The sequence below is a fragment of the Tiliqua scincoides genome, chromosome 2 (assembly GCF_035046505.1).
Source record: "Tiliqua scincoides isolate rTilSci1 chromosome 2, rTilSci1.hap2, whole genome shotgun sequence".
NCBI lineage: Eukaryota > Metazoa > Chordata > Lepidosauria > Squamata > Scincidae > Tiliqua > Tiliqua scincoides.
Window position 1 is genome coordinate 226,476,178 of NC_089822.1, and position 224,597 is coordinate 226,700,774.

General features: G+C 43.8%; 1 protein-coding gene across 2 annotated transcripts; it reads left to right on the top strand.

Moving 5' to 3' along the window:
* The first annotated feature begins 67,412 nt into the window (after window positions 1-67,412).
* FGD5 (FYVE, RhoGEF and PH domain containing 5) lies at window positions 67,413-219,857 on the top strand. 2 transcript variants are annotated; one of them, XM_066616284.1, is made up of 21 exons: window positions 67,413-67,435; window positions 82,728-85,788; window positions 126,776-126,905; window positions 146,021-146,079; window positions 146,205-146,235; window positions 166,632-166,777; window positions 167,808-167,964; window positions 176,584-176,671; window positions 181,905-181,955; window positions 182,437-182,495; window positions 190,716-190,787; window positions 191,565-191,633; window positions 201,357-201,440; window positions 203,239-203,318; window positions 207,732-207,831; window positions 209,086-209,223; window positions 210,000-210,102; window positions 211,719-211,849; window positions 218,019-218,147; window positions 218,512-218,660; window positions 219,588-219,857. In XM_066616284.1, the coding sequence occupies exons 2-21, from the start codon at window positions 82,847-82,849 to the stop codon at window positions 219,622-219,624; spliced, it is 4,755 nt and encodes a 1,584-aa protein (XP_066472381.1). In that variant the 5' UTR covers window positions 67,413-67,435; window positions 82,728-82,846; the 3' UTR covers window positions 219,625-219,857. The 2 variants fall into 2 exon arrangements, with proteins under 2 accessions (XP_066472381.1, XP_066472380.1); XM_066616283.1 differs by lacking the exon at window positions 67,413-67,435 and adding an exon at window positions 68,787-69,128.
* Window positions 219,858-224,597: the final 4,740 nt, after the last annotated feature.

The following is a 224,597-nucleotide window of genomic DNA, read 5'->3' on the forward strand; positions in this document are numbered from 1 at the left end:
TCCCCCATGACTCAACTCAAAAACGAGTCATAACACGGGCACATTCCGAGTCACTTGGAGCATTTTCACTACTTGAAAACTCTTTTTGATGCACATGTCAGGCATGGAAAAAAGGGGGGCTGCTGTCAGGGCATGTGTGTGTGTTTCAGAGTTCTCTTTAAACTCTCCCCTGCAGTCCCCTGCACAAGTGGCAGCAGTGAGGAGGGTCATGTGCTGCAGCTGTGAGGCTTTCCAGAGTGACCCAATCCTTTGCAGCTGTACTCAGAAGTAGTTCCACTGCAGCTGGACATTCAGTGGGGCTTCTTCCCCACAAGTAACAACAGAGCTCACAGCAACCATGTTTTTGGAAAGGGAGTGATCGCTATGAACCTCCCTGCCAGTTCCCCGCTTCCTTTTTCCCTGGGCTTCTTCAGCCAATCCCAAAGCACGAACCCCCTTGGGCTCCACCTCCTACTGTCCTCACCCAAAGAAAAAAATCAGACTGCCCATCCTTCATTCTATGATCATTGGTTCCTTTTCTTTCCTATCAGAGAAAGGAAAGAAGGTATCCTTTTCTTTCCTATCCTTTTCTTTCCTATCCTGCCGCTCCCCCTCCTGCTCAGATGCAAAAGCAAACCTTAACCCTTCCCTGCCTTCTGGCTGGAACCTCCCTGCTGCTCATCCAGTCTGAATGATGGCCCCACGAGGTCTTTTACACCATGAAAAAAGTAAGCAAGCACACCCAGACACAGACTCGAGTCTGCATCCATGAGGACCGAACCAGTGGCCTTAGACTTGAGTCAATTCCCGAGTCATCAATGCAGCTGACTCAAGTGTACTCAAGTGTCAGCAAAAAATGCTGATGTTTTGCTACTCAGATTCAAGTCACCTGCCTCAAGTTCCCATCCCTGGTAAATATTATACATGGTTATGTGTGTGAATACAAAAGGAATGACGTGCATGCAGTCTGAAAATGAACAGACTAAATAAATTATTTTTGGTCCTTTAACTTTGCTATAAAAGGTCTGCTTTTGAGGTTGGAAGAGAGGGGCCTCTTTATCACATATCTCTGCACCCCAGCTGTAAAGAAGCTTGAAGCTGTTGTGGACAGCTTTCTGTTTTTTCTTCAATCTTTGGGTAGCAGTAGAGATCAGAGATCAGATTGGTCAGGCAGACTTAAGATGATTGACCAGGCCCTGGTGGCTACAGAGTTTGTTGTAGGGAGAGGAGGAACAGGGAAGGCTTCAGACCATCTGAGCACTGATGAAATTAATGCACATCATCACACTATTGTTAAATTTTCTGTTTTCGATAGAAGTGCCTCCAGAATGCAACACAAATGCCTACATTGATCACAAGACAAGAAAATTGCATCTAAATTCAAATTTCCAAAATTAAGATTGCTCAAAGTAAAAATAAATAAATAAAAATTTCTCTCTAAACTTGTTTTAGCTCTACTTTTTGTCTGGAACTTCCAGAACGCTTGTCTCTGGAATCTAGATAAAAGATGAAGAAGAAGCAGTACCCAAACAAAAGCTGTTAATGGATCTAAGACCACACACTGAGTATTTAGTCACAAGTTCTTGATTAAGAGATAATACTTAAGAAAATTAAAATATTTGATCTAGGTTGTGATAATGTTGCTTGACAAGACAGGATATGGGGAAGATTTACTTCTTGGGAATCCTTCTGAGAGTCTTGACAAAGAAGCAATTAAATAAAATTCTTGCCACACCCCTTCAGGGCTAAGTTAGTGCATTTATATTGTTTATGTTATATGACAGTGATAAAAGGGGTGCCGTGTAAACGTCCCACACATTTCACAGCCATCTATTTCTTCAGCTCCAGGAATTATTATTCTGCTTATGGATATAAGGAAAGCAGAAATGAAAGAAAGCTGTTTGTATTTCAACCCTCCCTCTTTTCCCAGGAGATTCCAAGGCTCAGTAGCTCCCGAAGTAGCTACTGAGGAAGCTACTAGTAGGTCTTCCTACCTAAACATAATAATCAAACTCATACCATTGGTTAGAACTTCCCAAACTGTGCATGAACACTCAATTGTGGTCATGTCATGTAAAGTATTCTGAAACAATGATAATAATGTAGACCCGAAATCACTGATTAACTCTGTGAATTCATTTGCTTGCTAATCACAGATCTAAAATGTGGGTTTAGTTAGTTTTTAAATTGGTACTCCTCCCTGGTATGGTTGCCAGTTTATCGTCTAGTCTTTTTCTTCTCCAATGGTGGCAAAGATGGCAAAGGAAAGATCAGAGACAAAGGTTAATCTGAGGCCATTTTGCCACTTTACCAGCGGGCTCCACACCAGTACCAATCCCCCCTCCCCCATTATTTTAAGGGTTGGCAAGATCCACACTGAACTGCTGCTGTGTGAAGGTTAGTGACATGCCCAGTAGATGATTCTAATTTTTCCACCAATAATAAACCTCATTAGTTAACTCATAAATGCATGACTTATGCCTTAATATCTTTAGGACAGCACACTTGTCCTCATAGGTGTCTCTTTGAGCCCTCCTATTTGTACCAGCATCACTAAATAAAGCAATGAGCATGGTGATACTATAATAATGCTGGCAGCGCATTGGCCAATTCCTACCACTCTGCACTGACCTGAGGTATATGTTTATGTTCCTTTATTAGGCCTCCAGGGACCACAGTGGGGTTTCGAGGCATTGTTAATATTCATCTGCCTTTGATATGATTTGCTTTTGGAGGCTCCATGGGAGCCAGGGAAATTAGAATAATAAAATAATAGTAAATCGCCTTAGGCAGAATGTGTATATAAAGTCTTTCTAATACATCCAGTCATTGGACAGCAACGTGATGATGATAACTGAATTATACTTTTAACAAGATTTTGACGATTGATGAAACAACTATGGCCCTTAAAATAAAATCTCCCCCCTCCCACCCTGTAGCAATGCCCAAAGAGAGAGATTTAGTCCATCCCCTCCATGAATTAGTCACTGTATTTATGCATTGCTTCTCGCACATTCCCCATGTGCTATGAGAGAACCCAACCCAGCTTATTTTGTCTCGGCATTATTAAAATCACTATTACCATTGCAAATGCTTCCAGGGGAGATAGTATTAATAACAGTCTGCTCCATCAGATCCTGTCAGTTCCCAAGGTGATTAATATTCCTGTCGGCAAGAAGCATTATATCGTTTAGAGAGAGCATATTGCTTGGCTGGTAGGCCATTCGTCATCGGCTGTGATAAGTGCATTGTGATCTGCCATTATTGCATTACTGTTTACACAGCTTGAGATGCTTCATAAAGCCGTTAGGAAGGCCACCAAATGCAGACAGATTCAGATCTTGGAACTGAGAAAAGTCATCACAGTTCTTGTTGCTTGAGTGCTTCATTGGCTTTACTTCTTTGCACCGCTGTATTTTCATGTGGGATACAATGAGTGGCTTACTGTACTTTAAAAGAGGGACCAGTGAAGGAATGCATGGCTTGTAGCTGGCCTTTAGCCCAGAATGTTTCACAGTGTGGCCTGCAGGAGCATCTCTGATCACTCTTATTAACCTGGAGGTCTGTGACAGTGATTCTGTAAGTTCAAATTGATCCAGATCACAGTCATTCACTCCATTCATTCAGTGAATGTTGTAAGGTTGAAGGCAGGTCAGTTCAGTAGTCCACCTAACCAGCCTTTGTAGAGTACTGATTAAGTACATGATTCTATGCCATTTGTTCAAGCCATGAGCCGTTTAAATGTTTTGGATCATAATCCAGATTGCAACTTTGGGTTCACGAAAGGATTTAGTGCAATCCTAAAGACATTATAAGGAATTAAGGGCACAATCCTATGTATGTCTACGCAGAAGTAAGTCCCATTCAGTGGCATAGCTAATGATCGTGCAGCCCAGTGCAAAGCTCAAAATTTTGCCCCAGAAGTGATGTCACAACCAGAAGTGACATCGCACCCAAGCTTTTTAAAAAGTGAAAATTGGGAGGAACACACTTCCTCCCCACAGCAGCTCACCACCCACTTGCTCTGCTGCCTCCCCCCAGTCAGTGGCATAGCTAAGGCATCTATCTGCTACCCTGGGGTCAAAGAAGATTTTGTAGCCCCCCCCCCCCGCATGATAAAATCAAATTTAATTAAGAAAATAAATAAAAAGTTATTGGTTCCATGCCGTATCATAACAACATCTCATTGGCACTCAGAACAGTCTCATAGGTCAGTTTGGAGTTAAGCAAATCCTCTTTTTGTTCCACAAGACAGGGGTTTTCATTTTCTGGTTAATTGGCCATAACTTTTGATAGAATACGGATATTCCAGTGCAGTTTATTTCATTGCACTCTGCATTAAATTACCTTTCCAATGATATATAACATGATGGTATTATTCATACATACCAAGATTTTCATAATTTTGGTCACTAGTGTCAAGCTCAGCTTGTTGACCCTCTAAAGCTTGATGCCCAGTGCAGCTGCTACCCCCTGAACCCCCTTAGCTATGCCACTGGTCCCATTGTGTTCTATGGTACTTATTGCCAGGAAAGTGTGTATAGGACTGCAACCTATGTTCCACTGAACTCAGTAGAACTTACTTCTGAGTAAAGGTACCTATAATAATGCTGCATGAGTTATGGTCTATAGAAAGTACAAGGCTGAGCCATAAAATACAGTGTTTCATTGTAACGTTCCTGGCATAAGTTATGTTCATATTTGCAGTTGTCGTAGTCAAATTCCACAGCACATTTGGTCTTCCAGTTGGATGAAACCTGAAGATGCCTGCCCTAAACACAGTACAGTATTTGTTGAATGTGTTAGGCCTCTGATTTCCTAGTATGCTCCCAAGAATATCCATAGCAACATTAATCTTCAAAATATTACAGATATCTGACAACTTGTAGGCACTTAACGCTTAAATTGTAGATCATGTAGATGGCCTCCCCCAGGGAAGGGTTGGTTCCTGAGATCTTTATGGAGGAAATCAAAGCCAGTTAACATCACAAGGTCAGAGCCAGACAAGTCAGATTATATGGCACCTAAAAAGCTGGCTAGACTGCTTTGGTACCCAAGACAGAGTGAGAAAGTGGGAATGGATACAAAAGTATTATTTCAGTAACTTGAGGGCATTTCCAGTACAGAATGATCTGTGGTGCTTTATTTCTTAAAGGAAAAAGTGATAGTTTCAGCAAGCCACGCAGCATATACGTAACAGGATCTAGTGATTTTATTTAATTCTGAGCCCTAATTTGACAAAAGGACTAGAAAGAAAGACCCCCTCCCTGCAAAATGGCTACCAGAAGGTATGAGAGATCTTCTCTTATATTTAACATGGAGAGAGCAACCCTCCATTTTCAGCCCAGCATGGCGTCTTTTTCAGTGGCTGTTGCTGGTGTCTTTTTTATACTTTTTTAGAGTTTAAGTCAGAGGTTCTCAAACTCTGACTCTGGGGTTTCACAACACCCCAGCCAGCCTGTGCCCATTTAAGATTTCACAATCGAAAAGTGGAAGTGGGTTGTGATCTTTATTTTTGGATTTCACAAGGCTTGGAGAGCCCTGCAGGGGCATCCACAGAGTTCCCTGCACCTCCAGAGTTTGGTGCGAGCTCAGGTAAGTGTAAAAATGCTCCTGAAAGCCCTGGCTGTGGCACAATCATCCTGATCAAGTCACTGCATTCCCCCCTCCCCCACAAAGACTTTGGGGACTGCTGGATTAAGTCCTTTGGGGCCAGGGAACCATTTATTGATTTATTTCTATGTGAACCACTTTGTGAACTACTCTGTTGAAAAGCAGTATATAAGTATGCTTAAAATTATTTTTTAAAATTATAAAATTCAATATGGTACTTTTATTTTAATTAATATACTAAACTATTTTAACTCACACTTTCCATTCAAACAACATCCAAAAGTATGAGATGGATAGTGTGGGGTTTAATTGTTTCTCAGTTGAATATCAATAAGACAGCCTAAAATTTTTTTAAAAAATACTTGAATAGAGCAGCAAAACATAATTTTATAACAGGGTGCAATCTTCAGTTATCCAAGTCACATGACATGAAATAGAAATCTTTTTCTGAACCAGTGAAATGCCAGCAAAACAATAGCCATCCAGACTCTCAAGACAAGGAGTTCCAAAGTTTGGATGCCACCACTAAGAGAACTTCTTTCATAACCGGCTGTTGCCAATGATATGCAAAAGCAGTGACCTTTGCTCTCGTGTGGCCACCATACTGTTTGGGCTGAATCCTGAGTCAGATTGACCTAAACTGTTTGGTTGTATGCATGGGTTCTTTGTTGTTGTTTTTTAACCTATATCAATAAGCAGGCAATACATTTACAAACAGCCCAATCCTCTACCCTGCCACTATCACCAATATAGCCGGGCCAAAATAGGCCTACTGGTGATCAGAAAGCCTGAAGGAGGTAAATGAAAAAATTGTGTACTTACATCCTGGTGGGTTGCATGATCACCAATGGTCTCCTCGGACATATGCCACCTATTTTGGTGGTGTAGGTCCAAGGAGAGAAAGGGGGCTGTTCAGTCCACCATTTAAAATGGGGTTGACATCCCTGGTCTATGTATTCATTGTACTGTCATCAGTGATTGGAAGTCCAGTCTTATCCAGGATTGAGCTTTTTAACAGTGGATGAGTCTTCCTGATTGATTAAGAGTCTTCTCCTATCATAAAATGGCTGCTGATGGAGTGTACAGCACTCCATCCATTTTGTGAGCATTGATGCAACAGGTACTCCAACTCAGCCACTAGATCCTGCCACAGCACGTAAGATAGCGGAGGGGGTGGGGGTGGGCAGGGGGTGGGGGTGGGCAGGGAGGGTGCAGGGAGGAAGGGAGGAACAGGGGCAGGGGGCAGTGGGTGCCTGATCCCATACTTTTTTTCCAAGTTTCCCCACTGCTTTCATCTTCTTGGGGTTACACCAACTACAGAACTGGTGTAGGTTCAAGGAAACCCATTGCTAAGTGGGAGACTTACGGAGGAGTAATGGGACATAATTCCCTTTGCTGTCCAAAGCCTCCTCCCTCCCCTCCCCACTGGATACAGTGTGTGCCTTTTGGGGGCAACTGTATTTGCCGAGGGGGAGGGGCACAATAGTATTGGGTTCTAAATATATCAGGGTATTTCTTCCCAAAACATGCAGATTTTGAAGAATGGCTGACTCTTCCTGTTGTAGCCATTGCCTACCTTCTGTCCCTGTCTCATACATGAATGTTGACAGGTTGGTTGTCTAACCCAGCCCTGAGGAATGGAATGGTAACAGAGAGAGAGCAGGGTACCTGATTTCTCTGGCGGACGCAACAATACTTCTGAAGTCTTATAGAAAATAGATTTTAACTGGCTAGGTATAATCTTTCAGACTTTTCAGAAATACGAGAAAATCTCTGATTAGTTGAGAAGGCAACACATTGCAATTAGAAATAGAAAAATTAGACTATTGTTGGGGAGAATACAAAGAGATCAAACTGTGTGATTTTAGATGTGTGATCAAACTCATTTTGCTATTTAATGAGTGCACTCAATCAAGACAATGAAATGTTGGAGCAACAACATGAATCGCTAGGAAAACTGGGTAAAAACAGAGCCACTATCATTAAATGGATGCCTACTCCTTCTACCTTTCAAGGACATCCAAGGTGACTTTCCAAAACACATCTATGATTCTTCCTCTGTGCTATGACTACACGTTCCAAGTCTCTGAATCACATTTTTAAAACTAAATCCTAAACACTCAGAAACAATGTTTATAATGGAATCATTGAGTGACCCATAAGCCTAAGGAAATGTTGCTAGAACATTTTATAAAGGTTAGAAAATATATCGCTAGCTCAGGCTCAGTAGATCCTGGTTTGGGACACTCACCAATTGGCATTATGATCTAGGTGTGTCCCAAGTCACTTTCCAGTTCACCAGGATGCTGTGTTTAAGGCACATTACTTTGCGTACCTTATGATACATTGTGTGCAATGGGGGTTATTCCTTGGAAAGTGTGTCTAGGATTGTAGTGTTAGCAAACAAAATTCCAATTTATAAGCTACCTAGATCCATTATTAACCCCAAATCTTGAACAATGGACCTAAAACAACATAGTGTCTTGTGGTGCCTGAAAGACTAACAGGTTAGTTGTGGTATTTCACAAACTAGAGCCTGCTTCATCAGATGCATGGAGTTTTATCTTTAGTTGGTATATATGAGAACATGTTACAAGAGAAATTTTGTTTGTCAACAATGGAGCCAGAGGGCCATGAAATGTAGGGGGTCTAGCTCAGTGGGAAAGCATGCTTTGCTCTGCATTCAGTCCCTGACACCTCCAGCTAAGGCTGGGAAAGATCCTGTCTCAAACACTGGAGAGCCTCTGCTAATCAGTATATAGATAATATTGAGCTAGATTGACAAATGATCTGACTAAGTAGACGATCACTTCCAACATAAATGGTAGCAGTAGGACTGTGACTACCATTTTGGAAATGTATCCTGGGATCAATTCATATGGTAATGTAAAGAAAATACAGAATTTTCATAAGGTGGCTAGTTTTGTAAATATTGTGGTTTGTACCTAGTTCAAAGCCAATGGAATGGTTCACAGCAAACGGTATTCCTTTGTTTTCAAATGGTCAACATTTGAAATATGGGTTGAGGCAAAGAGTGGAAACTCTATACTTCTTAGAAGGTCTCACAAAATGGGACAAATCTCCTGAAATAGGAAACATGAAGCAATTTCACCACATATTCTTAACACAAAATGGTTATGCGAGTACAAGAAGTTACCTGGTGTTCTTTTCATCAAGCTCAGGGAAGGTTGGCTGACCAGTGGGCACACACTCCAAGCCATTCAAGGATTTAATTTGGCTGAAGCAGGACTCTACAACATTATTTGTATAATGGCTACTTTTGTGTGGTAGTTACTGTCTTCTTCTTGATGGAGCCTCACTCACACACAACTGAACCCATGATATAATCCTTATCTTTTGTAAGGTACATTGCCTGAGGAGAAACAAAACAATTTTAAAACTGTCAGGGGCTTCTATTTTATCTGATAAGAAGTTCACACACATCTTTCTGTGTTGCTGCAATCAAGTCATGGCCTGAACATCTCATTCATTGTGGTATCCATGCCAAGATGATGAAAGCTCACTTCCAAATTCATTACTTCAATACGTATACCTAAAATCCCCCAAAGCACTGAATCCCTTTAATAAAATTATTCATGCACATGCAGAGGATAATCATGCAAACATTTGTGATTCCAAGTCAATGGGCAACATAGAAAAATTTCTTTGGATGCAGAAGATCTCTCTAGTACCACCACAGAGTGGGATCTCTCTAGTACAACCGCAGAGTGGGAACTAGTTTTCTGATGACTAGTTAAAGAACAAGGAAGGGAGATCTGGCCAACTCACATGGGAAGCCAAATTTATTCATTTCTTGCAGCTTCCTGAACAGTGCCCCAACTACGTGGACACAATTTTCAAAGATTATAGTTAAAGCCCCTTGTAGGACATCTACTTTTGGTCAATTTAAAATACTAGGGGTATTCCTGTTCACCACTGCTCTCTATTGTTATTTATGTTTGATATAGTACCATTAATGTGCATGCTGTTTTACAATGGCAGAGAAGACAAGTCCCTGCCCTGAGGGGTGAGACACAACCCAGACACAAGTGAATGACAGAGGAAGGGGAGGAGTGTGGAACATGAAGAAAATATGCAATGATTACAGGTAATATACATTTTGTGGGAAGTTGATGTCAACTTCACCTGCTCTACAGCAACAACTTCATATCTGCCACCAAGTCAACACCTAACAGATCCACAGCCAGCCTGGTTCCCTGGTAAGAATATTGCAGACGCTCCCTACTGACACACATGGATTTGACATGTTTACATTTTTGCATGAAAATGTATGATACCTTATGTGTACAACCACCGCAACAAAATGGCAATGTGTAAAGTGATCCTCCGTGACACATTACACAGCTACAATATCTTCACATCACAAATCTGTAGTTGAATCATTAACATGCTCCTGTGTCCGACATAGACTTTTTGCATGCTTAAAGCTTTCATAGGGGTCCATTCACACTTGTTTTTCTTTTAATTGTTCTTGCCATATGTTGTGGAATATGTGTCAATATGTTGTGGAAACAGCGGATACAGGGAAACTACACACTAGCAGGTCCTTCTGGGATAACTTTGTTTCTGTTTGGAATGCAGGGAATGCACACAAGAGCCAAGCAAATCCACAAGTATAAATAAGTCCCCCCCCCCCCCCCAAAAAAAAAAAATACAACCAGGTTGAGTTAGGACTGGATATGGCATGCTTCTTCAGACTGAACTCATTGTTCTTTCTTATGTTTCAGGCTTTGGCAAATTTTGAGAAAGGAAGGGTCAAAGTAAGAGCTGAGATGCAGCACCAGGCTTCAGTAACCCTCAATTAGTTCTATTTCTGGGCTGAGTGTGGATTTCTTGTGTGTCATCTTGGTGAAGCCTTACTAATCATAAGCCTATCTGTGTGGAAATCCACTTATGGGCCAATCCTATCCCAGCCTTGTGCTTGGCGAATGCGTGTTCGCACAAAGCCCTGCAGCATTGCTGTAGCAACACTGCGCAGAACAGGGCCCCCAGTGGCCGGCACTCAGACATGTGTCTATGGAGCACCCATCTCCTGCCAGAGCAGGTAATTCAGCAAGTGGGCATTCTGGGTGAGGTAGAGGGTGGGGATTGGGGCTGGCCAGAGGCATAAAAACATAAGAACATAAGAACAGCCCCGCTGGATCAGGCCATAGGCCCATCTAGTCCAGCTTCCTGTATCTCACAGCGGCCCACCAAATGCCCCAGGGAGCACACCAGATAACAAGAGACCTCATCCTGGTGCTCTCCCCTACATCTGGCATTCTGACTTAACCCATTCCTAAAATCAGGAGGTTGCGCATACACATCATGGCTTGTACCCCATAATGGATTTTTCCTCCAGAAACTTGTCCAATCCCCTTTTAAAGGCGTCTAGGCTAGATGCCAGCACCATATCCTGCGGCAAGGAGTTCCACAGACCGACCACACACTGAGTAAAGAAATATTTTCTTTTGTCTGTCCTAACCCGCCCAACACTCAATTTTAGTGGATGTCCCCTGGTTCTGGTATTATGTGAGAGTGTAAAGAGCATCTCCCTATCCACTCTGTCCATCCCCTGCATAATTTTGTATGTCTCAATCATGTCCCCCCTCAGGCATCTCTTTTCTAGGCTGAAGAGGCCCAAACGCCATAGCCTTTCCTCATAAGGAAGGTGCCCCAGCCCCGTAATCATCTTAGTCGCTCTCTTTTGCACCTTTTCCATTTCCACTATGTCTTTTTTGAGCTGCGGCGACCGGAACTGGACACAATACTCCAGGTGTGGCCTTACCATAGATTTGTACAACGGCATTATAATACTAGCCATTTTGTTCTCAATACCCTGCCTAATGATCCCAAGCATAGAATTGGCCTTCGTCACTGCTGCCGCACATTGGGTCGACACTTTCATCGACCTGTCCACCACCACCCCAAGATCTCTCTCCTGATCTGCCACAGACAGCTCAGAACCCATCAGCCTATATGTGAAGTTTTGATTTTTTTGCCCCAATGTGCATGATCTTACACTTACTTACATTGAAACACATCTGCCATTTTGCTGCCCATTCTGCCAGTCTGGAGAGATCCTTCTGGAGCTCCTCATAATCACTTCTGGTCTTCACCACTCGGAAAAGTTTGGTGTCGTCTGCAAACTTAGCCACTTCACTGCTCAACCCTGTCTCCAGGTCATTTATGAAGAGGTTGAAAAGCACCGGTATATCAAGTGTGGGTTGGGGGTGGATATCAGTGGCAGTAGCTTCACTGATAATATCCTGTGCCACCCCAACCCAGCCTTGACACACCAAACAGCTGGTGCAGATCCAAGTAGGTCCACTGGGCCAAGGAGGCCACTGCATACTATGGGACAGTCCAGGATAGGAATGGGAACTGTTAATGCAGCATGGAAAGAAAATGATGCAACCAACCCTATCTATGTAAGTTAAAAAAAAATCAGGGTGTAATTATTGTGATGTTCATTGTCCTGAAAAAGAGAGAGAGAGAGAGAGAGAGAGAGAGAGACTCAAAAATTATTCTTTGTATGGAATCCTTGAGCTAATACTGTAAATCAGTGTTTCTTAAACTGTGGGTCGGGACCCACTAGGTGGGTTGTAAGCCAATTTCAGGTGGGTCCCCACTCATTTCAAATTTTATTGCTAATATATTAGACATGATGCTACCATGGGATGTGACTGCATTTGGGGAAATGTTACAGACCTGTACTTTTAACAAAGCTACTATGTATAATCTTTTAACAATGATAGTCAATGGGACTTATTCCTGGGTGAATGTGGATAGGATTGCAGCCTAGGATTGTTAAAAATTTCCTTCATTGATGATGTCACTTCTGGTCAACACATTATTTTCATTAGGTCCTGATAGATTCTCATTCTAAAAAGTGGATCCTGGTGCTAAATGTGTGAGAACCACTGCTGTAAATGGATGGAAATAGTTTATATAGCTTCCACTACTGTAGATATCATATGAAGCTGTCTGTCCACTGCTTCCAATACTATCTGTCCATTTAACTCAGTGCTGACTGACTTTCCGTAGTTGTGGGAGGCGGGGAGGTTTCCAGATGCTCCAGACTGGGACTGGCAGCACACAAAGCAGGTACTCTGCTTTTTCAACCCCTGCTAATTGGGTAAGAGGCACTTTTTCAAGTGGGTGCTCCTCTTTTTAGCAGGGGGAGAGTAACTGGCCCACCTCACCCCAGCACTGTCTGTTCTAGTGGCTGTCTGCTGGTACTCCTTGGCATCTTTTTAGATTGTGAGCCCTTTTGGGACAGGGAGCCATTTAGTGATTTGATTTTTCTCTGTAAACCGCTTTGTGAACTTTTAGTCGAAAAGCGGTATATAAATACTGTTAATAATACTCTACCACTGAGGCACTGCCCCCTCCCTAATAAACATGTTCTTTCTTGCTACGTTTTGGCTGCAAGGAAAAGAAACAAGACAAAAATGGGAAGAAACCATGAAAAACAACCACCACATTGTGCATATTATCTTTTATAGGACACTAGTTCTAGGTCAGCCTGACCTCACTTGTTCTGAATTTCTCCACGTTTTATAAAAGTCCATCTCTAGCTCCTGTTTACTAGTTATTTTTATTTACAAGACCAATTTCGCTTGCTCCCATTGCCTTACTCACTTTTAATGAGGACAGCTGCTGCTTTTCCAATTCCTCAATAGAGTAACTCATTACTTTTACTGTCAACGCTAGAGACAGGAGACCTCTTTAAATACATTCAGAATCAGCTAGTCTGGAAGGAGCCTGAATGGAAATTTGCCTCAGCAACAGAGCTCCTAAACAACTAAATAATAAACATGGTAAGAAAAGAGACGGAAATTGTTAAATGAACAGAAGGACTGTACCAAATCCAGTGCTGGCATAACAGTACACTGCTCTCCACTTAAGTCAGGGGAAATCTGTGATCATATACATTAAGTAGGAATTTGATTGACTGAATATTGGAGACATCCAGCCAATATCAAACATTTCTAAATTCCATTGACTATTCCTGAGTGCTGAAATTATCCCCACTGAAGTCCTTTCTCACAATTAAAACCACTTACTGAGCTCATGGTGAAGGAGTGTGCTGGCCATCCCTGCTCTGCTAAGCATTCATTGATTATTTATGCACATAAGAAGGCATGGACCATGGGAGAGTGGACAGCAGGTGCAATGAGTTCCTTTCCATGTGTTTAGGATTCTTTTGCCAGGAAGGAGATGAGCGGTGGTATCCTGGCTGGGCTTGTTTCAAGCTCTGGCACACCTCTCAGGGGCCTAGGAGCTAAAAGAGAGTCTGCCTCTTTAAAAGGGGGGAAAAAATGAAGGGGAGAAAAAGAGTGGGAGGTTGACCCCCCACACACACATGATCTGTACCTCAGAAGCACTGAGAGAGGGAAATGTGTTAAGGTCTCACCAGTTTCCTTGAGCTGTCAGCAACCTCCCTCTCTCCTGAGAAAGAGAGCTTGCCACAGTTTCAAGCCTATCTGGTTCATCATTGGCCTTAGATCAGCAGTTCCCAAAAAGTGGGTCTGGGACCCACAATTGGGTCATGACCCAGTTTTTGGTGGTTTACAAAACTGATAGGGCAGATTAGGCTATGTGTATCAAGGGTTAAACAAGCTGCTATGGTGGGAGCACTGCTGCCCAATCACCATTATAGCCATACCCCTTGGCATTTACAAATCAGGCAGTGGCCTCTAGACCCTCTTAAAGGTTTGGGAACCACTGCCTTTGATCTTAAAACCCTTGCACCAGTCCCTGCAATGTTTGGCTCCCCTCACCCCCATCTAAATCCCCTATCCAGGGTTCCGCTTCCCAGTTGCTAGGAAAGCAGAAACAACCTCACTGGAACACCTGCATGTTGGGTTCCCATTACGATTTCCAGTGGGAAAGGCTTCTGACACTATGCCTCATCCTGAACAGAGAGATTCAAGTAAGATAACCTTAGTGCTCCAGGCAAGCCCAGACACAATACAATCAGCCTATTTGGTTTTTGACCAAGAGTTATTGACACTGCAAAATATTTTTCAGGTCAGTGATAAAAATTCATAGGTTCTAAATGCAATGAAAGATAACTAATCCAAAGATGTCAAATCTAGATATAGTACAAATATTGCAAGAAGATGGATCGCTACCAAGAACCTACTCACATGATCGCTCATATCTGGGTGCTATGTTTTTTTCCTGCCCAGATGGCAAAGTAAAGCGACTGGGAAGAAGTTGAAATGGTTAATGGTTTTGTACTGCTTGGCTCTAGGTTAGCTTACGTGTCAAGGTGGGTTCTGGTTGCTGCTACAATTAAATGCATGAATACTATCAATGCTTCGAAATGTGGAGACTTTTGCAAGAGAATCCTGGAATACAGTGAAATGTCTGATTCTATCTTTTTAGGGAACGTTGAAAATAAGAATGACGTGGTTGACCACATCCACTGGTCTGCACCTGAATATTCACCAGATGCAGAAGACAGTGCCAGTGTTTGCTAGTGATTGCCTTCATATTTGGGGCATTTAATGTCATTTTTTGAAAATATATACTGGGATGTAGTATCACAGAACAAAGCAAACCTGTAAAGCAGTGGTATTCAGACTGGGGCGTCGCAACACTCCAGCCCGAGGGCCCTGGCCTCTGCCCCCTTAAGGGGCGGGGGCAGGGGAGAAGGCAACCCCATCGCTAACGGGGCTGCTGGGACTGGGATGTACTCACCAGTAGCCTTCCCGGGCAAGCACCTGCAGGGCTCCCCAGTTGCTCTGAAGTGAAAGTGGAGCAATCGCGATCCACTTCCGCAAAACGGGAAGTGGAGCGCAATTGTTCTACTTTCACTTCAAAGCGGCTGGGGAGCCCTGCAGGTGCTTGCCCGGGAAGGCTACTGGTGAGTACATCCCAGTCCCTGCAGCCCCCCTGAGCGGCGCAATTCTGGGGATCACGTCGCTGCCTTCCCCCCACCCCCGCTTCCTCCCTCCCTCCCCTGCAAAGACTTAGTGGCTCTCAAACCACTTTGAGGACCACTGCAGTAAAGCAATATTTTATTTTCAGATTACTAGTATGGTATCCCAAACCTATGTATGTGTACTCAGAAGTAACTCCCACCAAGTTCAATGGAAGCTACTCCCAGGTAAGCATGCATATGATTGCCATCTACATCCAGTGGTGATTAGTCCATCCAGTTTGGTGTTGTCTGTTCTCACTGGCAGTAGCTTTCTATGGGCCCAGTCCTATCTAACTTTCTAGCACTGGTGCAGCTGCAATGCATCCTTGAGGTAAGGGAACAAATGTTTCCATACCTTGAGAAGGGCTCTGTGTCTGCCCCACCACCACAGGATGCAGCTCATGCCCCATTGGCTCATGCAGCTCATGCCCCATTTGTGCTGGAAAATTGAATAGATTGGGCCCTATGGTTCCAGAGTAGTATTTCCCAGGTCTACCAGGAAACACCAGGGACTGAAGCAGGGACATGCAGCATATAAGATATGCCCTACCTATGAGCTAATATCCTTCCATCATGGCACTTTTATAATGGAAGACTAGTAGTGTCTATTCCGTGTTAATTTCCAACCACCAACCCCAGTTCATCAAATTCCAGCACTGTATTAGCTATATTATATATCTGTAAAGAAGATAGCCCAGAGGGTGCTATATTGGAAAGAAATCAATTGGAGATCTATGGAATTATAGATGACCTCTCATATAGCTGGTGAAAAATCAAAACTGGCAGTGATGGGTGGTGCATTTTGAACCTGGATAAGTGGAAATATTCTTGGAAACAGAGGGTGTATCTGTTAGAAAAGAGGTTGGGATTCTAGCAAGCAGAGCATTTTGCCGAAGACCCTTTTTCTATGGTAAATTTTACCACTCAGCCAGTTCGCTGCTATCAGTGAACGTACAGGAGTATAAGCAGTTAAAGAATCAGAAAGAAATATTTTACTTACAGTTTCTCAAACATACACATCTTCTGAAGTATCAGCAGCTTCTATAATTTTAGGAACCCTACAGCTGTTCTCTTTGGGGACGGAAAAGATGAGACTGGGTTTTTATTGATGGCGTAGTAGAGGGATATGGTTTGTAGTTTTTAAGATGATGAGGTAGGCAAGGTCCATGAATGCATATTAGTTTATGGATACTTAAATATCATTAACAGTAATATGGGGGGAGTCAAAGAATTTGCTTACTGTTGGAGTCTGAAACGTTTTTTCTTTTGTGCTTCACCATAGTTCTGACTATGATGGCAATCGATGTAGCAGGAAAGGGAGAAGGACCCAGCCTCTTCCAAGATGATTGTGTTTAAACACATCTACTCAGCTGTCCTAGGACTTTGTCTGTGTAGGAGGGAATCTGGCTGAAGGAACAGACACTTCCAGGATGTCTCACCCTCCCCAATAAGGCTTTTTGTGATTATGCAACTGGACCTTGGTATCAATAAAAGTTCATCTGCTTACTAAAACTTGGATCCAGTGTCTTGTTAGAATATGACAGGAAGGATATGAAAAGATGATTAGTCCATTGTAGGATTTGCAACATCCTCTTCCATCATTGGAAGGGATTTTGAGGCAAACGTGAAGACAGAAGGCAGGAAATTGCAAGCCTTGCAAGGTGCACACGCTGAATACACAGATTTAACTGTCCACACACAGAACAGATTTAACTGTTCTGATTCACACAGTTAAAACACTGAATTAATGAACCCGCAGTACTACAATGGATGTTTTCTCCAGCTATCAGAAAACATGCTTCTTTGTTGTCAACTCTTAGAGCAGAAGTTTTAAACATTTTTCTGCAAAATGTCTCCCTTCTCTCTCCCCCAGGTGAAGGAGGCAATAAAGATAAAGGAAACAGGCCTTTTTATCCACAGATTTGGGACCTCTGATTTTACTTCACCCTGGATTGATATTCTAGAGAATCTGGTGCATGGTTTGATATGAATGAGAGACTGTGGAAGGCAAGAACAGTGGCGTAGCTGGAGGGGGGCTGAGCAGCCAGTCTGGCGGGGAGGCTCAGCGAGGCTCATGTCTAATGGCTCAGCGAGGCTCAGTATGGCTCCGTTTTGCTCCCCCCCCACCGGGAATGGCTCCGAAGGGAGGGGCCGCTTGCCCACCTTGCTGAGCCTCCCCACCAGGCTGGCTACTTCACCCCCCTCCAGCTATGCCACCGGCTAAGTATATTTTATCATAAATCCAGTTATTATGATAAAATCATATCATATTAGCATACCTTGCAGTCTCTCATTCATACCAAACCATGCACCAGATTCTCCAGAATATCAACATGTGTACCAAAGTATCTTTACTTCCTTCTTCTCTTGTTATTGCCACTCCTGAAGGATAAGCAGGCTGCAAGATCTAGGTGATGCTGCAAGATCTAGGCTTTGATCCCTTCAGAGCATCATCACAGAGGACACCACCCATCTCCAGCTTGGGTTATCAGGTTTTAAACTACAGATTTTATGTTTTTAGATCAAGGGCCAAATCCTATCCAACTTTTCAGCGCTGATGCAGCTGCAGTGTATCCCTCAAGGGAAGGGAAGAAATAATCCCTTACTTTAAGGATGCCTCTATGACTGCCCGCCACCACCACAGGATGCAGTACATACCCCATTGGCACAGCTGCCAAAAAAGGCAAATGGATGAAACATGGCATGGCCCCTGAGAAGTACAACACTGGTCAAGCTTTGCAATGGCCTCTTTTAGCTTTACTGTTGCTTCAGGGATGGCCCATGCCTTCCCACCACTTGATTCCCCCACCCAGTTTAGCTGCCCCAAGTGCATTCACCCCTACATTAGAAGAGGGGAGGGAAGTGTGCATATGAGAAGGAGCAGAGCCTCACATGCCTCTGACTGAGCATGCTCCACTCCTGTTCTTTTGAAACAAAAGGAGCATGACAGAGATGGCATTCTGAAAACAGCTCAAGTTAAGGGAAGAGGAAGGAGGGGAGACAGAGGTGTGGACAGGCTCCAGATTGCCACTCCCTGCCCACTTAGTGCTTTTGTAAACAGCCAGGTGGGTATGGAAGGGTACCCTGGAACTGCAGTAGCTTTTTCTTTCTGCCACCCTATTCTTCCTCAAGCGGCACTGGAGGCAGAAGGGAGCTGCCACTACTGTGATCTTCTCCCAGCTCACTCTCAGCACACCAGAGGAGAATTGGAGCATTGGCTGGAGCAGGCTGGAAAGGGCAGAAGATAGACCAAGGAGGGGCTCATCAGTTTGCCATCCCTCCAGCTTTGCTGCAGGATGTTACACTTTCAGGTTGCTTCATGTAAAGGCTGAGTCTGCTTTGCCTTGTTGGGGCTGCCATGCTTATGCAAAATGCAGTACTTTGCATTTCTGAAGGTATTTGTATAGTGCAGCCCATGCAAGTCAGCATGAACAAATAAGTGAGAAAATGGGGATTTTGCTGATGAGTGTTTTTGCTCGTTTTTCACTGCATTTGTTCACTGTTGCATTTGCTCTGTGCAATTTATGGCAGGCTCCACTCATCAGGAGGATGCTGCAAAAGGCGACAGTAATAATGAAGAGCCAATAAGGGACAGTGGATAAATGCAGAAGGATGACTCCAAATTCATCAGAGTTTACTATTTATATGTAATCAGGTCTCTTAGTAAGTTAATTGCACTGGCTAATGCTTTTAGTTGAAGAGAAATGTAGCTACTTAGATCATATCACAGGCAGTGGAACCCCTGGTTTAGGAGTTGCAGCTAAGCCTGCCCCTAGATAATGGTAACGGGAATCACAGTCACATCAATGGTGTTACATAATTTTACCCAGGATGATCTTGATTTCATGGTATGTGACTTAATTATTTTAAAAGTCAATTCATTTACCTAATTGGATTGAGCCCCTTACATCCTTTGGAAATGAACAAAACCGATCTAGCACACAAGCAGATAATTTTACTACTTAGGTACATTCTAGGAGTATTACAGCCCAATCTTGTATTCACGGGCTGCTGGTGGCACACCTGTTGGTGTTGACTGCCATAAAGCATAAAGTAGAACATAAAGCCATCAGAATGGCCCTGATCTAATGAATGCAACAAGAACAAGCTGGAATCCTTAGCATGTATGCACTGCTGAAGCAGAGACACCTGCGTTGGCTCAGTCGTGTCATGAGAATGGATGATGGCCGGATCCCAAAGGATCTTCTCTATGGAGAACTCGTGCAAGGAAAGCGCCCTACAGGTAGACCACAGCTGCGATACAAGGACATCTGCAAGAGAGATCTGAAGGCCTTAGGAGTGGACCTCAACAGGTGGGAAACCCTGACCTCTGAGCGGCCCGCTTGGAGGCAGGCTGTGCAGCATGGCCTTTCCAGTTTGAAGAGACACTTGGTCAACAGTCTGAGGCTAAGAGGCAAAGAAGGAAGGCCCATAGCCAGGGAGACAGACCAGGGACAGACTGCACTTGCTCCCGGTGTGGAAGGGATTGTCACTCCGGAATCGGCCTTTTCAGCCACACTAGACGCTGTTCCAGAACCACCATTCAGAGCGCAATACCATAGTCTTTTGAGACTGAAGGTTGCCAACACACAATGAATGCAAACCCCAACAAACTCTTAAAGGAAATCCTCCCCCTCCAAGTTCATAAGGAAAACATATTCAGCCCTATGGAAAGTGAAAGTGAGCCAGACGTGCATTTACTCATGGGTAGGCACGTGTGCCTTGGCCCACTGCGGAGGGGAATACAAAGCCACCAGAATGGTCCCAGTCCAATGAACGTGGAGCTAACAAATGCTCCAAAAGGTAGTCTCTTCCCCCACCCAATAGTAAAACGGATAAAAACAGTTGCTTGAGTGGCTGGTAAAGTAAAACTTTTGGGGGTGATGTTCTCATAAAGCTAGTTTAAAGCTAGAGTCCCAAAAGAATGTTATTTTAAAAAGTGGGTCCCAGAGCTAAAAAAATTTGAAACCACTGTTCTAACTCAACAAAGATGCATTTAACACCTCACCTTGTTGGTTCTTATGCAAGGGGAAAAGATGAGGAAAAGCAAAATGTTGCAACCATCTCCCAAGTCTCTGGTCATAGGAAGCTGGTTTACATGAACATTAAGAGAGAAAACAGAAAAACTGGAACAGTAATCCGAAGCCCTACGGATTTTTCATAGAGTTCCTGCAGTATTTTCCCTACTCAAATATCCATGGAATGATTTCCTTTATTTTACAAGCACATTTCTCTAGCAGAGAACTGCTAAAAGCATATGCAATGTGTCTACCAAATGGGATGCCGGAATAAAATCCCCCAAACCATTCTTAGTGCTGCGTTATAGTTTATACATGCTGGTTGCCTAATGGCTTCTTGAAGAATAATTATAAATGCAGGCTTTGCAAACTCAGATTGGCACCTGCTGAAACAGGAACTAGTCTAATATATAATCCTCAAAGTGCATCTTAGTGACAGTAGTATTACTATATTACTGTTGCAGCAACATCTGTGCAGTGCTCTTCAAGCATGAACAGTTCCCTAAACAAAAGTATGTTTACAAACAGAGAAATGCACCTTCCTGTCAGGGCCTAGGAGAGGGGGGTAAAGGGGGTAATTTGTACACGGGCCCAGGGTCAAAAGGGGGGCCCAGGAGCCAAAGGAAGGGGCCCAGAAATTTCCTGCAGTCTTACAATTTCCTGTCTACTCCGACTTGTTGCCTGCATGGGATGCTGGCAACACTACCACAACTAGGGACACTATTGATGCCACATGGTTTGGTAGCCCTGGGCTACAAAGACTTTTCCAGCTGTATCTACCCTCCTCCCACCCTGTTTTGCCCCTCCCTGCCCCTATTCTGCTTGCCCATCACCACCCTCCCCCGCTCTGCTTCACTCTTCCCCCTTTGCAAAAGGGCCCAAAAGAAACTTTGTACCCCCTGATAAAATTCCTCTCAGAGGCCCTGCTTCCCGTAATGTGGGATGACTGGGGAGGCTTCTGTTGTTCTCACTCCTACAAGTGTGTGTTTGGTTCCCTACACTGGACTGAGCATTATATTAATTGAAGAGGAACATTTGGGGTTTCCAACTTTCTTTCTGACAGAGGTCCACTGTCTGTTAACAGCTGCATGGCATGCATAAATCAAATGGGTGCCACTATCCCAAGAAAGAAACATGGGCAATGCAGTGTTGATTGGGTTTTTAAAGATGCACTTGTTGACTTTCTGCATGTCTCACCACTACAAAAAGCTCTACCAGGTACATGCTGCAACAAGCCATGATATGCTAAATTCTTATTAGGGGTTGTTTGTTGTATTACTTATACACCACAATAAGTGTGCATGGTGTCCTACAGAGTAACATAAGCAAAAGACAGGCTCCTACCTTGCAGCACTTGCAGCTGAAACCACAGTAGTCCCTCTCGGACCTAAAGCTGTGTGCATATCTTCATGTAAGATTCAGATCAACCCCAATGAGGTAGATGGAGACATTTCTAATGCATCCCCAACTTGCACAAAAATTCAGTTTGGTGAACTGAAACCTGCTCCAGCAGTTTCTCCAACTGCTGTCACTTGCACTCCATCCACTATATGGATACATGATGCTCACAACGGACAGCTAAACTGGCTTGGTACCTGTTCATCTTTGTACTTTTTAAGAGTAGAAGAAGTTAACTCTGGAAATGCAACATGATCAAACAAATAGTTGTAAATAGTTGGGCAGGAGGTCTGGCTCAGTTGCTAGAGCTGCCGCCTTGTATGCCTGAAGATCAGAGGCTGCCAGTTCGAAACAACCGGAAGTACCCAAGAACTGAGGACACACTGATATACTGATGAGCTGACCCTAGATGGTAGAGAGGAGTTGCTGTCAAATGGAGCGTGGGAGGTGAAGGGCCAGAGAGAGGCCAGACAGGGAAGGAATCCAGCTGGAAGGAGGAGTTCTATGAAAGACTAGTAGACCTATTCAATTGTAAGGTTTAGAACAGCCTGCCTATGAAAACCGCCTTGGATTAAAGTCTGAGGAGAAATCTGATGACCAAAGAAAGGCGGTATATAAATACCTGTATAATTAAATAAATAAATAAATAAACTAGAGGAGGAATGAAGATGGAGGTATGGTAAAATTCTGATTGGCAGTACATTTTTAGGCATCTGGGCCTCCAGGTATGCAGAATGTCTCCAAGAATTAGTCAGTAATACTGACTGGATGATGTATGTAACAAAATGGATGTGAACCCTCATATTCTCACTGCATCTTTTACCTCTAAAGGTTTGTGAGAACTGATAAAACAAATGCTTGACAACATAATGCTGCAGAATAAGAAGAAACTCAAGGAACAGAAATATCAGAAAGATAATCTCTTTTACTTTTATACAATACACCATGTAATTCACATTGGCTTTTAAAGAAGCAATTAGGTGTCAAATATAAGGCCTGAAGGCCAGATGTAGCCCATGGAAGCTCTTTATCTGGCCAACATGATAGTTGGGCTCTCCCATATCTTGAAAATATGATCAAGATTTGCCTATTTTCTCTGCTTTCTCTGCTTTCTCTGCTTTCAAAGAATGAGTTCCTAAATGAGAAAAAAGCACTTTTTAGTGGTCATCACCTGCTTAACGACATCACTTCCAACCATGGTCTCTGAGAGGAATTTTATCAAGGGGTACAAAGTTTCTTTTGGGCCCGTTTGCAGCGGGGAAAGGTGAAACAGAGCGGGAGAGTGTTGTGACAGGTGAGCAGAATAGGGGCAGGGAGGGGCAAAACAGGGTGGGGGGAGGGTAGAGACAGCTGGAAAAGTCTTTGGAGCCCAAGCCTACCAAACCATGTGGCATCAGTAGTCTCCCCAGTATCCCCAGTTGTGGTAGTGTCCCCAGCATCCTGGGTGGGCAACAAGTCTGAGTAGACAGGAAAATGTAAGATCTCAGGAAATTTCTGGGGCCCCTCCTTTGGCTCCTGGGCCCCTTTTGATCTTGGGCCCGTGTACAAATTACCCCCTTTACCCTCCTCTCCTAGGCCCTGCTTCCAACCTTCATCATCAGGCACATGAATGCTATTTAGCCCTCTGCATGAAATGGATTTGACACCCCTGGATTAGATCATCCTTTTCAAGCTTCCTCTTTTGCAATGATCAAGCTTGTCTTTGGCCTGTAGAAGCCAATAAACACAATCAATGCAACTGCTATACTGTCCAGGCAATGTCTCGACTGTATCCATGGAGTCCGTCTGTGAGACTGAAATTAGCAATATTCTAGTAAGGTGCTGGATAAACAGGCTCCAGTCACACAATGCTGATGAATCCCCAGTTATACAATGTAGTATACACTTTATTCTGGCTCCTGAAAATAAATTTTGGCTGCTGATGGTGGGCTGGCATAGTTACAGCATGGTTTACAGCATTCATTCATCCAAGTTTTATACGACACTAGTGATTACAAACACAGATTTTTCTCTTTCCAGGCAGTCACTGGCTATTTTTAGTGTCTCTGCAATTGAGGCTGTGACAAAAGTGTCTTTGTTACAACCCTACAAACATTTATTCTGTGTCTCTTGTAACGGGAATCTCTTACATTGTTCCATAGTTCATACTCATTGATTCTAGTTGAAGATATTAGATCTTTGCTAGATTCCAGTTTGAAGGTATTAGATCCTTTCAAGATCTTCTGATAAATTTGAAGAGGCAACACAGGTTCAGAAAAGCAGGAAGCCCAAGGTACAAATTGCAGGTTTGAAACAGAACATAGAAGGAAATATTCTTATTGTTTATGTGGCAGAGCTTTGTGAGATCTGATTACAATGAATCCATCCATAAAATATTAAGTCAAAAGTAGCCATAAGAAAGAGCGATATCATTGTCAGTTTCGACATTATCTGATACAAAGACCATACAAAGCATGCAGCTTGGGACAAAGATAGCTAAAGGATTGCCTTTTTCCATACAAACATACCTGTCTACTATCAGAAGTAGACTTGTTGGGAATGTCCAGAGCTGAACTCACCACCATTGGGGTGCCATGGCAGATGGGCAGACAGCCTAGAGCAGCCTTGCCCAGGCAGGAAGGAAACAACAAGTTGGCAATGGACCAGCAGTGGGCAGCCCTGGAATGAGCTGCAAGGAAAAATGGACATGGCTGCAGCCATGGATCGGACCCTGTTGACCTTCTGAGCAGTAGGTGCTGATAGCGCCTCCACAAGTATGGGGCTCAGCAGCAGATGCATGGACCTTGGTGCAGCTGTGCCAGTAAGCCAGGACCAACAAGTGAAGAGGCAGGTTGGACAATTCACCTGCTGTATGGGCTTGTTAAACCTTAGCAGTAGCAACCTTCCAGACAAGAGGGAATTAACTGGGGACAGAAGGAGGGAAGAAGGAAACAAAGCAACAAAGCAGTGGGGCCTGGGAAGGGGAAGGAACAGGAAGCAGTGGACAAATTATTTAAGGATAGAATAGGCCAGGAATGAAGCAATGGAGGCAGGAGAAAAGGGCTGGTTGTGACTGGGCCCAAGAAGGCAGGTCATTCTAGCACAAGGAGGCAGTCTCAGCCCCACAGCAGAGGATGGTGTGTGCACCATAAACACCCTCCCTGCCAGAACTTTGAGGCATCATGAGAGGGGTGGTCAGTCCCTCTCCCATTTTGCTGGCAGAGCCCAGAGGGAGGAGCTGATAAGAACCAGAGAATGATATTTTTCACTTGCAGTGCCCAGGATGTGGTTCCTTGTCCCAGGGACATCTGATTTGCCTGTTTTCCAATATCTCTAGAAGACTTTTTGTTTGTTTCCTCTTTCCCCCGTTTTTAATCTTCCTCTAATTATTTGTTTTGGTGTGCCATCTCTGCTATTTGTATATTTCATTTTGACAAAATGAAATGAAACAGAAAAAGGATTAGCAGATTTCACTGACTGCTCAGCTACAGGTTTCATATGACGAATGGCACCAGCGCCATAAGGAAAACAATCTCAATTTAATGTGAACGAATTATATTGGAGAAGAATCCATTCCGTGTGCTCCCCTTTGGATGGAAATGTCACCGATTTTTCACCAACGTTTCACAGTGAGAAACTTCTCTTTTTACAGAGGATATTGTGACAACCTTCAGGGTACGTAATAACAGGTGGCAACAACAAGGCTAATCCATGGAGAAGTTGTTAGAGACAGGAATCATTGGACTATAGTAGGGGTCTCTAAACCTTTAGGCCAGGGGGCCACATCAAGTATCTGGCATGGTACCCAGGGCCCGAAAAAGAAATAAATTTTAAATAAAAAATTTAATAAATACATTAGAAAGTCTCAGAAAGCCTAAGTCCTTCAGATGGCCCAAAAACGTTACTTCTGGTTTTTCAGGAAAACCAGGAAGTTATGTTTTTAGACCTTTAGAAGGCATTCTAGAAGGCATGGCCACCCTGGCCCTCAGAACACCCTCCAGATGTGATTAGAGCACAGCTCTGGTCACGTTTGGTTGAGTGGACCAGAGACTTGCAAGGGTCCAGAGGCTTGTCACATGCCAGATAGAGGCTTGTTGTGGGCCGCATCTGACCCCTGGACCACAGTTTGGAGACCTCTGGACTAGAGGAAACTGAAGCAAAAAATTTAAAAATTAAAAAGACCCTAAGGAATATTTAAGGGGAAACAGAAAAAAACCAGATGCCAGTTCAACAGCCAGAAAGCCATGTACCCCACTGGCAATGGGGCACAGACTGGCTATTGGCACAAACCTGCCAGTAAGCGGAGAGGTGTAAAAATGGCAAAGAGCAGGGCAGGAGGTCTGGAATGAGATAGAGTTGGCTGCCACCTGATCCAAACCCCCTTCCGGAATCACATATGGCCCCAGTAGCTCCACAGTGCTACATCAGCACCATTTACCAGATCAGCAGTAAAAACCAGGTCCAGCATATGTCCAACCCCATGTGTTGGGGCACAATGAGCTGAGACAGACCCATGGTTGTCATGATGGCCATGAAATCTTGGAGGGGGGCCTTCTTCTGAACATTAAAGTCCCCCAGGATCAATATCAGTGGGTGCACTACTAGGCCATGAAACCACCCCAGCTAACTCAAGCAAGGAGATTGTTGAGCCTCAAGGTGGGCAGCAATACACCAACTTAATTCCAATTCTGTTTCACCCTTTCAGCCTCACATGGAGACACTTGAACCCAGGAAACTACTGGGCAGGAGATCCAGTAAAGGGGACTAGTACTACAACAAACTATCACAGCTCCATGTCCTCATCTCTGAAACAGTGGTTGCTGCAGCACCCACAAGCCTAGTGGACAAAAATGGAAGAAACTAAACCTCACCTCATCCAACCAGATTGCCATAATGCAAGCCATATCATCGCCTTCACACAGGACAAAGTCTTGGCTGGTTTTATTCTTTGATGACCTGGCATTCAAGTGTTACGCATATTATTCAACAGACTGAACATTTTATTTGAGTTCTAAAAGTGATCCATTTTTAGGCAACTGAAATAGCTAAACTCCATGCCATTCAGCAGATGGTCCATACCCTCCAACATTTTGCAAATGAAAACGGGAATATTTCCATGAGTGAGTGGGACTAGGGGCAGGGTTTATACAAACCTAATATAACTGCAACTCTGTCCACATTTAATTGGGAGTAAGTCCCATTGAAGGCTATAGGACCTACTTTTGTGTAGACATACATAGACTAGTGGTGTAAAATGATTACCAAAAGGTAACTAAAGCTAAAAGCATGAAGTGATGACTTACAGCCCAATCCCAAGAAGAGCTGCCGCTGCATCCTGCACCTCCTGGGCTACCGCGGGAGGCGCCTTGGGAGAAGGGGACTTTCGCCCCCTTCCCCCGAGTAAGGTAAGCAGCCCCGCAATGGGGCTACTCACTTTACCGCCAACCAAAAGGTCGGCGGTGAGGTAAAGGCACTCGTGTAGGGCGCGCAGCCCTACACAAGCGCCTTGGGTCCTGCGGAGCAGAGCTCCAAGGATCCGCCTCCCATCCCTCCCCCAGGCACGCCTCCAGCCCATCCCCCTCCCCACGTCATGGCTCCCCGTCATGCCTCCCCCCTCCCTAGAATGCCTCCTCCCCGCCCCTGTCCCCGCCCTGCTAGCTGTGCCACTACTCGGCGGTCCACATGGGTTGGCCCAGCACTGGGAGCCCGGCGGTGAGGCTGGCAAATGTGCCTTTCAGCATGTTTGCGACAGTGCTTGGCGGCACGGAGCCGTAATCATAATTTGTTGTCTCTTTTGGAAAGGTGCCAAGGGCTGACAGCACTTTTGCAAGCCATCCAAATACATTTCATGACACGAGCAATACAGCAAAGTGATTTTCCAAACAATAAATTGAAGGAAATTGCTATTCAGTATTCTCCCATAATCACAAATTTGGTGTTACTGAACTTTTTAAAGATCAGATTAAAGCAACTCAGTTGTGTCAAATGTTTCAAAGTTATTGTGACCAAAGTTTACTGGGAAGTCAAATGCAGTTTCTGCTGGCATTTCACCTGAATGAAAAGCATTTATGTTCAGAAGGTCACAAGGTTGCAAAAGGTTCATCCCAAGAACTATCTGCTCCTGTCTCATTTGAAAAAATGCCATAAATCCCATAATAGAGAAGTCCAGAGTCATCCTTGGAAGGGAAAAGCCAACAGGAAACTAGTGAAAGATGCAAACACTGCAGCCTAACAACAACAAAAAAACCTCAACAACCATGTTAGACCTTCACATCTGGATCTCACAACTGACAAGGTCACCTTCATACACAGCCAGAGATGCTGCCAAGATATTTAGGAAGTGCACTGCTATCTTTAACAAGTCAAGCACTGTTCAGAATAGTTCTGTCTCCAATCAAAACAGAAAATGCAAATAAGTAGGAGAAGTCTAGCAAATGGAAAAAACAATTATTTCTGCTTTGTGATTCAACAAGTGTACTTCAGAATATTATTCCCATGGTGTTGAGTTGGAATAAAATTCTGGAGTTTTGTGTGAGTGTATTTGTGTGCACTGCATTTATGAAGCTTTGTAAAGAGTTTCAAATATTTTGATTGATATGGAAGATCTAGTGGATGTTGTTCTAATGTCCAGTATTGCTTAAGTGGAAGAATAACCATTGCCTTTAATGCAATAATCAATCAAATGGGCAATCAACTGACCCATTCACTTTAATTCAATGAACTGAGGGCAACTGTGTGGCACTCAAAATTATTCAGCTACAGGGGCACTGAACTGGAAGGTGATAATACAATAACACAGAGTAGGATCAGTTCACACCTGGTGTAATTATGCTAGCAGGAGAGGAGTTACACCAAGGAGGAGAATGGTTCATAAAATCAGCAGGATCACAAATTTCTTTGTGTAAGGGTCACCGGTGGAGTCAATTGCACCCTCTGGCTTCTGGAATGAATTTATATTCTCATTCTTTCTCATGTGTCTCAATAATGGGATGGGAGGTTTATGGGAGATGTCTGCAAACAGCAGCATTGATATTATTAGCCCGCATTGCTATGTCAATTATTCTTGAATCCTGAGACCTCAGGGAAAGTATCATGACCCAGTAGTTTTTTTTAATGCTGGGCACACCAGCAACATGACACAGAAGTTTGCCTACCAGTTCCTGTCTTTATACTTCGCTAGCATACAGAAGAAAACACAGTCCGTACCATTCGTCCCAATGCCAATTTCTTATTTCCATACTTTCCTTTTTATGAATCCTGAGACATGTGTGGAAGGAGCACCTGCAGCAAACCCCCTCTGTTATAAGGGTAGGAGCCTTGTGTAACCCCTTGCCCTGCAAACTGAGAAATAGAGATCACCAGAACCTTGTACAGATGTCCTGTAGAGTGGGTGCCCTAAATTCTGGTGCCAAGTCTACTGCTTAAACAAAACAGGTCTTGGCTGAATTTGCTGGATCTCTCTCCCCAGAACTGTATTTATTTACACATTTAATTTCAATTTTGCCCACTCCTGGCAACAGCCTGTTTCGCTCACAGGGCACTTTAAATTTAGTCTCAGGAAAAAGAAATGTGTTGAGTTACAGAATCCACCCCTGCTGCTCCAAAACAATCAGAAACAGGAAAAGGTAATCAAAAGGGAGTTTTAATGAGTTATAGTGCTATTGTTTATGGGAGTGGAGTGAGGATACTCCAAGCCCAAGTCTTCAGGACCTCCATGACCCAGCACTGCCTCTTTGTGGCAAAATATTTGCTTGAAATTGCGTCAAAACAACACAATGTGAGTTTCTGGAGGCCAACACAAGGGGAGGGGAAATGGAGCATAATAATGGAAACTCCCTGAGTCTCCCAGCCCAGTGCTTCAGGCGCATTTCTTGAGAAACAAGAACACAAAAGCAAACAGCAGCTGTATTTACATGTTAAGCTTAAAGCAGACAACAGAAATGTTAATTTGGCACCAGTCTAAAATTACTTGAAACCTTTGTTCCACTCTCCTACTGACACAAATTGTAAACAAGTCCAACTAAGTCAAGTGTTCATCCAGAAAGTCAATCCAGTCCAGGAGGTGAGCAAAATTGGATCTAGCACAGGAAGTGAGCAACAGTGGATCCAGCACAGGAAGTGAGCAAAAAGAAGCATCAGCCAAATTCCAGCACACTTACACTGTACATTCTCTGTGAGAATATGGACATAGCATTTGTTGGTACATATAGAAAGTCATGACCTCTCAATCACATCAAACTTCTGTTGGTCCTATTCAGTTTTGCTGAATGTTTAGGAAGCTCATACAGAGGGATGCTGAGAACATAGACATTGATGTGACTATATTAACAAATTATTAACTAATCACAAGATCAATAATTACTAATATTTTTATGCTCTTGGGAAATGCTCATATTCCTGCTTTAATTGATTAGTTATTTACTGCATTTACAGAATACCTTCCTGTCTGAAGCGTTCAGAGTGATTTACATTTTATAATACTGGCTTGCAGTTTAGGAGACATGATACAAAACGAGAAAGGAATTGAGAGGGGAGAAGAAAATAAGCAGAGCCCTAAAGCATTTCTTTCGTGGTGTTACATAATAATGTTGAGAAGTCACTGCATTCGATCATTCTTGAAGGGAGGAACCAAACAGCAATTAGTGCCACCCAAGCTGAGGGAAGAGACCTCACTATCTAAACCCTTCTGCTATTGAAGCCAGGTGAGAGATGCTGCTGATAGAATGAGGTTCCATTACCACATTCTCATGTTGCCTGTCCAGAGCTCAGAGTCTGCCAATTGCACAATGTAAGCCACGAGATCAGGGTTTGTTTGGCCGAGCCTGGAATACGAGAGTCTCCTCTAGTGGGAGATTGGAGGAGGGCTGGAAGCTGAGTGGTCTCAGAGAGCTCTTAGAGCACCTCTTCCTCCTTAGAGCACTTAGAGCACCTCTTCCTCCTTTGCACGTGGGCACAATACGGACACCCACCCGCCCATCCCTAGAGCAGTCTGAGTTCTACTGGGTCGCCATTCAGGACCGGGTAGGAATTTTTTGCTGCCTGCCAGGATTGGCTGGTGGTGGGCAGCTTTTTCGCCTACCCCAGACTGCCGGGGTTGGGGGTGTTTTTCCTCTGCTGACTAACATCGGTCACTTTATGGCAGGTTGTGTGGGTTAGATGGCGTGAGCTGGACTTTGGTGTGCACCTTTGGGCAGCATAGGCAGGGCAGAACCCACTTTCAGTCCTCGGGCCCAGCGGCATGAAGGCATGGACAGCGCCCTGGCTGGGACTGCGGGGCCGCCTCAGAGGCTTTGTAGCTCAAGATGGCATTGCCTGTGGTTCAACAGCCTCACCATTTCACAGGGTAGACCTGGATAAGCTGCGCCGCCTGAGAAAGGGGCCAGGCTTGGAGTTGGATGCACGCCCAGCCTGGGGGGCCTATGTGATTCTGGTGCCTTCTGATGGTCCAGCCTCCGCACCACAGGTGCTTCACTGCCACAGTAACTGCAGGTCTCAGTCTCTCCTTCTGTACTATCTTTAACTATTAATAAAGTGGCCCTTTCTCCCAGCTCCCTTGTCTCAAGTGTTCATTGGGGGGGGGGGAGTGCACAAACAAAGTTCCAGGCCTAAACCCCAGCATGGAGCCTGGGCCAGAGACCACCAGCCGAGAGACCATCAAGCCAGAGACACTGGAATCAGAATGGGAAGCCCCAGAGTCCTCACACCCTGAGTCAGATTCAGAACACCTCAAATAACCAGCCTTGCCAATGTCTATGACTTTGCACTGAAGCTGCCCCACAGCACTGGCAATAGTCCAAGAGGAATGCAATGGAGTGAAGGATGAATACAAGATCCCCATCAGAGCATTACTGCTTTAAAATCTCTCGGCTCTCCAGGCAGGAGGTGGAGCCTGAAAGAGATGGTTTGGGTCTGGAGGTGGGTGTCTCTTCTGGCCCTTGTTGGAACACACTGTGCAGTTGGAACTCTTCATGCTCCTGCAACCCCACCCACCCTTATTGGAAAAGGGGATCTTGGGGTTTTAGCAAGCACAGCAATCAGCGGCAATACCCCAGTCCCATGGTAAATTCCACCACTCCGTTTTCCGCTATCAATAAACACATGCAGAAGCAGTTAAGGTTTCAAAAAGACTACTTTCTCAAATGTACACGCATCTTTTGAAGGCTCCCACTACTTGGGGAACTGAGGGCCAAATCCTATCCAATTTTCCAGTGCTGGTGCAGCTGTGCCAGTGGGGTGTGTACTGCATCCTGTGGTGGAGAGGTAGTCACAGAGGCCTCCTCAAGGTATGGGAACATTTGTTCCTTTACCTCAGGGCTGCATTGCAGCTGCACCCCTGCTGGAAAGTTGAATAGGATTGGGCCCTGAGAACCCTACAGCTGTTCTCTTTCTGTAGGTGCATGGGGGGGGGGTGCTCTTCAGCAATTGGAGACTGAGCACAGCAACCTTACATACTTCTCCTTCATGGTCAGGGTGAGAGAGACCATGTGGGAGAAAGGAAATTACACAACAGACACTCCTCTGACAGGTTCCATAAAGAACAGGTCTCAGGCAACTGAACAATACACTGCCACCTAGAGTCCTTTAGCCAGCATTGCACCCATATTCCTTGTGCAGTGGTTCCCAAACTTTTTCAACAGGAGCCTCCCTTGACCCACTGGGCCATTGGCCGCGGCTCCCCATTAGGGCTACAATCCTTTACATTGTATAAGGTGGCAGGTGTTTTTGTGGGGATTCCGCTTCTCCCCTGGCTGGTTTTCACAGCTCCCCGGGGAGCCAAGGCCCACTGGCCTCGTGGATATCTTATAGGGGACTGATCAGAGAACCAACTTGCAAATTAGTAGCTTTATATCTATTATAGTTCAGGAAAATACAGGTGCACAGAAAACCTTCCATGAGACACTGGCTATTCTAAGCATGTTCCGAAGTTGGTACAAACGAGTTTGGAAATGGAAACAGACAAAAGAAAATATTTCTTTACTCAGCGTATGGTTGGTCTATGGAACTCCTTGCCACGGGATGTGTTGATGGCATAGGGCCTAGATGCCTTTAAAAGGGGATTGGCAGAAAAATCCATCATGGGTTACAAGCCATGATGTGTATGTGCAACCTCCTGATTTTAGAAATGGGCTATGTCAGAATGGCAGATGCAAGGGAGGGCAACAGGATGCAGGTCTCTTGTTGTCTTGTGTACTCCCTGGAGCATTCAGTGGGCCACTGTGAGATACAGGAAGCTGGACTAGATGGGCCTATGGCCTTATTTATTTATTTATTTATTTATTTATTTATTTATACAAGTATTTATATACTGCCTTTCTTTGGTCTACAGATTTCTCCTCAGACTTTAATCCAAGGCGGTTTACATAGGCAGGCTGTTCTAAACCCCCGTAGGGATTTTTACAATTGAATAGTTCTAGTCTTTCATATAACTCCTTGTTCCAGCTGGATTCCTTCCCGGTCTGGTCTCTCTCTGGCCCTTCGCCTCCCATGCTCCACTTGAGGGCAACTCCTCTCTGCCACAGAGGGTCAGCTCATCAGTATATCAGCGTGTCGTCAGTTCTTGGGTACTTCCGGTTGTTTCAAACTGGCAGCCTCAGATCTTCAGGCATACAAGGCGGCAGCTCTAGCAACTGAGCCAGACCTCCTGATCCAGCAGGGTTGTTCTTATGGAATCCCAGGCCTGGAACTTCAGCTTCACATAGAGCCACAGGATCATTATGGGTCAGTCAGAATCTCTGAGTCCCTACTTCCTTTCTGTAACATGAAAAATGTTGGTGGGGGGGGGGAACCTGTATTGGGTTGTCCTGAAGATTGATGAGATAAGGATTATAAAGCACTTTCAGCAGTGGAAAAGTTATTTACGTTATACGGAATCTTCACATATGTTGCCTCTGTGGAATATGTCTATATTTTTGTGCTCAGTGATGCACAATATGTTGTAAAAACTGTGTCTAGAAAAACAAAGACAGATTTATCAGTCTGAGTAGCTCTGCAGGTGTTACAGCTAGTTGCTGGATATTACCAAAAAGGCACATTTCAATTACTGCCATCTTTTCTTTAAAAAAAAAAAAAAATCTGCACATGGTGGCAGGGGCCATAGGGTGGGGAAGTTGCAATAAGCCTCCAGGGATCTCCATCTAGGAAAGAGGTGCCTTACCTCCATCCATAGGTGCCTTACTTTGTGAACCACTGTGGTAGCTTGCCAGAGGAAGGACCTATTTTCTGTGCATTCCATTGCCACAGTTGCATCTGGCCAGAGGGTGGAATTGCAGTTCCCACTTAGCAGGGGTCAGGTGATACACAGGAGGACCAATGGGATTGCTCCAGATGTATAGAGCTGCAGGCTTTTCAGTGTGAGCAACTGGTTGCTCCAGTGGAGACTGAGCTCTTAGACTCTCTGTCCCTGCATCCTTCCTTGACTGTCTCCCTGTTTCCTGACTGCTTCCAGACTGCCGGCTTAGACTCTCAGCCTGAAGTCCTGTTGAACACAACACACTGTACATGGGCTTTCATTTATCATTGTTTCCAAACTGTATTTTTCTCTGTTTAGCCAACGATTAATTACTCACCAATCAGGAGCATACTATGCTACTGTGGAGCATTTGAACCATCATTATGGTCTAATTGTGTGACAGCATGGAGAAGCAGCTGCTGTGGATAGTTCGTTATTTAAAAGAAAGCTCTGTTAATTCATCATCCATTTGAGGGAAATCTGGTTAGTCGTATTATATTGTTACAGCTGGATGACCATTCCTTGGTTGGAGAGATTGCTTCTCAGTAGCCCAGAATGAGAGGTAGTTGAAGCTTGGAATTAACTGGGGAGTGCAGCACGTCTGTCTCTCAAGAGCTGATGTGGTGTCAGGAGCTGCAGGACCCAATGCAAAACATTTTTGTGGGGGCCCCAAACTCACCAGGATGAGCAGCAGTGGCAAGGCACCCAACAGAGGCTTCACTGCCAACTGCTTCAGGGTGTCGATTTCAAGCCAGCTAGATTCAGGAGTGAACGGGTAGGCAGTCCAGAGGCAATGCTCCACTTGCCACACTCTCCTCACAATGCCTCGGTATGGAAGGTTCCATGCCAGAACGTCATATACAGAATGAGGTGCCAGCTGTGGCTGCGGGCACTCTGCTCACCATCCCAGTGTGGGGCTCCTTCAGGTGCAGGGCCCAATTTGGCAAAATTGGTCAAATTGCCCTAAGGCCGGGCCTGTGTGTTGTGGATCTGCTGACATCCTCACTCCTAACAGGCAGCAGATCTGCTCCGCGTGCTCTACAAAAGCAACAGAGCTGCTCAACTTGCACTTGGCTCCTGAGACAGTTTACCAAATGCTGTCTCTTCCTTAATGTGGCAATCTACTTGCCTCTGCTCTTCCCATTCTCTGGATTGGAACAGAAAGAAGGGAACAAAGTGGAATGTGGAGAAGAGAATGGTGGACTGGAAGTGATGCTCTAACCACTACTCTCTTCCTTATTTCCTCTTTTGCTCTCACCCTCTTTTTTCCAATCCAGGGAGTAGGAGGAAAAGTGGCAGCTAGTGGGCAGACAGAGGTGGGCAAGCCCCACTGAATGGCCATGTCAGTAAGCCTCATGAATGAACTGTCTACTTGCAGATGTGCAAATATAGCCAATAATACAAACATGCCATAAATCTTCAGGGCTGCCTCACCCAAAGCAAACCACACACAAACTTGTATAGTGCAGACTCTGGAACTTCTCACCCCTCAGGGAAGTGAGGAATGTGAAACAAACCTTAGGAAAGAGAAGCCTAGTTATTTATGTCACTGAAAACATGCAAATAAAGTATGAAAAATTCTCAGGGTGTGGTGACCTTGGTGACTTTTTTTTTAACCAGGCAGTAATACAGGACTTCCTAATCAAATAAGTGAGTGACACTCAAGTCCCATGAGGCTTACTGCATCAAAAGTTGCCATGAGAAGGAGTCCCTAAAGGGATTTCCAGGCTTAACTAGTACTGGATTTGTGTACCTGCTTGGACTCTCAAGGCATGGCTGAGCAGTTTTGAGTAGCAGAGGTAGTGTGCCTATGCTACAAAAAGCTTTATCTCTGGCTTATCCTGCCTGTACCTTCAAGTACTGTACTTTGGCTGTTTCCCATACTGGTGTACCTGGGGAGGGACTGGGGAGGCAAATGTTTTGGGGCGACATCAGATAGGGGGCGCCGCTGCAACCCTTCCTCCACCATGTTAAAAAAAATAAAAAAACTTAAGGCCCCTTTAAAGGGCTTTCGAGGGCCTTCGGAGTGCTGTGAAGGCTGTGCGTGACCTTTCCAGACTTCAGAAGGATGAAAAGCATCACTTCCAGTTTTTGGAGAAAACCGGAATTGACATTTTTCAGCCTGGGGAGTGGCATTTTGCAGTCTTGGTCCCAGGCAGCAAAGGGACCAGGATTGCAATTGCATTCAGCCAAAGACAACTGTGGAAGAATCCTTACTATACCCAAACACTGCTGCAATACAGTAAAGCAGGGGTCTCCAAATTTTTCAGTATGAGGGCCACATTGTCTATTTAACTCATTTTCATGGGCCAAAAAAAAAAAAAAAAAAGAACCCTAAAAACAGTTTTACAAATGAATGAAATTTAAATGAATGAATAAGTTTTACTTGGATCTTTTTTGTAATCAGCATGATATGATTTAAAACAAAAGAGAAATGTGACAATTACAAAAAAAAATATACTGTGCTTAAACTGAAAAATGATATAAAAAGTCAAACATTAGCAAATGCTCTGACAAAAAAAACCAAGTAGGTGTGGCTTGTGGTGGGCCAAATGTGGCCCCTGGGCCGTAATTTGGAGACCCTTGCGCTAAAAGTATGATGTAAGGGTGCGTCTACATTCACTTTTTCCTTTGGGAATGATGCAAGGAGTAGTAGGCACAGTCTTCTTTGGTTTGTTGAATATATGAAGATAAGCTCCTCATTCTGCCTGGGCTTCTCTTTCACATACACTGAGGCAGATACCTGGTTGTTTTCAGCATCTCTATTGCAACACTTGATCATTTTAATCAAGAGTTAAGTGTTCCAAGGAACCATTCATACAGCACTTCAGAGCCTCTGTTAAGCTGTTAGTATTTTTTTAATAATGTACATTCTCATGAATTCAGGCTCATGTACATGCTGTGATTTCTCTGAATTATATTTTCTTAGGGATAAATCTTTGGTTCCATAATTCCCTTTCCATGGGCAGATCAGAGAAACAGAAAGAACACTCTCCTTGCAATATCAGCTCAGATAATGTTCTCCACGCACAGGAAGTTTTAAGGGCTCATTATATTCATTCAGACAAACAAGAAAATCAATAAGCAAGTTTATGAGAGGAGTAGGTTCTCTGTAGACGAAATCCACTTGCTGTTTAGCTAGTGCAATAATCAAGAAGTTAGTCCAATTAACTTGGGATCATGAGCTGGCACTCATGCAAATAATGGAAGCAAAAAATAAAATGCTAGAGTGGGAGAAAAGGCAGGGGCATTTATATTCATAGAAGGAATACTATTTAAGGAAATGGAGGCTGGCAGTTCACACAAACCTGGAGAAGTCCTGAAAACACAGGTGGGTTGTAGCTACGTGAGGAGGAGAGTTTGAGTACAATCCAACTTGACACATGTTTATTGGCTCTGCCTTGCTTCACAGAGGGGTAGTTTTTGACCAAAAACCAAAAACATGGGTGATATTTATTTATATTTTGCTCATTCAGTCATATATACTTTATTTCAGTGGTTCTCAAAGTCCTGCTCAGACTTTGAGAACCAGGTAAGTCTCTGAGGGGGCAGCGGCATGCAGCAATCACAGTGTTGCTGTGAAGAAGGGACTTTCAAACATACCCAGGGGGTCACAAACATACCGGGGGGGGTCACAATGGCCATCTTCTGCTTCTCCTGGTGGGTTGCAACCCACGAACGTGAGAACTACTGATATCTATCTATCTATCTATCTATCTATCTATCTATCTATCTATCTATCTATCTATCTATCTATCTATCTATCTATCTTCACCCAGTAAGCAAGTGAGCAATTCACAAAATACTTTGTGAACTTGGAGGCATCACCAGCAGAGGGGAGTACAATTAATGCCACCTTCATTTTAGGCTTTGTGCTCAAACACTCACACCAATCCCAGCGTTATTGCTAGTGGTTGGGGCGGGGGGGGGGGAGATGGAATGTGATGAATGCAATGTATTCCCCTGGTCAAGCTTACTGAAATGTGCCTGCTGCTTCTGAATGCAGGGCCATCGCAGTGCAAACAGTTAACTCCAAGTGATATGATTAAACAGTTTACAATGTTAAAATCGTTACAGTCTAACCCTAACATAAACCCTATTCCACCTACTGTCCACCTACTTTTGGATCACCCTGTATATTTACTCACTTACCAACAGACATTAAAAGTGTATGTGAAATGCATGTATAGATAGAAAGATACAGATATTGATATATCTATATAAATATGTTTGCTTATCTGCTTATATGTAAATTTTTGCTACTCTGGTGCATTTAGAGTCCAATCTTATCCTTCCCTCCTTTATTAGTAGGGCCAATGGGGGATGTTAGCCCCCCCCCCCCCCCGGCAGCATGGTGTGTCTTGTCAATTGTCACCTGATGATGTGTCTTCACAATTTCACTGGCTTGTCAGTGTACCATGAGCTGAAAAAGGTTGAAAATTGCTGCTCTATGCAGTAGTGAGTGTATAAGTGCTTCTTTCTATATGCTGGATCTGCTGGATCATTATGTACAATACAAGTGATGGGTCACTCAAACTGTAGCTACGACGTGTGTCTGCAATTTTAAAAGCTTTTGGATATTCATCATTTAACGTTAGGTCAATTGGGAGTGAATTCAGCATAAAACTGGATTTTTCTGAAAGCCCATGGGTTTTACAAAGGCATAAGAGAAAGCAGAATCTGAACTTCTCTATATGAACTTATGATCATAGTTCAGTGTTGCCTTTACAATATAAACCCCATAAATAATATTTACAAATGAGAGGGAGGTCATCAAAGTAATTTCCAGGGCAGGAGAGTATTTTTGTTTTTAAGAAGTCAGAAAACAACTGCTCTAGTTTCCTTCCATGGTGTAGGAAAACATGTTTTGCCTAGTCTTAGAATCAGTAAGCAAATTGGAGTTGGGGAAAAATATCATTAAGGGACAAGGCACCATACCCCTACGCTTTCCTATGTCCTATGTAAAATCAAATAAAATAAGGAAGTGAGAGGCTAGTGTGGGCTGCAAAACATGTTTTGCTTTGAAAAGCGAGCTCTAGGAATATTTAGAAGTTGTTACAAAAACACACAAAAAAGAAAGGGAAAACAAGTGTACTCATTTCTCCAAAAAACCGGATATTTGCCCGTGAAAACATGTTTTCAATTTTCTACTTTTTCCTCTATTTTCCCCTTGTTAAAGGTTATGGAAGCTTATTTTTCTGCTTCCCAATTCTGTTATCAGGTAACTGAGACATTATTAATTCCACAATACATCATTTCTTTCTGGTTAGATAAAATCTTCACACTCAATACAGCTGCTATCCAGAGAGGAAACCTCTATTGCACTATTGATATCCATTGGTGGTAGCTAAACATGTCCTTATTTGGGGCAGATCTAATCCAGCAGTTTGTAGATTAGTGGACATGAAGCAGATAATGCAAGGAGGCTGCTTCACATTAGATGATGGGCCGTGTGCAAAAGAACCTGCTAGTCAACCTGTTGGCTGAAATACTGATGAGAGCTTCCTGCAGTCCATGTTTGTCTGCACAAGTTGTTGCACAAATTTGATGAGCTGATCTACTATTGTGCTCAATCCTAAATAATCTATGAGGAACACTTCCACAGCTTCTTCTTCAAATATGATGGCATTGTCAGCCCTGGCAGGAGCTGTCAGAGGAACCACACGGCTCATGTGCGCTTATTACAGCTGGGTGGGTGGGCCCAAAGCAGCACCCAGGGATGACATGATTCCTGAGTGTCTTAGAGCCAGTAGCAGGAGGAAGTGGCTGGAGGGGGAAGTTGCTTGGGAGGGGGCGGAGCCAAGAGGTGATGAGAGCTTCAAATGAGGCAGGAAGGCAGACAGAAGTGGGAAGGACAGAGGTGAGACAGGAAGACTGGAGCAGAGAAGGGGGGAACAGGAGACCCAAAGTGACAAGGGAAGCATTGATCAGTGCATCCAGTCCTATCCAACTTCCCAGCACTGATGCAGCTGTGCCAATGGGGTATGTGCTGCATCTTGTGGTAGAAGGAAAGTCATGGAGGCCTCCTCAAGATGTTTGTTCCCTTACCAAGGGGCTGCATTGCAGCTGCACTGGCACTGCAAAGTTGGTTAGGACTGATCACTAATACAAGCAAATGGATGATTAAGCACAATGAAACTGACATTTCCAGTTTTTAAGAAAGAGTTTTCCACTTCATTTCACATCCATCTCCATAGGTCACTGTGAGCTGCTGCTATGTCTTCTTTCATTTTCTACTACCTCACACTCAAGTGGCTTGATCGAGAAAAGGGTGAGGCAATGACCAATTGCTAGACACCTCTAGTACATGTACACTCTCAACTTCCTCGTTAGCTTGTATTTTCCCTTCATGAATGAATTTGTTAAGCAATGGAACTGATTCCTCTTGTGACATGTCAGAATAGTGGGTATGCATGATGCTCCCAGACATTTAAGACCAGGGAGTTTAAAACATTAGGACTGCAATCTTGCGCACATTTACCTGGAAGCAAGCCCCACTGAATATTGTAGAACCCATTTTTAAATAAACATACGTAGGATTGCAGGGTAGGTTATTCATATAACCATTCACGTTGTTGCTTGAGAAACTTAACATCTGAAATAGTTCTCATTTATGGTGTGATGTGTCATCGGGATCATTGCCTCTCATCACTTCAAGCAATTGCTAAACAATATTAGTCAAGATGGGAAGTATCCGATGAGATCTTGGGTACACAAGGGGAAAACCAGAAGTAACAGGGGCTGCCACAACTGTGTAAAATTTAGAAAATTCAACTGGTTCAAAACAGGGCAGCTAGGCTCTTGCCTGAACCCCATAGAAGTGACCATAAGTTGCTTGTGCTTCAAGGGCTGTCAGTTTAAGAGGTCAATTCAAATTAAAGATTTTGACCTTTGAAACCCTAAATGGGTTGGGTGTTTTAATGGCTACTTGCTCAGGCATTAAGGTCACATGTGCAGTCCTTGCCCTTCATACCCCCGCCCTCAGAAATGCAGTGGACGGCCTCTGGAGGTAGGACAGTGGTACCCAGATGGCATCAGGCATCTTCATTATTGGCTTCTGAGAATCTACGTAGTCAAAACTTCCTTATTTTCCCAGGCTTTGGGTGGCGTCGGTTTATTTGCTGTAAGAAGTATTAATACATTTTATCGTTCATCACTGCTTTTCCTTATATATTTTATTGATTGCTATTTTTCAGTTTTTGTATTATAATCGATTATGTTTTAAACCAGATTGGAAGCTACATCAGGTGTGTAAAAGCCACTTTGGTAATGATTAAATGAGAGGATAAGAGAGGGGGCGTAGTTTTAATGAGGAATTGCACTGACCCTCCCCACTCCATCTCATCTTCCTGAAGTCCATCACCTAGGCCCTTTATCCCAGCTGGCTCATTTCTGCCATCAGGGTGAGCTATGAAGAAAAGGAATTCAGTTGACAAATTGATTGCAGGGAGGTAAGGTGGGCAAAAGGCAGACCAAGTCCTCCTTCCCATGTTCCCCTTTAGATATTAAAATTAGGCTCCCCCCTTCTTTTTAATGTGAACAGGGCAGGCATGAGATTTACAGCCCAATCCTATGGGCTGCTGCACTGGCATAGTGCCAGGTACACCAGTGCAACAAGGGCCCCACCAGTGCAGTAGCCTCTCTACTTGTGTGCGTAGCACTGCTGCTGCTGCAGCAGCCAGAAAGTCGTGTGCCCTGCTGGTGGAAGGGCAGGGATCAAGGGACATTGGGGCAGGATGGGGTGGATTGCAGCAGCAGTGGCATCCTTTACATCCTGAACCTCTATTATGGCCCAAACATGCTCCCAGAAGGCTCCTCAGAGGTATGCCAGCAAAAGAGCTGGTGTAAATACCCATTGGGAACTATGTGGAGACTAACATAACCCCCTTCTTACTTTTCCTAATCAGCCTCATCCCTGAACAGCATATTGGAGGCATTGGCCAGCACACAGGCAGCCCTGCTTCCCTCACTCCATTGCCCAATAGGATTGGGCCATAAACAAATGTGCCTGCAATTGTGATGTCTTATTTGCTCCTAAACAACAGAGCTGTGAGCCCTGGAATCCTGGGTCCAATATTTTGCCCCTGCCAGGAACTCACTTGGTGATCATAAATCAATGGCCCTCAACCTCAGCTCTCCCCCAGACAAAATATGGAAATAATAATTCTGACCCACCCGACAAGATTATTGTCAGGGTTAAATAATACCCATTTATTTGACTTTTGTGGATTACTGTACTGGGACAAAGTATGCAGAGAATTTGTCTTCTCATTTTAGGTCCCTGAAAATATTGTATCTTAATGGGGTTCAGGTAGAGTTGAGGCAGGAACCTATTTCGGGGACATCAAATTTTTTCCTTTGAAATAGCAAAGGTTGTTGGTTGTTGTTGGTTTTTGCTTTTTTTAAACTCAGCCAAAATGTGAGATCTCAGAAAGGGAAACTAGAATGAAATGAGTGTCTCTTTTTGATCATTTGCAAAAATTAAGCTGTCAGGGTTTAGAATTGAAGTCTGGTTGCAACAACAACAACAGAGTGAAAGCTTCGAGCTTCTGGTATAATTGTGTATTCCAAACTAACAACTAACAGATGTTTCAAGTTTGCTGTTTTTGAATAAAATTAAATGGCTTGTATTTAAATATTCTATTGGAGCATGAAGTAAGCTTTTTAATCACACAGGTGATTCAGAAAGAGAGAAACCGGCTAGGCGCTAATTACACTGCAGCAAGAAGTACTCCAGTGTTATCCTCAAAGCTAAGATAAAGACATCTGCCATGATGATGATAATGATGATGATGATGATGATGGAAAGCACATTGTCATGAAACATCCCTTCAGGTAGAATGTACTCTAGGGCTATAGAACTGTAGGCACAAACTGGTATTCAGACACAGACAGTTTCATTTTAATTCTTAATATGCTTCTAAGGGCAGGATCTGGACAATGTCTCTCTACTGAAGTATTGTCTTCGTCTTGTAATCAGACATAAAAATACAGTACTTTTAGAAGAATATTAACAATCAGGATGCAATAACTCATAAGAGACAGCAGCCTGAATAATACTATGATAATCACAAATCTAACTTTCTATAGCAATGTGCTTAATATTGCCGGCATTTTAGAGGAAGCTGAATCTGTATTATTGCAGCAAACCCACATCTCCTTAGGATTTCATGTCAGTCATTAGTTCATTCCTCATTTTACGGTTGCCAACCAAACAGAGGCCGTCATTGCTGCTATGCATGGAAAGTCTCCTTCAGTCAATGGCAGATGAACAATCGTGACAGGGTGCATCTGTTCCAAATACTGTCCAGTAGATGGCAACGATGTTCATTCACGATAATCAAATAATTACTTAATCTGAGATCTGTGTAATCTGAAATGAAAAACAAAGGAAGATTTTGAGAGGCACTGTAATAAACTGACCTAGATTCTTGAAGAACTAAAACTAACTGGCTTTGAACAAAATGAAAATCAGAAGATTGGTTTTCTACTCGGGTCATTGTGTGCATCAAAGCTTGCTTTTATAAGCACAGTCTCAGCATGCACAGACAACCAAAACAACTTGGTGGATCAGGCCCGGAAGAAGGGTGGGATCAGTGGTGCTGGCACTACCAATATCTTATACCCATTCCTGGACCTGATCCTGCAGCACAGGTCTACACAGACTTGCAACAGCTGTTTAGCCAGCCGTTGCAAATCCAAGTCGACCCCTCTGTGCCACAGAGGCTTTCCTCTGGGTAAAGAAATGATTGTTCTATCACCTAGAGGAGTCCTTTTCAATTACCCCCAACATAGGATATAGTGGGTGCTATTTTGGCATGATCGATGGGGATAGGATTGGGATGAAAATTACATTTTATGGAGGCAAATGTACTATAACCAACAACAATGCACTAATTGCTTAAGCATTTAAGCATGGAGGTGTTTATTAATTAGATTTAGCATATGAACAAGCAAAGTCTGTGAGCCGCTGCAGCTGCAAATAATACCTGGACCTGTGGCACAGAAGATTTGGCCACAGAGACACCAGAGTGATCCTGGATCTACAGAGAAGGAATCCTGTAAGAGATCTGAAGGTAAAGCCTGTAACAATCACACAGGCAGGTGCATAAGTTGCATCAAAGCAAAAGCAGACCCTGTTTGTGGCAGCTGTCAGCAACAAGTTTGGAAGAAAGCCTGAAGTGCTTCAAACTGATAACAGTGGTATGTCGCACCACCCACAAACAATCTTAGAGGAGCAGGGCATCACACACAGGTGCACTGTTCCATACATGCTAGAGCAAAGGTTCATAGCAGACTGAATAACAAATCTGTCCTAGAAATGATTAGATGCATGCTCACGGATGCAAAGTTGCCCAACCAATTTTGGGATGACACAGCAGTGACAAGAAACTATTTGCAGAACAGATAGTCAACTGAAGGTGCAATCAAGACTCCCTTTCCTCCCTTCTAACAAGACTATTACTGCATTGCATATACATCACTGCATACCAGTGGCGTAGCGAAAGGGGGTGCAAAGCACTAAGTTTTGCAGGGAGATTCACCAAGGTGTGCAAGCAGCCCCTCCCCTTCAGAACCATTCTAGTCTGCAGGAGCAAAACAGAGGTGTATGCCTTTGATTTGCTCTGGCAGCCCAGAATGGCTCCGAAGGGGAGGGACAGGGACTATTTGCATGCTTTGGTGAGGCTCCATGCAAAACTTAGTGCTTTGCACGCACACACCCCCACTGCTGCATACCAAACACTGCATAGATTTGTTTCTTTATTTATAAAATCTTATATGCACATCTTCCACACATAGGGTGGAAGAGCAGTTCACCCATAGAGCAGTTTACAACAAATATAATAAAAACAATAAAACAATATAAAAGCAAAAAATGAATCCACAAACTGGTAGTCTCAGAGGATAAACCAAAAACAGCAGCAGTGCTATTTAGCTATGCTTCAACCTATTGATTGCTATGATACATATCTTCCTTTCATTTGAGGAAATTGTTTAAATATATTGAAGTCATTCTGTTCATCGAACTCTTCCTGTTTCCGCTTTCCTTCCGCTTTCCTTGAACTTGTGCCATCTCCAGAGGTGGTGCAAGTTCAAGAAGACCATAGGGGCCAGCGGCCCTTACCCAAGGGTAAGAGGAAAAGTTTCCCCTTGCCTCTGGCTAAGCCACTTCTGGCCCCTATCCCATGCTGGATACAGTGCAAGTCTCTTGGCTTGCCTGTTCCAGTGCAGGATACGATTGTGCCCTAAGTTCTTATCAGTTTCTGGGTCCAGTTCAAGGTGCTGGTTGTTGCCATTAAGGCTTCTTTACAGTTGAAGCTCTTAATACCTTAAGGACAGCCTTCTGCCATCTTAATCTGCCCGCCTACTGAAATATTGTGGGAAGCTCTGCTCTGTGTGTTATAATTGTGCCAGGCTGTCTGACATGCTTGTGGTTATTGTTTGCCTTTGTTAATTAATGTTTGCATTGGAAATTGTTATTAATTGTCACTAATGTTATTAATTGTTAATTAATTGTTATTAATTTTTTAAAAAATCTTAGCCCCTTTGGGTGAAAAGTGAACTCAAAAACGAATGAATGAATGCTGGATCCAAATGCTGAGGGCCAAAATATGATGGGCATTTGAATCCATCCATTGGTGTTTCAATGCCATGTCTCTGCTGTTCATTCTGAAGGCACACTTTTTAAAAGTGTGCCTTAAGTTGGATTAGAATGAAAGAATCCAAATGCATGGTTAGCAGCACTTGTAAAAACAGACACAGATTCTTCTTCCCTGCTGCCCCTTGGGATTGTTTGAGGAGCATATAGCACTAAGCTCTGTGCTTCCTTTCTCACTTCCTAAGTGCCCATTATGCTGAAATTACAGTTGTCCTCAAGACTTTGCAGAGTGCTTCTTTATGGAGCAGAGAAGAAACTCTTTGAAAACATGAAGAGCCAGGATAGGAAGGCTTAAATCTTCCAGTCTGGGCTGCCATGCTTAGCATCTTAATGGATTTAGCAAAAAGAGATGGGCTAAGTGGTAAAACAGATAAAAGGAAATCACTGTACTGACTGGCTAGCACTGTTCAGAGAGGTGGCACAAGAGCCTTCTCTTCCTATATTGGTTTGTGCCCAATCCTGAAGTCCTTCTCTGCTAGGATTGAGAGCTGTAATGCTTATAATAATACTCAGCATTTGTACTTTAGTGTCTTGGGTGTGCAGAGCACTTTGCATCCATTATCTTAATGTGAACCTTTACAACAAGCTGTAAAATAAGCAAGTATTATCCCTATCCTGCAGTTGGGGAGCTGACTTTCGAAGGTCACCTGCTGAGTTCATGGCAGGGATGAAATACAGGCTGAGAAAGTCCTGATTTGCAGCCACTCTTAGACAGAGGTGTAGCAAGCGGGGAGGGAGCTAGCCCTGGGTGCCAGGCTGGAAGGGGGTGCCACAAAGTGTGAGTTTGCTGTTAATAATAATAATAATAATAATAATAATAATAATAATAATAATAATAATAATAATAATAATAATAATAATAACTGCAGCATATCCACACTCACAGTGGTTGCTGTGGTGGTTTTCATCAGGTTTCTTCTGTTCATGTTCAGCAAACCTGAAGAGGAGGAGGCCATCTCTGGGAGAACCCAGAAGTGACATCAAGATATTGCCATCTTGGGTGCCATAGCCCCTGGCAACACTTCTGCTTTTAGCCACTCTGCTACACTAGCGATGAATAATAACATTTCCATCAGTTTGTACCTATTTCAAAAATGATAGACCAGCCATCTTTCCTGGAATCTCCCTGCATTAGTGGCATGTCTAGAATTTTGAAAATGTGTCACTCTTTAAGGTATTCTGGCACATGGTGAAAAATAAACAGAAGTTTTGTGTTTCCTCAAATGTATGTATGTATGTATGTATGTGTGTGTGTATATATATATATAAAGATTTTCTCAGTTGAAATAAACATTTAAAACAAACATACAGCTTGACAATAGGCCAATGTTCACAATGCATTTTGATTTGATATTTGTTCATCTTCAGTCCACTGGAATCTCATGGATTGCCAGATCTGTCTCGATCCCTGTACCTGTCATAAGGAGAGTCCAGTCACTAGTTGTCCCCCTCCCCCAATAAACTGATAAGGGCAGAAAGGAGGGGTTAATGCTGCATCATACAGTCTCAGAAGACTATGGTATCGCACTCTGAATGGTGGTTCTGGAACAGAGTGTCCTCTCCAGCGCGCGAAGCCTGGGTAAGGTAGGTATGGAGGATAGACTGTTTCCCATGCAGCAAATCCCCCCTCTCCACGTCCCTGAAAAGGTCCAATTGAAAAGCAGAAGCCAATACAGTTGGTTCCAGTGGTGTCGCAGGAGTTGCCAGAACGTGACTGTGTTCAGCCATGAACTGCCTCAGGGACTCCGGCTCCGGATTTTGCCTCGAGGTTGACTCCTAAAGCCTTTTCCATAACTGGATATAGCCACAAGGCAATGGAGGTTTGGGATCAGAGTTTTCCTTCTCTCAGATGAGCTGCCTTCCCAGGCTGACGAGTCCCATCTACCCAGTGGCTGTTTAGTCGCCTCTTACGACAAGTACAGCCAAACTGAGGGCCTATTCTTATCCCCCAGCCCCCAGAGGTTATGCTGCAGTGTACTGTGATATGTATGTTGCCCTCACCAAGTCTTAGGTCCTCCATTTATTAGACTCAATTCATTATATTAATGGGCATATGAAAGAAAGTCTTCAACCACATGAGGCCATTAATAATCAGAGGTTAAGTTTGTCATCTGCTGGTAAATCATGTGAACACTCAGAAGAATTAAAAGGCCTTTAACAATATTGCTTGATTAGATTGCCTCTTTCTCTTATAGCTGATGTCCAAAGTACTTCTGGCTTTTGTCAAGAACAGATTCAGAGCAATGCAACAGAGAGAAGGTCGTATAAACCTGCATGCACTTAAATACAGTTAGTCCTTGGTCTCCATGGGGCATCCATTCCTGGAGTCCCCATGGATACCAAATCCAGTATCCATGGGATATTGAGATCCATGGGGGGGATCCTCAGAGGACTTCCAGACGTGACCAGAAGTGCCTTTTGGTCATGTCCAGAGGTGTTGTGTGGCACATAGAAGTTGCATGTGGCCTCCCCACACCTCAGAATGCCTCCCAGAGGATTCTGGGAGGCACTTCCAGTTTGACAAAAAACCAGAAGTGCCTCTCAGAAGGCACTCTGGGAGGCCTTCTGAAGTGCGTGGAGGTTGTGGGCATATCAGAAGGTCTCCCTGAAGCTTCTCATAGGCATGTTTTTTTCAAACCAGAAGTGCCTCTCAGAAGCTTCTGGAAGGTTTTCTGAGGCACAACTGGAAGTCACTTCTGGGAGGTTTTGTGAGACCCTCCAAAACATAGATCGGAACCCATGTTAAATCAAATCCGTGGGTCCCAAACCCGCAGATAAGGAGGGCCAACCGTATGGTACATTGAATGCTAGGATGGCAGACTGTATGGCTATAAAAGCAAAAGCCCTTCTAAATCAGACTCCTTCTAGTCCAACGTTCTGTTTCCAAAAGTGACCTGTAGATGATTCCATGACACAGAGACTGAAAGGTATAAGAATTGCTTCCCACCAACTAGCATTCAGAGACCTACTGCATACTGCCTCTGAATATTTAGCCAATTAGGCTAATGAAAATTGTGAACTTTCATTATGAATGTAACCATCATGCCTATTGACATTAGCAGCCCAAGCCTAACCAACTTGCCAGTGCCAACGGTGTCGCAATGCAATGAGGAGGCCTCTGTGACTGACACAGAATGCAGTGCATGTTCCATTGGCACAGCTACATCTACGCAGGAAAGTTATAACTGGGCTGTAATAGACCTCCATTAAAACTCTCAAGCTGTCTTATCTCATCAAATATGCAGCATTAGTAGTGCTGAGGTGTTGCACTTTTAGGACATTGTCACCAACCTCATAACTTTACCAGATTCTAACCTGATACCAGATACCATAGATTTCCTGTGAATAAAAATATATCCAAGGTCAAATTTTCACCCCAGTGTGAATGTTAATTTTCCATGGCGTGAAAAAACCAACTATTTTTTTTTTCCTTTCTCTGCACTTTTTCCAACTGTACAATGAGATGACTATACAATGTTTTGAGATGGGGCAATTGGAAAGGTACTCTGTATTCCAAATGCTACTTATTTATATAAAAATGTACTACGTATAAAGGCATTAGGATAATGGTAATTTAACTTTCTGTCCTATTTATCTAACCACCTTGATTACCTTTACTGGGAGAAAGGTGGGGTAGAAATTCTTCAAATAAATGTTTCACACATCTAGCTAAAGATTAGAAAATCAGAACCTACAAATGTCCGGCACATTCATATGGAGGTGCTTCATGTGATGAGGAGTCAAAGCAAAGCAGGATTCCCATAAGCATGGAGAACCTACTCACATATAGCTGAATGAACCTTAGCAACCCTTTTCAGACCTTCCACTCAACACCTGCTGGGGCAGGGTTAGCATCTGCTAGGTGCAGGGCCAGCCGCATGATCCCACTTCCCTGCCACATGCAAAGGGAAGGCATGGAGGGATTTTATGAATAGGTCTCTATAAGCCAGGCTAAATGACAGCCCAGCCATGGACTGGCTTCTGGTTTGGATCAGTTGGATCCTATAAGAAGTTTGTTTAATAATCAAGCAAGAGGCTGGAGTCGGGGAAATCAGTTCTGCAGCAAGGTCAACGTGTGGGACAGGAACAATGGATGGGAAAAGTTCAGGTCAAGCTAGCTGTCCTGACCTGGAAATGTTGCTTCCAACCAATCAGCGTGCCCCTGCATACCAGTTTAGAGACTGAAAATGATCTGAACTTGAGAGAGGGCTCTTTCTAGACAAAGAGCAATCTGTTGATTACCTGAAGGAAGAGATTATCGGACAGGCCTGGCATTGCTCCCATACAGTCATTTTTATCTGTTTGCCCTGCAATTCCTGATCAATATCTGCATGATTTAATTAACAGTGCCCTAGAGCAGGGGTGCCCAAACCCCGGCCCTGGGGCCACTTGCGGCCCTTGAAGACTCCCAATGTGGCCCTCTGAGAGCCCCCAGTCTCCAATGAGCCTCTAGCCCCCCGGAGATTTGTTGGAGCCTGCTCTGGCCCCACACAACTGATCTCAGCGTGAAGGTGACTGACCTCTCCTGTGAGCTGTGGGATGAGGGCTACCTCCACTGCTAGCTGTTTCATGTCTGTGATGCAGCAGTGGCAGCAAAGGAAAGGCCAGCCTTGCTTTATGCAAGGCCTTTTATAGCCCTTGAGCTATCGCAAGACCTTCATTCATTCATATAAGTTCATCTTTAATATATTCATTTATGTAAATTTATGTAAATTTATTCAAATTTTAAATGTAAATTAATTTTTTCCCACAGCCCCCGACACAGTGTCAGAGAGCTGATATGGCCCTCCTGCCAAAAACTTTGGACACCCCTGCCCTAGAGCATTCTAGAAGGAAAAAGAAACAGTCATCAAGTGCAATGCGAAATGAGTCGACATTCTTGAAGTGCCTCACACCCTTCCTCCGTAGCTCCCCCATTTAATAAGTCTTGGGCTGTGGTGTGACTCAAACCATTATCATTAACCCAATGGAAGTAAATGATGTTCAAGCCCCAGCTGACAGCTAAGGAATGCTATGGAGCTGTTGATAAGGTAGGAAATTCACTCTTGTTCAGAGATGCAAACTGAAACTCTATTTAAACTTTGAGTTTTAAAAAAATTCTATTTTGAGGGGAACTCTTATGAACAACTGGTTTCAATTCTTTGTTTTTCATGTCATGATCAAGGAGGCACAGAGAGCAATAGAAAAAAGAAGCACAGCAAAACCATAGCTATTTTTGTTTAACAAGGTTTCCTTTTTGTATCTACTTGTGATGTGCTATGGCCAACATTATTATGATACCAATGGACAGTAGTAGCCCATTGGACACTGTATTTAAAGTAAGTAACCAATGGGAAGAAAGCATGATGCACCTGCTTCAGGAATGGGGAGGTGAGAGAATGTGAGAATCTGACATACTGTACTACATTACTGATGCACAAGAACCACATGAAAAACTCCACTGGCAATGGGGGGGGGGCAAGAAGGCCCAGGGGGAACTGAGTAATGGGTGAAGAGCATATTGTCATGAGTGAGCATCTGACTCACTAACAGATGCAGCAGAGAAGAGGGAACTCAGATAGCAACCAGCAGAAGAAAAGCAGTTTGAACATTTCATTCACTGGATTTTGACATTAACAAATTCCACAAAAAGTCTTATCACTACAGATAGAATGCTGGCATCAGAATCTGCTTCATATGTGCTTCACCCATGGCAGCTGTGTGAGAGGAGCGTTATATGGTAAGCCAGTTGCATGAACAGTGACCCACCTGGTAGAGTTTAGCCATGATTGTGCAACTTATTTCTGGAGATGCATAGATGACTACACAAAAGCAAGCCTTACAGCCCAGTCCTAAGCATGTTTGTTCAGAAGCAAGTCCCTCTGAGTTCATGAAGGTTGCTTCTGAAGCAAGCATGCATTGGATTTCAGCCTTTGAAATTGTCCTGGAGTTGAGTGGAAGTGGATGGACAGGGCAGAACAGGAAACAAGGATGTAATGATATAGTGATAGTAATGACACAATCAGTGCCAGTGGAATATCCATTGTTTGAAACAAGTGTGTTGAGGAGACTAGTGGCTAAGCAGAACACAGAGACGGAAGAGGGTATCTGCTGGAACAAATGACATCATCAGTACCAGTTGGGAAGTAGTGTGAGTTGCTTGACAAGCCATTGGCTGGTCAGAAGAACACAGGAAGGAAAGGGATGGGTGCTGGTACCAATGACATCATCAGTATGTACAGAATGATCATTGTTGGGAAGCAATGTGAGGTGTCAGACAGGTCATTGGAAGGACAAGGAACAAATTTTGTTTTCTTTCTGAGAATATTCACCCTTTATTATATTCTCAGAAAGAAACAAAATGTAAATATTCTGGAAAGAAAACAGGCAAGTCAAGTTGCCATTGTAGTGTATTTTATGTATTGTATTAACTTGAATTTCATTTGAGTTTTTTGCTGTTTCATTGCAATTTAATATAATTTGTGAATCAGCAGAGGTTTTCTTTGAGTGAATTACACTACAGTAGATATGTTATGTTTCTCTTTCTCATGTACACATGATCTGGATCTATATCTACCTATGAACAAAGCTGGGAAGGTCCAAATTCCTGCAGATCTTATAGAGGAGTTCTGTTTCTATCTGTTCCCCATTCCCATCCAGTGTGGCTGCAGATGCAGGTTTCACGCACAGGGCACTACTTGGATCTGATTTGTGCATGCCATGAGGTATGAGAGGAAGGACTCACATCAACCCCTCAATGTTCATGCACGTTTATTCTGCAGCAGAGATTCATATTTAAGACATTCATAATTTTCAGCACCGTTAGTTCTGAGCATATGTTAAATGGAAGGAAAGGGACTCAAGCTGCCCCTTCTTACTTCTTAACTGTATGTGATCAGTAATGACAGCTGCTGTTGCATAAGGTACTTTGGATCTAAGTAATTTTATACTGATATTTCATGCAACACTCATGTAATATAACTAAGGTAAAAGTACCAAGTTTTGGAATGTTCTTGGCTGTCTCCAACCTCTTTTGACAAGTTTTTTGAAATGCATGAAAAAGTTGTTGGTGGCGGACCTCCCATTCATTTGATGGGGCAAATGTCCCAGGTGTGCACCTTTAGGACCCTGTGGTAGCCTCTCTGAGGCTCTGGACCGGGGGGGGGGGTGGAAACTGTGCTTCTGGTTTTCTGGAAGCACAGTTTAAAGTGTCGGGGAAGCCTCAGGAGTTTCCCCAAAACAGTCTGGGGTCGCGTGAGGCTATGTAAGCTTCAGGTAAGTGGGGGGGGGGTGGATTTGCATGTGGGGGGCGGCAACATTCCATGGGGATGCACCATCGCAGACCTTTGCCGCATAGTGCGAGGTCCACCACTGAAAATTGTCTGTTCATTTACATTGCTCTCTCTCTCTCTCTCTCTCTCTCTCTCCCCTCTGTTTTTTTGTGCCCTCAGTCACTTCACAGGTTCACAGCTGATTGGCAGTGAGGCCACTTTGTTTGCGCCTGCAATTGTTTGCTGCAATTTCCTCCATTCTCAATTTACTTTGTCATCCATTGCATCATCATGTGGCCAAACTGGGAGGAACTGGCCCAGGAAGGAGGGTGGGATTGGCGGAGGTTTCCTCCGCTGGATTCTATCCTCTGTGTCAGGCTAAAAAGCCAGGAGGCTTGTGCTGTATCCAGCATGTGATAGGGCACTAAAGTGGCTCAGCCAGAGGTAAGGGGAAACTCTTCACCTTACCCCTGAGTAAGTCACTGCAGCTCCTATGGGTCTCCTTGGACTTGCGCCACCTCAGGAAGTGGCGTAAGTCCAAGGAGAGTGGAGTGGCTTGAAGTCACTCCATGCTGCTCAGAGAATGGGGTTGAGATCTGGCATAACTGCCAGGCTCCAGCCCCGCCTCCCACTACCCATCCGCCCGCCCCAAAACCACCCTCCCCCCACCCTGGTACGCCTCCCTTCTGCCTCCTCCCCACCCATCCCAGAGCCTTGCATCAGCCAAGCTCAGCCAACGCAAGGCTTCCTTCTCAGGTCGGCGCAGAGGCTGGATGCAGCCTCCGCAGCCTGGCGTATCTCTGCACACTGGCCCAGCCAACTCTCAAGGAGGCACAAATGTGCCTTATGACATGTTTGCGACCCTCCTGGGCTGGCGCAAGGACTTGCGCCGGCCCAGGGCACTGTTAAGATTGCACCCATAGTGGAACACTTACATTGTGCCACTGTAATCCCAGCCAAATCCAAGCCTGCCTACCATGTAACTGCCTTTTATTACTTTGCTACTCTTGCCTTTCCCTGCAGAGTGCCAAAATGCAGATTGCAAGCTCTTTGGGGCAAAGATCTGATTATAAAGCACGCAGTCAAATAAGCTTTATTTCTACAGATTATTAAAACCTAGAAGTTTTGTTGTAGTTGTTAAACTATAATAAAAGCACCTTTCAGCACCTCATCTTTGCCAGCTAGGAAATGCCAGCTAGGAATATTAACAGCTAGGAAAATGAATGTGAACTTTGAACGCTGGAACACATGGAGAGTGTATGGACAGAGTCATTCAGTCCTTCAGGGCAGGAATGCAGTGTGATTTACTGCCTCCCGTTGTATCTGTTATGGCACCCCAGTGGTTAACAGGCGCACTCTTTGTCCAATGGTTGCCAAGGAAACTGTTCCTGTATTTCAGGAAGCAGGGAGAGCAGTTTCCTGTTTTCAAGAAGGCTTCAGGACTGTTTTGGTCCAATCAAAAAGCAGATACATGACCGGAAATGGAGAACACAGCTGCCAAGGGCATATTAAGTGTGTTGTGCTATTTTTTTTTTTTAAAGAACTGTTGTAATTAATAAAAGCAGATTTTACCATCCCTAAATTGGGAGCCACATGACAAGAGAGTTACAGGCAAGAGGGAAGGATGTTTTGGGGGAGAAGGTGTCTACAGAAAGAACACTGGCCAGGCACAGACCAAAACACCACTGAATGCATTGAGGAAGTGGGTGTTTTGCAGCTTCCATAGATGTAACTTACACACAGTGCAACACACCCAGTGTACGGCCAGTGTAAAAGTGCCATGCCAATTCTAGAAGCTTCAGTTTACGGCTCACAATAACACTGTACTTTCTTTTCTACTCTTTTCTCTTCCTTTCTCTATTGTGCTTTCTTCTCATTATTGCTTCCTAATCTTCATCCTACCTCTGTCTCGTATTCCACTGCTTTAAACAATATTTTCCATCACCTCTTTTCCCTTGGTTTTAAAATTAACTCGTGACCTAAGACATCCCTGTGAGCAGGTATCCTTTAGATTTTCTTAGAAATAAAAACAATATGATTAATCTTCTGATAAGGGGGGGAAGGACTTATATGCACGTATTCAACTGGAGCCTTTGTTACTATACTGATGCCTACGTATATTTTTAGGCAGCTGGAGTAGCTCGAAGTAGCAATAAGTGTTACGTACATACCATGGTGTTACATATAGACAGGCCTCTGTAAATGTTGTACAGAATCCTAAGGGAATGCAGAAAACTATGGAATGTGGTATGGATTGTAGAATTCCTGCAAATCTTAGCTTTCAACTGATTAAAAAGATAAACATGTTTCTAGTTTTTCTGGGTGCAAAAGAGTATTGGAAAATGTATGGATAATAGTTAAGAAACCTCTGAAGACAGTTTGACCTCTGAGTCTTCCAGTGATTGAGGCTTGAGGCTCTCATGCTCCATGCAGATTCTTGTCCCTCCCCATGACCAATGCCAGTTATTTTGCACCCTAGGCAAGGCTAACAAGTTACTTACACCCCAAAAAAGTTTTCACAAGACTTTATATTCCATAGCACTACTGTGGTATTTATCTTAAAATTAAAAAGAATGTAATTGCCACTCAGGACACATCATTCACCGGACAGATGACCAATGGAGCAACAGAATCATGCACTGGATCCCGTACCACATCAAAAGAACCCGCAGTTGACCAGCTACTTGCTGGTCAGATACCTTTTCCAGGTCATTTAAACAACAGGGACTGCCGCACTGGACAACAGTCACACTAGACTAAAAAACATGGAGCAAGTGTGGGCCACATTGGGAAGGTCACCAATGAAGACGAACCATCAAAATCAATATACCCGTAATTGTCAGTTGCATTTTTTACATGGGTTAAAAAAACTAATCTTTATAAATCTGTGCCCATCAAAGATCAGTGCTGTGCCCCTCTGAGAACTGTGCCCTAGACAGCTCCCTAGTTGGCCTAATGATAGCACCGGCCCTGCCTCTCTTCATGATTAGCCAAGCGTAGATACATTATGCAAATTGTAAATATTGCACAATAAATTATGCAAAATAGGAAATATGCACATTTTAGTAATTTGTGTTATGTTACAGACTGCAGAAGTCAACATTTTTGGCATAGAATTTAGATGGCCTAGGAGAAGAATTTTAAGAGTGCTTTGTTCTGTTTTAACAAAGAGTACACAGCCTGGGATGCAGCCTGCCTCTGAAGTAGCATAAGGCAATTGCCACCCATCAATCTATGTCTTAGAATGATCTGATCCACACTAGGTAGGTAGGTAGTGGATCAGTAGGTATAACCCAAAAGAAGTACTGAATGTGCACCATCTTTGAGCCTATGAGCAAGCATGCTCCTGTCTCAAACCTTGTGCTTTATACATAGGAACTTTCAGAGTTTTTTCAAGCTGCCAAAACCTATCTTGATAACGCAGTAACAAGCATGAAATAGAGAATCATTAAGTGCAGCAATTTTAGAATAAACCAATGTGTTTAGTCTTGGTGCCAGACAGTTTTTGTTTGTACTTCTCTGATGTTGTTGATGTTGTTTATGCCTTAATGGCAGACTTCCAGAAAGGAAGCGGGGGGGGGGGGGAGAGAGAGAGAGAGAGAGAGAGCAAGACTGAGGAGTATTTAAAAATGCATTAAATTGCAGAAAATATAATTCTATTGGTAATGGAGCAGACATCATCCTAAATTATACCTGTCTGTAAGAGGATGAGAGACCTTCAAAGAGAAAAGCTAGTAAGATGAATAAGGTATGCACGTCTTTAATTTGAGAGAAGTCCAATATAAGCTGTTATATAGGTCATATCTCATTCCACATAATGTTAGTGGAATTTATTATTTATTTTTTTATTATTTAAAAGATTTATACCCTGCCTTTCCTCTGCCAGAGCAGATGCCCAATACAGCTTACACATTCAGACTTTAAACAAAAACAAATAACACAATATATACGACAATAAGACAATAAATAAAAGTAAAATAAGGGCATACAGAGACACAGGAGGCAACAGACAACACATCACACACATGTAAGACTAAACATAAATGTTCTGAGTCCTTGCTGAAAAGCCATGAGTGGGTAGTTCTTAGTTCCCCCTGTAGGGAGTTCCATAGTTGTGGTGGTGTTACTGGGATGGCTCACCCCCATGCCACCATCCCTCTAAATTGGAGCAAAGGCAGCACTTGAAGGAGAGCCCCCTCAGATGACCCCTTAGGATTGGGCCAGAATGTATGGGAGAAGGCAGTCCATCAGATAACCTGGACCCCAACTGTGAAGGGCCTTAAAGGTCAATACCAGTGCCTTGAATTGGGCCCGGAAACGAATGGGCAACCAAGTGCAGTCACTAAAGCAGCAGTCCAACCTCCTCACTCCAGTAGTCACCGGACCACCATGGCTTCCAGCCATGACATCACTTCCAGCTTAATGACATCACTTCCTGTGAGCCCCGACAGATTGTCATTCTAAAAAGTGGGTTCCAGTGCTAAAAAGTTTGAGAACCACTGGTTTCTAGGATCGCAGCTTTACTCATGAATTGGACCCACAGTATTTTCATTCAAAATGGCTTACAGCACAATCCTGTACATGTATACGCAGAAGTAAGTTCCTCTATGATCACTAGGGCTTACTCTCAGGAAAGTGTGGCTAGGCCTAAGGCTGCAATCCTAAATCACACTTTCCTGAGAGTAAGCCCCATTGAACAAAATAGGACTTACTTCTGAGTAGACTTGGTTAGGATTGTGCCCTAAATCATACAGTTTAAAATCCATACAGAAGGAAAAGCCACCTGTATTTGAATTTTTCATCAGATCTGACACAGGAAGAAAGGAACTCGCCTTCCTTCAGTTTCAGCCTCGTTGATTTATTGAGGGATTGAGGGAGAACATTTTAATCTCTAACTAAATCTTTTTGTTGATTAATCTACTGATTAAATTGATTAAAGCTTACAGCTCTAGAGTCAGACTTGTACTTCATAATCTATGTCATTAATAAAATTTGATTTTTAAAGTGAGAAAGAAATGCACCCATTTAATTCAAGACCAATCTAGAGAAAGTTAAGTATGCTGAGAGAACCATTGGGATCAATAAGACTGAAGATGTATCTATATGCTCTTAAGAGTTTTAGCGGAAGGTGGGAGGGAATGGGGGAGGGTGGAACAGGGGGAGGGGGCCAAAATGTGCAGGAGGGAGTGTAATGGGGCATGGAGGCTGTGGGAGAGAATGGTTCTGGTGGCAATGGTGTGCGCCAGATCCTGTCCCCTTTTTCTTCAGCTTCCTGCCTCCCCCCCCCCCCACTTGCACTAGCAGAATAGCTAGTACAAGTCTGAGGAAACCCATTGTGGAGCGAGGTCCCAATCCTTTCCAGTACTGGTGCAGCCATGGGGGGGAGGGGGGCATGTGTGTGCTGCATCCTGCAATGGGAGGGCAGTCATGGAGGCCTCCTCAAGGTAAGGCAACAAAAGTTCCCTTAACTCAGGGCTGCATTGCAGCTGCATAGGTGTTGGAAAGTTGAATACGATTATGCCTGAGAGGTTGATGCAGGGGTAAAGGGATTTATCTCCTTCCCCTGCTGAAGTTTCCCAATCCACCCCCCCCCCCAAGACAGTTTTTGGTGCAGCTGCACCAGTTGGGGGTGGGGAATTATGACAACACTGGAAAGATTAGTAAAATTAATTCATGACACTGTTAATTAATGACAACGCTAGAAAGATTAGTATAATAAAAAAAATTTCATGAATATTTAAAATGGAGAGAAAGCACTTATGAACTGCTGAGACAGTGGTCTGTAAGTTTCCATGTAGGCACCCAATGCAACAGGTATAAAGGAGCTCTTCTGTGCTTGGATATTTGGGGACAAAGTAATTCAGATAATAGATTTACTACTGGTGGAAGCAGACAGACAATTTAACTATTTCCTCTTGGGTCAATTCCATCATGAAAATAGGCAGTACAAGTGTGGCCCACTAGACATGTGATGTGAAGCTGCAAACTCCAAGTTCATGTATTAGAACTTGTGTGGCCCCGGGCAAGTTGTGAACTGAGAGTAACCACCATTTCCCAAACAGAATTGTTGAGAGGATCAGTACAATGATGTCTATATGAAGTTCTGCATAATGATAAAAAAGGAGCAAATAAAGCAAATAAATAAACAAAGGCATCCATTTCACATGTTCAGAAGACATTAAACTCCACTTGGAAAAGATCCATAAACTGCCACCACTTTTGCATACACCATGAAAGTGTCCATTAATGTGGACAAAGATAATAAAATTATACCAGTAGTGCATTTTATGCAGTATTTTTGAAATAAAACCCACTACGATATTTTTGCAGCCTCTAGCTCTGGTTATGATAATCTTTGCTGTGTGGGATTACGTATTCCCACTCAGTTGAGTTTCCTTTATTGGACGCTGGCTATAAAAGCAGGCCTGGGGATATGAAGAGCTACATTAGTATGTATATGTGTATGTAACAGTTCATAAAATGCCTTGTGCTCAGAGTATAAAGAAATTCTCTTTCCATGAATACATGTGGGGTGGGGGGGGGGACAATAAAAGAGTATATGACTCCTAAATTAATTAAAAACCATGAACAAATGAAATCTTATAACCAGGCTAATGAAGTGCTTGAACATCAGCAAACTGCCACCATTTGATTGTGTTACTCAGGATTAAGAAAGGTAAGAACAGGCAGCCATAAATACAGTTTGATGACTGGCTCAGGTTTGCTCGCTCTTTGCCATGTCATCGTGTTAGTCACAGAAATCTGTCAACTGCGATTGTTTGCAAAATTCTGCTCTAGAAACCTTGCAAGTGCTACTGTTTTCTTCCACAAAGTAAGCAGCAGCTTTCACAGCACAAGCCTATGCAAGTCTACTCAGAAGTAAGCCCCAGTTTGTTAAATTGGGCTTACTCCCAGGAGAGTGTGCATAGGACTACAGCATCAATTTAGAGCAGGAAAATTGTGTGCAGGCAGTCCTTGATTTACAGGGGCCCAGAGGGAGCCCCCCATTCTGAGTTTTTGTGATCATCCTCTTAGTTACAGTATTTAGAGGGCCTGATGGGGCCTGATTTGACTACCCAAATTATATATTTCATTAAACACATGGCTGTCCCATCCATGAGGGCAACTGAAGCAGTTACCACAGTCAGCAGAATGGTGGAGCTGGAGGTTACCCATCTCTATCCACCTACTTACTCTTTTGGTGCTCTTCCTCCTTCCACACCCAATTTCTATTGGAAAAGGAATGGGACAGAGAGGAAGAGGAAATATGAAGGGAGAGGAGTGCTGAGATATAAACATAGATAATGGGAGGTGCAGAGGCTGACACGTCATTGGGTAAGGGGGCAGTGTTTGGCATGCTGCTTCAGGTGTCCGGAGGTCTTGTGCCAGCCCTGACTAAATGCAAAATGTGGCCTAGAGTGTGTTTATAAAGATAGTAGCTTGGGAGAACTCAAAATGGAATAGAACCATAGTGGTGATGTTGTTGGCCTTTTTCCCCACCACAGTTTTACTCTCAGTTGCATTCCCCATTGGCTATTTTGATAGAAAACACAATTCCATTGGCTTCCAACTGAAAGTTTGTTTCCTGTTTAAAATAGCACACAAGAGGAACAAGTGGGAACAAAATCACAAGGGCAAAGTTCTAACCCCCACCCAATGGTTCTGCTCTGTTTTGTGCCCCCCTCCTGGGCTGCTATTTGAAACCAAAACAAGCCATGCTGTGTGTTTGTAGGCATTTCTAAGGTGGCCCTAAAACTAAAGGGAATCTGGTTGACACTTGTGGATTTTCCTTCCATAATTTGAGCATTACATGAGGAAAAATCTTAATTCCACTGTCACAGCTCCATAAAATCACTTTTGTATGTTGAATGTCTCAGAAGGCCTGTAACTTAAACAGCTTCCTTCCCCTCTCTTCCACCCCAATGCCACATGCTTTTGAACCAGGCTTTCATAAGCAGATTGTGATATGACATTAAGATTTGCTGTTCAAAGGGAAAAAGAAGTGTCAAAAAAAAAATCCCATTGGGCATGTCAAAGCCTTTGAGCACATCTAAAGTAGCTCTCTGGATCCCAGCCAACATATTCCTATTCACTTAGTACATGCTTCAACCACATGAATGCCAACTGTATCTTTTCTCCAGTGAATGGCAGACTGGGTACATTTGCACAATATTCTGGAAACACTTAAGAACTGTGTAAAAACGTCAGATGATCTGAGAGGGATATTCACATAATTGCAAGTTTCCTGGGATTCAGTTCCACACCTAGTAGAAGGTAGTTGCTTCCTGTTTAATATAAGGTAGTCATCATGCAAGCTTCAGACAGCTGTGAAACGGGGCAGAGCAGCTCCCTAGAAGGGAAAAGGAGCAATTAAGAAGTCCAAACATACTGTGTTTTCAGGGAATCCTCCACTGGTTGGATAAAACAGATGTAGGGGAAGAACTATTAAAAATGAAGAATGGGCACAGTGATGTCTTTTATTGAACCTACATCTGTGCATATAAAAATAGGAGTATACAAAATATTAAGTCGCACAATTCTTAATTGAAAAAGTGGGAAAGAAAATCACTGTATCACCACAAATGATTCATCTGCACAAGGACTGTTTACCACTCCCCACGCAGTGTCTTCTTGGGACCTACTACATTTCCTTTTGACTTGTTCGTTCCCCTTGCACTTATTTAATTTTCAGCCCTATCCTAAGGGGCCTTTGCATTGCTGGAATAGGTGTTCCAGCAGCATAAACCCCCTTACATCTGTCACAAAAGTGTAAGTGCAGAAGGACATTGCTTGGCTCAGGGGTGTCAAACTAATTTCATACAGAGAGCCAAAGTTAGCATTCATGCTACCTGCTGAGGGCTGGAAGGAAGCAGGAAGTGACATCATTAAGCAGATGATGACCAGAAATAAGAACTTTGTTCTCACTAAGAAACTCATTAACTGCAAATGACAGAAAAGAAAATGTGCAAATCTTGTTCATATTTTCAAGTTATGAAAGAGCCCAATTACAATGGGGACTGGATATATTGCCTCCAGAGGTTGCATTTGGCCTGCGGGCCTTATGTTGGACACCCCTAGACTAGCTACTGCCATAAGTGGCAAGTGGCCAGGTCCATGCAACAATGGATGCTCACCACCGCAAGTCATGCCATACAGCGTAGGGTGTTAAATAGTGGGTCCATGTGAATAAAGGAAGGCACTGAGGTCAGGGCAATACAGCTCCAAGGTAACGGGGGAAAAAACATTCCTTTACCTTGAGGAGACCTCTGTGACTGCCATCCAATTGCAGGATGCAGCACATGCTCCATTGGCACAGCCATGCCATTGCTGGAAATTTGGTTAGGATTTGGGCCTCATTTGGAGAACATGATTGAATATCTTTATGCAAACTTATTTGTTTATCTCTGGATCAACAGGGGGTGCCCAGGTTATGGAAGATCTGCTGAAGTCAGTGGTGGACCTCCCCAGCTTTGTGCCCCAGGGCAAAGGTTCGAGATGGTGTCCCTCCATGTGAAAATTCTCCCCACTCACCTGAGGCTCACAGAGCCTTGCGTGACCGCAGGCTGCATCAGGGAAGCTTCCTGAGGCTTTCCTGAGGCTGTAAACTGTGCTTTCATTTTTCCAGAAGCACAGTTTCCAACTCCGTCGGGAGCCTCAGACAGGCTTCCATGGGGTCCTAAAGGCTTGTGCCTGGGGCATTTACCCCATCGTCCCTAACGGGAGGTCTGCCACAGGCTGGAGTCCAAGAAAAGCAGAGTTAGAAGAGAACAAGCCACATTCTGAATATAGACATTGGACCACAAAAGAACAGAATCAAAACCGTAATTCTGAAATGAAATGGATGTCCATATCCAGCCTAGTTACTTCAGTTATCTTTGCCCCAGTTAAATGTGTTTATCTTCATTTGTTTGCTTCACTATTTCTTGTACTCTGTTCTGTTTTCCATTAAAAAAATCTGCACATCAGGGTTATAATGAAGCTAGAGTCATGAACAGTTTTACAGGGCCTTGCTTTTTGGCTCTGTGTTGTAAATGCGATGCTGTGTTGCGTACAACAAATGCTGCATTGTAAATGTGTTTGGCTCTGTGTTGTAGCGATGATACTTGTTGTTAGATACTTTATAATGAAATAAATGTGAAATGTGACTGCAAGAAGGCTGCTTCTGCATTTTGCACCTTGCTGAAGAAATCCTTCTTATTAGTGATTCTTATCACCTCCTAGCACATAATCTCCCAAACACAAATAATCTTCAGGCACATAAAATATTTACAGGACTTTCTTGGAAGCCCTATCAGTTCTGCGTTGTTAATATATTGTTTTATATTATTATAATATAATAATAATATTATATTATTATTATAATATTATATAATATAATATTATATAATATAATAATTATTATATTGTTGTTGTTATCAACAACAATTGTTGTTATCGGATATTGCAGTCAAGGAATGTTTAGCTTCTCACTCCCAAATACTGTTCAGTGGTTGTAATAAAACAAGTTAAGACCTAACTATCTTCTGTACAAACACCCTGCCATGCTGTTCATAAGCACAGTGGACTTTTAGAAATGTATTCAGCTGTCTGTTAAGTGCAGGCTCATATGAGGCAACATGAGATCCTGAACTGGACCCTTGGTGGATTGTGCCCTCATTAAAGAGCTCAGTTATCTCCACCTCTCACAGAGGTTTAACTAGGTTAGAGCATGAGGGGTGGCCGCCTCAGATACTATGCCAAAGGGGGCACATGACTGCCCCTTAGGCGCCACCGTAGTTATAGAGAAGGCACTGGCGGCTTTGTGCCCCATGTTCCTTCTCCTTCAAGGGGAGCCTCCACAGGAGAAGGAATGGGGGGGGGGTGCAAAGCCACTGCAACAAGTGCTCCCTCCTCTGAGAGAACTTGGAAGTGACATCATGTGACATCATGATGTCACTGCTCCAGGCACTGGGGCAGTGCGTTTTGCCTCTGATTCCTCTCATACTATCTGAAACCAAAATTCTACAGACAGTTCTGTAGCATAGCATGTTTTTTTTTTTTAAAGTGGCTCCATTCCTGGGAAATGACAGGATTGTGTGGAAAAGAACAATGCTAGTGGCCAAAGGAAGAGTGGTGTCAATATAGTGCTTCGTACATGATCCCACCCTTCCCAGGTAATTTGAGCACTTGTACATTACCTCAGTGTTGGGGGATGAAACCACAGGAAAACTCAACCATGCGACTCCCATAACATAAGAGTCCAAATTAAGTAAAGTTAGAATTTTAAAAATATATTAAAATTTTATTTTAATATTATTTTATGGGTACGTATTTCAACCTTACAGTGGTTTCATTGAACTTTTGTACAAGGTCTGGAAAGATTCACAGCCCAAGCCTATATATGTCTACCCAAGCAGTAGAGTACAAAGAGGTTTACTGCTAAATGTGTATATAAGATTGCAGGCTCACCACTTCAGCAAAGGTCCAGCATCAGATGCTCCCAGACCATGATGGGACCCTATAGTAATATTCTTTCTGGTATCACAGTCTTTTTTAAAGACTATTCTTTTGCTGCTGTACTATTCAAGAGTAGTTTTATTGCCCCTCTTTTAAGGACTATTAGCCAATTAACAACATCTTAGCTGGTTAATCATACTCATTTTAGTTGCATAATCAATAAAATAATCAATTAAATTTGCATATGGGTAAAAATTATAGTTCTGCGGCAAGAAGCATGCTCTCTTTGGTTTAGCATGATGCATGCGTTTGTCACAGGAGGCATCATCTTAAAAGGTATTCTGTGTGAGATAGAAGAGGGGGGATACCTCTTTAAGATGGTGCTTGCCATTTGAATGTTTATAAGTGTCTGTATTACAATAATTTTTTAAATCTCATTTATTTTAGAATACCCTTTAGTTGATTACACATTTTACAACCATTAATATAACCAAGTAATCCATAAAGAATTGCAGCCCTGTGTTCTTAAAAATGTTGTTATCAGCAAAAGTGTCCCCTTCCCATCTGTAGACACCCTACAATTTTGTGGATTGTTCATTTATTTATGAGTCAATCACTGATCAAAGCTGCTGAGTTGATGCACAAACTTTAAACTGCAAATGCAGTTTTTTTAAAAAAAAAAAAAAACAACCACACATGGGATTCAGGTCTGATATGATGGTTAATGAGTGTTGGATGATCCATACATTCTGACAGCCATTCTAAAATCAGCCATTGTTAATGAGTTTGCTTAAATGAATGGCCATTATGTATTCTTGCTATATCAGCATTTTCACAGTATTTTTTTTGTACAGTATTAAATTTGCCTTAATTTTCACAAATAAATAATGCATGTGCAACAACTAGCTGTTTATGCAGCCTTCAGACTACAGAATCCATGATGCAGTGCCACTTCGAGCTCAATGCAAATCCATGAAAACAAAACCAGAGAGAGAGAGAATCCAACTGATGGACTCTGTTGGAGAATGACAGTGCCAATGGAACGATTGTAATTTGAACAGGCAGGCAGGAAATCTGTCACTTGGGGATAGGGCAGTGGTTCCCAAACTTTTTAGCACCAGGACCCACTTTTTAAAATGACACTCTATCAGGACCCACCTAGGTTTACCAGTCTTTTAAAAAAGGAGATCTAAAGAAATAATATTTTCTTTCTTTCTTAGTGATAACTAGAAAAAGACCCTCAGTTTTTATTTCCCTATATTTAAACATGCTTGTGAACTGCAGGAGTTGAGCTCTTTGCAGGATAATTAGCAGCTACAGTATTTGATTTTGAATATACTCAGGGCTTGTGGCAATTAGTTATCTGATCTTTCCATCATCCTTTGGTGACCCACCAAAAATCAGATCCTGACCCACAGTTTGGGAACCACTGGGCAAGGTAATGGAAAACAGCCCCCAAAGAACCTACAGAGCGAGTGTCCCCACTCCCCCATCCCAATAATGGGCAGAGAGGGAGAGTTGCCTAGTTTGCACAGAAAAGTGTAATCAGTCGATTTTTGTTCAAGTCCCAGAACTGCATTCTATCCAATGAGCAAAAAGAACAATGAACGTGCTAACAGAAGCACATCCTTTATGAAAGCTGCTGGACTTTGCTCAAACAAGAAAGACGTGCATTTATTGGGCAATAAAGTGTTTGTGTGTAAAAGCATTCACGGGCACAATCCTCAGATGCTTTTGGGAGTTTTTGCTACAAACTGCAGGGCCTGCCATGCCAACATGTTTGAGTGGAAGAACAGAGGGGAATGAATGGGGAATTAATATAATTAGAGCTAGAAAATGCACAAAGAGACTTCTATACCTCAGAGATGGTGCCAAGTGGCACTTGCGGGGAGCAAGTGCACCTCCTCAGACATGCTTCCTGCCATCCTTTCTGTTCCCAAATCCATTCACAGCCACACACAGGCACTGCAGTGTGAGAAAGTGAACTATTTGGGCTATTGGTGTCTCCAGCTCCTGTTCCAAGTGCTTTCTCCTCCAATAGCAGTCATTCCCTTGACATGTTTCTGCCATTCATGCTACAGCCCTTCAAGATCTCTCCCTTTTATTCCTGTTTTAGAGAAGCAGAAATGACACTGAAAGGTGGTGACATGAGTCAATGGCTGGCCAAGAACTGACATTCGTCCAGGTCTTCTTCACATCCCATCAATGACAACCAGGCATTGCTAGGCCACCCTCTGATTACTCTAGTATTGCCTCTGCACACTTAGGCTACAATCCTATCCACACTTTCCTGAGAGTAAGCCCCATTAACTATAATGGGACTTACTTCTGAGTGGATATGCATAGGATTGGGCAGTCAGGCTATATCTATGTATAAAAATCAAATAACTAAATGGCTCCCTGGCCCAAAAGGGCTCACAATCTAAAAATGAGACTTACTTCTGAGTAGACACAAGCTCATAGCTACATTTCCCCTTTAGTTGAAGTGGAAGATCAGGGGGCAGCACTCAGATTATTGGGGGGGGGGGAGGAACCCTTTATGAAATTCCCTCCCCAGGTGTTTCCCTCCCCAAGTGTTTGCAGAAACACTTCATGGAGAAACCCCGGCAATTCACACATGCGGTCGCGTGATCACGTGACGCGCTCCACAATGCACGTCTGAATGCCTCCTTAGGGTCACGACTTGCCACCCTCAGCCAACGGTTCTGCAAAGCGGTGCTAGGGATGGAGCCGGGTCTGCATCCATGAGGCTGGATGAGAGGGGGCAGGAAATTATGTCATCTTCCTGAGCTCGGAGAGAGCAGGATTGCCCGAAAGGGAGGGAGGGAGATGGATCGTGAGCCCAAACCTGGGCTTTAAAACGCTTCTCGCAGGCTTGATCGGGCGGAAGGAAGAGCTGCTCTCTCTGCCCTCGGACCTGTCCTGGGGATCATCTTGCAGGTAATTCCTCCGGGCTGGGGGCTCGTAGGCATCTGCTCCACAGCTGCCTGGACAGGGCGAAGGGGATCGCAGGCTCCCCTGCCGCTCCCTGAAGCCAGCAGACAAGCATCCCCGGCTCACGTCCCGAGAAAGCCCAGCTCAGTCCTTCACACCATCGCGGGGGGTGCGCGCGCGCGCGCATACACGCGAGCCAGAGGGAGACTCTCCTGCTTTTTCTTCGGCACGTGGGAATGCAATCATACACGCGTGTCAGGGAAAAAAAGTGCACTGAAGACAGTCTGAGTCACTGGGCATAGGATCGGACGCAGGTTATCTTGTTCACGGGGCGGGGGGTGTTCAGAACTGTGTCCGATTGAGTCTGATGGGGCGGCCAGGAGAATGCTCCCCAGCTCCCTTGGGGATCGCAGTTGAGGAGTCCACGGGCAGTGGAGACGAGTGGGACTCCTCTAGAGTAAGACGAGGTTCGCTAGTTCTCTAGACCGCAGAGGCCATGGCCAACAACCCACACTTTTGTCGACTGTGGGCATCCGCTTCCCGGGAATGGATTTGCAGGAGCGACGCCTGATTGCGAATTCTGCTCAATGGAACCCGCGGATTGAATGGTGCTCCCCCACCGAGCTGGCACAAACCCTGCCCTCTGCGTGGTGTGTGTGCATGTGTATGTGTGTGTGCGGGGGGGGGGGGAATTGAGCCGCCACTGATCCCTGTTACAAGACACGGAAAGGGGAGTGGGAGAACGTGAGAATGTATATTCAACACGAGAAACAGCAGAAGGGTGCTGCTGGGCCAGGTCAATGGTGAGCACCGGCCACCCTGAGTTCACAGGAACAGCAAGAGGAATTGTCAGGCAAGCAGATAAAAATCAGGTAGACCCGGGTGTACCGTCTCGTCTGAACAGGGGAATTTTACCCTTCGGGCTGCCCATGACTTACAGTCATATCTAGATTCTCCTTTAGAGCCTTTCCTCCAACGAGTTCTTTAACTTTCTTGCAAAGTCATATAATATATGCTATTAGTAGCAATGCTGTGGCAGTGAGTTCCGCGGGATGGTGTGAGAAGGCACTTTAAACCTGCTGTCAGTTTCCGCGCGGGACTCCCCTTCCCCCAGTTTTTTCCTCGTGCTGGGAGGGCATTTCCTTCTATTATTTCTCTCCCCCCCCCCCCCCGGTGCTTTTTGAAGCCCCGAAGCAGTGGCTGCCGCGGTCTCTTTAAATCCCGGCTTGTTTTGGCACCCGGGCTCTTCCCTCCCCCCCCCCCCCGGTTGCTTCTTTGCTATTCCTGCGTGAGCAAAAGGGCTTCCTCTGCAAGGAAGGAAGGGAAATGCCTCTCGGCCAGAGGAGGAGGAGGAGGAGAGCAGCGGTGGCGGCAGCAGCAGCCCTGGACAGCGCCCGGCGAGCAGCGAGCAGGGAGCTTCCAGTCGCCACCAGCTGATGGCAGCGATGGGGCAAGGCGAGGGGGGCTCTCCGCGGCAGTGAGCGGCCCCAGGGGCTTTCCGAGGAGCTGCCGCCGCCTCGCCTCGCCTCTCTCCGGCTGCAGGTCTCCTCCCGGGCCGTCCATGCCCCGACCCGAACTTGAGCAGCCTGGGGGGCTCCGGCGCAGGGAGGGCTGAAGGAGCCGCCCGGGCGCCGGCCAGGACCATGATCTGAACCGCGGAGGGGAGACGGGCAGGCGCTCCGGAAGATGAGCCACGCAGGTAAGGGCCACTCCGGGCGCCGCAGGAGCATCTCGCCCCTTCCGACCTCTTCTTGGGGGCGGGCTGCGCCCCGAGGACCACGCAGACCCTTCCAGGCACCGGGGCAAACTTCGCATCTCGTCCTTGCAAGCGACGTGCCTGGCGATTCGAGGGGTTCGGGTCCAGCCCTTGCTCGTCCTTCCCCCTTTCTTTGAGGGGGCTATTTTGACTTAGATTTAGCCCCTCCATATCTTTTTTTTTGCGGGGGGGGGAGAGAGGTGCAAGAAAACAGAGACTACACGGAATCTCTGTGATGCACGTCGGAATGAGCGCCCCCCCTCGCACACCCCGTCTAGGAAAGCCCCCCCCCCCGTGAAACTAATCTTAACGACTGGCTAATTTTATGGAGTCAGACTTGGCCCTGGGGGTGGGGTTCCGCTCCCATCACGTCTCCCCTCGGCAGACGGCAGGTGGATTGAGGCTGCAATCCTACCCATATTTACCTGGGAGTAAGCCCCGTTGACTATAATGGAACTTCTGAATAGACACTTTAGGATTGGGCTCAGAGGCTGCAACCCTATATACACTTACTTGGGATTAAGCCCTATTGACTATAATGAGACTAACTTCTGAGTAGGCATGCCTAGGATTGGGCTCCAAGGCTGCAATCCTATCCACACGGACCTAGAAGGAACCCCGATTGGGGCTTACTTCTAAGTAGACATGCATAGGATTGGGTTCTGAATCCGGACGCGGGGGTGCGAGTGCCAGTGGCGTAGCTAGAGGGGGGCAAAACCCTCAGTTTTGCAGGGAGACTCACCACAGAGTGCAGGGGGTCCCTCCCTTCGCTTCGGAACCATTCCGGGCGGGGGGAGCAAAACGGAGGCATACTGGCTCCGAAGGGGAGGGGAGAGGGCCCCTTGCACTCTGTGCTGTGTCTCCCTGCAAAACTTAGTGCTTTGCTCTCCTCCAGCTACGTCACTGGCGGGTGCCCATTCTCCAAAGTTGGCATGAGCTCCAAAGGGGCGCGATCGGACAGCCTGGCACGCCGGAGGAGCTGCCCAACTTCTCCCGCTCCCCCCCCTCCACACCCCCGCCGCAGCTTCCCGTTCGAAGGGTGTCTCCCGGTTGGCTCTGCCCGCCGGGAGCGGAGCCAGCCCTTGCGGATCCCGAACACGGCGCTGGCTGCTTGCTATGCAGAGTCTGTCTCGCTGCTGCTGCTTTTGCGGTTCGTGTCCGTGTAACGGCTCCTTGAAGGGGATCAAGCAACTTTGGCTGCCCCCAGCAGGAGGCCAACACACCTGGGGTCTCTGCCGCCCACTTCCATGCCTGAAAGATGCCCCTCCCCCATTATTTATCTGTTTCTGGTGGCTTCTTCCACCCATCCTGTCTTGTCACTGGAATCCCCAAAGCCCTACAAAGGACCCTTTCCAGCAAAGTGGGGGGGGGGGGGGACGGGACAATATTATGGGTCAGCACACTTTTTGGTGTGGCATCTGGAGGAGCAGGTAGATAAGATGTGGCTGCCAGCTCCCAGAACTGAGGGGATGTCCCACAGGGCAGGTGGGGTGTGGGACTCTGCTTCCGCCATCCGGTTCATGTGGCATGGCACATAACCAGTTGTGAAGTCATGGTAGTGGCCTCCATCAGCCCAATAAAAGCAGGACAATAGATAGCTCTGGGATTCTGAGTCAAGAATAAACTTTTGCACAAGCAGCATCCTCCAGAACCTGGTCACCCCTGCCAAAGTGTGAGAGAGTGGGCCCCTGCACATGGGAAAGGGTGGCATGAAATTTACTGCAGCAGGCAGGCAGAAAGAAAGGAAGAAGAAACCGAAATGTGATGATCAGAATCTGGGTTTTGTCAGCTGACGGTGTAGCGGCAGACAGAGCTAACTAAGATCCAGACTTCCCCATGTGGAATCTCTGCAAGGAACTGGCTGGGTAGCCTTCAGTAAGCCACACCCTCTCAGCCTCAGTTCCCCAACTGCAATATGGGGGTTGTGGTGGTTAGAAGGCAGCAATAAATATGTCTGTGTTATCATGACACACTTAGTAGCAAACCTGAATGTTGTCTATAGAATGACTTTTCTGGCTCATCTCAGGCTGTGCCTGCATTGTATTTTCTGAGGGATGTGGTCTGCTCAGCGAGTGCATCTAGTCCCCACATTCCAACCTCTCTCAGTCCTTGTGCTGCTCTGCGCAATTCAAGATACAAGGTCATTGTGCCTTCATTGGGGGGAGGCATACACCCAGACAGGGATGGGACCATAGCTCAGTGGCAGAGCTCTTGCTTTTCTTGAGAAGGTTCCATGTTCAATCCCTCGTATTTCTGGTTAGGGGTGGGAACAATCCCTGGTGGGTTACAACCTGATTTTTGGTGGGTCTCCAAAGGGTGATGGAAAGATCAGATAATTAATTGCCTCAAGTCCTGAGGCTATTCAAAAATCAGATACTGCTAATTATCCTGCGAAGAGCTTAGCTCCTGCAGTTTGCAAGCATGTGTAAATGTCTGAGGGTCTTTTTTCTGGTTATTATTATATAATTACTGATTCTAAATAAGTAATAAATACTTATTATTATTAACTTTATTTTTACCCCACCTTTCTCCCCAGAGGGACTCAAGGTGGCTTATAAATAAAATATTGTTTCTTTCTAGATTTTTTTTTTCAAAAGTCTGGTAAACTTAGGTGGCACTCTATAGTGTGTCATTTAAAAAAGTGGGTCCCAGTGCTAAAAAGTTTGGGAACTACTGCTATAGACAATATGGAGCTAAATGGACCAAAGCTCTGACTCAATAGGAATCCACTTCCTAAACTCTGTCACAGATGTGTTATCTCCTATTGACATTATGTCATGTGCTCTGAAGCATCCACTTTGAATTTACTACCTCCCCCCACTTCTCCCAGTGTCTTAACCACTTGGGTTAGTAGTGTACTGTTTTTCTTGCCAATTTAACTAGTCTTCACATAGTCAGCAGTCTGTTTTGTACTGTCCTAAATTCAGTTGGTTCAGATGGTTCAAAATGTGGTGTACCTCTTGACAACACTTTGTGTAGCCACCTAGGGGACAAATGGGACAAGGACAAAGGTTAGGAGGGAAGATAAGTTTTGGATTTGTCTAAGATGGGGCCCAATCCTATCTAACTTTCCAGCACTGATGCAGTCATGCCAATGGGGTGTGCGCTGCATCCTGTGGTGGGAGGGCAGTCCTCAAGGTAAGGGAAATTTGTTCCCTGACTAAAGGGCTGCATTGCAGTACTTGAAAGTTGATTTGGATTTGTCCCTTGATTATTCTCAGAATAGACTTTTCTATCAGGTCATCTCTGCTTATATTTTCAATATCTGCAATCAGTCTAGTAATGTCATCCACTATCTAGTGTAGTGTCAATTCAGAATGCCAGAGACTGAGGCTAAATCACTTGGGAAGATGAATTTATTAGGCAAGCCAACATCAATTAATACACTCTCTAGTTGATGTATCCCAGCAATAAATTGCACAATATAGCACAGAGCTTCTAAATGCATATATTGTTTACATGATTATCTGGCCATGGGATGGGACGGGCCACCTATGTATGGTCACCTGTGCATGGCTTATCAGGAGTTTGAAATCACCTGAGTATGGTGGTGTCAAACTCCTGATAAGCCAGTCATGTGCAATCATGCACATGAATTTGGCTTTAAGCACCTGTTGGAAATGCTGCCTGGTGCTTCCCAGTTGATCTGCAGGGGAAGGTAAGGCCAAATTCAACTCAAAAGCAAGCCCTTCTGAGTCCAGTTGGACTTACTCCCATGTAAGTGTGCAAAAGGATTTTGGCTCTCTAATTCTAAGAGGTGTGCCCTAATAGGAAACAGAGCAGAGTGATGGAGCTGCTGGCATCCTGTCATGGAGTACTGTGGTCTCAGCAATGTGGCTGGCAAATAATAGACACTGAAGTATGTATCTGGACAAATCTGGAGCACAATCTATCCCCAATTTAGCACTTAGTTCCAAGGACAATATTAGCGCACATTAGCTCTCCATTCACTGAAATGAATGCAATTTAAAAGGCTTTAATTTTGTCTTGAGAGTGGCCATCATTGACCATGCTATTGGCCCTGTTTCAACTGCATTCACCCCAAGTTCCTGTCAGATACTTATCAATAGTGCCAGTTGCCTGTTTACTGGAGAGGCGGACAGTGGCAATGACTCAAGCCAGCGCCCGACTCCCCTTCCTGAACAGCTGCAGTGTTCTAGCTAAGCATCTCTCTGGGGCTACATGCAAGAAGTACCATTAGAGGATCAAGCTGGAAAATTGCGTGTGCAGAGCACATTGCGAATGTGAGTCCTCATCCAACTAGGGATTTATGAGTGGAAACTTGATTCTAGCTGGATGCCCCTAGCTAGATCAGAGTTCCTGAACTCATCTTCTAGAGAGGGATGGGTTAACTGTTATAGCTTCCTACTTATGCAGGCTAAATTTTATTCGATTCTGCTAATGCCAAATGTTCAACTTTATGGGTGATAAAAAAGAATTATATCATGTTCTGGTCTGTTGATTGGGTGTCCCCAAAGCAATTTGTTTCATTTTAGGAAAAAAAAATAGATTTAAATAACTATCTTATAGCACATTTTATCCCTCCAAAGTAAATTTCTGCTCTGACATTCCTGCCTAAGTTTCCAGTAAAAGCATTTGTGTTTTACAATTACATGCAATCCTGAAAAAAAACAAAAAACAAACAAACTCAGGCAAGTCTATTCAAGGAGCACTAGGACAAAGCAGGAGATTAAATACATTCGAAATTGACCCAGAGAGTCTTTGATGTTAACAGGAAAAAGAAGAGGCCCTAGAACCATAGGCTCAATTGTGTGAGAAAGGAAAAATAAAATGTTTTTATTTTTCCCATCATTTTCATTGTTGCTTTTCAGCATTCCTCATGTAATTCGGATTTTAAAAAATTCTAGGTCTGCAACACAATCCAATGCATGTTTATGCAAAAGTAAATTCTAATCTAATCCATTAAATGGATCTTTCTTACTAGTACGTGTGTTTAGGATTGTAGCCTAAAACCATGGAATGAAACCACAACCATAAAATGAATGTGACAGTACAGTGCTAATTAAAAACACCCAGCAGCCTTTTGAAAGCCCAGTCCAAAGTAACACTGGCCAAAAGTATCTTAGGAGGAAAGGATTTCTGCAATTGTATCACTGTGTTTTATCTGGAAGTTTTTTGTGAGCCATCTTGAGTGTACAGAAAGGCAAACTATAAACTGCTGAAATGAATAAATAAAAGAATAACTGTAGCTCTACCAGAAAGATGCCCCCCTGGTTACTGACTTATGGGTGGAGATGGCAGCACTGAGCAGGGCCTCCATAGAGTATCTATCTAAGGCTGTGATTTTCAACCTTTTTCATCTCATGACACACTGACAAGACACTAAAATGGTCAAGGCACACCACCAGGTTTTTGACAATTGACAAGGCACATGATACTGCCAATGGGGGCTCACATCTCCCATTGGCCCTATTAATAAATGACCTCCCCCCAAATTCCTGTGGCACACCTCTTGACCACTCGTGGCAGACCAGTGTGCCATGGCACAGTGGTTGAAAATGGCTGTTCTAAGGGGACGATCTATTTGTATTCTGATCACTTATAAGTTACAACATGCTCTTCCCTGATGAACTTTAGGGCAGCTAACTCAGAAGATCTCCGGTCCAGCCAACAGTTCTACTGAGTTTTACCAGTAGAAATGCATCATATGCCTTCAAACCATTCTCTGGTACCCAGAGAACATATAAGCATGTGTGTCTGTCACATCCACACCCAGAATATGTGGCTCCCCCACCTCTTGAAACATTTCATTAGTGTTCCTGAAAACAATTTTGGTTTCCTCGATCCCCCTCAAGAGACATATCTGAGGGAATCTCACAGTTTGCTTCAAAATCTGCTATATTTGTTGATTTCACTGAATAGATTTATTTGTTGATTTCACTGAATAGATTTATATCCTGCCTTAGTCTCACAAGGTGGTTTAAGTATGAAAAATAATACACAATGTATTATAACAGTACTAAAGTGACTGTAAGTGTGGAAGAACTCCTGTGACACCCACACAGGCTGGTTGATGTTGGATAGCCTTGTGGGGTACATTTTTGTGAGGGGAATAGTCCAGCTGACACCGGACTAGGCATGGAGTCAATGTCTTCACTTGCCTCCTTCCCTTTCTTTTTTCTCCTTAATAGAACAGTTGGTCTGAGGTGGCTCTTTGAGAGAGAGGACAGTTCAGCTGAATATAAAGCAGAAGCCTGGTGCCTTCACCTGTTTTCCCTCCTCTCCTGCTGCTCTCTCATAGGGCAGCTTGTCTTAGACACAATCTCAATGATACACTCACCTCATGGTGAGTTGAACATTCCTGGGAGAATTTTTATCATTCCGCTGTAATGAAACGTGTTCCACCTCAGGAGAACGGTGATTGTTTTGAGGTTTTATTTTTATTTATTTAATTTATGACATTTGTTACAATTCAACAGGAGAATGGACAGCTTAAGAAGAATACGTCTCTGTTACCTTCATCTGCCTCTCCTCCTTTTCTGCTATTCTTTCACAGGCAATAGTTAGCTCTGGGAGAGGAGTGGGCTCTGAGGCAGTGTCTTCATCTTCCTCCCTCTCCTACTTCTTCCTCACAGTGCAGTTAATAATTAATCCATGATTTTCAGTGTCCGTGGGGAGTCCAGGAATTTGTCCCCTGCAGATACAGAAGCACCACCTGTGTCTCCATATTGCAGCTAAGCCTGAGAGGGAATGGCCTGCCTTGAGGCCTGCTAGGGAGTTTGTGACGAAGGTGAGATTTGAATCAGTAAAGATCTGATTCTTGGGTTCTTCTCTTATAGCCCAATCTTAACTAAATCCCTGTGCAGCAAATGCAGTGGCACTGTTGCTGCTTCTGTTGTAACCTGTAGAGGATTTTTGGTTGCTGAACCTTATCCTCAGGATAAGGGGACATTCGTCCCCTTGCCCTGAGTAAGACCCAGCAGCTGCAATTGTGCTAATTACTGCCACAAGTCTGAATATCAGTGAAGGCAGATCAGACTTGGGACAGGAGTCAGGCTTTGGCATGTGCTGCTGCCAATCCTGCCTCTCCTGGGCATGACCTACCCTGTTCCACCCTCTGCATGGCCTTGCCTGCTCCGGCAGGTCTTCAGCTGTGTGCTGGCATGTGAGAGGCAGCAGAAGCAGTTTATGAAGTGAAGCCGTGGTGGAGAAACTTTGACGTCAAGGACATCCCATCACATGGGACATAATGTTACATGCGAGTTCCTAGGAAGCTTTACTTAACAACAAAATATCCAGTTTGGCCAACACAGCCCACAAGAAGGGCTGGCACATGAGGAATGCGAAATCAGTGACATCTTTAAGTTATTTACTGTTTCATCCTGGGATACCATTGATGACAGCTCAGATGGTTTATAACATCAGCTGAGCTCCCCTTGCTGGAATTATTTCCTTGTAAATCACTCCAGCCCCATCAATTTAACAATCGCAGTAACAGATGGGAATTGGGTCACAAAGCATATGCTTCAGATTTATCTAAATTCAGAAAAATGTTAATATGGCTGATCTGCATAGCCCTATTAAACAGTGGTTTATTGGCTGGTTAAGATGGCCCGAGGAGGAGAAATTAGCATTTGTAGACTTCGTCTTGGTGCAGCACTTCTGAAATGAGTTATCATAAATGAGGATAAAAATTCTTTTCATTTATGAGAGTCAGTTAATACTGGATCCCTAAGTCTTTGGTCTCAGCTTTACAGAGGCTGTAGGAACTTCAATGATACAGAACAGTCCTCCTTGTATAAATCCATGGGAAATGTACAGTTAAACACTGAAGTCTCGTAGATTTTAATAGAAATTAGGCACATCTAAATTTATCTGGATTATGTCCATTGATCCTGATTCAAGATTCTTTGGAACACATGGAGCTTTGATAGACATATGGAGCAGCCAAAAGCAGCAAAGGCCCTTCCATCAACCTAAATGTCAAGGGGAGTGCCATGTGCACATTCCCTGATATTGAAGTGAGTAGGTAAGCCCATTAGGAATGGACCTTTGGGTTAGGATCATAAGGAGTTAATCTACACTGTAAAGTTTGCACAATAATGCACCGCACTGTGACCATAATCATTAGGATGTACTTAAGGCTGTGTGATATAAGAGGATGTTCTTATTGTAGAGAAGTGGTTTTCAAATTGTGCTCTATGATTATCTGAAAAACAACTCCCCTACCAGAACCAGATCTTGATGGATTTGTATAGTTGAGCTACTACTATATGAGAAGACAGGAGGAATTGTACATTCCTCCATAAGACTAAAACTTTTTAAAGCAGCATTCCTCAAGTTCTTGAAAGTGGCTTTTCAGAGATTTCAAGGGTCTACAGTTGAAAGAAGGAACCAACACATGAAGTTGTAGTATGTCAGGCTATTGATCCATCTATCCCAGTACTGTGTCCTCCAATGGGTAGCAGTTCTCTAATGGTTGAATGGCACCTGGAACACCAGTATACTGCCAGGTACACCAATGCCACAAGGGCCAACCCAATGCAGCAGTCCCTCTACCAGCGACTGCTGCTTAGCTGCCAGTGCAGCAGCTGGAAAGCCAAGCACTGCCAGCAGCAGCCAAATCCCAAACAGCCATCTGAGGTTGAACGTACCCCCAGCAGGCTCCTCTGTTACACTAGTACATATAAGAACATAAGAACAGGCCCACTGGATCAGGCCATAGGCCCATCTAGTCCAGCTTCCTGTATCTCACAGCGGCCCACCAAATGCCCCAGGGAGCACACCAGATAACAAGAGACCTCATCCTGGTGCCCTCCCTTGCATCTGGCATTAGTAACTAGTAACAGAGCCAGTGTAACTTTGAGGAATCCCATAGGCGACACTTTAGCAGCCAACACACCAGTAAGTTGCTGGCAATTCTGGCCCCCATGCTGCCCCATGACTGCAGAATGCTATCCCCCCCCCCAAACCCCGGGCCTTCTGAGGCCTCCAGAAGTCACTGAGCACTGGTGATTCTGGAGAGGGAGGCAAAACACTAAGGAAAAGCTTTTGCAGTCATGACTGGCTCTGGAGAGGAAGAGGATGGGTGACTTTACAACAGTGGCCAGTGACTGAAGAAACTTAGCGTGCCCCCCCCCCCACTCCAGGAAGACCAGTGTGATAGAGGCATTGCCCCCCCTCCTCCATGTGTATGCTCTTTCTGCTATAGTTTCTATTCATAGGACTTGCAGGTGTTTGCTATGTTTTTAAAAAACCCTGCAAAATCTGTTTTAGAATGGGAGTAGAAGAAATAAAACTAGCTTGAAACCTCCTTTGGAAATGAGCACCTACCATGCATAAGACCATAAGAAAAGGCCTGGTGGATCAGGCCGAGGGCCCAACTAGTCCAGCTTCCTGTATCTCACAATGGCCCACCAATTGCCTCTGGGACCACTCCAGACCACAAAATACCTGTATCCTGTTGCCACTCCCTTGCATCATCTGGCGTTTAATAATAATATAATAATATACAGTATTTATATACCGCCTTTCTTGGTCTTTATTCAAGACTTTATTCAAGGCGGTTTACACAGGCAGGCTTATTAAATCCACGCAGGGATTTTTACAAATTGAAAGAAGGTTCTCTCTTTCAAGAACCACCACATTCAAGCTGTTACACTCCGATCTGGTTTAACATTCTGGCCTCCATCCTCCCACGCTCCGAGCAGATGGAACAGCTCAGCTGCAGCTTGCCAGCTGCTTCAAGGTCGCACGGTGCCGGTGGCCTCGAACTGGCGACCTTGTGGATGTTAATCTTCAGGCAAATGGAGGCTCTACCCTCTAGACCAGACCTCCTGCCTATCTCCTGCGTTCAGAGATAGGCTACCCACCAGAGGTTGCATGCCATCATCATTACTTGATGGGGGTTACTTAATGGGGTGATGGACGTTTCCTCCATAAATCTGTCCAGTCTCCTTTTAAAGGCATCTAGGCAGGTATCGTCACTGCATCCTATGGCAAGGAGTTCCACAGATTATGTGCTGGCCGGGTAAAGAAAAATTTCCTTGTTCTAACTCTCCTGCCTGTCAATTTTAGCTGATATTCCCTGATTCAGATATTGTGTGACAGGAAAAGGAACTTCCCTCTATCCACTCTTTCCATCCCATGCAAACTTTTATGTCTCAAACATGTTTCCCCTCAGGTGCCCTCTTTTGAGACTAGATAGCCCCAAATATTTGCCTTTGCTTGTAAGAGAGGTGCCCCAGCCCAGTAATCATTTTGGTTGCTCTCTTCTGCACATTTCTGGTTCCACTATATCCTTTTTGAGATGTGGTGACCAGAACTCCACAATACTCCAGATGTAGTCTTCCCAACGATTTGTACAATGGCATACTAATAATGGCTGTCTTATTCCATGGGAGTTCTTTAACTCTTTGAAATGGAAACTGAATAAGTTTTATGAAAAGAGATGTAGCCCTGCTGGAACTGATTCTCGCCCAGAGGAATGTGGACAAGCAGAGGAAGAAGCAGAGGCTGACAAGGAAACCTCAAACAATAAAGGGAGGAGAAATGTAAGAAACTGTCTGATGCCCAAACAGTTTTCCTACAGTACACAGTGTCTTTCTCTCTTCTCACCCCCCTCCCCCCCAGTTTAGTGACACAGGTCTAGAAACAAACAGCCATGTTTACAGCTTCAGAAACTTGCATGCTTCTCATGGTGTGATTCGGCTTTTGTCCTTCACAAATTCACAGTGGAAAACCTCTCCGCTGGCCAACTGCAGCGGAAGCAGAAAATGTACTGAGAGTGGCATTGCCCTGATCAAAGTGTCATTGAGAGTCTTTATTCTTTGGGGAGATTTAATTTTTTTTAATGTTATTTTGATTTCTTAAAAACACCCAAACATTTGTACTGAGAACAAAGGAGGAAGTGGTGAAAAGCAGCTCAGTCCACAGCAAGGCACAGGATTAAAACTTCTTATAACAAAGTGAGAATTGTAGGTTTAGAAATGTTCGACCACAGAATACCAGATAATATCAGCAAGAAACTGTGAACCTGACTATGTATAGCTGCCCAAAGACTTCCCTGTTTCATACCATCTGCCTCAGACCATTGATAAAGTATATCCCATCATTAACAGAGAAGTCACAAGCCTTAATTTGGGTTTGCAGATTAAAATAAGAAGCCACTTATTAATGGCTTAATGGCCTTTTGCCCTAGTCTACAAAAACCTGATTTTATACCAGTAAACTCAAGGGGGTGGGGGGAAGGACAATAACACACAAATATGTTGCATTCCAATTTGCAGATAGTTAGGGAAGAACTTGAATAACGCTTCCTTTCTCTTGTAAGCATCTATAATGTTCTTAAAAAGATTATTGGAGTGATAATACAGTATATTTGTATTTTCCACCCATATTCAAGTATATGCACTTCCCCCCACCCCACCCCACCCACCCCTCCCACACAAGAACAGAGAAAAAACAACAGTTTAAATCCACCTGATATTCCCTTACTCTGCTTATGCCCTGGAGGGAGCCTGAAATTTAAGACTGAAGCTGCTGATCCTTCAGTACAGCATGTCTTTTGTACTGTGCTTTCAGTTTTTAAAGAGACTATATGCATTTGTTGGCTTTAAAGAAGCTTTTACTATATAGGCGATTTTGGCTTTATGCACTGACCTCTGAATGTATCCCTCGCATAAGATGTGGGCTGACTATACTGGAGAACTATTAGCCTTGGAATGGAAGCATAGTATGTTGGGCAGCATGGGGTGAGTTAGTTTAGGGTCCAGTCCTATCCAACATGCCAATGCTGATGTAACCATACCAATATGGTGCTGCATCTTGCGGTGGGGATGCAGTCAAGGCAGCCTCCTTAAGGCAGGGGACGGTTTGTTCCCTTTTCTTGGGGCTGCATTGTGGCTACATTGGGGCTGGAAAATGGGATAGGATTGGGCCCTTAGAGCACTTAATCATGACTAAGCACCACTGAAAATAACAAGTGAGCTCTGACTAACAGAAGTTCCATTCATTTGAATGGGGTTTAGAGTCATGGCTAACTCTCCTTCTTTGGATGCAACCTATATTTAACCCCCTTGTTCAGTATTTTTCAGGTTTGAAGAACTAATAGGTGGCTATTCTGAGTGTAGTTGCATTTGTAGGAGTGCCTGGAATGACTGGAGTTAATGACACACTATCAAAGAGATAAGCTGGACCGTTGCTTATGTGGTATTATATTGATGCAATATACACCACATTGAAATTTGGCATAAACAAAGTTTCGATAGTGGAAATTCTCTAGTACTAGTATGTCTGGTACTATCTGAAACCAAACAAAGACTACAATCTGAAACATGTCTACTAAAGAGTAAGTCCCACTGAACTCAGGACTTACGTCTGAGTAAACATGTTTAGGGTTGTGCAGTAAGTTTTCTTGTGATATCCTGATCTAGGGTGTGGTGGAGAAAGCTCCTATTCTCTCTTCTTCTGCAACTAAAACAGAGCCAGTAGCTGCCAAGGCCATCAATCATAAAGCTTTTCTGAGCACTAACACTGACTTTGAAACAAAAGAAAGCAGCTTGCCAAGGAGACTTGCCCTTTATAATGTCGCTCTTTAGAACAAACAAAACAACCAAAGAAATTATTTGGGAAAAGTGAACTTGACTTGACACCTCCTACAGCCCCATGTCTTGACTACAAGCATGCAAGATCATAACCACTGTAAAGAGCTTGCAAAAGCCAAAGTGCAGCTCTTCTGAGTCCCATTGATTTCAGTAGGAGAGCACATGATTAACTCTCCCCCTGGAAAGAAATGAAGCTTGACACAGGACTGGATCATGCCTATATTTTATTGACAGTTTGTGTTTTGAAAGGCCATTAGAATCATTGGATTTGTTAATCAAGTTGAACTGAAGAGTTTTGCGTGTGCGTTACCACCGAGGGCTAATATAGTATTTGTGATTCAAGACTGTAAAAAAATTTTAAAATACAGTTAACAGAGCTAATGTCAATATTTTATTTCACATAGCACTCTGTGGGCAATTCCTCTCTTAGAGGTGTCATATGCTATAAAGTAAGGGCTTAAAAACCCCTTTGCAAGTAAAATTTTTGGAGACAATTACAGTTTAATGCCATGCCATGCACACTAGGAATTCACGTGTAGTCTCACGTGTAGTTCACGTGTAGTTTCTCTCTTTCTCTATGGGTGTGTATGTGTATGAAGCCTTTATAGTCCTGGGAGTTTGCTGCTCAAGTAAAATTTTGTGATACATCTTTCCCAGTTTGTGACTCACCATACTCAACATTGTCTTCTTTGGCAGTTCATTAGGACCTTGATAAACCTCTTGCTTCCTAATCCTGCAAAAATGGGAGGGGGAAAGTCTGTCAAATACCTAACAGATTGTAACATGTGACTTGGGGATGCATTTGGATTTGTAGGCCGTGGGTTATGCAAGACCTGTCCTACATCAATCTTAGGGTTTATTTAAAGATATAACTTGTTCTATTTTTTATTTCCATATTTTAATCAGTATTAATGACTAGTATTTCTTGATGTTGTATAGAAGCTTGCTAACATAGCCTTTTCTTTCTTCCTTCTAGACCTTACAAAACCACCATTAGCACCCAAACCAAAGATCCTCAGTCATCTGGCTTCCATAGCTGCTTCCAAATTTCCTCCATCACTGTCAAGATCTGGCTCAATTCATAACTCAAACTCTATGTCTAGGGGTCCAAAACCACCCATTGCTCCTAAGCCAAAAATCTCTGCGGACAGTGATGCAGTGATTCTACAGAGAGCCAGTGTTTATGCCAACAATACCTTCAACAAATGTACCAATGGAAAACCAATATGTACTGAAGGAGAGTTTTATGAAGGAAATCGGTGCCACATTGAGTGTCCAGAATCACAAGTTGATGATGAATATATTGTAATTCCTGAAGCTGAATTGATTGACAAAGATTGTAATGACTTTGAACATGAGCAGGAATTAGGGAATGAGACATTACACACCTCAGAAGACGAGGAAGGTGAGGAAGAGGATAACTGCATTGCCAACAATGAGACCCTTGATCTTGAAATAAATGTTTCAGAAAATAATGATGCTGAACTAGTGGAAGAGGACTCAATTGAATCAACTAAAATCAGAGCCACTGGCAACCCTGAAGCATCAGGAAGGGAAAAAGAGGATGCTTCCAAGGATGAATATGAAAAAGTGGACTGTGAAACTGATCCCACTGAAACCAAAATGAACTGTGCAGATGAGGTTGGTGAAACACTTGGAGAACTGGATATGGTAAAAGAAAATAATGAGTATAATATGGACAATAAGATTTTGAATGGAGATGAGGTTTTGAAGGACACTCTATATGAAGATATTATTCTAAGTCTAAATGACTTAGACCAACACCAACACCAAGTTCAGAAGCCAACACCAAGTTCAGAGCCAACACCAAGTTCAGAAGATCTGCGACAAATTTGTGTGGATCCAGGAAAGGAAGATTCCCCTCAAGCTTTAGAAGAGGAGGAAACCAATGCTGGCACAGAAATGGGTACAACACATAATGATGAGGATGAATATTCCTTGAATATAGAGGCAGAATTGGTGGAGGATGTCTGTGCAAGCCCTGATATTCTTGCTGATGAATCTGAAGCCGCAGACATTGCGTTAGAACTATGTGGATCTGAGCCTGACACAGAAGGCACTTTGAAAGGGACCATTAATGAAGTTGATTCAGAAAAAGAGGAGGAAATGCGTCCAGATGCTGAATATGAAACAAGTATAGTACAGGAGGAAATTATAGATGGTGACTATCAAACTACTGAGATAAAGAGTGAGGAGGAAATACAAGAGACAGTATGTGATTCAAGGGAAAACTCTGAAGAACAAAATGGTGAAGTGGTAGAGTCGGAGGCCATCGATGATAGCTGTCAGATCATTCCCTTTGAAAGGGAGTGCAGTGAAGATGCCCCTGACTCACCAGAAAAAGACTTAGGAGAAAATTTGCCATCTCCAGGGACTGAAATGTCTGATGATAACCAGCCATTTGCTCTTCCAGAAGTTAATGTTTTGGAATCTGAGTCAGAGCTGGAAGAAGACTCTAAAGCAGATATTTTATCTGGAAATTGCACGGACAGTGAACATGCTTTGGAAGACTCACAGTCAGATAACCCAATTCTTGTGGTGGATCACAGCAATAGTGAAGAAAAGGCCCCAAATATACCCAGTGAAACAACAGTTGAAGATGGGTGCTGTTCTATAGGAGAATTGGAGAAATGCTACCATAAAACTGAAACGAACCCGGACAGTGAATATATGATGGATGAAATGTCTGTAGTCCCTGTTATGGTTGTTCTTCCTGATAAAGATGATTGCAAATTAGCCAGTGACTCCCTAGATGATCCATATGTTTTGGGAGACAGCTTGCCTATAGCAAATGAAACCCTTTGTGTTGGACATGAAGCTGAGGCAACTGATGGCCATGATAGTTCAAGTGATTTCAGAGAGGGAGTTGGTACAGACACTGAGAACCATTTACTCTCCGTTGATCGGAAAAGCATTGTTACTAGAACAAGGTCCCTCTCTGGGAAAGTACCTGGCTATGTGCCAGAAACAGTTCCAGAAGAAACAGGCCCAGACATTGAATTGCAGCCCTCAAGCACAACCTCCACTGTGCCTGATGATGTAAGCCTTAGCTTCTCTCGGTTGGAAGGAAAGCCCATGGAACAGAATAGGGCATTACCTGCAAAGCCAAGACGCTTTGTTTCATATCCGCGATCTTATTCAGTAGAAGGCAGAGATATTGCGGTCTCTGTTTATAGAGAAATGGATGCCTCTATATTGGAATACAATAGAATAAACAGGACAGAAGACCTTGCTTTGCCTTGTGTAATTAGTTCCTCAGGTAGCTTTTCCCAGAGAAATCACCTTCCATCCAGTGGGGTCTCCACCCCATCCTCAGTTGTTGACATTCCACCTCCTTTTGACCTAGCCTGTATCACCAAAAAGCCCATCACAAAAAGTTCCCCTTCACTTTTAATAGAGAGTGAATCTCCTGACAAGTACTGTAAGAAGAAGAAATCCTCATTTAAAAAGTTCCTCACCTTAAAGTTCAAGAAGAAGACTGAAAATAAAGTTCATGTGGACGTCCATGTTTCTTCTTCAAGGTCCTCCTCTGAGTCTAGTTATCATGGACCTTCCAGAGTGTTGGAACTCGATAGAAGGAGTTTGAGTAGTTCGCCTCAGCTAATATCACGAACTGGTAAGCTGAGGGCTTCTGAGTCTCCGACTGTTCTTTTCTACAAGGATGGCAAGAGAAGAGGGACAGCCAAAACCTTCAGCAGGAGTGTGTCAAGGGTGGAGTCTTTTGAGGATCGTTCAAGGCCTCCTTTCATGCCCCTTCCTTTAACTAAGCCTAGATCTATTTCATTTCCTAACGCTGATACTTCTGACTATGAGAATATACCAGCAATGAGCTCTGATTATGAAAATATACAAATTCCTCCTCGAAGGCCCACCAGGGCAGGAACCTTTACTGAATTTTTTGAAGATCCTAGCAGGGCGTTATCGGCTGCTAATGAGAATGACGGCTATGTTGATATGAGCAGTTTTACAGCCTTTGAGAACAACAAACAGCAGCCTACCAACCAGGAAACAGAAAGGTATTGTAACATATATTTATGTAAGGCCTGTTAGCCTTGACCGGAGAAGCTAGACTTCCTGTATATTGGGAGTTGTGGGCATATTCTCAACTTGGCTCAGCGTATCTTCCCTTTTCAGGAAATGCTTTCTATAAAGAGTTTGGAAGAATGCAATATTTTTAAAAGGTTTAATTAAAAAAAGAAAAAGAAAACACACTAGTGGTTTCCAAAGAGCCCGATTTAAGTCCTTATCAATAAAACACTGGAATTAGATTTTCATGTCTGAGAAGCTTTAGCGTATCAGAGATAATTTTAAGAGACAGCTTGGCTTCTGCAGAGATCAGACTGAACCTTGCTTGCTTATTTTTATTCAGAGCAATGCTAGTGTACTCTTCAGTGGTTAGAAGCCATCATTTCTGCAGGACCTTAGAATGTTTTTGTGCATGCTCCATTGCAATGAATTGAGGCTTTAGGACAGTGCCTGCCTCTGTGCTGCCACAGTGCATTCTCCACTTTCTGCTTTCATGTAGTTGTGCTTGTCTGCTTCTCTAGGTTTGATTGTCAGTATTTGTTTCAGAAAGTAAAAGGATCATCTAAGCAGAAATCAACTTACTTCAAAGTCTTTCTGAAAGGAAAGGAGCAGGGCTTTTTCAATAGTGTTGTCCGTCTGCTCTAATATCCTTCTCAGAGAAGTTCATCAGTCCCCTGTACTGTAATAATTCAGGTGCTAGACCAGTGTTTCTCAAACTGTGGGTCAGGACCCACTAGGTGGATCGCAAGCCAATTTCATGTGGGTCCCCATTTATTTCAGTATTTTATTTTTAATATATTAACACTTGATGCTACCAAGGTGTGTGACTGGATTTGGGGAAGTGTTACAGACCTGTACTTTTAACAAGCTACTATGTACAGGTGGAGCCTATTTATCTGCATTGGTTCCGTTTCGTGACACGGCACGATTAACAAAAAAAAGCGTTGTGCTAAATTCCATAGAGTTACACAAATACACTGCAGCCTGAAACTTCCGGATGGAAGGAAACTAAGGCACCTGTTATCAATCCCCTCCTCTCTGCTCCATACTCAGCCTTCCCCGTTGCCAGCTGCCTGGCTTCTTTCACATGGGATGCTGATCTTTTAAGAGTCCAGCCCTATGCGTTTCTGCTCAGAAGGATGCCCCATTCCAGTCAATGGGGCTTACTCCCAGGAAAGTGTGGAGAGGATTGTAGGCTATATCTCATGCTTTGCTTGGTGGGAAGGCTTGCTTGTGTCGGTGATTGCCTGCAACATGGGGGGGTTTGCTTGTGTCAGTGATTGCCTACACCATCTCAGTGGGGGGGGGGAATTTGGCAAACACTCCCTGGGTTTTTTAAAGCAATCCCCTCTGTTGCTACCACACCTGCCCCTGTGTGTGAGAGAGAGAGAGAGAGAGAGAGAGAGAGAGAGCAAGAGCGAGCTCCACCTTGCTGCATGTGTTCTGGCTACAGAGATTTTTGGCGCCCTCTTCCCCTCTTCAGCCTCTTTGCTGGCTCAGGGGCTCCAGGAGTGTTACTGTTCCTTTGCAAGGGGAACCTCTTCCAGGGCTATTTCCCTGCCTGGGTGAGGCAGAGCTTTTTTGCAGTGTTTTGGGCTGAGTGGAAATGGAGCGAGATGCCAGCGCAGGGCAAAGGAGGCAAAGATGTGTGTGACTTTCCCCCACCCCATTTGCATTGAGACGAATCCGCAGATAAAAAATCTGGATAAATAGGCTGCACCTGTATATTCTTTTAACAATGATAGTAAATGGGACCTACTTCTGGGTAAGTGTGGGTAGGATTGCAGCCTAGGACTGTTCAAAATTTTCCTGCTTGATGATGTCACTTCTGGTCATGACATCACTTTCGGTGGGTGCTGACAGATTCTCATTCTAAAAAGTGGGTCCCAGTACTAAATGTGTGAGAACCACTGTGCTAGACTATTGGTAATGTGTAAATTTAGGAGCTATGTTTTTCTTTTTTAAGACTCTGGGAGGTCTGGGGGAGGGCTGAAAATTCATTTGAGCCCATTCTTCTCAACTGGACTGTGCTGCTGGAAGTGCTGGGAATTGAACCTAGAACCTTCTGCATGGATGTGCTCTTTCACTGAGCTATGGCCCCCTCTCCCCTGAAATCAAACCTGTAGCCAACCTTCATTGCTAATTGGGGAATTCACATTTGTAGGTGGAGTTTCAAAAATGGGAGTGAAGAAAGGGAAGGAGAAACAGCAGTGGCTGTGGTTGATATACAGCCAGTTTGGGCAAGATAAGGGAGGGAGGTTGCCAGATAGTCCCTGTCTATATCATTCCATTGTTTGCTACCAGTCCAGTTTCATTTCACCAGATCTTTTAAGCGGACTGGCTCTGGTGCACCATCTACAGTTCTTGTTATTAAAGGAAGCTCTCATGCTTTCAATGGTGGCTATCATCACCCAAATTAAAAAGCCAGTGTTTCTGTACAATCTTTGGTAGGGTGACACAGTGCTGTAGGTGTGGAAGTGCACCCAGTGGCCTCACCCTGCCTGAAGTTCCTACAGTAATTGGATTTATACAGAGAAAATTTATGTTTCCTGTTTTAACATTTTTGTTAAGTGAAATATGACTTCAGTTTGCAGTGCTCCTTATGGATAAAAGTTAAAAATATAGAACTACACAAATTGCTGTGACTTGGAGCCTAATCCTATACCTGTCTGCTTAGTAGTAAATTCCATTATTGTCAATGGGGCTTACTCTCCAGAAAGTGTGGGTAGGATTGTAGTCTTAGACAGATTTATGAACCTCCCATGAAAGCATAGTGCTGCTAGGGAAAAGCCAATCCAGACTGGTTCAGGAGGTTTCAGCAAGCTATTCAAGTTTGTTGCTTTATAAAGTAGGATCTCGGTATCTATGGAAAATGAAATTGGCAGTCAGACCTCTGGATGCGATCCGAGGTGCCTTTAGCCTTCTCACCTCAGAAGGCCTCCCAGATGCTACTTCAGTCTTCTGAGGGGGGCGTTGCGATCTGTGTTGAGTCAAATCTGCAGATCACAAACCTGAGGATGACGAGGACCCACCTGTATGTCAGTATCGGTGCTAGAAGAACAACTAAAAACAGCCCAGTATAATAATAATAATAATAATAATAATAATAATAATAATAATAATAATAATAATTTCACCCTTGGGATAAAAATAGTCTTGACAGAGGAAAGTACCAACTTTGTCATAACAAGAAAAAACTTCATGTACGCCAGACGTGGTGCTGGCGTCTAGCCTAGACGCCTTTAAAAGGGAATTGGACGAGTTTCTGGAGGAAAAATCCATTATGGGGTACAAGCCATGATGTGTATGCGCAACCTCCTGATTTTAGGAATGGGTTAAGTCAGAATGCCAGATGTAGGGGAGAGCACCAGGATGAGGTCTCTTGTTATCTGGTGTGCTCCCTGGGGCATTTGGTGGGCCGCTGTGAGATACAGGAAGCTGGACTAGATGGGCCTATGGCCTGATCCAGTGGGGCTGTTCTTATGTTCTTATGTAACTTCCAAATAAATGTATTTGGGGATTAGCAGCCCAATCCTGAGTTGCCTGGTGCGCAGGGCTGCAGCGGTGCCAAAAATGGCTGCTGCTGCATCTAGCATGCCCCAGGCGGCGGCTGCTGCTGCTGCTGCCTCCTTGGGAGAAGGGGACTTTCATCCCCTTCCTCAGGGTAAAGCGAGTAGCCCCACAATGGAGCTATTTGATTCTTCAATGACCCAAGGGTCATAGGATGAAGTGCCTCCGTGTTGGGCAGGCAGCCTGACACAGAGGCTCAGGATCTGGTGAAGTGAAGCTCCACTGTTACTGTCTCCATCCTGCCCCACTCCCTCCCTTAGGCACCTCCCTCGCCTTTGGAGCCATTCCCAGCAGGGAGAGCAAAGCAGAGGGGATGCCTCCACTTCGGTCTTGCCACCAGGAATGGCTCTGATGGCAAGGGGGAGGGGCAACTTGCAGGGCTTGTTGATGCACCCTGCAAAACTTTGTGCTGTGAGCCCCCTGTAGCTACACTACTGCTTCTCATTACATTCCAGCGTTAAGTATTATTTCTCTCCCTGCCCTCCCTCTGCCCCCCCGCCCCAGAATGCCTCCCCAGCCTCCCCCCATGCCCGCAACTACCTCTCTGCTGTCCGGTGGTCCGTGCAACCGATGAGCAGCAGAGCTCCAGGGATCCACTGGCACTAAGGCCCGAAAACGTGACTTATGGCACATTTGTGACAGTGTGCACCAGCAGTAAGCCGGTGCACACTCTTTAGGATTGGGCCCTTAGGTATTAGTTGCAAAATCAACATAGGCATTTAATGTTTAAACCAGTGCTTTAATTATGGGGAAAGGGAAAAAGCTTTAATGAAATCCATAAACCTCAGTCCCAAGTCCTTCCAATTTTCAACCAATCATGCCCCCAACTGGTAGCCTCTTAAAAACTGTGGCTAAGGGGATCATCACAAAAGCTAAAGGAGGGGGCTGGGCCATTTTGTTTCCCTGGTAATTTTAGCACTGGTTGAAACAAAAATGGGGTTTATTTGATGTATTGAGTACAATAGCTACTTTTGTCTTTTCTAGCTATTGTACTAAATAGTACAAAAATAGCTACTTTTGTCTTTGTTCAGTGTCTTTTCTGAAGCAGACACATTTTTCTAGCCTGCAAAAGATTCTGGAGAATCACACTCTTTTGTCATATTAGGCTTTATGAAACTATCCAGACATTAGGATTTGGGATACAAACAATATATTGCAGGCATATTGTTTATTTCATACAGAAGTCCTCATTATGATGGTTTCTCTGTATTAAGTTACAATGAACAGAATGTGAAAAAGTGCTGTCAAATTATAATACCATTTAGAATGCTCTGAAGTCCTGGAGATCTGTCTGTACAGGGGCTCATTATAACTGGCCAGAGAAAAGATTCACTTTTTAATTTTCTCGCTTTGGAAAACAAAAGGCTATATGTGTATGTGGTATACCTTGGCCAATAATTTTTAATTAGATTTAATCAAATTTATAGAGAAAGAACCCAATAATAAAACCACGCTGGATATAATCTTTTCTTACAATTACTGTTGCGGGGGTTGGCAGCCAGAATGCTATTGTCCCCTGAAGGGTAGTTACAACTGTTGCCCAAAATTTAACCAAGTAATATTAATAATTGAAAAATAATTTGGGAATGCAATGTTAGAAACGCCATTAGCACAGTTCACTCTGTGAAAGTCGTCATGTCATGTGGAGAAGGCCTCTGAGTCCCACAAAACCTGTAAACAATGAGTTCACTGTGGCATATAATGGCCCAGGAGCAACAGGAAGAGACTTGACTCTTACTTTTTGTTCTTTCGTCACATTTTTGTCATAGGAAAATGCCCAACATTAAGAGAAATTTTGTCTCTTTGTCTCTCTGTTTGTGTGTCTCCTTCCTTGAGATCAGGGGTGGCTCAAGCGGGGGCCATGTCAGGCACTGGTTGAGAGTTCATGCCTATCTGACGGACCACCAAGCCAGACCAACCCTTGAACCATCAGTTCCACTGGCTAGGGCCGGCCCGTTTGTGAAGCCAACTGAAACTGTTGCCTCAGGGAGCAGAGTGGTGTGGGGGAGTGCCCATCTCTGTCTGTCTACTTGCTTCCAGTGTTTCTCCTTCTCCTTTCACACCCTGGATTTTAAAAGGAGGAGGGGAACAGAGGAAGAGGAATATATGGAAGGGGAGTAGAGTGCTGAGCAAGGATATTGAACACTGGAGAGTGGGATGAGCAAAGGCTGGCATATTCACAATTCGTAGTCTCATTCATGAATTACTCATTCATCATCTCTTGGCTCTGAAATCCCAAAATCTAATGAGGGACTACCAATGCCACATTTGATTTGTATTGTGAGGATTGCCTTGATAGTCACCTGTATACTTTTTAAACTGATACTCCCAGGATATTAAAAAAAATATGTCCATACTCTGATATCTAGAAATCGACAGCCAGTGATTACTGTCTGTACAGTGAATCAAGCATTTTAAAAGCTCTAATATCAATTAACTCCAGATTTGCAATAGTTTGGAGCATGGAGTGGGTTGTTTTCTCCATGTATAAATATACTTTGGTATTCTACTAGAATGGGATACTGGGGCAGTTACTACTGTCAAGGGCAGAAGAAAACACTGAGTAGTTTTAACAAGATGAAAACTGCACAGCTTAGAAAACTGCTCAGCTCAAATAGCCAATAGTATTTATGGGTCCTATTGCATAGTTGTCAGCACAATTGGAGATTAAAGTGAGCTGTCAACAGAAGCTAATTGGTCCCTGAGAAAAACAAGTGACAAAGAAGGCCTAGACTTCAAATTCTGTGTTAGAGTATTTCACAAAGGGCAATGTTCACAGGAAGACAGGACAATGGCAATTGTTGCACTCAACATTAACCAAAGTGACCGTGTTGAAAAGGTAGATAAGCGGCACTGATTGCAGAATCCTCTAGTGCTTCATTATGAAATGCTTGGGAATTCACATAATGTGTAAAAAACGTATGAAATTCGTTAAGACAAACTTCCAGCATCCCACATGTGCTCTTTTTGTCTTTGCCAGAAAGTATTTATTTTACTATCAGGCTCATTAAAAGAGGTGAAAACCACATAATTTGTTCAGTGGATTGCAGAATCACGTAGCAACACACTTTATTACCTTTTTGTAATGGCACAAGAGTGTCTGGGCCAAGCACAGGTTGCCAATGTGCTTTCCAAGTTTTCCATGAATGTGTAATGGGATGCTTCTCATGCTTACCTTTCTATATCCCTTCTTATCAATAGCATAGCTACGGGGGGTCACAGAACAAAGTTTTGCAGGGTGCCGCAACATGCCATGTAAGGTGCCCCCTTCCTCGCTGTTGGAGCCATTCCCAGCGGGGAGAGCAAAGCAGAGGGGATTCCTCCACTTCGGTCTCCCCACCAGGAATGACTCTGATGGCAAGGGGGAGGGGCAACTTGCAGGGCTTGTTGATGCACCCTGCAAAACTTTGTGCTGTGAGCCCCCTGTAGCTACACTACTGCTTCTCATTACATTCCAACGTTCAGTATTATTTCATTTGCTCTGCAATTCTGTCTTGGCAACACTTTTCCAAAGGGAAAAAGACTACGTATTCTCTTCATCCCTGCATCCACATAACCACAACCACGGGAGGAGCAATTTAGAAATGCAGGTACTGAGTAATCTACCCACTTTGATCAGGGCTGCACTCCCCTGCAAGAACAGGTGCACAGCTTGGCAGTTCTCCTGGACTCTCAGCGCTCTCTGGTGAACCAGGTGGCAGCAGTGGCTAGAAGTGCATTCACCTAGCTTCAGCTGGTGCCCCAACCAAGACTATACTTGAGCCAATTGGACCTGGCCACCGTGAGCCATGCTTTAGTGTCTTCAGGACTGGACTACTGTAATGCACTGTACATGGGTTTACCATCTAAGATGGTTTGGAAGCTGCAATTGGTGCAGAACACCATACCCAGGTGGTTATGGGGGCTAGACGATATGACTCTGCTGGACCATTGCTTCAACAGCCACACTGGCGGCCCATTCACTTCTGGTCTCAATTCAAGGTGCTGGTATGAACCTTTAAGGCCCTTCATGCTCTAGGTCTAGTCTATTTGTGAGACTTCCTTCTTCCATACATTCCAGCCTGCCCTCTTAGGTCATCTGAGGGGGCTCGTCTAAAGTGCTGCCTCTGTCCCAAGTGAGGTGGTGGTGGCTTGGGGGTAAGCCATCTCTGTAGTGGAGCCACAACTATGGAATTCCCTTCCAGGGAACTGCTCTCTCCTTCATGGCTTTTTGGTGATGGCTCAAAACATATCTGTTTCAGCTGGCATTTGGTTTGATGGGTGGATAGTTGTCCTCTGTACCTCTTCTATACTGCTGTGGCTTGACTGCTTCCCTGGACTAATTTGTTTGGCCCAAGGGCTCTATGATATGTGTTGAGCTTTGCTTTGTTTTGATTTGTTTTTATGTTTTAGCATTTAATGTTAGAAGTAAGGTTTTAATGCTGTGTTTGCCATTTTTCTTTTTACTTGTTATGACACATTGTACATTTCTTATGGGGCTATGTAAGCTGCCTTGGGCATTTGCTTCAGCATGGGAAAGACGGGATATAAATTTTACAAACAAAGTAAAAAAATACATAAAATTGATTAGTTCAATGGTTCTCAAATGTTGAGCATCAGGACCCACTTTTTAAAATGAGAATCTGTCGGGACGCACTGGAAGTGATGTCATGACCAGAAGTGACATCATCACACAGGAAAATTTTTAACAATCCTAGGCTGCAATCCTGCCCATAATTACTCAGGAGTAAGTCCCATTGACTATCATTGTTAAAAGCACATAAAGAGTAGCCTGCTAAAAGCACAGATCTGTAACATGTGCCTAAATGCAGTCACATCTAATATATTAAAAATAAAATATTGAAATTAATGGGGACCCACCTGAAATTGGCTCGCGACCCACCTAGTGGGTCCCAACCTACAGTTTGAGAAACACTGGACTAGACCAGTGGTTTTCAAACTGGGGCATCATGATACCCCACCCTTAAAGCCCTAGCCTCTTCCCCTTTAAGGGGCAAGGGCAGGGAGGAGGCAGGGAGGAGGCAGCGACGCGATCCCCAGGATCATATCGCTAATGGGGCTGCAGGGACTGTGATACACTCACCAGTCCCTACAGCAGCGTCCTGGGGGTGTGCTGAGCCCTGCGGGGGCGTCTACAGGGCTCCCCAGCCTGCAGAAAGTAAAAGTGGAGCGATTGCATTCTGCCTCTGCAAAATTGGACAGTATTTGTAAGGACAATATTTCTCACCCAGTCATCATAAGAAATATTGTGAGGGACATTTTAATAAAATACTCAGATCATAGCAGAGTCATAGGAGCATAGAATGTTAGATTTGAAAAGGACTTCAAAGATCATTTAGTCCAATCCCCTGCTCAGTGCAGGCAACTATTATAACAGCCCTGGTAGGTGGCCATCCAACCTCTACTTGAAAAACTTCAAATGAAGGAGAGTCTACTACGACCTGAGGAAGGTCTAGCCTAAATCTGCTTCTCTTATTATTTACAGGTGTGTACAGTTCTGTTTTCCTAGGAAGTTCCCCAAATATGTAAAAAATGGTGACCTTATTTTTGGGTAGTACCATTTTATTTCCAGATTGAGATACACTTGACAACCTGAATATGCTATTAGAAGGAATGCTGTGATGTTTCCTTACCAGCAGTGCAGTGTGAACACTGTTGATCTTCAAAATACTCTTCCATGCACAAAAGTAATTGTAATTTCAGGAGCGTTTGATTGTATGTGCACTTCTGATGGTATTGACAGCATGTTACAACTCTCATCAACTAAGGGCCCAACTTTCCAGAGCCAATGCAGCCCCAGTGCAGCCCAGAGGTAAGAGAACAAATGTTCACTTACATTGAGGAGGCCTCTGTGACTGACCCCCCCACTGCAGGATACAAAACTCATCCAGTTCTCATGGCTGCATTGGAAAAGGAAAGTTGGATAGGATTGGGCAAAACACTGTCAAAACACTGTCACATATGAGAGACAGAAGAAGAAGGAGTTCATCAGCCTACACAACTAGTCTTATTTTGCCCATAATGAGAAGAAGAAAAGGAAGATGGCCGATTTAAGTTTACATTCCGCCAAGTCCCATTCTACCCCACAGGAATGCATTCTTTTCTATAAATGTTGTTGCTGGCTCTTACTGCAAAGATTTATTGGACAAGGCACAGTGTATTACCACTCTAAGACAGCCTGTGAATCTTCTTTTCTTTGCTACTTAATGATACACAGTGTCTATATCCCATCGCATTAAAAATGCAATTGTTTTTGGTTGTTGCAGTTGCAGTTCTTACAAATCTAATTCAATAGTTTATGGCCTGTTGTTCAGTCCAACACGGTTATTTATAGCATACAGTACACTTTTAATTATCCTGCTAGAACTGTGCTTTCATGGGGCCCAGGGGGGTTTAATGTAAAGCCCCTTAATATTGGCTTTTCACTGGCACGCAACAATTAATTTTATCTTAATAGACCAATTAGAGTTAATGGATGGGGGAATGTATTTAAGAGGCATGGTATGTTTTGCCAGGACCCCTCTTAAAGAGCTAATAAAAGTAACCCTTTCACTTGTGTAATTGGTTGGATTAATTAGATAGTATCTTTTCAAAGGCCTAAAGTAAGCACAATTAGACCTATCGCCACCAAACACCTTTCAGTGATGTACTAGCCACGCACTAAACTTCTGTCAGCTGTGATTGGGGCGGCCACTGGCGGTGTCTTCTGTTCTTCAGCACCAATGAAGCATAACAGCATGCTGTGGAAATGTGCACTTCTTACATCCTTCTTTTGTGCCCCTCCAGTGAAGATTGTCTGTTAATGCAGAAAGTGTTACATTCCCATGGCTAGACTTTGAAAACTTTCTCAAGCCACCAGTTCGGTTTCCACCACCCTTTGCCTCAACTTTTCTTTCAGTGGCTGTTGTCTTTCCAAGTCTGGTGTAAGCCACACTTTCCAGATTCTTTATCAAACATATTCAGGCATTGCTATGGTGTGAAATGGAGTAATGGGAGCATGGAATCTGTAAGAGTGGTATTTCCAGGAGAAGTCTGAGTCTATTTTGTGTTGAAGGATGGTGGCTCAAGCTTGATCTGTTTTGTAGGTGTTGATGGAAATGTACCATCCCTTTAATTTTCTTTTGTTTCCAAATTTAAAACAGTAGATTTTGTGAAGGATTTTCCAATTCTGAGCATTCAAAGCTGCTTTGTACTCAACCATTTGTTCATCTAGCCCAGAATTGCCTACTCTGCATGGCAGTGGTTCTTCAAGGCCTCAGGTGGAAACCTGGAATCTAGGGACCTTTTAACTGGCAATATAAAATATTGAACATTTCAGATTAGGATATCTGAAGAACTACCTTCTCCCACACTCCTTCCTGTCCCTTAAATTATCAGATAGGGCCCTGCTTTGGAATACCACTGCTGTCTGAGGCTAAGGCAGCACTTTGCAAACTTACCCAGCTGGTGATGCTCTCATAGGGCTCTGGACCTGGAAGTATCAATGACACACTGACATGATTACATCAATGCCATTTACTTGTGGGTCACGCAGGAGAAAAGTCCTAAAAAAATAGCATAAAATGGTCCAGGGAGGGCAGGTGTGCCCTTCTGCAGCTCCACAGAGAGCCAGCCGACTGCTCCAGGCCTCCATGTGGAGATCTATCATGTCACACCCCACTTGCGCAGCTAAACAGCTCAGCCAGCATGTGTCCCGCAATGCCCCCAGAGAAGCATAGGTGTCATGATGCCCAGTTTAGGAAACCCTCTGGGCTAAGTGGATGACAACAAGGTGCAGGGCCTTCTCTGTTGTGGCATCACATCTATGGAATGAGCTACCACAAGATCTCAGGACAGCCCCCTCTTTACATAGTTTCTGGTGGAATTTAAAAACACATCCATTTCACTTAGCCTTTGAGGAGGGAGGATCCCCCCTCCGATGCTCCTTTTCAGGCTATGATTTTTTGTTTTAATGCCGCTTTTATTGTTTTTATTCTGTTATTATTATTCACTCATATGATATTGTTAATTGGTTTTAAAGTGCCTGTTATTGTTATTGAGATTTATATAGTTTTAGTTATTTTAAATAATGTTTTTATTATGCGGCTAGCCACTTTGGGCTACGGAAAAGTGGCATAAAAATCTTTTAAACAGATAAATTAAAACAACCTGGGATCATCTAAGGCAAGGAAAGCACACACGCTGCCACTCCCTGAGAAAGCACAAGCAAGGCCATTGTTCTTTTGTGCAGTTCAGTAGGATAGTGTGGAACTGATTTCTTGAACTTGCTGGGAGGGCTTTCCATGGAAATACGGACTAAGAAACTGGCAGCAAATTCAAAATAAACTGTAAATACTTGATTCAATGTTCACAACGGGATCATGCTGCCAAATATAAAGGAAGACTAATCATTTGGCTTTAAAATGAAAGAAAGGAGAAGAATAAACAAGATCATATATGCAGTCCCAGGTTCACCATATGTATAGTGTGTATAGTGTTATCAGTTCATATGCTAGGTGTTTTGCCTCCATCATTTGATTCCAGAGTAATGAGATTAAGGAAAAACCAACCCTCTGTGTGGAGATACAAAAGTTAATGCCAAAATAATCTACATTAAGGACTATATTCAAGCTTTGAGGGTGGAAATCAATATCTCTCAGGGCCCAATCCTGTGTGCTGATAGGCCATTCCAGTGCCAATGCAGCCATGCGCTTCATCCTGCAGTAAAGGGGTAGTCATGGAGGCCTCCTCAAGATAAGGGGATACTTTTTCCCTTCCCTTGGGGCTGCATTGGTGCTAGAAAGTTGGATAGGATTCTATTTCTAGTAGCCTCATTTGTGGTCCAGTCCTTTGGGGGCCTTACAGTGGTAGATCTCATGATCCACCATCATAAAGCTTGCGATGCTGGCATGAAAGCCATGCCACCATCATGTGCTTCTGGACCACAAGCACAAACAACTGGAGCTCCTGCATGCACAACAGTGGCTCCCAGACAGTCCACTGGAGCAAGTAGGTGAGTGGTGGGAGCAGTTCAGGGCCAGGAGGGATGGGAAGCAGGCTATGGAGGGGCAGGGTCTCAGTAGCAGCAGCAGCATACACTGAGATCCTATCCACTTTCCTTGCCCCCAAATGCCCCCAGAATCTCCTTGGACTTACGCCAGCAAAATAGCAGGCATAGTGTCAAGAAGACCCACTGAAGGTCAGGTGGCCTATGCAGAGGTAAGAAAAAGTTTTACTTACTTCTCCACGGTCGCCTGGTTCCCCCCACCCACCCACGCAACATGCAATATACGCTCTGGAAGCAGTGCTCCATGCTATGGGCTGGTGGGATAGGGTTAGGCCACAAGTGTTGCTTTGTGGTATAATATAGAATTTCACTATTAGGTAGCTGTTTTTAAAGATTAAAAGATTTGTCATTAAGTTGAAACATTTTACATCTTCACACATGATTTTCTGCAAAGAGGCAGCAAATACATTGAGTTCAATAAGGCACAATGAGGAAGGGTTCATATGTCATGTCACAGCAGTGTAATCCTACTGGCCTCAGTGGGATTTTGCCTTTATAAAGGATTTGTGAATTGCCCCCTTTCATCTGTTTTTTTTTCCTGTTATGAACAACAGTGAATCGCAACAGTGATTGTTGTGTTGCCCCATAACAGCCTGGAAAATCTGGAAATAATATCGCCTAAACAATTGTCCTTTTTTAACTCCTCATCCAGTTTGACTGTGAATTTATATCAACAAATTGTTCACCCCCTGCCAGGGAAAATTCCATGTTTTGTTCCACCCACTATCTGAATAGTATTCTTCTGTGTGCGGAACCCCCTATGATGAAGCCCTTCAGAGTCTCTGAATGACTGCAAACTACACAATGAGCACAAACCAGTGATCAGAGAAGGGAAAGTATGAGTACAGTGGAAAACCTAAAATAACCCTCTTCCGAAGCCTGTACAAAAAACAAGCAACACTGTCAGAGATCATCCTGGGAAAAGTGAAGTAATAATATAGATGCAAGTAATTTTTGTGGCTTATAGAGAGCTCCACTCCTAGGAGGACTACCGCAGCTTCCCCCCCGCAGTGCACTGAGAATTAATGGGTTGATGATAATGAAGAATATTTATGATGAAGAATCTTTATATACTGCTTTTTCAGCAAAAAAAAAAAAGTTTGCAAACCGGTTTGCATAGCAAAAGTTATGCCTTCCATGCTACATGGCATAAACTGCACGAAGGCTTAAGCTGCAGTCCTTTCTATCCTAGTAGCTAACTGCTGGTTAGAGGGTTCCACCTTTAAAAACAGTTTAGGGCCTAAATGGTTATGGATCAGGATAGCTAGTGGACCACCTTCACCCATTGGTCTGCTTATTAAGGTCAGGGAGAGGCTCTTGAGCAGCTCCCTCCATAACTTTTCTGAGACTAGGTTGGTGGTGACACATGAGAAGTTGTGGTGTCCCCTGAGATGTGGAACTCTGCCCCAGAAGATGCATTTTGTGTACAAGCTTCTTACTTTTTGACATTTATTATCTGCCTTTTAAAAGTAAGCCTTAATGTTTGGAGTTTTTATTTGCTGGCTCTTTCATTTGGGATTGGGTCTTCTCTGCTATATTGATTCTTTTTTTTGTTATTTCACTTACTTGTTTTACGTTTTTTTGTAAGCCACTTCCAGCTTTCATATTCTAAGAAAAGTGAGTGTGGCTGTACCAGGCCATAGCAGGTGGTGGGGTGGCTGCTCTAGAACCACTGCAGATGCTGCCAGTCAGCTAGGCCCTTGGGCTGTGGCCGCCCAAGCCCTTCAAAGAGTTTGCTGTGGCTTGGGGCAGGCTTGGAAGCAGTGGCAGTGGCCCGGAAAAGGCAGGGCTGGGTGCCACAGCCACCAGCTTCAAACAGAGCTGGTAATGGGCTAGAAGGGGTTGGATGAGGCATGCAGCTGCCTCAAGAACAAAGAAGCTGCTCCTCGTCCCTGGACTTGCTGGCAACTGACAGCATCAAAGGCCAGTGCACCAAGGAGAGAGGGGGAGACCCAAACCCCACCTGAGCAAGGAGGTTAATCCCCACCAAGCCCCAGCCTGGGACAAAGAGGGGCACAGACGTGACAGTGGGATACGTGTCTAAAATAAAGTGTCTAAAATAAATAAATAAATATTTATATTTTTAAATATATATTTAAAATATATTTAAATAAATATTTAAATATATATAAATATTAAATATATTTATATATTTATATAAATATATAAATATATATTTATATAAATATATAAATATATATTTATATAAATATATAAATATTTAAATACATTTAAATATTTAATATATTTAAATATATATTTAAATATTTTATAAATAAAATAAAATAAAAAGTAGTGTCTAAAATAAATAAAAGACTTGCAATCTAGTTGCACATACTTGGGAGTAAGCAGCATTGGATTCATGGGGATTTGCTTCTGAGTGAACCAGTATAGGTGTCAACTGTAAGTATAACATGCACTTGAGCTCTAAATTCTCTGGCTTGCTTTTGTCATGTCATTGTGCGATGAATCACAAAAAGAAAAAGATGAATCACAAAGAAATTTGTCCTATCCCCTTTTAAAAGCATCTAGGCCAGGTGCCATCATCACATCCTGTGGCAACCAGTTCCAAAGACTAATTACACACTGGGTAAAGAAATATTTTCTTTTGTATCTCCTAATTCTCCCAACACTCAACTTTAGTGGATGTCGCCTGGTTCTGGTGTTGTGTGAGAGGGAAAAGAGCATCTCTTTATCCACTCTATCCATCCCCTGCATAATTTTATATGTCCATCACACATGGAAGAACAGTATATTGCCTGCTTGCTCCATACTTGATGACTGGCAGTTGAGTGTGTGAATGTTTTCATTACAAATGATTCTATCTGGTGACCAAGGAAGATGCTGTGGTGTTTGATATGTAATGGTTCCAGGTCTGGGCTGAGACTCAGATGACTTGGACTTGAGTTGCAAAAAAACACATTTTTCACAACTTGTACTGTTTCGAGTCATCCATGTCAAGAATTTGGGCACTGACTCAGGACACCGGGATTGTACCCTTAAAATGAAAAGACTCAAATAGTCTCTAGTCAATACTAGCTTTTGTGTGTGCTTGTGGTTCTGTTTTGTGTTTGTGCTTGCTTGCTTTTTTTCTGCCCCTTCTGAGCCTTGACTCACTTTTCACAAAGACCTGAACTCAAGTCAAAATGACTTGAAAAATGGCTTTGGATGAGTTGCAATGCCTGCCATTATGACTCGTGGACAACTCAAGTCAAGGGGGGCAGAGACTTGGGACTCGACTTGAGTTTTGGTTCTGTAGCTCTGGCACATCCCTGAATGGTTCATTCACACTTGCCAGTCATTACTTGATGTATAGTCATCAAGGGATCACGCTTGTGTGAACAAGCTCTTTCTCTTAGGCCATTTCTCTTTCTTCCATTTGAAACAAAACAAAAAGAATGGTATGTTCCATAGGGATATTAAGTGACTGAATCAAAGAAACATTGTACAGTGTTCTGCATACTAACAAGTGCTGTAAAAGTAATCACCATAGGCTTTGAGCATTGTTACCGCTTATCATCATCTCCACTACTGAACTGCAAAGGAAGGATTTCTTGTTTTCTTTAGCCATTCTTCACACACAGTTTCAGATTCTATTCCTGCCTGCGTATCTTCTGCATGTTATCTGTTTCTGTTATCTTTTTTACATAGCTGAAAAGAAAATGAAATCAATAGTTCTGCAAAAATGCGTAGTGCTTGATTTGAATCATTTGATTATGATTCACTGTTACACGTGTGATTTGCAATTTGATTTTTACCACCTTAATTCTGGATTATTTGCTGTTTTAGAAGACACTATGCAAGACATTAATAGCAGATATACACCATGCAGACATGTTGTGGGAAGCCATGATTTGCTTTGGCACTCTGGTGGCAAATAAATAGTATATAGCTATCCCACATGTTACAGGGCACTGTACATAAAAACACTTGACCAGTCTGCGTATGTCAAGTTCACCAAATGTGCACAGGACAGGCATCCCTGACTGACTGACAGCAGGTTCCCATGGTGTGCTCACATGCAGTGAAAGAGGTACATATGTGCTCATCACATGACTGCATATTATTTTATTTCCTCCCAGATTTATACCCTGCTTTTCAAAAGAAGGTTCCAAATCTATTTACCAAAATTAAAAACAACAAATCAATCAGTATATATGACTGATTATCTTATCTGCAGGAGTTCAGTTCCAGAAACCCCCGCAGACAGCTGAAACCACGGATACAGGCAAACGCCCATCCCCACAGTTCTGGGCCCTGCTCGTCTCCAAAGGGGCTTCTGAGCTCTGCAGAGGTGAGGATGTCTGTCCTTGGTCTCTGCTGGGCTCAGACTGAGCTTTAGAGCTCAAAATATGCAGACATGCAATAAGTTATCAAAATCTTGAAAACAGCTGAACTGCTGAAATTCATCAGTGGCTATAGTATCATAAAGGTGTTTGGATCATTGCTCTGGGAGCCCTTTGCTGGCATTTTTCCCAGTAGTTGTAGAAAATCAAAAACCCATCTCTCACCATAAAATTGTCTTTCCATCTTCAGCCAACTAAGTCACTGCCCAAAGCCTTTGGGATTAGTTGGCAGGATTGCATAAGAAGGTCATTGAAAACTGCATTCAAAGTGTTGTCTGAAACTTGTGTGAACTGGTTAGATTCCAAGCGGGCAATATCCTTTATCTCATTTTCTCATAAGAGTTTTGGAGTACTTTGTTGACTTCAGATATTGGAGCATAATGTGTGATTCTTGGCCTGTTCTCCTATTTAATAATCTGGTCCACTTTATACTGTATTGCCCTTTTGCTCTCTGAAATGCCTGAGACCCTATTCCCATATCACATGCTCTGGTTATTTATAGACTACTACAATAATGCATCGTCTGTTCAGAGACTTCAATTGGCCTAAAATGGTTTAGCTGTTGTCTGGGGTCAAGTGCAGGTGCATAACTACTGTCTGAGAACTTCACTGGGTTCCGGTTACCTTCTACGACAAATCTGAAGTGTTGGTTTTTACATTTAAAGTCCTAAATGGCATGGATCTCAAAGGAGGGGGTCAAAGTAGAAGACAAAGTGTGGAGGTGTGGAGAGTGGTGGGCTGTCTCTTCACCTGCTTATACAGGGCTCATATAAAAGGTGGTGTCTGCATCTCTGTCTCCAGGACCTGACTCTGCCTGCATGTGGCCTCCCCAACCCTTCAGAAGTCGGGGTGGGGGGAGGCTTTAAACCCCACTTCTGGTTTTTGGGCAAAAACCAGAAGAGGGGTTTTAGGCCCTCTGGAGGCCTCAGAAGGCCTTCATAGGGCCCTGTGGGGGGGGGGGCGGCATTCTGCAGTCCTGGCCACAGGCAGCACAGAGGCCAGGAGCACCTGAGGTGGTGGGCTTAAGTGATGGGAGTTGCAGCATTAATAACCAATGCACTGCCTGGTAAGGGGGGTAGTATTTGGCGGTATTAGGCTGCGCTGTCTTTAACCAATTTATCCCTAATCTGAAAACTAAGAATTTTTAGCACAAGTTCAATGCTTTTTGCAGCATCTACTCATGTTTACATCAGTAATTTAAAGCCACCTTTGGGCCAAATTATGCAAAATTAAAAGTTATAGAACAAAACTCTTAAACAGCCTTGGTGCAAAAACTGATTTTAGGGCTCTGTACTTTTAAACATGTTCTCCCCCCCCCCCCCCCCAAAGAAAACCTGTAGCAAAAGTTGCAGATTTTTTTTCATTTCGGTTCCCCCCCCCCCCCCGCCCCGCTCTGTAGTGCTATTGATGACATAAACCCACTGAGTTCCCTGGTGGAACGAAAATAACTTTCTGAACTCATTTTTCCAGTTCACCCAATGGCCTGGAGTGAGGAGGGAATTATACCAGATGTTCTTATCTGCTCTGAGCCCTAGGGGAAGACTGTGGTAGCATCACAATGGATGAATGGTAGAATCAATGAATGATGCAGCTAATAAATTAATGGCAACATTATGCAGATCTGTTCTCTTCTGCATAATAATTTTAATCAGAATAACATTGGCTGCTTTCAAGCCGCAGTTTTCTGCTTGACACACTGGAGTTTTGTTTTTTTTCCCAGAGAATTTAGAATTCTTATTTAGAGTTCAGAATTCACTGCAAAATTCCTTTTTGTAAATATATGTGTGCACATCCTCTTAAAAAGTGACATTCTGTGCATGTAAATAGCTTGTAAATTTATTGTAGAATGTCAGTAGTATATTGCGTCAAGCTCCACAACGGAGCTCTCTTTCTAAGTCATGTGTCATAAAAATGAATGCCAGTACATGCCATTAATACAGCTACAGCCTGTCTAGCTTCATGGCCTTGTGACACTTTCTCAAGATTATATGCCTTTCTAGTATTTACTGAGACAGCTCTCCACAGTTGTCTTTTCTTTTCGTGTTTTCTTCTAAGCTACAATTCTGTGGGAAATGGAACTAGATAAATCTTTCAAAGTTGTTGCCTTTGTCTAGGGTGTATATTTATTCAAAAAGCATCCTGCCAGTTGGCTGTTTGGAAGGAGTCTTGAATGAAGTTAAAAGGGGGAAAAGACCCAGGTTGGTTAACAGATTTTGCTGAAATACTTTCAAACATTTTTTTGCATCCCTGACAATCTGGTGAGGAAAACGTTTCCTCCACTATTTTCCATGAGCAATGGCTTAGGGCCCAATCCTATCCAATTTTCCAGTGCTGGTGGAGCTGTGCCAATGGGGGCGTGCACTGCATCCTGTGTTGGGGAGGCAGTCACAGAGGCCACCTCAAGGTATGGGAGTATTTGTTCCCTTACCTCAGTGCTGTATTGTGGCTGCACTGGTGCTGGAAAGTTGGATAGGATTGGGCCTTTAGTCTGCTATGTGCTCAGCTGAAGCTGTATGACATATTCTGTGAAGCAGGTTGTCCACAGTGATGAAAGTGGATGCCCCATTTTTCTAGAACTTCAATATAGTTTTGTAAAAATACTTACAAATTTATTGAGGAATGTGAGTGAAAAGTTTTGCTAGTAGTCTCACAGCCCAATCCACTGTATGTCCCTGTGCAATGATGCCGCAGTGCCTATGTGGGGCCCATTGCATCCCTCCAGGGAGTGTCAGCCTGTTAGGTCTACTCTGACCTGTGCCGGCAATATAATGCTGTAAGTCTGCATGGACCTGGGAAGCTGGATTGAGGCTGGGAAGGGGTTAAGTTTTGGCATGCCCTACTGCCGACAAAACCGCCTCCTTTCCAGTCCTAATTCGTCCTCCTCCCTGCCCCCCATTCCGCCACCCCATTCCGCCCAGTCCCTGCCATCTCCCACTTCCTGTGCATACTCATTGAGGCTGAGAAGGATGTCCCTCCCTGACGACTGAGCTCTGTGGAAAGCGAAACTAAGCCACACTGTCACATTTACTTGCGAGTAAGCAAATGTGCCTTGGCTCGAGGTCAGACAAAGAGGAATGCAAGGCCACCAGAATGGTCCCAATCTGATGAAAGTGGAGCTCAACAAATACTCCAGAAGGCAGCCCCCCCCCCCAAGAATAAAGCAGAGGCTTGAGCTGTTAAGGTGGTGTCTTGTTTTTTCCTTTTTTAGACTTGTAAAGCTGGGTGGGTCCTAACAGTGCTCTGGTTTAGGTAAAGAACTTAACTTGAACTGGGCAATGGGTAGGGCTGATTTGTGGAGGGTATTGCAGGCATGCTACAGTGAAAATTCATTTGGTGGAACAGGGCTGGCTTCCCCTTATTTATTTGTTTTTCTTTAATTTATAATTATTTATTTTAATTTGCTTGATGATGTCACTTCTGGCCATGACATCACTTCCGGTGGGTCCTGGACAGATTGTCATTCTAAGTGAGTCCCGGTGATAAAAGTTTGAGAACTGCTGCAATAAGGTATTTGTAAAGTGACACCCTGGGGTGGGGGTGACACCACTAGTAACCAAAATCATTAAAATCACTGTTTGTAGGAATAATACCATCATGTTATATATCAATCGATGTGTGATTTCATGCAGAATGCAATGAAACAAACTGTGTTGAAATATCTGTGTTCTATCAAAAGGTACAGTCAAAAACCAGTGGAGGTGGGGCGATGGTACATCACCACACCCACCACCCAGGGTGTTGTCCTGCCCATTGCATGGGAGGAGGTCCATCATGGGGTGACGTGCTGACCTCCTGCACCGGGTGACATGAACCCTAGTGATATCACTGGGTGTTGTTTGCCAAAGGGCATGATTCTTGCTTGGGTTGGGAAAAGGTCTGACTTCATAGATCTACAAGACATTTGCTCATTTCCAGAAAGTACTGGATCTCCCTTTCTTAATCTACTACACAGATGATTGGACTTGATGCCTCCACAGATACACTTGGGCTTGGTACATGACATGTCAGCTGGAGTCCAGAGGAATAAATTACTAAATGCCGTGGGAATAGCATACTATATTCCCAGTGTTGTCTAAACCTGATTATAGAGTTTTTGGTCTAAAGCCTTTGTTTTTGCTGCAAGGTCATTCATAAATTTGAGGAAAATCAGAGTCCCAAGAGGTCAACAGCAGTGAATGAGAGTTTGATGAAATTGTTGTAGAAATCAAATACAAAGGAGTCTATTCTCTTTGGAAGGGAAAGGCTTCGGCTTGACCACAGAGCCTGCTGGGGATTCTTGACAATGTCAATAAATCCTCAGAATATTTCTTAACAAAAGATGAGAATGCATTGGCCAGACTGGTGCCTTTTCTATTTTGTGGAGAGGGGATATTTGCAGCCCAATCCTACCAAAGTCTACTGCTGGCAGGACATGCATTATGTTGGTATAGGCTGCTACAAAGCAGCTGTAAAGTGCTTTGCAGTAGTGCCAGCCACCATTGTGCTGATGGGAAGGCCAGACTCATTCCTTGCATACCAGAAGACATTGGGAGGCCCAGTGAAGCAGATGAACCCAGCACAGGGGATCAAATGGGTAAGGGGAGGGCAGGGAGAGGTGAAATGGGGTGCGGAGTTGGAAGAACAGTGAGGGGATGGGTGAGGGTGGACACATCAGGCCCAGGAGGAGGGAAGGTTTGGCAGCAGCACCTGCCAAACCCACTTCCAGGCCTGATTCGCCTGCATGGCCAATGTGGACTTGCATCAGCAATATCACTGACTCAGGTTGACCCATAGCAGCTGCTAGGGCTTATCTCAGGCAAGAGGATAAATGTCCCCTTACCTCTAGGAGACCTCCAGTAGAATTCTGTTAGAAGTCCCTAGCCTTGTCTCGCAAGACTACAATTCTCAGGGTCCCCCAGGAAGATGAAATGCCTTTTGCACCACGAGCAGTGTGAACATGCTCCTAGATGCATATGCCTACATGAACTAGCTTTGAGTTAGATTTTTTGAGCACAGTAATATGTGACCCCTAAACGCTTGACTGTGATCTTTAACACAGTTCAATTTAATGCATGCTTCTGTGTTCAACTTTCTTGCACACCACCCATTCCCAAGACAACCCTTGGGAAGAGCTGCTGCCTGCCATAGTAAACTCTGCAGAGGGCAGCTCCATGTAGTCACTTGCTCTGTCCTGAGCAACTGCACTTCAGCCGTGGCTCCTCTGGAGAACAGCAGTTGTGCAGCCAGTGAAGAAAAAGATCATGATAATTCCAGAGTCAGAGCTCCCCAGTTTTCCCTCATTTCATCAGCCTTCAGAAGCTCAAGACATGAGGCCAGAGTCTTCCCCAGCTGTTGAGCATCATGGACATGCTGGAAGAAGTTCCTGCCTGCCAGATCATGCTCCAGGAAGCTACAATTCAGTTGACAGAGAATGATGGACCCTTCCCCCCATTTATTATCAGACTACTACTGTTATTAAATCTATTAACCTTTGAACATACCAGTTCAGTCCTTACTCCAGGCTTGGGCAATTCATTCCCATTACAGTGCCATTACTTTTTGCCTGTTTATCCACACATGATGAAAATGAGCTGCAGGCATCTTCAGTTGGGCTGCTGTCACTTCCAGCCACCATTTGTTATAGCTGGTGTTTGCAAGAACAGCCACACAGTGCTGGCATTTGCAGGTACATTGATTTTGTGCTGAACAACCTCTAAATAGCTGACATTTAGATAACGGAGCTAATGGGTCTTTTCTGTCTGGAAGTTACCTGCCATATAGTTTCCCAAGAACTGTTTTTGATGGGGAGGCTATATGGGGAAGATGCAACATAAAACATAACATAGGTCACAAGAGGGTATATTAATGGAAGGTCCTTATCGGGAGAATCATAAAACCAAGAGTGTTTGCAGCCACAGCCACAAAGCAGAAAACAAACAAGATGAACATCCTTTGCTAGTTGAAGAGATGTGTCATAACTATCAAGGCGAAAGAAACTGGCCGGGATTTTGCCTTCCAGTATTTCATTTTTCTTAAAGCTTTCATTTGGCAATCTGTTTAGGCTTTTGGAATTGCATCCTAAGAGTTAACTGAACAAGTGCATGCTTAGCATTGAACACCTCACAGAGTTGTTCTAAGGATTTCTGTAACAATTCTTCCTTTTACTGTAGGAAGGCCAACACACATTTTGATGTCTTAAAAATTAGATCTATTCCTGGGTACATTTAGGGTGCTGATTCCAAAAATGGCATCAGTTTTGTCCTGTTTTGGAGATATGGCATAGTGGATGGTTCAAGCAGCTTCCTCTATGCCACAGTGAAGCTGCCTGAACCATTTGCTAATGAGGCTATGCCATATCGCTGAAACTAGACATAATAGGGCAAAACCGATGCCATTTTTGGAATCAGCACCCGAAATTCATATAAAACTACCATAAATTATGAAAAATAAAGTTTTTCTTATCCTTGATTTCGTAGGCCTGTGTAATTAATGAGCATTCTAAATCATGTATTCATTTATTAAGCTATTGATGCAGTGGAGTTTTGCCAGTAATTTATCTGCAGCATTTAGCACACAATCAAATTATTTAACCATTCAGTGTAAAAAGTCTACTAATAGGTCACATAATTAGATTGTAAATAGACAATTCATGAATTATACTAACGAACCAGTTATTTATTTTAAAAATTTATATCCTACCTTTTCAGATTTTTTTACAACTGCACAAGATGGGTAGCAAGATGGGGATGGGGTTTGGGATCCAGCATAACTGCCAGATCCCAGCCCCACCTCCCACTCCCCACCCGCTCATGGGGCGCCCCCTGCCCACCCTCTCCCCGCCCAGGAACGCTTCCCTCCTGCCTCCCTCCTGTCCACCCCAGAGCCTTGTGTTGGTCCAGATGGGCCGACGCAAGCCAAGCAGAAGAAGCCGGTGCAGAGGCTTGTGTCAGCCTCCACAGGCTGGTGCACCTCTGAGCGCTGGCCTGGCTTTCTCTCAACTGGTTCCCAAACAGTGGTTCCCAAACTTTTTAGCACCAGGACCCACTTTTTAAAATGGCACTTAATTGGGACCCACCTAGTTTTAGGAGACTTAAGGCACAATCCTATGCTTGTCTACTCAGAAGTAAGTCGTATTGTGTTCAATGGGGCTTACTCTCAGGAAAGTGTGGATAGGATGGCAGCCTTAAAAATAGACCTAGAAAGAAATATTTATTAACAAATTATGTATTTTGAATAGCCTCAGGACGTGATCTTGCCATCTCTGTGTTTACACTGGAGGCTCTGCTCAGTGTTTCAGGACCCATCAAAAATCTAGTTGCTGACCCACAGTTTGGGAACTGCTGCTTTAGAATATAAAGGTAGACAGACCAATAGCAGCAATAAAATATCAGCAAAACAAAGCAAGTAAAACAGTAAACAGAGGCAAAAGCTGCAAACATCATAAAAATCCTACCTTCTTACCCAGCCTCAAAAGCCATCTGAAACAGAAAAGTCTTCAGACCTCCCCAGACATTTTCCAGTGAAGGGTCCCTTGCGCTAGCCCAGGAGGGTCACAAACATGCTGTAACTAAACTAAAGCATGCGCTGGCTCAAGTCAAGTGCTGGATTACGCCCTTGGCCTGTTTGTGAGAAGATTGCTCTCTCCTTGAAAACTCTGTTTCACAGTTTTGTAGGGCTTCTTAATCCAGCTTTGATCCTGAATTTCTGGGTAGCAGCTGATACAGCCAGGTGTGTCTTTGCCTAGTTTCGATTTCTGGTAATTGTCATACATGCTTTAGTTAAATCAGGACTGGATTACTTTACAAGTGGGGCTTTGGTATTCAAGGGGATCTGTTCTTGGATCTTCCGCAGATACTAAAAACTGTGGATAATGAAATCCATGATTTTGGCCCCACTCCAGTCACCTCCGGAGGGCTGTGAACATCTGCCTGCAGCCTCTATGAACTTCAGAATGGCCATTTTTTTTTGGGGGGGGGAGCAACTTCTGGTTTCCAGAAGGAAACTGGAAGTAATGTTTTTTGCCCTTACAAGGCATTCTGAGGGCTTCCCCAGGCCTCAGAATGCCTTATAAGGCATAAAGATGTCATTTCCTGTTCCCTTGGGACCCACATTTCCGGGGGACCCACATTGAGCCAGATTCACAAGATACAGAATTCTTGGATACAGAGGACCCACCTCTATAGTTGGCCTGCATCATTGGTGCACTTGTAAATTCAACTACAGGTGCTTATGTTGGAAATTCCTGGATGTCCTGATCAAATATAATCTGGATTGCTATCAGTAGTCATCGGGAGATTGATACTGATTCCTGGAGACTCAGGGCCAGTCTGGAGCGTTGACAGCTGCACTGGTGGGACCCTCGTGTGACTCACTACTACCTTGAATTATGGTAGAATGTGAGAAGGGTCTTCTCTGTTGTGGTGCCACTGCGTGGAACTGTTCTAGAAGTTACATCTGGCCTGTTTTATTGATTTTCCATCACTGGCCAAAGACCTTTTTATTTCAGCCTTTTGCCTGCTTATTGTATGAAGTTTGCTCCATCCTGATTGTACTGGGCTGTATTTTCTCTGTTATACTGCTGCCATGTCTTATGACTATATTTTGTGAATTGTTTTTAATAATACAGATGCTAGATATCTTGCAAGCTTTTGTATTAGGTGGAGAGGGGGATAGAAATTCAGTAATAAATTTTTAAAAAAATCCTCTCCCAACAGGATTTTCTACTAACCTAGAAAATGTTGGCTGATTCAGACATAACCATGGTTTAGACATTGGGTAACAAGCCATAACTTCACATGCTCCTCCCTTCTCTGCTTCCTTTGCCTGATCTGATTCCAAATCGATGCATACATCTGCAGTTGGTCGACCCATAGTTTTAGAATTACATGTGAACAACCCTAACGTTTCTGGACAGGTAAACTGTGGTGCACACATGTCAAAGTTTTTCTTATCCTGCATTACCAAACAGCTAATTATAGTAGAAACACAGGGATAATGATTTTTGTTGCAATGCCTCCTCTTGTACTGATTCAGTCAATTTAAGGTTAGCTTGTCCCAGAAGGCCCATTGCTTCTTCTAGTGTACTGGCTAACTCTTGGAATGATTGCTAGGAGTCATTGGAAGACCAGAAAATAATCTGCCTGCAATCTGCTCTCATTCAGCCATATCATTGCTACAAGCTAGCAAATTAGTGGAGGATTAGAAGAGAGTCTATTGAGATGTTGTCAGCTGTGTGTCTCTCTCTTTGCAACCTCCCCAGCCTCCCAAAGACTTTCACCAGCACACTCCTCTTCCTTTTGCTGCTGCATTAAAGTTTATTGCTTGCAGTAAGTTTTACTTAGCAGTGATTTTAACGATCTACGGAAGAATATCATTTAGCTGAATTAAGAAACACAACTCCCCGTTTGGCGTAGGCTTCTAACATTTTATGAGCCTATAATGGTTAATTTAATAGAAAATCTTAGCCTTGTTGCTGTGGTAGTTTAAGATAATGACTTTGAAGTGGCCACATTTTATATGCACTTAAAGAATATGCTGCATAAGTTGCTGGAAGGGCTGGGAAACCGGAGTGCCCATACAGCACATTGTACGTGCATGACTGGGAGCCCTGTTTATTTAATGGCATTCACTTGAACTCTGCAGAGACTTTTAATGTATTTTGCCTATGTCATGTTCCCCAAAATATCTTTCTCCTGATGTGTAATGGGAAACACTTCATTTTTATGGTATCTGTAATCGCTTTTGTGGTCAGACTAGAGTGGAACTGTTTTATTTTCCTGGACAGTAGAATGATTGCATGCAGCAAAACATCAGAAGAGAGTGAAGAATTCCTGGAGCGCTTTTCACATTTTCTAACAAATCCACATAAGTCAGGGGAGGAGCCTGTTGCCAGGAAGCCACTCCCCCTCCCAATTATTGATAGCAGCTCAGAATGTCTGCTAACAGTTTCTGTACTCTAGCTGCATAGGTGGCATGCCATGGTGGGACAGGTGCATTGCAGTGTTAAAAAAATTCAGCTTAGGGGGATAGTGTGCTGTCAGGAGGTCAGTGCAGGGCTCCCCCCCCCCATAACTTGGTGAAACCCCAATCCTGTGTTCTTTGTAGAGACTGGATGCCTGGTAGGCACACAGGTAGGCACAAGAAGTTGTTTAACCTGAAAACATGGCAGGTTTTTAGACCTGACACTATTGTATACATCAGGGATTCTCAGTTTATACATTCTGTCCCTGCTCCAATCACCTTATGGATTTTGTTTTTTAAATATGGCTGTGAACATCCAAAATATAGAAATGACAGGATGAAACAGTTTAAGCAGACAGCGTGACAATGCAGAAATTTAGCTGGTGAGCCCTATCCTAGCATAGATAGGGGCTAGGTAATGAGCAAAGCCCGAAGAGGAAGATAAAGTGCAGCGAAATGCTGGCACCCGAAGTGACCCAAGATAGCGAAGCGATGGAATGAAAACACGAGCCAGGCAGATGTCCACCACCAAGCTGTATTTACAAATATACAAGTAGCAGCCGGTCTCACAGCAGCGAAACAGCAATCACAGATCTTTGGCAATTCCAACACAGGTTCACACTCTTCCAAAATTCCTCACAACCACCCACAAGGTAGGCTCTAGCAGCCTCCCCTTTTATACTTCCTCTGACCAATCAGGTAAGGGATGACCTCATCCCCATTACCTCATCCTCCCAGGATGCCCCAGCCCCTTTCCCATTGACTTGCATTGGGGCTGCAAAGTCACTGTGACTCAGCACATTTACCCAGTCACTATTGGTCAGTCCAGGATCACATGGCACACTTTCCTTCTGCCTTACTTTGGCCTTGGGCTGACATCTAGATACGTGCCCCAGGCTTTCAGGCCTTGCCATGCTCAGGCAGCAAATTTCCTCAGGCTGTGCCTCAATACCCTGACAGATAATGTGCTGGGGGAAGCGTCACCTGTGTGATTTCTGCATGCCAGCCTGCTGTTGAAAGCATAGGAAGCAGTGCAAGTAAAAAACATTGGCCACCGTAAAACAATGAAATTTTTTCTGTCATCTTGGGATAAGGTTAATTCCCCAGCGTATTTTAATTAATTCTCTGCTGTTTTTGTTTATCAATTATGGTAAACATTTCTTTGCATTTCAGAAATATAAGGATAGCTCCACAGTGTGATTGCTGTGGAAGTACCGGTGCTTCCCTCAGCAGACGTATAACATACTGTCACACAGCAGAATGATGCTGCATCATGACATAGTGCCTTCTGAGGAAACTTGTGAGAAAAATGGAGGCATAGAAGCTGCCGTTCCCCTCCCCCCCCAAGTCCCCCTTGGAACAACACTTCAACGTGAGATAGAATAATTCAGGGCTTCTGGGGAAAAGAGGTGTCTGCTGCTGCTACCACTGCAAAACAAACAGTGGTAAAGAAGGTGAAAGAAAGAAAGGTAGAAAGAAAGAATGATAGAAAGAAAGATGTGTAGTGCAACATAAGAGGGATGCTAGGCTCACTACATGGGAGCAGAATATGTGCCAATTCTTGCTTTTGGATATGTCCATACACATCCATAGTAGAGCAGCTGGTATGCTTCTCTGCAGATGGAACAAAAAAGAAACTGGTGGTGTCAGCTTTCAGTCATTGGTCCCTGGTGGTAAAGATAAGCCCAGAATAGAAGAATAGAGAATGCTGGAGAAGATATGTTGAAATTGTTATTGTGGCCAACATTATTTCAGTGAGTTTCTGCAATCAAATCACAAAGGCACTGAAGTGGAATGAAGAGCGTGCTTTATCGTGTTGCCTTTGCATGGATGTTCCTATAAGGCTATCTGCCTTTTTAGAGCTTTTCAGCAAGACCTTGCCTTGATAAAACATGAAATGGGTTCCCTAGGTAAACTGGTGAGAGAGCAGAAATTCGCATTGATGGGTCTATAACCTGGGCTGAGAATTTGAAAGAAGTTTCCCAGGATACTGCAATCATTTCAAAACAGCTTTCCTTTTGAAATTCCAAGAGCTCCTTTGACAACATTGTTGCAAAAATCGCTTGCAAAGGCCAAGCTTTCCCAGGCCTGTGTGAAATGTTGCTGGAATGAAACTCCTAAGGGTGACCTGTCTTTGCAGCACAGACACTGACCTTTGAAAAAGAGTTTTGCTTAGGAAGATATTATACCATAAGGGGAGCAGATTTCTCCCCCCCCCCTTTTCTTTCTTTCTTACCATATGTCAACTAAGTTGATATATATCTCTATCTTTAAATTAGTTTCTTGTCATAGTCTGGAAATAGCAGGGCACTGTCCCATACTGTCTCAGTAGAAAAAATATGGTTAGAAGATGTGTTCACGCATCTTTCAGAGACATGCATAGGAGGAGCTATAACTCAGCGATACAGTATATGTGTACAAGCAGGCCTCTGTATCTGCAGATCCAGTATTCACTGTTTCAATTATCCGCGGATGGGGGGCTGTGCCCCCCCACACCCATTAATGTTCTTTAAAGGCTTATAGTGCTTCTTGCTTTAAACAGGGTGCTATAAATATTCTAGTTTATAGCACAGACTTACGGTTGGGGCAGCAGTTGATATGGACACTTACAAAGCTCCGAGGATCTGAATTTTATTTTTTATTTCTTTTCTGCCCAAACAAGAACTGAAGAGGGGGATTTTTTTCAGCTGCTAAGTGCTGTCTTTTAAGAATTGAACGGAGAAATAGAAGACTGGAATTGCCTTGATACAGTTTATAGCGCAAAGAGAGAATGCTGCCGGCAGCCTGAACCTGATGAAACTGGACCTAATGCTAATCAGGAAGCAGTTAACCACTTAGTATTAGCATTAGGTCTAGTTTCCTCAGGCTTTACAGGTGTCCCCTATATCCGCAATTTCTGGATCGTGGGGGGTCTGTGGACCTGATCACTTGTGGATACGGGGGCATGCCTGTATATGCAGAAGATCCCAACTTGGTCCATGGCATCTCTAGTTTAAAAATGTATCTTAGGTAACAGCACTTAGAAAGATCCCTGCCCAAGAATTAGAGAATTGCAACCAGTCGGTGTAGTAGGCAATACTGGGTTCTAAATGTTTACACTGTGATTTGGGCTCAAAGAACACCAGCCAAATTGGCCATAAAATTGATGGAGTAAACTCATTTAAAACTTTAAAAAAGAGATAATAATGTTACATGGACATAGGAAGGAAACCAAGATTTTTAATAACTAGAATCTTGCATAACTGATGTTTGGTTAATTCTTCCTATATTGGTCACGTGGGAAGTGAACAAAACAAAAGCTTCCAAATCTCTTAAGAAGCTTTTCATAAGTCCACAGTCAACCTAACTGAAGGAAATCAAAGGCCCATAGCAGCTTTTGTGATGTGGAAAAAGCTATTCAGAGAATGAAATTGTGATCTGCTGAGTTTTTATCAGGAACTCTAATAATTCCTAATTCGAATGTCATCAACATTTGTAAGAGGGACCATCTGAACATAACCCCTACCTAAGAGCCAGTGTAGTGTAGTGGTTAGTGCAGTGGCACATCTAGTGGGAACATCTGCCTGGGTGCCATTTGAAGTGAAGTACCGGATGTGGACTTACCCATATTCTCTCTCTGGAGAGCCCATAAACAGAACTACTGAGTTTCTTCAGAAAACCAGAAGTACTGTTAACAGCACTCCAAGAAGCCTTAGAAGGCTTTTGGAGCACTCAGGAACATTAAATGAGGCTTTGTATGGAGCTGGGTACGTATCTCCAGTGGCTGGGATGGGGTGGGGTGGGGTGGTGCGGCATGCTGCGGACCAGTATCCCGGGATGGCAGAGGGGCCAAGTCTGTAACTGTTTGGCATGAAAAAGTGCCAACTTTTGAATTCCATCAAAAGTTGATGAGAGGGTTTTCCCCACCTTCAGTGAGCTGTGGCCCTACAAGACAGATTCTGTTATAAATTCTCCAACTAAAACAGTAGTACTAATGTGGGCACTCATCAAAAATGGAAGGTTCATACGGAATCCTGTGGAACATTCAGTTATGTGACCCCCCCTTTCTGTCTGTAGTGGTGCAATCCAGATACAAAATTACTATCTCATCTCTTGTTTCTGAGAACTAGCCTTCAGTATCTAGCAGTGCTGATACTGGTCCAGCAAAAAACTTTACCCGGCAAAGGAAGGTGTTTGTTTTCTAACTGAACTCTTTGTTAGAAATGCCATTGACAGGGTTGTCAGAACAATTGATTTTGAGCCAAAAAAGGGATGCATAAACCAAAGAAGGCAGTACAATGTCACCATCTTCCTTAAAAAGTGTTGTAAATAGAGATACATCACCACACTTGATCTCCAACTTATGACGCAATCCTACCCTGTGCTGGAATAGGCAAGCTAAGAGACTTGGCTGCAGTGCAGGATAGGAGCCCAGCCAGGCTGACACAAGGCTCACAGAGTAAGCCACCACAGAGGCTGGATTCAACTTCCATGTGCTGGTGCGCCTCCATGCACTGATGTGGCTTACTCCTGAGGAGATGCAAAGTGCTTTACGGCACCTTTGCAACCCTCCTGGGCCAGCGCAAGGGACTTGCACCAGTCCAAGGGCACCTCAACATTGCACCCTTAGTCTATTGGAAGACAAAAGTTACTTGAATGGTTTTTAAGAAAGGGGTTGAGGTGGACTGGAAGACCAAGTTATCCTTCAGGGCAAACTGTTGACTCTTTAAAGACTGTCTGTGGTTCCCCATAAATGAAATCCTGTGCCAAGGACCAACCCATCCATGAGGCCAACCAAAGGAGTCATCTTGGGCAGCAGATTGGTGGGGGGGGGTCGTGCATCTTGGTCCACCTACTTTCCTCCACTGTTCCTCCTTCTCCTTCCTTTCCCTGAATTGGAAGGGAAGAGGGGGCAGAGAGGAAGAAGAAATGTGGAGGGGAGGAAAGTCCTAAGCTAGAGCATTGGCTGAGGTTGGCATATTATTGGGTAAGGTGGGGCAGCATTTGGCATTCCATTTCAGGCATCAAGATATCTTGGGCTGGCCCTGCCCATGCCACAGAAAGGCAATTCTGCCAGGTTTGCTACTCTACTTGTCATTAATAGCACCATTCCTAGCAATTAGTGTTATAATATAATATCCCAAGGCATCCTTCCCAGATTACAATGTGCTTCTGCAGAAGTGTAATAGCATTTATCTTTGAGGGAGAGAGCAAAATCTCATTCTGCATCTGAGGACAAATCAGGACAAACTGCAGAAAGGCAGTTTCCTAGAGAGCCTGGCAGAGCTGTTGCGAAGGCTCTCAATCTGTTCAGAGATCGGTTTTGCTGCTGCTGCTGGTTTCACTTGTGCTGAGCCAGCGGCCAAGCCATGCCACTTTGCAGCCTCTGGGGCGTTTTCTTAACACATCTCCTTTTGATTAGCTCCTAATGGGAAAAGAGAACAGAGCAACACGAACATTGTTTTATTATCATTAGTCATCATTATTACACATAAAACAGGAATGTTATCAGCCGGGCAGGTTTTTCTTCGATTCAGCGGGAAATATGCTATGAAAATTGGTTGCATGTGTAATATATGGGATTCTGTATTCCAGGTGAAATGGAAAGGGAGAAAGATGAGAAACGAACACATCCTTTTTTGCCTGTTTATACTGCCCTTCATCCAAGGAGCTCAGCGTGGTGTACATAATTTTTCTCCTCCTTTTGTCATCACAGCAACCCCATGAGGTGGGGCCGAGAGATAGTTGCCTGAGTGGTCACCCAGGAAGTCTCATGGCTGAGCAGGGATTTGAACTTGGAACTTCCTGGTCTGACTCCTGAACCACTATACCAGAGGTTCCCAAAGTTTGCATAGTGGCGCCCTGGGGTACTGCAGTGCACTCACAGGGGTGCCCCTGGTAGCTCCTGCTATTGGCTATCCTATGTGCTGCTATCTTGGATCACACAAGATCTCATGAGATTTGTGTGCAAGATTTGGATCAAGCTCTCAGCTTTAAGGGTTCTCTTCCTTTAGCTGCTCAGGAGGATGCCATTGTTACTTTGGCTATCTAGAAGCCAACTGTAACACAAAGCATCTTTTAGCACCTTTAGTTGGTATGCGAGCTGCAGCCTTTCCCAGACAGAAATGTCCTGTTGTCCATGCCATCCAGATTCGGCTACAGTAATGCATTTTACATGGGATTGCCTTTGAAGTCGAACTAGTCTTTCATTGGTGGAAAACACTGCAACCAATTTGTGGCTGGTACTTGCTGCAGGGAACATTTCTTTGTTGAAACAGCTCCAGTGGCATCTTGTTGATTTCTGGGCACAGTTCAGAGTGTCACTTTTAACCTTCAAAACATCCTTAGTTTGGGGTCTGGATGTCTGAAGGACTGCCATATGAACCTGCCCACACATTAAGATCTTCATCAGAGGCGCTTTAAACAGATCTTTAAAGAATGCAGGTCTGTGTTCATTTTTCTACAACTGAGGAAGGGGACACTGGGCTGAAAGAAAATACTACAGATGGGGAGGAGAGTGTTGTCATTTTTGTTGCCCTGAAAAGCATTTATCTCTGCCTGTCCTCAGATCCCTTGAAATTGCTCTGCTTTCCCAGTAGCTATTCTCTGTTCTCCTCCATTGAATTCTGCTGACTTCTGCTGGTTTGTACCAACTTTTCCTCTGGGTCTCATTCTCCTTATGCTGCAATATTGATTTGATATGCTTGGCCTAGCATATATGCAGGTGTAAAGTGGCAGGGAGACAGGGAGGTAAAAGTGAACAAAGGGAACAAGTAACAAAGGGTCCCGTAACAGTAAGGGAAACAGACCCAAGTACACACCACTGTTCACATCCCAGAAAGCAGTAATTGTGGAGTTATTCTCTGGTTAAAGTACTGTGACCATTGGAGTACTAGAGCAAATTTGAAATGGTCATATTCTTTTCTCCCTTAGCATAAGAAAGTTTACAGGCTTACTCCATGAAAACATCCCCTCTGTAGATGCTTCCAGATTGATTTCTTTTTGCATTTCAGTACAGTTCAGTTTTAACCTTCATTGTCTTGGTACTAATTTTCACTTGTTTCCTGTACATATAGGACAGTGTTATTCAAACTGTGCGGCACGGCTCTTTAGGGAGGCGCCAGGAACCCAAAGGGAAGGCACGGGATGTCCTCTCGCAGCGATACAGTTACACCCCTGGGCAGAATACGAGCCCGTCTTCTGCCCGTTGTCTGCGCTTTTTTTTAAAGCAGAAGAAATGGGAGTTGCTCAGCTGTGAGAGTGGCTGCTGCCGCCCCGCCCCCTTCTCCCTCCACTCCAAGGCTGCCGCCTGGCAAATATAAACAAACACATAACAAACACAAACTCAACACACACACACACACACACACACACACACACACACACACACCCCGTTGGAGGGTGCAGGCAATCATGTATCAATATATCTAATCAATCAATACATATCTTCTAATCTTGTTCTTCTTCTAGCTTAGCCTCTCAATTGATTGACTCCCTGATTAAGCTTTTGCCAGAGGGAAGAAGAAGGAGGGGCAGGATTTCCCCCTCTGGGAAGAGGAAGCGGGGGGGAGGCTTTCTCCGCTCATTTGTTTGCTTGTTTGAGAAGAAGCTTTGGAGGAGACCTGCCAAGCTTGTAATGGAAATATGAGAGCATAACTCTAACTTTACAAATCTAAAACTCGTTGGATTACAAATTAATCGTTTTGGAATATAAACTTTGCTTTGAAACGTTCAGTTTTCTTTTCCTGTGGAGATCTTGGAGTGCCTGTGGAGAGGACTGGAGATCTGCATTTCTTTGTTTTGCAAAAGCAGTTTCATTGCTTTGAATTCAGATTTGGAACAGAATGTGGTTGATATAGCAACAAATGTAAGCAATAGAACCAAGAAAACAGAATAAGAAGAATAGAACATGGGGACATCTAATGGATTTAAAAAGACATTGCAAGGATAAGAACAGGACTTCACAAGTGAAGGAGGATGATACCCTGAGGACATCTAGTGGCGTTAAAAAAAACTTTGCAAGGCAAAGGTTTATTTGATTAAAAATTTCCCTGTGTTGGTTTTTATGGGTGAACAGTTGAATTTTATTTTGATGATGTGATGTGATGTATGGGTAACTGATAGTGATATATGTGATAACAGATATTTGAGTTTTACAGGAAAGAAGATATAAGAAGGAAGAAAAAGGACGACAGGAAAAGGAGCAAAAGTTAAGGAGTCTCCAACCCTGGAGTCAAGCTTGGGAAAACTAACACAAGAGGAACAGAAAGGGAAAGAGTGGAAGCAGATATTACAAGACAATATAGAAAAATTAGTGATGATGGGACAGCAGCACACAAATCAATTTTTGCAGGTTCAAGCTAGACTGGATGTTTTAACTACACAACTAAATGATCTTAGTGTGCAACTGAAAGCCGTTAAAGATCAAGCAGATGAGAATACACAAAAGATTAGAAAATTAGAAAAAAAGACAACAAAAGATCAATTTAGAATACTGGAGATAGAACAAAACCAATATGATGGAGAGGCAACTTTAATGGAATTTCAGATGGAGAGTACAGCTTGAGTGGTGAGAATACAAAATGTACCAGAACAGAAAGAGGAAGATACATGACGTCTGATTGGTGATTTAATATCAGAGTGGATCAACACGCCAACAGAGGAGATACTCATGGATCTGGATTCAGCAAGAAGAGTGAGCACTTTCTATCTAAGAAAACATGAACTACCAAGACAAATCCATTTGAAACTTTTTACAGAGATAAAATATTGAAGATCTCACAAGAAAAGGAATGGATGGTGGGGGGTAGCAAAGTGAAAATTCTGAAACATGTCCCTTGGAGAGTGAGAAAGAAGAGAAAAGAATATGAAGAGCTAGTAAAAATTTTAAGAGGAAAGCAAATACCATATAGCTGGCTTCTCCCAGAAGGTATGTTTTTCAATTCCAGTCATGGAGATATAATATAAATTCAACAATGAAAGCAGAAAATTTTTTGAGAACAGTGATGAAAGGTGAGACGAGAAATGAAGAAAATGAGGAAGAGGAATTGAGAAGAAAAGAACTAGAAAGTGCAGAAATGGAGCGGGAAGAAAAGAAATCAGATGATTCAGAGACAATTGAGGAATCAGAGAAGGAAGAAACTAGAGGGACAAGGAGGCACTCACTGATAGTAACAAGAAGAAGACAAAATGAGAAGGTGAATAGTAAAAAGAAACATGATGGTTAAGGCAGGATGGAGTATTTACTCTGTCAACATTCATCTCAAAAATGAAAGAAAGTCTTGCTTCAGTTGCAAAAGTTATTTGCTTAGTAGAAATATTATATAATAAAGATATTATAGATAAAGAAAATGATGTGTATTTAGTTATTATGATATTAACTGCCATAAGGATTTTATATGCTAGATACTGGAAAGTTATTAAAATTCCAACGAAAGATGAATTAATAGAGAAAATAATGAATGTGGCGGAAATGAATGGGCTTACAGAGACTTTGGATCAACAGCGTAAACCAACACAGATAGAGCAATGGAGATCATTTTATGCTTGGTTGAAAATGATGTTGTAGATGTATAAGATGGGGCATTTAGATGAATATATTGTATACATGATATATTATACAGGATATGATATGATAGATATGATATTAAGAGGCTAAGCTAGAAGAGGAACAAGATTAGAAGATATGTATTGATTGATTAGATATATTGATATATGATTGCCTGCACCCTCCAACAGGTGTGTGTGTGTGTGTGTGTGTGTGTGTGTGTGTGTGTGTGTGATGTGTTTGTTTATATTTGTTGTTTGTTTTATTATTTTGGAAAATAATAAAAAATAAATTTTAAAAAAATTAGCAAAGGGCGCAATCCTATCCTGCGCTGGAACAGGCAAGCCAAGAGGCTTGCACTGTATCCAGCACAGGATAGGGGCCATAAGCGGCTCAGTCAGAGGCAAGGGGAAATTTCACATGCTCAGGGGGAAGGGAGGGGTCGCTTGGAGAGAGATGGATTGTCAGCCAGCTGCCCTCTGTCTCTCTCTCATTAAGGAGTCTATTGTTAAAGGACTGCTCAGTTTTTTACACTGATTTTAAAGGGGTGCATTTTCCCCTTCTCCAGGGATCAGCACATTCCTTCTCATTTGCAGGGGCCATTCCTGTTGAATCATATAAAAAATCTGTGTATAAATAGGCTGGACCTGTACTCTGAAAAAAGGGGGGAATTCCAAAATAGTTCAGTCAAGGGCCAAAAAAGTTCAGTCAAGGGCAGGAGAATATGGGAGAGGACATAGCCCAGTAGTGCAGCACATACTACTAGTGCAGAATGTCCCAAGTTTATTCTCTGGCAACTCCAGGCGGGCAGAATTCTAATTTGGAGCAATACTGCCAGTCAGTGTCAACAATACTGTGCTAGATGAAACAAGAGTCTGACTTGGCATGAGGCAGCTTCCTATGTTCCTTGTCATGGGCACCATCCAATAACCACACCAGAACATACCCACATCAATTGCAGCAGTATTGACCACCTTCCAGGAGCTGGTTTTAACTTTCCAAGGTACAGCTTGAAATACAACAAAAACATGTAGTATATTTTGAGCTGATGTTACACCTCCTGCCCATCCCAATCCACTCAGGAACATCCCCTCCGCCATTGTTCTTACCTTGGTGGGCTCCGGGCAATCCATAAGTGAATGCCAACAGCAACTAACGGCTTCTTTTGCTGGTTTCTGGACTCCACTCACCGGTGTGTCTTGCTGTGTCACACTGCAGTGACAACTGCAGAAGGGAACTTCCTGTGCCCTAACAGACCCATGGGATTGGGCTGTAAATCAGTGTTCTCTGTCATTATCAAGATCCTTGGAAACCACATGTGGAAAGGAGCTATAATTGAGCCTTATCATGGGGGCACAAGGAGATGGAGTTGTGTCTGTAATAAAAACCAACAGGCATTACATTGTGAAATCAGGGGACATTTTTCTTGCCACAGACTCAGGATCAAGCTACATGGAATGTTAAAACATGGCATAGTCTTTCTGTCTTTTTTAACTGCAACCATGAGGGGCACTGATATGGATCCCTTTCCCTCATACCATAGTCCTGAAACAAATTGTCCCACACAAAGCTGAGGCAAATATCAGCTTGGGAGTATTGAATTCCAAGCATGTGGGAAACTGCAGCATGTGGGGCAGGGGTTAACTCCCCTATACCTGCACCATGATTCTGATTGAGATTGGAGGCCCCTTTGGCTATATTTTGAAAAGATGGAAGAATAACAACATGTGTAGCAACACATCTAGTTTCTCCCCTAAATTGATTTAATAGTCACTTCTTTTCTCTAGAAAATTTTGTGGGAAGAGGCAAGGAATCTTTAACAGAGAGTTCTCAGCACATTTCCCAATCTATTGATTGGGATCTAGGAAACATCTGGAGGATACAAAGATTATTAAATAGGTACATATAAGATTATAGTACTGTATTGACAAGGTCAAAAAGAGGGAATTGGATTATATTACTGCACCTGATCTAGCTAATCCTTTGAAAAATCAACAGAGAGAGGCAGATGAAGCTCAGGTAACATATGAATTAGTTACGTTTATGCCTTTTCTACCATTCTCAGACCTGAAAATATGTTTCTAATGCCAGCATTCTTGCACTCTTAGCTTTATGAGTTTGTTCCTGCAGTCTCAGTAATGAAATACAGCTCTTGAAATATGCAGCATGCTTTCTGTGTTTCTAACAGACATAACTTCAGAGCATAAAATTACTGATAAAATGAATATGGAACTCCAAAATGAACCCACACTGGTAGTACTTGGGGAGACCTATTATGTGACTGAAATATAATTCATCATCATTAAATCTAAATGAGGGAACAGCTAGTTTTTGTCCCACAAGAGCTCATTAAGTTAGCAGTAGGGATTGTCAGACACTAACAACAACAGAGTGTACTTTTGAATTCCTTTATGAACAATACAAGATACTTTTGTCTTTTGTTATGAACACTACTGCAATGTATCATGAGCAGATACTTTGACAGTTGTGTTGTTTTTACGAGGAACACTAAGCAATCATCAGACTCCGCTAAGTGGGCAGACACTTTTCAATGAGGGGAATTCTGTCTTTAGATGGAGATAGAAAACGCATTCAGCAAAATTGTGAGATAGAGCTGTTCTGGGACTGTAATAGCCTGCTTGCAGGGAAACACATTTTTAATACTAACAACAGCAGCCAACATCCTACATGCAGTTCTCTTAGGGCCCAATCCTATGCCTTCCCATCGCTAGCGCTGAGCTCCATTCTCAGTTTCTACATAAGGACGGTAGGAGACAGACCTTGCACTTGCCATGTCATACCACCAGCTCAATTTGGGAGAAGGGAAGGACTAACAGGGAAGGTAAGTAGGGCTCGTGGCAGCAGTGACAAGGCAAGCCCAAGCCTGAATTTGGAATGACCTGGACCCATGTCACATTGAAGTGAGCTATTCTGAACTAGGGGAATCAATATTCTGAGCAGCATGTGCATGGCCCGGTGTTGTTTAGGAGTGAACTAAAAGAAGTAGGTTGCAATCCTATCTACACTTACTGGGAGTAAGCCCCATTGACTTACTTCTGATAGACATACATAGGATTGGGCTCATAGTCAGCCCTTGAAATTTGTGTGTTCTACTCTTTTTCAGAGTATTTCAATTAATAATGAGTAATATTAATGATATTATTTTTAAAAAATCACAATGCACTTACATAGCAAGTGTTCCCCACCTCAGAGGGGCTCGCAGTCTGGAAAAAAACAGAGACTGGCAAACCACACCTTGGAAAACATGCTATGCTCGGATCAACAGGGACAATTGTCTCTCCTTGCTAAATATAAGAAAACCACCACTTTGGAAAGGAATCTCTTTGCTCAGTTAGCATGATAATAGTCGGATTGATCCTAACTTGGACTAAGTTATGCAAATTTAGCTTAGGACAAAATTAATAGAAACTACATAATTGCTGCTTCCCAGTTCAGGCACATCAGTGCCCAATGGACTGAAAGAAAATTTGGCTGTGCTTCATCTTGGAGCTGTTTGTGAAATTAAAGGCTGGAGTTATCTAATGGCAGGAAAAAAGAAACATAAAGGTGATGAGTTGCCTATAGCAATGCTTAGGGGACTCATAATGACTTGCATTTACATAGTGCCTTTCATGTTTCCAGGTTTCTTCCCTCAGCAGTTGAGGTTCATTTTAAAGCCATTATGGTCTCATCATGTGCACCAGACATTATTAACAATTGTTATGAGCTATTAACTGAGGTACAAGATGATTAGTCTAGGACCTGTTTGAATGACATTAAAAATTGAGTTGTAGGAAACCTCCTTGTACTGAGACCATTGGTCTATTTAGTTTGTATCGTGGACATTGGGCGCAAACCAACCCTTGACTTGGACCGGCACAAGTCCCTTGTGCCAACCCAGGAGGGTCACTTTGTGCCTGCTCAGGTCACTTGTGCCTCCTCAGGAGGAAGCCGGGCTGGCACTCAGAAAAGTGCTGGCCTGGGGGGCTGATGCAAGCCTCCGCGCCAGCTTCTTCCACGCAGGGTGTGTTGGCCCACCTGGGCCAACGCAAAGAGCAAAGGTAGGCAAGGGGAGGTGGGGAGGAGGCGGAAGGAAGGCGTTCCTGGGTGGGGGGAGGGCAGGTGGTGGGCCCCTACAGCGTTTTGCCCCAGTAGACAATTTGCCCCAGCATCCCAAAACTGCCTGGCACACTAATTATGATCGTAATTCAGATTATTCATACTATCAAAGACCATATTTCATATTCACTATTGGCCAAACTAGATGTCCCTTTAATCACATTGTTTAACCCTACTGGGTTTAAAAAATATATATATTATATTGGTAAGTAGCAGCTGTGGGGAGTCGTAATCCAGATCTGGACTGCAGCATGAGGGAAGTGTATATAACTCTTTTGTTCCCATCATTATCCTGGTCTGAATTGGGTGGTAGTTCTACAGTTGCTATTTCCCTGGGAGAAAAGCTGCCAGTGAAACAAGTCCACTGCTACAGCCGCTCTTGATGATAATGCCCAGTGAGAGTGCCATAACCTTATTTCCTATGTTTCCAGTGCCTACACAGAACCTTACAAGGTGTGCCCTATCTCTGTGATTCCTGCGGAAGATGTCACATCCGATGAGGAACAGAAAAGTTCTGGAGATGGAGACAGCAACCAGGGGGATTCCAACGTCATCCACAAGGTAAAAGGCTAACATTTTTGTTTTGAAAGAAGTCTTGCAATAAATCAAATTCCTCTTGGGCCTAATGACCCTAGGTCATTCCTACAATAGAGTTGTGAGCCCATATATTGTTAACAGGATCTGCACAGTACCATGCACTTATGCCACACTTGTCTGAACTGCGGTCAGGATCAGGTGCAGTGTCTGTACTGTAGTGTCAGATCAGGGGCAGTTCAAAACTGGGTCAGCCTGGGCTTGTTCCTGTTAACACTGCACGTTGTTGGGTTCTCCATTCAGCCAGAAAAGAAATGCTTCCACTGCTGACAGAAAGCTGGCCAGTGGTGGACCTCCCCAGCCCTGCACCCCGGGACAAAGGTCCACAATGGTGTCCACCCCGTGGGCTAGAACCAACCCCCCCCATGCAAATCTCCCCCACCTGAGGCTCATGGAGCCTCACGCAACCGAAGGCTACCTCGGGGAAGGTTCCTGAAGCTTCCCCTAGGCTTTAAACTGTGCTTCTGCTTTTCTGGAAGCACAGTTTCCAACCCCATCGGGAGCCTCAGAGAGGCTTTCACAGAGTCCTAAAGGCTCACGCCTGGGGCATTGTTTCATCAAATATAATGGGAGGTCCACCACTGAAGCTGGCACTTCCTGGAGCACAGCTTGGCTCCTGGGGGTTGCTACCTGACCCCACAACACCACATGAGCACTACCAACCCAAGATCCCCTTCTTCCACTTCTCAGAAAAAGAAACGGATGTCTTGGATAGTGGAAATGGGAGGCAGTGGAACAGAGACAGGTGCATATATGAATAAGAAAAGAAGGGTAGCAAGATAAGGATGGAGCACCTGTGTTTGGCCCCCCCTTCCTTTCTTCTTTTTCACTTCCTTTTATATCTTTCTTCTCTGTTTCGCTATGGCTAAAATGCTTGTTTCTTGTAAATGGAGATGATGGCAGAACTGTAAACAAGAGTCCCTTGCTTCAGCCATTGTCTCATATTTACATCAAGATATTATTAAGCAGCTTCAACTGGAGTTGATGTCAACCCTTAATGTCGTTTCAGTCAGGGAGCGAAAAGAAAGGTATTCAGTAGGTATCTATGATAATTTGCTCACCTCTTGTTCTGCTCAGTCCAGTTAAAGAACTATGTGTAAGCAAAACATTGCTAAAGCATATGATGCTGAATGAAATTGAACTGCAGATGGAGTTTTATACCTGAGCCAAGCATCCAACTGTTGTGTTTTAGAAAAAGACAGAGGTTCAGTGTGACTCAAAAAAACAATATTCCACAGTGAAAAAGTGTGGAACAATATTCCACAGTGTTTTCCAGAGCAACCAGGAAAACAAACATTAGTTCATTCCAATGCAGAGATTTCAGCTTCCTTAAGTTCTGTGAAGGAGACACTAGAAAAGAGAGGAGTGCCCTCTTCCCCCCCCCCCACTTAATAACTGGACCCGTTCCCTTCGTTTTGGCTCCTACACTCTCTATCAGATTATCAGCATTGTGGTAGAACCTTATGCTTCCAATGGACTCTGAAGACTCTCACAGAGCCAGCCATTGGTTAAGGAGGGAGAATGCCAGTGTACTGTGGCCTAGAAACGATGGCTTTGCATGCTGGGCTACAAACACTAAAATTCAGGATAAATAATGGACATTGATGGGAAAATGTTGGAGAAGCAAAGAACAAACAAAGGACAAAGGGTGTGTGTGTTTGTACGTGTGTGTGTGGTTTGGCAGTCCACTTTGTAGTTCAAGCAAGCAACTCAGGGAATTTTATGTATTGTGGACTTGGGCCATAATAAGACAAGGAGTGAGAATTAAGAAGCAGCAAGAGAGATTACATTTTGGTGCCAAGCATCAGTTGTGAATGTTTTTTTTCTTAGGCAGGGAAGCACAGTAACTGGCCTCATACTTCTATACCTTTAAAGGCCAAGCTATACATTATGTGGAAGACATATGATTGGATCTTCCAACATTTTCATTTTTATTTTATTGAATCCATGGGAAAAAGCTCTGAATTTTGTTGGAGTAGTGATGTAAGTGTAGTAATTGTTTAGCCCTTTCTCCAGTGCCCTTTGTAAAAAACCTAAATTGGCTGCTGTAAGTCCTGTGGAGTATTCATTTTTCCCCCCCATGCTGTTAACAGTAGCTTGGGGCTGGGGGATTTCGATTGGGAAAAATGGCACAAGGAAAGTGTTCCCTTCCCCAATGCCATTGTTGTAATCAAATGTGGAGCTCCCTGCAGCAACATTAAAATTAAAACAAAACAAAAACGTCAAGAAATCCATGCAGTTCTTCCAAGACTAAGGGTGCAATCCTAGCCCCCAGGTTAGGCCAGCACAGGTCACTTGTGCCAACCTGAGGATGTTGCAAACATGCCGTAAGGATTCGCACTGGATTCAGGCCTGGCAGGCTAAGTTTGTTTCAGCTGAGCTTGGCGAACTCAGGGGTCTGGTGGGGGGACATGGGGAGGGTGGGGAGGAGGCATGTTGGGGCAGGGGGTGGGTGGGTGGGGAGCAGGAGGTGAGGCCAGGATCCAACGGTTATGCCAGATCCTGACCCTGTTCCCATGCTGCTTGGATCTGCACCACGTCATCACAGATCCAAGTACACCCATTGGAACCACTGCAGTGCAACATGGAGCGAGGCGAAAGTTTTCCCCTTGCTGCTTTTGGCCCCAAACCTGCGCTGGATGCAGTGCAGGCCTACTGGCCTGCCTGCTCCACTGCAAGTTAGGATTGGGCAGCCCGAGAAACAGATCAGATAGTCAAGTCCCAGCAGCTGCTATGAGTCTACTTGGATCTGTGCCAGCTCAATCACTGGTGCAGAACCAAGAAGACCTGGGTAGGACCCCAAGGTGCAGGAGGGGGGATAGGATCCAGTGGTAGTCCCTGCCATCATCCCATCCCCCCTTCTGGGCCTCAACTGCTCCCCTTGTGCCACCCTCCCCCTGCTCAGTTACACCTTCTCCCTGCCCCCATTCTGTCCTCCCTCCTTCTCCCTGCTGCTGGGCACCGCACTTACCCCGCCCAGCACCTGCCTGCACCATCCTCAGTGCCAGCAGCAACTACCGCTGGGCTGTTGTAAAGTGCTTTATTGCACTTTTGCAGCAGCTTGCACCGGCCATCACCAGGCAGTAGGTGCAGGAGCAGTGCTGCGGCAAGGTAGGATTGGGCCCTAAAACAACCAGTAACCTTCCATTCATGCATTCCAATCATGAGAGTCATCCCACCAGGTTTCAGTTATTCCTATCAAGTCAGACTTACCTTTACTTGCTAGAAGGTCAGACTCATCCAGTTTATTTCCCATACTCCGTGCAGTCGTATATGTGCAATATAAACTCTGAAGATTCAGTGTCCCTCCCCCTTCTTTAGTTAGTCTGGGCATCTTCCTAGTTATGCTTCCTAGTTATAGCAGTGTTCGAGGGTTCCCGTTTGGAGCATTTACTTGTGTTTTAGGCTTTAGGCTTATGTCTCCAACCCCTCAGCCTTCAATTTAAAGCCCTGCTGATCAGGTTTGCCATGCTTCTGTCAAAAACATTTCCCCCCGACCTTGTGAGGTACGGCCCAACATGCCAGTAGCCCTTAGGAAGCTCAGTCTGTAGTCCCAGAAGTCAAATCTCTCCCGAGGATACTATTGACATAGTCATTCATCCGAAGCATTCTTCTCTCCCTCTCAAGAACTCTGCCTGTTGCCACAGGAACATATGAGAATACCCCTGGCCCCCTGGTCTTTCACCCTCCTACCCAGAGTCTTAAAGTCTGAAACGACCTGCTCATAGCTGTGCCCAGCACTCCTATGTGAATGAGCAGGAAGGAATAGCAATTCATGGGTTTAACCAACTCTGACAGTCTCACCCTAATGATGGAAATTAGGGTGAAATTTGGTCATTTATCAAAGGAATAACCTTGAAACTCTCTGGACAACATGGAGCTTTTTTCCCCTTTCCTACTGACCATTTAACTCTGAAGAATTAGTGGTGAAAGCTAACATTCTTTGAGTTTCTGACTTTTACTGTATCACTGATGAGGCTGAAGAAGACTGGTGACATATCACTAGTAGTATCATAGTTATTATTATTATTATTATTATTATTAGTAGTAGTAGTAGTAGTAGTAGTAGCAGCAGCAGCAGCAGCAGCAGCAGCAGCAGCAGTAGTAGTAGTATTTATATACCACTTTTCAACTAAAAGTTCACAAAGTGGTTTACAGAGAAAAATCAAATAACTAAATGGCTCCCTGTCCCAAAAGGGTTCACAATCTAAAAAGATGCAAATGAATACCAGCAGACAGCCACTAGAACAGACACTGCTGGGTTGAGGTGGGCCAGTTACTCCCCCCCCTGCTGAAAAAAGAGGAGCACCCACTTGAAAAAGTGCCTCTTACCCAATTAGCAGGGGTTAAAGTTGTCAGAGTTGGTCTTGTCTGTAGCAACTCTTTCTGATGCTTGCCCACACAAAACCCCTTTGTGTTATGAGTGGTCTGTCCTAAGGCAACAGTTGAATGATGAAGTGCAAGCAAATTGTCAAAGTACCCAGTAAAGTATTGTATCCCTTTTGTAGGGAAATCCTCAGTACAAGATGAAGTTGTAAAACATGAACGAATTTCAATGCACTGTCACTTAAGAAGAATTGGCAGGCGTAGGTAGGTTTAGATGCCAAAAATAGTACCAGAGATTTGGAAATGAGCTAATCTTGTGAAAACAGTATTTGGGCTGGTCTAGTAGCCAAAGTTGCTGGCTTTTGATTTTCTTTTTTCAATGTTTTGCTGGTTGGTCTATAGTTTCCATCTCCCAGGGGAAAATCTGTCTGAATAAAGGCATGAGATCACCTAGCTGATAAGATCTGTGGTTTTATCCTGAAAGTGCGTTTTTATTACTTCAACTGGGAGGAGGGGGAGTGCAGGAAAGATCTGCTATGCGAGGGCTTCAGTTTTGTTGCATTTTAAATTCTCTGACTCTGTCTCTCTCACTGTGTGTGTGTGTGTGTGTGTGTGTGTGTTTTACATAGTCTTGAATGATGCCCATTCTTAAAAAAAAAAGAGTAATTTTACTGGACTGGATCACAACAAGGGCAAAGGCATGATCCAGTCAAACAGAGCTCAGTCATACACAGGTTTACTTGGAAATAAGTCCCATTATATTCAGTGGGTTTACTTCCAAGCAAATGGACATAGGATTGCAGCACTGAACAATTTTACGTGTTCAGCTCTCCCACTGAAGTCAATGATATTTGCAAGACCTTAATTTTGACTGGATTGTACCCCATATGTTTGTACTGTTCTGTCAAAGCATGACTTTCTGGTCACACCACCCCAGGCATGACTTCTCTGCAAAAAGCAGGGATGTCCATTAGTTCTTGCTAAACACTATCTCAAACCTTTTAAGCAAATCAGAATTCATACAGTATTGGAATAATTTTTAAGTTTCTATTCTGGGAGAATCCCTCTGAGAATACGCCTGACAGATGCCTGATCTCCTCTGATCTCGGAAGCTAAGCAGGGTCAGGCCTGGTTAGTACTTGGATGGGAGACCGCCGGGGAATACCAGGTGCTGTAGGCTTCTTCTGAAATGGAGCCATGCAACACAGTACCATGAAGCAGAGTTCTTACTGTACCATGTCTTATTTTATCTGTAAGACTTCAGGGAATATATCAGTATCTGAGTTGTTTTTTCTCTTCCCAGTAGGGCAAAGAGCAGCTAACTACCTCTTTCTCCAGCTGCTGCTGAAATCAAACCACACACTCACACATAGTTTGGCCTTCAAGATTATTTTGGTTTTGATATTTTTTGGTTTAAAGAGCTTGAGAGTCTGCTAATTTAAGTTAACTGTATCTGAATCCATTTTTAAAAATAAAATCTGGCAGGTGTTGTCAGACTAGAGAACTCCCAACTGAGAACACTGTCATTTCTTTAACCTCTGTGTTGCTTCTCAAAGGAAGGGGTGCCCTTCATATAAACTCATGTAGCTGGAATTGTCTTTCTCTTTCATCTATGCTGAAACCACCTCAGAGGATCATCCTTCAAGGTGAACCTCTTGTATGTATTTGTTTGGTTGCATAGTAGAAAAGTGACCTTGACATTTTTCTGTCCTACTCAACAAATTGCTTACTGAAAGAAAACATCAGACCAGACAACAAAAACACTTTTGTGTCATTTCTGTTTTGCTTTTCATGAAATGTACATTGAACAGCCATTGCAGCCTAGGATCAGGAAGAGGCTTTTAGAGGAGTTCTCCTTCAACATTTTTATTCCAGAAATTTCAAAAAATGCACATGTGGATGTAGTACCAGGGACTGGTTTTCTCCTCTGTGCATGTCATCAATGGCACAATGCACCCCCCACAAGCTCGCAGCAAATGTCCCTGCTTAATTTGGCAGAAGCGCTATCATGTTCTTGTCTTCTTTCTCATGAGTCTTTTTGTGCTGCAGTATGTGAGGCCTCTGTTATTCTCCATAATGGCCTGTCTGTGATGCTTTCTCTTCGTCCACACTATAATGTTTGGATTCAAATAGAGTGTTGATTGGGATCATTGCATTGCTAGTGGTGGTAGGATTCACAACACCAGGGCTTTCAGCCATGTGTGTTGACCATTTCCAAATATTACTGCAATGACAGAGACTAATCCCTTTGAAGATTTTGGCAGCATGCCCATGGCAAAAAGGGTTCCATGTATATAACCTGGCCCTACATTTGACTCTCATTGCTGCTGCTGCTATTGTTGTTATATAGTTAGTCACACCTCACCTGATAGTGGCTGGTGTTTTCTAAATAACAAGTCCTTTCCAAGTACCTTGGATATTTAGAGGTATTTGCATAAAATATGTGCAGTTCCAAGTAGAGCTGCTTTTTGTAACTCATATGTCATAGTTTCATTTACATCTGTGCAGGTGTTTTTCCAAGTTTTTGATACAGCACCTAAAGCACCCACTACTGTTGGTTCAATCTTCACCTTTCTTTGCCAGCATTGCTCCACCAGAATCAGAAGATCTTTGTACCTGGTTACTTTTTCATGCTCTTTATCTTCAATTTGTACATCTCTGGGTGATGTTATTATTGGCATTAGTGTTGTTATACAATGGAGCCTCACTTTACAATGGAGCCTCTCTTTACAATCAAATCACTTTACAATGTGATTTGTAGTAAAACAAAGTTCACTATTACCCTGATGGGCAGGATACAAATGTTAACATATATTGTTCTTCCCCCTCTCCCTGTTATCCTAGCAACAACCCTGTGAGATAGGTTAGATTGAAAGATTGTGTTGAATCGCCCAATAATGTTCATGACTGAGTTGGATCTGAACCCCAGTTTTTCTGGTCTAAGTTCAGCACTGCCCTTTACTACGTATATTGCCCCTCAGCAGCGTTGCCAGCCTGCAGACAAGAGAGTATCTTTTAATTTGTGACTGAACTAAGAGCTGAGACAGCCTTGGCTTCTATTTCCCCTCTCCCTGAGTCTTAACATGTAGTAAGCAGGATTCTAGGTGTATGGCACAGGAGGTGAAGAATGAAACAGGCAAAAGAACCAGGAGAGAAGTATTCAGGAAAAGTCACAGCTGCTCCATCTGCCTATTCAGTATCAGATATAAAGGTGAAAAGGGAATCACCAGGTTGCAGCCTAGTAACCTTAGCTCTCACAGATGTAGTATTTGAGGAACAGATGCCTCTCACAGAGTGGTACAAAAGGACTGACTGGCATGTGGTGCTGGAGAAGACAACCCCCCCTCCACCCCGCAATGTCAGATAGTGTCTGTGTGACAAAAATAATTGTGTCTGAGGTCCCCAGCCTGTAGGCAATTCCTACTAGGTGAGTGATCAAAATGAAGTTTCAGATCTCTGCTAACATGATCTATTTGCTGCCAAAAGAGAAAAGAGGCCTTGCTGCGTGGGAGGTGAGACCAGCTTCTGTTTGTCTGTTTGTTCATTCATTTATAAAGATTTATATCCCACCTTTCCCATACTGAAGCAAATGCCCAAGGTTTTGCAGACCATAAGGGACAGTCTAGATGTGATGCCCATGGGCCCGCCATGTTTGTTCTTCATAAGTCTGTCCTGGGTGGAGTGGAGAGGTCTAATTTTTACAATAAAGGGCACATATAGATATGAGGAACTAAACACCTCCACACCTATCACTTCAGCCATTCTTCCCTACCTGGCACTGGAGGTATGACTTACTTTATTCACCAGGACCACTGATTGCAAAAATTAGAGCCCTTCACTCACCCCTCCCCTTTATATTTAAATAGGACAAATCATATGAATATACAGGTCAGACCCCAGTATTTGATGCATCCTGATGCATTCTAGGGCAAGGCTGGGAGGAGCAAGGAAGCTCTGTGCAACCCAGAAGTGGGTCTTTCAGCCCTAAAAATAGCAACTTGGGCTTGAAAATGGTGTAGTTTTGGCATGAAATAGTAGGAGCCCTGATTTTCACTCCTTTTTTTTTTAAAGGCATTTAAATTTGGACCCCAGTATCTGCTGGCATCCGCAGTAAGTCAAATTTATGGATGCCCAATCTGCAGATAGTGGGGTCTGACTGTATTAACATGGGTTTGCCCTCCGCATCACATTGGCTTCTTGGTTCTGTAGAAGAAAACAGAGAAGTTCATATAGACAGCTGAACATCATAGATGGAATCTGTGTGATGGAGTCTGTATCATAGATGGAGGGGGAAGCTGTAATACAGTCGGACCCCAGTATCCATGGAAGTAGAAAGATTTCACCATAAAGATTAAACAGGACTAATGTGATATTGGCAATAATGCATATGTTTATCAAGGAAAAACTCGGGATACAGATGTTTAAAGGTCATAATAGAAGCCATTAAGCCTGGCTTTGAATGTATAGAAAGCGGCTTGCAGCTGTGGCACAGGCCTGTCTGCCATTTACTCGAGATGCAGAAGAAATGAAGAAAGTAGCATTCATTAGACTTAACTGCCACCCAGGGTTTCAGCAGAAAAGTTAATGTGACGTGTGGAACTCGGAACTGCACACGTTCTCCCTCATATGTCTACTCAGCTTGATTCTTTTCCAAGGGGAAGCCCCATTTATGTTCAGAATAAAACAAGCAGGGAAGTCAGACCGTTGCCTGTGAATCATTTCATGCCTGTATGGAGCATACACTGCAGACACAAAGAGGTTCAGGGGAAAGACTGCCAACTGCAGGGAAGCAATTTCTTCTCACACTGAGGGACTCTATGAAAGCGGTTTATGCACTGGAGACCTGCATCTAATTTGCAGATTTCATCTGCACATTGCTAACATAATTTACAAACCCTGCAAGTACTGTATACTGGTAATTGGAAAACAGCGAGCTTGGTTAATTCAAGGTCTTCAAGCAAATGCTGCACTGTTTGAAGAAAAGGCAATGTAAATTCCAAGGCCAGGCTCTCAGAACCTGTACCTTTAAGGCTTCAATTTTATACACCTGGGAGCAAGTCTCATGGAACTCAGTGGGACTTACTTCTGAGTAGACAGGTTTAGGATTGAGCAGTAAGTCTGTCAATTAATCAATCTTGTGGAACAAAACAGTTTTGGGGTATACAGTTGGAATGTAATTATATATTTGGGAAAGGGTAGAGGGGATCCTATTTTTTAATCTTACAACATCCATTGGTTACCACTGACAATCTATGCAGTTGGCTGTCATTTGGCAAGCACCATACAAGGCTAGCCCATCCATGAGGCCAACTGAAGCAGTTGCCTCACAGCCCAATCCTGAGCTGCCCAGCGCATGGGGCTGCAGCAGTGTGAAAATGGCTGCCACCGTATCCAGCGCATTCCAGGCAGCCGCTGCCTCCTCTGAGGGAAAAGGAGACATTTGTCCCCTTCCCCCAGTTAAAGTGAGTTGTCCCTCAATGGGGCTACTTGAGTCTACATCAACTCAATGATCAGCATAGAATGAAAAGTCTCCGTGTTGGCTGGTCAGCCCAACAAAGAGGCTCTGGATCCCACCTCCCTCCTGCCCTGCTCCCTCCCCTGAAACGCCTCCTCCCAGCCCTCTCTCCACCTTCCCTCCACCTCCCCCCGCCCCAGAACACCTCCTCCCCACCTCCATCCACACCCCCACCTACCTCTTCACTGCTTGGCAGTCCACACAACCACCAAGCAGCAAAGCTCCAGTGCTCCACCAGCACTAGCCCTTTGGCAGCCAGCGTTGGGTTGGCACTGATGGAGCACTGGTGCTAGGACCTACAAACATGCCTTGTGATGAGCACGCAAAGCTTAGGAATGGGCCCTCAGGCAGCAGTTTGGTGATGGACATCTACCCATATACTCCCCTGCATGCTTCTCCTCTCCTACTCCCTGGAATGGAAAAGGAAGAGGGTGACAGTGAAAGGTGGACAAGAGAATAGTGGCAGGCTAGAGCACGACAAACTAGCCCAACACTTGTTTCCTGCTCCTTCCCCCTCTTTCTTTTCCAATTCGAGGAGCAAAGAATGGCACGTCACCAGGTAAGGTGTGCTCCCTGGGGCATTTGGTGGGCCGCTGTGAGATACAGGAAGCTGGACTAGATGGGCCTATGGCCTGATTCAGTGGGGCTGTTCTTATGTTCTTAAGGACGAAGCATTTAGCACACTGCTTCAAGTGCCAGGAGGTTTTCGGCTGAACCTGGCACTATATATTTCTCCTTCCCCTCAAATAGACTAATTATTACTCAGCAACTTTTGCTCTGGATTTGCTTAGCAATGGTTCTGTCAGTGCCCCCAGAATAAAGTTCTGTTATCACCATGCAGTGTTTGCTACTCCTGTACATAGTAATCCATATGCTGCCCATATGTGCCTCAGAACATAAACTGTTTCTACCTCTCTGAGTTGGGGAAGAACAGCTGTTGGTCATTAGCATCTCATTTACCTACACTCATTAATTTTAATACATGATGATTTTTAATTGCCCACCTCCTGGCATTGAGGCCAAAATGTTTAATGAGCTTAGAAGTAAAATACATACATACATACATACATACAAACATACATACATACATACATAAGAGCGCAATCCTAACCAACTTTCCAGCACTGACATAGCTGTGTGAGTAGGGCATGTACTGCATCCTGCAATTGGGGGGCAGGCACGGAGGCCTCCTCAAGTTAAGGGAATGTTTGTTCCTTTACCTTGGAGCTGCACTGCCTTTACCTCAGTGCTGGAAAGTTGGTTAGGATTGCGCCCTAAATGTAACAACCCCAGTGGGGCTAATTTTAAACATGCCAAATGGCTTTTCGTATTACACCATTCTCGGCCCTTCACACCCCAGATGCTAGTGTAGAACATCATAATATGATCAGCACCAAAGGCTGGAATGGTTCACCTCTCAGAACTGTACTTCCTGTCTCTGTGCAGCAGTCACCTTCTCTGCAAGCTTGGCTTCAAATCTGGAAAAGCTTTTACAATGCCGCATTCTGGGACAAAATATTTTTTAAATGAAAACCTAGGATGGGCTAATATTTCCAAAGACATGCTTGTCTTCCCTGCTGGTAGGTGATTTCTTTTTAGGAAGAAATCTCCCTGTGTCTCAGAAAACCAGAATACCCAAATGTAATTAGGATTGAACAAGGGCATGTAGTTTACTTGATTTTAAGGCATTGTAGGGAATGAGACACCCTCACCCGGCAAAGTTCCAGAAATGTATGGCAACAACAGAGCAGGGGACAGAGTGGCAAGCAATGGCAGCATGCAGGGCAGACCTGTCTGCAAATAAAGGAAATAGCAGGCTAGGTTACAAAGATTTTGCAAAGAGCCAAGCAGCAACAGCCTCACTGTCGCAGCATGTCAAATTGTCTTTGCTATTCCTTATCTTTCTACTGGGTGGGATTGGTTTCCAGGCTCCATTAATCATTTTGTTATGCAAACCTTTAACCTTCGTATAATGAAGCATGCACACGCACTTAAAAAAAAAATCTTTTAACATAAGCTATGATTTGGGGAGGGACCGTTTGGTGTCCCTTAAGGAAGTGATAACTTTAGACAGTTTTTTTCAATAGGATGTGTATAACTAAACTGATTCCCCAAGACATGGTGTGATGTACCCCTTCAAGAAAGGGAACAGGAGACAGATATTTTTATCGCTTTAAGGTAGATTGCACATTGGGGCACTACTGTCTCTTTTCTGACTCATCATTGTCTCTCTGCTATTAGTTACTATTAAATACATATGCAGCAATTTTTGTCTGTTGAGCACTGGCTAAAGACTGAAACCACTCAGCTGATACACACCAACAAAGTGCCATTCATTTTGTCCAAAGCAACTACCAGAGATAAAGGGGTTTAATTTACAAAAAATTGCTCTGGAGCCTTGGAATTTAAATTCTAATTACCACCAGGCAAATTGCCTGGTTCTGCACCACCTAGCCCCTCTGTGATGTCAGTGGCATACTTTCCTGCATAGCCTGGCTGTGGTATCTTGAGAGGCAGGGCAGGCTACTCAAGTCATGTCAACTCAAGTGCCCATCCCTGATTTGTGTACATAGTAGTGATTGATTCAGTAGTGTTACATACTTTCTTTCAGTTGCATTGTGTTCCCCCCACTCACAGACTTTCAAGAGACATCCTTGTAGTACTTTGTCCTCATTCCCGATCTCATGCAATGTTTACTACTAGCAAATCTTGGATAGATGGAGTAGGATAACCATTTTTGGCAGTGGTCCAATGGACAGACTGCTAATCACTATTTGTCCAGCAGCATCCAGAACACAATGCTCTGCACTGTGTGGATGGCAGAATAGGTTTTATGGGTAACAGTTATGGCACTTATCATACTTCACTTGAGTTTTGTTTTACTCAGATTCCAGGCTTAATATCTAAGTGCCCCCATCATCTGGCTTGAATTCTGAAGCAAGAAAGGCAAAAAGTAAAAAAATTATTTGCCTGTTCTCTCCGTTAAATCCTCCGGTAATGGAGATTTCATGGTCAGTGAAACTCACCCACTGCCTTTGTAACCTTACATCTGGACATAAGAGGCCAAAAGAAAGGCCTTATTTCTAATTATGGTGGTGGACACATGACTTCTCCACTCTCAGGAATCACTTGTTAGATTCTAAAGACGTCTGTTCATATAAACCTTATATACCCCCTTATGTAGTGACCAGGACTATCAAACCAAAAAGGGAACTGCAACTCTGGTATAAAGTGTTAAGCTTTTTCAACACTACAAGAGACCAAACTAGCATGTCTACTGTGTCAGCAAGCAGCTTAAAAAAGAAAAATTACAGTACTCAGACAATGCTACCTGGAAATAGGAAAACAGGAAGCTCAGTCATTCATGAGCTAGCAGCCCAGTCCTGAGCTGCCTGGTGCCCAGGGCTGCAACGATGCTGAAATGGCTGCCACTGAATCCTATAGGTGCCGAGCAGCCGCTAGCAGCCCCTGACATTTCCTTGGGGGAAGAGGACATTACCCCTGGATAAGGTAAGAAGCCCCACAATGGGGCCACTCATCTCTGCGCTGGTTATTTTGCTGGTATAGAATAAAGTAGCTCCGTGTTGCGCCAGGAGGCCCGACATGGGGCTTTGTATCTGGCGGAGCTGAGCTCTGCCAGTCCCACACCTCGCACCCCACCTTTCCCTCGCCCTCTTCCCACCCCAAAACACCTCTCTCCCCACCCTGACTTACCGTTTCACTGCCCGCTGCTCACATGGAGTGCCGGCCAGTATCCAGTCAGCCTCCAACCAGCACTGGCCCAGTGCGGGCTTGCACTGGGCCAGCTCCACTGCTGGGAAGCTGCTAACTGTCGCAGACATGCCTTATGGTATGTTTGTAACAGGGTGCACCAGTGGTGGGCCGGCACGAACCTATCAGGATCAAGACCTAAATCTCCTCCTGCATAGGAATGACAGGATGAAGTGCCCAATAAATGGCATGTACCTAGTCCATAAACTCATTAACCTCTCACGAAGGATGAGTTCCTTGCAAAGAGACATTTGGGATTGCAAATGCTGGACATCAGACACCAATCTGCATGTCCTCATTTTTCATCTTGTGACTCTGGCAGGCAGTGGGTCAATATAAATAAGATACGTACATTTCACATATTATGGCAAATTGCTGTTTTAGCTGTGCCGTCTGTACCTTTTCCTGTCTTATCTGTTTGGTACCACCTGAGCATACAAAGATGTAGACAAAGGAAGGAAAAAAGCAACCAAGAGAAGAATATCATGGGGACATGGTAGGTTTTCTCTATGTTATCTGTTACTGCCATGTAATTTCTACCACTTTAATATTTTAAAAAAACCACCTGACATACTAAGCATTAGCACAGGCTAGTTGTTTTTCTCATGTGGCCTTCACTTGTCTTAAAAGAATTGGGCATAATTGAAGGTGTACTGAGAAGTAACTATAGGACTTGCTCCTAACAAAAGATGCACAGGACTGGAGTTTTGTTATTTTCTATTTTAATGCTTCGGATTCTAATTGGACTTTAAGAAGTGCCATCAGAGTAGATTTGTTCACAGTGAAATGGTACTATAGAATTATTCACCCTGAGGAATGAAGTGAATGAATGTATGAAAGAAAGAATGGAACGGAGAGTGTTTTTAACTCTGTAATTTTGCAATATTGTCCACAAGCTTACAGGAATTCCATGTTAGAAGACCTTGCCACAAAATCTCTCCATGTGGGTTTTGGCTAAACAATTAAGACCACTGCTGGTGCTAGGTTGCTGTGGGCCCTGGGATAAGACCCTGTACTGTGACCCCATGGCACCTTTCTGCCCAACCCTTGATGTATGTTGGGCACTGCCATTGGTACCAGAACTAAAATTCAGGGTTTGGCCTGGCCAGATGGACTCTCTGATTGGTGTGGACCCTTGGCCAGAGCAAGACCCATTTTCTGTGAGGCTTTTCCCCTCATTTTCTGAGATAAGGACTATTAACTGATGGTTGAAGATATGTACACTATGGAATTTGTTGCCATAGGTTGTGGTGATGGCACCTGACCTAGATGCCTTTAAAAGGTCCTATTTGTGGAAGAAAAGTCCATAATAGGTTACAAGCCATAATAACTATGAGTGAGTAATGTGATTTAGAGGTAGCCTATCTCCAAATGCTAGATGCAAGGGAATGGCACTAGTATGCAGGTGTCTGACAGGTGCCAGATGCATCTGATGGACCTGTGAGATATAGGAAGTTAGACTAGATAGGCCCTTGGCCAGATCCAGCAAGGTTTTTCTCATGTTCTTACATTCTACCAATGAGTTTCCACAGACAAGAGGGCAAGGCTTAGCAGTTATTTTGTTGGCTCCTTTCAGCATAGCTCCTTCCAATGGAGCTACTACCTTCCTTTCCATTATGTAAGAATGGGGTATGATGTTAATGGTGCTGGACAGGGCTAATGTAGGAGCAGACCTAATGATATATACATAAAATCTGGAAGGTCTTTAGATTCTGAGGAAGATAAACCTATTAAAAGCAATGGAGCTTGACTAGGCATAGAGCCAGAATGTTCTGTCAGATGCATGGCTTCCCTCACCCATAACAGCTGGGACTGGAGCCTACTGCAGCTACCGGGAAACAACCGCCTGGGAAGGAAGCATAAAAAGCACGCACAACTAAGCAAAAGAGCAACTATCAAACATCACTAACATGGAGTTGCGGAACTTCCTATTTTAACCACCACTTTCTTTGGTGTTAGAAAACCGATAGTCAAAGGGTCTACACTCCCTGCATCTCCCTGTTCCCAGAAGTCTGTCTCTGGACACTGTCGTCAATCTCAGAGTTCATTTCCTGGTTAAACAAACAGTAATTAAACAACACAAGACTGGGCAACGCCTAGAGACAGTGTCTCGGAACTTGCCCTAGACAGGCCATGTGACACTGGGGGTCCCAGTGTTTTGACTTTTGGCTCAAGACAAATTAATCACTAATAGAATTACTGATTGTGACAAGCTGTATACAAGAAGTGAGAGTGGGCCTTGGCTGGTGGTGAAATATGCTCCCCTTCTTGGCAGCTCTAAGCCAGGCCCATCATTAGTGGACGTGCCGAATGGCCAGTGTTGTCTTTGCGCACCGCTGTTTATGAACTTTTCTCTGCACGTGTGTGTGTGTGTGTGTGTGTGTGTGTGTGTGTGTGAGAGAGAGAGAGAGAGAGAGAGAGAGAGAGAGAGAGAGAGAGAAATCCTTCATATATTTTTGAAATTGACTCCTGCTCACAAAAGCTTATGTGACAGTAAAATTGTTGGCTTTTAAGGTTTCATAAAGTTCTTTATGGCCTTCCCCAATTAAGGTGTGATTCTTTGACGTTTAGATGATTTTGATGGCATTTTACTTTGTAGGTTCATTTTATTTCTCAGAATAAGAAATGCAATAGCTTCTGCTTTGGGGCTAAACTGACCTGCTGCAACCTTCAGCTAATATATATGTTATGGTAAATGTCAAAAACTCAATGAATGTGGACATAGCATAGGAATGCTGCCCACTGCCACTCATTTGGATGTGGGTGTGAGCCAAGGATAGACTAACACTGGAGGGTGCTTTAGAAGGGCATCATTTCTTGTGTTTCCATGCACTCCCTTCTCCCCTCAGTGCGGCTCAAGTGTGCTTCAAGTCTTTTTGCCCCCCATCCACCCTTCTTCAGTGTGAGACTAGCTTTTGGAACTGGGTAGGATGGCAATGGTTATTGTTGTTTTGGCCTACTCCAGCCTGTTTTCTTGAGTTCTTTCCTTAGCCCAAGTTTGGCAGCTGGCAGGGAAACAAAGCCGGGATTTTGGTGAGCATGCTGAAATAAGGGCAGTCAGAGAGAGGGGACCATGGCAAAGACAACCTCAAATGCTTTCCAGCTTGGGGGAGGCAGTGCAGTTCAGCTTCCTCAGCCCTCCGGGATGATTATAAACTCAGGCTGTCAATTGATGGTCTTGGCTTGGAGTCAGGGTGGGAATACCTGTAAGGGGGAGACATATTGTTAGCTGTCTCCTCTGTGGCTGCAGTCCTGTGCACTCTTTCCTGTGAGTGAGACCTATTGAACACATTGGAACTTACTTCTGAGTAAACATGCATAGGATTATGCCCCAAGTTAGTCGCCCCCACTGAAGATGAGTGGAGTTGGGAGACAGGACCTGCTGGAGTTATTTACAGACTTAGGAATGGCTTTATTTAATAAATGTGTTTTGATTCATATTCCAAACAACTTGTCTTATAAGGGCGATGTTTAGGGTTTTAAGACCAACAGGAACATAAACTGCAAGTGTCCAATTAACTAAACTATGGTCAGTTCCTGTTTTCTGGTACCTTTCTCTGGTAAATCGTTGTTCCTCTTTTCACCTCTTTTTCTTAAGGTGCTGTTAGAGTTGACATTTTTCAGGCTTCAGCAAATCCCTCCCCCCAGCTCTGTAGATACTAAACATCTGAATGGGAAATGGATTCACCGTGTGTTTAGTGCCCGTCCATGGAAATGTGTGCGTATGAACACTAAGGAACCATGCAGTGCACACGGCCTGTCAATACACTCACTGTAGCTGCTGAGGTATATTTTGAGCTGCTGATAAGATTCTGTGTAGCACAATTATGCTTTACAATGATATCTTCATCCAAAACAACAAACACCCTTCTGATTTTTACATTGGCAGAAGGCAGGCAATAGGGGGTAAATGAATACAGTAAGTGGCAAAGTGGAGTATTCAGCAATGTGGAATGGGGGATGGAGCTGCGGCAGTGATCCCGGGCATGAGCATTGGGGTGTTAAATGCATTTCTCTCTTTTCATTTCTGAAATGTTGGAAGATCTTCATTTATTTACCCGTTCATTCAATTTGTACCTGGTTTGTCTCCCGAATGGGCACCCAGAACAGCTAATATGAATAATATAATATTTGAGAAAATGCTGACATTTTCTGAAAGCCATAAATCTGAAAGCCAACCAAATGTCTAAGAAATGAACACAGTAAGGCTGCAATCCTGTACACACTTTCCTGAAACTAGCAACCCAATCCTATCCTTCGCTGGTGTAGCTGCACCGAAAGGGTATGTGTTCAGTGGAGGGGGGGGGGGGAACGAACAGGAAACTTCATAAGCCTCCTGCCTCACAAAGGGTCTCCTCTGACCAGTGCCAGCAATTTCATAACCAGATTTCGCAATCAGCAATCAGATATGCACCCGATCCAGACTGGTTTGCTCCGGCATGCAGTGTTACAAACATGCCATAAGGCACGCCTGTGAAACTTACCGCTGGACCAGCACAGGCGCTGACTCAGCACGAGCCCATGCTGAGTCAGCGCTAGGTGGAGGACGGGCAACCAACATCTGGAGCTTCAGGTGATTGGTGGGCAGTAGATAGGTAGGTGGGGTGTGGGGGGAGGCATTCCAGGGCATAGGGAAGATGGGGCAGAGGGAGGGAGCAGACTGGGAGGGGGTGGGACTGGCAGAGTTTTAGACAGTTGGATCCATATCCCCATGTCTGCGCCAGTTAAATAACCATTACAGAGTCAAGTAGCCCCATTGTGGGGTGTCTTACCTTACCCAGGGGAAGGGGATAAATGTCCCCTTCCCCTGAGGAGCTGCCAGCAACTGCCCAGTGCACTCAGGATTTCATGGCAGTCATTTTGATGTTGCTGTAGCCCTGAGCGCTGGGCAGCTCAGGATTGAGCTGCTGGACACATCAGGAAGTGACTTCAAGTCTTTTTGAAATTTATCAGTTTTCTGTCCCCATTCTCTGTCTTTTCCATAATTACTCATCAGTTAACCATTCTGTTTTAGCAGGTTATTTCTGAGATCTTCAATAATTTCTTAATAAAGTCCTTGCTCTTTAAAAATTATTTCCTTGGCATTCTTTGACTAAATCAAATGCTGAAAAGTAATAGATACACAGTCGTCAACTTATGGGTAGTCATCCTTCCATTTCTCCTTGGGCACTTTTGCCACACATGGGAAAGAGATGACCACCTACCAACTCAGGTGAAAGTTTCTGTAGATTCTTCCAAATGCCAGATACTAGGATGCAGTATATCTTTTGTGATGGTACAGCACCATGATGACATTGTGTTGGTTTCCCAGGGAATGCATCAAATGGTTAAGGTTAGCCTCTAAAATACCTTGTCATCCCTAGACCACCAAATCCAAAGAGGGTACTAACTGAGAGCAATCTCTGCTACATTACTTTTCCTGTCCTGGTACTGGAACATTTCTGATCCTGTTGTGTTTTGTTTTTCACAGAAGGAAGGACAATCCAGAGCCCATCTCATTGCCCAGGAGCTTGTGTCTTCAGAGAAAGTGTGAGTGTCTACCAGCTAAAACGTGATTTGCTGTCATCCTGTAACACTGGGTTGTACATTCTGCATTGTGATTCATTTAGTTCTAGCCAGTTGGCAATTAATAAAATGGTGTCTGTTTTCCACAGATACGTGGAGATGCTCCGGCTGTTGCATATGGTAAGTAAATCATTTTCATTGTCGAAACCTAATTGCTGTCTTACTTAGTGATAATTTAAGAGACAGAAACAGCACTAAGGAGGCAAAGGTGAACTCTGTCAGGGGTGGCTTCTCGTGCAGGAATGCTCACTGAGGCATTCCAAAGAAATCTGTCTTGCGATTTAAAAACACACCCACACACACAAAAACTTTCCTCCTCTGTCTGTGCCAAAAGTCTGACGCTCTTCATCAGTAAGAATGAATTGTTGGTCATACAACTTGCCAGGAGGATTGCCTAAGGAGAATCATTTTCAGGACAATCATTTCATAACTAGTGGAGGAAGACATTCAGAGAAAATGATAACTGATTTGAAGAGATAAGATTGGCGAGAGTAGCGTAATTGAACACTGTATAAAACTTTGACGTGGATTAACTTTTGGTTAGGAAGATTAAGAGGAACAGTTCTTTAGAGCTGCTTTTTAAAGACAGGGTGTCTGCATATCATTCCTATGCCTCAATACAAATGAAATATCTTGCACAATGGGCAGCCCAATCCTGAGCTGCTAGGCACACGGGACTGCAGTGGTGCCGAATATGGCTACCCCTGCCTCCAGAGCAACCTGGCAGCTGCCGCCACCTCCTCAGGAGAAGGGGACTTTCGTCCCTGGGTAAAGCAAGTAGCCATGCAATGGAGCTACTCAATTCTATGACGACCCTAAGGTCAGCATAGAAGAGCCTCTTTGTTGGGCGGGTGACCCAACACAGAGGCTCAGGATTTGGGGTTCTGAGCTGTCTGTGACAGATCAGGAGAGAGATCTTGAGGTGGTGGTGGACAGGTAGATGAAAGTGTCGACCCAGTGTGCGGTGGCAGTGAAGAAGGCCAATTCTATGCTTGGGATCATTAGGAAGGGTATTGAGAATAAAACAGCTAATATTATAATGCCGTTGTACAAATCTATGGTAAGGCCACACCTGGAGTATTGTGTCCAGTTCTGGTCGCCACATCTCAAAAAAGACATAGTGGAAATGGAAAAGGTGCAAAAGAGAATGACTAAGATGATTACTGGGCTGGGGCACCTTCCTTATGAGGAAAGGCTACGGCGTTTTGGCCTCTTCAGCCTAGAAAAGAGACGCCTGAGGGGGGACATGATTGAGACATACAAAATTATGCAGGGGATGGACAGAGTGGATAGGGAGATGCTCTTTACACTCTCACATAACACCAGAACTAGGGGACATCCACTAAAATTGAGTGTTGGGAGATTTAGAACAGACAAGAGAAAATGTTTCTTTACACAGTGTCTGGTTGGTCTGTGGAACTCCTTGCCACAGGATGTGGTGATGGCGTCTAGCCTAGACGCCTTTAAAAGGGGATTGGACAAGTTTCTGGAGGAAAAATCCATTACGGGGTACAAGCCATGATGTGTATGCGCAACCTCCTGATTTTAGAAATGGGTTATGTCAGAATGCCAGATGCAAGGGAGGGCACCAGGATGAAGTCTCTTGTTATCTGGTGTGCTCCCTGGGACATTTGGTGGGCCGCTGTGAGATACAGGAAGCTGGACTAGATGGGCCTATGGCCTGATCCAGTGGGGCTGTTCTTATGTTCTCCCTCCTCCCACTTCCCTCCCTCCAGCATGCCTCCTCCCTGCCCTTTCTCCCTCTGCCTCCCCCCACCCTGAAACACCTCCTCCCTGCCTCCCCCACACCCCCACCTAACTCTCTGTTACCCAGCGGTCCGTGCAACTGCTGAGCAGCAGAGCTCCAGTGCTCCACTGGCACTAGCTAGCGCTAGCGCACACAGACATGCCTTACAGCACGTTTGCGACAGTGCACACTGGCGGTAAACCAGTGTGCACTCTTTAGGATTGGGCCTTAAGTCAGGGCCAGCTTAGGAGCTGCAGGACCCAGTTAGAAACATTTTTGTGGACCCTCAAGTTTACAGTCGAGGTCTTTAAAATCTTTGCAATATAAATAAAATTTATTATAGACTTTATATCTCTATGGTAGAATGGAATGCTCATGTGAATTAATGGACCAAATAGATCTGAGCACATTTTAATATAAAATTGTAGACATATAAGCCTACAAGAAAACAAACAAAATGTGTAGATTACCTTTGAAAAGTAAATAGTTACAAAACCACTTGTTTTAGGGCCTGTAAAGTGACTTAGTAAAATAGTGATTTTATTTTTTGTTTAGAAAAAAATATTCAAAAAGTAGATTACCCTAGCATGGGGGCCACTTAGGCACAGGGCCCAATTGGGAACAATTGGTCCAGTTGTCTTAAAGCCAGCCCTGGATTGAGTAATACACTCAGCTGTCTTCCGACACATTGTAAACTCCCTCTTGTGTCCTGGGCCTTGCAGTTTACAATAAGTTTGCTGTGGAGCCAAAGGCACGTGCTATTCCTCATGTAAGATATTTCCACATGTTTTCAGAGCTGGGAATAACTTGTGGGATTCTTCTTACACACAAAAAAACAAAACAAATTACAGTAGTCTAATTGTTGCCTCGTGGTCAACTGATGAATCAGTTAATTAACTAATTAAGTAAAAAGCAGGGTTCTCACCGGAGATGATATGCTGAGGATAGTTAATGAAGATTGGTGCAGATAACAAGTATTCTTGGTTTAATTACATTTGAGTGACATTAACTGTTAGGGAAATAATGTAGACCACATTGCTTGAAGCGATCAGATGGGGTTGGAACAGTGCTGTGTTGGTGGTAAAGGGAGTGCCTCTGTGTGACTGACCAAGGAGATCACTCTGAACTTAAGTGCCAGTATCTGGAACAAGGACCTCGTAGCTAATGTGGGTGGGCTGGTTAGGACTTACTGGTTCCCTGGAGTCCCTCACCTCATTATCTTATCAACCATTCTGTACAACCTGTTAAGGTATGAGTACTTCTGGTGGAAAGTTTGAGTCTGGGCAGACTTTGTTCATTGGGAATTCCTGCTCACTTCCTTTGCTGCTTTCTTGTTAATTCACGACGTTTCCAAGAACCTATGTATGATATAGGGCTGACCAGATGTCACATAGCTCAAAACAAATGAGATAACGGTGGATGGACTGGAGATTAGAACAAGTTACTCCTTGCCAGCTGTAAGAAAGCTGATACTTGTCATTTGTCTCATTTTTCATATTGTGACACTCATATACCTTTTGCAAACCCCTCTAAATGTGCACTACAGTATTGGTGATATGTTTCATGCCCTTTTGGCAGGCTCACAAAACTCATAGGTTCTTCCATTGCATGGCAGACATTATTGTCAATACAAGGTGAGAGTAACTTTCAGACAATGAAACAATGGCATTAGATATCAACAGATCTCAGACCTCAAGGCAATTATTATACTGTGTCCCTTATTTTTAAATTTTGTACCCTGATTTTCTTTTAAAATTCAAGGCAGCTTACAATGATAAAAGTATATTAGAACAATACAAATCAAATACATTGATTTGCCATGTACAGGTGACAATATTAAGGCAGGGACAAATCAACACACTAAGGGCACAATCCTACCCTGCGCCGGAACAGGCAAACCAAGAGGCTTGTGCTGTATCCAGTGCAGGATAGGAGCCCAAGGCTTCTTACTCCGGGTAAGGCGCCCTTGCCTCAGTGGGTCTCCTCAGACTTGCACCACCTCCTGAGGTGGTACAAGTCCGAGGAGAGTGGAGAGACTTCAAGCCTCTCTGATCTCCCCAGGAGTGGGGTTGGGATCCAGCATAACTGCTGGATCCCAGTTCCACCTCCTGCTCCCCACTCGCCCGCCCCTGGGGCCACTCACTGCCTGCCCTCCCCCCGCCTTCCCCCACCCAGAAACGCCTCCCTCCAGCCTCCTCTGGAGGAAGCCAGTGCGGAGGCTTGTGTCAGCCTCTGCAGGCCAGTGACCCTAAGCACTGGCCCGGTTTCCTCCTGAGGAGGGACACCAGCCCATGAGTGCCTCTGGATTGCTCCCTAAATGAGATAGGTACCCTCCACAGTATCCTGACAAGGCACTAAAAATTAGACTCAGACCCATCATAAGTTTAACAGCATCTTTATATGAATATTAACCCTGGAGATTTGGATGGTGAAAAGGGACAGTTGTACTATTCTCATTCCATAGTCCTGTGAAAACCATCAGATGTGGACAGAAAATTACATTTCGTCTTTGCCCTTAACTGCCATCAAGCCGACAGCTTTATCCAGCACTCCTGTTTTATGCCTGCTTAGAAAATGTATTTGCAAAGGTTTAGAGATTTTCCTGTGTGGACTTCTTTCCAGCTGGACAAAAACATAAACCACAAGTAAATCTGCAATAGAAAGACTTACACCTTCCTATAGAAAATTGCAGCTCACTGGCTAGTTGTGGGCAAACTCAGCCTGCATACTACCTGCTATGGTGCGATGGTGTTGTCCAAAAAATGCAAGTGGATGGAAATGAAGCATGTGCTTCTTTGTCTAATCTCCAAAATGCTAATCTCTCTGTGCTATCCCACAGGCAAGAAAGTCATATAGCTAATGCATACTGCAGAAGGTCAATAGCATTTGCTTGCTTTTTTAATTTGCCCATTCCCATCTTTTTATAAGAAAACAAAAGGGAAATGAATAGCCCAGTCCTAACTAACCTTCCAGCACCAATGTTTCTAGTGCCAACAGGGTGAGTGCTATATCCTGTGGTGATGTACAGTCAAAGAGGCCTCCTCAAGGTAAGGAAACTAATGTTCCCTAACCTCAGGGCTGCATTGCATTGCATTGATGCTGGAAAGATTAGTTAGGATTGGGCTGTTAAGTTATCTTAATGGTTATTTAAACATATAAACCAATCAGTTGTGGCCTAGTCCTGTGGTTTTCAAACTTTCCGGGAGTTTGAAACCCGCAGTAAGTCTTTGCGGGGGCAGGGGGAATGCAGCGACATGATCCCCAGGATTGCGTCGCTCAAAGGGCTGCAGGGACTGGGATGCACTCACCAGTCCCTGCAGCAGCTGTCCCTGTGTGCGGGGAGCCCTGCTCAAGCGCCTGCAGGGCGCCCCAGGTTAAGAAAAGGGAGAGTGGAGCGATCTGCTCTGCCTCTCACAAAAGCTCTGCTCTCTCCTTTCCCTGACCTGGGGAGTCCTGCAGGCGCTCGCGCAGAGCTCCCCACACACAGGGATGGCTACTACAGGGACTGGAGGGTGCACCCCAGTCCCTACAGCCCCATCAGAAAGGAAAGCGGAGCGATCGTGCTCCGCTTCCAGTTTTGTGGAGTGGGGCGCGATCACTCCGCTTTCACTTTTCCTGACCTGGGGAGCCCCTGCAAACCCAAACCCCTGCAGCCCCCCTGAGCGGTGCGATCCTGCAGATCCTGCGGATTGTGCCGCTGCTTTCCCCCTGTCTCCTGGCTGCCCCCACCCCTTAAGGGGACAAAGGCCAGGACCCACAGGCTGGGGCTTCACGATGCCCCAGTTTGAATACCACTGGCCTAGTCCTACAAGGGCATTTAAAGCGGCGGATCTTATGATATGCACCATAAAACCTGGGATGCTGACACAAAAGCTGTGCTTTGGGGGTGCTGGCACAAATAGCCAGTGGCCCAGTGCACATGAAACAGCTCCCATATACTCCACTACAGCAGGTGGGTCAGCAGTGGGAGTGGTTTTGGTTGAGGAGCAGGCTAGACATGGAGTGGCTTGGGGATAGGGGGAAGTTCTTGGTGACAGTAGCACATGCTGAGATTCTATTTCCCTTTCCCCACCTCAGACCAACCCCCTCAAGTCTCCTTGGAATTATCCCAGCAAAATAACTGGGGAGGAGACCCAGTGGAGGCCGGATGATCCACTGGGAGGTAAGGAGAAATTATTTAGGGCGCAATCCCAACCCAGGCTTTTGGCCCCGATCCTGCACTGGATACAGCGCAAGCCTCTTGTCTTGCCTGTTCCAGCGCAGGATAGGATTGCACCTTTTGGCATATGTCTGAGTGATGCTGGGAAGGAGGATATTGCCGCTGATAATGCCCCTTCCCAGCTTGACATCTCCTGCTCCCCACCCTGGTCTACTTCCTGTTGCACCCACCCCTACCCCTCATGATGACTCACTGGCACTGTGATATCTTTGGAGGCTACTGGCATGCAAAATGGCATTCCACTTCTTGTGATTACCATAATGCATGCTGAGCCACCAGAACACAAGTTCTGGCAGTACAACAAGCTCATACAATTGGGTCCTAAGATATTTACCTCTCTGGGACCATCTAGTCACCCCACCCCCCCATAAATGCATTGGTATTGCTGCATGCTATGATCTGGCAGGGGTTAGGATCAGGCTGTTACTACCATGGCAATATGGAAGGAGTATCATTGATTGCCGGACAGAACTGTTGAATGGCATGCTGGCATAGGTCCAAGGAGACCCATTGGAGACCAAATAACCTATGGGGAGATAAGTAAAAAAAGATTTTACTTATCTCTGTAAGAATCAGCTGGTCACATCCCCCTCCCCCCATAGCCTGTGGTGTGTGCTCTGTCAGTGGCGTTGCTGGTCTGGGCTGGTGGTGGATAGGATTGGACTGTTAGTTTCTTCCCATAGGTCCTCCATCAGTAAGGTGTATAGTAATACTTGGAACCTTTCTTTTCCTGGTGGAAGAAATAAGACAGGTCTTCTGATGAGACTCACTTCTGATGAGTGATTGTTGGGGTTTCTGTGCATTGGTTTGGATAAAGGAATGTTCATCATCCACAGACTGCTGCTCTTAACAGGGCCTCTTTTGGCACATCTGCACATTAAAGTTTCCGAAAGGGGTGGCATTGTTGATGTCTCCCATAGTGCACCATTTTCCCATGTGGAATTTTCCCATGTGGAATTTAACTTATATCCTCAAGGCCTTCATGGTAACCCCTTTCAAGCTTTGCCAAAACGTTCTTTTAAGTTGCTCACCCTGAAGGTGGTGTTCTTAGTTTCTGTCACTTTAATCAGAAGAGTTTTGAAGGCTCTTTCTTCCAACCTTCAGTTGTGCATATTCCACAAGGATAAGGTTGAGCTCAGTCCAGATTAAACCTTTATTCAGGAGCTGAACTCACTGCTCCATAGATATGTTTTCCCCCCTTTTTTTTGGCCCTAATCTGGCCCATCCCCAAGAACGCTGGTGTCATATTTTGGACATCCACAGAGTACGCCAATTCTGCTTCAGTAGAGTGATAGTATGAACAAAATATGGCGCCTGTATGCAGAGGAGTCACCAGAGGCAGTGTCACCCAAGGCAGAAATGTCGTAACGTCACATGACATTGTCATATCACATGATATTGTGATGTCACTTCTGGGTTCTCCTGGAGGAGGAGGTGGTGTTGTCAGCGGCTACATGATGTGGCTGCCGCCCTAATTCTCCTTCACAATAAGCTCTCATTGTGCCTCCAAAGGAGGCGGAAGGGGTAGCAGCCACATAGCAAAGCCGCAGAAACATGAAGTAGCAGCAGTTTCTACATACTTGCTGAAAATAGAGCCACTTGCCTCATGAGCTGTACACCAGTCTGCCTCCCTTGACTCACGGTTCCCTCGATTTACAGCAAATTACTTCCATCTTTTGCCAAGCCACTACAGAACTTGGAATGGAGTGAAGAAGTGATTCAGAGGAGCTCCGCTCCAACAAGCTACTTCTTCAATGGGCACTGAGTTCTACGATACCAGCTGCCGTACTTATAGCAGCCAAAGGATGCTTCTTATATGCTTCTCTCAACCCTGCCATCTCCCAGACGGCATCCCATCCCCTTCTTGTTCTCTAGGATACCAACACAGTTCAAATCTTCTACCTTTGCCATGCATGTTGGGGTGGTAGTCATGGTCTCCTAGGAAAGTTCCCCTCCTATCCTCTCTTTGTCCCTACAGTTGTTATAGGGACTCTGAAAGGTTTTTCTGCCTTACTGTTTTTTGTTGTTAGTGTTTAACCATCAACTGCAGTTCATTTCTGGGGCTGGGGGTTGCCTTAGCTCTTCCACTCCAGTCTGGAAGGGCAGGATGGCCCTCCCACTGTAGAAGTTTTGGATCCTGCCTGTGTTCCATATGGAGCAGTGGTTCTCAAACTTTGAGAGAGCTTTACTCTCTCAGTAAGTTTTGTGGGGGAGGGGCAAGGGCAGGGAAGTGATCCTCAGGATTGTGTCCCTACAGGGGGTAAAGGGAGGTGCTTGCACTGACTTGTAGTCAGTGAAGGCTGCTGGAGGCTGCAGGAGGTGCGGGGAGCCCAGCGCAGCCCTCTGCAGGTCTCCCTGAGGCTTGGAATATGCAAATGGAAACATTGCAAAGCACTTCCTGCGAACAGGAGGTGCTTTGCGATCATTCCGTTTCAAGATTCCAAGCGTTGCAGAACCCTGCAGAGGGCTGTGCTGGGCTCCTCACACCTCCTGCATCCTCCAGCAGTCCTCACCACCTACAAGTAAGTGCAAGCACCCCCCTTTCACCCCCCCTTAGGGATGAGATCCTGGGGAATGCTTCCCTGCTTCTCCTTTCCTCTGTCCCTTAAGGAGACAGTGGAAGTGCTACACGAACCAGATATATAGGCATCATCCCAATGATCTGGAATGTCCTCCTGGAGTCCAGGAGAATAGGCATTCACAGTCAGGTAATTTCATTTTTTAAAATAATTTGTGTCTTCTGTTATATCTCAGTAAAGGAAACAGAAGCACACCACACCCTGACTTTAAATGAAGAAAACCCCTTTTATTTTCTCAAAGCCTCAGGAACAACTTTTCCCCCCCCCCCTTCTAGCATGCCTCCTCCCTGAGCAGATCACTACTGCATTTAGCATAACAGAATCAGTTTGGCCTTCCTGCAGAAACCTTAATGGTTTGATTGATTGCCCAAATGATGACATTTCCATACACCCACTCTGCAATTCAACTGGAAGAGTGAAAACATTGTATGAGCTCAAACAGTATGTCAGCTGCTGTGGCTGGAAAATAAAGAGTGTGATGTTAATCTAGTTTGAGTAATGTTAAGCTGCTGCTTATCCAGTTTTGATCACAGTGTTTGCATAATGATACCAACATACTGTGTTCTTTTTAGTAGACTGCAAGCCCAATCCTATGCAGGTCTACTTAGAAGTAAGTCCCATTTGAGTCAATGGGGCTTACTCCCAGGGAAGTGTGGATAGGATTGGAACCTCAGTTCACACATTACACTCCGTTAATCATCAAACAATCAAGTGACAGAAATGCATGTGTGAACCAGTTTTGGGACTTTTTACACAAGTTATTACAACAACCTTTGAACTTTTTGAGTGCTCTTTGGGTTATGTTTAAAAGATAGAGATAGAAGTGGAGCAAAAAGTTGCCTATAATGTTCATCAACCAAGCTTTTCCATTTGCATTATGGAATGATTTAAGCTTCATTTGTGTATGTGTCTTCAAGGAGAACTTGGTGGCAGTTCCCAAATATCAAGGATTCTAAAGGAAGGCCACAATATTAATGGTTTGAAATTTCAGTAGAGCATGGATACTAGATTGGATAATGGAAGTTAGTTGACTGTGTAGCAGCTCAGTCCTATGTTTGGGAACTAGTGTTCTGGCAGATTAGTCTGAACTATGGCTTACAAAATGTGGTGCCAAATAGCACATAGTTGGACCACTGTTGGAAATGGCAAGTGACACTAGCTGCATTGCTGCACCCTGCCTGGATCACCAAGTGCTGGTATGTCAGAGGTGAGGCAGGCTGTGGGCAGGGAGGGAGTGGCTGACCGAGGCATAATTGGGTGGGGAGGGGGAGGAACTGGGGCGGGGAGGAGGTGGGAAGGGAAGAATCCAGTGGCAGTAGCGCACACCGGATCTTACCCCTCCATTTAAACCTCTCCACCTCTCTTCTCTCCTCAGACGTACACCACCAAAACAAGTGGCATATGTCTGAGGAAGTCCCCTAGGTGGGCCCAGGGCTTATGAAGAGATAAAATAATAATTTGTACTTCTCATTTTCCATGGGGTCACCCATCCCACCATTGGATGCAATGCACACCTTTTAGGCACAGCTTCATCTGCGTTGCTGGTGGGAGATAGGATTGGGGCCTAATTCAGTGAATGACAATGGAGCAATTTACATAGTGAAGTTATAAAAATTTCATTCTTCACAGCCCAATCCTATGCATTCCTACTCAGAAGTAAGTTCCATTGTATTCAGTGAGGCTTATTCCCAGGAAAGACTGCATAGAATTGCAGCCTTGCATTATTTTAGACAAGTTGGACTAGAAGAGTTGGACTAGAAGAGATTCCAGCACTCATGTGATTCCATTAAGTCATGGAGTGCTCTGGAAGATAAATATCAGCTGCTCAAAATTTTAAACTGAATTAATTAGACATTTGAACACTGACTTAGGAATCGTATGTATATAATAAACTTATTCCATTCTGAAGCTAAATTTGGAAAAAAAAAAACACTTTATATCTCAAAGGCTGGTTTTACTGGCAGAATGTAATGACAAGAATAACTCTTTGGTGCCAGCTGGATTTCATGCACAAGAAAATAAACTGTGCCTGATTAAGTTGTTGGACAACAGAGCTGTGAATGAACATTTCTTCACTATTGTACTGTATACAATGTTTAAAAACTGTTTAATGTTTTTAAGTACTGACAGTGTTCTTCCTACTCTAGCTTGGGATATAATTATTATTAATAATTTTGACAACAGGCCCCATTGTACAGAGAACATAATGTTTATTTGTCACTCTGTAAGTTTTCTATAATGAATATGCAGCTGTCACCCAATTGTTACAAGACAGTCTAGGGCTGCAATCCTATCTGTATATACCTAGGAGTAAGCCCCATTGACTATAATGGGACTTTTTTTGAGCAAACATGCATAGGATTGGGCTTTAAGGGCACAAACCTGATCGGCAGATGGGCCAGCGCAAGTCCCTTATGCCAGCACATCACTGTTGCAAAAGTGCCATAAACTGCTTTTGTGCCGACTTAGGAGCAAGGAGGCCGGCGCACAAATATGTGCTGACCTCTGGACGCCATCCCAAACCCCAATGGGCTGGCACAAGGGTAAACCCACACCGGCCAAGCTAGGCCAGCGCGGGGGTCTGGGGGGCGTGGGGAGGGTGGGGAGGAGGCACTCTGGGGCAGGGAAAGGGGGGCGGGCCCATCAGCGTATGGTGGGTAAGGGGGCAGGGTCAGGATCCGGCATTTATACCAGATCCTATCCCCATTCTTGTGCAGCCCATGGCAATTCTGGGCTGCTTGGATCTGCACCACCTCTTTAGATGGCACAGATCCTAGTAGCTCCATTGGGGCTGCCGCAGCTTTACCCAGGGTAAGGGGAAACGATTCCCCTTGCTCCAGGCTTTGCTGCCTTTGGCTCCAACTTCGCATTGGATACAGGGCAGGCCTGCCGGCTTCTCTGTCGCAGCACAGGTTAGGATTGTGACCATCCTCTAAGTTTTGCTTCTGTTGCAGAGAGAATGAATTTTCCAAGTGTGGCATTCCCAGTACCATTTTACATCACATCCGTTGAGTCTCAGTTTAATCAGATTAGATTGTTAGTTGCAAATGCTATGGGTTCTCACATTATAGAATTAAATTTTTTTCTCATACAAAATAATATTTTGCTCAGGATCTATTACATTTGTACTGAGCACCTATGGATATAAAAGCCAATTCCCCAAACCCATCCCACTTTCCAACATTCCGTCACACTCCAGTGTGACTGAACAACAAATGCAGGATGGAGCTATGCAAATTGAAGCAAAGCTGATTTTTAATGAGATATTTTGTCTGTATTGATCTTGGATGGTCCACTGTGTATCTTGCATATTACTATCATATTAAATAAAATATCATTGAGGGTCCAATCGTAAGGGCATACTATGATGGTGGAGTGCATGTTCCACCAGCAAGCATAGTGTGCTTTCTGACTGTCGCAAGTGTGACTCCACCCTAAAGCATGGCCTGGCCACCGCAGGAAGTGGCAAGTGGCCAGTTCCATATGACGATAGACCACAAATACCTGCCTTGCTGGATAGGGCTGCATACAAGATTGGGTGGAGGTGGGGGATGGCAGAATGGTGGCAGATGAGGGCAGAACAGGGTGGTGACAAGGGTGGGGAGGAGAGCAGATTGGACCCAGGAAGGGGCTGGGTTTGGTGGCAGTGGCGTGTAGCGAATCCTGACCCACTTCCTAGGCCTCATCCACCTTTCTGGGTCTATGCGGACCTCTGCCAGCACTACCGTTGGCACCTATTTATGTTGACCCACTGGGCCAGCAGGGGCTTACCCTGGGACACGGGAACAAATGTTGCCTTACCCTAAGAAGGCTTCTGGAGGCCAATCATCTCCCACAGGATTCAGTAGATGCCGCATTGGTGCCACTTCATCACCATGCGGGGAGTTGTGGAGGATTGGGCTGCCCACAACATATTTTGCTATATTATACTAACTTGTTTTAATTTTTAATTATCAACATAAGGCATCAGTAATCTGCATGAAATAAAAAGGCAGAAGCTAAATATGAAGAGTAAATCTAATATAGTCATACAAAATACTGCATGTGTTGCTAATATAATAAGATTTGAGCCAGAAATAATTAACTGGAAATGATTGGGAGAGGTAATGGTGTGCCAAAGCATACTTTCTTCTGCCTTGGTTTTCTTGGACACTGTTGTTGGACCAATCAAGTACTTGTTTTGCTAATGAAATCCTTCAATGAATGAGAAAAGTCTAGCTAAATGAAAGAAGTACTTTGACTGTTACAGTGCCCAAAGCACTTGACAAAAGCTTACAGGCATATAATGTCTGTGAACTATGGCCAGTTTTCACTAACAATTGGCTGATTCATTTATTCTCCTGTTTGTTCATTTTTTCCTAACCAGCAGGTGGGAGAAGAACTTTTTATGGGTTCTTTATGGGGCGAACAGGAAGCCAAAATGGTTGTCAAACCACTTAGTCTCTTTCTTTCTAAAAAATAAACATGTATGAAATTGTGCCAGACCCACTTGGCATGCTGCCAAGGCTTTTGCAAAGGGCCTACAATGCAGGGTTTGAAACATGCTAGCTGAGTTTTGCCAGTGTTCAGTCTCATTCTTGTGTGTGTGTGTGTACACTGAGGTCAGGATCCATGACCTAGATTCTATCCAGCAGTGTGAGAATAGCCAAATGGTGTCTACTGTGTTAGAATTTTACTGCAATTTCATCTCCCATTAGAAAAGCTGCAAGAGATTTGAGAAGATCACTATTCTGTACAGTACAAGGTCATCCATTTTCCAGTGTCAAACGTGCCATTTCCAGCTCAATTGTACCTAATTTGCCTAGCACCAACGCAGCAAGGTTAATGGGGCATGTGCTGCATCCCATGAGGGAGTTTCAGATCCTGGAGGTTTGTTTCCCAGAATAAATCCCCTTTAGAAGGGGAACCTTCCTCTCATACTCTGTGGTAGGAGAGTTAACTGATGGTTAAAGACACACTCTTGTGGAACTCCTTGCCACAGGATGTGGTGATGGCACCACCAGGCCTATATGCCTTTAAACAGGGATTGAACATATTTATGGAGAAGTCCATCACAGGTTACAAGCATGGTGGCAATATGCAAACTCCGGGTTTTAGAGGTACCCTATCTTGGAATATCAGATGCAAGGGAGTAGCAACAGGATTCAGTCATTGTCTAGAGTGCTTCCTGAAGCATCTGGTGGGCCACTGTGAGATACAGGAAGGTGGTCTAAATGGGCCCTTTGCCTGAGCCAGCAGGGCTCTTCTGTTTAAGGCAGAAGGGGTGCCAGGAATTTGCACTCCTGAATAAGTCCTGTGAGCAGTTTAAAGTGTAATATAATGAGACTGATGGCGCAATCCTAACCAACTTTCCAGCACTGGCATAGCTTATGTCAGTGGGGCATGTGCTGAATCCTGCAGTTGGGGGGGGGGCAGTCATGGAGGCCTCCTCAAGGTAAGGCAATGTTTGTTCTCTTACCTTGGAGTTGCATTGCTCTTTTGTCAGTGCTGGAAAGTTGGTTAGGATTGCGGCCTGATTCTTTTTTTTTACTCCAGCAGGAAAATTGTTTGGTTGCAAACCGTTTTCTATCTTTTTTTGTTATTTTTATTTGGCTTTGTTTATCAGATGATGGATTTAGAGGCCTTTCAGGTATTGTGATTGATTGGAGTTATTGAGACTGCAAAAGTACTTTACCTTTGATTAATGGTTTCTGAGGCTCTCAGCATTTTAGGCAACAGTATAATTTTTTTTCTTTCTTTTTTTTGAAACGGATGCTTATAGCGATTACTATTAGGCTTCCGTTTTTGGGAATTAATCACTGTGAGGCTGGTTAGCCCGGCTACTGGAATTAAATCATTCATCTGATAATTCATTATAATCACACACCAGTCCAGTCAATTAACAATTAATTAAACTTGCTGGAGTTGTATGAGAAAATAAAATTGGCCTCTCTTTTACCTTAATAAGTAATAAATAGTTTTGGGGTCTGAGGTTTTTTCTTTCATTCTAGATTTGAGATCTAGGTTTATTCGCTGCCAATAGTGTGATGTGTCATTAGTTCTGAGGCAAAAAATTCTGGAGATGGATTTAGTACTTAGATGGCAATCAGTATATATCTTTCATTGAAGGCCCAGGTTATTTTTCAAAACAAAGAACTGCAGGAGTGTTTGTAAGACACTGGGTTTTGGGGGGAGTTGGTCCTAGTTAAAGGTAGTACAGTGCGACCTCGGTATCCACAGGTCTGTCATCTGTGGATTTAATCCACCATGGATACCCACGGAAACTGGGGTTCACTTTAAAAGCATTTTGAAGTGTCAAAATTGCTTCTCCTACTTTCATGCTTTCAAACGGTGCCATTTCCTAGTCTCCAGTACTATTTTTAGACTTGAAAGACCCACTTCTGGGTCACGTGAAAGTTCCTGGCTCCTCCTATCACAACGTATTCTGGAGTGAACCTGGGAGGTGCAAGGAATCTCCGTTTGACCTGGAAGTGGGTCTTTCAACCCTAAATATAACGTTGTAAGCTTGAAAACAGCCTGGTTTTGCCACACAATGGAGCAGTCCCAATTTTCACACCTTTTTTTGTTTAAAGGCATTTAAACATGCTGGCATCCGTGGTAAGTCAAATTCGGGGATGCCAGATCTGCAGAAACTGGGGTCCAGCTGCCTTTGCACTATAAAGGGTCTTATCTGAAGGCACATAATGCAACAACAACCTTGCGGCAGGTGAACAGGTCTCAATCAGTGCCAGGATGCCACTTCAGATTCCACAAGATAGAAAGGTGGACTGTAAATGAAGTTAACAAATGGAATAAATAGCAATAGGCACCCTGTGCATTGACCTTAGATTGATGGGCTGCAGGCAATCTGAGTTTCCCTCTTGCCTTTAAATAAGTCCAGGAGGCTTGAGTTTCCTTCTACATGTCTTTCCCTCCTACTCATTTCTTTTGTCCTCTCTCTCTCTCTCTCTCTCTCTCTCTCTCTCTCTCTCTCTCCTGATTTCTGTAAAGAACAGAACACAAGATATGCCATATTTGTGGTGGGGGGAGGAGGATTGACAGGTAGAACACTGCAGGAAGGTCCTTGTCTCCTAATTCCATGATGCATTTTCAAGAATAATGAGAATCTTTGGGATCCTTAATATACAGTATTTATTATTACATTATTTCTTTTAAATCTTACCTTTCTTTCAAGGAGCTCAGAATTGCACACAGGCTGTAACTGTACCATGTGGTGTTGCATCCCAGTTAGGCAAACTATAGTTATAGGAAAGTACAATTTCTCCCACCACATTTTATCCACACAACAGCCCTGTGAAGTTGATGATGCTATGAGAAAATGATGGACCCAAGGTTGAAAAGTGATGGGGCCAAGATTGTTGTATGGTTGAGGAGGAATTGAACCCAGGCCTCCCTGGCCTACAGCTAAGTGCTGTTCCTAGTACTAGACTGTGTCCCACACTGTATAAACAGTAAGCTGGCCAGATATTTAGGTGTTTCTATGGTCTAACACTTGGTGATTGGAAGCATGATGTGCATTTACCTTGTCCTTCTTCAATGACACACAGAGAAGGCAAGAGTGGTTAAGCTTATTATGAGACTGGTAGTGGAAGAAATAGGATATCCTCTGGTCAGTGAAATTACCCTCATTCCCAGTCTGCTAATGTCTCTTAGCAAGCATATTCTGGATGTTCATAAAGCAATGGTTCCCAAACTGTGAGTTGTGCCTTCCTGGGGAGCCCCAGAAACCAGCCAGGGGAGCTGTGAAATCCTTGCAAAAAAATCTGCTGCCCAGTGGTGTTCCTGGCACCTGGGGCAACTCACGTTTTCCGCCCCCTACACCCCGTTTTCACCCCCCTCTTCTCCACCCCCCGCACCTGACCCGGAAGTAAGGTGATGTCATCGTCACCGCAGTTACTTCCGCGCAGCTACCTCCTCAGTGCCCCCTTTGAAAACAAGGGGGAACGGAGGAGGCAGCCCCAATGGAGCCTGCCACGCTGCTTGTAAGTGGCGTGGAGTTCTCCATTAGAGCAGTTTGGGGCTGCTGGAAGCAGCCCCAGACTGCTGCAGTGGAGATTGGCGCGGAAAGCTCCATGGGGGCCTGGGAAGCAGCATGCGTCTCTTCCGAAATTGGAGGGGGTGCGCACCGCTTCCCCTCTGCCTCTGAGGGACGCCCTCTGAGGTGGAAGAGGGGCGCCCAGGAGCACTGACTGGGCCAACCCCCTCCCCTCCTTCTTTATAGGAGGATAGGAGATGGGCAACCTAGAGCACCAGCACTACAGGAGTCGCATCTCCCGTCGTGCTGACGCTCTAGGGTGCCCATCTTGTATCCTCTGGAAGAGGGGGGAGGGCACCCTAGAGAAGCGTTTTGTCTAGTGTGCCCTCCCCTCTCCTCCGGAGGATACAAGACGGGCGCCCTAGAACATCAGCGTGACAGGAGTCGCATCTCCCAATGCGCTGCCTCTCTAGGGCACCTGTCTCCTATCCTCGTATAAAGGAGGAGGGGCAGAGGTGGCTCAGTCGGTGGTGAGGCACTGACGGAGAGGCAGCTGCTCGCTGCCTCTCTGCAGTGCTCCTGGTTGCTCCTCCTCCAGTGGGGGGCAAGGCTTGGGAGGGTGCCCCTGGAGGGTCAGTGCCTGGGGCTTTTGCCCCCTTGCCACCTCTAGGTATGCCAGTGCTGCCGTCCAATACAATGTATAGAATTGTAGTCCTAATGGGGAGCCTTTGTCAATGGAACCACCAGTCAAAAAAATTTGGGAACCACTGCACTGAAATTCCAGGTAGTTTTATCTATAACAACAATTAATGGACTCCAACCCAAAAGGCAAAAAAAGGTCAGATCAGGACAGAATTTTTTTTTTTTTAAATGAAACCAGGAAGCGTTTATAACATCCACACATCTGGTGCAACTGTCTTCAGTGAGGAGCCACTGGGAGTTTTCAAATCTCAGTCTCTTGCAGTGTATTTCTTCTGAGCTGGCTTTTCAATTAACAGCTCCCACTCTTCCTCTCCTGGTCACTCTCTAATTCTTTCTTCCTCTTTCTTGTGCAATAAACTCTCCAGGCAATTTCATGGTTTATTGGGATGCAAAGGAAGAATTGGGAAAGCACTGAATGGTTTTTCTTTTTTCTTTTTTTTAAGTAATTCCATATGCTTCTCCAGTGCAAGCAGAAATTTTAAATGTGCTTCCCATTCCTCCAGTGTGCACTTATTTTTGTAGACAATGTAAGATCCAGCTATTTTTCCCATAAAGATTAGATTGGCAGAAAACAAGAAATTTGCCTGCAAGAGCCTTCATGTGGGCCAGAACAAGGAACACCCAGCTGCCTGGCTCAGACTCCTCTCCAAGTGTATCCGCTCCAGGGGAATAAAGAGGAGAATTTATACCCTTGAATAGTTCTGCAGGATGCTCGCCAGGCAGGATAGAAATAACAAGCAAGCTTCTACTCTGCAAAAGACTTACAATGCTTCATTGCTGTAAAGAGCAAAGGTTTGTGGGATATCAAATACAAAGACATATGGGATACCTTTTGCAGGATACCAGAGGGCCAATACAGAGCACCATGAGTGCATTTGCTTGGTTCAGATGTCACAGCCAAACCATCAGGGCTGTGTTTTGGACATTCCCTCCTCTCCCTCCCATTTCCCCTCACATGCTCTTGATTCCCTCTTTCATTTCCTAGTTTGCAATAATTATAGTTTGTTGTAACATCCAAATTGGACAACTTATGGTTACGGGAAGCCACAAGTTGCCTGGAAGCCTGCTGGAAACTCAGTGATTCTGAATCAGGCCAAAGTAATGATGCCTCAGGTTTTATTTAGCTCATGGATAAAAAAGCAGCAAAATGCTCTGTGGTATTCCACTAATGCCATGATAGTATCCTTTAATTAACACTGATGTGTTTAACTTACCACATGTATTTTTCTTGATGTGTTATCTGGGGGCCAAAGGGAAGATAAATAGTAATGAAAGGTGTTTGAGAAAGAGAACATACTATAGTGGTTGCCGCCACCACCACTACTACTACTACTACTAATACTGCAATGTAACATATATTTCATACCACCAACCATTTTCTAAGTGAAAAAACACATATGTGTATACTATTGGGCAAAAAATCTTTGGGAAAGACCTTTAATGGCCAGGACTTCTGTCTCATAATCTTAGTGCGCAATCTTGACACGCATTTGTAAAGCTTTTCAGGGCTTTTATTCTAATGGAACACATCGGAATTGTGTTCCGGCACCTTTTTTATGCACCTTTTTGATGGGCTTCCCCTACAACAAGCAGCAGCCATGCTCAATTCCGCCTCCCAGCCCAGCGCCTGCCTCCCTCCCTCCCCTCGAAAGCACAGCCACTGAACAAGGGTCCCCCCAGCCTCCCCCGCCCAGCCCAGCCCAACACAATCCCCCCATAGGGCTGCACTTCTCCCCCCACCCCATCCTTTCCCAGGCAAGCTTCCTCCTGCACCAGGCAACTCTGGCTGACCAATGCAAGGGCGCAGTGAGCCCCGTTGACTCTAATAGGACTTACTTCTGAGTAGACAGGCAGAGGAGGGGCTCTGAGGCTGCAGTCCTCTCCACACTTTCCTGGGAGGAAGCCCCGCTGCCTCTAATGGGACTGACTTCTGAGGAGACAGCCATAGGCTTTGGCTCTGAGGCTGCAGTCCTCTCCACACTTTCCTGGGAGGAAGCCCCATTGACTCTAATGGGACTGACTTCTGAGTAGACAGGCACAGGATTGGGCCCTGAGGCTGCCATCCTATCCACAGTAAGCTGCATTCACTAAAGTGGACTTCTGAGTAGACATGCATAGGATTGGGCTCTTAGGCTGCAATCCTAGGCACCTTGGGAGTAAGCTCCATTGACTAGAACGAGACTACTTCAGAGTAAACATACCTAGGATTGGGCTCTTAATCCTGGCAGAGATATATATCTGCACCTGTTTTCACATGCTAAGGGCAGGTGAAAAGGGATTCTACATGTGTACAACGTGCTGTCCAGCCTTGCCAGAGATCCTCCTCATCCTTCCCCCACAAGCATGCCCTCCGCCAGCCAGCGTTTGCAGCTCCTCTCCAGCAATGCACAGCAGCTGCTCAGGGCAGCAGAGAACATACAATTGCATGCCAAGTGCCTTTCCAAAGACACAGAGTATTCTGATGCCTGAATTAAACCATATTTAATTGCTTGTTTGCAAACGTAGCTGTTTCTGTGTGCACCTAAGGATCCCTCTCGTGTAAGAATTCCTTTTTTGTTCTTACTCCCACAGTTGCTTAGAGTAATTTTACTACATGGAACTCATGTAAGCCATTTTCCAGAATCCATTCACTGCTTCCTCTCCTCCAAGTAGTGCCACACTACATACTACATGCTACAAGTGCACCTGTACAGTATTTTTCCCCATGTGTAGAAAAAGTAGCTAGGGGGAAGGGGATGTGGAGATTGACAGCCCAATCCTATGCATGTCTACTCAGAAGTAAGTTTATCTTTAGGGGGAAGCATATAAAAAATATTTTATTTCTCCAATAAAAAATGGTTTAAAAATAAATAAAAGATTAACAAGTTGTGATTTCCTGCACCTTTTTTTTTTTTTACAAAAAAAGCACTGAAGCTTTTGTGCCTCCTTGAGAGGAAGCCAGAAGCGCTGGCGTGCGGAGTCTGACACAAGCCTCCGTGCTGGCTTCCTCTTGAATGCTTGCGTCAGCCCAGCTGGGCTGACGCAAGCACAAAAGGTAGGCGGGGGGGGGGGAGGGAGGCATTCTTGGGCAGGGGAGGGCGGGCAGTGGGCGGTGCAGGGATTGGGAGGCGGGGCTGGGACCTGGCAGTTATGAAGTGGGCATGGCATAAGTCAAGCTCAGAAATTACCAAGGCATGGTCATTAAACTAATTTTACAGCTGAAGGGCAGGTTTAAAAGATGATGGAAAAGAAGCTGTGTACAGGAATGGGCAACAGCTTACATACTGCATTTGGTGTTGTATGGTGTGTTTACAGAATTTCCATGAAGCTATCCTCAGAGTGCTGGGAGATGAGGATGACCATGAAGAAGGAAAGCTCAAGGAAGGATTGAGTGAGATTCCAGAAATCTACAAATTGCATCAGGAAATATTGGAGGAACTGGAAGAAAAAGTTCTCAACTGGTAAGTGACTAGGTGAGCAACTTGCATGCCACCTAAGGTCAGCTTCCTTCTTCCAGCATTTGTAAATCATCCGAGATACCAAGCACCTGCCTGAACTGAGAGAGGTCAGAGAATCAAAGCAGCAAGGATGAAACATTTTGCCCTATGGAGATCTCAACCCAAATATTTTTCTTTTCCCAGAAACGTGTGGTTTTATATTACATCTGACACAGAAATACAACAGCATTAAATTTTACCACTCCAAATACTAAATATCTTGATACATAGTTCAATAGTTTCATCTTCAGAAGATTTTAGATGTTCTTTCCATATGTTTCTAGTTAGGACGAGATTCCAATATAAAAAAGGAGGTCATAAATGTATTCTGCAAGAACTGTGTAAGTGCAGGGTGAATGTAGAAGCCACACTGAAGCACAGGAGGATCACACATGTTATCAAAGAAGGACCCATTTTTCTGTCACCAAGACATGGTACCCTGTTGCAGTAACAGAGCTGTACTTGATTTTCCAGCTTCCAGAGGACAGACAACAGCTTCTAATAAAGAACAGCAAACTGTTCATTTTCAGTTTAATAACAACAGAAGCGCATAACCACTAATTGTAACAACTCCAACAACCATCTTGCAAAATCCTAAACAGCTGTTTGTTCCCAATTTGCACTTTCCTGGTGGCCCCACCTCCAATATTAACTCCCGGTTCACCCAAACAGTACGCCTTCATGTTCTTTCCGACAGCTACCAGCCACATATGTGGCCTACCTGGTGTCTGGCACCTCTTTTGTTTTTGCAGTCAGGTAGGCAGCAAAACCGGGGGCTCACTGAGCCCTGGATGTATTCACAACAAAATGTGTCAGGCCTGCATGAGAAGCAAGAGCCAATTCCTCTGGTGTAGCACTGCTCTTTTCTTGCCCATGAACTCCTGGAAAGTTCTTATCGTCATTACACAGTTCAAGGCTGGCAAGTACAATATCTGTGTGTAACAGCTGCAGGAGTTTTCTTATTTCTTGTTTGCTTATCCTTATGTGGCTTTAGGGAAGAACATCAGAAAGTGGCCGATGTTTTCCTCTCCAGAGAATCAAGGTTCAGCCACCACACCACTTACATTATGCAGTTTGATAGAAACTTGGTTTTAATGGATGAAGCCCGTCTTAAATCTCCCCAGCTGGATATTGTCATTCGGGAGTTTGAGGTAAGGCCCCTCCCTGTCCTTTAGTCTATCCACTTCATGGTTGGACTGCAATGCTCTCTCTCTCTCTCTCTCTCTCTCTCTCCTCACCCACCCCTAAAGTCTAATCCTTCTGTTCCACCAGACCTCAGACAGGAAGCAGAAGGAGTTATTACTGATTATTCAATTCAGGGATGATTGTAGGTAGAAAGTAAATCTGGATAAGTGCGCGTACATATTAAAGCTGTGTGCACATCTTCATATGGGTATATACATGAAAGAAGAATTTGTGTCACTTGCCCTTTCATATATGCAACATTAATTAAATGCTTTAATTGAATAATAGTGCCATGTGTAATCTTCCATTCTCACATGGAGTATGGCCATAGGGAAGGCAGGATTTTGGCCTCCTTTATCTTCTTCGTTCCTATATCCTGTCTTTTCCCAGAAGATCTCCTTTCCCCTTTTACTCCTATCTCCTACTTCGCCCTCTAATCACCTACCATTGTTTCTGATTTTTTCCATTCGTCTGCCTCCTTTTTCCTTCTAAACTGAAGAGGCAGAGCAATGCCATACAGACCCAGGTTATTAGTTCCCATGCCAGCTCAAGGATATCCAGGTCATATCTGAATAGGAATTTGAACCCAGCCTTCCAAGTCCATCTAGTCACATGTCCTTGTCGTGGACACATTCACAGATGGTTATTTCAGTGTAACAAATACAACTTGAATCTTTAATTTTGCACTGTTCACACTTAAAATCTCAATGCAAGGTTCAAGAAGTGACTTGTACTTCCTGGTTACCTGATGGGGGAGGTTTGCACAACTCTCATGTAGATATCCACTAGTTCCAAATGAATGCATGAATTGACTGTCCAGGTACATTCACTGTATCAATAACTCTGCAGGAATGGTGTCAGTTCTAAGTCATCCCATACTACTCCACCCCTTATTTAGGAAACATAGGAAGTACCTCAATCCTATTTTCTCCTTTTTGCACCAGGACTAGCAGTTCTGGGTGATGCAGATGGAGCCTTAATCGCAGTCCTAATGCAAATCAGTTTCTCCATTAGGATTGGGCAGAGGAGGGGAGGAGAAGTAGTAATATTTACTTATCTGACAGAAAAGGTTATAAGGATAAATTGGCCCCTGCATTTTTTATGTTGCCTGGGCTGTCAGCTCTTTGAGATATAGATTGTGTCTCCCACAGCAGCACATCTGAAATATTAATAATGATAATTCATTAAAAGAGTCATTCATCATCAACCTTTGCCAGCTGATATTTCACTGTTTGAACGCCACAAATAACTGAAATCTAAAAAGACTACTGCAAAGGACTTGCTGGGAAATGCAAACTTTTCAAATAATAATTTTATTATTGTTATTGCCATTTTAAGCTAAGCTATCATGTGGTCTCTACTTTGGTGTTGCCCAGGTGGACTATCCACTGAGACCAAAAAATCCATGTTTCAAATGTCAATGAGCCTGGGCCCGAGAAAAAGGAAAGGTTCATAATATTGTTGGCATTAACGCTAGTAGTCGTACACATACTCTGTGTGTGAGTGGTATCTATATCTACTGAAAACACACATACAGGGATGTGTTCCAATCACTGCGTCCAGCAGCGGCAGTCCTGGGGGAGTTGGGGGGGCAAAAGCCTTGGGGTGCCACGCCAGTGGGGCTGCTGCTGCTGCCTCAACCCGCCCTCTGGAGCCCTTCTGAGGGCCAGGAAGACCCTGTGCTGCATCCACGGGCACTTCGAAAGACTTCTTAGGCCTCTGGAATGCTATTAAACAGTACTTCCGGTTTCTAGAAAACCAGAAGTATGTTAAAAGGCACTATGGAGGCCTCAGAAGGCTTTCAGAGTGCCTGTGGATGTTGCGCTAGGGTCCGTACAGCTAGTAAATCTTTTCTTGAGGGGGGGCGGCATGCTGCAGTCCTGTGCCCTGGGGTGGCACAGGAGCCATGTCTGCAACTGAGCCTGAGTAATGAGTCAAGTCATGAGTCAGCAATCCCACCACGCAACTCATGAGCTGTAGCAATAGCTCATGCCATTGTGACTCAACTCATGGAAAATTCCAGCTCATTTCGAGTTGACTCATTTCAAGTCATTTTGAGAAACAAGTCAAGCCTTCCTCCTCCCCTCAACCCCCCAAGTCCCCACCTCCAGAACCACCTACCCTCTTCCCATCATGTCTACCGCTGCCATTGGCCTGAAGGCAAGCTTCGAAATCACCCACAAGGTCAAAAAAGTGAGCAAGAACACACACATGTGAGGGACTCGTGTCTCGTTGAGTCATGACTTTTTCTGAGTCACTGGGCCCGAGCAGAGTCAGAATCAGTGACGTCCATGACTCGAGTCAACTTGGATAATCAAAAACAGTGTTTTGTGCGACTTGCATTGGGTCATTTCAAGTGCCCATCCCTGCACACGCATGTGTGCGCAGTCGGCCCTTATCTTACACAAGGGCTACATTCTGAGGTCTGTGCATAAAGCCAAAATCATGCATAGTCAAAACTACCTTAAATTTTTAAAAAATTATCTCTTAAAGAACTACAATCACAGTGTAAAAGATACATGGGAATTGAGATGACTGAAGGAACAGCAGCTTAATTTTCTCATTTCAGGCTTGTGCCAGGGCATAAACAGAATATGTCGAACAGCAGGTAGAAACACCTGCACTATTTAAACTGTATTTAGGGTATATTTATACAATAGATTTCAACTGCTTTACTATCTTTTCCATCTTCCCAGGGAGTCTTAGGAGGTGATATTTTGTGAAGGGACTAACAATATCTAAGGGGGAAGTGGAAGGGACTGAGAATTTCTGTTAGGTTGATGACTGGCATAAATTCTAAGTGTAATAATGCATATTTGTTGCATTCTGACGGTTCAGTCCTATCCAATTTCCCAGTGCTGGTGCAGCTGTGTCAATGGGGCATGTGCTGTGTCCTGTGGCAGTGGGGCAATTACAGAAGCCTCCCCAAAGTATGGAAACATTTGTTCCCTTATTTCAAGGCTGCATTGTGGCTGCATCGGTGCTGGAAAGTTGAATAGGACTGGGCCCTGAGGCATTCATTTTCAGAGCAGAGAGTATGTTCGCTAAGCACATCCACCCCACTTAGAATATATCTTCAACTTATCAGAGAATTCTTGGGCTGCAATCCTATACACGTGTACCTAGGACTGGGGTCGGCAACGTCTGCTGCGGCTCCGGAGTCTGGGTGAAAGTGGCAAAGGGGGTGACGCGGCGGTAAGGCTCGCAAACATGCCGTACAGCACATTTGCAACAGTGCGCACTGGTGGTAAACTGGCATGTCGAGCCCAGGATTGGGCTCTAAACATCCCAGAATTCTTTGGTCAATACTGTGTCAGTTAAACTGATATAAAATTGATGTACGTAGGTTTGTGGTGCAGAATTATTTTCTATACTTTCATGGCTCTCAGTTCACCAGCCCAGAGGTTGGTCCCTGACCCTATCTGCAGAAAGGTCTCTGCTCCCTTTGAGTTGGCAGTTGGCAGTCAGAATGTGCTCAGCTCCCTCGAGAGCAATTCAGAACCTTGCCTTAATCCCACTCATGTTGTCTAGCACATCAATCAGTACAACTCTTCTGAAGATTCCTTTGGTGTGTTTCAACTCAATGGTTCTCACTCTGCCCTTTTCCATCTCCCTTCCAATGCCCCAGGAAGCAGGGTCAGTATGTATTTCATGGGAACATCATGGCCTCTGATATTAAAGAAGGAATAAAAGTTGTAGTGTTAATGCTTTCCTTTCAGCCTTCTATGTAGCCCCACCGTTCAGATACAATTGGAGTTAATGGGATTTTTATCTAAGCCATAAATCTGAGCTCAGAAGATTTCACGGCTTTCCCCTATCGTTGATCTTCTTCTTATTCACAATGGTATCCACATGGGCAGTGCTTTTTTTGTAAATAAAAAGGTGCAGGAACTCACAACTTGTTAATCTTTTATTTATTTATTTATTTATTTATTTATTTATTTATTTATTTATTTATTTATAAACCATTTTTAATTGGAGAAATAAAATATTTTTTATGTGCTTCCCCCCTAAAGATGAACTTACTTCTGAGCAGACATGCATAGGATTGGGCTGTCAATCTCTACATCCCCTTCCCCCTAGCTATTTTTTCTACACATGGGGAAAAATACTGTACAGGTGCACTTGTAATGTGTAGTATGTAGTGTGGCACTACTTCAAGGAGAGGAAGCAGTGAATGGATTCTGGAAAATGGCTTACATGAGTTCCATGTAGTAAAATTACTCTATTTACTCTGAATTACTCTATTTACTCTAAAATTACTCTGAGTAAAATTACTCAGACACGCCTAGGCTTGTGCTGCAGATTGGCATGGGGCTGCACCAGCCAGCTTCCTTCCCCTCCTCCTCCGCCAAGCCAGTACCTGGGCATTCCGTGGGTGCTGCAGCCCATCTTCCTGGCTGGCTGTCCATCCGTCCTCCTCCTCCTTGGCGTTGGCGCATGTCCCCCATGCCCTTCACTGGCTTGGAAGCTGCACTGGGAAGCAGAGCGTGGGGGGAGGGGAGGCAGGCTGGGCTCAGGCGAGAGCTTGGAGATGGGGGCAGGAGGGGGTCGTTGTGCGGTCAGGCAGGGGCCAGGCGCCCACCCACCCTGCATCCCCCAGCACCCACCCAGCAAATGCCTCTATTTTGCTTCCCCCCCCCTCCTGGAATGCCTCCAAAGGGGAGCGGCCCCTGCAAAAAGGTGCCGGAACTCTGTCCCCGCGCGTTCCATTAGAAAAAAAGCCCTGCACATGGGAGTAAATAATCATAAATACTAACTGCAGTTAAAATGGGGGGGGGGGAGAGAAAGTAACCCTTTCTATACTAATTGTGAAATTGTAGTAACCCCTTCTACAACTAATTTTGAAAAAGTAAACCGATATTTACTTTTTCAAAAATGGAGGTGCCAAGTAGGATTGCCCCCCTTTCCTGACCAAGCCTTCTGTACCTTTAGCAACTCCCTGTTGACAATGAGAAACTCAGCAGATGCTGCTTTCCCTGAGCAGTACCAGTTGAATTTCCCACAGAACTGTCTTGGAAAGGATGCTGCCACAACCTTCATGCAAGCCATCAGGGCATTTGGTTTGTCTGGCTTCTGTGAGCCCATTGTGGAAATTTGGACTTTTATGGAAATTTGGGCATTTGGGCTTTTGTGAACTCATTATGGAAATTTAGGTAGGAAGTAGATAATTGATAGGGTAGGAAGTTGTGGCATGGCTGTTCATACTCTGCCAATATATCTCCTATACCGTAATCAGCAGGGATTTGCTGGAGCCACTTCCTCAAAACAAGTCTCGAGTCTCACCCACTTGACTTGAGTTGCAAATGAGTCATAACATGGGCCATTGCAACTTGTCCAAAGCTGTTTTTAGAGTCAGTTTGACTCAAGTCCGAGTCTTTTCAAAAAACAAGTCAAGCCATAGAAGCTGTGAAAAATGGAAGCACACGCAAAACAGAGTCGCAAGCACATACAAAAGCAAATCTTGCCTTGTCTATTCAAATCTTTTCATTTTTATGGTAACCCCCCCCCCCAGTTCCAAGTCAGTGCCCATGTTTTTGACACGCATGACTCAAGTCCATACAAGTAATGAAAAACAAGTGTTTTCACGACTTGAGTCCAAGTTGTGGCCCATCCCTGATAATCAGTAAGGTTTAAAGTGGATGTTTGAGTCTCTCATAGTGAAACTGGAACTGTTAGTGAGTTTAGACTGACTGATTTAGCTTTCCTCATCCCCTGACCCAGCTCTGTGACCAAAATGTTTTGAACTGTTTGAATTTAAAGGTGGTGAGCCTAGCTGTTTATGAGCCAAGTCTGTGTGTATTTTTCCATGCTGCTGGTTATATTCAGAGCATGGGTGGTGATGGTGAAACAATGCTCTTCTGCAAAGGGGTTTTCAGCTGCTGCCAAAAACCAGGCATTGAAGGGGAAATGAACAGACTGCTTCCTGCTTAACATCTACCACTGGATCTTTGCTTGCATTTCCAAAGAAAAGTGATCCTTCAACTTTTCAATAATATTTGTAAAAAGATCACAATACAACCGAACACAGTTGAATCAATGGGCCACATCTTACTGGACACGTAAAAGTTGTGAAACAATATCTGTTTGTTCTGCTTGGCCTATAACGGGGTGGGCAAACTTTAAACTTTAGGGATCCTGTACCAATTGTGTAGAAGAGAGAATTTCAGCAGGTGTAGGTTTTTATCTGTGAGATGACAAGCTGCACCTTCTGAAATGCCCTCTCCTATACAATTGTTAAAGGTCCAAGATCCCTAAAGTTGCCCACTCCTGGCCTATAATAAGCTGCTGAGCACGTCATGCTTCCAAAAATATCCAGAGTAAGAGATAATTATCTAGTGGATGGAGTACAGTACTAATGTCAAGTTCTTCTTGAAAAGTTCTTGGCTTTCATATTAGCTTTGAAGTACTTGTGTATTATCATCTGGCCCGTGGTTGAATCCCTCCAGGTGGTACCAATCACCATAGCATGAGTGTGACCTGGAATGCCACCCAATGCCAGGTCCGTTGCATCTGCACAATCACTCTCCTCCCAAAAATCCATGGTCCTCTCATGGCTTCTACCTCTGCAGAAGTGCAGAGCTTCTTGTTTAATTTAGGGACCATGCATATGAAGGAGCTCCTTTGTTCACATGATTCCAGAAATCAAGCCAGAAGTCCTGCACTTCCATGTTTAATAAACTGTGCAAGAAACAAGTCAAGGAGGTGGTTGGTTTCTGTTCCCTTTTAGCGGGCAGAAAGCAGATCAGTGTGAGTTGTATCCGCAGCAGGCTGGAGAAAGGTGGTGGCCTCAGCTGACTCAGAGTGAAGAGCAACCAGAAGTTGCCACCCCCTCAGCTCCCCCAGCACTACCTGCAACTGAAACAACCCACTTCACCTTGCCTAATGTATGAGCTACACTTGAGTCAACAACCTAGGGCCCAATCCTATCCTATTTTCCAGTGCCTGTGCAGATGTGTCAGTGGGATGTGTGATGTGTTCTGTGCTAGAGGGACAGTCACTGGGGTCTTCTCAAGGTATGGGAACATTTGTACCCTGACCACGGGGATGCATTGTGGCTACACCGGAGCTGGAAAGTTGGATAGGATTGGGCCCCTGGTGGCTGTAGTTCAGAAGTACCCTGAAAGTTTATAAGGTGCAATATTCCACTTGAAACATGAGCCTTTTTCATACATTATACTGTTGCTTCTCCAATGAACATGTGGGAGGGGAAGCCATCTTCCCCCCTCCCCCCATGATCAATGTGCATTCACTGAATGCTTGAACAGGTGCATACAGGGGCCTTGCTCAGGCAGTCAATGAATGTACATAAATCAGGGGTAGTGGAGTCTGCCACCATGATGCAATCCCTGAACTTGCAGAAAAGTGGCTGCTTATGTCCAAAAAGGGCTTAGTTGTTTCATGGAATCTAAATTAAAGTGCATTCAGTTTTGAATCTCACCCACCAACTCAAATTTAAGCTACTGTGGTTATGCATGACTTTGTGTACCTTGGCTCAACGATCTCCGACACTCATTCTCTCGATACCGAGCTAAACAAGCGCATCGGTAAAGCAGCTACCACGTTTTCCAGACTCACAAAGAGAGTCTGGGCCAACAAGAAGCTGACGGAACATACCAAGATCCAGGTCTACAGAGCTTGCGTCCTGAGTACACTTCTGTACTGCAGCGAGTCATGGACTCTTCGCTCACAACAGGAGAGGAAACTGAGCGCTTTCCACATGCGCTGCCTCCGACGCATTCTCGGCATCACCTGGCAGGACAAAGTTCCAAACAACACAGTCCTGGAACGTGCTGGAATCCCTAGCATGTATTCACTGCTGAAACAGAGACGCCTGCGTTGGCTCGGTCATGTTGTGAGAATGGATGATGGCCGGATCCCAAAGGATCTCCTCTATGGAGAACTCGTGCAAGGAAAGCGCCCTACAGGTAGACCACAGCTGCGATACAAGGACATCTGCAAGAGGGATCTGAAGGCCTTAGGGATGGACCTCAACAAGTGGGAAACCCTGGCCTCTGAGCGGCCTGCTTGGAGGCAGGCTGTGCAGCATGGCCTTTCCCAGTTTGAAGAGACACTTTGCCAACAGTCTGAGGCTAAGAGGCAAAGAAGGAAGGCCCATAGCCAGGGAGACAGACCAGGGACAGACTGCACTTGCTCCCGGTGTGGAAGGGATTGTCACTCCCGGATTGGCCTTTTCAGCCACACTAGACGCTGTGCCAGAACCACCTTTCAGAGCGCGATACCATAGTCTTTCGAGACTGAAGGTTGCCAATACAAAGGTTATGCATTTATTCATTTATTTCAGATGTTTCTAATCCATTTTACCAACATAATTTGGAACCCAAGCTGGCTTTTAACATCAGCAGAATGAAGTTTCATTTATATCCATTGACTTTACTGTGTTGCAAATAGTCAGCTGCTCAAGAATACCTGGAAGTGCTACCATTATGGCAGCTTTTTAAAGCATTTTTCACTGCTGGGCATGTTAAACTAGATGGATTATTTATCATTTTCTGATTCTGATATTATGAATGTTTGAGCTCTAATATTTTTCTTCTTTTTTTCTTTATTTCTCTTGAGGACAGCAGTTGCATGGCGGCAGTCCCTTGAATGTCAAACATCAGCTTTTGAAAGTGGTACAGCGCATATTCCAGTATCATGTACTACTTACAGGTCAGCGAGACATAAAACACTGCACTCTCAGGACGGTTATTTGCTGGGGTTTGTGCTTAATCTACATCACTGGTCTTAACTGATGCACTGTGAACTTCAAATGTGGCTCCCTGTTACTGTGACCAAAGTTGAGGCAGAGAGTGAAGGATAAATGAATGCAACTCAGTCATGCCCTGCACTGAGCTACTTTCTTCTGAGTCATCAGTTCCTAAGAAGTTCATTGAACTCACATTGCATGTCCTGTGACCCTTGTCAGAAATGCATAGGGATGGTGAACTAAACATGAGGCTTACAAATGATCGCCATAGCAACACTCACAAACCTTACAGGACAGAGGCTGAATGAATTAGAGAACACTGTGAGAGGAGTCAAGTGAACTCTAATTTTTCATCAGTCTGGTGATTCATAGGACACTTGGCAGGTGGGATGTTAAAACATGTTAACCTTCCACTTTCCATTTCACAGACTATTGTGAATTCTTTTCAGTGAGAACAGTTGTACTGAAAGAGGAGGACCCAGGGCTCAGTGGCAGAGCCACTTCTTTGCTAGCAGGAGGTTCTCAGGGTCAGTCTCTGTCTTCTTCAGTTTGTAGGAGCTCAAGCAGTAGTGCTGCGCAAGGCTTTTGCTTGGGATCTTGGAATGCTATTGCCAATCAGAGGTGACAATGTTGGAATAGCAATCAGTTTTATAAATGAATGAATGAAATTTAAATGAATGAATAAGTTCTACTTGGATCTTTTTTTGTAATCAGCATGATATGATTCACAACGAAAGAGAAATGTGACAATTACAAAGAAACAGTGCTATGCTTAAACTGAGAAATGATATATACTGAGTAAAAATGTGAAACATTACCAAATGCTCTGACAAAATAAAAAGTTGCTGTGGGCTGGATATAATCTTATGGCTGGCCAGATGTGACCCCCAGGACATAGTTTGGAGACTCCTAATCTAATTCAGTAGCTTTTCAGATGACAAATCTAGAGATACTTAAAATGCATGGTGGGGGGGGGGGCAGCAGGATTGTGATGTCAGGCCATACACTCATATTCCATGAACTGTGGGAGCAAGCTGTGTACATGGACAAATTGTGCATGATCAGGAACAGTTTTCACACGTGATAAGTCCGTTTCCACATTCTAATGAACATATGTAGACCAGGGCCTGATGTCAGAATTCCACTCCTCCTGACATATCCGTTTCCATTGATTTGTCATCTGGAAAGATTTAGCTCCCCATATCCCTATAGGGTAAAGCCTCTTTCTGATGTTCCTGCCCACTGGAAGCCACCTTTAGCTACAGTGATGTGATTAAGGAAGCCTGGAGGCCATCAGGAAAGCAGATGAGAAATGATTGGTGGCTTGGGCCAGCAGGAAATGACAGAACTTCGCATCACAGCAAAGCAACAAGTAAATGAGTTAGCATATTAGATGGTTCCCCAGGAATTCAAACCAGGAAGCATTAGCCATAAAAATGGAGGACACAACTGGTAACGCATATGTCTTCTGAGGAGATGGGATGTGAGATGAAGAATGCAGGGGGCAGTGAGAAGGAAGCAATAAACATCACCCGCAATCGGTAGTTCATAAAGATTCAGACTATATTAGAGAGAACTAAAAACAGTAGGATAGAATAAAGGAAAATGAGTCAAATAAACCTCACACTATTGATTAGAAGTAGCTTCATCCTGGTCCAATGGCACTGATTGCTCTTCTTAGCAGCTTCTGATCTTTGAACAGTGGCACAAGTGACTACCAGATACCAATACAAAGTTCTAATGAATGTTTGGTTTTCTTTCCTCCATGGATGATAAGTTAAATGGGACACATGACTGTCTCATTTCTACATTTATTTAGTGCTCTCAAACAGCAAAACTTGTCTGAGGAGGAAGAGGCTGGTATATTTGCACAGAGAGTGGCTGCAAACAGGTGGGCAGCTTTGCAACAGCTCTTTATGAATTTCAGGACCCAAAATTTCACCAGATGTTAGATATTCTTTCGAATGCTAATTGGCCTATTAGCTACCTGATGCAGTAAAATACCAACTGTCAGTATGATATCAAATATTGAAATCTAGTGTCCGATGTTGTTATCAAAAAATTGAACATTTGAAAAATATTAAAATTCAGTGAATATCCAGCACAAAGCACACACACACACACACACACACACACACACACACACACACAAGAATGTTGAAAATGGGGGAGCAAATTCTTTTCAACTCTAAATTGGGCACATAAGACATATTCCTATTAAAACTTAGAAGTCTAATCCAGTGTAATGTGCGGACAAGTTCTTGTTTGAATCTAAATCTGAATCTCGTACTAAGATCATTTATATTTTGACCAAGAAATCTGATGACCATTTCTTATGCCATGGTGATCCCCATGTCAAAAGAAAATCCGTTTCTATCCAACTATGGGCGCAATCCTAACCCCTTATGTCAGTGCTTTCCAGCACTGGCATAGCACTGCCAATGGGGCATGTGCTGCATCCTACAGTTGGGTGTCACTCACGGAGGCCTCCTCAAAGTGAGGGAATGTTCGTTTACTTACCTCAGAGTTGTATTGCCCTTATGTCAGTGCTGGAAAGCACTAACATGAGGGGTTAGGATTGCACCCTAAATCTCATATTCAGTTATCTCCCTCCCCACACCCTATGCCTGGATGGGGAAAGCATGTTGCCAAAGAGGAGTGTGCTGTCCCAGAGCAGATACGCGTCCTCGGTCTCATGGGAGGGCGATGCCCCAACTGGCCAATTGGTGAGTCCACTCCCAGACAAGGGAAAATTTTGAATACTAAAAAAGAGGAATTTTTGAGTTCATATGCTCCATAACTGGGAAGCTTTTAATTACTAAGAGGGTTTTACTTTAACATGGAATTTGACTATTCCTGAGAAGGTCACGTTGTGCTCCAGTTGCATTTCTGATGATCTGTCTGGAGAATAGTGTCCTCTCTGTAAATACATAAATTGACCCCCCCCCCCCCCCAATTTAGAAAGTCATTATTCTGGCTCATTTCAACCAAGAGCTGGTTTAAATGATACTGACCAAGTGGCACACCCATTATGTGAGGGCAAGCATATATATGCTCATCTCCTTTCCCTACCTGGCATGTTTTTTTCCATTCCTGCTTGTCATGTGGGTAGTAAGAGTGTGACAAGAAAAATGTCAGCATTGTTAAAGTGATATTAGAAGAAGCCTGAATATTCTGCTGTGCATGTTGACTGTATGGGAGTGGAGGTGGCATGCTGGACGGGGGGGAGTCCTGTCCTCTTCTCACACTATTGGTGGCCAATATTGCCCAAATCAGGCCTGAATTTCTTAAACTTTATCATTGACTGAACACACAGTTTTATTATCTGCACAATTCTGCACTCCTGCTTGCTTCAACAGTATGTAACTGAACAGCAGATTGCAGCCACAATCTCTTGACTCCATTCTCATTTTCTGTTCAGTCGTTCCCTGAAAAGGGCCCAGATGCCCTGTTCTTCCTCTTAAAGGGCCACCACAACTCATAACAGGGTCTCATAATTCACAGCACTGTTGCTATCTTTTATGTATTAAACAACAATAAGAAAATGCATTGTGGGACAGATTTGGGATGACCAGCCAAAGCACTACAGCTGCAGCATTTCTGACTTCTCATGCACATTTGGGAGAAATTACTGTAGACCACAATGATTCATCAGGCAAGGATAAGCAATACCTCAAGTCCCTGGTGACAGCTTTTGAGTATAGCCTTCACAGATATTGCTAATAGGTTGTTGCAACAGTCCTGTCTTTAGTCCAGAGAGGTGCAAAAAGAACATTGCTGTACAGTATATGCTTATTTTGGTAATACAGGTCATACTAATTCTATTAATTCAAAGTGGTTAGAACCATGTGGTCAAAGCCTCATATAGACATGAATTAGGTATGACTTTACCCTGTTAATCATAAATATGTTGGAAACTCAGGGCCCAACCCTACCTAACTTTTCATCGCTGATGCAGCCATGCTAATGGGGTGTGCACTGCAGTGGTGGGAGAGTCATTGCAGTGGTGGGCGAGTCACCTCAAGCTTGTAAGTGTAATGTTTTAAGGGAAAGGGTAACATTTGCTCCCTTACCTTGGCACTGCATTTCGGCTGCATTGGCACTGGTAAGATGGATAGGATTGGCTCTCATTTATCTGTTCTTATTCTATCATAGGAGTTAAGATCATAGGAGTCTGAATTTCACCAAATAGTTCAATAAAGCACTCACTGAATTTCTGTTCTTTGAGTATTTGGGGAATGTTAAAAATCCAATTTAAGATACCATTTCTAAATCATTCACCTATGTGCAAAATATTCTTTAGAATAATATGAAAATCAGCCGGTGCTAGATTTTCCCCAAGAATGCACAGGTGAAAATTACGTTTGCTTTATTTCTGCACATAGCACTGCACATTCTGGAAGTAATCACAGTGGGCTATACCCTAAGGTTTCTTTTCTCCTTCAGAAGAAACTTTTGCCTTCAGGAAGGAATTTCAGGTGGAAGCTCCGGTCACATGTGGAAGGAAATCTTAAGGTACAGCCCAGAATTTTCATTGAGAAAAAATTATTGAAAACAATTCTATTTGTGAATACACCCAGCAAATTTCAGTAGCGAGGAGGCATGCAAATATATTCTTGCTGTGAACTTCTGCAATGCATACAGTATTTTTTTTTCACTAAAGAGAATCTTAAAGCAGATCCCAAAGTGGAAAAGAGAATCACGATATAGCTTTGAAGGAGTGTTAAAAGTAATAATTCACATACCAATTGAACAGAATTCTTAGACTGAAGATTGTTTAGGGCCCAGTCCTATCCAACTTTCCAATGCCAGGGCAATCACAATGCAGCTCCAATGAAAGAGAACAAACAGTCCCTTACCTGGAGGAGGCCTCTGTGACTGCCCCCCTACTGCAGTATGCAGCACATGCCCTGTTGTCACCTGTTGACACAGCTGCACCAGTGCTGGAAAACTGGACAGGATTTGGCCCTCAGTCCCATTGCCTTCAGTGAGACAGAATTGGCTTCACTGGTATATAATCTACGGAGAAAACCTACCTGGGCTTTGCTGGTCCTGCTATGTAGATGAGCACACCAAAGATTACAATGAGGACTTTATAGAAGTATGACTTTAATGATTTAGCAGATCCAAAAAGGTATTTTTTTTTAATTTTCTAAAGATAATTATACCCTATATCTCTATACCTGTTTCCCACAGATTATTTGAATAACCTTTGCCCTGATTCTGCTGAGTATGAAGACACACAAGGTAATTTAAAAACAAAAAAATATATTTTGCATTAGAACTATTGGCTCAGCTTGTTCAGGAAAAAGTTTATGAATAGTAAACCTTATCACTGTGCAAAATTACCACATTTTGTGGCTGACTCTATCAAAACTTCATAAATTTGGGGTAGTATATTAAATGTAACTCTTCTCAACTACAGTCCAGGCAGGAGAGCAGGTCTAGTAGATCTGAGCTGGTAGAGCTGGACTCCTTCCTGGACTTGGAGCCCAGGTGTACCAGCAAATAGACCTAGGCTCCCATTCCAGTCAATTTCATGAACGCTTTGCCCAGTGGGTGTTCTCCCTTCCCAATTTTGCTCCCCAGCCCAGCAGGCACCCTTCCCTGCTGGCAGACAGTTGGTGGGGGCCACACCCCCATGGCTCCCCCTTGGATCTGCCCCTGCCCCTATGTTCTAAAGGAGAAAAATCTTGCTTACCCTTGTCTGTTTTGTTTCCCTTACTAGCTGCCTTGCTCATTGTTTCTGAAGTTGCAGATCGAGCCAATGACAGCATGCAACAAGGGGTGAGTGTTAATTAGCAGTACTGCTTCCTGTTTAGGACCAATTTTTATTAATAACAAATCAGCATTTATTTTTATGATTGCATGTCAGAAATGAATAATAAAATACGAGTATGCCAAACCGATCTTCTAGGGCCCTTCAAGCAATTAAACATTAACATAAAAATGATGTACGCCTGAATTAAGACAAATCAAATTAAGTCCAGGGTAAGGATCTGGACCTTGCACATTCACAAAGGTGCTCACAACTACTAAAATATCTCTTAACAAAATATGTGTGCGTGAAAACTTGTATTCCTTTTCATTGAACTAACAGAACAATCCTACAGGTATTGCCTTACAGCAGTCGTAAAACTACCTCCTGCAGCACACAAAGCTTTGTGCTGCCGGAACATGAGTGGAGAGGCCAGAGTGGCCCTGTGTGTGGCTGGGCAGGGAGGCAAGGGAGGCAGAACAGGACAACGACATGGTGGGCAGATTGGGTCTGGGAAGGGGCTGGTTCACTGGCACCATCGTCCACCAAATCCAAGCCCCCTTCCTGGAGCTGATTGGCCTTCCTGGGTCCATGCAGACTTGTGCCAGCAATTTTGCTGCCATGGGTCTGAGTAGACCCATTCAGGATTTGGAAGCTTACTCCTAGGCAAGGGAAAAATATTCCCCTACGCAGAGGAGATCTCTGAGACTTCCTCCCTACAGGATGCAGCACGTGCTCCAGTGGCACAGCCGCATCAGCATGGGGGAAAAGGGATAGGATTGGGCGGTGAATCTAAGAAACATTGGGCCATGAATCTAATGGCTTCAGGAGGCTTTCATCTCCCCACAGTTAATGCCTAATTGACTCAGGCAGGCCAATTACTTCTTCCTCTCTTCCTTCCCTCCACTTCAATCTTCCATTGCTGTGTGTTTTCTAACTTAGACCTGCAGATTCCATAGCTCATGACAGCCACCAAGCATGCTTCAACCTAAGCAAGAGGCTTTTGGGGTTCTTTCCTTTCAGTTTACAAACTTGTCTCCTTATGCATGCTTAGGAACATAGAAATCAAGTACATAAAACCACTACCTTGTATGTGGCTGGCTTAGTTATACTGTATGAACAAACTGATAGGCACTCAACCCCCTGAAATCACTTGTTAGCGTATAGATGGTTTCAGAAAAAGAAGACATGTGAATTCCAAAACTACTTCCTATAATGTTTGCTCAGAAACAGACATTCATGTTTTCAGATACAACTGCTGAGTCGCAACCTGGGCATCCACAATGTAAATTAAAATTTACAGTTTTAGAAATAAGCTCCATCAGAATGCCAGGTGCAAGAGAGTGGCATGAGAATGCAGGTATCTTGATGTCTTGTGGGCTCCCTGAGGCCTAGTGGTTACTGTGAGATACAGGAAGCTGGACTAGATGGGTCTTTGGCATGATCCAGTGGGGTTCTTCTTATGTTCTTCAATCCCTGGATGACCTGGTTTCTCCCTCTCAGTCTGTCCTTCACTTCCTTCTTGCAACAGCTGTAACAAGCAAAACTCAGTGTGTTGAACAGGAGGCAGGGATGGGCATCAGGCAACAGGACAGGTGGAAGAAGCTAAGTTTTCTTCATCTTTTGCTGTATCTGATAATTTAAAGAGAAACACTGATCTTCAGGTTGCAACCTGGCAACAACTAATTTTCCTACACAACTCTCACAAGAGCACATGGGACTGACCTTTAGACTTGCATGTTTTTCAAACCTTCCTGTAGATAATCAGCAAAACAGTAATGACAAACACACTTTTTGCGTGTGGCGTTTTGACAGAAAAATGATGGATTTTAGCAGCTCCTGTGAAACCAGATGGTGGGGACTGTTATAGTAATTCACCTGTTCATACATGCTGTGGAGGGAATTCCACAAGAAATGTTCTTATCCTTTTGAACCTGAAGTCTCTGAGACAAGGGCTATGCCAAGAGTCTACAAGGCAGATCCATTATGTCTGGTCAGGCATGGCTCACTTTCTCTCTCCTATAATTCAGGATCCTTGTTCCTATGAAGAGGAAACAAACTTTCACCTTTTACAAATGAAAACCATGTGCTCAGTCCAGCTGGAAAGGCAACACAGCTGCTGAAAACAGAGCCAAGAGTTTCCCACTCTTCCACGCAGCTGGGAATCTCTGGTTGTGGGATTTTCAATCCATGTCTCTGAAATGTGTGCCAAGACTAAGCATGGCCAGCATTTTCATGTTCATTTTACTGCCCAGGTTTCAGTAATGTTTTGCTGTAAACAAAAGACAGATGGGGTCCTTCCACTGCAGAGTGTGCAGATGCTTCAATACAATTGAAAGGAAAACACCACACCTATTTAACTCAATAGGGACAGAACTAATTCCACAGGGATAGGTGCATTTGTGTCTGTGAGTAAGATATTGTCATGTTTGTTTTATTGGCTCTGCTCCCCAGCTTTTAACAGAAGGCTGACACACAGAGAGACACTTCAAAGGTGACACTTTCCCCAGCATAGAAATAAAGGGAAAGGGAAAGCTTCTCCTGCTTAAAATCAGGATGCTGTTAAAGGCACAACAGTGAGGTCGGCAGAAAACCTGATACCTTATCTGTGAGAAGCCTGAGGATACCTTATCTGTGAGAAGCAGTGAGCAGGCAAACATCAGTAAAGAATAATAGATCTAAGTTCACAATGGCCCAAGTCGGGTACAAATCCTGTCCAACTTTCCAGGGCTCATGCAGCCATACCAACAAGGTGTATGTTGCAGCCTGCAGTTGGAAGGAAGTTACAGAGGCCTCTTCAAGGTAAGGGAATGTTTGTTCCCTTACCATGGGGCTGCATTGTGGCTACACCGGAGCTGGAAAATTGGATAGCATTGGGCCCTCAGACATCACCATCCTGGTCCAACAAACCACAGTGCATTTTACTCCCCTCATACACCAACCTTCATAGAAGCTTTCCTGGTTTGTTGAGCCACTGTCTGCCATAATGTCCAATCAGAGAAATTAGGATTGCAAACCTTGATTTGTTGGAATGGGACATCTGAATCAGGTCAGTGCTTTATCCTCCCCTATGATGAGCTGTCAGCAGAATCAATATTTTGAATGTGTTTAGACTTCACCGGTTGGGCAATTTACGTGTTTCCAGAAAATACACATCATTTCAGAAATATAATTCCTTGGCAAAACTTAACATTAATCTCTTGTAGCCCCTCTTGTCAGTGTCGGGATATTTTGAAACTAAAAACAAATCCCTTGTCACCACAAAGAAATGTGTGATACAACTGGAGTTCAGAACAGTTCCCATTCATGACAGGCAGAACCCCCACTGTTCATATTTAATAACAAAACTAGATTTATGATCCAGGCTTCCGTATTGCACCATTCATTTTCCTTTCAGTTGCTGCCTCAGTGAAACCCACCAGCCCTCTAATCTACTTCTTAAACTCCCCAAGTGCCTCTTAGAGCACAACGTGTACCATGGAGGATTTCCATTAAGTAGTGTGGTTGCACATGCTCTTTCTGTAGCTTCCCAACCATAAAACTGCATTTATAATCTCAAGGGAGGTTGGGGACCACTTGAACAAAAAGTGTTTATTGAAAAAAAAACACTTTATAATAAAGCAACAATAAAAAATGCTAACAAAAAACTTGAATCTTGGATTCTTGGCATCACTTTCAATCAAAGAAAGGTTTTTTAAGTACATTAGACGCCTTCATCTAATCATCTGCATAATTAATCTGTTACAATAATTACTGCCCTAATTTAAGGAATATTTCTATGTTAATTAAGTAAGAAATTCTCTCATTTTGTTACCTACCAAAAAAATGCTCTTGCTGAAAATAATTTTGAAAGTGTTGCTGCTATCAAGAAATGTGTATAAGAATACCCTTTTGCTGAACTGGCCTCTGATGAAAATTCATTCTACTCCATTAATTTGTGATAAATTAATTCATCGTAGAAATTAATTCATTCTACCCAGTTATTGGCACTGAAGAAAACTTCAGTGATACTTCTTTTGCTTACTTGCAACCCCTTTCACAACCTAATCCTATGCACATTTACTTGGAAGTAAGTCCTTCTGTTTTCAAATGGACGTACTCCTATACTCTTATTCCCAGGCACGCTCTAAAACGTGAATTGTGCACATGGGAAAAATCTGTTGTGTGTGCAGGGACCAAGTGCAGTGGCTCATAGTACAACTCAATGGAATGGTATGAAATGAGAAGGGAGGCAAGGTTAAAGATGCAACAGGAGTTATCTTTTGTGGGGACAAGTATATATTAACTGAGAAGAGAATATAAAATAAAATGCAATACAAGAATCAGTCATGCAACTCGGCCTTAATAGTTTCTTAATAGAAACTATTAAATAGAAACTATTTTAATAGAAACATCAATAGTTTCTTAATAGAAAGAAAAAGAAGGAAATCCTTACAAGGAGAAGGGGTTGTGCAGTGGCACAAATCAAGGAAGAGTGAAAGGAGAGATCAGGAGGAACAAATGGAACAGGGGCTGAAGAACTGGGTTTTGTGAAGTAGTGGGAAGGTGGAAGAAGGTGACGGAGACCAGGGGAAAGAAAAATAAGCCAAGAAAGCACCAAGGTTCCAACTATGCTATGAGACCATGATTTAGTTTTTGGTTGCTGTAGTCTTAACCAATCTACAGGCAAGGAGTGAGCCCCAGCAGGCTGTGAAAGCACTTCCCTCTCTTAGCATGGTTGGGCTAGTCTCTCCTACTAGCACTGAAGGTGCTCAAATGGGTAACCCTTTGTACAATTCAGTCTTTTGAGTAGCTGCAGTGACATTTAACATCCCTCTGTCTGAAAAGGAGGCCTAGGACTGATCTCTAGGTCTTCCCCTTAACCAGTGCAAAATTGAAATTGAAAATCACAGTTTCATGGGAGTGAGTCCCATTGAATTCAGTTAGCTTTACTTCTGAGATGCATAGGATTGTGTTGCTAATATGTGCTACCAAATTGCTAATATATGTCCCACATATTCATCATACTCACACCAAAGGAGAAAAGGTCAGCAACACTAAGCATGTCATCAGTTTGACTGCACACAAGACCCAGAGAATAGAGAGAGTTATCAGTCAGGGTTGCCAAAGGCCAAGGTTATCCATCGTATTTGCTGAAACAAGCTTGTAACCAAAATTCGCATAGGAATTGTGTATAGCATAGGAATTGTGTATTATTGTGAGCTCATCAAGTGCCTTTTGCTGAAACAAGCTTGTAACCAAAATTCGCATAGGAATTGTGTATAGCGATTATTGTGCGGTGAGCTCATCAAGTGCCTTTCTTTTGTGCTTTGGTGGCTGTGGATGGTCCACCCTGTTTCAAGATGGGTGGCTCTGTTGCTCTGCACCCTGCAGAGGATGTGACAGAGGGATCTTTAATTGCTTAAGAGGCCTGTGCCTTAATGCTCATACTACTCTTGACTGAGTTTATGAGGTTGCTGAGGCAAGCCTAGATTGAAGTTACCTCTTTGGAGCTCACTAATGACTTTGTTTACTTCAAAGTTAGGAAACCCCCCCCCCCAAAATGTGGCTTGTTTAAATCTGCTGACAAAGCAAGGTGCCCCCCCCCCCATTTATGGAATTTCCTAAAAACAAGGCAAGCCTTCCCCTAAGCCTGCCAACTAAAGTCAGGGGACCAGTGTTGCTCTGTAAAATCAAAGTTTGTTGAAGCTTCTGAGCAGCGGCATTTGAAGGCCATTTAGCACCCAGGCCCCATAAATTTTTGGCACCCCCCATGACAACATTATTTTCAATAATAGTCATGAAATGAAATTAATGATGACAACGATGATGATGATGATGATGATGCCTAGAGAAGAAGAGCAGACAGTGAACATTTTATTGAACTTTGTGTGTGTGTGTGTGTGTGTGTGTGTGTGTGTGTGTGTGTGATAGATATACTAGCTTTGTAAGTTTGTGTATTTATATGTAACTTTGAAACTTTCCATATATAATCATACTAATAAACAAATGAAAAATAAGTTTTCTTCTTGAAAAAAAGTTTCAACATTTTGGAGTGGCCGCTTGGACACCCCCATGCAGCCTGGCCCCCTCAGCTACTGTCTTTGTATGCCACTGCTTCTGGGACCTGACGCTTCCTTGCCATCAATCCAAGCAAAATACTATGAGACTGGCCTGGGTCATGCTTGCCTGGCACATACCCAGCACTACATTTATGTACATATATATATAAAATGTGTCAGGCAACAGTCTTGGAGCCTCAAGAAGCCATCTGTACAATTAAAATGTTCCAAAGGGGGCATGGAAATCATGGCACAACAGAGATATGAAAACTGAGATGTTAGGAGACAGTACTGTCTGTAATGATGCTGCGGATGTAATGAGAGTAATTCATTAAAAACTCATCTCTTTCCTACCCAAGTGCCTTCCACTGTCACTTTAATGGGAACAGAGGTCTCATTAGATTAATTGTAGATACCATACTGAGAGATTACACAGTTTGCTGGCAGTCAGTGATGGTATCCAAGCTCTTCAATGCAGGTAGGCAGTTAGTAAGGTCAGACTCTGGTAATGAGCACCCTAATCTCTACTAAGCATTTGGAAAGAGAGCCCCATTTCATCATATACATACTACTTAACCTTAAAGATGATGGCAACAAATCCATTAGTGCTGAATCTAAAAATCTAATCCTATCAGTGGCACTATATCATTAAAGAGTTATTCCAGAAGGCTTGTCACCTAAGCATTGGAAAAATTAGCCTCAAGGTAAAATATATATATACAGGTTGAGACTAATTATTCTTGTAGGTTCCAAGCACTCACCTGGATTAAAAAAACGCACTATAGCAAATCAATTTAAAAAACAAAGTTTCTTTGCTCCAGTGATTGAAAACAGCCTTGCTGACCTTTTGACTCTAAGATAAGAGTCATTAAGAAGACAATCCATCAGCACTTCACTCAGCCCCTCCCTTCACAATGCAAGATGATCACCTTTCTTTCATGTGCTGGGGGAAGGGAGGGGTCTGAAGGAGAGAGAAGGATTGATGGATTGTTAGCCTGCTGCCCCCCCCCTCTCTCTCTCATTAAGGAGGCTGTTGTTAAAGGACTGTTCAGTTTTTAAAACTGATTTTAAAGGGATGCATTTTTCCCCTTCTCCAGGGATCAGCACCTTCTTTCTCTTTTGCAGGGGTCATTCATGTTGAGTCAAATCCGTGTATAAAAAATCCATGTATGAATAGGCTGAACCTGTATTAACAACACTACTCCAAACATGAGATACCAAGTCCATTAAAACCTTGCATGCTGGATTGTGTGAATGGTTGCTGCAGCCACAACCTGTGCAGGCCCTGGGCAACCAGGGATCACAGCATGGGGGAAAGGGAGATACATCTCTGTGTGTTCTCCATGACACCTTCTCTCTGTCTGCTCAGGAGTGGGTCACCTGGTCATCAAGGTACAGGAATGTTTGCCCATGAACAAAAAGTGGTCACCTTCTAAATTCACATCTGTGAGACAGCAGGCAGAGAATCAACAGCTGATGCTTTTCTTATGATTGCATGTCTATGCCAGGGAAAGTTTCATCTGATGACCTTTGATTGATACAGTGGCTAAAGTACAATATTTCTTCTGTTAAAAAAAAAAAGTGGCAACGCTTACCATATATACAAAGGGCTTTAGGCCCAGTCTGATCAAAGTGCTTCTTATAATCCCTTGGACCAGGGATACCCAAACCCTGGCCCAGGGGACATTTGCAGCCCTTGGAGACCCCCAATCTGGACCGCGGGGAGCCCCCAGTCTCCAATGAGCCTCTGGCCCTCCGGAGATTTGCTGGAGCCCATGTTGGCCCAACGCAACTACTCTCAGCATGAGCACTGACTGTTTGACCTGCCGAGCAAGCTACAGGTCAAGGACTTCCTCCGCTGCTTGTTGTATCAGTGTGTGAAGCAGCAGTGGAAGCAAAGGAAAGGCTGGTCTTGCTTTGCGCAAAGTCTTTTATAGTACTTGAACTATCACGAGACCTTCATTCATTCATATAAGTCCCATCTCTAATAAATTCATTTATGTAAATTTATGTACATTTATTCAAATTTTAAATGTCAATTAATTATTTTTTCCCTGGCCCCCAACACAGTATCAGAGAGTTGATGTGGCCCTCCTGCCAAAAAGTTTGGACATCCCTGCCTTGGACTTTATAGGGGAAGGCTATGTCTTCTTTTGAGAACCAAGATGTAAACACTAAACTCTATTTTCTGATTTGTTCCAATTATAGGAAAATTTGCAAAAGCTGGTACATATCGAGCATAGTGTCAAGGGTCAGAGCAACCTTCTCCAGCCAGGAAGGGTGAGTTCTGTTAGGTTTTGCTTCTCTTATAATAAGATTGCCAGCATTTTTCCTGGCAGGGCTACTGTGTCTCCAAGAGCTGTGTTAACAGACAGAGGCTCAAAGTGAGGCTTTTTCAGTCACTTCATAATAACAGTTCCTGAAAAGAGCAATTCCATTTGTGGAACTACTTCCAGTTATGCAATGTTTTAAAATGCCAGGAGCCTTTGCCTGGAAACTGCTCCCCTTCAGCAGCCTTAATGTGCATGTACATGTATAATTATGTTATTAATTTTCTTATATTTCTTCTTCTGACTAATCCAGGAAGTTGATTTGTGTTATACTTTATTGACATAAAGGGGGATGGAATTTCAAGGATAACTTGAAGCAGACAGTCATACAAGAGTACTACAATGTTGATTATGCTTTTCTTCCTTTAGAAGGTGCTCTGGAGAGCTGATTTACATGTTATGGTGGGCATGTATAGAGAGCCGCTTTCTGTCTCTCTATGTGGTGCCTGTCATTGATTTGCAGCAGATCACCATTCTGGCCAGCTGCTTATTTTTTCCTCTTATGTCACAGGCTTTGTTTTCTGTAACTTATGATGATTAAAAAATTTTAACTTCTTACTTACAAGGCAACTAAACTGGTGTGTGTGTGTGTGTGTGTGTGTGTGTGTGTGTGAGAGAGAGAGAGAGAGAGAGAAGAGAACTGTCCTGTTCACATGATGAGCCACTGAACAAAAATAATGACCTCCAAAGGGAGCAGCAGTACTGATCCTTCTGTTCTCTTCCTCAGGTGTTTCTGAAAGAAGGAACGCTAATGAAAGTGTCTGGGAAAAATAGGCACCCTCGACATTTGTTCTTGGTAAGGATATTTTATTGATTTGTTACCTCTCTCCTGAATGCAGTCAAATGCCCACAAGCAGAGTTTGCTAACTAAACCAATTAATTACCCTATAGCAGTGATAAACAAATGAGGGATCAGGGGGAGCCAACATTTTGGTGTTAGGATTAACTCTGCAAACGGTGTGACAATGCTTGCACTTTCATTGGGCCCAGTGAAACACAGATTTTAACACATGCCTAAAAGAAGGCAATGAAAGAGCAAGGCACACATCTCTTGGGGGTTGTTCATTAATCTGGACACCACAACCAAAAAGCCATATCTCTTGTCCCTGCCCAACACATATCTGCTGGCATAAAGGAAGCAAGAAGATCCTGAGGTGTGGAGCAGCATTTTCTATCTAGTAGCTTCATGTGGGAGGAGGCGATTCCTGAGATATCCAGTCCCTGGTCACTTGAGGGCTTTAAAGATCAAAAATTGTCCCTTGAATTGGGCGTGGAAACAAATCAGTAATTAATGAAGCTTAAAATATGGTCCATTTGAGTGGCTCCCAACATGTTTAAGCATGCCAAATTTTTTGGTAGATTAGGCGCCAAATCCTATCCAGTTTTCCAGTGCTGGTGCAGCTGTGCCAATGGGCTGTGCACTGCATCCTCTGGTGGAGAACATTTGTTCCCTTACCTTGGGGCTGCACTGCAGCTGCACCAGTGCAGGAAAGTTGGATAAGATTGGGCTCTAAGCTGTTAATTCAGTTGTGCCAGGGCTCAACCCAGGAACCTGATTTTTGGGAAGGATACTTCTGAACACAGGCTGTGTTCATTCCTCCAATCATCAAATAATGCCTAATGTGTCACTGATACTGAATAAGGAGACAGAGCTGCCTGGTACCAGACTTGTAACAGAATGCACTACTATTCTTGGAAGCCCTTTTCCCCCTCCTGGTGCGCTGATGAAGCAGCAATGGAAGGTGTAGGCATGCTCTAAGTGTCAGTTATGCTTTCCACAGTTTGTCCTCACCATAAACGTTGAAGAGCTGAAGTAACTGCTATAGCTGAAACAAAATGTGCATTGAAATGAGAGTAAATTTACTGTTAGAGAGCTGTGGGGCAACCATTGCTAAATGTGACATGAGTTTAGGCTTCAGCAGGCAAGTTCTGCTGCTTGAAATAAAACTGGTTGTTAACTGCAGGGGGGAGCAATAAGCATCCCTCTGCAGCTGGAGATATTACAAAAGCTAGTTCTTGGAGGTTTAATAAACTAATGAATATGCACCAGTGACAGTCCTCTCTGCTTGCCTGCCAAAAATGAATGACATGGTCAGGGAGCTAGACTGAAAATAACTATTAAATAACCAAAAAAAACAAGCTTACAGAGCCCCACAGTTCCATAGCTGGGTTTTTGTGGAGGTTTTCAGTTAGTTCACCCTCTAAAAATAAAATGCTGGGAAAATCTGCAGGGTGTTTTCATAGTGCCATCAATTGAACTGGTAATTATGTAGGTCTGATAGGAACATCACAACCCTGATAGTTACTTCTGATCTACATAATCATTAAAATTACTTGCATGTGTTAAAATAGCAGATAGCTACAGTACATAGCTACATCACTTCCTCAGTGATATCATTTGGTGTAATACTGAAACAATCTGATGCTGCAATCCAGTATACACACTTTTCCGGGAGTAAGCCCCATTGAACTCAATGGGATTTATGTCTGCATAGACATGCATACGATTGCTCCGTGAATCAGTATGTGCACTCGGAAGGAAGTCCTACTGGGTTTGGTAGGCCTTAATGTCCTTGCAAATATGCTTTGCAGCCTAAGAGGTATTTTATAGCATCCTCAGATGGCTGAAGGATGGTTGTTTAAAGAAGGCAAGCAACCCTGAAGGCCTTCAGAGATGCTTGGCTTTGTTGCATAGTTGTTGGCAACCTTCAGTCTCGAGAGACTATGGTATCACGCTCTGAAAGGTGGTTTTGGAACATCGTCTAGTGTGGCTGAAAAGGCCAATTCGGGAGTGACAATCCCTTCCACAACGGGAGCAAGTGCAGTCTGTCCCTGGTCTGTCTCCCTGGCTATGGGCCTTCCTTCTTTGCCTCTTAGCCTCAGACTGTTGGCCAAGTGTCTCTTCAAACTGGGAAAGGCCATGCTGCACAGCCTGCCTCCAAGTGGGCCGCTCAGAGGCCAGGGTTTCCCACTTGTTGAGGTCTACTCCTAAGGCCTTCAGATCCCTCTTGCACAGTAAATGTTCAGTTGCACAGTAAATGTTCAGTTATTAATAAATAATATTAACATAATTTCAGCATGTGCACATTTTGGCCTTTGGGTACATAATATATAATTGGCTCCCAGTTCAATGCGCATAGAATACTACATAGATATTTATAGTATTTCTCTCTGCATTGGGAGAGTATAACAATTTCAGCAGAGTATTTTGGTGTTCTCTGAAAAGAGGATCCAACGTCTCTGTAAACAGACATTGGACTCAGGAAATAGGTAGCCCTTCCCCCCACTGAGGCAGAACAAACATCCTGCCAGGATATACCAGATTCAACAATGCTAGACAATTGTGTAGCTGTGAAGTATGCCCAGCTCCCTGCTCTAAAACAGGATTGTCCATATATTATCCCTCTTACCAGTTAATGCAATTGTACTCAAATTCTTGGGAGCATAAGACACAAAGTTCTAGGGAGGTGTGGGATGATGAGTTAAATGGCATCTTCCTTCCCCACAAGTAAAAACCTAGGTGGGTTGAAAGATCCTGGGTGTGAGTCCACACTGATTTACATTACTTTTATCAGATGAACTTTACTGCTGCATCATCTCAATGCAACCTGTTCATAAGGATTGCTGCTTATTTATTATGTCTCTCTGTATATGTCTTTAGGATGTGTCAGAAATATCATGATGTATTCCTCTTTTAAAGCCAGTGTGTGATAACTCCCAATCCCCAGGCCCATGCATGAAGCAGCAGCAGACTGTATGCACATGACTGTGTGCAATGATATTTCCACAATCACAGAAGGAATTGATTAGTGAAACTGGGGAGTGGGAGTGAGGTCATGTAAATTCAGACGGAAATCCAAGATCAAAAGTTTAAGAAACACTACATGAATGCACTTAACATTGCTTCATGAGCGATGTTGCTCCATGACCACATTGCTCCATGAGCGACAAGATGGCTCAAGCAAGGGAGTCAAGCTATTGGCTATCCAGCCTAAACCTGAGCAGTCTGTTCAGTCTTATCTGGGGGTGACATGGCAGTCAGGAATGGTTGACAAATATGCAACATGCAAACAAAACTCATCATGGATCCTTTGAAGAGAAAATTGCTCTGGCCCTCTTGAACCAGTTCATTCTACCCTCCTAACCTGTTTCTTGTTGTAGCTGTTCACTGAATACAGAGGAAAAAGGAGCAGAAGCATGCTGGCTAGCCAAAGCGCCATTCCAACATGCTCCAGAGTGAGCCCCTGAACATACAGTACCTATGTTCAGTGCTTGCTTCTTTGGACCAGCACTGAATGCAAGGTCATGGGAAGTGGGTGGTAGTGGCCAAGAAGCATATCAGCCCAGAGACATGGTTAACTGGTACACTCCCATTTTCCCTCCTTACGTTGACTGGTGTAATGACTCCTGAACAGGGCTTAACAGCCCAAGTGAATGGGGGAAACTGGCAATCTGCTGAATGTTAGAGGCTCTAACTGTAATTGGTTTAGGGCAGCAAAATGTGAACTGCCAAAGAAAGTGTGAATGACATATGCTGCCACTTTTCATACTTCTGTTTAACGTTACAAGTAGGGGCAGTCTAAAATGGTAAAAGCGAAATAAGAGTGCTATAACGCAAAATTGGGCTCACAAAACGCAATATCCTTCTCAACAAATGAAAAAACATCAACATGTACCTACAAAAGTGGCTGTGGAGTGCCTGTGGATTGTCCTGAATGCTTCTGACTGTGTTTCTAAGCCCCTAACTCCCTCGGAGCTCTGTTGCTTTAACTGGCTATAGAGTCTTCTGAGCATGCTCAGAAGCTGCCAAAGAAAAATGCATAGAGCCCTATGGAAAGTGAAACTGAGCCACAGTCTGTGTTTACTCATGAGTAGGTAACCGTGCCGTGGTCTATTGGAAAGGACAAGCCAAGAGGAATGCAGTGCCATCAGAATTGTCCCAATGAGCATAGGCCCCAAAAACACTCAAGAAGGTGAACTTTACTGCCCCATCATCTCAATGCAATCTGTTCTGCAAGTAGTGCAAGTCTGAGGAACGCTGTGTAGAGCTTTTAGGCCTAGGAAGGTAGAGGTCTCCTCCACTAACCCCACCCCTCCGAGGCCTGATCCACCTCCATTCTGCCCCCTCTCCCATTACACTCCATCTCCACCTCTGTTCCACCTTCCCTGAATTCACCTTCCCTGAATTCCCTTCCCTGGCACTGAATTCACCAGCGCTGTCAGCCATCAGTGTGAATTCAGGGACAGAGCAGGCCTTCTTGCCCATGCTGCCTACTCCTGAGTTATCACAAATGTGCTTGACGACATGTTTGCACTTGTTAGCACCAGTGCAGCAGCCACTGCACTGGCCCTGCACAAGAATAGGATTGGGCTGCTAGTTTCTTTTCTAGTGGCTGTTTGCTGGTGTTTCTTTTGCATCTTTTTATTGTGACCCCCTTTGAAACAGAGAACCATTTAGCTATTTATTTTGCTCTGTGTACCAGTTGTGAACTTCCTCATTCAAGAGTAGGATAGAAATCTTCAAAAATGCGATATAAATCTTCTTAACAAGAACAACAACAAAAACAATAAATAGTGAACATAAGAACATAAGAACAGCCCCACTGGATCAGGCCATAGGCCCATCTAGTCCAGCTTCCTGTATCTCACAGCGGCCCACCAAATGCCCCAGGGAGCACACCAGATAACAAGAGACCTCATCCTGGTGCCCTCCCTTGCATCTGGCATTCTGACATAACCCATTTCTAAAATCAGGAGGTTGCGCATACACATCATGGCTTGTACTCCATAATGGATTTTTCCTCCAGAAACTTGTCCAATCCCCTTTTAAAGGCATCTAGGCTAGACGCCAGCACTACATCCTGTGGCAAGGAGTTCCACAGACCGACCACACGCTGAGTAAAGAAATATTTTCTTTTGTCTGTCCTAACCCGCCCAACACTCAATTTTAGTGGATGTCCCCTGGTTCTGGTATTATGTGAGAGTGTAAAGAGCATCTCCCTATCCACTCTGTCCATCCCCTGCATAATTTTGTATGTCTCAATCATGTCCCCCCTCAGGCGTCTCTTTTCTAGGCTCAGTTCTAGGCTAGTGAACTGGGAAGCTGGAGTAGGGAAGAGGGAAAGTTCTATTTCTGCTTGCCTGTGTTTTGTTTTCAGTTTTTTTGTCCCCTCTTTTTTTGTCATTCCTTTTCCTCTTGTCCCTGGTGACTTTCTAGACAGGAAAAGGCTTCTTTTTTTCTTTCCACATTTGTCTATCCGTCCTTGAGAAAGGTTAGTCTATGCATTAAAATGAATAAATCAAATATATGCTGTTGCAGAAGTCACCTTGCACCTGCAAAACCTAACATGAGAAGTGGCCGTGTGTGTGTTTGCGCATAGGCTTATTACAGACCAGGCTGCAGCCTTGACTGTCTTGTGCATGCCTCTCATTGAATCTGGTGTTTCCTGACCCTGTGAATCACTGTGTGCCTGCTTCCTGAGTCCAGTTTCTGCTTGTTGGTTGTTTAAGTGTCATTTCAGAGAACTCTAGAGTGAGGTACTGGCTCAGACAACACCCCAGTGCCCTGCTATTTCCTGCTATAACCTTTTACTCTCTGTCTCTCATGCACACTTCTGCCTGAAGGGATCTCTTCAAGCTAGATGTTATCTATTCACTCATGCTCTCAACAATTTCTTGAGAAACACTGCTTTGGCGTGGGCATGAATAGCTACCACCTTCCATGGTATGTTATTTAATACCCATTTTAGACACCAATCCTGGGGATTAGGTTTTAAAAAAATGTTGTAATTTGAAATTGCACTACTGATGGTAATAGTGTGTAGCAAAATGTTGTCATAAGATAGACTTTTGGCAAGAACTTTTTTTCCTAGTAGATATCAATATATTTGGATCAAATTATCAATATATTTGGACCAAATTCAGGACAAAAAGATTCAGTGAAATCCACACATCATTCATGGCAGGACTACACATTACCAGAGAACACAGTGCTGCAACCTCAAGTGGAAGCCCCATGTTGAGTTCCCCTGTTCCCCAATGTAACATATAAAGCAAGTGATGTTTATTTATTACAGTATGTGTTCCCCTACCTTGACTTCCCATCATTGACTGCTTCCTGGTGTGGGAGAGGAAATGCACATTGTAATGATGTCAGGAAACAAGCTCTTGATGAATTAGATGATATGAAGTAGAGGGACAGGGAAAATGTGACATAGGACTGCCAAATGGCAGTCCTGTGTAATAGGTAGTTTAATATCTTAGAGAGAGAAAATGCAGAGAGGAAATAACAGGCAGACTAGTCAGTCTTGTTCCAAGATCTGTGACAGCCAGATCCAATAAGATGAATGTGGCACATAGAGGGCATCTTTTATACTTTCCAAATAATAAGCCCTATTAAAATGAAACACTTGAAGAAATAAGGAGTGAGGGTTTGTGCTTGACACCATCAATTAAAGTGAAAATCAAACTTCCTGATTGGATGGTGAAGATCCAGCATTTCAGCTTCTGGCTGAAAACTTCATAAAATGGGATTGCCAGCCTGGAGATTTTGGACAAGTTGATGGACTTGCTTCAGAGTGGTGTACAGTCTCATGTTAAGGAGCTCTATATATCTTCTGAAGCAAGATGGCTAGTATGATTCCAGTACACAAAGGAGGGGAATTGTAAAGTTAAAGATCTGAAGGTATAAACAAAATAACGATATGGGTGCGACTATATGGATTATGGTACCAATGTTAATTTGAATTTCATAGTGGAAAGTCATGACTAGTGAGCCTTAAAAAAGATTATAGACATACTTCCCTATATGTAAAGACAAAACAGATGGGAAGTAACTCTAATGGGCAATTAACAAACACAACCACTATTAATGTTTAATAAAACTGAAGGATACTAATCATGGCTGCCATAGCAACAGCCTGCACGAGGGTGGTTTCCTTAATCATCACCAGCCATTCAATGTCTTGGGCTTTGTGGAACTGTTTCTTCTCCATAAAATGAACAGAATTAGTTAACGAGGTGCAGCGGTGCATGCTGGGAAGAGCCTGACAATGCCTCACATGAGCTAATTTTTTGGTTGGTAGGGTGTCTTTCACTAGCAGTAGCCACCTTTTCTGTGACTTGGAATGACCCCAAATGATATAGCTGCCTTAACAGGCAAGGAAAGGGCACAACCTTTCCTATAATTAAGTACGCTTAGCATACTGTATTCAAAGGATCCTACCAGCACCAACCTATTTCTTGTATGTATTTCTGCACAAGAAGCATCTCATTTTGGAGGCTCAGTACATGTTACAACCTGTATGAACTAAGAATGTTTTTGCAGCTTAGTAGCAAAATTAACTTCTGATGTTTTTCCTATGGCATTCATTGCTACAAACCCACATTTAATCATTATTTCCCAATGAAATTCAGTTCAGTGGGCCAGTTTTTAATAGCTGAGGTTTTTCCTCCCCTAACCTCACCAATCTCCAGGTTCCCAGAAGCCTTAATGAATTTGTCTCTATGGGTATGTTCAGTCCTTGTTAAACTGGGATTTATAATCTCATGACTGTGCAGGGGTCACTGTGATGATTATATTAATGTTGGCAGCATGGGTAATTTATGAAGCAATAAGTAAATGATACACAAACCTCTTTGACAACCCATTTGTCACCTTGTCATATGCAGTCTTCTGTTCCTGAAGTTGGAAAAATAAGCATGGGAACTTTAAAAGAAGTAGCAAGGAAGTAATTCCTTTTTGCACCTATCATTTCTGTATTATGGTAAATTCACAAAAACCTGGTTGACATAGAATCAGAGGTACCTACGTATTTTGTACCAAACAACAAATAGGAATGGGGAATTTCAACTGGGAAATGGTGCAAGGGGGAAGAGTTAAACCCCTCCTCCACCAGAAGTACAGTCTTAGTCCTAGTAGGGTCTCTCCACTCCATAGATGCATTCATCATTTTAAAAAATGAACATGTTGGGGGGGGGGGAGGATCGGGTCTGGGAAGAGGACAGGTTCAGCAGCAGTGTCAGCCACCAAATCCAGTCCTCCTTTCCAGTCCCAATACCATGGCCCAGATCCACATGGAACTCCCCCAGTGATTTCGCTGGTGTGGGTCCAAGTAGACCCCTCCATGCTGTTTCTTTAGAAACATTTCTTTACCCAGAGGAGACCTCTGAGACTGTCTCCTGCTCTGCAGTTCATATTGTTTTGGTGCACCTGCATTAGCAGGGGAAAGAAAGCATAGGACTGGGTCATTAGATATATTCTGTCAGTTAGCAGTAAGGATCATTAAATTTCATACAGACTCCTGATTTGTCCATTTTAATTCAACCTTCTGAATCCAACCCAAGCAAGATCATCAAAGGATTCAGAGAAGTGGGGTGCTGTATCATTACATTGCAAAATTGATATATAAAATATTATAAGTACAGGGCGAACCAACCAGATATGCATCAGTTCATTAGAACAGTGGTTCTCATACATTTAGCACTGGGACCCACTTTTTAGAATGAGAATCTGTCAGGACCCACCAGAAGTGATGTCATGACCAGAAGTGACATCATCAAGCAGGAAAATTTTTTACAATCCTAGGCTGCAATTCTATTCACACTTACCCAGGAGTAAGTCCCATTTACTATCATTGTTAAAAGAATATACACAGTAGCTTGTTAAAAGTACAGGTCTGTAACATTTCTCCAAATGCAATCACATACCATGGTAGCATCAAGTCTAATATATTAAAAAATAAAATATTGAAATGAATGGGGACCCACCTGAAATGGGCTCGCAACCCACCTAGTGGGTCCCGACCCACAGTTTGAGAAACGCTGCATTAGAATGTATCTCCAGCTACTTTAACTCCTACTTTCCTATAGGTTATGTCAACAGTAACATGTTGGGTACCAGTGATAAAGTATTTTATAATGATTTTCTTTTATATTGATGTATGGTCAGTATGCTGGTCCTTCTGTGCATATAACTTGCCCAACATGATTAGAAATGGGAGTTCTTAGAACCTCTTCCATCCTCAACTGATAACTAGTAATAAGTACAATTGACACAGCAGAGCTTCCCATTTCTTCTTCTTTGCAAATTATTGGGCATCCTTGGGAAGAATTGTTCTTAAATGGTAGGAAATAAATATATTTCATAAATAAAATTAAGAGTTTAAAGGTTCTTAATTCTGGAATCATATACTCTTTGCAGTTTTTGGTGACAGAGCTCTTTAGTAGGGAAAAAACCAAAACCCCTATATACCTTCTGTGAGTCAGGTCCTGAGTGGCAAGCTAAGCAGGAGGTGCAGCAGTCATTTGCCCACTCCACCGCAAACACCTGACTACATTTTTACCAATGCAATATGATCTTTGCAGAAGCTTAAACCCTGATCTGAAATGTGGAGAACAGTTCTGTCTTCAGTAAACATTCAGGTAGTTCATCAAGTTGCTCCTTGTGCTGGACCCTGAATACCAGCAAGACTCATAAGGCACAGTGCAAGTAATTGATTTCTTCTTTCTCTTTATACAGATGAATGATGTTCTGCTGTATACGTATCCCCAGAAGGATGGCAAGTATCGCCTGAAAAACACCTTGGCTGTGTCTGGCATGAGGGTAATCTTATGCCCCGTCTTTTTGTTTCTCTCTAAATTTCATTTAACTGAAAACCTGGCGGTGTGCTTTTTGTGACCAGTGTTTGTCTGTTCTCATAGCTGGGAAAGGAAAAGGGAACATCTCCAGATTTGTTAGTTCTTTATTTCAGCTAGAGAGGAAAACAAGATACAGTTAAAACACAAGAGTTTTAAAACAAGTTCAAAAGCCGTGAACAAGCATGTTAATTAAGTCCTAATGAGGCAATTTGCAAATGGACTTGATATGAATAATGTAAAACAAAATCAGATTTACTGTCCAATCAGGATTCTGCATAGCTCTTTTTGAGGGTACTGAGAACTGTATTAATAGTTCAGGGACTGAGGCAGCAATAGTAGAAAAGGAACTGGCCCACAACCACCTAAGAATACAACAAAACACGATTGGACCTGGCACTAATCTACTCTAGCTTTCTTGAACTGTGTGAAAATTATCCCTGATCAGGGCCTCCATCTATTTTCCCATCTCCTCTCTTCCTATTGTTTGTAGGGATCTGTAACCAGTGAGGGTGATTGGCCTAGAAGCTGAATGACTTGTGGGTTGAATATTCTGCCAATTTTTAAACTGAAAGAAAACCCACGCCAAAAAAACCAGTGTAGTCAGTTCCCTCAGCAATTACTACATAGATTGTTGATTACATAAGAACATAAGAAGAGCCCTGCTGGATCAGGCCAAGGGCCCACCTAGTCCAGCTTCCTGTATCTCACAGTGGCCCACCAAATGCCTGAGGGAGCACACAAGACAACAGACACAACCTGCGTCCTGGTGCCCTCCCCTACATCTGGCAATCAGAGGCAGCTTGCCTCTAAAACCAAGAGCTTACACATACCTACTATGACTTGTAACCCATAATGAACTTTTTCTCCAGAAATTTGTCCAATCCCCTCTTAAAGGCATCCAGGCAAGATGCCATCACTACATCCTGTGGCAAGAAGTTCCACAAACTAATTACACGCTGGGTAAAGAAATATTTTCTTCTGTCTGTCCTAACTCTTCCCAACACTCAACTTTCGTGGGTGAACCCTGGTTCTGGTGTTATGTGAGAGGGAAAAGAGCATCTCTCTATCCCTTGACTCTGTCCATCCCCTGGACAGAGGGGATTTGATTGTTACTTATCAAAAAAATTTTGAATGGGTCAAACCTTTAAAGGATAAAAATCTCCTGATTGTGGGAGCATTCATTTCCCCACCTTCACAGCTGTGGAGAGCTGCTGTGCTCCAGGGATCTGCAATTTGAGCAACTATGGAAAATGTGGGATCTACCTTTACCATAGACCAGCATATCTAAACCAGTGGTACTTGAGGTGGTGTCTGGTGCTACACAAGGTACCCCCCTGATCCCCACTGTCTGCCAGAAAGACCAGTAATGCAACACAACAAGCAGTGATAGGAGCCTTGGCTTGGCGGGCAGAGCTTTAGCGTGTGCTTTTTGTTTACTTGAAAAAGCCCTGAGGGCCCAATTCTATCCAACTTTCCAGCTCCAGTGCAGCCATGCCAACAGGGTGCACATTGCATCCTGCAGTGGGAGGACAGTCATGAAAGCCTCATTTGTTCCCTTACCTTGGGGCTCTATAGTGGCTGCATCAGTGATGGAAAGTTGGATAGGACTGGGCCTAAGCCTCTCACCACTGTTCGTTGCATCAGACTGCCCCACAGGGTACAGTGCGCATCACACTGGAGCAGCTACACTGGCGCCAGGGGAATTATGCTGAATTGGGCTGTAACTTCCTTCTTTGCTTCACACAAATGCCACTTGTCTCTAGGTTAGCCGTCCAGTGACAGAAAAAGCCCAAAATGTCCTGAAGATTGAATATGCTGAAAACTGCCTAATATTATCAGCAAGGTAAGCAGTATCGTACCGCTATTTATTTTTTAATCCAACTCCAGGGCAGTTCAGCTGCTCCCTGAGACCTCCTTAGTGTTTGACTATATTTAAACTTAATTCATGGTGTTGTGGTAGATAATGGCTGAGTGTCCGGGTATAGGGGGGCCCTGTAGCTGCAGATCCTATATCCACGGATTCACTTATCATAAGAACATAAGAACATAAGAACAGCCCCACTGGATCAGGCCATAGGCCCATCTAGTCCAGCTTCCTGTATCTCACAGCGGCCCACCAAATGCCCCAGGGAGCACACCAGATAACAAGAGACCTCATCCTGGTGCTCTCCCCTACATCTGGCATTCTGACTTAACCCATTCCTAAAATCAGGAGGTTGCGCATACACATCATGGCTTGTACCCCATAATGGATTTTTCCTCCAGAAACATAAGAACAAATGTCCATGGATCAGATCTGTGCCCCCCCTGTGCATGCCCTCCCGTGTGCCCCCTCTGGTGCCAAGGTGCCACTCCCTCGCCTCTGAGGGTCCTCTGAGCCCAGCAGAGCCCGTGGACATCCACCCGTGGCCTCGACTGGGCTTAGACTGAGCCTTTAGGTTTAAAAAAATGTGACTTCAGTTTCTCTGTGAAACCAGAAATAATAATTTTCATGCCTTATAAGGAGAAACCGGAAGTCATTTTTTTTTACCTTAAGTCTGAGCCCAAATGTTTGCAGCCTCTGCTGGGCTCAGAGGACCCTCTGGAGATGAGAGGAGCAGATCTTCCCTTGACTCTGGAGGATAGGGGAAGGTGTTCAATTGTATCTGTGGTTTCACTTAATCTCATGGTGTTCCAGATCTGAACCCCCATGGATACGGGGGCATGCCTGTATTAAGAAAGCAACACTTATAGGAAGGTGAAGCCTTCACCTCAGTGCTGCCAAGGATTTTAAACAAAGAGCAGAAAATCTATTTCTAATAGATCTGTGGCCCATTCTGTGATATTTTCTCACTTTTTCTAACCTTGTCACGCTTTGTCTGTTTCACTTCTTATAACTTCACTTGTCAAGGCATGGCCCTGAGGGAACTGAGGGGGACATAATTAGCCAATTCTGCACAGTAGGCTTAAAGGCGTTTTATAGCACTTAAATGACAGAGGAAAGATTAAAAACTTTACTGACAATGTAATGGGGTCTCTGTTTACAAGGAGCTTTGCTAATGAATTAGCAGCCATCACAAACAAGAAGCGCATTAAGGATGTTCACAGGTTCAATGGCAGCAGGAGTCCATACATCTATTCTGAACAGTGATGGAATGGCACTTTGCTGCTGCGTGATCTGTAGCACTCCGGGATGCTGTGAGTGGCAGCAGCAGGTCGGATCTAGGTATCCCACCTGACAATGACATCATTACCAGGCAGAGAAATATTGTGGGAACAGCCAACAGTACAGCCAGTCTGAGTTCTGTTTACTGGAACTGTAGTGGCACAGTGGGCGGTTCCAAAGGAAGGTGAGCCAAGCAGGGGTAGGTGGCAAAGGAGGGAAGTTGGAGATGGAGGAGAAAGGCAGGGAGCAAGAGAGCAAAGGAAGGGCGAGTCGGAAAGTAGAGGTGAAAGAGAAGACTGTAAGGGGGGTAGTGGAGAACTGCAGCAGTAAAGCAAGTAAAGCAGTGAGAGGAAAAAGGTGGAGGCAAGGAAGAGATAAAGGAAAGGTGAAGAAGGCTGGCTGATCCATTCATGAGGCCACAACTGAAGTCGTTATCCCTCTCTCCTCATTGCCACTATCACACACTCATTTGTTCCTTCCGGGCCCAATCCACACCACTGCTCAAAGGAAGAGGACAAGGCAAGTGGCGGTGCTGCTCCTTCACCTGCTGTTGTCCTCTCTTACGCACTTGGAGAGGGCAGGTGATACAGAAAGGAGGAAAAGCTCATCCATGGTACTAATCCAAGTGGAACTTGTGAGTGGCAAGTCGCTGGTTACAGCAAACTTGCAGGGGGTGTCCCAAGCCTGCAGCCATCCACCACGTCCCCCAGCCACCTTGCTGCCTGGCTGCACCACCTGGCAACTGCTCCATTGTCTTCTCACTTGGTCAGAAAGTGTGGTGAGCTGCTTTCTTCCTCCTCCAGCTCCAACCTGATCCTTTCCTCAAGCACTTTCAGGTGTCCAGGAAAAGAACCATCATCTTTCCTCCCCATCACTTCTTATAAGATGTCCAGGTTGGAAAGACCATAGAATCACAAATATCAGAGTTGGAAAGGTCCTACGTAATCACTGAGTCCAACCTCCTGCAGATGCAGGCTAACCACAACTACAACATCCCCACTAGGTGGCTTAAAGACCTCCAGTGATGAACCATGTACCACCTTCTGAGGTAGACTGTATTCCACTGCCAAACTGTTTGTACTGTTAGGAAGTTCTTCCTAACGTTAATCAAAACATTAAAGTAGCTCCCTTGCTGCAATTTAATGCAGATGCAGTGTTGGGGAGGGGAGGTGAAACTCCACCTACTAAAGTTTTGCTTGTTTAGGAGCTAATAAGGGCCTTGGAGTCTTGTTAGAAAAAAAAGTTGGCAACTCTAGTATCAAGGACTTTAACGTGGAAACTATCTTGCAAATAGGAATTTCAGGGTGAAAGAAAAGCAGTGTTAATTTTGACTAGTGTGGAAAGTAAGTAAGCCTGGAAGTCAGGGCCACAAGGTGAGGTATGGTATCTTATCTCATTATGCCTCTGTCCTGGGCCCTCTTTTCTCCAGCAGGGTCATTGAGTTTTATAACAGCTGATGTTTTTCACAGTTAAGTGCTCACTCATGGGGGTGTTGGGGATTCAGTCTCAGCCAAGGATCATTGACCAGCTCTTGCTTTTCTCCCACAGAAAGGTAAACTAGTCTCAGGTGTCTTTGTTCAGTAGCTATGTGGAGCTCAAGCCAAGGAGAACACAACAGACGGGTGGCAGTACTGATGCTAGTGGGAATATTCTAGGCAGGGAAATTGAAGGCAGTTTGTTCTAATGCTTCACACAGGTCAGAGAGCTCAACATTGCACACCTACAGAGGAGCAGGCAGCCAGAGTCGTATATCATTTAAATACAGACCTAAATCTGAAGCTGTTCTTTGATAAAGGGGAACTTATTTTGATGGTAATATTTATCGGTTTCATTCATTCTCAGCCGTTTGCCATCTCTTAGCCATTGGAACAAGGTGCAACACTAGAATTCTACAAAATTATAAAAACAAGTCACTCTGCACAAAATTAATTAGGAATTGTTATCAGTAGGACTACAAATCACCCCAAATGCCATCTAACAGAAAGCTAGAAAGAATCAGGTATGCTGCATAAGCAGGCTTAGGGAAGATTTATCTCTCTCTTCCCCTATAGCAGGGGTGCTCAAACTTTCAACTTTAGGGATGCTGGACCTTTAACAAGTGTATAGAAGAGAGAATTGTAGTAGGTGCAACTTGTCATCCCACAGATGACAGGCTACACCTGCTGAAATTCTCTCTTCTGTACACTTGTTAAAGGTCCAGCATCCCTAAAGTTGAAAGTTTGAGCACCCCTGCCCTATAGCTAGTGCCTTTAACTATTGTAGAGAAATGGGTATTTTGGCAGGTGCAGCTTTTTAAACCCTTCCATGCTGAACTGTACCTGCCAAAATTATCTCTTCTATATAATGGTTAAAGGTATAGGCACTCTGTCCCCCTTTGTATCTGGTAACCCTGCCCATAGCTGCTCCTCAACCCTCATCCAAGCTGCTGGTGGGACTCCTGGTTTAGGCAAATAGAAACCTCTCAGATTCAGGACAGAAGGTTTGGAACACCATTAAAAATAATATTGTTTTGTACACCACAGAAAAAAAAATATTGAGACAAATTCAGTCAGAGTTTTGTGACTCAAATGAAAAACCATCAACACATTTTCAGCATAACTAGAGGGGATGGAAGGAAATCTGTGCTCTTATTGCTGAGTGTGTGTGTTTAAATGTATCTGCAAGGGGAATGGTTGCAATCAGGACCATGGAGCTGGGAGGTTAGTGCCTGATCAAAATCCCCCTGTGGGATACAACATTCAAGGACCCATATGGGGTAAATAGAAGCTTCTGGAGCAGGGGATACGGAAATAATTTTGATTGAAGTCCCAACCAACAGACAGAAAGTCAGACCTTGTCAAGAAGTATGTTCACTGCTCATTTTTCATAGCACAACAGTGACCTCTAGTGACCAGTTAGCAATACTTTCCAGAGCAAGTGAATTAATCAGAATTCCCCTGTCGAGGGCACACTGACAGACTGCTGTGAATTTAAGAGCTGTGGTGATTAGCTCAATCTGTGGCCATTTCAAATGCTTCAGCAGAAGAGGAAGAAAACCTTAAGGGAAAATCCCCTTCAGTCAAAAACAGCAAACTCTTAACTTTGACCAAGTGGCTGCATTTCTCCCCACAGCTCCTGTTCTGAAAGAGACGAGTGGTACAGCTGCATCAGCAGAAGCATCCCAGATGACTACAAGGCTCACAGTGCAGCTGCTTTTCACAACAGTGTGGAAGTAAGTGCCGAGTCCAGCAGGTTATCTGACCTATTCTGAGAGCAGGTTTAAGAAAAGGAGTCCCCTATGGCCAGGCATTTGAAAGTCTTTCCATGGAAATTGTGCCCTCCCAAAGCTGAAGAATGAAGGTCATCAGAGCACCTGTGTTTAATATTCATTCTGCTGAGGTTGCTCCTGGAATACAAAATATGTTTTAGTTTATTAGACAGTGAGCTGTAGAGGAGCTTCTAGGCGCTTCATTGGAAGACAGGAAGGAAAAATTCAGCCTTGCAATTTCCTGGAAAACACTCTCCTGTGAAATCTGCCTTGTGTGGATTGAGCTGAGGAGTGCTAGTGGAATGGATGAACATGTCATGGCAAGACTAGGTGGCCTTTTCATGATTTGAAATGCCAAGTGCCAAACTAGATGCTTGGGAAACTGCAGGTTTGTGAAACTCATGTTTGCCACGCTAACACAGAGGTGGATCTTCTTTTTCTCCTTTGCAATGGTAGAGGCAGGAAGGATGACTGACTGCCACAGTGGCACTGTGCATGTGTGTTCCAGTTCCTCTAGGGCAGTCATTTGCAACATTTTTCTTCTCATGACCTCTGGTTTTCTCTGTGGTCTTTGCCTCTTGTGCTGTTGCTTCTGGGAGACTCTTCCAGATTCTGTGGCTCTATTTCTAGGGCAACTGCCTATAGTGATGAATTGTCCTTCCTGCTAATGGAGAAGAGGGACAGACAATTTGTTACTATAGACAATTGCTCTAGAAACAGAGCTGCAGAATCCAGAGAAGTTTTTCAGTGACTTTTAATGCTGCGCTCCAGATTCCTTTGGCACACCTGAGGACCCTTCACAGCATGCCAATGTGCCGTGACACACCAATTGAAAATAATTGCTCTAGGGATTGCACCATTTTGACTGGCTTCCAGAGACCATTTGGCCCCCTTGTGAAAGTGAAGAGGAAAAATGCCCCCAAGATGGCACTTTGTGTCTTGCACAGAGAGGGTGCTTTGTATAGCACTGTGTTTTGCAAGATAATGTAGTGCCCAGAGCAGCTGCTCTTTTTTGTTGAAACACAGGCAAAGCATGATCCTGGAGGCACTTTCCTTCCCTCTGCTGCAAGCAGGAGTCAGGTGTGTTTGCAAATGAGACTTTTCATGGGGAATGGTGAACACTCGTCTTAAACACAGAAAATGATCCATACAATGCATAGGTTATATTAAATGGTAATACTAAAAATAACCCAATGTATTTCTGTGCTTTATTTTCAGCTTCGGGAAAGACTAGGAATACCTTTGGGTGAGAGGCCTCCAACTTTGGTTCCTGTGTCTCACGTTATGATGTGCATGAATTGTGGCTGTGACTTTAAACTCACCTTAAGGCGCCATCATTGCCATGCATGTGGGAAGGTAAGCTTGATTGGATTGGATAAGCTTTAGGTCCCCCAACCAGCTTTCACTGGTCCAGACTAAAACACAGCATGTCCACCATATTTTATTTTTTTATTATGTCTTTATTTTAATATCTAAAGCAGTGTTTCTCAAATTGTGGGTTGTGAGCCGATTTCAGGTGAAATGAAATAAACATTTCAATAGTTTATTTTTAACATATTAGACTTGATGCTACCATTGCATGTGACTGCATTTGGGGAAACATTACAGAGTTGTACTTTTAACAAGCTACTCTGTATATGCTTTTAACAATGATAGTAAATGGGACTTACTCTTGGGTAAGCGTGGGTAGGATTGCAGCCTAGGATTGTTAAAAATGTTCGTGTTTGATGATGTCACTTCTCGTCATGACATCAATTCTGTGGGTCCTGACAGATTCTCATTTTAAAAAGTATGTCCTGGTGTTAAATGTTTGAGAACCACTGATCTAAATGCAACAAATAAGAAAAATTATCAAAAAGTAAGCCCTTTGTAGGATCACATAATGACAGTTCCTATTCCAGTAAAAAAAAGTCAGTTTCTCAGTTGTTGATGCTATTATTACTTCTATAACTTCTATAATAATAATAATAATAATAATAATAATAAATAATGCCATATATGTGCATGGTGCTTTGCACAGAATGAGAAGACTTGTAAAGGTCCATGCACATGGTTTTGCTTCCTTTCCTGTAGCTGACCTTGTCTGCCAGCATCTCTGTTTCTGCAGCTTTTTATCTCTTGTGTTCGTATAGATTGTATGTCGAAATTGTTCAAGAAACAAGTATCCTCTGAAGTACCTCAAAGACCGACTAGCAAAAGTCTGTGATGGCTGCTATTCAGAACTGAAGAGGAGAGGTTAGTCCTCTGTGCCCCTCCATGATTAAGCCAATGAAAACTCTGTAGGCATACAAAAGCTTCTGAGAATAGCAGACTTTGGCTACTTTTGCAAGGACCAGCTTTTTTCCTCCAACAAAAGTCATTCTAGACCTTTTTATTTAGGGAAGCTTCTAAATGTTGACAATCAGGGAGGGGGGGAACAGTTTTTATGAAACATACTTTAATCTGTGATCCAATTGTGTGTTATTTTTGTGGTTTTAATGTTATTAGTACTGTTTTTATTGTATTGAAATATTGTTTGTAAAATGCCTTGAGGGCCCTTAAGCGGGGTGGAAAGGAGGGGTATGTATGTATGTATAAATATCAGCTGTTCATCCAGGAGTTATCAGGACAGCAGAAAGGCTTGGAACAATTGGCCACACTCTAGCACTCCCTGAGGGCAAAATTTATGGCCCTGAGGCCAAAATTTATGGGCAGGAGGTCTGGTCTAGAGGGTAGAGCCTCTGTCTGCCTGAAGATAACATCCACAAGGTCGCCAGTTGGATGCCACCGGCACCGTGCGACCTTGGAGCAGCTGACAAGCTGAAGCCGAGCAATTCCATCTGCTCTGAGCGTGGGAGGATGGAGGCCAGAATGTGAAGCCAGATCGGAATGATCGGTTTACATAGGCAGGCTTTATTAAATCCCTTATTAAATAGGGATTTTTACAATTTCAAAGAAGGTTCTTTCTTTCAAGAACACCTTGAATGTAGTCGTTCTTGAAAGAAAGAACCTTCTTTGAAATTGTAAAAATCCCTATTTAATAAGGGATTTAATAAAGCCTGCCTATGTAAACCGCCTTGAATAAAGTCTTGAATAAAGACCAAGAAAGGCGGTATATAAATATCTGTTGTTGTTGTTGTTGTTTTGATGTGAGGTTAGACCAAAATTGACACAGGTGAAGGAGGCCTGTATTCAAGCTTTGACAGTGTGAAAATATCTGAACAGTGCAATCCTATGCATGTCTGCTCAAGAGTAAGTTCCACTATTTTCAGTGGGGCTTACTCCCAAGAAAGTGTGCATATGATTGCAGCCTAAGGGCACAATCCTAACCAGGTCTACTCAGAAGTAAGTCCTATTTTGTTCAATGGGGCTTACTCTCAGGAAAGCGTGGTTAGGATTGCAGCCTAAGTTATCAAGGAAATTATTTTATGCAGCTTCTGCTGCAAAATATCATTACCACAAAAAATTCAGACCAGTTGCCTTTTATGCGTAGCGGTTAGAGTGTCAGTATGGTGGCATAGGAAGAGTGTCAGGCTTGAACAAGGAAGGTTCCATTCAAATCCTCCGTCATCTATGAAACTCATTGGGCCAGTGACCACCTCTCTACCTAGCCTACTTCACAAGGTCATTATTAGGGTACAGTGGGAAAATCCAGCTAAGCTATCCTAAGCTGTAAATCATGTAAATGACTAATAATCATTAATACTGCAAAGATTAATAGCACTGATTAATACAGATTAATAATACTGCAAAGTTCATTGAAGGCTGGGTTAGTTCCTTGCACATAAAACAAGAGCAACTCAGTGGGGAAAGCCGAGATAAATAAATCTCATTAATAAATAAAATTTCTCTTCCTATTTCTACTGTTACAGAGCGACCAATGAGCATGAGCTTCCCTACAAGTTCATCCAGGTTTTCAGGCAGTGCCTTCTCGTCTGTCTTCCACAATATCCACTACACGTCTTTCAAAAGACAAAAGAAAATTCCTTCAGCTCTTTTGGAGGTAGGATCAAGAATACCCACAAAAAGGCAAGGGAACTCTGGGACTGCATACTGAGACTATAGGACTCTCCAGTTCTGGTTATTTTCTGCATTACAGAACTAAGCTGCTCTGTATTCTCTGTGTCATGAGCTTTTATCAGGATAGTCCTGTTCCCAAGCCTAACTTTGGAATTAAATCCTTTCCCAACATTGGAATGGAAGGCATTTTCCCTTTGAAAATGTCAGTTAATATGGTTTAAAATGTAATTTGTTCATTGAAACACTTTTTAAAAATTTGTTTATTTCACAAATGAAAGTCTGTGGCAGAGAATTCCACAAGTTAATTGTGCATTGTGTGAACACATTATTAAAATCGACTGATAAAATTGAAACACCTGTTACATCCTGCCCCCATGTGGTTATAAAGATCTATCAAAATAAAGTTACATCTTGCAAATTACACTTAAATTCTAAGCTAGAAAAGTTTCCTTTCTACATGCTGTTGTGTTTCAGCACAATATATTTTGGGAAATAATGTTTCTACCTTGTCACACCATTTTTAAATCAATGCTGGCATTAAAAGTCATAGTCACTGTATGGCAGTGGTTCTCAAAATTTTCCAGCTCACGCCTCCCCTGATCCTTGCAGCCATTGGCCACGGCTCCCCATTACAACACCTCACCTCAGTTACCCCCAAAATGGGGATGAAGGTGTTATAATTATACACTACAAACAAGGCTGCCAGCACTCTGAGGCTGCAATCCTAACCACACTTACCTGAGAGTAAGCCCCACTGAACAAAATAGGACTTACTTCTGAGTATACCTGGTTAGGATTGTGCCCTGAGTTTGTTAGCAGCACACCTGGAGGGTTTTGGAAGGGGGGAAGTGATGGATTTGCAGGAGGGGAAGACTTTGTTTTGTGCGTATCTGCTAATTGCAAACTGAGACCCAGAGACTGTTTGGCTGGAATCCTAACCCCACTTTCCTGGAAGTAAGTCCCGTTGAACACAATAGAACTTACTTCTGAGACCTAGCTAGGAGTGTGCCTTTTGTCTTACAATAGCAGCCAACAGAGTACCCCCCCCCCAAGAGGAGGCAGGAGGAAAAAAGGGAGTGGCTGAAAAGGAATGGGGATTTTTATTTTTAATCAATTTTTGGAGACAAAGCCATCAAGAGTGGCTTTTTTTCTTTTTTGAAGGGAGGAAATAGAGAAAGGTGAGGATCCTGGGTTAAGCTGACACAGACCCCCAAGCCTGTGTAGGTCTACTCAGAAATAAGCCCCATTTGAGTCAATGGGGCTTACTCCCAGAAAAGTGTGGAAAGGATAAGATTACAACTCACCCCAAAGTAGATGGGGGCTGCTCACACACATACACCCAACATGCAGATGCCACCCCTGTTCCCCCCAGGCAAGATGGAGGGATGCAGGCTGGGGCATTTGGACACCCCCCCCCCCACTAGGAGCAGGCTGGCTCCTTCCTTCCCAAGCAGCCTTGACCAATCCCAGGATGCCCAGGGGGAGGGGCAAACTGGGAAACATAGTCCTTGGGGCGAGGTTGCACATGGAGAGAGCTCCATGATGAGATGCAGCACCTCTGCCTGCCTGCCCAGCCAGCCTTCTCTCCCACCTCCCCCCACCATGTTTCACACTCCCTCCCAGCCTCACGCTGCCCCACCCACCTCGTTCACAGCTGCAGAAAAGCAGCAAGTCAGCAGGCAGCACATGCAGCAGAGCTCAGCAGCAGAGCAGCTGCGGGCCACCTCTCTCCCAGTAGAACTCACAGTTCTATGCAGATATATAGTCAGATCTATGTTTTTCGTATAGTTCAGCTGCCCTAGCCTTTTAAAAGTTGTCTAAGTTATCAGCATATCTGTGTAGACTTAAGAAATTGCAAAAGCATTCCTGGGTGGATAAAAATGATTTTTAAAAACCCTGAACACTGACTCTCATTTCTTAAATGTCAGTCTTATTATCTCTTTGTGAAAAGAAACACGCCAGCATCTTGTTTAAAAGGAAACTGAATTCAATACAAGCACATTCGTATATACTTCCTATCTTCTAAAATTGACTTATGACTATCAAACAAAAGAACATAAGAACAGCCCCACTGGATCAGGCCATAGGCCCATCTAGCCCAGCTTCCTGTATCTCACAGCGGCCCATGAAATGCCCCAGGGAGCACACCAGATAACAAGAGACCTGCATCCTGGTGCCCTCCCTTGCATCTGGCATTCTGACATAGCCCATTTCTAAAATCAGGAGGTTGCACATACACATCATGGCTTGTAACCTGTAATGGATTTTTCCTCCAGAAACTTGTCCAATTCCCTTTTAAAGGCATCCAGATCAGACACCATCACCACATTCTGTGGCAAGGAGTTCCACAGACCAACCACACGCTGAGTAAAGAAATATTTTCTTTTGTCTGTTCTAACTCTCCCAACACTCAATTTTAGTGGATGTCCCCTGGCTCTGGTGTTATGTGAGAGTGTAAAGAACATCTCTCTATCCACTCTGTCCTTCCCGTGCATAATTTTGTATGTCTCAATCATGTTCCCCATCAGGCGCCTCTTTTCTAGGTTGAAGAGGCCCAAACGCCATAGCCTTTCCTCATAAGGAAGGTGCCCCAGCCCAGTAATCATCTTAGTCGCTCTCTTTTGCACCTTTTCCATTTCCACTATATCTTTTCTGAGATGCGGTGACCAGAACTGGACACAATACTCCAGGTGTGGCCTTACCTTCAATTTGTACAACAGCATTATAATATTAGCCGTTTTGTTCTCAATACCTTTTCTAATGATCTCAAGCATAGAACTGGCAAAACATTGAATTAAAGGCTACATTTCTACATAATAAAAACCATAGGGAACACTATCTGGGATAAAACATTCTAGATAAGGCACTCTAGTGTTTATTAGTGTGGGCTTCCTACTGGGTTGAAGGACTAGCACATCAGATCAGATGCTAGGATCCAAGAGATGCCATCCACTCTGTCATCAGGATTACCCTTGGTACTCATAAGGCTGATCTTGTACAGTACCCCTATTTTATTCCCTCCAGCTACCTGAGCCCTGCAAAATGCTCAGCTTCAAATTATGAATATTTATGATCTTGTCAGTTAAAAATGAATATTTTTGTTTTGCCAAGTGACCTCCACCCTGAGTTTATTGTAAGCTCTGGCTCAACCCTTGACATGCTTATTTAGAAAGACCTACTTTCTCCAATGGGACCTGCTTCCAAATAAGTGTGCATTAAGTAATTATCTGATGCAGCATCTTTGTACTTGAAATCATGCTGTGGTCCAGGTAGAAATAATTAAGAAGTGCATGTGAGTTGCATTACTGAAGGTTAAGGATTATACACTGTAGATTATATAAAGCATCCACTGAGTTGCAAATCCATCTGTTTTAATTATTTTTTTGCCATCTGTTAGCATTCATGCTTGTTCAGAAAATACTGTATCATGATTAATTTGGAGAAAGTGTCTGTTACAAGGCATTCATTTTCCTAAGGTGCTGGGTTACATAAGAAGAGCCCCGCTGGATCAGGCCATAGGTCCATCTAGTCCAGCTTCCTGTATCTCAGTGGCCCACCAAATGCCTCAGGGAACACACAAGACAACAAGAGACCTGCATCCTGGTGCCCTCCCTTGCATCTGGCATTCTGACGTAGCCCATTTTGAAAATCAGGAGGTTGTACATACACATCATGGCTCGTAACCCATAATGGATTTTTCCTCCAGAAATTTGTCCAATCCTGTTTTAAATGCATCTAGGCCCAATGCCATCACCACATCCTGTGGCAAAGAGTTCCACAGATTACCTACATGCTGAGTAAAGAAATATTTTCTTTTGTCTGTCCTAACCCTCTGTCGTAGACTTCGTACACTTCCAGGGTTTTGGGGTGCTCAGAGTTCTTGGTTCTTGAACCCTAGAGCCCTCAAGGACCCCTGTTTGGTAGTACTGCCACCACCCTGTATGTGCCAGCGTCTCAGTCCAGGGACTCTGAGACCCTCTAGGCTTAATTCTATCCCTTGCAGGCACTGAGCACTCTCTGAGCCTCAGTCCTCAAGTTACTAGTCCTCAATGAGGATTTGGTAGCTTGCTGAACGGCTAGGCAGGATTCTGAACCTTTGTCCCCAACAGACAATGAAACAACTTAGTAAAAGGATTTTTACTTTATTAAGGGTTACATAGGGTTACATAAAGTACATAGGGTTACATAAAGTTACAAAAGGCAGCAAATGCTAGAGGCATAAAACTTCTCAGAAACATATCAGCATTAAAATAACAAAGCTAACTGGCTATCTCTATTATTCCCTAACTCTCACCTGGGTAAGCTTTCTTTTGTAGCTCTTTCCTCCAAGTTACCTATGAGGCCATATGGCCCTGGCGGGCTCTCCGCCTGCAGGGTGTTGCACCCATGCCAAAAGACAACACACCCCTTTAGGCTTTGTTCTTATCCTTCACTTGCTAACAGGACTCAGGTGACTCTGTACTCATTTAAACTGTCCAATCAGAGACCCTTGGGGCCAGAAACTTCCCGAAGTGGGGCTGGATGCTATCCCTCTTAGTTCTTTCCCTCCCCACTGAAGATTCATGGGCACCTCTCTGTCTGTTTAGGTGCTACATTATCACCTTCCATTGAGTTGTAAATTCCTTGCAGCTAGGACTGCAAGCCACTTCTCTGTTACTGGGTTACTTTGGTTCAGGCTTTACATGCTCCTAGGCCTAAACTGTACATATTCATGACACTCTCCCAACACTTACTGTAGATACTCACCTATAAGGTGATAAATTTGCACCCGGAAATGGTGGGAGAATTGCCCCCCCCCTCGTCTTATCTGCGCAGTCATGCAGGCAGACTGAGGGGGCAAAGGCGCCATCTGCACCCTGCCTGGGTCAGGGAGGGACTCTGCAGGAGGAGGAGTAGCGGCACTTCCTGGGGTCTTTGGGGTTGTGGGATTCCTGGCAGCCTTGCTTCCGCCCAGCCGGTCCCTCCACTGCTCAAGGAAGCCCTGGAGAGGGCAGGGGGGTGGGGGGACAGCCTGCTGGCCCGGCGCTTCCCCGCGCCCACTCAGAGCCGCTGTATGCATTCACTTAAGTTCTGCCTCCTGCGAAGGCAAGGAGTGGAACGGGGGCGTCCTGGCTGCTGCCGCCCCCGCCACCGCCGCCCTTGTCACCAAACTGATGGAGGGCAGGGAGCGTGCAGGGAGCATCCTGTGCTGCCTGCTCCCCGCCAGATGCTCCCTGGTGCGGGGGTAGCGTGCCTCCCTCTGTGCATGCCACAGATGCAGTCATGCGCTCAGGAGTGGGCAGCGCAGGTCACTCCCCGCACGCTTCCTGCCCTCCATCAGTTTGGTGACAAGGGCGGTGGCCACGGCAGCAGCTAGGACGCCCCCATTCCGCTCCCTGCCTTTGCAGGAGGCAGGATTTAAGTGAGTGTGTGCAGCGGCTCCGAGTGGGCACAGGGGAGTGCCAGGCCAGTAGGCTGTCCCCCCACCGCCCTGCCTCTCCCAAGGTTTCTCCAGCTCCTTGCGCAATGGGGGGACCGGACAGGTGAGACTGCCAGGAATCCTACAACACCACACAAGACACCAGGAGGTGCTGCTGCCCCTCCTTGTGAAGAGGGTCTACATCAGGTGCTGCTTTCCAGTTGCTTTCACTTCCATGTGTTTTTATCAAAGAAGAATATCTGTAATGATGTGGTCCTTCTGCCAAAAAGTTTGGAGACACCTGATCTATGAGATAGATCATACTTTTTAATAGAGACTGTATTAAAAACAGTTTTTGCTATGCTAGGTATACATACTATATATACTATGTACATATACTGTGTTTTTAATAAATTAGAGACTGTATAGTTCTTAGGTAACAATTACTGGTAGGTTATTTTTCAGGATCTGGCCTCAGGTAAAATCAGACAAAACTATAGTTAGACGCCTCCCTAAGTTTAACCCCCGACTTATCCGATGGTCATAGAAAATTCCATGATTTTTTGGCTCAAAACCTGCCCTCGACTTATCTGTGGGGTCAACTTATGGATGAGTGTCTGCGGTGATTTCGGTGGATGTCCCCTGGTTCTGGTGTTGTGTGAGAGGCAAAAGAACATCTCTCTAGCCACTCTATCCTTCCCGTGCATAATTTTGTATGTCTCAAACATACAAATGGGTTCTCTTCCATCTATAGGTAGCAGCCTCAGGAGAGGGCTCCGCTATCAGTGGCTATCTCAGCAGATGCAAGAGGGGGAAAAGGCACTGGAAGAAGCTGTGGTTTGTTATCAAAGGCAAAGTGCTCTACACCTACACAGCAAATGAGGTAAGATCTGCCGTGTGAGAGAGAATTGTCAAGTCTCACCTCACATGATACTCAGGACTGGACAGTTTGCCTGGTGCTCCAGTAATTTCACTCACTAGCTTGCATCAATATTTAGCTCTTGTACAACTGCAAAGCATTTTGTAAACATTAAAACATGCCATTGATGTCATCAGATGGGAAATTTCCAAGACTGTTCAATTTGGAACCCTACTTTGCATTCCACTGGCAGTTAGAGAAGTATTGGTCAAGCACTGAATCCCTACTGTACATTCATATAACAGAAAAGTCTCTGTTCCAGAGAACTCACATCCTTGTGACTAGTGCTCCCCTCTAAAGCCCATTTCCCATTCTGCACTGATTTCAGGACAGAGTCGCCACAGAGAGTTTGCCTTTGCTGGGGTTCTCAATTGTCCCAGAAAAGGAAGACAGAAATACGGATGCAGTTTTCCATCTTTACCACAAGCAAACTCTGTTTTATAGCTTCCGAGCAGAGGATAACAATTCAGCACAGAGGTACTGGGTGTTGACCTGCCCACAATAACATACTAACCAGTGAAAAATATGTGTCTGCAGTGCTTCTCACTCCTCTAATGTGTGCTCACTTCCTTTCAGAACCTTTTTGAATGCTTCCAAACTAAGACATAACCACTCTTGCCTCAACCCTAACTAGTGCCAGTTTTAATGCACCCAATATGTATTAACACGCAAGATTGAATTTACTTTGCCTTGACAAGGAGGTCTGGGGTGATCTGGGTCATTCAGATGCAGGTAGGGCAGGGCAGCTTTGTGGAGGTAAATGAATTTCTGGTGTAGTGATTTGGGAGTTGCTCAGCACAAGCACATCATCTTATTCAGAGTCAATGCATGTTACCCTTTTGGTCTTATAATTGTGCCTGAACACTTATGGAAATATAAGATATGAATATGTGCAGTTTGCTTCCTGACCAATCCCTGGACTAAAACCAGCCACATGTGGAGCCCAATTCTATGCATGTTCACCTAGAACATCCTGTGAAGTTTAGTGGTGCATATAAGTGGGCCTGCATTGAGTGATCCACCAAATTTACTAGTTGAACATTTTTCAAGTTAACTTGTATGGCACATCAGATTGTTTAAAAATTTTGTTGAACATTTAAAGCCTTAGAACATGCAGAGAAAAGGCTGAAATGTGATAGAACTTGAGAGGTAACACCGGCTTCTACATCCACTATCTTTCATTTTTTTCCTCATTGTTCATAAAATGGCAAAGGTATCTGATTCCCTCAGTACTGCACAGTTATTTAAAAGAATAATGCTCTCATAAACCTAAAAATCAGCAGAATGTTTTTAAACAGGCCTGCAGTGCCAATGTAGTTCTACAGCATCTGAATCTTAACTTTTTTATGTGAACTTGAATGGAAACATATAATAAGACATTTGGTTCTACTTTTTTTTTTAAAGATGGATTGAAACCATGGAGGAAGCATCTGTATTATAGCAGTTAACATTCAAGTGGACTTTAAATGAACACATTTGTATTTACAACGGAACCCTTCTATTGGAAGAAGGACCCCAACCTGGCTAAACATACTGGACAGAACTTGTTTTTCCATCCTCCAAATTTGCTTCCTTGCAGGTAGAAAATTCCTGTCTGTGCAAGTTCATTCCCATGTACTACAGCTGCATCATATCTTCAAGTTGGAGAATAAATGTATGCATTTTTCTGAAGAATATGCTTGCTCATAGCAACTGGTTCAGCTCTATTCAATTTTTTTTGCCACAAAATTGAAATATGCTTCCTTTCTTTGTGTCTAAAGAACTCGACTCATGCCACCACTAGTCTGTTTATGAGTGCCAGGATGAAATTCTGCCACGCTTGTTTTGAATTGTTGCCATAGAAAGTGTGTGGATGTGCACACATTCCCCCAGTGGCAAGGTGATTGAATTAACACAAAATTGCATAAATGATAGTAAGGATTCTGTTTCTTACCAATGTTAATGCAAACCCAAGTCTGGTGAAGAATGCATCAGTGTCCACTTCAAAGGATGTTTTAATTTATTGTAGACCATTTAGTTTGTTTGAAACTGCTTTACCTAGTATAAGTGTACTATTTGCATAGCCAAGGGAATCAGATTTTACTTTATAAATCTTATTATTGCAATATCATTTTTAATCAAAAGCTGGTGTTAACACACTTCAGGGCAAAAGAAAAAACACTTAACTGTATTGGCTGTAGTCTAGGCAGGCTAGTTCAAATGTTTCCCAGGTCTTCTAACCCACTCTTTTATGTAGTTTGCTAAGGGCAAGTGACTCTGCCTCAACCAAGAAAGAGTAGAGAATGTACCTGTGTACTCGCCACTCACTTGTGCCATTTCCAGCTCAAGAATGAGGGTGAGAGGCTGTGACCACAACTCTGAGCTGAGAGCACACACCAAAACTGGCAGCAGCCACAGTGCTCCATAATATGTCACTGGAGATATGTGTACTTTATTCCTTTTCTTCTGTGAAAGAAGTTATACACAGTGGGAGCTGAATTAAGAGGAAGGGATACTGACCCTTCAATGCTCATTTGCAGATGTGGTCTTCAGTTCTCTCCTTACAGTAGCTGATGGTAACAGGACCAAACCAGCAATCTGATAAGGTAATGCAAAGTCACATGGCAAGGCCTCCCATACACTGGTTTAGAAAAGCCCAGCAACTCTGTCTTGCTCAGACAAACATTTCAGAGTTCTAGAGGCTGAATGCCACTTGGGATTGCTCTTTCAAGAGCTTCATTAACAAAGGTCCTCATCAAGCTGCAGTTTCATGGAAACTACCAGGACAATGCCAGGATTAAAGTATAGTGCAATTAATTAAAATAACTTACTGACCATCTTGCTTCATATGTATTGGCAACCTTCAGTCTCGAAAGACTATGGTATCGCGCTCTGAAAGGTGGTTCTGGCACAGCGTCTAGTGTGGCTGAAAAGGCCAATCCGGGAGTGACAATCCCTTCCACACCGGGAGCAAGTGCAGTCTGTCCCTGGTCTGTCTCCCTGGCTATGGGCCTTCCTTCTTTGCCTCTTAGCCTCAGACTGTTGGCAAAGTGTCTCTTCAAACTGGGAAAGGCCATGCTGCACAGCCTGCCTCCAAGCGGGCCGCTCAGAGGCCAGGGTTTCCCACTTGTTGAGGTCCATCCCTAAGGCCTTCAGATCCCTCTTGCAGATGTCCTTGTATCGCAGCTGTGGTCTACCTGTAGGGCGCTTTCCTTGCACGAGTTCTCCATAGAGGAGATCCTTTGGGATCCGGCCATCATCCATTCTCACGACATGACCAAGCCAATCTTGCTTCAAAAGGTTTGTATTATACTTGTGAGGGATAGGGGGAACAATATTGCACTAGTAATGTGACCTAATGCTATAACGCTGTGCTACCAAGTGAGGGTTGTATCCAGAACACACATAGAAATAAGATGGCACATGGCGCTATTTTGCAAGCAGTTACACAAGCATATGAGGAAGATAACTGCATAACCATGAGACACTGACAATTTTGTGTGTGATGCCTAGTGCAACATGTTGCACTTGGCACAAAGCCAAGTCAGGACTCTATTCAGATTTGTGTGTGCAAGAATGCTATCTGTTTTATGTATACAAGCCTACTTATTCAAGCAGAAAGATAACTTATGGCTCAAGCCTATCCAACTTTCCAACAGTGATGCAGCTGTGCCAATGAGACATATGCTGCATCCTGTCATGGGTAAGCACTCTCAGAGTCCTCCTCAAAATAAGGGGCCATTTGTTCTTCTACTCGGGACTGCATTATGGCTACACTGGTGCTGGAAAATTGGATAGGGCTGGGCCCTTAGAATGTAACCCCGATTATTTAGAATGGGGTTTCCAGCCATGGTATTAAACATCATAATCCACGTAATCATTAAAACACTGCTATCCTGGTATTGTGAACAGACTCAGTTCGTACATTAATATGGTGAAATCTCTATCCAAAATGCTTGTAACGATGAGACTTGTGAAATCTTTTCAACATAAAAACTTGACTGTGGCAGGGACCTTAGTGGGAGCCATTATAACACATGACATCAGAATCATAGGATATCTTTTGAGTGAAACAGATTTTTATTTATTTTTAAAGTTACTCCTGGAAATTTCAGATATACTGTAAAATGCAAATTTTTGTGAAAAGTCATCGTTATATTCATGGTATGCACCACAACCTGAACTCCTAATTAAACTTCTGACTGGGTTAGAACTGCCATTGCTTGTATAAAGATTTACAATTATTCAAATACAATATTCAATGTAGGACAAAATTCAAAACTATGGCTGTGGTGCCTCATTAGTTCAAATCAGGTTACTCATTCCACACAGCACAGGAAATACACAATAAAAATTAATATTATAAAATATAAGTCACATGTCAGTCTTTGTCCATCTTTCGTGTTCCAACTTTGGCTTTGTAAAATTACTCTGTACTATAGGAAAGCAAAAGGGAAGGAAGCAAAAAAAACAAAAATGCACTGACAGAAACAGAATGTTAACCACAAAATGTAACACACTAAGTAACTAAGCAGAGTCTGAAAAACAAACATGCACTACAGAATAACAGCATTATGACATTTTGGTGCTGGCATTTAACTATCACTGTATGAAGTCTACAGAAAAAAAACCTGCTCAAATTTTGTTGTAAAAATACAGTAATTATTCTTGTTTTATGAAACGTGAAAAAAATAAAAGAGAAAATACCAGTTCTACAGGAGTTTGTTACTTTTTCTTCTTAGGTTCTGAATCAGTATTTTACATGTTACTCCTCTCCATATTAAGTGGCAATTATCTTGCACTTTCAAACTCCCTAGGAAAGTGCCTCAATGTTTTGTGCTTTTTTTAAATAGTCCCCCTTCTTCTGCAAGTACTATCTTCCCCAGTCCTCCCACTGCCAATAGTAAAAGGTTTAGACTAGGCAAGAAACGAACTCCACTGTGCAACTAGATCTACTGTATATCTACTTATATGCACGTATACTCAGAAGTAAGCACTATTGTGTTCAATGGGGCTTGTTCTCGGAGAAGTGCTATAGGATTGGAGCCTCAGTCAACCTGTCTCTTGATCTTGTGGTGGCTGTAGCCTAACTGTTCTTAGAAACTCCAGCTCTGCAGTTCAGCTAAATCCCCATGTAGGAATTATGGTGTAAAGGTTCCAGGATCAGACTGATTTCCATCCTCCTTCCTTGCTTTACTCTCACTCATGTCCCACTGCTACATGACTTGGGCTGCAAAACTACACACGTTCCTGAGATTAAGCCCCATAGAACAGAATGATACTTCTGAATACACATGGATTGGATGATAGAATCTTCTCACTGATGAGAGCTATCCTCCCTTGGTTGCAATGTGGTGGAGAGGGAGGGAGAGGCAGCTAAAACCAAATAGAAAAGAGGGAGCAGGAAAGGAGCTGTCGCCTCCTCTTCATTCTCTCTGCCTGGGCTATCACCCTATACGTACTTTCAGGAATACAGTGGATACTCATAACTTCTGAGTAGATATGGATAGGACTGTCAGAGAAAACTTTCTTCTCTCTTCAACCAACCCTGCTTTACAACTTCTTCCTTTTTTGTTGGGGGAAAGATAGGATCAGATGGCATAGTTATATTAGATGAAGCTTTAACTCTTTGTGCAAAGGCCCACAGGCTGCTGCTCCCAAGAGTAGGAGAAACCCCAAAACACACCTGTGTCTTTAGCCACATTTTGGAAGATGGTTCCTTTGTGAAGGGAAATGAGTGGGAAGGGGGAAGAATTGCTCAATGGAAGGAAGCCATATGCGTTTAATGCAAGCATTTTCATACAAGATCCAGCAAGATCCGTAAAAGTGAAGACGTGGTCATTTGTGAGACAACGTGTGAACCTCCTCCCTTATGACTTGAGCTGTAATCCTATACACACTTCCCTGGGAGTAAGCCCCACTGAACACAATGGACTGATTTCTGAGTAGATATGTCAGAGGAATACAAACAGACTTTCTCCTCTTCCCCCACTTTGCAAAATATCAAGCAAAAGCTGATTTCACTTCTATCTGCCCTAATTGCCATGAGCAAGGGGGAGAAACAGTTGTCCTTTAAAGCTGAAAACAGAGAGAGAAGGGATCCACAGGAGAACAGTCTAGGACTCCATCTCACCTACCAAACTCTCAGCTATTGAGAACCATTTTGGTAGGTATTGCAATTTGCGATTCTGTGACCACAAGTTTAAAAACCCAAGTGCAAAGCTGCAAGCTCATGGATTAAGAGGGGGATGAGAGGGAGATACTTGGAAATTCTATAGCATTAAACCCAGGGAATAAGCCTAGAAATCCATGTGACTATTGTTTTCCAATGTGCACTTATTCTGGAAAATAGATTTTTGCATGTGGTTCCAATTCAGGATCTTTGGGCCTAAGATCAGCCATGTGAGTTCTCTTAATCATACTATCAACAAGAGT

Coding starts and splice junctions, on each gene's coding strand:
- FGD5 (XM_066616283.1), top strand. Junction 146,236..166,631: donor TGCTCCGGCTGTTGCATATG/GTAAGTAAATCA, acceptor GTGTGTTTACAG/AATTTCCATGAAGCTATCCT. Junction 182,496..190,715: donor ATGACAGCATGCAACAAGGG/GTGAGTGTTAAT, acceptor TTCCAATTATAG/GAAAATTTGCAAAAGCTGGT.